At 41.6% G+C, this 288,358-nt stretch overlaps 4 protein-coding genes and 1 long non-coding RNA gene across 7 annotated transcripts; 3 read left to right on the top strand and 2 right to left on the bottom strand.

Annotated features, from left to right (window-relative positions):
* Positions 1-76,400: 76,400 nt before the first annotated feature.
* Positions 76,401-167,027, top strand: ADGRL4 (adhesion G protein-coupled receptor L4). Of its 2 annotated transcripts, none has more exons than XM_081868329.1 (16): positions 76,401-77,107; positions 78,717-78,881; positions 117,647-117,799; positions 123,696-123,851; positions 125,477-125,547; positions 126,362-126,541; positions 126,650-126,833; positions 128,756-128,872; positions 130,307-130,500; positions 134,262-134,438; positions 143,460-143,663; positions 144,371-144,591; positions 146,135-146,201; positions 163,004-163,095; positions 165,540-165,708; positions 166,526-167,027. In XM_081868329.1, the coding sequence occupies exons 1-16, from the start codon at positions 76,981-76,983 to the stop codon at positions 166,586-166,588; spliced, it is 2,340 nt and encodes a 779-aa protein (XP_081724455.1). In that variant the 5' UTR covers positions 76,401-76,980; the 3' UTR covers positions 166,589-167,027. The 2 variants fall into 2 exon arrangements, with proteins under 2 accessions (XP_081724455.1, XP_081724454.1); XM_081868328.1 differs by having other exon boundaries at positions 125,474-125,547.
* Positions 167,028-203,364: 36,337 nt separating this feature from the next.
* On the top strand, positions 203,365-204,656 carry LOC309343608. The gene is made up of 3 exons (XR_014157354.1): positions 203,365-203,514; positions 204,407-204,424; positions 204,543-204,656. It is a non-coding gene; the product is annotated as an uncharacterized lncRNA (long non-coding RNA).
* A 924-nt stretch (positions 204,657-205,580) lies between these two features.
* Positions 205,581-237,891, top strand: LOC309344255 (vitellogenin-1-like; the record flags this gene model as incomplete). Its single annotated transcript, XM_081866505.1, has 33 exons — positions 205,581-205,697; positions 206,172-206,423; positions 208,814-208,975; positions 210,034-210,194; positions 211,232-211,379; positions 211,508-211,668; positions 211,782-211,947; positions 213,385-213,510; positions 214,781-214,990; positions 215,755-215,972; positions 216,077-216,174; positions 218,664-218,788; positions 219,450-219,521; positions 220,286-220,405; positions 220,631-220,817; positions 221,413-221,506; positions 221,653-221,838; positions 225,530-225,665; positions 226,502-226,688; positions 227,349-227,464; positions 228,270-228,644; positions 228,690-228,827; positions 228,956-229,030; positions 229,475-229,615; positions 230,961-231,173; positions 231,898-232,040; positions 232,145-232,283; positions 233,267-233,399; positions 234,509-234,707; positions 235,391-235,494; positions 235,959-236,053; positions 236,171-236,336; positions 237,625-237,891. 33 exons carry the CDS (start codon positions 205,581-205,583, stop codon positions 237,663-237,665), a joined length of 5,004 nt encoding a protein of 1,667 aa, XP_081722631.1. The 3' UTR covers positions 237,666-237,891.
* A 15,070-nt stretch (positions 237,892-252,961) lies between these two features.
* Positions 252,962-258,915, bottom strand: LOC309344525 (interferon-induced protein 44-like). The gene is made up of 7 exons (XM_081866967.1): positions 258,416-258,915; positions 258,273-258,324; positions 256,896-257,091; positions 256,260-256,412; positions 255,347-255,518; positions 254,318-254,418; positions 252,962-253,429 (listed from the first exon to the last, which is right to left on the bottom strand). The coding sequence occupies exons 1-7, from the start codon at positions 258,906-258,908 to the stop codon at positions 253,217-253,219; spliced, it is 1,380 nt and encodes a 459-aa protein (XP_081723093.1). The 5' UTR covers positions 258,909-258,915; the 3' UTR covers positions 252,962-253,216.
* Positions 258,916-264,305: 5,390 nt separating this feature from the next.
* LOC309345341 (interferon-induced protein 44-like) lies at positions 264,306-274,312 on the bottom strand. Of its 2 annotated transcripts, none has more exons than XM_081868352.1 (8): positions 273,990-274,312; positions 272,463-272,962; positions 272,320-272,371; positions 268,424-268,619; positions 267,460-267,612; positions 266,396-266,567; positions 266,085-266,185; positions 264,306-265,187 (listed from the first exon to the last, which is right to left on the bottom strand). In XM_081868352.1, the coding sequence occupies exons 2-8, from the start codon at positions 272,953-272,955 to the stop codon at positions 264,975-264,977; spliced, it is 1,380 nt and encodes a 459-aa protein (XP_081724478.1). In that variant the 5' UTR covers positions 272,956-272,962; positions 273,990-274,312; the 3' UTR covers positions 264,306-264,974. The 2 variants fall into 2 exon arrangements, with proteins under 2 accessions (XP_081724478.1, XP_081724479.1); XM_081868353.1 differs by having other exon boundaries at positions 274,035-274,312.
* Between the last annotated feature and the right edge of the window lie 14,046 nt (positions 274,313-288,358).

Here is a 288,358-nt window from a genome sequence, read left to right as displayed (position 1 = left end):
TGATAATGTTAAGTGTTATGCAAAATTGACATTTCACATTTGCATTTGAAAGTGAGTTTTTGTCTCTTTCTGATTGATATATAAAACATGTTTGCCAATGAAATTAGAAACCTAGTATCTATAAATAAGCTAATGCATCCAATAGATGGCTAGCAAGAGAACGGTCAAAACTGACAATTAGATTTATCCAACTTAAGCTGGCATTGAGCGGAGTTTGGACTGATGCAGCTCTGGCATAGTCCATTCACAGAGCTCCAACTTCATTCCAGGACACGGATCAGATCAATGCACATCAATGACCATTGCAGGTATGCAGAGGCACGGGTGGCATTGATAAACTAGACTACAAAGGTAACATCTATATTTCTTCCTTTGCCCACTAATGCCCCTAGCCCTGCACAATACTAGCAAGTTGCCCTCATATGGTTCACTGTGGATGGAAATATGGATGGTTTCCTCCTCCTCCTCCTCCTCCTCCTCCTCCTCCTTCTTCTTCTTCTTCGAACAGCAAATCCTCTTCCAGCTGAAAAACTGCACCTGCTCATGTATGCATCCTAAGTAGGGCCAGTCCACCCATGAGGCAAAGTGAAGTAACTGTCTCAGGCAGCAGTATCCACAGGGGCAGCAGGTCCCAATGTATTTATTCTCCCTTTGTTCCTGATTGTAGAGCTTCACTCACACTTCTTCCCTGGTGGAGGGGAGGGCACCATTTTGGGTTTGCCTCAGATGCCAAGATGTCTTGGGCTGGCCATTAAAATACAACTTGCCCAACACAATGCAGGCTCCAAGTTTTGGCAGTGATAGGGACTTGGGAAAGGTAGTCCTGGTGGGCCCTTCCCCTCATATGAATACACATCTCCTCCTTGCCACTGTCACCACTGCCCTTTTCCTTCCCCTCTTCCTTGGGACTCGGTCCACCCAACTCCTCCAGAATTAGTGTGCACGACAGGAGGAGGAAGTTGCTCCTTATGCTAGTCATTCTTCACATGTTTGGACAGTGGAGTGCACAGGGGGAGGAACAGAGCCTGGAGACTTCACAATATGAGGAGTCAGCTGTGGGGCCGCTGCATAGATGTGGGCCTCAGCAGGTCCCTAATAATGCTGGTCCTGATGCCAGCCTGGACAGAACTGGCTGCTACAACTCTAAATAGGCATGAGGCCTTGTTTGCAGTTGCAGCTTGTTTTTGTTGTGATCATTCCATGCAGGTATACAAGAGTGAATTAAGTGTTACAGAACAGTTTAAGAAGGGCTTGCATTGCAGAGAGGAAATTGGTTCCAGGAATTGAAAGCACATTTGTGCATTCCTACTGGGAGGGGGTCAGGCTCTGTGCAGAAAGCATTTATGAAAAAAACTTTGGGCCAATTTAGAAGGATGAGCCATCCCTGAAGCTTTCAGGAGCCAAGCAGGTAAATGGAGTCTAGGGTCCAAAATGAAACTTGATAGTCATGCAGCAGACCAGTCCTCCCTACAAGCAAACACAAACAACACAGCAGTGTTTAGGACTAACCTTTTGCTCAAATTAAGGCCTGATTGAGGGAAAATCTTTCCATTCAGGAGGCTTGTTATCAAGACAGCTTTTATAACTGAACCTTCTGTGTTTGAATTTTGGTTCTTTTTTAATCAAGCTGTCTGTCGTCTAGTTGCTTGTGCCTTTTACTAAATATTGTCCATTCATCTCTCTGTCCCTTTGAGCACAACATTTTGCAAGACAAGTACTGTCTTTAAAGTGAAATCAGTGGCTGAAGGCAACATCTGAGCCAAGGTAATTGTCTTGGTTCTTTTTCTACTCCCCCTAATTTCCTGTGCATTAAATTAGCGCAGTGACTAATGCCTGTTTTAAAGTTAAGTAGCTGGGAACACAAGCACTTCAGAAAGAATTGTCACCATGACCTTGATGGGTCAGGGCTGGACTTGAGGGTCACAGCCTTAGCATGTCAGACAGTGATGTTTCTAACAGTCACAGAATTAAAACTTACAGGCTTTGTAACAAATGTCCAGAGCTCCATCTGATTTGTTTGGTGTTGTTGACCTTGGCTTGGTTTAAATTGGCCAGAGGAATCTGTGGGAGAGGTTTAACCTTGCAAATAAACATAGTGCATATTTTTTTTTAAGGTATGTGGTCATACCACTGTGATTTACAGATGAGTTTTGTGAATTCTGGAAGCCTCGGCATTCAATTAAAGCTACATTTGGCCCTGCGCACCTTAGGAATAATATGTTCTCCTAAGCTGGTATAAGGAAATGTTTACATTCCACATACACAAAATTCACTGCATCGTAAATTATCCACAGAAAGGGCTTCATGGGTGGGTCAGACCTATTATACCAGCTTCCTACCAGGGAGCAAATGCGCTGGCAGAGCCAACCCAATGCCCCTGCTGGTGTGTTTCCACCACGCACAGTGATATTTCCACTGGCTTGCCCCTCTTCTTCTCAGTAAGCAACGGCAACCCACCTGCTGAAAAGCTAGTGTAGCAGTTCCAACACACTCAGGAAGCCAATTCTAATCGTCCATATACATCAAGTGTTCTTTCCATCTTTATTTTCCAGATTACCAGAGTGCATTCCACTTGTCACCCAAATAATTCGGCACCTGTAACAAAGAGATTCCACTGCTCAGCAAGGTGACTGCTGCCCATTCATTCCAGTACTTCTGGACTTCCTTTCCTAGCTCACTGTTGCAATTCCCCCTTTGATCCCAGAACCAGGAACCATTCAAACAGAGCAATCATTTCAATAGAGTGGGGAAGAAGAGATTTTGTTGGGGAACAGCAAGAAAGAGGACCAGCTTTGGGATTTGGACAACTCTTGTGCAAGAAGTCATCAAAGGATTCTCTTAATCAGAAATAAGTAGAAAAGGTGGGGCAGTCAAACTGGGGAGGACCCTGCAGTCTCCTATTCAGGTGTTTTTCTTAATACAGTGGTACCTCTGGTTACGAACTTAATTCATTCTGGAGGTCCGTTTTTAACCTGAAACAAGTTCTTAATCTGAGGTACCACTTTAGCTAATCGGGCCTCCTGCTACTGCCACGCCACTGCCGTGCAATTTTCATTCTCATCCTGAGGTAAAATTCTTAACCCAAGGTACTACTTCCGGGTTAGTAGAGTCTGTTACCTGAAGTGTTTGTAACCACTGTCATAAAAAAGCAACTTCAGCTCTCTGTGCTGTAACTAAAGGGTAGCAACCCTATTCTCATTTAGAATCATAGAATCATAGAATCATAGAGTTGGAAGAGACCACAAGGGCCATCGAGTCCAACCCCCTGCCAAGCAGGAAACACCATCAGAGCACTCCTGACATATGGTTGTCAAGCCTCTGCTTAAAGACCTCCAAAGAAGGAGACTCCACCACACTCCTTGGCAGCAAATTCCACTGTCAAACAGCTCTTACTGTCAGGAAGTTCTTCCTAATGTTTAGGTGGAATCTTTTTTCTTGTAGTTTGGAACCGTTGCTCCGTGTCCGCTTCTCTGGAGCAGCAGAAAACAACCTTTCTCCCTCCTCTATGTGACATCCTTTTATATATTTGAACATGGCTATCATATCACCCCTTAACCTCCTCTTCTCCAGGCTAAACATGCCCAGCTCCCTTAGCCGCTCTTCATAAGGCATCGTTTCCAGGCCTTTGACCATTTTGGTTGCCCTCCTCTGGACACGTTCCAGTTTGTCAGTGTCCTTCTTGAACTGTGGTGCCCAGAACTGGACACAGTACTCCAGGTGAGGTCTGACCAGAGCAGAATACAGTGGCACTATTACTTCCCTTGATCTAGATGCAATACTCCTATTGATGCAGCCCAGAATTGCATTGGCTTTTTTAGCTGCCGCGTCACACTGTTGGCTCATGTCAAGTTTGTGGTCAACCAAGACTCCTAGATCCTTTTCACATGTACTGCTCTCAAGCCAGGTGTCACCCATCTTGTATTTGTGCCTCTCATTTTTTTTGCCCAAGTGCAATACTTTACATTTCTCCCTATTAAAATTCATCTTGTTTGTTTTGGCCCAGTTCTCTAATCTGTCAGGGTCGTTTTGAAGTGTGATCCTGTCCTCTGGGGTGTTAGCCGCCCCTCCCAGTTTGGTGTCATCTGCACATTTGATCGGGATGCCCTTGAGTCCATCATCCAAGTCGTTGATAAAGATGTTGAATAAGACCGGGCCCAAGACAGAACCCTGTGGCACCCCACTGGTCACTCTTCTCCAGGATGAAGAGGAACCATTGATGAGCACCCTTTGGGTTCGGTCAGTCAGCCAGTTACAAATCCACTGAGTGGTAGCATAGTCGAGACTGCATTTTACCAGCTTCTTTACAAGAATATCATGGGGCACCTTGTCAAATGCCTTGCTGAAATCAAGGTAGGCTACATCCACTGCGTTCCCTTCATCTACCAGGCTTGTAATTCTGTCAGAAAATGAGATCAGGTTAGTCTGACATGACTTATTTTTCAGAAATCCATGCTGACTATTGGTGATCACAGCATTCCTTTCTAGGTGCTCACAGACTGTTTGCTTAATGATCTGCTCCAGAATCTTCCCTGGTATTGATGTCAGACTGACTGGGCGGTAATTATTTGGGTCCTCTCTTTTCCCCTTTTTGAAAATAGGGGCAACATTTGCCCTCCTCCAGTCTGCTGGGACTTCGCCTGTTCTCCAGGAATTCTCAAAGATGACTGCCAGTGGTTCTGAGATCACATCTGCCAGTTCTTTTAATACTCTTGGATGCAGTTCATCTGGCCCTGGAGACTTGAATACATCTAAACTAGCCAAGTATTCTTGTACTATCTCCTTAGTTATTCTGGGCCGTGTTTCCTCTGCTGAATCATTTGCTCCAAATTCTTCAGGTCGGGCATTGTTTTCTTTATCGGAGAAGACTGAGGCAAAGAAGGCATTGAGGAGTTCAACCCTTTCTGTGTCCCCTGTTTGCATTTCACCATCTTCTCCTCTGAGTGACCCCACTGTTTCTTTGTTCTTCCTTTTGCTACGAACATACCCATAAAAGACTTTTTTGTTGCTTTTAACCTCTCTAGCAAGCCTGAGTTCATTCAGTGCTTTAGCTTTTCTGACTTTGTGTCTACACGTGCTGGCTGTTTGTTTGAATTCCTCTTTGGTGGTTTCCCCCCTTTTCCATTTTTTGTACACATCCTTTTTTAATCTTAACTCAGTTAAAAGTTCTTTAGATAGCCACCCTGGCTTCTTTAGGCACCTTCCATATTTCCATCTCATTGGTATTGCCTGAAGTTGTGCTTTTACTATCTCACTCTTAACAAACTCCCAGCCATCATGAACTCCCTTTCCTTTTAGTATTACTGTCCATGGGATCTCACCCAGCACTTCCCTAAGTTTTATGAAGTCGGCTTTCTTAAAGTCAAGAAATTGAGTCCTAGTATGCTTGGCTGCTCCTTTCCGCTGTATAGTAAACTTCAGAAGATCATGATCACTCGCGCCTAATGGTCCTCCCACTTCTACCCCACTAACCAGGTCATCAACATTGGTTAGGACCAGATCTAAAATGGCTGTTCCTCTTGTTGCTTCTCCCACTTTCTGGACAATGAAGTTGTCTGCAAGGCCAGTGAGGAATCTGTTTGACCTTATGCTCTTGGCTGAGTTTGACTTACATGAGAGTAATTTACATGAGAGTAAAACCTACTGAACTTAGTGAAACTTATTCCTGAAAAGACAGACATGTGTTGGATTTACCGTATTTTTAAGACCACAGATCTAAACACACTGAAGCTTTATTTATTTTTGCACTGGGCTCTAAGTGGGTTGGATTAGGTGGAGATGGTCTTCCACTTAGCCCTTTTAGCCTGGGGGTTGCTGCCAGCAGGGCTTTTTTTTCCAGCCAGAACTCACCGGAACTCAGTTCCAGCACCTCTCAGGTGCTATTGCCCTTCTAAGAGAACAAGAGTTCATGGTGAGCTCCGACACCTCTTTTTCCAGAAAAATAGCACTGGATACCAGTACAGTGGTACCTCGGGCTAAGAACTTAATTCGTTCTGGAGGTCTTTTCTTAACCTGAAACTGTTCTTAACCTGAACCACCACTTCTAATGGGGCCTCCTCCTGCCGCTGCGCCGCTACTGCATGATTTCTGTTCTCATCCTGAAGCAAAGTTCTTAACCTGAGGTACTATTTCTGGGTTAGCGGAGTCTGTAACCTGAAGCATATGTAACCCGAGGTACCACTGTATCACTCTGCTGGTTTGAAACTTCCTGTTCTGGCAGGAGGGGGGAAGCACCAGCAGCCCAGAGAAAGCTTCAAAATAGGTCATTCTGGTGGACTAGCTGAGCTCGTCAGGGAGGTGCAGGATGTCAAGACAGCCTCATTGCAGACCCTCCAAGTGTCCCTATTTTCCAGGGACGCTCCTGATTTAGAGAAGCCATCCCAGTTTCTGATTTGATCCTGGAATGTCCAGCTTTTCCTTAGGACGTCCCTTTTTTCATTAGAGAAATTATTGGTGGATCAGCTCCAGGCTGCCAGAATGATTTGACTTCCCTCTCTTTCTGCCCCAGCTGGTGTGAACAGCAGGGCTTTGGGTGCAGTACTTAGCCCTGCTGCTCCCTGGCTGAGGTTTCGATTACTGTTCGGCTATATAATATTCTGATTAAACATGCATCCAATTGCTCTATACCTGCTTTCACACTGTAGCTTTCTAAGATACTTTTTACTAAATATATCCCAGTAACCACAGAGTGCAAGTCCTCCTGCGAAACAACATGGGGGAGGTGGCGGTCTCCTCGGTTCATCCTAAACCGCATTTCTGTCCTTTGCTCCATATTTTTATTTCATAGAAAACCTTTGCCAAGGGTGGAGTTCCCCAGATTGAGTCGATTAACGCAGGCTGGCTGTAAAGGGTAATGTATTATACAAATAGCCAGCGAGTACAGACCGTACATTCCAGGGAGAGCCATTTAATTGTTTGGTGTCTACCAGGAAGTCAACACTGCCTTAATTTCCTACATGTTTCAATAGGTCATTTTCCAGAGATGCTTGGAGCCAGAATGGAACCATTTTAGCATGATCGTAAAAAATGAAACCTTCCCATGATTATAAAGCAAGGGAGGGGCAATTTGTTTTGGGAAGCACTTTGATGACTAAACTTTGGCTGAAGAGCGCATGTGTTATCAAGCTCTTATTCAGTTATCCAAAAGATTAAAAAAGTGGGGGGAATGATGACTACAGGGCATAGGGGCTATATTTGGCTCTTAGTTACTTTGGAGCTTTGCCCATGATGCAGCTGAGATCAGAGCCTAGCCAATTTTCAGAGCTTACACTTAATATTTGTTTAGTAAATTGTAGTTTCAAGGTTATTCTGTAAGGCACTCATGCGATATTTTAGGCCTCAGTTGCTAGGAGTGTGGCATTCTGGTTTCTTTCTTGAGTAAAGATTATACATATTTTTATATTGCTGTTTCCAGGTGCAAAACTATTTCTACAGAGAGCTGTGGATGTGAAATGAAAATTAACAAAGGGAACTGGAAGTCTCTTAAAATAATTGCTGCAGCAACAAAAGCATGGCTATTAAGTGGGTGGGGACTTTGTCAAATAAGAGAAAGAGAATTTCCAGATAACATTTTTTCAAAGAAAATGGCGTGATCCTACCATGGGATATTCTTACCTATTGCAGGACAAGGAGAAGCCTGCACAGCTTTGTCTGAGGTTCATCCTCTCTTCCCAGGAATATCCTTACCAATTGGTGTAAATTAATTGACACTAAACTTTAGGGGCCAAACACACATATACATGCATCATGGAATGATATACAGTGGAAGGGACTCTTTGTTTTCATGGCACGCTGCACAGGTGTTTTGGAGTAGGGCTCGTCCACATTTCTGATTGCCCTATGATTTTTAGCCACGACTCCAAGAGGTTTTAGTGTTGTCCCACCACTTACCCCAGGAATCCTGCTCTTTACTGCTGAATTGGAACAACATCAATCAGGATTTCTGTGGATTGATGTTTGTTGCATTCAGCAGTAAACAGTGGGTTTGCCCATGGTGGAACAAAATTAAAAACATGACTAGAAATTACAGGACGAAAGGAAGTGTGGATAAGCCCTCAGTGTTGGTTGGGATCAAGTCTAGCACTAGGGGATGATAAATCCCTCTATGTCAGAATAGAAACCTTTTGCCTCAAGGGTCACATTCCTTGTCCTGGGAGGTGGTTTGTCAGAGGCTGCATGGTCTGTAGAGCCAGCAATGGGTGGAGCCAAATCTAAAAGTCTTTCTCTTTCTGCCACATTACCACCCCCTCTCACTCACTTCTTTTTTCTCCCTTGCTCTCTTTCTCTTTCCATCACTCTTTTTGATATTTCTCCTCTCTCTTTTTCCTCCACACCCAGTTGGCCACCAGGAAAGGGAATATCAGGCATGACAGAGGTCTGAGGTGATCACTTGCAGAGGGCTCCTGCCTTCCCACCCTCTTTGCCCATTTTACCAAATGAGCTATCCCACACACACATGAAATTAGGCTGAGGATTGCATATGCTCCTGCTGTAGGTAGGGATTAGACCCATAAACAGGATCCCATTGTTGGGAATCTCAGGTGAGATCCTCACACAAGGGAAGTTGCTCCCAGTACCAGTCATCACATGGATGCAGATTAAAGTTTAGTTTACTGTTGCAAAAGATAAGGCTCAGTAAAACTGTTCTGGACATAGATACATGCAGCTTGAAGTTTTTTTGTGGTTTTTTTTTTTTTTTGCAGATACAGATAGATACAGATACATATAAGTACAAAGTATCTCCATTGCTCTAAATAAGGTCTGCAATTAAAAGGATTACATTGGACAAGTAAAACCAACAGACTGATGACTCGCAAATGAACAGACTAGCGCACGACTTAGCTGACATGCTTTAATCACATATATAGTTGGGGCGATGGATCGTTATCAAAGCAACTGGCTTGCCTTACCTTGTACCTGCATGGTACAGGAAATTAACCCCTTCTCATGTTCAGTTACTCCGTCACCCATAAACAGTTCTCTTGGTGCATCATGAATCGTAGGATAGGTTAATCAGAAAGAAGAGATAGGCCAGTCAGAGAGTACAGCTGTCATTTGCTCATTTGTCCATAATCCAATGAAAAAGAGATGTATGGGGGGGGGGAATCCCCACAGAACATTGTGATAAGGAGTAAAAGGATGTTTTAAAAAAGAGCTTCAGAGTTCAACAGGAAGCAACCCTGTAGTTATAAGGCTGGAATAATTATAAGACAGCCATTTATATTGTCAAGAAGCAATCAAATCCAAATAAAAATCCCTCATTCATGCAATAAGGAGTCAAGCTAGCAAGAACGTATTTACCTAAAGGCACCCTGCTATACTCTCTGAAACTAGTCATGGGCAAATTATGTAAGAACTGAACAGATAGAATATGTCTCAGCAATGGAAAGCACGTATTCATATTTAATAGTACATTGGAACTAAGGTCTACTTCTTCTCTGCATGATCAGTAGACTCATACTCTGATTATTCTGATGAACAATGGGCTTCATGAAAATATTCTATATTCCAGGATCAGCGTTCTAAAGTGAATGTATTTGTAACTGACCTCGTGTTCGGATCCAAATACACCCTATTGACAAGGCCATAGTCAAGGTCTTGGGGTTTTTTTTACATATAAAGCAGCAAGCAACTCAGGACCAGGTTAAACATAAATATCAGCACATGAAGCTTTCCCCAAAGTTATATTTCCATACCAGAAAAGGCTCACCCTGTTTAATTTGTGCCAGATACATATCTGTTAAACAAGGCCTCATGTGATGTGGGATACAGGATCTGCTGCCTTGTAGCAGAGTCTGTCATTTGCGTTCATAGTAAGTCTCTTATACTTTCCTACCATGAATGGTACTGCCCCCTTTCTAGCATCTCATTTAAAGAAGCAAAGAACACATAACATGGGCACAGCAATTTCTCTGCCCACAATTAGCATGGAAAATTTTGATAGGCCAGATGCATATAATGCACGCTTCATAATGGATGTGATATGTGTATGCTTCATAAACTTATGGTGGTTGTTTTTTTACCCTTGTTAAAACAATATTATATGAAGTTGAAGCCTACTTGTAAGTCAGTGGCTTTTATGCTTCTAAGCACAAGAAAAAAAGATGTGATCAGCAAAAAAAACCTCACTCAGAAATGGCTGCAATTTCAGGCAATTCACGGTACATCCACAGAGCTACACAGCTTTCAGGCAAAATCAAAGACCAGTTATTAATCTTGCAATTATCCCAACTTATCACTGTTATCCACACATGCTGACTATGGCTGGAGGTCTCTATGATATTGTTTTCATGAGTTGGGACCAAAGGGAAATTTAATTAGAGATCCCGCTCTCCAATGGGTGCTGGCAAATGCAAGGATTAAGAAATTAATCCTAATGCTTAATTACATTAAGATATTTTTGCAGTTGTCAAAGTATTGACCCTCAAGGTAACCTTATTGAGTTGCCTCTCCTCTTTCTCACTGCATAAAATATCCCCAGAATCAAGAGCAGACTCATTCTGGGAATTTGAAAGCAGGATCTCACAGGTGCACGGGCGTCTGGGAGATGCAATTAATAGACCTCATCCTGGATACTAACCAGAAAGGCAAGCAACTGGAACCAAATCAAATGATCTTCAGGTAAAGCAGACCTTGATAAAGTGATCTGAGAATGGTGACTAAGTGGAACCAGATAAATAAATCGGTGGAGGTTTTATTGGGAGCAAAACCCTTCTATTATCTCACCCCCTCCCTTTCTCAATATGTGAAAATTCTTGTACAATGGTGCTTTATTACCTAATTTATCTGCCAGCGCTGAGGATTCCCTCCACTTCATTTATATCCAAACAAGAACCATCTGTAGAAAAACAAATCCCAACTTGTTTGTGCGATTGCTTCTCTGTTGGTGTTTAGATTTCTCACAAGCAGATGTATGTTTTTCATTTGGGAGGGCATACATCTGTTGTACAGAATTGTCTCCAGAAATCCTAAATTTTCCAGAAGGAGCTTATTAAATTACATGCAGAAGAAAGAAAAGGCTTTGTCCCAGCACTACTTATGTTTGCTAGCAGCACAGACATAGCAAGAAGTGGGGAGGGGGAGGGAAAAGAAGGAGGGGGGAATCAGAGACTGGTTGGAAGAATATGTTTACTCAGCAGATCCACACATTTGTAAAAGACTAGAGAGTGATGGAGCTGGTTGAGTAGGAGGAGGAAGCAGTGAAAATGTTAAATACTTTTGTGCCTTCTGAGGAAAAATGTATATGAAAACTTGTCAAATTTAACAGGGATGAAAGCAATTATGTTGTAAAGAAATGCTTGTCTGGATTTCAATAAAGTATGAATTCCTCCGTACAGATTCCATAACCCATCACAAAGAATTCCACAGAGAGGATTTATGATATTGTATCTTTATTATATCATATTGGGTAGATTAAATATTTTATGGCGAGCTTATTTCCTAGTAAATGTTGTAGTATACCATAGCCCACAATGCAGCATATAGAGTCAGGATACTACTGGAACTTGTAAAATGATATGATCCATTTCTGGCCATTCCTGTCACTAAGTTTAAGAGCTTTAATGGCTGTGGTTATTAGGTGTGAATGGGTCTTTGTGTGTTAAGCACACACTATCTTCAAATTATTGCTGTCACTACTAAAAATCGAATGTATTTTTAATGTTAATAAAGCGTGTTCTCCCTAACAGAGAGCACGTGTTGCGGTTGGGGGATACAAGCCACCCTGCTGTTGCTGGGCAGTTTTGGGATGAACCCAAGCCATAAGTGGTTAAATTGGGTTGCTGGGGAGTTTTGATTGTTGCCAATTCGGAGGAGGGGTCAGAGTCTTTAAATACAGGACGCCCGAGGCTAGGTGTCCTCTTGGCTGTTTTGCACCGGATCACCCGCCCACCCTCCCTTTAATAGGGGGGGTTTCTTGATCGCTTGACCTTGCTATGCCTGTCATGGGGTCGTCTGCCTTGGAGCAGGGGCCTGGTAGGAATTTTGCCATCTGGCTGATTGGCTGCTGCCATTTGGTTTTAGCCTACTGCGTAGCAAATCATCACAACTTGTAAGGTTGGCGGTTAGGCATTGGTTAAAATTGGTTGGTGGAGGGGTAAGTGCCTACCCCTCCAGTGGTGCTGCAGAAAGGGAATTCCGTTAAAGGAATCCAGGGGCTTGCCATTCTTTTCGTCCTTGTCCCTGGCATCAGACTTGGGCCGTGCAAGCCCCACAGGAACATGAGGGTGAGAAGTGAGGGACTGGTGCCCAGCTTCATTTCCTCACCCAATTCCCACGCTGGCTTTCGTTGAAATCCGGAAGGCCAGCTCTGTCCCTGGGGGCAAGGACAGATAGTCATAACCAATGCCTAAGCAACCACTCACATTTTTTGTATTTTGAATAAAGTTGTGGCCAAAATTATGCCAAAAACCTTAAACAAAAATTGATGTGTGATGTCTGAATTTTTGGGGGGTGGCATTGTGGGACTCAACACGCAATATGCCACTGGATAACCATATCATTGGGCTTGAAAGACTGCATATTCAGAGCATACACACTGAGTAGTATACAACTACATTTTACTCAGAGTAGAACTATTGAAATGAATTAACCAAATTTAGTCATGTTCATTAAGTTCCAAGGGTCTACTCTGAGTAAAGTTGAATACCACCCAATGTGAATTTCTTTACCCAATTGCAATGTAGAAAGCCATTAGGAATTCTAAGAATTTAAGAACACATTGACTTACAAAATGTGTTGAGATTGAAAGGAATACCTAAGGAGGTAGGCAGACAAAGGTCAATGGATGGATATTGAAAAACTGAGGGGCAATAGCACATGGTGGGGGCAGGTGAAAATTGGAGATGAGAGGAGATATTAAAATCAGTACCAGGATGAACATTATTATTTTAAGAATGTAAGGGATGTAATCAGAATTGGGACCTGGAACATTCCTTTAAACAAGGATTGCATTTCACACTGGTCTAAATTTTCTCACGAAGAAATTTTACCTGTGCCATCGGCTACAGGAAAATGTTTTATGCCATGTTACCAAACTTTACCAAAGTTTAAAATAAAAGTTGAGAGGTTACTCTTAGGGGGTTCAGCGTGGAATGAGCTCTTAAGATAACTTCTAAAAGGCAATACTGATTTTCAAAAGCCATAAGGACCATTTAGTTTCTGATACGGCAAAAGGGAGGATGAGTCCTGGGCATTTTGGGGAGAAATGCACTGAGAAGTGTGTGGATGTCAACAGACTGTAAAAAAGCAGTGAATAAAATGGACAGGCTCTCCAGTGAAGCCGTGACTTGTCTCAGGTGAAAATATAGCTTCATTTTGCAGGTTGCCATGTTTTTCTTCACAGAATCTCTGTTCAAACCCCTGGTACTTTTCTTCACTCTCCCAGGACAGGTTCCACTGTTAGCTGTCTCCAAATCATCCAGTTGTTTCAGTTATTTCCCAACAGCAATGACAATGTAACCCCAAAGGCACAGGAAGGCAAAAGCAACTGACATTTTTATAACTTCTCTGTCTTTTTCAGTGTAAATAAAACTTGTTAGAACTACCACATTTCATCTGAGGAAAAGAGGGCAGAACCTTTGTGATGGGGTCAGTATGCAGTTCTATCAATTAGAAGCATAGAATCCTTTTTGCTAAGCATTCTTGGAGGGGAAATATTTTGAATTGTTTGGAATATACAGTAAATAATCCATTGGGTGAAATCAAGTGTTGCTGTTCCACTTGTGGAGGAGCTTTTGAACCAACATGGGCTTCTAGTAATGTAAAAGGAGGCAATTTTCTTTCTGATTCCCCCTTTCCCTCACAGTTCCCCATGCCACTTTTCTTGTTGTTCTGGAGAGTAACCCAAACCCTCTGGAATGAATTTCATGGGCTGCAGGGGCTTGCAAAGGGAGCAGGGAAAAGTATTCTCCACAGCTCTTGCACTAGTGGACATCTCTTCTAGATCAAAAGCCGTTTCCCATGTGGAGCAGCACTTTGTAATTACACATATTTGTAATTGTGTCAAGTTATATGGTGCCAGGAGTTTGGTGTTTGCACCTCAGTCTTTGAGGCCTGTGACTAGGGCCTCAGCTTCCATGAGCTGTATGCCGTATGGTCCAAGCCCAAGAAGGGATACATATGTGCAACATCAACCCCAATTGATTCTCTGACGCCTCAGCAAAATGGGAGGCCGGATGGTGTAAAGGATACAGCCATGAGTCTGAAAAGACGGTGTGGTGACTACTGTGTTGGACTTCAACCAGGTTCAAAACTTCTTCAGATACGAAGCAACCTGAGTGGTGCTGAGGTAGCCACCAACTTTCAGCCTAACATACCTCACAGAATAATAAAATGGACTTGTACTAAATCAGGTCATTGATTCATCTGGCTTAGTATTGCCTACAGCCTAGACCAACTGGGAGTGGCTCTCCAGGGTTTCAGACAGGCATCTCCACAGCCATACTTGGAGGTGCTGGGGACTGAGCGTGGGTCCTTCAACCTACAAAGTACACCATCTACCATTTTTCTATGGTCCTCCTTCCATTCTTTTAGTGCTACAGCGTTGTGCAAATAATAATAATAATACAAACTAAAATCTAAGATGCTCTTCCATTTGTGCTAGAGCTTAAAACATCTTGTGCAAGCAAAAGCATGAAGAGGAAAAATTCTTCTCCTTCCTCTAACGGTTCATTGGTGCGAAACAAGTAAAATAATTTAAAGTGGGGTTATTTCAGGCCCAATAACCTAAGACTGAGGGATAATATCTACATCTTCTGTGACAAACCTCTTCTTATTCTCATTTGACAATTGGCAGGTGATTCAAACTAAAAGCTGCGATAGAGCACAAGCCAGATTATTTGTTATTATTATTATTAGCCAAAACAAAATAAATAAATAAATTATGCATTCATCCGGGGTGGGGGTGGGGATCAGCGCAATAAGAAAAAAGGAACCTTGGGTAACACCATGGTATTAAGATTGCTAAACTTTGTGCTAGATTGTTACCATGGATTTGTAGGTGTAAGAACAATGTAGGGCTTTGTCTCAGGATATCCAAATATGATCTGAATAGAACAGGTTGCCGATAAGCAAAGGTGAAAATCAAATTACTTGTAGAAGACTTGTAGAAAAATGGATGAAAACATTTACTTGCTTCAAGTGACGCTTGGCTATTGACTTTATATAATGTGCCAAAGATTCATAAGGAGCGATAAGCATTGCCTACTGTGTCAATAAGTGAAAGAAGCACAAATTGAGTGCCAAACGACATGAAAGTAGAGTCACCAGTCCGGCATCATCAATACAGATCCCCTTTTTCAAGGACATGCTTGAGTCCCTGTTATTAATCAGGCGTCCCGATTTATAGCAGATGATATTGTGCACTTGATGATTGATAATAATTTGCAAGAATCAAGAAATATCTTCCTTGAACCATGAAGACACAATATGTAGCAGTTTGACAGTGAACAGACTGGTGCCCAGACCCAAATACGCCAGCTGCCCAAATAACTTTTCATTAAGAAAATTGCAATTGTTATGGCGGGGGGGAGAGACTAAGGGACAGGCAAAAAATGGCGTAGGATTTCACTCTTCATTTTGGGCGCAGGAAACGAAGGTGAATTTGCAACATGTTGAACATAAACAAAAAGCTATTAGAAGCAATTGTTCTGTAATAAAAATTGAATGCACAAAATGTTGCTGGAGCAAAAACATCTGTCACTCATGCAGACATCATCCTATAAACCCATCTAACTCCATTTTCCTTCCTGATTGTATCAGGCTTGCTTGCGGCATGACAATAATTTGAATGACAGACACCCAACCTGGAAGAGCTCTATGCATACTTATGTTTTGTTTGCAGGCAGCGCCTTCCTTTAAGAGATGTAAATTTTTAAATTTGCTTTTATTGAGAGCAAGAAGTATCGGGCGCAAGGTTGTTACCTTGGAATGCAAAGTCAAAGTTATTGTGGTCTACAGCTTTCATGAAATTTTTACTAAGTTTTTCAATTGACTTTTTGGTTTGCTAATGAAAAAGGGCATGAATAATTTAAAAGCCAAGAGTATAATCGTGTATTAGAACCATGCTGCACCAGTACAGAAGGAGAGGCAACGCTCAAGACACAGCTTAACGTAATCCCTGCAACCTTTGATTCCAATCATCAAAAAATTTCATAAAGTGTCCCATATGAGAGGCCAATATTTTCTTTGTCTTATTGAATTATCATTGGATTTCTGGAAGGTAACTTTAATTTTTTGATTGTTGAATGCAATGTGTATGTGTGTGTGTGTGTGTGTGTGTGTATGAGATGTATTAAACTGTAATGAAAATTAGTTCAGGCTTTTCAGTTGCACTGAAGTCAGAGCTACAGTCTTCAACTTTGAAGTTATTAATAGTCTAATAATAATAATAATAATAATAATAATAATAATAATATGGTCCTCTATAGCAGCTTTCCCCAATCCATAACCCACTGGATGTTTTGGCTGTGCTGGTTGGGGCTGATGGAGGGATATGGTCCAAAATATCTGGAGGACACCATTGGAGGGGAACAGCTGTTTGATAACATCTATGAACTCCACACAAAAAAACCCGTTAACATTGTTTGCAACAGTGTACAACGTATCAATTCTCAATGATAATTCATTTGCCAAGATCTCAAAAAGCATTGCTTTTCTGATTTTTATTATTGTGCTTTTACTATTGCTATTCTGGGTCTGCTTGACCATACTCTAACTTTATTGCTCCGTAGCAATGTGAATGCATTTGTTCTTCCAAAGTCATTCTCATGCCATGTCTCATTACCTTCTGACCAAGTAGCAGTAAATTCCATTGATCCTGAAGCCAAGGGAGCATTTGTGCTAACCATTCATTGGCTGTCCACTATATAGTTGGCTTTTAAAACATAACGCAGTCCAGGATAGCAAAATGGTCATGCAGTGTTCTTGGACTGAATGTAAATGCCAGTGATACAAATGAAGAACTGCATCGTGAAAATAGGTTGGAAATTTCATTCTGTTGAGCTCGCTTCAGTGAGCTAGTGGTGGTAATCAGAAAAAGAACCAAAGCCAGACCAAAAATAAAACAATATAGGAAATATTTATTTAAAGTAAACACAGAAATGAATAAAATGAATGAACTGTCAGGGGCTAGACTGAGGAGAAATGGTGGGAGCCACCCCACCCCTTCTCCTGAACCTTCCCAAGGGCAGGAGGACAGCATTGATTTAGAACAGTGGTTTGTAGAGTGGTACAGTCCAGGGGGGAAAGCTGGTAAACACTGGGTACAAGTCACGTGGAAAGGTGAGAAACTGATCATTGTTGGAATTTATGCACCGAATGGCAGTAAGACTGAATTCTCTAAAGATCTGGAGGAAAAGTTATTTGAATTTGTGGATCAAAAGATTATAATAATGGGGGATATGAATGGAGTGGTCTCACTGGAAATGGATAGATCAAGGAAAGGAGAAAAACTGAAAGAAGGGAAATTACCAAAGACATTTTTTTCTATGATTGAGAATTGCAACTTAGTAGATGTTTGGAGACTGAGACGCCCATTAGAAAAGCAATTTACTTATTTTTTAGAACCAAATCAATCAATGTCAAGAATAGACTATGTATGGGTAACCAGCGAATTAACACCAAGAGTCACAAAAATTGAAATACAACCAAAGACATTTTCGGACCATAGTGCAATTAAATGTGAAATAAAAGAAATAGAGGAAAATACTTTTTGATGGAGATTAAATGAAAATTTATTGGATGACCAAAAAATAAATGAGAAAGCACAAAAGATGTTAACAGAATATTTTGTGAACAACTGTAACAAAGAAACCAAAATGAGTGTAGTGTGGGACGCTAGTAAAGCTGTGATGCAAGGTTTCTTTATACAATAAAATAGCATCAGAAATAAATTCAGAGAAAAAGGAAAAAAGAAAATTCTAAATCAGATAATGGAAAATGAGAAAAAGTTAATTAAAAAACCAAATGATGTGAAAATAAATCAAAACATAAAAATGCTGCAAAGACAGTTTACAATGATAATAAATCAAGAAGTGGACTAGAATATAAAAAGAATGAGACAGAAAAATTTTGAACATGTCAATAAATCAGGAAAATGGCTGGCTTGGCAGATTAAAAAAAGAAAAGCACAAAATACAATAAATAAAATAATAGTGGAAGGAAAGGAGATAGAAAATCCGAAAGAAATTAGAAAAGGATTTGTGAATTTTTATAGACACTTATATAAAAGGATAGAAGAATTATTGAAACAAAAAGGAGTGCAACAAATTCCGACAGAAAAGAAAGAGTGACTGAATGAACTAATTGAGACTGAGGAAATTAAAAGTGCAATAAAAGAATTAAAAAGTGGAAAGCCACCAGGATTGAATGGATTTACAGCAAAATATTATAAAGAAATGAAATACACTCTACTTGTACTGTTGAAAGAAGTGATGAATAATATATTAATAAAAGGAGAATTACCAGAAACATGGAAAGAAGCATATATCACATTAATGCCAAAACAAAATTCTGATTTAACACAAGTAAAGAATTATAGGCTGATTTCATTGTTAAATAATGATTATAAATTGTTTGCCAGTATATTGGCAAACAGACTGAAAAAAGTAATGAATGAAATAATACATAAGGATCAAGCAGGCTTTCTTCCTGGCCGACAGATGAAAGATAATATAAGGAATCTCATGAACATAATTGAATATCTGACGGCTAGAAATGAAAAGCAGGCGGTGTTAATCTTTGTAGATGCAGAAAAAGCCTTTGATAATATTTCTTGGGAATTTATGATAAAGAATTTGGAATTAATGGACATTGGACAATCATTTATAAAAGGAATAAAAGTGATATACTCTGATCAAAAGGGCAGGGGTACCTTTACTCTGATCAAAAAGCAAAACTGATAGTAAATAATATAATAACAGAAAATACAAGACAAGACAAGAGTGTCCATTATCACCATTATTATTCATATCGGTACTGGAAATCTTCCTAAGGACAATAAGGAGAAATGAAAAAATGAAAGGAATTTCAGTCAGTCGGAAGGAACATAAAGGAACATAAAGTGAAAGCCTTCCCATTTGATATCAAGTGACGAAACAGGATGGCACTGTCCTTGCCTGTCCCTCAAAAACGCTGTCTAAGAAGAGGAAAGGAATTCCTGCAGCAGGGCACTTTCCCTCCCCTCCCATTCTTGAATGTTCACTCTGAAAAATGGAAGACCCTGCAGTATGAGGAGACCAGCACACAGTCAACTCAAGTGGAGGTGGTCATCTTCTTGTCATTGCCCCAGTCCCATCTTTGAAACTACAGTTTGTAAAGAGGAAAGAAGGAGACACTCTAAGCAGAACAGGAGAGAACTGCCTTCTACTGAGCTCATTCACAGGGCCGTCTTAAGCATATGTGGCACCAGGGTGCAAAGATCCACCTGGCGCCCCTAGGTTGCCCAGAGTTGTTGACCTTTTTTGGGGGGGGACCCCAAAGTTGTTGGCTTTTTGGAGGAAATAGTTGTTTACCTCTAGAATGGTTGTGGGACACTGGGACTCACAGTGCTACATGTACAACCACTGGCTGTTTGACTGGCTGTGCAAGAAGCAGACAACAATAAGCCTAAGTTCCTATGAAGCAGAACTCAATGCCCTATCATTTTCACTCATAGATCGTGAATGGTTGATGCAACTGTTTCAGGATGTCAGGGTCAAAGTGATATGTCCTATACAGGTGTATCAAGACAACAGGTCCTGTTTGGCTTTGCTGGCCTCAGAGAGTTTCAAGCAAAGAACCAAATAATTGTAGATAAAGTTACATCGTGCAAGGGAGTGTATCCAGAAAGGACTCATTCAGGTGTCCTACATGCTAGGAAACGAAATTCCTGCAGATCTGCTGTCTAAGGTTGTTAACAGAAAACAACTTAAGGTTTATGTACAGTGGTTGCAGTTGGGTTGAAATACTGTTACACAGGTTTCACGGAAAGGGGGAGGATGTTAGAATATTCCGTTCCACCTTAAGGACAGACTTGTGGAATTGTTGTATGTCACATGTCTGTTTATACTCCAGCACAGCTTGCTAGGAACTTCCGTTTTGTATAGCTTTTGCTTTTGCTGTCTTGCTTTGGACACAAAGGAGAGAAGACATGTTTCCTTTTGTCCTGATGTATACTGAATAAACTACTTGTAAATATGCTCACACAGCCTCTCCCTACCACTTCTGTTGTGAAGCGTTTACTCTGCTGAGTTTGTGTGCCCAGCTTCTGAAGCTGGGGTAACAGTTTCATGCTGATCCAAGGACTGGAGTTTGCCCAGCACACCAGTCGGTGGGCTGGAGCCAGCTGGGGGCCTGCCAATTGCCTCCGCTTGGTTGCATGCCAACTATATATATATATATATATGCTTTCGTAGATTTTCACGGGTACAGGAATGCAGGTTTTGGTGTCCTCGGGTGTCTTCCCGTGTAAAAGTTGGGGTGTCTAGGCGACGTTTCGACGAGGTCTCACTCGTCATCTTCAGGCTGGTGCTTTCGGCTTCTTGTTACTGGAACAGAGCAGGATCTCAGTGTTTGAGTTCCTATAAATACTGTAGAGGGGGTGTGGTGTATAGCCTCCAATGTTCTGGGCAGAGAGGAAGTTCCCAGGCTAGTGTGCCTTTTCTTCTTTTGTTCCTTAATTACTTGAGAGATATCTTGAGTGATTTCTTGAGTGATATCCTGAGTACCACTTAGGTGGGTCATTAGGTGTGGATTAGTTGTTAAAGTCTTTGTGTCTTGACCTCTTGAACTTTGTGAAGAGTTTTCCTGAGAAGATCTTCTCAGGAAAACTCTTCACAAAGTTCAAGAGGTCAAGACACAAAGACTTTAACAACTAATCCACACCTAATGACCCACCTAAGTGGTACTCAGGATATCACTCAAGAAATCACTCAAGATATCTCTCAAGTAATTAAGGAACAAAAGAAGAAAAGGCACACTAGCCTGGGAACTTCCTCTCTGCCCAGAACATTGGAGGCTATACACCACACCCCCTCTACAGTATTTATAGGAACTCAAACACTGAGATCCTGCTCTGTTCCAGTAACAAGAAGCCGAAAGCACCAGCCTGAAGATGACGAGTGAGACCTCGTCGAAACGTCGCCTAGACACCCCAACTTTTACACGGGAAGACACCCGAGGACACCAAAACCTGCATATATATATATATATATATATATAGTTACTATATATATATATAGTTACACATAACTATATATATATATACACACACACACACACACACACACATGCCAACTATATATATATATATACACACACACACACATACATATCTACATACACACACACACATACTATATAAACACACAAAAATATATATTTGAATATGTGTATTCAATATGTGTATTCAAAATACTATTTAAATGTGTGTTTTGATATCTTACTGAGGACTGTGTCACAACACACAGAAAAGCGTGGAATCTGGTGGGTTCTACTCCACACATTTGTGTGAAAGGTGCAAATTGGGGCATTTCTTCCAAGAACTTGCACAAAACAAATTCTTCTTTTTTAAAAATAATAATAATATTTATTAACAATTTAAACACTACAAAGAATAAAAACAATACAATACAACACAAAAACACTACACAACACCAACACATTTAAACTAACAAAACAAAACAAACAAAAAAGGGAAAAAAACAATTTAAAACACATTAGTTTCAGTATCATATCTTTCATTCACTTTTTTCCGTGACCTCCTCACACCTCCCTTTTTGTATTCCACTTCTATTAACTGTTTCAGCAATTCCTTTCAATCGTTCTCTGTTTTCTATCCTATAATTATCTTAACACATTCTAACCTTATTTTTTCCTTTAATACTCTATTAATCTATTTATACTCAATTCCTTATATCATTTCTACTAAAGCCATATAACTTCATTCCAACATTTTTCTAACATTCATTAATTTTGCAGTATTTCCGTAAATAATATTTAAACTTTTTTCCAGTCTTCTTCCACCGACTCTTCTCCCTGGTCTTGGATTCTGCCAGTCATTTCCGCCAGTTCCATATAGTCCATCAACTCCATCTGCCATTCTTCCCGGGTGGGTAAATCTTGTGTCTTCCAATACTTCGCGATGAGTATTCTTGCTGCTGTTGTTGCATACATGAAAAATGTTCTATCCTTCTTTGGCACCAATTGGCCGACCATGCCCAGGAGAAAGGCCTCTGGTTTCTTCAGGAAGGTATATTTGAATACCTTTTTCATTTCGTTATAAATCATCTCCCAGAATGTCTTAATCCTTGGGCATGTCCACCAAAGGTGAAAGAATGTACCTTCAATCTCATTACATTTCCAACATTTATTATCGGGCAAATGGTAAATTTTTGCAAGCTTGACTGGTGTCATGTACCACCTATAAATCATTTTCATTAAGTTTTCTCTTAGAGCATTACATGCTGTAAATTTCATACCTGTGGTCCATAACTGTTCCCAGTCAGCAATCATTATGTTATGTCCAACATCTTGTGCCCATTTAATCATAACTGATTTCACCATTTCATCCTGAGTGTTCCATTTCAACAGCAAGTTATACATTCTTGACAAATTCTTGATATTTGAGTCTAGCAATTCCACAAAACAAATTCTTCTAGCATCCCTACCTCAAATGCATACTCCCTTTGCCCAGGATAATACAGTCATACCTCAGGTTGAATGTGCTTCGAGATGAGCACGTTCAAATTGCGCTCCGTGCCAACCCCGAAGTAATGGAGCATGTTACTTCCGGGTTTTGCCATTTGCGCATGCGCAGACGCTCAAAATGACATCACGCGCATGCGCAGAAGCGGCAAAAAGCGACACGCGCATGCGCAGATGTGCCGTTGCTAGTTACGTTTGCTACTAGATGCGAACGAGGCTCCGGAACGGATCCCGTTTGCATCTAGAGGTACCACTGTACTAAGGTAATGAGCATTATCCTATTTGCCCTCTCTCTTTCTATATATCTGTATGCATGTTGATCTAGCCAGTAAAATCCAGAAAAGCAGTGCATGCTTTTCAAACCATGAGGTTTGAATAGTGTTTGTTTTTTGTTCCAGCTCTCAGGAAAAGTGATTCCCTCCACCCCACTGTACACCTTGAACACTTTTTTTTCTTGCTGAACAGCTTCATAAAAGAAAACTAAAAATTGTGAGAAGAAGGCAGCATTAAGCATGCACCACTCAGATTCTAATTTCATTACTGGCTTTGCCAGAAGAATAAGTAAATGTCATCTAATTGTTCTCAGTCTCTCTCTTTGCTCTCTAAAGTGGCTTTTTATCATAATGGGGAGCTTCATTCTGTTAAGCATTTAGCTTACAGAAAAATTCTTTATACAGACTGGTTTTGATTGACTTTCAGTATCTAATCTATGCTAGATCTTCAATACAATAAAATGTACCAAAAAATGTTACTGAATAGCAGGTGAAATGACTAAGTTAAGTACTGAAAAAGGTCAGACCAAATTGAGTTCTTGAGTGGAGTTTACAAATGAATACAGCGTTTTTGTGTTTCAGGTTTCTGAGAGTAATTAAACACACACACACACACACACACACACACACACACACACACAAACCCCATGGTATTTAAAGCCAAGCGTTCAGAGAAGTGGAACAAACCACTGGCTGCACCACCCCCCAGCAATTTATTGGTTCATATTGCACATTGTTACTGAAAAAAACAAGGTTGCAATTGTAAATATTCCCCAAGTTTACACAGCTATGTTTCAGCACCACTACACAACACTGCTCCACTCTGCCTCCAAATCCTGTTAACTCTTCCTTCAGCCTCAAAGTAAGTAAGTGAGTGAAACATGTCAAAACTATTCCAAGCATGGGATGCATACATGGCTAAGTTACTGCATTCCATTCAGGTGTGGAATCAGGGCAGGGCACTGACCTAGTTATTTTACAGGGTGGGCCCAGCCAGTTTAGGGGATCTTGCATGAAGATCCACTGAGCTAAGCACAGTTAAGACCCAGAAGATCTCTGGCAGACCTGGGAGGTTCCCGGCACTCTGCCAGACTATGCCAGCATAACTCCCCGTCCCAGAGAGCAGACCATGCTCCAGATGCTAAGGCATCTTTAGACAAAATCTGTTCCCTGCCTATGGATGTTGGAATTCCACTTCCCACCAGACTCCCTGCTGGGATTTTTCATCTTGTCAAACACTTTTTTCTTTCAGGTAAAATGTTTGGTTGGAGAAGCAAATGGTGGCTTCAGGGTTTGGATACATAAAGACTTTTTGGCTGAGAGAAGTGTACTGCTCTTTTAGAGTGAGTGGTTTAAAAGTGTGGATAGAAAGAAGCTGAAATTTTGATCCTAGTTAGGCAGGAAAGCTTGTCACTCTACTAAACTGACAATTCCAGGATGACATAAGATGTTTCTAAAGCATTATTACCCTACTAAATCATTCTTGCCCTAATGAATCACTTGTTTGCATTTTAAATCACTCCTGGCTGCTTTGGTGTTGTAAGAATATTGCAATGGAGTGCTAGAGTTTCTGTAGGAAGTGTGGCAAGATTAGTAAGTAAAGCCTCCATTAAAACGTTTGGGCAATGGAATTAATATTTTTGGCAGATTAGCTAGGTCCTACCAAGGCTGTGTCTGGAGTTACATTCTTAAATACCTTGACTGAATAAATATGAATGAGGTTCACCTGTAGCTTATGGCTTCTTGATTCATTTCCCCCCTCAGGGACCTTTGGCTCTGTTGTATTTTCCATTCAAAGACCGGGACTTCCGGGTTGGCGCCATCGCCGTATGGCGGACTCCCTCCGAGCTCCGGAGGGAGCCTGCTCGGCAGGGGCTGGGTTCTACCGTGTCGGCGTTGCGGGGACCCTCAAAAACCATGGGCGCTGAAACCCATGGGCATGGTGACTCGGCGGGCACCGTTTGCGCCCCCCGACCCGCGAAGGAGCCTTTTTAAAGGCTACGGAGCGGGTGCCAGGGGGGTGTGGTGCTATGAGTCCTCCGCTTCCCCTACTGAGCGAAGCCGCATGCCATTTGGCGGAGAGCGCTGACTTCTTCCATTGAAAATTTGGATTAAAAAGAACAACCCGTGAGTAATTGGAAACTGGACTTAAAAAGGGGGGAAAAATTAAATTCGGAGCGAGCGGGGGAGGTGCAAAAAGGAAGTCAGTCTCCCCCCTGTCGTAGAGGATTTAAAGCAAAGGATTTAACAACTAAGATCGAGTGCTACCTGATTTTGATAAAGTCACTAATTTCACGATGGAAAATTATAAGACTGGGCTGGAGGAGAAAAGTAGAACGTGAGCTAAAACGCAACCCCACCCCCCACCCCCGGGAACCGGGAGCGATCCACGAGAGCGCCGGGAGAGGAGAAACAGAGGCTTTGACAGCTGTCAAAAGAGCTGTCAAAGCTGAAGAATAAAAAGAGAACTTTGTTATGAGGACTTTGCCGGTTACATTTGTTACAAATTAGATATAAATTGTTTAAAACAAGGAATAACAAGTTACTTTGACTGTTGGGTGCGATCTGGAAGGAAACTGAGTTACTATAATCCCTCTAGAGGGGCTGTGGGACACTACAAGTATTGCTGGTATGGAATTTGAATTGGACTTTTTATCTCCTGGGAAACTGCAGAAATGGAACACTATTTTGTCTACAGAGGTCTCTACACTAAAGGAGACAATAGATTTATCTATTGAAGAATGGAAGGGACTTGACGTAAAGTTTTGTTCCTGAATAACAAAGCCTCTGTAGGGGATTTAGAAGCTTTTGGAATTGGAACATCTTTGCAGGAGAGCAGGAAAAGAAACTAGAGGAAAGTGAGGAGAGAGAATAATAAGAACAACATGAACAACAAGAATTGGACAAAGCTGGAAGTGGGAACATTTGGGACATCCAGATTTGAAAGGTCTAAAGAAACAAAATTGGAGTTTTTACTCTTAAATACAGAGATCTGGATGGAAAAAAATGGACCTTTTTGATATAGAGATTTTCCAAGATTGGACGCTTGAAACTAAAGATGATCAAAAAGACGGCAAAGACTATTAAAAAGACGGCAAAGTGGACTTGTGAAGGATTTCGGCCTAGATGTGGGATCTCCAGGATGACAACAGGCATTGATGGACATTGGGGAACACAACCGGGAAAGGGGGGAGGGAAATTTGGAATCCAAAGGGTGTTAAATTATATTTTATTCTTTGTTCTATTTTCTTTTATTTTAATCTGTTCTGCATATTAAAGAGGGGAACTCGTGGAAGGGAGCGGGGTCGATTTTAGGGGATGGAAAAACATTCTTAACATTGGGTTAACTATAATAAGTTTAAAATTTGGGGTAAGAACTTGCTGAATCTATTTGAAGGAATTGGAATACAAGAGGGGGTGGGGTGGGGAAGTCCTGGCAAGATGCTAATGAAAATAAGGTTATAAAATGGATGTTTTATTTCTTTTTTTTTTCTTCTGTTATATTTGAAAATGTTCAATAAATATTATTTTAAAAAAAAAACGAAGACCGTAGCTCAGTGGTAGAGCATCTGCCTTGAAGACATAAGGCCAAAGGTTCAATCCCAAGCACTTATGCCTGTGTGAAATACAGGTCAGAGTATACAATACTGAGCTAGATGGTCCAATAGTTTCATGCAGTAACAAAGGAGCCAACTCCTAGGGGTATTTCGCTCCCCCCAATAAAGAAGAGAAGAAGAAGAGTTTGGATTTGATATCCTGCTTTATCACTACCCTAGGGAGTCTCAAAGCGGTTAACATTCTCCTTTCCCCCACAACAAACACTCTGTGAGGTGAGTGGGGCTGAGAGACTTCAAAGAAGTGTGACTGGCCCAAGGTCACCCAGCAGCTGCATGTGGAGGAGCGGAAATGCGAACCCGGTTCACCAGATTACAAGTCTACTGCTCTTAACCACTACACCACGCTGGCTCTTAATAAAACGTTTGAGGGTCCCAGAACCCCCCAAAGTTGATGGGCATTGCAGTTCAAATAGTTTGTGTGTGCTGGGTCATGTGACTAATTATGTGGGGCGGGGCTTACCTCCCCTCCACCATATTTTATTCAGGTTGCCATCCCTGCAATGCAAAATGTGTTTACCATCTGTAAATTGGATTCCCCCCCCCCCCCCGCCCACAGCATGTCTTCTAAGACTAGTGGGGGGGGGACCAACGATTTTATGAATGATTTCTTGCCACCATGCTACGTATATGTGTGTTATATGTTTTGTGAGTCGATGTGTAGTCTATGGATGAGACCGTGTTTTTTAGCTATTGTCTCAGCATGTATATAGTTCTTGTTTTCTGCCACTGCATTCAGCAGGAATCACGGTCAATTGATAGTGAAGCCTCATATCATCTGTAGAGGGCTGGGCATCCTTGAGTTAGAATCACTCCCATGGTCCAACAAACATTTGTGATGTCCTTTGAGTATTCTCTGGGTGTCTGTGGGATTTGAGCATTTCACACACTCCTAGATGCTTGCAAGATATTTGCAAAAGAGCGTATGATATGGATATAGAAAATCCCCTGCACTAAACATCTGTCAGAGGAATATTAATTAGTTCATAATTTAAACATTAAAAATATTTGAGGGTTGCTTCATCTGACATTTTATACAGACAGGGGCACAACACCATCCAGAAGGCTAATGCACACAACTCTTATAATAATACTATCAAAAATATTCATTTTTTCCTGTCCTTTAGTGCAGAATGTTCCATGGCAACTTTGTTATCAGCTATGTCATTAGTTATTTTAATTATTTCCATTATCATGTGCTTGGTCTTAAGAGGTTGGTTTCAGTAGATTAAACCGAATCCAGTTTCCTATTGTTGTTGTTGTTGTTATTTGCTCCACTTGTTGCAAATTGTTCTTGTGGCTTATAATTATTTTCTATTAAACCCTTTGAATTTCATGCACCCATTCTCAAAATACCCTACACGGTGCACATTTAAAATAAATCAATTATTCTCAGACTCCAGGTCTCATTTCTTTATTACCAGATATGTGGTCTAAAACACTACCTATTTCTACATCCACAGATATCAAAGTAAGCGGTGGCTTTGATTTTTATTCTTAAAAAAGCAATTTTCTCCTTGTTGAAATGTGGGGAACAGATGGCTAAGGGGATTTTGTCATTAGACCTATGATTGTTTATCTGTAAGCCGATAATTCAATCCTAACCTTTATTAGTATAAATGAACAAACAATTGAGACTCCATTAATGGCTTTACAATGCTTGAATATCTTCTTTTGAAAAACTACTCTGGCTCTAACCTTGCCCTTCTGTTCATGGAAAAGTTCCTTCTGCTCACAGAAGTGACTAAAATCCTGTAGAGACTTTGGGTAGAGGAACTGGGAGGGGATTTTCACTGCTTTCCCTTTCCTCCTGCCTCTCCCAGTATCACCTCCCATACTGTTCCTGCAAGTTCTCCAACCCCCAACAGCAGCTTTCAGGGTAAAGAGAAAGCCCGCAGGAGAATTGGGGGATCAGTGAAAATTGCATTCCCCTCTGCCTCAAATGGATGGAGTTTTGCATGTCCAGGGCCGGCCCAAACATGAGGTAAAGTGAGGCAACTGTCTCAGGTAGCAGGATCTATGGGAACATCAAATCCTGATGCAGATCTTTCTTTCCCTTTCCCTCCATTCCTGATGTTGTTCTTCCATCACCTCTTCATCCCTGGCAGGGAGGGAGTTCTTGTTGTCCACCTCAGGTGCCAAAATGTATTGGGTTGGCCCTGCCATTCACTGTTATTTGGATCATATTTTGATCATATAGCACAACTTTTACTTCAAAACAAATTATTTACTATTCAAATAAAAGTTGGATCTGGCAGTCCTGAGAAAGTTTGGGGTGCAGTCTAAGGCATACTAAAAAAAAAAAAATCGCTAGTCTTAGCAAAGCTATCCAGCTTTCCTTGAAATTCCTCAGATGTTTTGCCCAAGCAGCTTTGTGGAATTGAAGAATGTGCTAGGAATAGATAAACCTCTCCCAGGTAATTTTGCAAGCACACTAGGGCATTGTTAATAATTTAAAATATTAATAATTAAAACAAAACAAAGATCCTTCATATCCAATAGGGTTACAGAATGAACTGATGTCACAAACTCTTTATATGGGCATTTATTAAATTTATATACTGTATCGTTTTTCTGTCAAGATTTTTTATTTTTTATTTTTAAAAAATCAACCGAAAGATGCATTATATTAGGAATACATGAGTGTGAAAGTGTTGGCAGTCTCTTCCTGTCTTTGGCAGCTGAAGACATAGCCCAAGTTGTATTCTGTTCCCCAGAGGAAAACAATAGAAAGGTCTGCAAGTGAATCCGGGGCAGGGCTGGGGCACTTTAATGTCAAAGTGCCACCCTACAGAAGCAGCCTTTCCAGTGATTGGCTGGCTCTCATAGCCCCTAGCACTTCCAGCTACCTAATGAAAGAACCATCCTTTGCTCCATCATCCATCACAATAGAGGTGCATACAATGTGCCCTTGGCTGAAGAAGTAGTCTTTGGGCATATACACCTGTTAAACCTCAGATGGGGCAAAAAAAATGCCCATCATTAGCCCTTATCCCTATCTTTTAAGTGACAACAATATTTTAGCTGCAGCTTGGATATCTAGCTTCCTCTGTTATAGTCCATCAGATGTAGGGGGGAAAGAGTACACATTTTGCTATACATCCAAACCAAGATATAATGAACAGTAGCAGTATTACACTATGAGCTGGACCATAAAGAAGGCTGATCACCGAAGAAGTGATGCTTTTGAATTATGGTGCTGGAGGAGACTCTTGAGAGTCCCTTGGACTGCAAGAAGATCAAACCTATTCATTCTGAAGTAAATCAGCCCTGAGTGCTCACTGGAAGAACAGAACCTGAAGCTGAGGCTCCAATACTTTGGCCACCTCATGAGAAGAGAAGACTCCCTGGAAAAGACCCTGAGGGCACAAGGAGAAGGGGACGACAGAGGACGAGATGGTTGGACAGTATTCTCGAAGCTACCAGCATGAATTTGACCAAACTGCGGGAGGCAGTGGAAGACAGAAGTGCCTGGCGTGCTCTGGTCCATGGGGTCACGAAGAGTCGGACATGACTAAATGACTAAACAACAACACGGTATAGTAGGCACTCGTGGAACATCCCAGCAGGATACAGGGGGTGATGGCAAGCCTGGGAGTCATTTTAAACTTGAAGGATTTGGGCTTTGGGATGCTTTATGTTTGTTTGTTTGTTTGTTTGTTTGTTTGTTTGTTTGTTTGTTTTGCTTTTTGTAAGTGGGATGCTTTATGTTTCTTGTCACCTGGTGGCAAAATAAGTTGCTTGTTAGAAATATTACAGTATAAAGATGACATACACACACACAAAAAAAATAAAATTATGAGGAACTTTTGAAAAGGGGGAACAAACACGAAAGTCAAGCACCCTCTCTATCTTGAAAGGATGTTCCTAGGCACAAATAGCTTTTCTCCAAGGTTTCACCTTTAATAGTGCAGCACCACACACGAGAGACACTTATATAAGAAACTTATACTCCACCTTTTAGTATAAATTATCAAGATGGCTGTATAGAAAAGGCATAGAATTAGGGAAGTGAAATAAAATCCTACAGCACTTACAGACACTCATATAGACACAATTCCAGAAAAGAAAAGAAAAGAAAATTTATTGAAAGAAGACACTTTTCTAAGAACTACCTACATCGGAAAACTCTTGACTCAGCCAACCATTTTAAAAAGTGATAAGTTAATTTCTCAAAAGAGATGCATCAGTAGTCGGGAAATAACAATGCACTGTTGAGGTCAAAGTAATGGCTAAAGAAAATCGTTAGTTGGTGTGAAAAGGGAATTAATAATGTGATCTTTATTTAGAAGAAAGCCCCTATGAATTCAAGGGGACTTACTCCTAGATAGGCATGTATGGGACTGTACTTTAGATATACCAACATGTCAGAATAATTCAAGCATCCAGTATTGCATTTGAGAGCCTAATTTACTGAAGTGAATTCATGAGGGGTGTCCAACATCAGTCCCAAGAGAGAAAACAACCCACCTGACAATGACCGAAATAGCATAGTGAGGATGTTGAAAGTGGGCCAAATGGGACTGCTTAAGTTTCTATGTATCTTTTAAAGAGAAGGCTGTGGTAATTTTACTTTGAGATTGGACTAAGAGTGTTAATTCAGGAGAAACTCTGCAATTTATTCTTGCTCTCCATAATGTTGGACCTTAGGGCTTGATGTAATGGAATGTGATTTAGAGTTCTGAATGTGCTAATTTTGTAATTCAGGTGTCCTGTGGAGAGACTGTGTTCAAGCCAGCTGTCTGGGGAATTAAATGGTGCTGATTTGTGTTGGGGGAAATGCTTAGATTGCTTCAGGCCAAAATTGTTACAGAATTTAAACTGATGTGATTTCCCCCCCCCCCCCATTTAATTCAAAGCAGGGTGTACAAGCAGTCCCATAGGGGACTGCTAAGGATTTGCTTCTCGCTGTCTCTCTCTCTCTCACACACACACACACACATTGTTCTCACATGTCACTATTTCACACAGTATGTCTGAAGCTGTGCTTTTCTTAAGATGTAATCAGATCCTGAATTAAATTGCTCTTGGTTTACTAATTCAGTTACTGCTGTTAGTTTTAGAATCTGATTCCCCCCCCCCCCTGTGTAAAGTATTAATTTGTGTCCTCCACCCTCGTACAAGCATACATGCACAATATTTCCAACTGGAAATGTTACATTTTAACCCTGGGCATATGGGGCGTGGGAAGAATTGCCAGACATACTAATAACCTCATTTATTGAAAATAATTTAAGGAACAATCCTACTGAGTTGGGGGTGGAAGAATAAAAACCAGACAAGCTGACAAATCCAAAGTCCTGTTACGCTCACGCCAGCAGCGTAGAAAAAGCTGTGTGCTACATTTTCCGACTTACTTCCCTTGTTTTTCCCCCATTTCAGTCAGCACAAGCTGACATGCTAGGTTTTGATAACACAGCACTTAAATGGGAAGATTGCTAATCAGTAGGCAATGCAACACTTACTCATTCCCTATAGACCCTCTTAGGTGCAAAGATCCATGGAGAGGACCCTCTTGATTATGCCAAACACACACTGGAAGCTCGGAGGGTGACAGCCCTGAATCTCTTGCAGCCCTAAATTGTGTATTTCCTTCCCATCATGATGCAGCATTCGATGAATGTTGAAGACATTCTCTTTACCTTGGCTTTTGCCATGTGAGGTGTATATTTTCAGGACCCAACTTATTTCAGTAATTTAAAGTTGTTTTTAATATGGTGTTCTAATTGTAACCCACCCTGGAACCTTAGGGTGAAGGGTGGGTAATAAATTGTAAGCATCAGCATCTCTGTTGTATTGTTGACGGCAAGAGTGCAGAGGTAAATAGGCCTTTTATTTGATTCTGCAAGGCAGTTCTCATCACCTTGTTCCAAACTACTCAATGGACAAAGATCGCAAAGGAGATTAGGGTATAAAGGGTAGGAAAAGACATTGAAATGGCCAAAGAGTAGGGGAGAAACCCCAACACTGAGTACCGTTATATAGGAAGGCTGATAGGTGGAATTCCTGCAAATTATTAAATTGTGGGCTATTAGTGGTCTCTTTTAAATGTGCACTTCCATAGCCTGGAATCTAGGATCATTGTGTATTGTGTCATTAGCAAGAAAGTTGCACAACACATTCTATCATATACATTTCCCATCTATATAAGTTGACTCCCAACGGCTATCACATGTGCAAGATGTTATTTCAGAATTACTCCCGCTTGGTTTGAGGGTTTGAGGTTACATTCCAAAAGTCAGTGCAGTTCAACAGCATTCCTGCACAATAACACCAGCACAGATTTGGGAATTCTGTAACTGTTGTTTAAGTACAGCAATCAAAAGTCCCCTCAATAACTTTTGGGGTGCTAGAAAATGGAGTTATTTTACATTCACAGTGGGGACAGGAGAAGTAACCCAACATACTTTTGAGCTCCCAGCATTTTAAAATACCATGAAAGCCTTGTAGGGTATAAAACGAGAGGATAAAATGAGGAGCCTTCTGCTTTTCTTCTTGAATGTGTATCTGCATTAGAACTATTTTAAACCACATGTGTTATATTCATTGATATATAAAGTGTAGGAGATATATTATTTTTATGTGGCCAGAATATAAGAGATCATCATTTCAGATACCTCACAAAGTTTAATGATGCTGTCCAAACGTGTCATTACATGCATCAGTAAAACAGGGTCTCCTGGCAATGGAACTGTAGTTTCATTTATTCAAGACAGCACACACTGTGCACGGATCCTCAGCATTCATGACTACGTACAGGCATTCTGCATGGCGGAGGCTTGTTACAGTTGTCTTTGCAACATAAAGGCATCTTACCATTTGGCAGGGCTTTCTAATTGGTGATGGGGTGGATATATTATCAAAGAGAAAGGTGCAATGTTTAATTCAGCGCATGCAATTCCCTGAAGTTGTAATGAAACGGGAACATCATCAGGCAGATGGTTTTACATAATAAAATAAAACATACGATGCTAGCATTCTTCTTTGGCAGTGGTTAACCCAAAGAAGCAACACAATAGTTCCTAATAGTCTTATAAACTTCCATGACCAAAGGCTTAAACCCATTTTTTTCTTGAATCAAATCCTGGTTCTAAATAAATCCATATACTTTCTCCCTTCACTTCCCAGAATACTGGGTGTAGAATCATCAGTGGGAATATTAGAAATACCACCACAAGAAAAAAATAAGGGAATATTCCAAAGTATACATTCCCTTATACAGAAGGAATAATTCATATACATACCAATGTCTGACTTGAGGCAGTTCCATGGTTTTGATTGGTCTTCTTTCTTCTCCTCTTCTTTTTCCAGTGGATAAAGATGAGAAGAGGAAGCAGAGGTGGGAGGAGGCAAGAAGGTCATGATGAAGAAGAGGGAAGGAGAAATAGAAGTGAGAGTCACAAGTTGGTGGTAGCTCTCCCCCCCTTCTAAGCCCTTGGCAGCTGTTCAAATATAGTTGAATAGTTGTTGAACAGTTTGATGGCTATCTCGAATTCTTCAGTCATTGTTTGGTTTCTTGCTGGCCAGTATAACCCAAGGCATTTTAAGAAATAAACATTTTGTTATTTGATTCCTATAACAAATAATTGAAGTTTGTTTATTTTTTAGTAATTCTCTTACTGGGTGTTTGCTTTGGTTTTTCAAACGAACAGGTCAATCACGAGTGCAATCAACAGGGAAAACACCATGGATTCTCAGCTAAACAGAAGCTTGAACCCAGGGCTCTGAACTACCTGCCGCCTATGATCTAGTGGTATTCAGAGGTCAGAAAAACGAGTCCAGTGGGCTTTGAGTCAGACTTTTAATGCATATAGCATTTAAAATGCCTTTGCAACCTTTGACTAAGCCATCTTGAGGTGTTGTTTTTCCCCCATTTCAGTCATCACAAGCTGACATGCTAGGTTTTGATAACAGAGCACTTAAATGGGAAGAAAGATTGCTAATCAGTCGGCAATGCAACACTTACTCATCCATCAATTTGTGCCGCTGGAACTATTTGAGAAAATTGTTCTGCTGAAGATAACATCTTCTAAGTAGCACCTAAAATTGAGGTCATGACAACTGCCTGTAACTTTAGCTCCATTAGCTCATTATGTAAGAGCAGATGTGTTAATTCCACTATTTTGGCCAGTGCTACAATCCTTTTCTTTAAGACATAGCTTCTGCAGTCAGGCAGAATCAAAAGAATAATGTCAAAATTCTCTCTCTTCTTCTTCTTCTTCTTCTTAAAAAAAAAAAAAAAAACCTCTTTAGACCAAGCTGACTTGAATAACTACGAGTTCGTGTCAGATTTGCTTCCTACATGATTTGCCTTTTGGGGGCTAGGTAATTGGCTGGGCAGCAATGAAGCAGCTCAGGAATTTTTATATGGGGTAGATTTTCTCAACCCATCCCAGGCAGTGTTTGGGGTCAAAATTGTCCTAGTCAAGAGTCTTCATCTAGAATTCCACAGAGGGAGTGCTCATCTTTTTTGCCTTAACAACCCTTGATGCCAGTGTCTTCTCCTGCCTAATGATTGATATAAGATAGAAGTGCTTAATGTTAGTGTATACATCCATCCTGGTGCTTTAATGGCTAACCCCACATTGTGGGAATAAGAAGGAGGCAAGGAATTGTGCAATAGAGGGTCTCCTTTGTTTTGCTTTTTAAATAAAAAGACAAGGGAACACAATATTGTAAACAAGTAGAACACATTAAGGATAAGATAAAGTAAAAGGAAAGACAGCATGCTTCAGTTTCTTCACTGAAGCAGCAACTTATCATTACCTAGCCTAAAGCATTGTTAAACCTCCATTCCTGACTCTGCTGGAAGAACGGGAGAAGCATTTGGTGTCATTGTGCTACTTCTGAATGTGGGGATAAACTCATGGGGGATAAAGGCACCAGGAGAGCTTTGGCTGCCCCCAAACTCTCTCACACTCTTGTCTCAAGATCACCCTGCGACCCACTGCTCTCTCACACACAAAATATACAAATACCCAACTATCCACACACATACAAGAACGCTCCCAGGCATGCAAGTATCACTTGCAGCTTATAGAACTTAGCAGGACTTACTTCCAAGGAGACATGAGTAGCAAAAGTAGTTCACCATGTGGGCCAGAGTCAGCATGGTAGCTTATCGGTAGATTGGTTGCTGTTGCTTACCAGAAAGAAGAGGGGGTGGGAGGGCAGCACGGTGCACACTCATACTGGCAAACAGGGCCAGATTGGCTCCTCTGGTGCATTTATACTACACTGACCTCCCCACTGTTTCCTCCCTCCCACAACAAACCCCTGCTGGGAAGCTAGCATAGCAACACCATTCCATTTGATGAACTGCTTCTAAAAGGGTGGTTCATTAAAAACTTTTTTTAAAAAAAAATGCCTGCTCCAAAGGTCTTATCTTACTACACTACACTACACTGACCCTCCTCCATGAAAATAGCTGTTTACTTGGCCATTTTCCTATGTCGTGAAGGCTGAAATTTCAGTGAAGCAAGGTCAAGATATTAACTGATATGCATGAAATTCCATATATAGCTATATAATCCCTAGTGTCGTAAGATAAGACCTTTGGAGCAGGCATTTTTTAAAAAAAGTTTTTTATGAACCACCCTAGCTTCTAATGTATAGGATTGGCCCGCACCTATCAGAGCATGGGTGGAACAATCAGGTGAGAAAGACCAGTGCAACTTCAGAAAGATCAGTCTTAAAGGATCAATTAAAGCAGTCAGGAAGAAAGACATAGATTGGGAGAATAACTAGGAAGTATTATTGATGACATCAACAGTGTCAGAGAGAGCTTCAGATACAGTGCAAAGAGAAAAATAAGCAGAACTGTTTAAGACTTTTGAGTCACTCTTAATTGTTACCAGGATCTATTGAAACAGAGTTCACTAAATAACATTATATTTGGCATCTCCCTTCAGTGTGGCTTACTTTCTCACACATGCTGTCATCTCAGCGACCACCATATTCCATCTCACCCTGACTTTATACAATTTATGGTGTCAATATGAAATAATTATTTCAGTGGCAGGTTGTTGCTATTGATTTGAATATTTTCTATCTTATGCCACATTCTAATTTATAGTACTGCCTTGGGGAGAAATATTATATTGTTTACATTAATATTTCTGCCTGCTTGTACAATATTCATGCACAAAACATCCAGGGATGCTTGATGTCTGCCCTCTAATTTCTTTTTTGTCCATGGAAATGGGCTGATCAGAATCACAACATATGAAAAGTCTATAAAAGATCAACAAGGAACATTAAATGGGTGTGTTTACAATTTATCATTTATTGCTGGAAGATGTCAATGGGGTCCATGACTAAAGCTGTTACATAAGTTTGCAGCAAATGTTAGTTGAGGGTGATTTAGGACAATGACTAAAGTACGGGAAACAGATTACTGAAATTATACTTCACAGCAATGTTAATCCAGCTAGATTATTGCTCAAGTAATCTTTCTTGAAGAAACAGGAATTTATTTTGCTGGAACGTGGAAATCTGTTTTTGATGGAGTCATAACAATTTATATATTGCTCGAACTGTATACTGGCTGTTTATTTATTTATTTGCTGACTATAGGATTGCTGTTGGGTAGAGTAAGGAAATATGTGCCCAAGGAACTGGAGTGTTGTCATTGGCAGGACTATTGGTTGTGGAAGGCATAGCATGGAGAGCTGTCAATGCCAGCTAGCTGAAAGGGCAGCAAACATTATTCCCTTCCTTGGTCCATCCCCCAGTCAGGAAATCATGGATTATCATGAGCTGATGAGCTGATGCTTCTGTTGATGTAAGAATAAAACAACTCTCTTCCGCAATTGGGAATGAGATGGCTCACTTGGTGGGCATTACCAAGACCCAATGAGTGAGCTGGGTGGACCAGAATTGACACAGAGGGTTGTAGAAAATTATACTCCTACTCAGAGTACACCCATTGAGAGTAATGGACATGGCTAACTTAGGTGATGAAGTCACTAAGGGTAAAACCAATTAAGAGTGAGGACAATACTTTTCTATCAGGGTTATCTCACATCACCAGGAATCATAAAGTTAAACGGATGGCATACCATTGTGATGTAGCCTATCAGATTTGATTATATTTTGCTATTAATGAAGCAAAATAAAATCAAATCAGAGGAAGGGTGAGTTTTCGTCCCTGAAAAGTTTTGGTTGCTTTTGAAGTAATCATGTAAATGGGATATTTTTGGATACTTTTGGGAATGTTGTGGTTCGAGGACCCAACCCCCGCAATGTGAAATGAATACACAAGGACACGTGATATAAGGTTAATGGGCAAGGAAAGGCCACAGCTTTATTGATTACAGCAGTGAAAAGGTATTGGCTTAGGCATTGGATCTCTAAAACAAGTGGGTTTATTCACCAGTAGGTGGACCCTGTTGATGCTAATCCAACTATAGGCTCTCCCCTGATGTCACCGAGGGTCGTGCCATGGCCTCCCGCCAAGCAGGCATCGGACAGAATACACGACCGCCAGATTCCTTTAACGGAATACCCAAAAATTGAAGGCATAGGCGATGGCCACACCTAGCACTTCGACACACCACAACACATTATTCCAATGCCTAACCTACCCACCAATACCACAAAAGTTGTGACGATTGCTACGAGGTAGGCGAAAAAACCAAAAAGCCTAATGCCAAATGGAAAAACTCCTACCAGGCCCCCTGGGCAACCAGGGCGACCAACCTAAGGTCCATAGCAAGGCCAATGACCTAAGCCCTATCTCAAAGGGAGTGGAGGGTGGGTGACTCACGACGAGACGACAGCGAAGAATGAGGCCGGGGAGAGGCTGGCGCTGCAGCAAAAGGCTGCTGAACATGCCCCCTCTGTGGCACCTGGTTGGATGCCCACCAAGGGGCGTGGGCACCAGCCAGGTGAGGTGGAGGCAGGGGGCTAATGCCCCCTGCTAGGGGCGGTGCTCGGGCTCCTGCCCACAACCACTCCCCTCTCTTCCAGGGAGGAGAGTCTTTATCAGAAAGCAGTGACTGTTTTTAGCTTCACTCTAACACACATGTTGTGTGATACCAGTACGTTCTAAAAGTCTCTCATTACATTAATAGGAAAAGTGATAGAGGGTACAAAAATGCCTTTTCCAAGCTCCTCAGCATTGCGAATGCTATACCCACAGCAGAAGCAAATGTATCTTCCCTTTGGGAATGTATGGCGTGGCTATTGCTCAATATACACTAAATGTTAATTTCCCCAAATGCATTTTTGGAATATATATATATATATATATCCCAGTCCATTAGCACTTGAAGCTGCTGTACTAGATTTGATCTGAAGGAACCCATATTCACATTTGTTCCTTTTGGCTAAATATTCTGTTTGCAATGAGTCTCCACATCCTGTGACCAAAATCCAACATTAATATTTTCTGAATGTCTGCACATCTGAAGAGCCAGACAAGAGAATAAAAATCCGTAGGCTGGGTGCAATGATCTGCTGAAGATACTCTCTAACAGTCAGGACTGAGGAGCAGTGAACGAGATGATCATCATCATGTGGAAGCTGTTCATAAAAGCAAAAGTGCAGTGGCATTTCAAGCCTTATTTGGCAATAACTGCTTCTATTCATGAATGCTCAGCTCTAATGAGACAACCCAAGATATCCATGAAATAAGAAAGGATGGCATATCAGATGGGGGGAAAGGATGGGAATTCTAGGGAAATTGACACCAAGGCTATTTATATATTCATTTATTGATATTCATTTACTTCAAAAGGAGAGGTAAGCACGTGCTTCTGGAAACCAATGGGTTAGAAAAGGACTTAACTTTGGGAGGGTTGTGTCCATAACTCATACATTCTTCTATTCCGTCTTCAAAGAAAAGTGCAAGGACAACTCACCATAGGTTTATAGAAATCAAGGAAATGCAAATAATCAAGGAAATATATTCACTGCACACTACAAAAATGAAGTTCCCCAACATTAACGTGCTCATAAAAAAGAATTAATTTTGTATAGTGATGTGTCGAAACTTGTCTTCTGATTTTCTCCACTGCAAACGTGGTTACCATCTGTCTGTGTCATTCCAGGGCACAGATTTTCAAGGGTTTTCGATTACCTTACCCTAACGACATGCTCAGTTTTGTGGGGTGCATGTGCCTTTCTGTCCAATAAAAATTTCTGAAGCCTCCCCAGCTGCCTGTACTTCCTGATGTTGAAATAGATTCATGAGAGGAACTCCTGCATTATGTCTATCGGAGAATAATAGAATTTCAGAGTTGGAAAGCACCCAAAGGGTCAACTAGTCCAACCCCCTGCAATATCCCTGTGACGCACCTGGAACCACTGTCAGAGAAGAAGGTGCAGTCATGCCTATTAAAGTAGTGCCAGCATCAATGCCTCACAAACATCAGGACACCACCATACCCCCTCCACTTGTGATCTCCATTCTGGAATCGCAGGACGGCAAATCTGTTCCATACTGAATGTAGCTGAGTCCCAGTCACAGACTACCAAGATAGAGTTTGTATTGATGCCAGAGGGATATTTCTATAGTATCATTTGAACTGTATTATATCATTTCCATTATTACACACACACAAAAGATAAGTAAGGGCATCATGTAACCCATGATAAGTGATGTTAAGTCGTATTGATTTCAACAGCACCTGCGCAGAGAGGGGATGTCTTGGGACTCACTGGAGATGAGAAGAAAGTTTGTCAGCTTCACTCTGCTTTTTCCAATTAGTGCTGAGCTTTCTATAGCCAGCAGCTGGAGATGCAAACTGTTGCACAAGCAAATAAGGAAGAGAAAATACAGCTTTTCTGGCAGACACACAGACACATCAAGTTGTTTGAGAATTTTACAGGTGTCTGAGGTGCCCCTCAGGGTATCTGTCAATATCTGATAACATGGAATGGAATAGCACAAAACTGCACAGAATAAAGGGACAGATTTGACTCTTCAATAAACTTATGAGAATGGAAATAGCTTCTATATATTTCTTATCTCGGTCAAGCTACACCTTCTGTTGTCACTGAAGATGGTTAATATATTATAGAAAGAGTGAAGAGGTTCGGGGGGGGGGGGAATCACACAGATAATGCAACTACTGAGCATGAATCACCTCATCCCAGCTGAAGAATCTCCTCTATAGCTACACATACACACCCTTAATAACATAGCTTCTGGAATCCCAATACTACCAAGATTAGGTTTTTTAAAAAACAAAAACACCAGTATGTCTTATAAGTTTAACATTCCAGTTAGAAGTTATCCAAAAGCAAGCATGTAGATAAGATATAAACTAGCTCCCTTGGATTGTAATTTTGACCCAGCTTCACATGAGATTTGTCATGAGGGTGCTGCAGAATGACATCTTCATGGCAAGTTGTCCCCATCTCTCTGTAACATTTAGGAACAATAACTCCATGATTTATATTGTTTCCTTCCTTGCACTCCATATCAGATAGAGTAAATGTTACTAGGGGAAAGGAGAGAGCTCACAATGGGAATGCTATTTTTGACAACATTTGGTCATCCAGAGAGGAGAAGGGAGTGAACAGTTCACCACTGCTCTTTGAAACTTTTGTGTGTAGACTAGATAATCCACTATTAGTGATGGAGACATCAGAAGAGAGAGAGGAAGAGAGTGAGGCAGATGGGTGAAATCAGGAATGGGTCTTGGTACACCTCTCCACTGATCTGCTGTCAAGAGAGAGATGGATGTGTGCAGTCTTCCCCACCAAAGGCTCATGGTCACAAGAACACCTTCCAAGTGCAATATACACCAGATATATGAAATCAGTGTTGTTATTATTTAAAATTCTATCTCATCCTTCTTTCCAGAGGAGCTTCATGAATCTATTTCAAGCAGTGTAACTTAGTGATCAATAATAATTCCTTATCTGCTTGATTGAGACATTTCAGGGAAAGTTCTGATTTTAAAAACCAACCAACCAACAAACCAACAAACCAACCAACCACATATATCTAGATATATGTGCACGAGAGTGGGTGGGGGTCCTGTTTAGGTTAAAACGCTTAACATACTTAATATATAGGATGAAAATATTTATCATTGGCTTAGAGATCATTTTCTCCACGACATGAAAACAAACTGAGAAGCAGGATTAAATCAAAACCATCAGTGCAGTTTTGTTTTGTTTTAGGCCCTGCTTCTTCTGTTATTTGAATGACATTTATTTGTTAGGTTGAAGGGCAAGGAAGAAAGTTGAGCACTGACCTGAAGAAATGGAGGATGTCATCAGAAGCACAAGAAACATAAAAGAACCCTTCTGACTTGGGAGGAATCAGAATAGATAATGGAAGTTTGAAGGAGAATGTGTCATAGAATCCAGTGACATGTTGAACAAAGGGAGGAAAAGAAATGAAAGACAAGAGACTCGATTTATTGTTGCTGGGTGTTCACATTTTTAGTTTCTAACAAAGAAAAGGTCATTGTTCAGGGTTCCCAACTACCTAACCAGATATTTTATCTTCTCTATGCTTTCCTATAACTAGGGGGGGAGTAGCCTTCTTCAACTGAGAGAGGTTGCAAATGACCAGAAAGTGGATGGGAAACACACAGGGACATCCCTCTGCATTATTCACTGAATGGAGTTGGTTTGCTGCTAGTGCTCAGTCTCAAATGTCTCTGTCCTGCCGAGAATTCTATGATTTATTGTGGAAAACAAAGTCATGATGGAGAACAAAAGTAGGTAATAATTTTAGGTCACTAAACATGGAAAGGAATGGTATTTAACTGAGATACTTAGAGACTGGATATTGTGAATCCTTCCTTTTTTAAAAAAATGCTAAATAGCACTGAGATCCATTTTGCGTGTTCAGACCCAGAGACCTCCCCCTAAATAAAGACACATTTAACTCAAATTTTAGTTTTGGGTTTTTGGCAGAATTTAGGCCACAACTTTATTGATTACAGAAAGTGAGTGGTTGCATAGGCTCTGGTTTGACTAGCTCCCTGCACCCTTGCAGGTAGCACTGACCCAGAGCTCTATCAAAGGTCAGACAAGGGTGAACACCTGAGGTAGGCGGAAGGCCCGGGAATGGACTATGTCCACTCCCCAGATGCTCGCCTGGACTCAGGCACAGGCACAACCCCTCTTGGGGGTTGACCAAACCAAGTTGAGTCCCTGGATTCCTTTAATAGACTACCCTTCACATAGGGATGGTGAGACCGTTCCCCCATCCCTATCACCTGAACCAGTGCCTATCCGCAACCTTACATGTTGTGACGATTTGCTATGCGGCAGGCAAAACCCAAATGGCAACAGCCAATCAGCCAAGTGGGGGAAATTCCTGCCATGCCCCTGTCCCAATGACAGACAGCACACAACGGCATAGCAAGGTCAATCACAAAATGCCCTAAATATAGGGAGAGGTGGGCGGGTGTTCCGATGCACAAGCTGAAAGATGAAGCTCTGGGTCATGTGCATAGATATTTATAGGTGCCTCGATCCATTTAGACAGCATCCCATTGGCCAGATTAAACCCAGCAATGAAGGACCTACCAATCGGGTGTTGTGGTTTGTCCAGTATTCCCACCCACAACACAGGAGGTCAGTCTCTAGGTCTCACTGCAACACGTGCCCTCTTTTAGGGAGGACACACTTTATGTTATGACATTAATGTAACAGGTAAATGGCCACCTTGCAGCATGTGTACTATATTTCTGGCGAGTTTAAATATAACAGCTCCATTTTTTTCACCATCATGGACGCGCTGACCATTGGATTACGAATTATCCAGAATAAAACCCTCTTCCTCCCATGTTTACATTCGCATTGAAGTTAGCTGCAGTAAAGGCTAGCCAGTTTTCCTGCTTAAGGGCTCGTCCACACTTGCCTAGAAAGCATAGGCCTGAGAGGCTTTCCGCTTGTCCCATGCTATGGTTTTGCCTTTGCCACACTGCTTTCCTCCAGAAAAAAACATTTTAGCATTAAATCAGAGTAAACATTAATCCAGAGAAACCCAATTGATTTTTGCCTCGAATCAGCAGTAAACAGTGGGTTTTCTTGGGGGAAAGCGGCAGGGCAAGGGGATTTCCATATTGTTGTCGAAAGTGGTAAGTAAGTATGTTCACCTATAAAAGAACCAATTCAATTTCCCTCCCCCAACCAAGTAAGTCCCAGTGAGTTCAGTGAGATTTACTACAGACTACAGCCTTATAGTAAAGGTATACTATACTGACCATTAGGTCCAGTCGTGACCGACTCTGGGATTGTGGCGCTCATCTCGCTTTGTTGGCCGAGGGAGCCGGCGTACAGATTCCGGGTCATGTGGCCAGCATGACTAAGCCACTTCTGGCGAACCAGAGAAGCGCACGGAAATGCCGTTTACCTTCCTGCCGGAGCGGTACCTACTTATCTACTTGCACTTTGACGTGCTTTCGAACTGCTAGGTTGGCAGGAGCAGGGACCAAGCAACGGGAGCTCACCCCATCGCGGGGATTCGAACCGCCGACCTTCTGATCGGCAAGTCCTAGGCTCTGTGGTTTAACCCACAGCGCCTACACAAATTGGAACAAACCTGTTTTTGCTGCAGTAAGTAGTAGTCTTCAGTAAGTCTCAGCCTTTCCTGACTTCCACACCAGCACTGCTCCTTGGAAACAGAAGGAACTGGAAATTTGGACATAATGCCTTTCCTCTTCTTTCATTAAAGGCTATTTCTGGGAGATTTATATTAGGTTGGGAGACCTGCATTAGCTAGCCTGGAAAATTGGGCTCCCAGTTCTTACAGTCATGCATGAGAACAGAAAGCTACTATTTACATATCTAATTTGAATTATATTGGAGGATCAATACTCCTACCGAAGCCCCTAGATTTAAATAAATCATATCACCACTATAAAATTTCCTCAGCTTGTGAGGTGAAATACACTAAGAAGTAGGAATATTTAAGGACGGCAGGTTCAAAGAGTCACAGTAACATGCAATATTGCTTTTAATAAAATGAAATGTAAGCCTGGAAAATCTAACATGGCATAATACCAATAATATTTTTGATTAAATTTGACTTCTAATTGAAGATGAGACTAAGAGAGAGCTGGAAATACCAACTGAGCAAGATTCTCAATGTGGTTTTGATCATCTCTTCACTTTATAGACAAGCGGACGACTCCTGTTTTACTGCCATTTCTTCCTTTAAAAAATAATAAATAAAAAGATAAAGGAGTTTTGTTTTGTCTCTGTTAACCAAACTGTAATTCCATACTTGTGTCATGTGGGGAAAGGCTTGTATATAATTCCACTTCAGAAGGAAATATTATCAAGCTATCTGTACATTTCAACCATGGCACAGCAAAGACAAGAGTATTAGTGACTTGGCCAGAAAACTTTAAGAAACCTTTATTAGCCCATTTCTTAGTTTGTACATGGAAGCAGTTCAACCTGGCACCATTTTATCTTAAATGCTTTTGCCTGCTGCCAGATTTTTCTAAGACCGATGGAATTCCACAAAACCATTATGTCATATGAAGTGAGTGAAGTTTTACTATGCTGTGTTGCTTGTTTCAGTATATGCATTAATCCCTATTTTACACTACATGATCCCGTTGAAAGATGCCAAAAGCAGTAGCTGCCAGGAATGTGCTTCACTGGTAGGAAGACTTCCTGTGTAATTGGGGTGTCCATATGGAGAGCCATTTCCAAGTTTTACAGCCCCACAAGGAGTATCACAGAAGCATTTTTCTGCAGTCACGATGTGCAGGCAACCATATTTGACATAGCCTTGGGGCAAATGATTCTTCAGTCCAATTAACACATTGCAAAGAACACAACTTGGCACCCGAAAGGGCACCCAATGAATATCTTAGTGGATAGGTAACAAATAAGGAACATCTATCCCTTTCCTTTCTGTTCACATTTTACTGGATTTGGAAATCTCCCCAAGCTCTGACATTTTGAAGGCAGACATTACATAATCATCTAGTCCAGAAAACTCCTGAACGTGGCAGGTGTATGCCATTAATTTGGCATTTGCTTTTAATATCTTATTCAGAACGAGTTGGGGGGGATTGGTTTCTCTAACCGACATTGTTCTTCTTGTTAAAGTGCTGAGGTGAAACTATTATAGGGTAAGTGCTTATGTTATCCAACCCAATATGTTTCAGTTCTTAGGGCAATTGGCATAGGACACTCAGACTGTTATTTGTGATTCACAGCTGGAAAAGCAATAGATTTATTTGTAATACAGCCATGAACCTCACCACAGGCCTTTCGAGTAAAGCTGAAGCATCTGTGAATCAAACTGTTCCCCAGCTGTTCATTCACTACCTGCAGATTCTTCTAGAATAAAGTTCCTATTAATACTGATGGCTACACTGCACCCCTGTTGAGCTCATACCACATTCTTCCTCTCCCACTACAGTTAAATGCATTAATTCAAAACTAGAACAACAGTGTTGATTCTTCCATATAAATGTTCTTGCCAGCTTTTGATGGTGTTCCTGTGGCAGCTCTCCATATTTCAGACGAAGCCTTTTTCTCTTGCATATGTATTTTCCCCTGAACACACATAGCACACAGAGAGCACAATCATCCTTCCAGACAGAAACACCCATGGTGCTTTTCTACACAAAGCATAGGAGGGGGAATTTCCATTGTAAAGGGGAAGAAAAGATTCCAGAGCTATAAAGAATTAATATAAGTGCCAGACTAATGTTGTTTTAGTGCTTATCTTCAAAAGCACCATTGCTTCAGGAGCCCTTAACAAACAGCCTTATTAATAAAACCGTAAAAATGTTAATTTTTTTTTTTTACAGTGGCATACATATTTTAGGTTTTAATTAAAAGCTCTTAGTGATACTAATTTGAATCATTGTGGCAATTTTTTCCCCTCCAAGAAACAAATTGCATTTACAAATCATTTGATATTATATATATATGAGAGAATGAGCTGGGAGTGATGAAAGAAATGTATAGGCATATTTAAAAGCAAACAATACTTCAATACAGTGTTCACACATACAGTGATAACCTTTTTAAAATTACGTGTTAATTTTCATTTGGAGGGATCAGAAAACAATTTTGCTTTAATGGCTGGCTGCAGATATTATTTTGACTCTTCACGAACCACTATCAAAACATTTGGGAGCTTGTGAGTCAAGGCCCTGCTCCCCGCTTGGTGATCAAATAGGATACATGGACAAAAGTATTTAGGTTAATGGGCTAAAAAAAGGCCACAACTCTCTTGGTTACAGAATGTGAGCGGTATTGGCTTAGGCAGTGCCAATCTGCCAAGTGGAAAAAATTCCTACCAGGCCCCTTGGACAACCGAGGTCCATAGCAAGGTCAGGAGCTGAAGCAAAACCTAGAGGGAGGGAGGGCAGGTAATCCATGGAAGCTGGAAAAGCAATCACTTCCATTGCTTTCCTGGTTCAGGGTGCTGCAAGCAGATTTTTTTTCTTGCATCAAATAACATGGAAATGAGTGATAAACATGTGCTATATTCTATTAGTTTTCTGGAAGTTGCTTTTACGTCATGGGAAAGCTCAGATATAATGAGGACATTAACTGTCATGAATACACCAGCTCCAAGCAAAAGTTTTCTCCAAGCAGCTTTTATTCCGGCAGAGGAGAGCCCTCAGCTGCATATATCTGACTTTGGGTGGGTGGCTGATAAGGGAGGAAAGGAGAGCATGCTGGAACACAGCCCAAACAGCCCACACAGGCATGAAAAACCACAGAGATAGTTTTTCGGAACAGGAAGGGGCTGTAGCTGACCAAATAAGCCTGAGGCATAGGCAAATAGGACAGCTGCTAGACAGGAAGCAAAATAAGAGATGTAAGGGTCAAAGGTTCAATATCTTCTGTCATCACAGGAAGGACTCCTCAGAAGGATCAACTGAGTGATGATGCTGGAGGCTTGGATAGAGCTGTCCGGAGTTAATTGCTTGTTTTTGCAAAGTGTGTTCTCCCTCATGGAGAGCACAGGTTGCGGGCGGGGCTGACGAGACACCTCACTATTGCTAGGCAAATGGTTTGGCCATCCTTTAAGCAGGGGCGGGCTGTTACTGGGGAAATCTAGATGTTGCCATTTGTTGATTGACAGTCCTATTTGTTAAATACAATGCTCGCAGCGACGAACTTCCTCTTTTCGCTGCTTACTTCGGATCACCCGCCCTCCCTTCCCTAATTTTAGGCTGTTTGCTTGACCTTACTATGCCTGTCATGGGGTCGTCTGCTTTGGGGCAGGGGCCCGGTAGGAATTTTGTCCATTTGGCTGATTAGTGTGTGCCACTTGGTTTTTTGCCTACTGCGTAGCAAATCGTCACAACTTGTAAGGTTTGCCGTTAGGCATTGGTCTTGGAATTGGTTGGTGGAGGGGTATGGATTTGGCTGTGCCTGTTCCTCCAAAATGCTGCTGCTGCAAGGGTTTTCCATTAAAGGAACCCAGGGGCTCCCCATGCTTTTGTCCGAAACCCCCTGGCAAGGGGCTAGGGCCACGCAAGCCCCTGGGAGCATTCTGGGGAGAGGCGAGGCATGATTCCCAGTCCCGTCTCTCTCCCCAGGTGACTTACCCTTGCTGACTTCGCGGGGGGTGCGAATGTCAGAGCTGTCCTCGTGCGGGGTCAGTTAGTGCTACCAATGCCTAAGCAACCACTCACATTGCTGTAATTTGAATAAAGTTGTGGCCAAAATTATGCCAAAAACCTTAAACAAAAATTAAGTGTCAATTGTGTTTTTCTTTGGGGGGGGAGTCTTGGGGACCTCGACATGCAATAAATCCTCCTTTTAAATTACGTATGTTTACTGTGTTTTCAAGCCAGGAAACTGGACTCCTAACATTAACAGTTAGGGAAACGTCAGGAAAATGGAATAAGCTGGAATAATAGCTGTTTCTACCATTCCTGGTTATAAATTAATACCAGGCATCTTTTGGTTGAAAATATACCTTTTAATTTTTTTTACTAACATCACTTTATGTCTATGAAACATTTGTCCATTAGATGATTTTGATACATATACTTCTTATTCATAACATACATTATATTTGCATAAGTAATCTCTGTTAGATTGTTTTTCTTTTCCCTATTCCCCTGCCCTCGTCTGTCTTCCTGCTGGTAACTTCAAACTATTTCTAACTTCAAAGAACCCCTTTTAAACAGTAGTGATTACGTACACGTGAGGCAGTAATTCACATGTAATCATTTTCTTCTTTCCAGTAATGATATTTTGCATGTTACTATTCATTTCTTCTATCACTTATGCTACTCTTTGAAGTATTTTTTTAAGGTATGCTGATTGAAACTGAACATTTGGCATTTTTTTGTGCTTACTGCTAAGCATCTTGTTTCATTTCTCTCCTCGATCTCCCAACTTTCTATCTTGTCATGATTTAGCATTGGTCAAGGGGCATTTGGGGCATGGAACATGGAAGTCTCCAGCCACTAAGGATACTTCTGCAGCTGCCACTAGTAACTAAAATAAAACAAACAAAATTTGCTTCTACCAAAGATAAGCTACTGTTTGCTTTGCTTTCTTGAGACATGCAACTCTATGCTGCTTTTACATGCTCTTGGAATAAAGCACAATAGACTGCTGTTATATACTGTTAGAGGACAGGCTGCTTTGGTCCTGTAGAGTCAGCCCAGGATGATACATTTACAAAATACACCAAAGCATAGTATGCATAACATCAGAAAATTTAGTTTAGGGCCATATTCACACCATCCATTGAAAGCCCTGTGATTCCGCTTCAAGGAATCATGGTTTCCCAGAGTGGTTTAACAATCATTAAAAATTAAAAATTGTGAGATTTTGACCAGCTTCAGCCCATCTGAAGCCGAAGCTGATACAGGCTCGTCCTATCTTGAGCCCAAGCAGAGTGTCGTCACACAGCAGAAGGATAAGCAGTATGTGCTACATTCTTAATTTTATTTACACTTCTATGCTGAGAGAATACAAACATGCATCTTGCCTCTGTGAGAGCAGAGAAGAAACCTCCTCTCGGAAACAAAGAACACCGAGAGAACAGTGAAAAACAAGAAACCAGTGAACGTCACATCCAGTCTCCCATTCCCGTGGGAACCCAACAGTAACTCTGACTGTGGAATGCAAAACAATGTCCCGTGACTGCAGTTGCTGCTCAGTGAGGGAAATAGAAACCAACATGAATTGGGGGGTAAAAATTACTTGGTGCAAAAGTGATTTCAAAGCAATCCATTACCATGGCACATGGGGGCTACAGTGGTTTATTCACCGGGTCTCTACCAGGGCTGTGCAACCCCCCTCTCTCGCTCTCCGAGTGTGAGCCACTCCTGCTCCCTCTGCTCAAGCTAAAACTCTCTCCTTCACTTGACCAGGCCCCTGCAACCCCCCTCTCTCACGCTTTGACCCATCTACTGCACGCTCTGCCCATGCAAAACCTGAGACTCCACTGTAGCAGCCCTCCTCTCTCAATCTCCATGGCCCACCCTCTGCCCGCACACAAAAAAAATTCAAACTCCTCCTCCTGGTCCCACCTAACCATCTGCCCACATCCCCAGATAACTCTCACTGTCATTATCAGCTCTCTTCCTCATGGACCCACCCTCTCCCCACACAAGCTCCCGCTCAGGCTCTTGTTCTCCTCCTCCCACTGGACCCACCCTCTGGACACACAGTTTTGAGGAGGAGGAGGAGGAGGAGCTTGAATATGTGAAAAAAAGGTGTCCTGTTTGAAGTCCAAACAGAACAGGGAACCCTTTTCTCCAAGGGGAAAAAAAAGGATTGTCATGTTTTTCTAGGGATGGGTGACAACCCTATTTCCCAGGGAACTCTGGGAATTGTAGTTTTGTGAGGAGACTAACAACTCTCAGCACCTTTAACAAATTTCAGCTAACATAATTCTTTGGAGGAAGCCGTGTATCTTTAAAGTTGTACCAAAGTGTTTTAAATGGATGGTGTGAATGTAGCCAAGTCACATAAGGGCAACCCATGACCACATATGCCCCTCAGAGGCTTTCACATAAATGTCACACATACATACACACAAGTCACCCAACCATTGTATATCATGCCCCCAAAGCCCACTAATTAAACTACTCTGGGAATGTTAGAATATGCGTAAGGGCCATTGGCATGATCTGGCAGACTCTTCTTATCTTCTTAAAATATGTCTCCGTATACAAAGCATTAAACAAAATGTAATGTGTAGTTTGGCCTTGAGTGGAAAGCAAGCAAAGTGGAGCAGTCCATTTGTACCGCCAGGCATGTTTTTAGCCTTAAACTACCATTACCCATCATCTAAATTCAACAATTGCCGAGTGATTCGTCCCCTCCCTGGGCTCAGCCATTTTTAATGTGTGGCTTTTCTGGCTCACCCTCTATGGTTTTTCTGTGTACCTTCTGAGTATCTCTTCCATAAAAAGGACCAACTCCTTTTATCTCCCTAAGCATATTTGCATGGGAGACAACCACTGTATTAACAGGAGATGTGTATGTTCCTCAAGTGGGCATTATAATTTCAGAACATTATGTCTGGTATGTTACTGTCTGTCCCTCCCTCCATCCCTAATCACCTTTATAATTATGAAAACTCCAAGAATAACATCTCTTAAACAACATAACAGTTTGAAATATTCATAACTAAGAGTGCAATTGCTAATGCTCATAAACAAAGTTGTTTGGAGACCCCTTTATTAATTTTTAATTTATTTTTTCCGTCAATTTCTTATTGCTTCCAAATTCCTGGAGGGGATTGTGTTAATTAGTCATGTGTAAAATATTCATTAAAATAGCTTCTTAATTTTTTTCCTTTTATTGAAATTTTACATTTCTAATCTCCTAACTGAAATAAATGCCACTGGGTAGAGGGACTATATTAATTTTGATCAACTCCTCATAAAAAAAGGAAGCTGGCACAATAAAGGATCAGGTAATGAAATGTTTGGGTGCTGCGTAGAGAGTGATGGGAACACAAGTAGCACACTGTTTCATTGTCAAGGAAATGAAAAGGAATAAAGATCAATTTGCATTATGGAAAACACATTAGGAAGGCCTGATCTGTGTGCCTTTTTTCTATTGTGTTGAATACAGCGGTTAAAGAGGAACGCATGGATAGTTTATGAATTAGACATGATCTAAGCTGCTGGCTGAATTGCAGTACTACAAACAGTTTTTCATCAAATCTGTGGATAAAGTAGACCTTTTTCTCATATGCTCAAGATCTGGATCACCTGTCACTGTTGACCAACACCTAAATGCCACTTTCCATCTTTCTGATGGGGGCAGCTGTCAGAATGGGGCTGGCGCTGGTCTATAGACCTACCCCAAGGAATTTCCTTTTTCTTCTCTTCAGCATCCCACCAGCCCACCCTGGGGCATGAAGTATAAACAGCCACCATCAACACAATGTTGGAGGAGCAGCATTGTTTTCCCAGCTTCAGAATACCACATATTGCTGTCAGTTACCAGGGAGGGGAGAGGAAAGTCAGCAGGGAGCATGGCAAGTTCAGGCAGGGTGGTGAAGCTAATCCCATGCTCCTACTGCCATGCCCACACCACGCCAAGCTTTCCACTTCCCATCCTCCCCAAGGGGGAGGCGCCCGCCCATGCAAGTGTCGTGCCAATGTGGCGGTGCCCGCCCAATTGAGCCTCCCAAGGGGAAGGCACCTGCCCATGCCAGAGTCGAGCATCCCAAGGGAGAGATGCCCGCCTGTGCGAGCCATCATCCCAATTGGGTAGGCGCCCGCCCGTCCAAGCGCCATCCAAATGAGGTGGCACCCGCCAGCCCAAGCGTTCCAAGGGGGAGGCACCCGCCCATGGCAATGTCACCCCCAGGCTAGCACCCAGGGCAGACCGCCCCTGCCCCCTTCCTCCGCCACTGCCTCCTGGAGAGAGGATTAGCACACATCCTTTTTCTTTGGTGCTTCCAAACAAAGAGCTCACTCGTACAAAATGGGTGCCTACAGATTAACATATGCCTAGAGCTGTAATACAACCCTTTTCACATGATGTAAGTTAAACATGTGACAGAGCTAACATAGACACCTTCCCACTAATCATTGTTAGACTCTCTGCAGCTCTGCCTTAGCACAATGGAGGTTTCCATGCTATGCTTTTAGCAGTGCACATACATGTACAGACAGAGTTACTGTATTTCCCATTTCAACGTACAACTAAACGATAATACTTAACAGGGTATTTTTCTGTTTCTATCCCATGCTGGTTTGTATGTGCACAAAAACACTGCTCCTGTGCATCCTGTTTGTGGGCGGATATTTTCGGGAAAATCCTAAAGATTCACCCTTTTTAAAAAGTTCTTATCATATGATCTGAGGGCTGCCTTTAACATTTTACAGCTGTTGAGCAAGCCTCCATGACCATTCAATAAAGTACTTTTTTTAATGTCCCCAGAAGGTGACCGTACATCACAAGGTGCAAACCCTTCCTGAGGAATTGTACTTATGGGGGCAGCCCTCTTTTCTTTTTACCATACTTATAAGGCTAACCAGGGCAGGGTAAAAACAACAACAACAACAACAACAACAACAACAACAACAACAACAACAACAGTAATAATTTATTATTTATACCCCGCCCATCTGACTGGGTTTCCACAGACACTCTGGGCGGCTCCCAACTGAATATTAAAAACATGAGAAAACACCAAACTTCCCAAAACAGGGCTGCCTTCAGATGTCTTCCAAAAATCATATAGTTTATTTCCTTGAAATCTGGTGGGAGGGTGTTCCACAGGATGGGCACCACTACCGAAAAGGCCTCTGCCTGGTTCCCTGTAACCTCACATCTTGCAGTGAGAGAACCGCCAGAAGGCCCTTGGAGTTGGACCTCAGTGTCCGGGCCTGAACGATGGGGGTGGAGATGCTCCTTCAGGTATACTGGTCCGAGGCTGTTTAGTGTATGGTAAAGTACTATACATATCTACTTTCTAATGCACACTTTGGGACCATAGGTGGCATGGGGGGGTAGATCCATTCCACTCTGGAGTTCTCCCCATTGCTACTGTACTTGCAGAAAACAATAACAAATTTACTGATCTTCACTCTGTGCATGAAAAACTCATACAAAGTACCAAAGGAATTTCATGGATATTGGCAGAGCACATGCAGGAGGCAGGTACAAGGGAAAGGTTAGTGCTATAGTAGTCATCCTGTGTTGTCTGTATTTCAGTGCGGAAATGACTCCATTAAAACAACTAAATTCAAAGATGAATGCATATCCACATCAAAGTACATCATGCAGTGCCAACACCTTGGGGATACCTCTGAATCAACTCCAAAATCTTTTACAGAGCGTTTTACAAATGTAATGTAGGTTTGAATGATGTTGTGTGTTAAACAAGGATAGGGTACTGAGTGTTCTAAAATGCATAATCTGGAGGGCAGGTGTCCTCCAAAAGCCCTTAGCAGTTTGGAAACTGGCCAGATTATCCGTCACAGTCACATTCTCCTAGTTTGCTCCTTAAGACAATTGAACCCAGACTGCATTTTTTCCTCTTTCACAGCAGCCTAGCTTTCAAAATGTGTCAAATATTACTGCTAATGGTTCTGCTAGTTCGTCAAGCAATTCTTTCAACTCCCTAGGTAGGAGACATGCTGAACCTAGAGTCTTCTTTTGTTGACTTCTTTGAAGAATTTACTGACACTTCCCTTACTATAAATTAGTTCTATTCTGCCCTGCTTTGGTTTCCTGAGTTTTCCTCCCAATGCATGTCTGCTTCCATTTTTTTTTTCAATTAAACATATACCAGAAGTATTTATCTGAGCTTTCTGTGTCAGAATTCTTGCTATTTGTTCCACCTTTTATTATGTGGAGATTGTATTTTATCCTTTGGGTTTTCTTTTTTCCTCTGTCCTTTGATATAGTTGAAAACTTTCCTTTCTTTACAACAGTTAACATGAATTGATTTCATTTTAAAGTTTTTCTTTTCTTTTTTTTCTTACAGTGCTTGACCGCTATCATATAATTTATTTTTTTCTTTGTTTCCCTTGAACAATATTTTATGTAAATCTTCCTAGAATTCCTTAAACTGCTTATTTCCCCCTCAGTAGGGGACATTTCATGTTTGGATTGAAATTATTCTGATGCAAAAACTAGAGAAAGTAACATGGTGTATAATGAAAGTACCAGCTTCGCTATTAATCAGAACTGGGGTTTCAAGAGAAGAGGAAGGGATGAATGTCAAGTTTAGTTTAGTTTACTACTACTATTATTATTATTATTATTATTATTATTATTATTATTATTTGTATACCACCATATACCCACAGGTCTCAGGGTGCTTCACAGTTATCGCAGTTGTCCAATCTTCAGTTCGGTTCCTCGCGCTTGCAAATCAGTTTGTGATTTTTTAATTTGTCATGATAATTTGCCAGCATTTTAGTGTTTGTTTCTTCTAACATACATTTCTGTGCAAAATCCCATAATATACACATTTTGCAAGCAATTACCCCAATAAACAATAACCCAAACTACTCTAGAGGTCTATTTGAAATTTATAACGGTATGATACACTGTTGTAGGGACGTGGGTGCCTCTGTGGTCTAAACCACTGAGCCTAGGGCTTGCCAATCGGAAAGTCGGCAGTTCGAATCCCCGCGACGGGGTGAGCACCCGTTGCTCAGTCCCTGCTCCTGCCAACCTACCAACTCGAAAGCATGTCAAAGTGCAAGTAGATAAATAGGTACCACTCCAGCAGGAAGGTAAACGGCGTTTCCATGTGCTTCTCTGGTTCGCCAGAAGTGGCTTAGTCATGCTGGCCACATGACCCAGAAAAACTGTCTGCAGACAAACGTCGGCTTCTTCGGTCAGTAAAGCGAGATGAGTGCCACAACCCCAGAGTCGTCTGTGACTGGACTTAACTGTCAGGGGTCCTTTACCTTTACCTTTTACACTGTTATGAGACACACAGAGAGACTGACTCCATAGCTCTGTCACCACAAACAGGTTTCACTGCTTCTGGCCTATGTAATGACTGCTTGCAATGCAAAACAAGCCAAGCCTCAGAGACAGCTTAGTAATACATTGCAGAAAGTGTGATTCACTGCTAACTATAAGCAGTGCCACCCCATCCAATATGTTGTGATCCCCGTCTCTATCTCTCTCCATATGTGTGCATAGTAGCACACTTCCTTTTTCTCTACCCCCGTTGTTCAGCTCGGACACTAAGGTCCAGCGCCAAGGGCCTTCTGGCAGTTCCCTCATTGCGAGAAGTGAATTTACAAGGAATCAGGCAGAGGGCCTTCTCAGTAGTGTCACCCGCCCTGTGGAATGCCCTCCCACCAGATGTCAAAGAAATACAGTAAACAACTATCTGACTTTTAGAAGACATCTGAAGGCAGCCTTGTTTACGGAAGCAGGTTTCCTGACTCCTTTCCCATGGCTTTGCACACTACCACCAATCACCCTGGCAAGCTAATCTTATGAATTTAAGGATACAGGCCCATTGATAGGAACTAGCTGTTAGATAGCTAAAAGCAGCAAAGAAATGCAGTTTGATGGGAGAGTACTAGACAACCCTTTGCAAGCAGACGTCATACCTAAAATAAATGAACACAACAGCTATTCAAGAGCTGAGGGAGAGGAAATGTGAATTAACTATAAAATCCATGGATTTAAATGAGATAAAACATCCGTAAAATTGACAAAGGACACGGGATGCTTGATCATCTGTATCATCCAGCCAGGGTTTACAAAGGGTATTGGCCCACATGAGGTATGTAAGATATATGACAGTTTTTAAGCACAATTATGTGTGAAATTAAGGAAAGTGGTTTGGTAAACCCACCCTTAATCTCATGCATAATTGTGCTCAAAAGCTGTGTCATATATCTAGCTCACTGTCATTCTCAAAACAGACCTCTGACAATCATGAAGGTGGTGTTTGTTCTCTAAATGGGGAAGCAAGAAAATAAGTCTGGTCTCTGTGCCCTTCCCTTAAGTAGCCCAACAGCCTTAGGATTCCCAGAAAAGATCACTGAGGCACAAACAAACAAACAAACAAACAAACAAGCCACCCTGAAGCTATACAGACTGCATGCCATATAATAATCAACAACAGAGACTCAATCCCAAGACTTCCAATTAGATTAAATAACAAAGAAAGAGTGTCATAACCTTTGTTCTGCCTGATGCAATTTCAGTTGCGGTCCCCAGGATTAGGCATGGTTTGTACGGCATGGTGTTTAATGTCTCACGCATTAGCTCTTTAAACACTACCTTTCATCCTGAGCCTATCGATTTCAGCAAGTAAAAACACACAGTTTCTGAGTTGTCTGCCTACTAGTTCCTGATGAAAAGAGGATGCTGGAATACTCAACAAGAGTGGAGCCGACACAGTATGAAAATAATGCCTCCAGCTTACTGGGTCTCATGTTTTCTCCTACTGCCTTTCAGACCTGCCCCTTTCCTTTTCTTTGAGTATGCAAGTGAGGCTTTGACTGCCAAAGGGAATTCTTATTACAGAAGCCTGTATTTCAGAACTGATTAAAAATAAATTCTCCATGCCCTTCTAAAACTTATTCCACAGAGGGCCTTGTTTTGTGTCCATGCAAGTAAGAGGATCTGGTACCCGGTAGTTAATTTGATTCACCTAAGTCTTACCTCAGCAGAGTTAAAACAAATCATAGTAAGGTTTTCATTATATTGCATGCTTTAGCCATTTTTGTAAGTTTCATCGGGAACAAACTACAAGCAGCACAGCTTTGAAGACTTCCAACATCCCAACCCCTTCCCTCCTTCTTAAGTAAATCAGAAAGATCTTGGAACAGTTATGGGGAAGCTTATCTTTTTAACTGCTTTGTAACATTCAGTGTTTTGTCTCATTCTCCAATGGAAAAATGCTGAGGAGTGCTACAGAGTTTTCAAATTCTAGCTGTCCATGTGGGAATAGATCCTAGGAACCTGGGGGGGGGGGGAATGAAAGTTGGCAGAATTTCCATGTGGAAATTCATTTCATCTGTTCTCGTTTTAAGACATCTGTCATGTTGTCTTATCAGTAAATGAAAAAGAAAAGTGAAATTCTGCCATATGCATTCTATAAATTTCAATTTTGCTCTCAGGTGTCACACTTGCCATAACTACGCTATTTGCTGCATTTCAGACAACAGGCATAATCATTCGCTTGTGGTTCTGCATTGTTGCCTAGTGGGACATCATTTATGGAAGCATTTGCGATTAAGCTCACTAGCTTCTATATACATAATACGCCTTGCGCTTGAAATATAGACAGTGGCATCAACCTCTCTATGGGAAACATATTGTATCAAGTTAATTAATTGGCAAAATTTATACCCTCTGCGCTTCAGCTGACATGTTTTGTGCCTTTAAAATTGACTGCTAAGACGTTTCATAAGAACCCCCACAATACAGTTTATTGTCATTTTACTTTACATTCCATTGTGCACATGAATGCTAGACTCTATACTTCATGGTCTTATGAGGACCTCTCTTGATAGTTAAGCACATTGTTTTATTCAAGGGCATTGTAAATGAGTGGCTTGCAGAGGGGAAGGCAATGCCAAAGCGTTTTGCTGTGAGACCCAAATCACTTCTACCTCCCCCCGCCTTTTAGACTTAAAAAAGGAAAAGGAAAACACTTTGCTTGTGGCAGTGGTAGGGAACCTGAGGGCACATTTCCTTCTGAGCACCTTCACCTGGGCCACATACATAGTGGTGGATGTGGCCAGAGGCAAAGGTAGGTGGAGCAAAAGGTACAATAAGCTATAATCCAGCCATGCAATAGTCAGTGGTTTCTAGAATCCTGTTCTCATCTCCATCCATGCAAGCCAGAAACACTGTAACTGTTCAAAGCTATTTTCCACATATATATATATATATATATATATATATATATATATATATATATTCTGTTTTACAATTTAAAATACTCATTTAAACATCCTTAAAATGTCAATGACTTCCCTTCTTCTCTTTCCATGGTTCATTTTGCATATCATAAATCCCTGCATATTTTACAAAAACTAAACCATTCAGTATTCCATTATTACATCCATCAAAACTTATTTATTTATTTACTTACACTGTTGAATTTATCTTAGTGCTGCCAACATTTTCAAGTGTACATAATTTCCCCCCATATATTCAATAAACGTTTTCCAATCTTCTCTAAACATATGTTCTTCTTGTTCTCTTATTCTATATGTTAAGTCTGCAAGCTGCACATATTCTGTCAGCCTAAGTTGCCATTTTTCTTTAGTTGGGACCTCACTTGTTTTCCATTTGGGGCTAATGAAACACGGGCTGCAGTAGTAGCTTAAATAAATAACCTTTTATTTCTTTTCCAGCCAGGCAAAGTGTGTTCTCCCTAACAGAGAGCACGTGTTGCGGTTGGGGGATACAAGCCACCCTGTTGTTGCTGGGCAGATTTGGATAACCCAAGCCATAAGTGGTTAAATTGGGTTGCTGGGGAGTTTTGATTGTTGCCAATTCGGAGGAGGGGTCAGAGTCTTTAAATTGGGCGTCCTCTTGGCTGTTTTGCACCGGATCACCCGCCCACCCTCCCTTTAATAGGGGGGGGGGTTTCTTGATCGCTTGACCTTGCTATGCCTGTCATGGGGTCGTCTGCCTTGGAGCAGGGGCCTGGTAGGAATTTTGCCATCTGGCTGATTGGCTGGTGCCATTTGGTTTTTGCCTACTGCGTAGCAAATCGTCACAACTTGTAAGGTTGGCGGTTAGGCATTGGTTAAAATTGGTTGGTGGAGGGGTAAGTGCCTACCGCTCCAATGGTGATGCGGAAAGGGAATTCCGTTAAAGGAATCCAGGGGCTTGCCATTCTTTTCGTCCTTGTCCCTGGCATCGGACTTGGGCCGTGCAAGCCCCACAGGAACATGAGAGTGAGAAGTGAGGGACTGATGCCCAGCTTCATTTTCTCACCCAATACTTGTTTCCCACACTGGCTTCCGTTGGAATCCGGAAGTCAGTTCTGTCCCTGGGGCAAGGACAGATAGTCATAACCAATGCCTAAGCAACCACTCAAATTTTTTGTATTTTGAATAAAGTTGTGGCCAAAATTATGCCAAAAACCTTAAACAAAAATTGATGTGTGATGTGTGAATTTTTTGGGGGGTGGCATTGTGGGACTCAACACGCAAAAGGCCTCAAGGTGGGTGTGGAACAAAACCTCTCATGGGGTAGGGCCTGAGGCCCTCCAGGGAGGATTGCTACAGCTGGGCCACCTATACAGCCTCCCCACACAGCCACTGCGGAACAAATAGTTGTGTGTTCAGACTCAGAGACCTCCCCCTAAATAAAGACACATTTGACTCAAATTTTAGTTTTGGTTTTTGGCAGAATTTAGGCCACAACTTTATTGATTACAGAAAAGTGAGTGGTTACATGGGCTCTGGTTCAACTAGGTCCCTACACCCTTGCAGGTAGCGCTGAACCAGAGCTCTGTCATAGGTCAGCCAAGGGTGAACACCTGAGGCAGGTGAAAAGCCTGGGAACAGACTCTGTTCACCCCCCCCCCGATGCCTTCCTGAACTCAGGCACAGGCACAACCCCCTTTCGGGGGTTGACCAAACCAAGTTGAGTCCCTGGATTCATTTAATGGAATACCCTTCACATAGGGATGGTGAGACCGTTTTCCCATCGTGGCAGGCAAAACCCAAATGGCAACAGCCAATCAGCCAAGTGGGGAAAATTCCTGCCGTGCCCCTGTCCCAACGACAAACGACACACGACGGCATAGCAAGGTCAAGCACACAGCCCTAAATATAGGGAGAGGTGGGCGGGTGGTCTGATGCACGAGCAGAAGGAAGAAGCTCTGGGACACATGCATGGGTTTATATAGATCCCTTGATCCTTTTAGACTGCAATCCATTGGCCAGATTAAACCCGGCAATGAGGGTGTTATGGCTATCCAATACACCCAACCACAACCAGGAGGTCAGTCTCCAGGTCTCATCTCACCGCAACACGTGCCCTCTTTTAGGGAGGACAAGATTTATACAATTTGGAATTAATGTGGTAAAAATCTACTGGAGACTAAAGATGAACGTCCAGTTTACCCAACAGGAACCAGAAGTCCATGTGACCACTTTGTAAAAATGATTAGATGCTGTTTGGAAAGATCCTTTGCCCAGGATCTCTAAAACTGTTTTCGATACTAAATATTAACAATTTTCTGCTCTTCCCTCTGTTGGGAAAAAAATCTGCTTGTTCAAAGCATAAGAGCAATATGATTAATGGAGCTATTTATGAAAACTTCCTGTGATCTGTAAGCAAAAGAAGAATTGAAGATCAATGAGGACTTTTGACCATTAGCTTTCTGTATGTATTAAGCTTGATGTGGATTTAATTGAGTGTCATTGTTTTTATATTTGGATAATGGTTTTATATATATAATAACAAATAATCTGTTTTCTGTTTTATTGTTCTATAAGAGCTACTTTGAGTGGCTCTGCCTTCAAAGATGGCATACAAATGTCAGAATGAATGAAGAAGAAAACAAAGAAATACCACACAGATAAATATGTGGTAGAATTCTTCTCAAGCCTTGGCAATATTGACCAGACTTCCAAGTGGCTATGTGCACTTTCACTTACAGTGAATAGTTTTTGCCTATTTTGTATATACAGGGAAATGTTCAGAAAGATCCATAAGAGTTTTTTTGCATGATGATTACAAAATATAAGCACCGGGTCTCCATCCCTCTGTGAAATCTAGCCATTTCCAATAGAAACCGCAAGAAGCACACAAATGAACATCTGTAGGCTTTTCTGTCAAAGTCATATTTTGTATAGCATGGAAAGAATACATAAAGTGAGTGTTGAGAAAAGGCTGAAGACCTTAGCCACTTTTTATATATTTTTACTTCATATCACTTCATTTCGTTTCTCACCATTTCAAATCCCATGCACTTGGTTACCTCATGTCTGACAAAGATAACAACTTTTAAAGGAAGCGTTTGTTTGCTGTAATTCTTGCCAAGATAGGACATACTAGCACTTGTGTGAGAGAGAGTGTGTGCCTGTGTGTGCAATATAAATGTTAAATGGTAGAAGAAGCATAAGCCTTAAGAAATGAATAAATATAAGGACAATGTTAAGTGCCAGCAACCTCTGTTTTTAGTAGATAAAGGGCTCAATCTGGAAATACCTCTGCATGAAAGGGCATGCCAGATGTCTATGGCCATGTGTGGTATTTTGATATGGACACACATTTGCATCTGCATTAAGATGCACGTAGTTATACAGATCCACCTGTGCAATAAGATATACACATATAACAGTGATATCCATACAATACAACGGTGTCCATTTTATTTCTCAGTGTGGAAAAGAACTGCAAATTCACCCTGCCTGTTTCCATGAAATGCATCTAAGACATTCAAGCAGTGGCATTCTGTGTGGGCAGCCCTTTTTTTCCTCATGTGATGGGATCCAGTAAAAAATCTTAGTTCACAAAAGAGATTGCCTCCCCCAAACAACAACAACAACAACAGAGAGTTAGTTTGGGATTTGTGAATATATTATTCCTGGTGTGTGGAGGAACAAATCTACATCAAAGGATTCCATCTCCACAGGTGAGTTTGCAAGGGAAGTACTTTTATTGAAAGGTAAGAGGTTCTGAGGGACGCAGGTGGCGCTGTGGTCTAAACCACAGAGCCTAGGGCTTGCCGATCGGAAGGTCAGCAGTTCGAATCCCTGCAACGGGGTGATCGCCTGTTGTTCGGTCCCAGCTCCTGCCCACCTAGCAGTTCAAAAGCACTTCAAGTGCAAGTAGATAAATAGGTACTGCTCCGGAGTTAAGGTAAGACCCCGTTTCTCTATTACATCTCCAAACTCCAGAAAAACTTGCTAAAATGTATAAAAATAGATCATCTATATGCCAGGGTAACATTTTTGATACCTACCCTGCACTGATCAGCCATGTAGCATAGTGACAAGGGCCCTTAAATAGGTTTCCTTACTGGTAATGACCACACAATTTATGTATTTATTTAAGCTGTAGAGTCCTTGCTACTATGGAAGCCCATTTTACAGCCCTTGTCCCTGTGTTATGTGGGTGATCTGTGAAGGTAGGTATCAAAAATGTTACCCTGGAATTCAACCCAATTCTACTGTGCTATGCTACGAGGCTTTGTTTCTCCTTGTCTGCTCACAGGCACACTGAGGAGCTCTAATTCTTGCCATTTTAGACTTATGAGCTTTATGTACCACCCTTCCTTTGTTTACAAAAATGTCTGCTTCACGGAGCTATTCCATACATACAGTATAATGTGTGGGATTCCCAGAATAGTCACTGCATAGCTCTTAAAATCTTTTTTGTTCTACTGATGGCAAGCTTAAAAAGAAAAAGAAAAAAAGCACCATATGGCCTATCATTTGCGTATAAAATTAAATACTGCCTATTTGTGCTATGTCTCCAGCAAAGCCTAAGTGCCATGTGTCTATTAATAAAGTTGTCATACCAGTCAAGTATTTCTTAAGAGTATATCAGTTACACTCTTAAAAACCAATAAATGTTGTCTGTTAAACCTCAAAGCACCATTCAGTGGGCAGTGCTTGTGCTCAACATCCATTATAGAAAGCACTTCCTGTCACACTCTTAGAGAAGCCTGATTGGTAGTGTATTCTTCTGACTATCCTTAGGCTGCTTAGGCGTAAGTTTCATTACTTTATGGAGTACAGCAGGCATCTTGCAAGCTTCTTTGGTAATCTTAAGGACTTTTTATGTTTGTGTCATTCTTCTTAAATGTGTGTAGACTTCAGTGGCCTAAAAGTAAATTAAAAAATTATTAGTATATTTTCAGGTCTCTGGAAACAAAGCAGACTCTTTCTTCAATGCAATTATTCCATCTGATTTCATATTCTACAAAAGCAAGGAACGAACAATGGTTATGAGCCAGTTGTCATAGGTGTTATAGGGACGCGGGTAGTGCTGTGGTCCAAACCACTGAGCCACTTGGGATTGCTGATCGGAAGTTTGGCGGTTCGAATCCCCACGATGGAGTGAGCTCCTGTTGCTCTGTCCCTGCTCCTGCCAACTTAGCAGTTCAAAAACATACCAGTGCAAGTAAATAGATTAGGTACTACATTGGTGGGAAGATAAACAGTGCTTCTGTGCACTCTGGCTTCCGTCACAGTGTTCCGTTGCGCCAGAAGTGGTTTAGTCATGCTAGCCACATGACCCAGAAAGCTGTCTGTGGACAAACGCTGGTTCCATTGGCCTGAAAGTAAGATGAGCGCCACACCCCATATTCGCCTTTGACTGGACTTCACCATCCAGGGGTCATTTACCTTTCCCTTACTATAGGTGTGCACAGTGCATCTCATTAGGGTGTGTACCTTGCTTTAAAAAAATTGTTATTATTTAAATGAAGGAAGAAGGAAGAGGGGGGTGACAAGACAAACAAGGAAGGCAGGAAGGAATATGTAAAAGAGACAAAATAACTCACAAAACAACCACAACAGAGGTGATTAAGAAGCCAAAATGGGAGAGATTTTCTGCAGAGAAAAAGCTTCATGCCAAGCTGACTGCTGGGCTGAAAGCAGGATGTCTCATCCACTTCCTTCCTTGCCACAAAAGAAGCCCCCTCCTCTATCACCACAATTCTTTGTCCACAGAATCATATGATTCTATGATTAAAGGCCAGTTTAGCTGTGTGGACTATATTGGCTCCACAGAGGGGCATCAGCCTCACAACCGTGCTGCCCTGAGTCATCATGTAACAATGCTGGTGTTGGGAGGGCAACTCTGTGTCCCTGCCCCACTGCAGGCTGCTACTGGGGGCAAGACTGCTGCCAGCATCCACACTGGCAAAATGTGGGGGGAATGTAATGGCTTGGCAAAACTCTTTGGGACAGCTGTTTTAAACCATTTCATTTAGAATTTTGAAGAGATGTTGTTTTGTCTGGCAAGAGATACCCATAGCATAATAATTTATTTCAAATCTATATTTGGAGCTTGTTTTCCTCAAAGGTTTGCAGCAGCATGTCCAAACACTTAAAACAATTTAAATTATGATGACACAGAACCTCTCATTTCCAAGCCATTTTATAACTTTGCACAAAGATCCATGTCAAGGGGATAAAAAAACCTCCAGTAACCTTCATTTCTTCTTCTTTGGGGTTTAAGTCAAATAATTCCCATTATTTTAACATTATTTATATGCATGTGGTAAAGAATAATAGCCTTTCTAGATGGCAATTTTTACACAACGAATTGCTTGGGCAGCACTTGTGGAAAATTAAGCAATATTCCCCATTTCAGCTATGCTGACAAAACTTGCATTTTGCAAACAATTTTCTCCCAGTTTCAATGCGTAGGGTCTCAGAACCCATTGATAGGCTCATGTTTAAACTGTTAATCACATGCCACGATTTGTCATTATCTTGTGTCAAAGGTCAAATCGCAGCTTGTGTTCATGGGGTATGATCCAGCCAACCCACTCTTCTACATGATCCAACCTAGCAATTCAAAAGCACGCCAGTGCAAGTAGATAAATAGGTACCACTGCAGTAGGAAGGTGAACAGTGTTTCCATATGCTCTGGTTTCCTCTGTGCCAGAAGCGGTTTAAGTCATGCTGGCCACATGACCCGGAAAGCTTTCTGTGGACAAACACTGACTCCCTTGGCCTGAAAAGAGAGATGAGCGCCACACTCCATAGTCATTTTGACTGGACCTAACTGTCCGGGGGTCCTTTACCTTTACCCCATGTAATAAAGGAGTGGAAAGGTGTCCAGCCATATGCAGAGTGTTTACCTGAACTGATTTCACCAGATAAAAACTTTATCACTCCACCTTCCATTGGAGCTAATAAGGAAATTTCCACTGTTAGTAATGGAGCTTGATAAATTGTGCCCATTGACAATATCAATCCACCAGGTGTGTGAATAGTCCCCTTAGAATGACATTTGAAGCTGAAGTTTCTAATACATTATTTTTCTCCCTATTCTTCCTTGATTATATGAGGCATTGAGGGAAGACCATGAAATTATAATTTAAATATCCTGATAAGAATGGATTAGTTGTGTGCCATTTTTAGCTCTTATTACATTTTTGTCACTAGCCTAAGGCTGCAGATTGCGTATAAAGTATATTGGGCTTTAAATTCAATGATAAGTCATTCTTAGGAGAAAGAATTTTGTGATAACACAGGCACAAGATTAATCCACTCTGATGACAGCCTTACAAGTCTATCAGAAACAGAATAAGGTGTGAGATTTATCCATCCTATTGACAAGGACAGTGAAGGGAAGGGGAAATGGAACAAAATTAGTCTATTTGCATGACAACCTAAGACTATAATCATATGGTTCCACTCAAATCCTACAGTAATGGCCCACAAGGAAGCAGCATAAACAAGGCACATCACTTAAATCTGCAACGTACCCATCAACCTTTCCAGTCTTTCTACAGAAAGTTATCACCAGTGAATAAAAATTAATTGCAACTTTCCCAAATACATGATAAACACAGATGAATGTGTCCTACAACAACATTCTGTCTAGACTTCTTTTTACAAGTTTCAGAAAGGGAAGATCCTTGCAATGTCAGGAGGGGAAAGATGGCACCCTCTTTTCAATGGGCACAAATCAGCTCAACTTAGGAGAGCTTTATCACTCTAATCAGCTTTTGGGCATAGCCCTAAATCTCCAGTAAGAGAAGCTTGAGCTACATGGAACTTAGTTTATGAGGAGTATGAGAGAAAGAGAATCTTTCATATATGAACTAAACAGGTCACAGAAATGCAAACAATTTGAGAAAGTGAGTTTGACAATATGCTCTCCAAATCCCACCAAGCTATCAAGAAGGCTCTTAAATAAGGATAGAAGGGAAATTTGATTTGGTTCACGTTTAAAGACAAACATATCCAACTCACACTTTCTGAAACAGATGAACCGAGGAACAGTGGTACCTTGGGTTAAGAACCTAATTCGTTCTGGAGGTCCGTTCTTAACCTGAAGCACCACTTTAGCTAATGGGGCCTCCCGCTGCCGCTGTGCCGCCACGCGATTTCTGTTATCATCTTGAAGCAAAGTTCTTAGCCCGAGGTACTATTTCTGGGTTAGCGGAGTCTGTAAGCTGAAGCGTCTGTAACCTGAAGGGTCTGTAACCCGAGGTACCACTGTACAGCAGGCCTTAGTAATCTGCACTTCTCTGAATTTTGCAATGTGGTTCTCCAGCAAGGTAATGTTTACAGAAATGCATAGACAAGGGTAAAGTAGCAAATGTTCATGAAAATAACATGGGAAAATGCATTGCATTAGGGAGAAATTGCTTTACAAAAATGTTTATATTAGGAAAAATTGCATAAAGTTGCTGTTGAATTTTCATTAAGCTTTTTGCTTTTTGTAAAATAAATAAGTAAAATAAGTCACAAACTGACATGGAAGTGTGGAGATCTGAATTTAAGATTGGAAAAATGAGAAGCTGAGGGAAATGAAAACTGACAGATTGCTCATCCCTAATCTTAAACACTTGGATAGTCCAGCTAATAATAATATCATTACGACTAAAAATATGATATAATTGCATTTATAATGCTTTCCTTGCAAGTTAACATTTGTGATACTTTAAAGAATATGGGAACTTGACACTCCAGTGGTCCTCACTGGAGTTACTTGATATCACAAAGAGGCCTCTTAAATGGCTGAAACAGGAAGAGGCAGGAATAAATTAAAGCAGCATGAACAGTGCTCAGTACTAAATTCAAAAACGGAAAACTCAACTCTTATCAGCCAGGACAAATCTAGATGAACATAATTTTGGAGGCAGTGGTGCAGTTAGGTAATAACAGTCTCTGGACTTAATGGTCTCATGGGGGTGGAGATGTTCTCAGATAATTACTTGCATTACTTCACGTACTTCAAAATGTGGAAATCCAGCCCAGCTGCATTTGACAGCCCTCCTGCTAATTCTCGTGTGCGGTGCTCCATACCTCTGCCCTGAAAGTCCTGCCACAATGCACACCTGCATGTTTGGGCAGCAGTTTTCCATCCTTGGCTATGGTTGGACTGGGACCATCTTGTTTTCCCTTAAAGCAAAGGGAAGGAAATTGGAGTATCTGGAGAAAGCGCATTCCACATAAAATTGTTTGCCACACCATTTTAAAGTGTGATGGCTGATGAAGAATTTTGTATGCTATACAAATAAGAGTCGTTGTCACTGTTAATAAATACCAGTGGCAACAACATATTCAAATGTAATATCACAGTGCAAATAGCTATCAGGGCAAGACTTCAGGAACTATAAAATCAAAATATGCATTTATCAGGATCTTTATAAACAGCAGAGCAAGATTGAATCCAGTCAATAACAGACTATCCCTTGAGTGACTATAGGCTTTAAACTACAATCCTATGCAGTGCTACTTGGGAGTAAGCTTTTGCTGCATATTCTTCAGGTCTGTCTCTCGAGAGGATACATTATTTAATAAGTAAAATTTAATAGCACCTAACACTATTTCTACATGGTTCTGTACGTCTGTTTGACATTTCCTGTGTTCTTTTGTTGGGAGCTATAGCAACAGGCATGAAAAAGAAATTATTAAAATCACAACTTTTTTTCATAAATAGATGCTTATTTAATTTAAAACAGATCTTCTAGCTGAATGTCTATAAGATTTTACAACTTGAATTATAACTTTCTGAAACCTGGAGTTTCTTCTGGAAATAATGGCAGGCACAACAATGCCAAAATTGTGGGTAATTGTTGTGCGGTTTGAGAGGTCAGAATGGCACAGTTAATAGGGGTAAAGGTAAATATTCCTGACACCTATTCACCTAATCAGTGAGGGGGAAATGGTGAGGTAAATGATGCTTTAAATAGAAAAGTAGTATGTTTGTTGAGAGGCTCTTTATGTGGGCAAGGAGCAATAAAACACAAAAGGGACTTTTAAAAAGCACAAAAAAATACTGAGGCCTTTTGGATAGTTCACAGAAAACATCAGCTCAATAAGCTGTAGAAGTCGGTATGGCAAATGGAATATGACAAACTATTAGAAAAGAAATTCAGAATATATAGCATCACTGTACAAATTTGCAGCTGTGCAAACTGCAAATCCAGTACCAAGTTAGATTGTGGTTGTCTAAATTTAAAGGTATGTGACCCAAGCAAGCTGATTTGCATGTGTATAGTCTCAACACCACTGCATGTACTGGGGGAGGGGGCTCTTGTAAAAAATCAGTCCCATGCCAACATCTTGTACACAAAAAAGCTAATACATCAAAGAGTAAAAGCTTATTTTAAACAACTAAGTACCACCACTTTTATGCTACATCCTTATGTACACTTGCTTCAAGACTAAGCTCATCAAAACAACTTATATTTACTTCTGAGCAAACATATGTAGGATTATGCTACTAAAGTACTATGAAAGGTACAAGAGTCATGTTTCTCTGGTAAAAATGCCACATAGGATATGTTTGTAGATGTAAACGAGTTATAATTATGGATCACAGAAATCCATTATGAGTGGTGTCCAATTGGCTTCCCCCTGTCAATAGAAGGCAACAGTCAATGGGAAAGTATGGCAGGCAATTTTCAGCAATTCCCCTTCACCCCTGCAACCCTCTGTTTAAAAATGATTTCATCAAAGGTTCTTCTCAGAGGCAAGTGACATTAAATCCAGTACAGTCTTTAAACTAAGATCTCTTATACTGCTTTGTCCAAAGTAAACACAGACACTGCACATATAATTTCCTGCTTGTTCTTCTATAGATGGATGTCCATGAAAAATGTTATCTAGCCTACAGTTTCAATTTCTATAATTCAGCAGTACTAACTGTGCCTTATCCAATAAATACTTATTTCTCTTATTTTTGGTATGAGTCCCTTTGCTCAGTAATGTGTTGTTGAAATCTGGTTCATTTAATATGCAGTTTCCTACATTGCAAAGCTAACGACAACAGCTACCAATGTTCATTCCTGTGTGAACAAAATTAGGGATGTACAAATGTCATTGCAAACTCATGTTTAATTGGTATTTAACAGTACCTGCTGTAAAAGTGATGTGTAATTCCTTCTTGAATAAAATCAATCAGTAGGGACTAACTTTATTCAAATGTCCAGGCACTCATTAAAAATTTGCTGTATAGTTTTCAGTAGTAAGCCTCTTTCTGATTAATAGGGCTTGCTCCCAGCTAAGTAGATACAGGATAGAAGCTTATTCTTCTTTGTAGAATTGGTATTGGGGAAAACAAGGCTTTTGTTCCTTTAAAAGCTCTATTTCCAAAATCAGGGCCACCAGGACATAGCTAACCTACCATGGTAAATATAAAGTTGTTTGGGGGCAGCGGGTGAAAAATTGGCAATAACTATATCTGAGGAGACTCTTGAGAGTCCCATGGACTGCAAGAAGATCAAACCTATCCATTCTGAAGGAAGTCAGCCCTGAGTGCTCACTGGAAGGACAGATCGTGAAGCTGAGGCTCCAATACTTTGGCCACCTCATGAGAAGAGAAGACTCCCTGGAAAAGACCCTGATGTTGGGAAAGATGGAGGGCACAAGGAGAAGGGGACAACAGAGGACGAGATGGTAGGATAGTGTTCTTGAAGCTACCAGCATGAGTTTGACCAAACTGCAGGAGGCAGTGGAAGACAGAAGTGCCTGGCGTACTCTGGTCCATGGGGTCACGAAGAGACGGACACGACTAAACGACTAAACAACAACAAAATATCTGAAACTTTAAGTTATGTCATTATCCCTGGCAGCCATTTTCTTATGCCATGCTGGGGTTGCCACATGTCAAGGAAATCCTAGACATGGCCTCTTTTGGGAGGGCAACCTGACTACTCAAGGGAATTTTTTTCATTTTTAACGAAAAGGGGTTTGTTTGTTTGTTTGTTTGTTTTTAAAAATGTGTGCAGGCAGCTCAGGCTTGAGAGCAGTGGCTGGGCTCTGACTCTGTATCGGCTCTGTTTTTTTGGTTTTTTACTTTTTTGGGCACCGGCGTCTTGGGTTTAGGCTTGGGCTTGGGCTCTGTATTGGGCTCTGCTGGCTCCAGTTGTGGGTCGGTTGTGGGAGGGCAACTTGGGTTCAGGTTCCGGCTTGGGAGCGGGTGGTCAGGCTCTGGCTCCATATCATGGTCTGGCATGGGCAGGCAATCACGCAAAAAAAAAATAAAAATAAAAATAAAAATCAACATGTTAGGGGCTTGATAACTTTCTGGATTTTTACGTGTTCAGACCCAGAGACCTCCCCCCTAAATAAATTCACACTTGACTCACATTCTAGTTTGATTTTTGGCAGACTTTTGGCCACAACTTTATTGATTATAGAAAGTGAGTGGTTGCATAGGCGCTGGTTCGACTAGCTCCCTGCACCTTTGCAGGTAGTGCTGACCCAGGGCACCAGCCATAGGTCAGCCAAGGGTGAACACCTGGATAGGCAGAAAGCCGGGAACAGACTATGTCCACCACCCAGATGTCCCCCTGGACTTAGGCATGGGCACAACCCCCTCTCAGGGGTTGACCAAACCATTTGAGTCCCTGGATTCCTTTAACGGAATACCCTTCACATAGAGATGGCAAGACCATTCTCCCATCCCTGTCACCTGAAGCAGAGCCTATCCACAACCTTACAAGTTGTGACGATTTGCTACGCAGCAGGCAAAACCCAAATGGCAACAGCCAATTAGCCAAGTGGGGGAAATTCCTGCTGTGCCCCTGTCCAAATGACAGACGACACACAACGGCATAGCAAGGTCAAGCGCCAAAGCCCTAAAAGTAGGGAGAGGTGGGCAGGTGTTCTGAATGCACGCGCCGAAAGAGGAAGCTCTGGGTCACGTGCATGGGTTTATATAGGTCCCTCGATCCGTTTGGACTGCGCCCCAATTGGACAGATTGAACCCAACATCGAGGGACCAACCAATCAGGTGTTGTGGCTGACCAATCTTACCCATCCACAACACAGGAGGTCAGTCTCCAGGTCTCACCGCAACACGTGCCCTTTTTGAGGGAGGACACAATTTACTTCTTGAAATATGGCAACCCTATCATGCCTCCATGACGGCCTTTTTGTGACTGATTCCCTTTCTCACAATGTACCCCCAGGTCCAAAAAGGTTGGCAACCCCTGCAATAAACATATAAATCAATAGAAAGCATAATGGAATGCACTACAAGCAATAACATTAATAACAACAATAATTGATGACAACCCAAAACAGATTGCTATGCTACATAGAGGGATGGACAGCTCTTTTTCTGGTCTATATTTTTACACATGATTCCATTATTTGCTACTTCCAGCTTAATCTGCATTAAAAACAACAACAGCCCTCAAACTACTTTGAAACCCAAATTAAAATGAATTGTGAAGTGTGCATTCTTTCCAAATATATATTCAAATGTGTGTTTTCTCTCAAAATAAAGTTTTAAATTCATCTTTTGATACATTTAGACTGCTGACAACTGTTTTTCAACATTAGCTCAATTAGCTAAGTGCCAATTGACACATTATTCTGAGATGTGTAAATCAGGTAATTTCATATGGGAATTTGCAAAGGCCAGATTCTGCACGTGTTGTAGCTAAGTGAGTATCTCTCGTTTGATAAATGGGATAGAAACTCTCCCTTGAGATTGTGAAATTTAGTTTATTGAAGCCTGGGCTTATTGGACAATCACCATCAAACATTTTCTCTGAGCTGGCCTTACTTTCTGAAGAATCTATACAGAGTCTCAACTTAAAGGTAGCAATGAAGTGGGCAAGAGACTAATGTGAACAGATGTTACTTTTGTTTTTCACAGAATTTCTACTGTCTCTGGCAATACAGTTGTCCCTTGCATTTCCTAATATATAATTAACCTTGAGACCATTTTTGCAAAAAAATAACAACTCTTGGAAATAACTCTCTTTCTTTCTCTCTATACCCAAGTCTAAAGTTTTGCAGATTCTGACTGCATCAGGGACTCCTCCCCCCCCCCCCATCAGCGGCTACTGAGATTTCACAGCAATAAGAAAGTCTTGGCAACATTGCAGATTTCGAAGGCATTTTCTCACATGGTCTACTGTTCCTTCTCATGTGTCACTCCACTCTTTATCCCTATATACTGGTAGATATTATCACTAAATCCAGGTGGTTTTATCTCCCAAATGTCTCTAAAATCTTCCATTTCCTCTTCATTCTCACCACAAAAAATATAAAACTTGTCAAGTCCATCATCCTCTTCATCCTTGATTACTGCGACCTCATTTTCTTCAGGCTCCAGCTGATACCCTCAACATTCAGTTTTACCACTAATCTGTTGTGAAAATAATCCTCCATTAAGATAGTGCTCTGACATTCCCCAAATTGTCATCTCTGCTGGCTCCCCGTTGCCTGCTAACATCTGATGTAAGCTTCTCATATTATCCTTAATGGTTTTATGAGCTGACCCCTTTCCTGCTCCTCTCCGCTTTTCACCTTTCATTCCTACCTTCTCAGCTCATCTAAGCTCCTCATCAAGATCTTCTCTCTTTTTTTTCTCCTTTTCACCTATGAGCTTCTTATGTGCTTTCCTCCTCTTTGTCGGTCCTCAAAAAATACTGTTGAAATACTACTGAAAATACACAGGGAACAGTTCCTGTGCATGTGTATATCTAACCAATATGGTAAGTTTCCCATTGCAAAAGAGATTAGAAATATGTCTGTCATGGAGCACAAGAATACAACGTGATTCCTTGGGGAAATCTTTTTTGTGGAGAGACACAAGCCAATTCTTAAACCTAATTCTTAGAAGGCTCGGAACAAGTAGCGTCAAAATTGATGCAGTCTATTGAAATGGCACATCAGGCTAGCGATAGTAGAGCTGTATGTAGATTGGATATTAGTGCAACACCCACCCAGACAGGAAGCACCTATCAGAAAGTGCTTTTGTCATGGGCCAGCAGTCAGCTTCACCTGCTGAGCAGCAGCCTGAAGGAGCAGAAAGTGAAGTGCCTCCACCAGCTGCTAATCAGTCTTCTTGCTCTTGATGAGAACCAGCTGGCTCCAGCTTTCTTAAGCAGGGTTTCCTACCTCAGTCAGTTGCTGGAAACAGCATTTGTCATTCCAGGCCAGACCTTGCTGCTTCTTGCTTCTCGTGATCTTGGCTCCTCAGCTTTTTTTGACCCCTGGATGATCTGGCTACGTAAACCAAGATATTCCTGACCTTAGGACTGAACTGAACCTTGTATCCCAGGCGTAGGCAAACTCGGCCCTCCAAATGTTTTGAGACTACAATTCCCATCTTCCCTGACCACTGGTTCTGTTAGCTAGGGATGATGAGAGTTGTAGTCCCAAAACATCTGGAGGACTGAATTTGCCTATGCCTGTTGTGTACAGACTCTGCCTCCAGGTGAATACCCCCTGAGACTCGGCTGGTTGGCTGGCTTCTCCCTCCATTGAGCTCTGCTGTGGCTGTTCTGCACAGGACTACAACAGCTTTCATCCCAGAAGTAGAGCTTATTACAAAGAACAACTTCATGTCCTCTAAACTTTCTGGTAAAGTTGAGTCATTTCACTTCACATTTATTTGCTTCTGCAAGTTCCAGACAATCAAGCAAAGCAGGGACGGGAAACTTGGTGCAGAATGATGTCGTGTCACATGAGTCACTATAGTCCCATCCTGGATCCCTCACTTGATGAGGATGAGTTGGGATGAGCACGCTAACTTCATCCTCCCAGGCTGTCTTCATCACCCATCCTGAGGTGTGTTGGGGAGGCAGGTTATGTTCTGTAGATTGGAGGCTGCTTACCTGTGTAGGTTCCCTTTTCAATTTAGGACCATGGAAGAACTAACTTAGTTGGTCTTTAAGGTGCTACTGGAAGGAATTTTTTTATTTTGTTTTGACTATGGCAGACCAACATGGCTACCTATCTGTAACTAAAATGTGGAAGAAGCTTACACAAGCAGAAAGGCTCCCAACTTTAGAGGTCCCCACCATGGTGAGAAATTTATAATGTCTCAAGGTTTATGTTATGAGAGGGGAAAGGGAAGATGAGATGTGAAGTTGCTGTTTTCAGCATCCTTCATAACCACACCCATGTACAGTTGGGATATTATGGTTGGGAAGATATTTCACACAATACTTTACACTATTGCCATAATAACTCCCAACAACAACCTTTCTGGTTCTTGGGGAAATAAGAACAGTTCCCAGCTGCATGATGTGAGGACACATTAGTGCCTTGAGGGGGGTAGTGGAAGAGAATTAAGTGCATGACAGCATGCCCAGCACCTGCTCAGTTGTGTGCTGTGGTGCAGAGGGACAACAGTGTGCCACCAGCAGAAGCCGTCCCATCTTCTGGCTAAATAATTCAACCCTGGGTAATATGGCAGGAGTTGCAACCTCAGCAAATGGAAATAGAAATGGCTTCTCTCCACTCTATGCCTGCAGACTACACTGTAGTCTGATGCAGGCAATGAGAGTTTCGCCTTCATAGAAAGAAAGCTAAATTTAAAAACGGAGGGAAATGTGCTTGCGGCCTCCAGCCTACCAAGTAGGTGTGGAAACACTGTTTTCATATTACTTTCTAATTTTCTCTTGCAAAGAGAGATTTCCTGTCACTGTGGCTCTTGCCTGCTGTTACAGAGTTGGCAAACTTCCACATGTAGTGACAGAATGGCTGCAGTTGTGAGATGTGTTTTGTCTTGTGTAGCCTTTCAGAACATCTTTTTTTCAGAAAAACAGTAGTGCCCACCCAAATGGGCTCCTGTCTTCCATAAACGTAGGAGAGAAGGTCATGTAGATGGATCTGAGAGGCCTGAATTCTGTGGTGACCAGTTGGATATGGCTCTCAGATATCCAGAAGGAATAACTCTTTCACCTCAGCAGGGAAAACTAACTAGGGATAAGTCAGGTTTAGGGGCATAAACTATGGATGTTCCAGGAGAAAGTGACCCAGCAGATGAAGCCAAGCTTACCAAGCTGTTAGGTAAAGAGAGCACAGGTGTGGTATTTCAGGGTCTGCCTACCACACCTCACATTCTGCTGCCTGAGGCACAGATAGCACTGGCAAGCTGTTAGATGACAGAGCTGTATGTACCATGTAACCCATAGATGCCCCATGAGCTAGCCTCCTGCCTTCAGGTGCAATGGAAGATGAGGTCCGGTAAACAGTGCTGAAGGCCTCCAGAGTCTAGAGCCTGACCTGCCATAAGGACGGGAGCTTCCAGCAGTTCTTTTGGAGTTATAACTAGTGTGGTTTTCACAATGCAAAGTCACCCATGACTGTGAAGCTGGTCCACACCTAGCACCACACTCAGTTGCTGCCTATCCTCAAAAGAAAAAGTTGTGTGGTTCTATTCTTGGGAACTGTGCACTCCCTGATAATATCATTTATTGACTTCATACACTATTTTCACTTTGGTGTTTTTTTTAAATCCAACACAGTACAGAAAAATTCTGCATGTAGGAAAAAATAGTGTGTGTGTGTGTGTGTGTGTGTGTGTGTGTGTGTGTGTAGACACTCAAGTAATCCTAAAAGTTCTAAGCATTTCTTTTCCACACATCATCTTACCTTGAGCACTGCATGTTTTTGCAGCTGAGTTCCAGTGAAATCAAGGGTACTATAAGATAGCAGCAGCAGCAAGGTCCTTTTCCCGCCAGAAACAAGTGGGATAGAAATATATTTTCAATGATAGTAATAATAGAATACAAAATTTGAAAAAGGTGTATAGCAGGAAGCAAAATATATCCAAGTGAAAGAGAATGGACGTGTTCTTGCCTGCATTATGTTGCCATATTTCCCCCCTCCCATTCTCTGTTAGGTGTAGCAAAATTCATCTTCTCCCCACCCCCAATATTCTTTGCCACTTATCCTCTAATTATGATTACATCACCCCTTTAGGGCCTTAACATGTACCTCCCTGCTTTGAGCCTCCCTGCTGGTCCTGAAATTCCTTGCTGCACATTTGGCTTCCTGCCTCCTTCCTCCTATGGCTTTATATCTTTGTTTTCCACACAAAAGAAATCTCAGTGGATTTCCTGTGCCTCCTTCTCATGCTGCTGCTCTTAAAGTGACCGAATTTCTGACTGCGATTGGGACATCTCTGGATAGCCAAGGAAAGCAGTCGACACGGAAGCAAACTACAGATTTCACCAACTCTTTTGGGGTGCTAGAATTCTGATTTTCTCAACCCACGTCAGGCAAGGCTGGGGGGATCCCAGTAACTGCTTCACCATTTCTTAATGCTCATTTTTCATTCCTGCCTATCCAGCTTTCCAAGTCCATTGTGATCTCCATCCACTGTGCTATCCTCAGTCTTTGGTTCTATTCCTGTATCTTTCTTAAATCTTCTTGCTAGTCCCTAACGCTCCATCTCCTTAAACTCTGTACTCATGCCTGTCTCCTGCGCCTATCCTCACTCATATTCATTCATCTGTTTGATCAAACTTTCCATACAGTTCCTTTACTTTGCTCTCTAGCTGATTTGCTGTTCAGCATTTTAGCTTACTTCATCCTTCCCTCAAAATATTTGAAGAAGCATACGGACAGGCAAATGGCAGAATAAAGAGCTTTGGCATTTCGCCGTGATCCCCTCTTCTAATGGGCATGTGCAACACTTTAGCCCACGATCATACATTTTCCAGCAGGACCAGATATTTTGTTGCAAAGGGATTCAAGACTGAGCACTTCTTAGAAGCACCACCCATGAAACTTCTACTGGTCCTAGGTAGGTAATTTTATTTCATGAATGGTTAAGTTGGATGTAAGAGACAAAACTGGTGGGCAGGGTGTGGAAATAGGGAAGAGAAAGTTTGGGAGATCCATGTGGGACAACCAAAGCACAGTAATAGAGTGTCCCTGGCATCTTCAAGTAGGACTGGGATGGACCAATGGTCTGAATCTCATGTAGTTTCTCAGGTCCAGCTTTGGAAGTTGCTAGATTTGTCAAAACCACCTTGGCAAAGAAACTCTAATGTCTGCAGAAGACTGGCATGCATAGAAGTTGACGACAATAATCCCATGAGCTCAAATGAATTCTGACCTTGAGAAGACAGAAATGCTATTGCATTGGCGGCGGCAGTGGTGAATGTGAATATTATCCAGTTTGTTAAACCAAGGCCACATCTCACAGATGGCCAGATTCAAAAATAATAATAAGAGGTTTTCTGTAGGGAAGAAGCACATAAATAATGCATAATGTAATAGAGGAAGGGAACAGAATTATATATTTACAAAGTTGTATAATCATGACCTTTAAAATGTTTTTGGACATTATTATTCATAGAAAGCTACTTCTTGTTTTTCCTGCAGTAATTAATCTTGGACATAAAGCACTAAAATGGCGATTCAAATATTAGAAAGTAGTATTAGGGTTAGGAGGGTATTGTCCAACAACTGCTTACTTTATGAAGTTTAGGCTGCAATCTTAAACACCCTTAAAAGATAGTAAGCTCCCCTGAAGTTACAGGGATTTCGTCTGAGTAAATGGCTTGGTCTGTGTTGTTTGCATTCTGTTTCCTTTTCCTTTGTGTTAATGCATTTATTTATTTATTCAGAAAATAGATTTGCCACTCTTCAGGGGGAGAAAGGGAAGCTCAGAGTGGCTTATGTGAAATAGTAATAAAGGTTGCCATTATGGGGAAATGAATTTATACTTAATGTTTTCAAAAGCAAACTTTCATAATGCTGAAACTCGTTGCAATCACCAGACGTAAGGAGAATTTGAAAATCGGCCTGGGCTCCATTATCACACTCAAGATGAAGCAAATAGCTCAGACAGTCATACTGTAGCCTTGAAAAATGGGGAAAGTGTTCCGAAATGATACTGCTATTGTGTGTAAATGTAATCTTCCATGAAGTTACATTGTTGGACTAGTGCTATTAAAAAGTAATGTTAAAATGCTTGTTGGGAGGGGGGAGGTGTCCTCCAGTTACACAATGTTTTTTGTCTCCTCTGTTGTGTTCTTTGGACTAAGAACTATTTGCCACTTTTGCCCTGTGCAGGGAAACATGGTAGAATTAAACACTTACAGTTTATTCAAAAATACTGTGGAGCTTTGTTTGATGTGCAGTATTTTTGTGTTTACTGAACACACTTGAAGGCTGATGCTTTTCAAGACAAATCCACATACTTGAAAGCCTAGATATTTGAGCTTAAATCATTCATTCAGCAGTTATAATTTTGTTTTCAAGCCTTGTTCAACAGGACTCTTTAGCAATAAGATTTTTCAACTTAATGCCAATTTTATTTTATCCCAAATGTGTTTGCCTAAAACTGATTTCAGAACTCAACAACTACAAAGACAAAACTCACATTTTTTTTAAATTCCATTTAGTGTTCATGTCCACACTGCTGGACAGTAGCTACTCTTCCCAGAACTGTACCATCCCATGTGATGAGCGTGCAAAATGTGAAGTTCGTAATGGACGCCAAGGCTGTTTTTGTAGCCCAGGATTCAGTGGGCCCGGCATAGAGAAACCAGACAGAAATGGATGTTATGGTAAGCAAGCTAATATTCATGGAGTTTCTTACAAATCATTATTTATTTCATTTTATTGGGTTATCTTTAACAATCTCTTCTTCTGACAACCTTGTCATTCCAGCATGATTTGTAGATGTAGACACTGGAAGGTTGCATGATTATTTTAGACTTTGTTCCTGGAATTCCTGCATTTTTGAATGACTTGTGGAAAACTAAATTTGTCACCAAAGTATCTCCCTTTGCTAGTGAGCTCAGGTAGTGAGTGCTGACAAGATTGGGACCCAGGTGGGGTCCGTGAAAGAAAAAAACCAGGGTGGAATGAGCATGCTCTGGGAAACCCTAGGGTTTGCAGAGTATGAGAAATATTTTAAAATATAATTAAGAGATTAATGTTCACACACATATACACCCAAACAAATCAATGAGGAATTAGCATGTTCAGTGGCCGGGGGGGGGGGTAGAATCACTTGGAAATGAAAAGCAGAAAAGATGGGTTGGGAATGGAATAGAGTATTCTGGTGTGGGCTCTGGCTAGCTGGCTGGATCCCTGAGGCTAAATGGGGAGGTAGCACCAAAAGTCATGAGAAAAAGAAAGTGTGCGGGGAGAGGGGAGGGTTGCACAGCCTCAAAACTGTTCTTTAAAAAACTTTAACAAATGAAGCCTGGGATAGCTCACTTGGTAGAGACTTTTCACCTCAGAGTCATGGGTTCAAACCCCAAACTGGGTAAAAGATTTCTGCATTGCAGCGGGTGGCCCTTGTGGTCTCTTCCAACTCTTATTCTATATACAGTCATACCTTGGAAGTCGAACAGAATCCGTTCCGGAAGTCCAAAACATTCAGAAACCAATGCGCAGCTTCTGATTGGCTGCAGGAAGTTCCTGCAGCCAATCGGAAGCCATGGAAGCCCCGTTGGACGTTTGGGTTCCCAAAAAGTTCAGAAAACAGAACACTCATTTCTGGGTTTGCGGCATTTGGGAGCCAAAACGTCTGAGTACCAAGGTGTTCGGGATCCAAGGTATGACTGTATTTTGTACAAAATACTGAAAGGCTTGATTTATTTCAGTTGAAGATTGCTTCGGATATCCTACCGAGCCAACATCTCTCAAAAGAAATGCAGGGCTTTTTCGGTCTTCTATAATGACTCTCTTATTTGATGAAGTTCGATTGTTGGCATCATTTTGATGCATCTCCTCTTTCTTTGCTTCTTTCGAATAGAGCCCTGGATAGGAGGATTCAGGTTAGGAAGTCAGGATGGTCTCCAACTGTTGGTGTTGATCCCTCTCTCTTTCCCCTCACTTAAAGCATTAATTTTTGAGAGTTTGCCTTCATGTAGAATACCTGAGGGGATTTCACAGGAAGATCAAATGCAATGGATGAAAGTAGCTCACTTTCTTAGAGGGGTCCCACCAGGTTCTCACTGGATTTCACCTAAATAAAAATGGAAAGTGAAAAATGATGAGAGAAAGTCCTCAGTGGGGGGTTCCATTCATACTTGCTCCACTTGTTTCCCTGCCAGAGCAAACCTATTCTTTCTTACTCAGACAAAAGTCACACCTTATTCAATAAGGCCTGCTCCCAGAAAAGTGCCCAGCTTTTCTGTCCATGACTCCCGAAACCATATTGACCCATTTGTTTTTAAATGTCAGATGTTTTAGTTCTTCAGTATCTGTGAATAATAAACGTATGGGGAGCTACAGGGATCCATTAGACATTCAAATTAATGTGCATTGGTTGGTATAGAGCATGTTGACCCTACACCCATTCCTTATCCATAAATACTGAAATAATTTCTATTTTCCATGAATTCTAATACTCAACTATGCATTCCTAAACAGACTTTTGCATGGACAAAAGAAAAGAGCCCCAAGGTGGACGAAATGGCCCTCCCAAAACACATTGAATCATAGAATTGTAGAGTTGGAAGGGACCCTGAGGATCATCTATTCCAACCCCTTGCAATGCGGGAATATGCAGCTGTCCTGTACGGGGATCAAACCTGCAGTCAGGACCATATTCTAACCAACTGAGCTATCCAGACATGACAGGATCAAGGACAGAACAGTAAATCATCTAACTGTATTAATCCATCCCCTTGGGCCAAGTTTAGTCAACAGGCATACACACAAAAACATGAAATAAAAATTATGGAAAGATAAATGAGTTTTAGGTTGCCTGTGTATTCATAGCTTCTAGAAATCTGATAGTGACAAAGGCATGTGGGGGGAGATATTACACAAAATGACACTGTTTCTAGAAGGTGAAATACTGTCATAGTCAGTCTAATCTCTGTTTATAACGGAAAAGGAGAGGACAATGACTATATTGGTGTGATAGCCTACATGGCTGACTGGAATGGATTTTACTGGAATGGGGTTACCCTGAAAGCAATTTTTCCCGTCATATTCCTGTCATTGAGAAACGTGTTTATCAAGTGATGAGTCTTTAATTTTCATGTGATCACATGAATTTGTCACTACTCCAAATTTCTTATATTCACCACTGTGTGAAAGGAAAAGGGGTGGGGGTCTTCTGTCACACAGCAAAAGAACTAATGCGAGCCAAATACATGCTTAATTAATCCATGAAACCAGGAATGACTGAGCTGTGCCCCTCCCATCAGCATGGCCAATGGTCAGAGATTATGGGAGTTGTAGAGCATTGAAATCTGAAGCTCCTGGATTGTGGGAAGTTTTAAACTAACATTAACAAATGTGATACATTACACACACACACACACACACAAGTGTGTGTTTTTCTTTAAAAATGTTTAGGTGTACTGTCATTTTGATTCAAGAAAATCAACATTTTATAGTTCAAATCAGGGAAAATAAATACAGTAAATGCACAAAAGTACAAAGATTCACAAAATGCGTCTCCCCAGAAAAAAGCACTGCACACACACACACACACACACTGCTAGTGTAAAATTTAAGCATACAAAATCTGGCCTTTGAAATTTGCTGCCTCTGGGCAAATGGACAGCTCTGGTCATTTCAAACCCTCTGCCCTGCCCAAGCCTGGCATGATGGAGGTTGGGATTGCTCTGATAGTAGATAGTGACTGGAGACAAAGCCCTTTCAGTGGCAGCTGTGGGTACTTTCCCAAGGTTACTTGCTTTTAGGTGCTAGCTAGAGATTATTTCATTCTTCTCACACTACTTTAAAGTATGAATTATGTGCACTTACCTGGGAGTAAATCCCATTGAACTGTTTCTGTTTGCCTAGCCTTTGTCTCTTTTATTTTGGATATACTGTGTTTTTTGTTGTTTGGTCACTACTTTATTGTGGTTTATGGTCAAGGACATCTTTACTGGCTTTGGCAAGATGAATCGTCTCCTGTATTAGAGAACTCCAGGACACCATTTTTAATTTCCCCACAGTACCCCATAGTGAGTTATATAGGTTGGTGGCTCCCAGGGCCCGGGTGGTCCCTGGCAGAGTTAATGAACCCCAGCCGCTACCCAAGCTTTCTGGGTGAAGGTGGGTAAGATAGTAGGAAATTTCTTTAAATTATTTTTACTGAAAATTTTTCAGGAATAACAAAGCTACATATAGCGTATCTGTTTTCAATTCATAGTCTTTTCTACAGGTTGGTTACATTTGGTGTGAGACATTGTTATCGTAGGCATTGTGAGTTTGTGGAGGTAGAGGTGGAGGAGAGAAGGGGGTAATGTTATTTCCTCTTTTTGCATAGTGTATGTGTGAAGTTTTGTGTCAGCATCACATGGATGGGTTCTTTATCTATTCATTCATTGGTTTTCATTGGTGGTGCAGGACATATTCTTGGGAAGCAAAAAAAAGGCATTTTTTTAAGGCAGTGGATCGCGTAACTCAGCTAATCTTCTTTGTAGTCTTCTAAGAACATATTTACCATCTGCTTTTAATTGGATAAGATCTTAAAAGGATTAAAAGATAGTCAGGTTAGTTATTAGCTTGAAGCTAAAATAAGTGGAGCGATGCTGTGATTTAATGATATGTTAGATCTTGGAGTGTGAGTGTTTCTCCTCTACTTTTTTCCTAGGAAGGGCTTCTGGAGATAAATGCCTGTTACTCTTCAATTTATAATGTTTGCTTGCTAGTACAACAGTCCTTCTGTTATCATCAATGCAGATTCTCTTTCATGTATGCATATAAGCCGCAGCTCGCCAAATGACACACACAGTGCAAGGATGTTAGTTAGATAGGTGGCAACGCTCACTGTTGCTGTCATTAGCAGCAATTTAAAATTTTTGCACCTGTTCAGTAATAGCTGGCTTTTAATGATATCCTTAATGATGTTATTTAAATACCTCCCTTCTCCACTCTTAACTCTGGAGCTTTGTGTTGATATAATCAAGGAAGCTGTTGCAACTATTGGTTTCAGAAGTAACATTCAACCTTTTTTAAACAAAGGATCTGTATGATTTTTTTGAAAGCAAAAAGAGGTTGAACTGACAGTTATCAGTTTAATTCATTTAATGTGTATACTGCTATGAAACTGTTTTTTACTCTTTAAAGAGACAGTGATTCAATAACGCAATCTGTCTTCTCCAGATTGTCCATGAAAGGAACTTTGTCGAGTAGGATAATTCAAGTAGGGAATGGGATCTAAAGATCAATGTGTTGTGTTCCATGTTAATATCATTCAGAGCAGACTCAGTGAAATGAAAGGGCATGACTAACATAGGCCCATTCATTGCAATGAGTCTCCTCTGAGTAGAGATGGAAGGATCTGTCTTTTTTGTTTCTCAGAGATTCTCATTTTTTCAATCTTAAGAACAGATCTCAACATTTTTGCAGCTAATAGCAAATTTTATTTTAAAAATTCTTGTGCAAGTTCTGCAGCATCATGCTGCAAATTTTTAAAAAGCATTTTTAAAAAGGCAGTTATCAAAAATATAAAAAGAGCAGATGAAGCCAAAGACACCAGCAAAGGTCACATTTAAACAAATGTTGTGAGATGAGCCATGAATAAATATATCCTAATCTTATCGTTATTCTTTTCATGTGGTGATTGCTAAAGTTGCCAAATGTACCAGGGAGCTATGGTTCAGTTTTCAGGATGGAAAGACGCCTGTTCAATGCTCTAGAAAGCCAACACTGCTCACAATATTGGGATAAATCAGGGGTGGAAAACCTTTGTCCTTCCAGACGTTGTTGGACTACAACTCTCATCATCCCTTGCCACTGGCTGTGCTGACTGGGGTTTATGGGATTCAGAGTCCAACATAATCTGGAGGGCCACAGGTTCCCCATCCCTGTCATACATAGTGGGGAAAACAAGGCCACCCAAATCTCATAGGTGCACATTTTTAGGAGGATTGCTGTGGATAATGTGTGTGTTCGTGCATGTGCTAAAATCATGAAGAAAGCTGATGGTGATGTTGGATGTGAAAGAGGATGGTAAGGAGTCAGATGACGAATTCGGATTAGAGGACTGAGTTGCTTCTTTAAATTGCAATTACAGCTTTAGGTATGAATATAAACCACATCTAAATTACAAAGAAATGGAACTTCCGCACAGCAGATAACCCAGGTCTAGAAAAATAATTCAGACTCGACTGAATAACAGTAGGTGACAAAGAAGCCAATTGAAATGCAATGTTTGGGAATTTCCCCTCCAATATTAGGAATAAAACGGGCTGACATACTTGCAGCTTTCCGGTACTGTTGTATAGTTTTACTGCTGGCTGCCTGATGACTGCTGACTGCCAATTTGCTGTTTCGCTGGCACAATATTGAAGTAAACAGCGTGATCACAGTGTTTACTTTAACTTTCTAAAATATGGCAGGACAATGAAGCTGAGCTGTTTGTTCTGCACAGGCCGGCAGGCAGGAAGGGGAAGAGACAATAGCCACAAGAATCCCTTGTAAACGTCAGTCGCAATTTACACTCTGAGAGATGAATCAATCTCCACACTAGCAGCTCATCCAGCTATCATGAGGCTGCATAGTTCCATATGAAGTTGTGGCTCTGAAAAGCCATTGTGTGTCTCCTTTCCAACTGCACAGCAATTATATTTGCCAGAGTTTTTGAAGGAATTGTACAGCCCGTGTATATGTAACCACAGCTGTCCTGTTGCAATGATTTCCCAGACACAGCAAAGATATTTTGAAAAGTACAGGCTGCACATAATACATGAAAACTCAGAACTCCCCCTCTTCCAAATACCAATCAAGTCAGTTTATCTAACTTTAAGATCTCTCAAAACTCAGTGTTGGGTTTAGGGCAGTGTAGGCAGGTCCCACGTACAGGGTGCCTAGCCATGGAAGCACAAAAGTATCAGGAATAATAATAATAATATTTATACAGGTACCTACTGAAAAGATCCATTAAAAAGCGACTGGACCCAAAGGAATTATTGTCAAAATAAGAAATATTTCGGAGGGGAGCCACAAAATTTTGTCCTCACTCACGTGCCATATTACCAAAGTCCGCCCCTGCAAAACTTAAAGTGTTAACTGATTCCAGTCTGGAAGACAATGTGTTTTCAGCAGGTATTAAAATAGTGCTCTTCAAATTCCTGAAGGACTGCTGCCTTGTAAAAAGGCAAGGACTTGTTCTCTCCTACTTCAGAAGGTAGGGCTATATATAATGGGCCCTAAGTTACAGGAAGGTCGATTTCAATTGAGCATTAGGATAAATTTATTGACAATTTACACTACAGTGTAACCAATTAGTTGTAGGGGTGATGGCTTTGCCGTAGCTGAAACTTCAAAAAACTGGATCTCTTTGCCCTAGCTTAGATCTTCAAACAGAGATGGATAGCCAACTGTTGGGGGTGCTCTGCATTGAGGAGGATGGCCTACAAGACCCCACCCAACACTATGATCACATATACACCATATATTTTAAGCACCCGGCTTCCCCCAAATAATCCTGGGAACTGTAGTCTGTTAAGTGTGCTGAGAGTTGTGGGGCAAACTATAGTTTACAGAATTCTTTGGGGGCATGCCATGTATTGCATGGATGTGATCTATGTCAAAGTTATACATTTAATGTACATAAAATGTATGTTTGAATTCATTGTGTTTGGAATGCTCTAAAGAGGTTACCTTTGAAAAGTTTCACTCTGGCAGAAGCTGATCTGAATTAAGCTAGCTGATGACTCATCACTGAAAACAGGAGCAGCAGAGCTCTCACAGAAGGAAGCTGAAACTTGAGAAGTCAGTGTGTGCTTATTGGTGATGGCTAGTGTAGCTTTGCAGACAAGCTCTGCAATGTTGAACAAGCTTAGACTGCAACAAAATGGAGAATGGAAGAAGCTGAGAGCGAACAACAACAACACATACACAGGAAAGAGACCCAATAAATTCAAGCAGATATTTTGCTGTTGTCACTGGCATAACTATTTTGAGTATTAGGACCCAACTGAATCAATAAAAAAATAAGTATTTCAATAAGCTGACTAGTTATGATAGGAAATAGTAGGATTCAAATATCTTTGTTCTTTAATTTGTATGTGTAACCAGAACTCAGTGATATACATACGAAGTATATTTTCTTAGAGCACATAAAGAATATGTTCTAAGATCTTGAAGGATCTAAAGATTGTAAGGTGAAAAAGCATTCTCTCTCTGCATGACTTCCCTGGGATAGCCTCTACCACTCAGTGTAGATGATGCTAAGGTAGAAGGACCACACTGGTGTGACTCAATATCAAGTAGCTCTTAATATCTTCTTTCTATGATATGTCTGGTCTTTCTCTTATGAGAAACATGTGGGCTGAATGTCTAACCTAGCTCACATCACCTTAGCCTGAGGTTACAAGCTGGTTCCTGCAAAGTCTGGCCCGAGGCATAGCTCCACAGCATGGAACTGTAAAAGCATTCCGAAAGCTAGTGATTATGGAGGCTCTTCACACTAATTCTCTTCTCAACCTGAGTTCAGACAGACTCTTGTAAGGGTTCCTTGCATGCTTGGAATTTTATCAGCATCTACAAAAAGAGTTGCAGATGAGAAGGCGTCCCTCAATAGGTCAATTAGAACATTCCCTTCTTGGAACACAGTCTTCTGATTTTAACTCAATAACTGCTTACCAGTTAAGCAACACACAGCAAAGTGGTTTATTAAATATGAGGCAATACGTCCTGCAAAATAACCAAGAGATATGAAGACTGACTCTCCCTTTCCTTCTTTCTTTCTCTCTCTCTCTCTCTCTCTGTGTGTGTGTGTGTTTATTTTACTTTTTAAAAACCACATATTCAGGAAGTTTAGTAGCAATGGTTCTTTTAGATAACATTGAAATAAAAACAGAGTCCTGAACTACGTAAAGGCCTTTTATGATTTTTATCATAATAAAACGCAGGACTTCCAAATTGCCAAAGTGCAGTTGTGGTTTGGAGGACCCGATCCCCGCTTAGTGGAATGAAAACACACGGACACGTAATATAAGGTTAATGGGCAAGAAGAGGCCACAACTTTATTGATTACAGCAAGTGAAAAGGTATTGGCTTAGGCATTGGATCACGTCAGTTGACTCCACCCAATCGGAGAGGGGTGAGTCTAAAAGGGGGGTTTATTCACCAGTAGGTGGAGCCTGTTGATGCTAATCCAACTATAAGCTCTCCCCTGATGTCACCAAGGGTCGTGCCATGGCCCCCCACCACACAGGCATCAGACAGAATACACGACTGCCAGATTCCTTTAACGGAATACCCAAAAACTGAAGGCGTAGGCGATCGCCACACCTAGCCCTTCCACACACCACAAACACATTATTCCAATGCCTAACCTACCCACCAATACCACGAAAGTTGTGACGATCACTACAAGGTAGGCAACAAAACCACAAAGCCTAATGCCAAGTGGAAAAATTCCTACCAGGCCCCCTGGAAAACCTGGATGACCAACCTAAGGTACATAGCAAGGCCAAGAGAAAAACTGAAACCCTGAGCTCTAAGGGAGTGGAGGGTGGGTGACTTGCGACAGGACAGCGAAAAGTGAGACCACGTGGCTGGCGCAGCAGCAAGTTAAGCTGCCGTCCACGCCCCTTCCAAGGCACCTGGTTGGGCGCTTGCCCATGGGCGTGGTGCGCCAGCCAGGTGAGTGGGTGGCAGGGGGCTAACGCCCCCTGCTTGAGGCGGAGATCGGCTCCCGCCCACAACCCCTCCCCTCTTTGGAGGAGGAGAGTCTTAGTCGTTCCCATTCTCTTTCGTTTAATTAAACAGCCTGGGTAAGTCACAGTTCTGAGTTTCAGAAAAGCAAATTCTTAAGTTATGGAGCGAGTTACTTTGTCCCAAGTTCTTCTAGTTCTCATAGTTCTTGACCCAGAAAATGTTTTCAAGACGAGGCCTAGAGATAGATAGATAGATATAGATATAGATATAGATATAGATATAGATATAGATATAGATATAGATATAGATATAGATATAGATATGGTAAGAACATACAATGCATTTTTGTATCAGGGAAAAACAGCTTAATGAAAATATACGTTAAGCAAAATTGCATACAAAATTTTGTATATTTGGAGAGATTTGCACTAAAATGCTGGTTGATTTTTATGACAACTTTTTAAAACAAACGGCACAAACTGATGTGGAAATGTAGTGAACAGAGGGGAATCATAATTGACAGGGCCACTTATCCCTAAGAAGAGCACAGGAGTACTCCTTCAGGTTTAAGAATTTGGGTGATATTTACTTTGGCAGAATAGCTGGACCAAACCAGTTTCCCTCATAGGAAACTAGATAGGCTGAAAAAGTCAAGTTTATTGTTTGCACTCACATTATTTATGAAGGGAAGCTTGCAGGAAATTAGAAGCAAATGATAACTACACAGTGAAAGTTGGTTCATTAGCCTTGCAGCACAAAGGAAAAACAAGGTATGTGAGTAGGGAATCTCAGGCCTGGGACCTGAATGTAGCCCCCCAAGCCTCTCCATCTGACCTGGGGTATTTGCCTCAGACCACACTCCCTTCCCAATCACTTCTTCTACTGGCCTGGCTTCACACCCTCTTTGAATGTTTCTGCTTGGCTGGAATGTGTCCTTGAAATCGGCTCCACTTTTTTGTGGGGACGGGTTGCAGTCAGGCCTCCTGGCCACCCCACTCAGCAGGCGGGTGGGACAGCATCCCACGTCATGCTGGGGGAGACCCCAGCCACACCATGTAGCCAGGCGGCCAATCAGGTCGCTTTGGGGGCGTGGCCGGGGCCGATTTAAGCTGTGGCGCGGCTCCGAGGCTTCCCTTTCGGCCTCACGCATTAACAATAACTTAAAATTCTGTGTCCTTGTGTCTTTATTCTCCTGGGGGTGGCTTGGGGGAGAAACTAGTCTACTGAATAAAAGGTATCATGTGGATTTATGATTCTGCCCACTTTTGTCTCTGTCCCACCCATTCTGGCATGTGGCTCGTGAAAGGTTTTCCATATAAGAATGCAGCCATATTCCAATACTGCAGCTTTTTCTTGAAGATATGTTCCTTCAATTGAACTAAGAAGGAACAATGCTAAAAATGGTTGGATCTGCCTGTTTTTGGCTATGGCTCCACTACTGTTAGCCTTCCTGCCTCCTACCCTACCAGTCCCAATGGACACTAACTACCACTGCCTAAATGATAAGCAATGTCTGAGTACAGGTTGCAATTGAGACTCAGTAGCCACCATTAAATAAAATAGTTTTAGATTTGACTTTTAAAAAATGAATGACTTGCAATTTAGGGAATCCAGGGATGGGGAAGTAGATACTTTTCACTACATCCTCACTTTAGAAATTAAATCTTGTTTTTGAATGTTAATTTTCAGATGTCATCTTTCTTCACACCTAGCCCTTGCCAATTACTGTACTACAAACATTTCTGCTTTCTTCAATGTAACTTAATGTAGTTACATTGCCACAACATGAGGGATTGCACATTTGCAATGCCATATGAAGTCTGTTAGGGACACGGGTGGTGCTGTGGGTTAAACCACAAAGCCTAGGACTTGCCGATCAGAAGGTGGGCGGTTCGAATCCCCACGACGGGGTGAGCTCCCGTTGCTCGGTTCCTGCTCCTGCCAACCTAGCAGTTTGAAAGCACATCAAGGTGCAAGTAGATAAATAGGTACCGCTCTGGTGGGAAGGTAAACAGTGTTTCCGTGTGTTGCTCTGGTTCGCCAGAAGCGGCTTAGTCATGCTGGCCACATGACCTGGAAGATGTACGCCGGCTCCCTCGGCCAATAAAGCGAGATGAGCACTGCAACCCCAGAGTCGTCCGCAACTGGACCTAATGGTCAGGGGTCCCTTTACCTTTACCTATGAATCCTGTTAGTCTTGTAGGATTGGCACAGTTCATCCACATACAGGAGAAGCTAGTGTTGGTAAAGCATTCTTCAGCTACAACTGCTTTTTCAGTTTGAGTATAGAGTGAAGTTGAAAAAGAGGCTTCCCTAAATTTGCCCTTTTAAGCTGTGGTCCTAAATACATTAACTAGGACAGGGGTAGCTACTATGCTGCCCCCTTCAGATGTTTTTGGACTCCATTTACCATCAACACCAGTCAACATGTTCAATGACCAGGATTGCTGAGAGCCATAGAACAACAACAACTGGATTCTGAAAGGCATCAGTGCTGACTTCCCCTGAACTAAGAAGTGAGTCATATCAAACACGGTAGGACTTCAAAACACAGGGATGCTCTGCTCATTATTCTGCTGCCATAGGAGCATTCTAAATTGTATAACAAGACATGATACAGAAAAGCCAGTTCCTGTTTCTTTGAAAAGAACCCACAATTTTCTATAATCGTTCTGCTATTCGTATAGATTCAGGCACATCTCTGTAATTCAGCATCTTTAACCTTTTGCCAATTGTTGTTCCATTTCCAAAGGGAAGTGTCTGTTTTCTACTTCTTGAGTCAATCAGATTAAGTTTAAAGAGGATGTTCTAGGATTTGCTTAAGAAATCATAAATGTATTAACCGAACATCCGGTTTATCTTGTACCTACCTGAGAAACATATTGTTCCATTGACAAATAGCAGTGTAACGAAGAGCCATTTCAATACACAGCAAGTAGTACTATTTCCCTAGTTTCCAGATGTGAAATGAAGTCAATGGGTGTGTAAGCAGAAGGTGTTGTTCATGCTCATTTGATTGTATGTGCAAGAATACAGTTTACAAAATATCTACGAGCAATGAAATCATTCCCAAATGCCTGTCCTGCAGCCCAAATGGCAAAATTCACCCAGATGCCATTTTTACACCTGAAAATCAGGGCATGTTAGAAATTTTCCTGACATATGGCAAGCCTAACCATCCACATACAGAGAAATGCAAAATAAAATAAAATAAAAATTGAGGAGGGGAAAAAATATGGGGGAGTTAAAAAATCCCCAAATCCTAATGATGACTAAGAATGCTGAATGGCTACAGATTGCTAACTGTTTGTCAGGGAGAGAAAGGGGGAAATTGAGGGGCAAAAGGAATGGAATTGCGTATTCTCAGAAAAGTGTGTGCTTGTCTGGAACCCTGAACAGGAGTACTGTTCCACTCTGAAACATATTCTTGAAGGTGCCACTTTTTTTTCATAAAGCAACTTTTGATCTTGAAATATGACTGCTAGTTTCAAAAGGAGAATATAAATTTCTTAGCTAGCTGTACTCCACACTATACCACCTGAAGGCATTTTTCAAACCTGGATGCACTAGGTTCTTATGCTTTAAACAATGATCTAACACAGTGTTATTGGGCTACTATACAGAGTACCACCACCTCTTTCTTTGATGCTCATGGTAGTCATTTTGTGCTGGCTCCCACATCACATTTATCAAGGTATGTGTACCAGCACACCATTCCCCCCCCCCCCCCGCCCCGCCGCAAAAAAGCACAGCCTATGCATGAGAGGTAATTGGAGTTTGCCCAAATCTTTTCCTAACTTAATGGCACTCCTTTTTCTTGTTTTGAGATGGTGCTTGGTTTGGGGTTATGCATAGACTCTTCTTCTAAAAGCTCATTTCCAAGCCCCTTTCTCTTTGCCACGTCCTCTAGTCATCTCCCACTACAACTTGAACATGCCACCTATCAGAACTTTGGAGAATTATAGCCTACGGTTTGAAAAGACAGTACACAACTTGTGGAGTAGGCAGTGTCTAATACAACCTGATTCTGTGGCAATGGTAGCTGCAATAATGGGTTCTATGTATATTGGAAGGTCAAAGGAAACAATAGATGTTTGGAACAAATTTGTTCTTTCTCCTTGAACTCTTCCCATAGTGTGGGAAGGAAACTGCTGGTTTTGTTTTGCTTGGAGCATGAGGAAACTTAATAATCTGCCTTCGTTGTTGAAAAGTGGGATCTTATGGGAATTACTTCAGTTGCATGATAGCCTATGTAAGAGTTTGGAGTATTTATGCCATCACTGACTATAAACATAGAAGAACAGAAACTCAGGGCTGTACTTATTTTCAGTAGATTCAGTACAGATTTCCTTATATTGATATTAACGAAAATACACAACCCTCTACTGCATCCAGAATGCTTTATATTTCTTAATGATTGAGTTATGCAACCATTGAGTTAAAAGGATCTAAAAACTACCTCATCTTTTCATTGTGAAAGGGCAGCAGGTCTGTCACGTGTCCTCCATATCATCTGTCCTCATCCATCCTGGCTTAGCTCCCTTCTTAACTTGGGTTTATCCTGGCTATAGTTTCCTCCTCGGGAAGACTAACTGTCATGAATAAGGTTTATTGTAGCCATGATGCTTTCAATTTTGTCACATTTACCCCACCCCCTGCTGTATGGCAATAGCAGGAGAATAATTAGCTATAACTTGTTTGATCCTCTCATTTTTTGGAGTACTTTAGTGACTCTTTTTGATAGCCACTGTAGATCCCTGCAGACTTCTGGAAAGAGATGCAAACAGTGGCTTGTTTGATTTACGCAAGATTTTAATTAATTATATGGTTTTAAAAACACCTTTGCCTCCTCCATATGAGTCGTTTCACCACTGCGGAGATGATTAATGGGTTCTTTTCCCTTTATGCTTGGAGTGGGTGTAATGTTGTCTGCATTTGGTGTAGGGCATAGATCACATGAAGACAGCATACACACAGCTTGCACACACACAAAAATTTGTACACAGATAGTTCATGGAGGTCAAGGATGGAGCACACTATCCCAAGCCCCATCCACTCAGTGATTGCATCAGGATTTTAGCCCTCTCTACAGGACTACAGTAGTACCTCGGGTTACATACACTTCAGGTTAAATATGCTTCAGGTTACACACTCCACTAAGCCAGAAATAGTGCTTCAGGTTAAGAACTTTGCTTCAGGATAAGAACAGAAATCGGGCTCTGGCGGCACGGCAGCAGCAGGAGGCCCCATTAGCTAAAGTGGTGCTTCAGGTTAAGAACAGTTTCAGGTTAAGAACAGACCTCCAGAACGAATTAAGTACTTAACCCAAGGTTAAGTATGGTCAGTATGGTCAGTCTTTGAACAGCCTGTTAAAAACAATGAAACTCAAGCTTACATGTACAGAACAGTTTTGTACAAGCCAAAGTGAGAACTCAATTCTTTTTGTTATGATTTAATGTTGCACATTTGTTACCTAGACACAAAGATCTTGTTTTTGCAAGAAGGAAAATGAAACTTGCCCCCAAAACACACACCACAATAAATGGCTATTTTCTCCCAAACAGTTGAATCCAATCTTTGCTTATTTTAAAGGCAGCCATGTAATGGGTGCTGCAATTTGAAAGAATAGCTCGAGTGGCTATGCAGCGGTTTTGATGCTTTATTCATAATGAAGGCTGTTCACATGGCCAGCCATCTAAACAAGTTATTTTGAGAGTGGACATAAGCTTCAGCAGTGACTAGCACATATATTTTTATTTAATATATGTTTCTTGCAAAGAGCCTAGATTTCTTTGGAAAGAAAATGTGTCTCATACCAGCTTTGCTCAGAGAAGGGAAGAGAAATGACTCAGACAGCAAGGTCACATTGTTGCTCGCTCAAAAAAGTAGCAAGGGGAAGATTATTTCTGAAATCGCATCCTGGACACTTAAGTGGAAGAACAGATGCTTTGCTATTCCACTGGCCCTGGCACATAACACTCATACAAAAAGGACAATTGTGCTGACATTGATCTATTCAAAAAGGAGTTCACCAAAACAGAATAATATAGCCTAGGTAATGTAACCTCTGATTACCTATAGCTCCTTCAATTCACTTATATTACTAATGATATTCATAGTACTTTTTAATGTGCAGTGTTTTGCAGCTTTGGAGAGAGAGCTGCGTCTCAGTGGTAGAACATCTGCTATGAAGACAGGTTCCAGTATCAACCCCCCAAAATATCCAGATAGAGCTGAGAGAAAGCCCTGTCTGAAATGTGGAGTGATACTACAAGTCAGTATAGACAATACTGAGATAGATGGACGAATGGCCTGACTCAGCATTCGACAGCTTCCTATGTTATGTCAAAGGTCCCAGTTTCTTTACTGCTAAGCACTGGACACTTTGGCTATGGCAACATCTGGACCATGACTAGAGATTCAGTGCACATTTATAGCTGAACCTATCCAATTCAGACTTTCTGGAACAATATGTGAACCAAAACACAGCCATCCTTCAAAACGCTCTTCTGTTTTGACTGGCTTGGCTTGCCAGTTTTGTGTTCTTCTGCTTATAGATTTGTCTGCATTTTTAGTGCTGTTTATTTGTTTGGTGAGTGATATTGCTGGTGTATCTTTTTTTAAAAAAATTGATTATTGTGTTTTGTTTTTTTAATTTTGTCATACTGATGATTTTTCTTTTTATGGCCAGCAGCCTTGAGCAATATTCCACTGGAAAGATAGGATACAAATATTCTTAACAAATAAAACTTAATAGTGATGTTATTTTCTTTGCTCTCAAGGTGCATTCAGATGCAGTCTTTGGTGTTCGTAGGATGACATACTGAAGTGATCCTTTAGGTATCTATATGAAGAAAATCTAGAGGGGCAATGCATATAATGTCACCATAGACAACTAAGGATCTCATTATTCTAGCAGGACAATCCTCACACATCTCATGCAAGAGGTCATCAATTGAAATTGGTATCCATCTCTCCATTATTCTGATGGGAATAAATGAGTGATCAACACTGGCTATGCATATTTAGCTTTATATTTAACATACCAAATGTACTTTCCAGGGAGATTTTTATTTAGTACTGAACTTGGGATACAGAAAGCTACAGTCTAGGTATGAGCAGATATACCCTTCAATTCCATTATTTTTCCATAGATTCATTCTAGATTGATTTCATTTATTATTATTTACGACATTTGTATCCTGCCCTTCATCTGAAGTTCACAACATGAAAATACAATGACTGCTCCCCGCTTAAAACGGGGGGCACCCTTTGCGTGGACACGTGCAGCCCCTAGATCTGGAGTGGCTCCAACAGCATAGGCTTGGCTTTGCCTTCCCTCAGGTGGGATACCTGGAGGTCTCCGCCTACCTCATGAAAATACATAATGTACAAAACAAAATACATACCAGTAATAAAACAAAACCAAAAACACCTTATAATCCACTTTCCGCAAATATTAGATGCCCTGCATTCAGCTTTTCCTCTTTCTGGTATATCTTGGACAATTTCTTAAAATAAATTTCAGTGCTTGCACATGAACAGCCCCTCATAGTTTTCAGTTCCCATCCTTTTCCTGTTACTTATTATACCAATGTGCACAACTACCAATGCACCCTGATTGCAAACCAGTGCACAAAAGAAATCTTCAATGTGATGGAATGATTACATCAGTATTCCTCTTTCTGCAGTGTGTTAACTGAGGCCCAGATGTGCTTCTGCACATCAACCACAAGCAAGGGAGAAAAAGACATAACCAAAAACTGCCACAAAGCTTGCATGCGCAAAAGACCTGAACAAAACCTGCTAATGCATGGGAAACAACTTCAAAAAATAATTTCAAATCATTCAGAAATCTAACAACTGGGGAGACATTCAGTTGAGGAGAATTTCAGTGTGATCCATCTTACAGTACAGATGTTCATTACATGTTTGCTAGAGTCATGCTCAGTATAAAATCAAGGGGGTTTTTTTGTTCCTAGTGCATCACGAACATAATATTTTAATGATTGAAATTTAGATATTTATCCTTATTGCAGAGACAAGAGCAATGTGGTATAAATGTATAAAGTTTAGTCAAATACGTGATATCGGTTCTGCAGTCTTATTGCGTAAGCAGTTCATAGTGCATGCAGAAAGAATCTTATTTCCATAACAACCACAGTGAAAATAGGAAAACAAATAGCTTCAAATGTGTATTGACTTGAAAGTCTATTCACAGGAACACTTTTCAAAGTTAATATGACTTTCCATCTAGAGTAGTCGGAGGCAGGAACGCAAGCAGTAGCTGTTAAGTGAAAAGGAAGCTCAGATCTATTTCTTTCTAAAGTGGACATCAAGTCGAGCTTGGAGAGATTTTGGGCAGTAATTGTGAAATAGTTTTAATTGACCTGATTTCTTATTATGATAGGTTTGCCGGTAGTAAGAACTGGCCTCCCACAGTGAACTCCACCCCAGCTTTTTCAAAGCAGAGCCAAACAATTGTGCAACATTTTTACCAAGAGTTCAGTCTTCATAGCATGATAGAAGTTTAGCATAGGACTACAAAAGGGTTACAAAAGCCATATCCTGACTGGGGGGGTCTCTGTGTGCCCAGTCTAGGAAATAGATATGAAGGGGGTGGAACATGTAAACTGACACTATTTATACAGCTGCGTAGCGTAAAGGAAAGTCTCATTAGCTGAACATCGAGTACATCCTATTGTATAAACAGGTAGTTGGCTCATGCAAGCATGCCTTGTGCTTACATTGCCCTGGCAGATTCATAATGTCATTCCAAGTGTGCGTGCAGAAGAGATTATGTCCTCTTTTGGCATGTATTCTGACCTGCCTTTGGGAATAAAGTGGCAGAAATGTAAATAAATCTATAAATCAGACCAAGGCAAACAAAGCTTGACAGTCATGTAGATTGGTCCATGAAGTGCATGACAGGTCCCCTACCCCACAGGTTTAGCATCCCTGCCCTCCACAAACCAGAGATTCTACTGAGATATTTTACATGCCTGGAGAACTATCTTGGGCTTGGTGTATCTGCCAAAGCTCACATTCCATAAATGGACTACTAAAGACCTTCCCCAAGAGCCTTCCGGGTCTGCTTCTGCACTGTTTCTTTCTCTACATCTCCCTACCTTTAGGTGAGCCAAACTAGAAGCAGCTGATCTGGTGGAGTGGAACCAAAACCATAGCTTCCTGGCAGTGGTTTTCCATGAGGGGTGGAGCAGCATGGAGGGAGGTGTGCTGCTGGTGGATTGGCTCCACCAGTGCACCCACATATAACCTTCCCCGGTATTTTGCTGTCCCCAAATATGGGCCTCAGCGCTGCCAGACAAAGGTGCCCCATGTTTTTTGGCATGGTGTGAGGCGTATACTGCTTGATTGTAGGGGAAAACCTCAAATGAGAAGCAGCAGGTAGCAGGCAGGAGCCACCCACTTGCCTTACCTTCTACTTCTTGGCAATGGTGTGGACTTGACTCAGAGGGAGACCACATGAAAGTGCAGTGTCCAGTAGAAAGGAGAGGGGGCTCTACTCAGGGGAGGGGTCCAGTAAGGGTGACTTGTGATCCAAGGATTGCACAAAATCTGGAACTAATACTAGACCACAAATTGTGTAGTTCTGGTGCTAAATAAATACCACATAACACCTGCCCCTTATCAATCCCAACTTCCTGCCAGTATTTGCCATTGCTTTTCTATTGCCAAGTGGGTCTTACAGCTATTATTAAGCAAAAGCACTTTAATGAGAAAGGGAAAATAATTCAGTAGACTTAGATCTGCTACTAGTAAAGCTTCCTCTGTCACAGGAGATTCAATAATTAAATAAGTAGGCAATATCCTCCTTATTGAGGAGATTTAGGAAATCGTAAGGACATTATCTTATTGCAGTGTTTAACATCAGTGAAGGGAGAAGAAAAGCATTATGGCTGGTTTTATTGGTTGCAATACCCATGGAGCTTTGTCTTATTTTGAGCAGCACAGTGCTTAAACAGTTTCTATGTCTGCCTTTGTTGCGGAGGTTCATTTCTTTGGTGGTTAAAATATACATGAAACTTGCTATTAAAATGGAAGCAGTAAAGAGAATCCAAAACATTGTTCTAAATATCATCATTCCAGTATTATTCATCTATGCTGTTTTGATTGTGTTACTTTTTTTTTTTTTTAGTACGTATTTTAAAATAGTCTCCCTGTTGTTCAGTTACATTCCATATCTGGTAAATAGCCTCTACCTTAATGCAATTTGATTATTAAGAGAAAAGGATATATATTATCCATAGTAGCTAAAGAATAAACTTTATTCATTGTTCCATTCAGCTAAATTGCAAAAATACGATAAACTGTGCACTTTGAGGGGAATTTATTGCTTCATACCCAAGACCACTTGCTTTTATTCTAGCCTTAAGAAACTATCCTCTGATTCCTACTCCAATCATAGGCACACATCTGAAAAACTTGGACATATCCCTCTCTTTAGAATGATACTGTTATCTTAAATTTAAAAGGAGTGATCAATGTGCGTTAAGGAAAGTACTCCTTTATATGTGTGTGCCATTATGGGCCTTTTCAGCATCCTCGAGTCAATCATTCATTGCACAACTGCTGTGTAAATTAGGTGTATAGGGCCATGTGTGCCAACTCTAGGGAGTCAAGGTATCTTTGGCCCATCTATAATTGTTGGAAAGGGGCCAGTCCCCTCAAGGTTGAGGGGGTGAAGGAAGCCAAGAGCTGAGTTGTGGCACAGCTTTGGTGGCCAGCTCCTCCAGAGTACTTGACCTCCTCCAGACAATGTGACACACACGCACAACATGTGCCGGGCCCCCTCAATCATGGGGACAACTTGTCTGGGGCTGGCATATAGTGGCTGTGATAGTCGTCCTGAATTTCTTGTGTATACTCATCTTCAGAATAGGGCTGTATTCACAGCAACTCCCTTTGGGGCCTTTGGCTCCTCAGAGATATTTCAGCAGCCTTTCTGAATTTTTATCTGTCTTTCTTAAGAAGTAAATTTCCACCCCCACAGAGCTGCAATTCCCAGAGTGGTTTAACAACCAATTCCTCTTCCTAGGGAGCTCTGGGAATTGTAGCTCTCTGAGGGCAATAAGGATCTTAGAACAACTCCCAGCATACCCAACAAACTACAGTTCCCCTATTCTTTTTTTTGGCGGGGGGGAGCCATGACTGTTTACAGTGGCATGATATGGCTTTAAATGTCTAGTGCAGATGGGGCCTTAGATTACTTGCAGTCATTTTGAGAAGACAACAGGATTTTATTTGATTTTACTAAGCATGCTTCTAGACATTCATTTTGATTTGTTTGCAAATATTTTGCTGACATTGCATCAAAGCAAGCATTATTCCACACCTTCTGGTGCATTTTATCAACACTTTCCTTATATAGTCCAATCTTTGGGGGAAGTGAGTTTGTTGCCAGATATCTCCCAATCAGCTATAATTGTGTAGCCTGGATTTGCTGGTATGTGATTCAGTCCCACCAGAAAATCATGACAGTCTGGAAGGGCCCCAAATGACAACACAGGGGAGATTTGGGTCTCTGCCACAGATGACTGCTATTTGCATTTCCTTCAGATTCAACAGCATTGCCGTGTGTTCTAAAAATCTGAAAGTCAGGGCAGTGGGCAAAGGGCAATCTATTCACTGGAAGTGGATGCACTGAAAGAGCTTTATGAAGCAAAACGTATTTTCCTTGCAAACTCATCCTTCTGCATATTAGGCATGAAAGGCCTTGTGCAACCTGTTTCTCTGACAAAGAAATAGAAGAAAATAGAGTCAAGAGCTCAAAAGCCAACTTTTTCTGAAAATGCTGCAGTGCACACAACAAGCATTGAAAATGGTCTCACATGCTGATCACCATGTATAGAACTACTTAGCATTTGGATTCCTGCAGTCGTGTTTTGAGCCTCTAGTGGCTGCTGTTATCAGGGGCCTTGAAACAGCTGAGATCCCACATGGGATGCAGTTCTATAAGTTTAGACTGAGGCAGAAGTCATTTATCAGAGGGGAGCCATTTTTCAGCAGCACTCCAGGCTAACTATAATGTGTGTTACGTGAGAATAAAGAAATTACTGCTTAGCATGAGAAAATGTTGCAGGAAACAGGGAGCTGAGAGAGGCAGGAAATATTTTAAGTGTTTGCACTTCTGTACATTTAGTTCCGAATGGACAAATTAGTCTGTTTCAGACTTCTCCAACCTGACGCCATCCAGATTTTTTTGACTACAAATTCCATCAGCTGGCTGGGGCTAATAGGAATTGAAGTCCAAAACACCTGGAGGGCACCTGAGACCTGAAGAAAGCTGGTCTCTTTCCAGGTCATCAATGCACGTATTCATTCCTGACCCTGTCTTTCATTGTGGAGGGATCCTGAAATTTATCAGTTGGCTTCTTCTCTGTTATGGAACTGTCTTGATTGAAGATTGACCTGAATAAAAGTAAAATCAACTTTAGGAAGTGTTGTGAGATCTATCATTGGAGGGGACTTTTCAGATCCGGGCTGTCAGTGATGGTGGAATCTCTGGCATGATGTAGTTTGCTTGGTGCCATTTTTCTGGAGTTCTTTTGTTGCTCTAAGCCTTTGCGGGGGAAAGCTTCAAGAAGAGAGATTGAGAGAGATGAAGAGCAATCTCAAGTTTACTTAATACAATGGTATGATCAACTTTGTTTTGAATTGAGAACTAAAAACTGGGTGACACATTCAATGACCCACTTCAGCATATTCTGAATCCACATTATGTGAATTAGGGAGTGGTTTACAGATACAATATTTGGAGGACTTGAAGCAGAAAATTGCAGTTGTGTAAAAAAGGTCAATCTTTGTAGATTGGTCATAAAACCCCATGAGAATGGGAAGCAATGGCAAGCTTAGCAAGTAATCATACTTTATTTGTGTCCACTTCTGACAACCGTTCATACCACTACATTTGTCATTGTCTAATACTCCTTCCCCTTCTCCTGAATCAGGTCTACATTTTGTGAAGTTGCGCCCCCCCCGCCCCCCCTCCTTTGAATGCAGCACAGATATCCAGAGATGGCCAAGTTGAACTTGTCACATTTCATGCAACTATGTAACTTTTAGGTACACAGGAACCTTTTCTGATAAACAATGGTAGCAACTCTTGCAATGTCCCAGGGGCTTACGAACATGTTTCTAGCAGGCCTCAAACTTTCTTGCGGGGCGGGGTGCGGTAAATGTGTGTGTTTGGAGTGGGTCAACTACAGGAAATAACATGCAGCATTGGAATCCAAACATTGGCTTGCTCAGTACCAACTTTGGCATGTCAACCAATTTTTTCTCCCCTCTTTTTTTTTAAGGAAACATGTTGAAAATACACTATCTTAACTTTCCTCCCCCTTCGTCATCCTGAATGCTCTCTTTTCTTTAGTATCTAGCTTTAGTTTCTGGATTACATGCATCATAAGAAAGGTAGCAGCAATAGGTCTTACTTTGCATAGAAGTGCCTGTGGAAACAGTGATGTTGAAAAATATGGTTGACGTGAAAGGGCAATTTGATCATGTTACATAAATCCTGTTCTAGGTCCTGGAACAAAACATGAGCTCACACAGGAGGACCCTGTTTCTTCTAGCAATAGATGCCTTACATTTTTAAAAAGAAAAAGAAGACAATGTTTCCTATGGGAAGCAGATAATCAAAAGTGTTGATGTTGTCACTTCCACCCACTGGAATTAAGCTGTTCAATTAATTAAGATCATCTGTTTATATTATCAGCAAGAGATTTCACAGTAATTGTACAATTAGTAACTGTAAACATCTCCTACATAGACTTTTGTGTTCACTATGTTTGTGTTGTTCAGATGTATCTTTTCTTAGTGACAGACTCCTGATTTTCCCATTGTTTGAGGCCATATTCCTTGAGGAAATATGACTTAACATGTCAAGATCCTCTGCATTGTTTTAGTAAGTTATACTATGTCCCAAAGTACCACATAGAGGAACGTCATGTTCTTTTCTCAACCTAGCCCTCAAACTTTAAAATGGGAGCATGGAAAACTAATGCAAATGTGCTCTTGGGAATGCAATCATGCAGTCAGTTCAGTTCGTCTGGATTTCAGAATGCAGATAAAAATACTGTGTTGCTCACTTCCTGCACCTGACAAGCTAGTATGTCAGGGTAAAAAACTATGTGAAAACAGTTCTTCCTGATATGCTAGCTTTCCACAGGCAGGAATGGATTGAGTTGCTTTTTTCCCATCCGGTAGCTTTCAAACATTTTATTCCTCATCCACACCGCAGGTGATAGTGGTACAGGAGGGTTTAACCATATATGCTTCAATGTCTTGTCATCTTGACTTTAACCAGAATTACCTGAGAGAAAACAAAAGCTTTTCACTTCATGAATCATTCCAATATATTAGTCTCTTCCTGCCAGAAGCATGTATCTACGGTATTCCTAATAACCAATAGCAGTAGTGTGGAGAAAAGATCACACACATTTGGGCCCATGATGAGTGTCATCCACACCACAGTGAGCTCCACTTGTGATCTTACTGTGGTATCGATAACATTTAAATTGGTCTTTAGCACTGCTTGTGGACAGATCCATATTCTTTCCTATGAGTAAGAAGAATACTATGTACACAAAGAGAGATCAGCCCATTGGAAAATGGTGTAGCTTGGCAGTAGAGCACATTGCTGGAGCCTTGGTTAGTTCCCTTGGAATCTCATGTACCAGATGGAGGAAAGGCCTTTGACTAATACCTTACAAAGTCACTGTAATCTGGACTAGATAATTTAGGGGGGAAATGACATGGTAAACCAGCATCTGCACAACGGATGCCTTCTTCTGCCCCAGCTGCAACAAAATACGCCTCTCCCATATTGGTGTCTACAGCCACAGCAGGCACTATAACTCTCCTACAGTTTGACTTAACCCCTGATGGCGCACTCTTCCATCGTCTCCTGAGACAGACAAATACCAACCAATTTAGTATAAGGCGGCTGCTCCTAATCATTGCACGTGTAGAAAATTAGCCTATTTGTGCAAAAGAGGAAGAAATTCTCTGCTATGGATCTTTAGAACTTATTGTGACCTCTGCATAGGTGCTGTTGGCCTGGCTTTCAGAGATTCCTTATCCGTTGCAAAAAGCAAACAAATCACTATTAATATTAGTTCAGGGTGAGTGACATGGATGCTTTGACATCACCTGAGTTCTTGTCAGTCCATTCCACACTCCACCGAAAGAGTCGTAACCCATTTCTAAAGTGTGATTCCTCCATGACACTGACATGGAAGCTTGTATGACAGTTCATCCCCAGCCAGTGTTTGCAAGCATGAGATTAAACAAAAAAAGTGCTGAGCTTATCAATTTATTTCCAAGGTGATATTGTAGTAAGATACAGATAGAACAGTAATAAATTGACTGTTTTGGAATTCAGGAGGTATCCACCATATCAGAACAGAATTTCAATGGAAAATTAAATGGGCTTTCATACTATTATTATTACACTAGTTGTTTCATACCGCAGAAATGGTTTTCTTTATTAGCTTTCAGTTTTTATACGATCTAGCCAGGCATGTGGAAATGAGATACATACTTGTGAAAGGTGAATAATTCATTGTGAAGAACAATGAATGTAGAAGGTAGTTGTTGCCTATCTCTGCAACTGCATTTTATATATATATATAAAAACTGGATTGGTTTTTAGAATTGGGATTTTAAAAAGTGGCTTGCATTTCTCAATTAAATGTTTTCTCTGAAGGAGCTCCTCTCTCCCTCCTTCTCTCTCCCTTTCTTTATCTACTTCCTCCACCCCACCCCACCCTTGGGAAAGGAACACAGACAAACAAAATGACTCTACAATTATGTCTTGACAGGAAGAAACTGCAACATAAACCATGTGCCATTTTTCTCAAATAAAAGTATGATTATTACACTGGTTGTCATTGCCTGCAAACCACATAAACTGTTCCTGCATCCATTCCCAATTACGTTGTTGATAGTTCTGGTCCAGTAACGGAAAAGCCCAGAGCTGTAAAAGCAAAGTGGGGGGGGGACACAATATAATTTTATCTGATGAGGACAACAACACATCCGCTAATAAAATGCTTGTCATGGCCAGCCACTGTCTAAGCAAAGAAGCTGGGAACTTGAGGATGCCCTTGGTGGGTCTGGCAACTTGCAATTATCTTGCAACTAGCACTTCTTTGTTGTGATTGATGGACAAAGGAATTTGAAAGAATCTTTCTGGCTGGAAAATATACTGTAACACTCTGATTAGGAACCGAGAACAGTACTTTTCAGGGAACAAGGAAGGAAAAGGTATTCGATTTGTTTATGCTGCCTTGGGTGTCCTTGCTCTGTAGCTTGTGTGTGTTGCATGTGGGAGCGTAAACAACTTAATTCTAAGGTTCATGCGTTGACCTTTTCCTTGCTTTGATCTAAGTAGTGTCTGAAATACAGATGAGAAACCTGGAATACTGTCAGTACCCTTTCACAGAGGAAGAGATTTAAATGTGAAAGTGCACAGTGACGAAGGCTCCAGTCACAGTAGGCTTTGAACGGCGTGTAGGAGAAATGTACAGAAGAAGAATGATTATCTTGTGGGTTATGAATAAGGCCTACAATTAAGTATAGTTTTGGCCTTTGGATTGTCCTGCTTTCCTGAAGGTAGAAAGTAAGTTTTACCATATCACAGCAGAGCATGGAGCTTTTTGATCTGCTCTTCTGGGTCAAGAGATTAATTCATGAGAACCAACTCTACATTTCACATAATAACTAGAAATTTTTTGCTGCTGCTATATATCAAATAATCAGGTGATAAAGGGAAAGGAAATGTAGGTGACACTGTATTTAAAAATATGTATCAAATAACTTCTTTAAAATGTGTTAATCTAAAATATATGTCGCCTGTTTAAATCTAACCAATAGATACTAGTCAAAACATTTGTTTAGTGATGACATTCTGAGATTTTAAGTCCAAAGACAAATTGATCCATCTACAAGAATTTACATTGCTGTGTCTAGGAAATGATTTGTTCTGAATGAGTCTTAGCAAGCAAGCCAATAGCCAACCCAAGACCAGCTGAAGGGTTGTTAGAAGCAGCGCAAGAATTGCTTCACAGATGCAGAAGGAATCCATGCATCCATGGTTGGCCTATATCAAGAGGATTGTTATTCTGTTTCTGATATTTTGCATAACTGCACAAAAAATGGAGGGCTTGTAAGCAAAGTGCAACAAATACATTTTCCTATATTTACTGACAGAATTTCAGTTCCTATTAAATCTGGAAAAATATGTCCTAGGAAAGAATTAAATTGTGCTTTCTTTGTAGCCTTTCATGTGCCTTTCTTTGCTGCGTGCTCTGGGGCTCTCCGAGTCCTTTTTATTGGTAACTGCAGAGCAGGAACAGCTGTGTGCAATATGTAGCAGTGTAAATGAGATTTCTATCAGGATCATATAGAAAAGTCTCCCTGAAACAGTTTTCTAGAGAATTAACCAAGTAACATAACCATGCCTCTTATGCACAGGCAGGCAAATGATTAAGAGAATTTACTGTATCTCTAGATGTGTGAGAATTTCACATGGTGTTATTGTGACAGTACCAGGTTCTAATATCACGTTGGGAGCCTGCATGAGTAGAGGGGGCTTCTCACTTCAGACCTTTACCCTTAGACTTGTGGAGGCCTCTAAAATGTGTATGGTTTACGTGCTGCAGGGGGGCAGGGATTGGCAATGTGCCCATGATTCTCATACAGTTAGAGGGTTCAGTGTGGAGGGGATGCAAGCCCTTTCCTGCTGGTCCCACCTCCAATTTCACATACGGTGTCACATGTGATATGCACATGTTAAGGAAAGACCTCTATCTGCAGAGAGAGAGGCTTCCTTACTTATAATAAGCTGAATGCACATAAGCCCTCCATATAAGGCTCCCCAATAATGGAAGGGTCTCAGCTGGATGTCTAAACCCATTTTGCTAAACACAAGCCCCCTTAAGTTCTCCCCCAACCCTCAAAAAATTATTACTTAAGAAAAATGAATGAAAGATAAAGAGTATAAAGAAATGCCCCCCTTAAGTTATTATATTTTCTAATTATATATTCATTGTATTAAATACCACTGGATAAGCTTATCAGCTATTTTAAATGTCAGCTGCATTAACGTTTGTATTCGTCCAATGATTTGTTTCTTTTTTTCTGTGACTGGTTAGGGCTGAGAACAATGTTGATTTCATGATTATTGTGGCTTCCTGAGTTGGGAACATTTGGTAGGGGAACATCTCAAATGTGACATCCCATTGTGAGGTCTTGCTCAACATGTGTGTTTTTTTTCTGGGGGAGAGCAGTCACTTCTTGTAGCGTACAGAAAATGCTTCTGCTTTATACTGAATCCATGAAATGGATTCTGTAATCGAAACATACTTCAAATTACTCTTAGACGTATGACTGAAATGAATGAGGAGTTGTTAGCAAAGGCACACTACACTCTGTGAGACTTAGACAAACTTTGGAGCTTGATCCTTGATTTGTCAACAATTGGTCACAGGAAGATGAACTTGTGAACTGACTCCACAAGAAAAGAATTGGGCTTGCTATGTGAAACTGTTATCGAGATCTTGACTAGCTCATTCACACTTGCAAGTTATTACCTGTGCATATCACTCCCCCCCCCCCCCGGCCACTGCAGAGGCTCAAGGGTTCCCGCCAAACTCGCCGATTCAAATGCGCTAATTCGCCTCAGGGGGTGTGGCTTGGTGAGTGGACTTGAGGGAGGCAGGCTTCATTCAGGTCCACTTGCCAACAATAAAGCCTACCCTGCCCTCCTCATCCAGTCGGCCGGGAGCATCACCCACCCTTTCCCCAACCTTCATTTAAGTTGTTTGCTGCTTTAACCATGCCCAATTCCTATGCCAAGGCTTCCTACATCTGAAATCAATAAAGTTTTGGGCGTTTTAAACCCCAGTCAGTTGTCTTGTCCAGTTATTTCACCCCCTTTAGCAGTTGGGCATGCTGGATGGGGGACTCTGTGGCTGGGCACACAATTTCAGTTTTCAGACCCCAACCAGTAACCCATTCCCCAAAACCCCATTTCTAAATTGTAACATCGGGCTTCACAAAAGAAATAGCATGATTGGGATGAGTATTTCTCAAGAGGGAAACAATTTGGTTAGCCACAAAGAACAATTCAGCCTTGCTTAGGAAGTATCATCAGAAGAAAATCTTTCATTTGTAATCTTTCATTTGTACAACATAAAAAGAGGAAAACACATTAAAGCTCAACTCAGCTGCGAGTAAAGTATTCAGTCGGCCAGATATCAAGGAGAACTCAAAAATAAAGAAGATGAGGAGCTAGATTAATCAAGTTAGATAATGAGAAATTATGGGCATGAATCCCTGAGACAGGAGGGAACTGGGCAAATTATGTAACAGCATGTATCTTCTTTCCAATCAAAATTGGAAATGTCTTTATAGGAGCAGCTGGCAGAGAGCATAGGTGCTGCTTCCTTGGACAGTGTGGGGAGAGGCAGTGGCAAGGTCAGTGCTGTGCAAACGCATGGGCTGACGCAATATAATTGTGTGTCCACCAGTGCACCTATGCAGCCTCCACCTTATAGCCTCCATGCCCAGTTCCCACACCAGAAGTAAATCAACAGTAATGTTGCCATCAAAAAGGGAGCTGTGGTTGATTTTAACTTTGGTTTGTTAAAACAAGTTCCTAAACCATGCTTTGAAATTGGATTGCTCGAGTAAAGCATAGTTCAGACTAACCACAGTGATTTTGTGTGTGGTTAAGCTCATAACAGTCTGATTTTTCTCTCTCCAGGTATTTGATGTGTTAAAGGATCCTTTTCAAATATAAAAGGATTCTGTGGGCAATAAGGAATTTATTCCCAAGTGAATTTTCAATACAATGTTCCCATGCTTCATGATTTGAGTAAACATGTCCATGTTCATGTGAATATTCATGTCCTGATACAAATGATTATTCTGGTCTTCTACTTTTTTAAAGAGTTAACCTCACTCTTATCCATATAGATTTAAAACTTTTATCCAAGGCACCATCTGAAAGAAAGGCAAGGTGAGAATTAATCCGGGCATTGCGGCCATGAACTTGTTTTGTCTTCTGTATAACTGGAGACTCAGCAATGCAGCACAAGGGGTAATATATGTCAGACTGCCCACTGTGCTGAGACCTCTACACAAGCTGAGCACAGCAGGGTGAATGTCGCTGGGATTTGTTTTACAGGAAGCCTTCATTTCCTTGCTTTGGAGGGGTTAAGTGAGCCACTTCAACCACTGCTTCCCTTTGGGGGTTACAGTACGTAAAGGCAGCTCCAGTTTTCCCCATAGGCTATGCCAGCAGAGAGCCGCTGTCAGAGGAGAACAGCAGGATGCAATGAATCAATGTATTCCCCAGCTGCCTTGGCTCTGCTTACTTCCGAGGCAGGGCTGTCCAGTTTCATGCTGTGATGGCCCCTCAGTGGCCTCCAGCCTGAAGCTGTCAAATTCGCCCCCGACAGGTTTTGGCCACAGGGGACCTGGTGTCCAGGTTTATTCTGGACGGAATCAAGCTGAATTTCATCCTTTTGCCTGAACCGTCTCTCTTGTGGTAGTGGAGGAAAAGTGACGATAGAAACTTTGGACAGAGTCTATCAAGAACTACTCCAGTAGAAGCTCCATTTAAGTGAATGTGGGCATTCAGTAAAATGAGTGTAATGTTTATTACCTGTTAGCTGATAACTTGGCTGTATGGGGTGACAAATGAAAGATTGGGCCGCCTCAGCAGCAGCCTAACAGAAGATACAGGCTGTGTTGTGGGTGACTAAAATCCAGCAGCCCATCCTCATCCCCATAGCTCCTCAACAGCAGTTATGGACCATGTATCCCTATCCTTCCCAGGATGGCAGTGGCAACAACAATGCCGTGATGGCATGAGAGTAGGAATTGCAATAGAGGTGGGTCTGGAGACTGAGCAAGGAGCATTGGTGAGAAAGAAGACTCAAGTCATCTCTTGTAGAGCTGAGAGTAACCAAGGCTATGTCCTTGATTGTATTGCTGACCACTCAGAATAACAGTCGAGACAGACTGTTTTAATGAAAAATGACTTCCATGAAAATATTTCCTCTTATCTCAGCCGGGTTAGATCATGTTTTACTATACATCTTAAAACTTACTGTGTAAGTAAGTACATACAAAGTACCTGCTCTGTGTAGAATACTGACCATGAGTGCATTCATTTTCAATTATCATTAAGGGTATAAAGCCAACAATTTGTTTTAAACAATTTGGGCTAGAATACAAGAAATAGGTTTACAACACTATGAAATTAATCTATTTTTAGATTCATGTCGCTAGGATTTCTTAGCATATTTGTGTAGCTGCAAGTCCCACTATGTTAACTTGGACTCATTTTTAGTAAGTAGCCACAGAATCACAGTGTGTACTACTAACAACGTAAACAACAACAACGCTGCCTTTATCAGCAGCAAGATTTGTCCCACCCATGTGGGGAGCTCATGGAATGGCACTCATATGTGGGGGAAAGCCAGTAGAGTCTGGCAGGGCAGCATTGCTTACCTGGCTTCCCAACACCAACGAAATCAATGGGACTTACTCATTACTCAATATCCACTCAGAAGTGAGTGTATATTTATAGAATTGCACTGTAAATGTTATTCTCTTTCCAAAATGTTTTTTTTAATAATATTTATTCAAATTTCAAAAGGTTACAAAAAAGAACACAATATATAAAGACAAAACATATCCAAGAGAAAAATAAAAATAGAAAAATAGAAAAACAGCTAAAAAGGAAAAAAAAGATACAATCCAAAAATGAAAAAAAGCAAAAGAACAAATTAAACCTTAATATAACTCCCTTTCTTAACTTATCTCCTTGACCTCCTCACACCTCCCCTCTTTGTATTCTAATTCATATAGATAATTCAGCAAATCCTTCACCTTATTTTTATCCTTATATCTTATCTTATTATACTGTAGTTTTCCATTCTTTCTTTCACCAATTAACCATCCACTTTTACTTTATTTAATCTTATTTCTCATTAAAACTTATATATCTAAACTTATTCTTGAAACGTTTCCCCTAGGGTCAGAAAAAATTCCATTCCACGATTTCCCCATCTCTCATTAAAAGAAAAAGAAAAAAAAAACAAATTATAATATATACATTTTAAATTCCCAATTTTCTTTCACCAACTCCCCTCCCCAGTTTCGGCCCCTAGCAATAGCTCCATCAATCTCAGAAAACCATCAACCCGGAGATCTTAAGTCTAAGGCTCTTAAATCTCTTTCATGTCCCCTCTGCCGGTCTTTTTGGTAGTCTTTGGTGTTAAAGAGCAGATCTCTGGGAAGCTCCACCCATCGGTAGTCATATTCCTTCTTAGCAGGTATGCCAGACTTCCGTAGTTAAAAGTAGGGCCTATAGGATATTCCAAATCTTGTTTCACACTCCTTTCAAATCCAGAGACCCCAAAAGCTCCAGCCTCCACCTGACTCAGATTTGTATCCCAAAAGTCATTTGATCTCCACATAGGGTGATCTCTCCATCTTTCATTTTCCAAACCAAGCCAGGCTTCCATCTCCAAAAACTGGCTCCTCCTAGTTGCCATCATGTAAGGCCTCGAATTATAATCCACCATTTGCCTCTGTAGGGTTACGGCTCCCCCTTGCATCACTTTAATCACAACAAATTTCTCCTTCTCAGATTCTTCAATTTGTTCAGTTGGAAAAGATTCCTGTGCCGGGTTCTTGCCAACTTCTTTACTAATGCCCACTTTTGTTTCCAAGATTACAACATTGGTAGCCATAACATTTATCTGGTCTTGCAGCTTTCCCAACAGATAAAATGTTCTATTCAATTCACACTCGACTTCCTTCCCGACCGCCATCCTTAAAAAGTCCAAGGTCAAAACTAGTTTCTCAGAACTTTTATCTTTAAAAGCAATTTCCCAGCTGCATCCTTACGACAATATCCCAAAGCTCCCTCTAGAGGGACACAAGTTCCTTTTATCACTCCTTCCAGCACAGTCCCAAAGGTCCCAAACGTGAGATTGTAACAATACCTTCCTTCTTTTTAAATACAGGGACGGACAGTAGAAACAAAGTCCTTCTTTTGTATCTTGATAGCTAGCTTGTATCTTGACAGCTAGCTTGACAGCTGTCAGGTTTATCCGTCAACGGGCTCTCACAGACCGCTCCCGGGTTTAGGGAAGTGGCGCTTCAGTTCCCAAATTTGAACCCTCACCTGCAGGCTTCCCTGCTTCTAAAAAAAAAATTAATAGTAGTTTCAATCAGTGGAATTTAAATCCTTTACGTAAGACTCTCCACGACCTTAGTTAACAAATTCTTTGCTTCAGTTTATTTACAGAAAGGGGAGGTGGACTTCCTGTTTAGACCTTCCCTGATCGGTGCCAATTTAAAAATACTTTAAAAGCCCAATTTCTGTTCTACTCAAAATATAAAAGTCAGCGCTCTCCAGCAACGGCTATGTGGCTTCGCTCCGCGAAAAAAGCAGTTGACTCACAGCACCGCACCGCTCACCCCACTCCGCTCCGAAGCCCATAAACGGGTTTCCTTGCGAGTTGGGGGGGCGCAAAGGGTGCCCACCGAGTCCCACGTTCACAGGCTTCACCCACCTATGATTTCTGTAGGGTCCCCGCTTCGCCTTAGCGGTATAGACCCAATTTCCGCGGAGCTAGTCCCTCCAGATCGGAGGGAATCCGCCATTAGCTGATGACACTAACCCGGAAGTCCTCTCTTTCCAAAATGTTGGAGGCGGGGTTTGAGTTGAGGATTGCTCTGCAACATTTGGAACTGCAAAACCTAATGCTTAACTATGGTTTGTAGCCAATGCTACACGAGTAGAGTTCTGCTTGCATAACATGACTTCCCCTTATCCTCTTTATGCATGCCCCCAAACTCTGCTCTGGAAGATTTCCCAAATCTATGAAACAGCTGTTGAATATACCTATGTAAGGAGCTGCAGGAGAGAGGAGAGGAATGCAGAGTTCCACTGAGCAATGCTATATAGTTGCAATCACCACGTTAGTCCAGAGTGCACAGATAACTTTGAGCCATATTGGAATTCACAAATATTGAATTTTTCAAACATCTCTAGGGTATGCATAACTCATCTTATGATCATTTAACCCTTTGGATCAAACCATCAGATTATTGCACCGTTTAAACACTTGCCCTTGACATTTTGGCTTTTGTTTAACCACTCATGGCCACTCAATCAATTTTATTGGCTTCCACACACATTTAGAAGAATAATTCTTATAAATCTATACATATGTTGCCCTTAAGGGCAACCTGTGCACTGTCAACCCTCAGTCATATTCTCTGAAGAGCATCTAACCATGATGAAACCAATGGACTTGACTGCCTTGGCACAGATTTAGGCTTTTAGTCTACTTAATATACAGGTTCAGTGAATGAAAAATAGATATTCAGCGGTATACCATATGATGGCAAACACATTATTTAATAGGGAGTTCTTCAAATGATGAAAAAGCTCTATCCATGATAGGTAGCAAGTGCCCAAACCATTCCTTGATAACTTCTGACATCATGTAGAAAACTGTATTTGTATTAATCCATATGGATGATTCATGATTTCCTGGCATTGAGACATTTAATGGGAACAAGGAGGATGCAAACAATACACCATTGCCATCAAATAAAAATATGATGTTAATAATTTGCTGTACACTGTTAAAATTGTATCTGAATTCCATTAGTCCCACTGACGCATTAAGCCCAATGGCATTTGACTGTAATGACTTTACCATCCCTTTGAATGGAGGGAGCCAATCAATGTGTTCATGCCTTTTCATGTGTCTCAGGCAGAGCATCTGAGCAGCACAGAACTCCTGAAAGAACAAAAATGTAGAACTGATTTGAACATAGCTTTTTTCACTAACAAGTCAATATTTACCGATCATTGCTTGTCCAGTAAAGTTTTCTTTTTCCCCCATTTAAAATAATAGTAATAACAACAGCATTTCAGTTATATCTGGACCTTTCACAAATTTCCAGTGCATTCCCCAAACATTGTTTTGCAATGCTTGAGAGGTATCTTTGCCGGTGGTTATTTGGTTGTGCATAATTAACCCAGGTAGCAATGCAACCACAGAATGAATGCCTGATTGCTTTCAAGAATATCTGCTCTGGCCAAGATGAGAAAAACAAACTTGTTTACAAAGGTTCCAAAATTCCCGATCTATAAACCCAGCAGTTTGCTGCTTCCCTCAAACCATGCAGCACTGAATAGCATTGTAAATTATGATAAAAAAATTGAAGAATAAATTTAAGCCCTTGGGTCCCAGAATTGATTTGTGTTATGCGTTTCAAGACTTTGATTTATTAAGAAGCATGTTGTTGATTAATATGTTTTGAATATATTGTAAGAAGTGAAGAGGACTATTTTAGGATAGATATTCACTGTCCTTATATAATTTTTTCATCCTTTAAAAAAAATTTAATTTGGCTTAGAAAGGTCAGATTTGCTTATGCCAATAACAACAATGGTTATAAGGGTAATGTTAAAAAAATATATTCTCGTGCATCCCATTCACGGAATGACTTCTGCTTGCACAATGGAACATTTCCTCTCTGTCCTCTCATGCACTGCAAATTTTCTCTAGTTTGGAGGAAAAGCCAGAGTATATTTAGAGGGAAAAGTAGAGGAAGAGGCAGTTCCATTGCACAAGCAGAAGTCCTTGTTCAAATGGGATTACAACAGTGGCTACAACCCACTCCTCCTGACTTTAGTACAAGCATTCACACATGACTGGTGGATGCTAAACCTAGGGACGGTGCCTAGGAAGTCACATGAGTGGTACCCAGGAGGTCACATGGGCAGTGCATGAGAACTTCCCATTCTTCTCCTTTGAAAAAGAAACAATGCACACTTGAACAGTATAGTTGTATAAATACTTAGTACCTAAAGTGTTTTGCCTTACTCAAGAAGGCGTCCCTGCTGTCACAGCTATTTCTAGGCCAGGGAAACTTGCTTGTGGCCTCTACATCTTCTGTTTCTCACCCTATCCTCCTTCTTCTTGTTTGTAAACAAGAGACACTTAAGAAGCACAAGAGTACAATTGTTTGCCATCTAACTAACTGAAAAGTGTCATACCTTGATTCCATAGAGGTTTAATCCTATGTACACATACCATATGTGACAATAAGTTTTTCTTTTGCATAGTGTACATCTGGCAGAAAAATAAATGATTTCATTAAAGAATAATTTTTAGGGTTAGGATTAGCATTTTGTCCCAGTCTTCAGCCTTAAATAATTCCCAGAGTTGCTTACAATAACCAGTAATATCCAAATAAGAGTAGGCAAAGCCTAGTCTATTCTCCTACCTGTGGGATGGCCCTCCAGATGAGAGGTGAAAGGTCTACCAGCTCCTTCTGAACATCACTAGCTACTAGTTGTTGCTATGTCAATTCAATCAATGCTTTAGACATGCAAATGTGACGGTCATTATTTGGCAAGCAATTTCTCCTAATGTAATGCAACTGTGTATGATAATTTCACTAATTTATGCCCTTATTATTATTATTAATGCACACTTTTACCAATTTACTCATTTTTGTACACATTATTGGTTAGACAGCTGTCTCACAAAATTTGGATAAGTGTGGATTTCAAGGATACCTACATTTAGGGTTATATATTATTTCAGGAAGTGCAAATAGCAAAGGTATATATCAAAATGTAAACCAAACTAAAAATTTCCACGCACACCATTTTTATAGACCTACTTATTTCCTGTGAAAATAAATGGGTATTTGGAGACTGGGGGGAAGGTGGGTGAATTCTAATATTTTGAGGAGGGGGCAGATAGCTTACTATGATGGACAAAGCAGCAGCAGAGGACTACATTTTGCTCAACCTAAAATTGCTGCCATTTCAAGGGGTGGTAGAGTTGAAATAAATGGCAGCTTGACAATATTTGTTATTAACACCAGAATAGTTTAGTAGAAATGATACTGCATTATAGTATATAGAAAACGGGCATAATAATACTAATCCACCTTACAGGTTCAATATATATGAAGCACTTTGAGCACTATACAAATGCGAAGTATTATTGCTGCCTACATCCTTTGGTTTAGAATGTGAGTGTAAATTAAACTAAAAGGAAGAGATCATGATAAAGCATAGTTTTAAGGGGGGAACTGCTTTAACTTTTTCCAGGCACTTGATTACAGAAATCCTCTTCTACCCTATTTATACAGGGCCTGAGGCTGACACTGAAATAAATCAAGAGTAATATTGCTGGCGCAACTTCATTGGCTTCCTAGTATTAAATAAGAAGGCGCCTCTTAGAGCATGTCCATTTAAGTCCGTCATTTCTTCAGATGGTCATTGAGTGCAACTTAATTCCACAGGAATTTAGTCAGTCAGGCCCAGTGACTAAACACAAGCCAGCCTTGTAAGGAAACAATAAAAGGAGCTTATTTCCTTTTAGAAAATGGAGGGAAATAGCAGCACTGGTCTAAAATGAATTTGTGAACAGGAGTGTGACCACTGTATATGAGTCTCCAGTAAAATCTTTACAAGCATCTAGTTGAGGGAGTAATGCCAACACCATGATAAAGTTAATTAGCCAAAACTGTAAAAGTTTTTAATAGTGAACACCATACGAGACAATTTATACCACTTGGGAGTTTTCCTTGCACCCCTTGAGGGTTGTAATAAAAGCATGTTTTCTACACTGTGCCACTTATATCTGAAGTTGAAGGTGGGGGGAAAGCATGTTGCAACCTTTATTCTTGAATCTTAGCAGAGGAGAGGGTTTGGAGGAGGTGGATACAATAATAAGCAGAGGGTTGAAAGAAGCCATGTATTCTTGAAATGAAATAAAGGCTCACATTTGCAGTGTTCTTGCTCATTCACTTAAGAATTGAAGCCCATCGTTTTCTTAAACAAAATGTCAATTGTCCTTCACATAAAGAACGATTAAGATTCTATCTTCTACTGTTTGATAAACCTCTCACATTCAGTGAGTGACTGAATGCTTCTCCCTTCAGTCAGCACAGTGCCAGGAATGGTTCCTTGCTTGAATAGGCTGACAGAAACTGTCTGTTACATGACAGTAAATGGGGAAAACCTGGCATGCATGTTCTGTAGGCACTTCAATGCTTCTGTATATGCAAGCAGCCTTGAATAAGCAAGCTGCTATGAATGTTGTTGATTAATTGTCCCTTGGTCAACACTTTAAGTTTATGGACTAATATTCAAAGGTGTGCTTCCCCCCTGCCAAAAAAAAAACCTTATGGTACTCCAAAACTCCTACCATGTCCTTTGATTGCAATCTGAGGTACACAAAGGAAGGCAAGCAAGGTCAATGAGCTTATCAGCATATTGCTGAAATATACAAACTATTTAGTGAGGGGACTAAGGGGGTGTAACTCATCTGGAGCAGCCCGTTGGGAAATGCGTACACTAAATAGCTAAACATGCACCAATAAGGTCCAGCCACCAATTGCTAGAAACTTATGTATGTTCCTACCAGAAACTATATACTTTCATTCATTGTCCTCTTGCTATCTCACCATGTTGTTGTTTAGTCATCTTAGTCGACTCTCTGTGACCCCATGAACCAGAACATACCTTGGAAATTCTCACTTTCTTCTCAAAGCTTCTCCTTTTATATGTCCATGGAGTTTTCTCGGCAAAATACTGGAGTGGTTTGCCAGCTCCTTCTCCAGGTGGATCACATTTAGTCTAAACCCTCAGCTATGACCTGTCCATCTTGGGTGGCCCTGCACACCATAGCTCATAGCTTCTTGGAGTTATTTAAGCCCCTTCGCCACAACAAGGCAGTGATCCATGAAGGGGTATCTCACCATACTCAACTAGAAAATACCTCCTTTCTGTACCTTACATACCCCTGCTCTCTGCACACGTTCATCATCTCTATTTGTTTCCAGATTTTGAATTTATAAATTTCCTGATAATTCAATTATTCTGAGTCTTCCATCAAAAGAAATGTGAACTACATTATTTTCATAAAACCTGTTATAAAAACCAATGAATCATTTACAAAAAAAAACCACACACAAAAACCCAATGAGTAATGGCAAGCAAATGAAGGTTGCAGTCCCATATGCGTGTCAGTGAGACTAAGTTCCACTAAACACAACAGGGCTTACTTCTTTGGAGACGTGTAGGACTGTGATGCAAAGATCTGAATATGGAAAAGGGGGGTGATATATATCAACATAATGTGGGTTCAGCTTATCTAGCTTAGTATTTAGAGACCTCTGCAAATGTGAAAGTCTCAATTCTATTTTATTTTTAAAAGAAGGTGGTGGACTCCTGTTCCTTGGAGGTTTTTAAGCAGAGGTTGGATGGCCATGTATGAGCTAGTTGTGATTCCTGCATTGCATTGGGTTGCAGGAAGTTGGACTAGATGACCCTCAGGATCCCTTCCAACCATACAATTCTATGAAAGCTGGACACTGTGTGGGTTCTCCATTCTCACTGATGGCTATAGGGCATTTACAATTTACAAGTAATGAGTATTTGCCATAAACCCACAAACAAATCAATGTTTATTGAAGGATTCTAGTCTGGATAAATATTGAATCTGTTGTTTGGAAATGGATTCATCCTTTCTTCAAGCATTTCCATCAGTAGAAGACAGAGTCCTTTCCACGATATAATTTCCTGGAATTCTGCAGAAGAGGAGAGAGATTTGAATAGAGAGCTTGGGGATGATTTGCTTTTGTTTCTTTGCAGATGACAATGAATGTACAAATGTCACACAACTTTGTGGAGAAAATGCCAACTGCACAAATACAGTAGGAAGTTACTACTGCATGTGCGTACCTGGATTCCGGTCGAGTAATCGTAATACCACCTTTGTGACCAATGATGGGACTTCTTGTGTAGGTAAGATACCAGGAGATATGCTTCTCTTGCTGCGTGTTTTCTCTGGTTTGATATACACCACCAAAAATTGTATGGAACTGTAGAGCTTGAGTCTCTTGTTGCCAGTCATGAAACTTCTACTTAAATATTCCACTCTATTTTCATTCAGCTTCTGAATCATAAACTTGTAAATCCTGATATCCTCCCATAAACATGATTCAGTTAGCCTCAGCAAAACCTTTCTCAGTCATCCCACAAAGAACAGAGGACATTTCAAGCATAATAGTTCCACAAATAGTTTTTTTTCTGCCTTATCCTTTTTTGTCTACCATCCACTTGACTGGATAAGTAATAAGAAGGATTTCAACCTCACATTTCCTACCATGAATTGGGGAAAGGGGAGGCTCACCCCATGTTCTGAGGAAGTTAAATGGAGGTTTCATAGTCACCCATCATTGACATATCCTGTCCTGCTAGAATTGGAGCTCTAGAAAAGAGAAGGAAAAAGTGGGGTTTGGGTATCTGATAAGGTTGCAGGGTAATATCGCTTACATTGCCCCATACCCAGGATTCACACGTAGCAGCGGGTGTAGCAGCAGGGCCCATTCCTGAGAGATAAGCCTTTGGGAATGGTCCTCCCAGTCCAAGCTTCTCAGAAGAACTGTGCTCACCAAGTTACCTTCATACGTCTTCATATTCACCTACTGTGTCTTCTCACTAGCTGAAGGATCCAGGAGCCCAGGAGAAGTGCATTGAAACGGGAATATGGGGAGCTACCTTATATCAAGTCAAACAATTGGTCCATGCATATCAGGATTGTCTACACTGACTGGGTGTGGCTCTCCAGGGTTTGGGGTGAGGTTCTCTCCCAGCCTTACCTTTGGAGGCTGAGGACTGAACCTGGAACCTACAGTAGTGCATGCAAGGCAGGTGCTTAACACTGAGCTATGGCTCTGGTGTTTCAAAGGACTCCCCGCTCACTGCTATATCAGGAACAGCTCTGTGCTCTTATTCATTACAGACATGGATATCTGCTACCTTAAATTATAGTAAATGGAAAAGCTTGACATGAACCCCATTTGTCTATTCAATATCCTATCAAGCTCCAACCACAGTTAACAAGTAAAATAAACATAATATACTGTAGTCTATCCCTCTACCATATGTTACGTACTCTTTGGAATTTACATATCTGAAACAGAATATATTTAGGATATATATTGAATAAAAATCTACTAGAAAAATGTATTCTTTAACCTTTTTATAGACCCAATGGATTCCTCTTTTCTGGAAGAACTATATATATTGTGTTGTTTTTTTCTTCTTCTGGCATTTTTTCTCATGATGTTGGGCTGCCCCCTCTGGGACTAGGGAAAACATCAATAAATCCACATTCTCTTGGCAAGTATATTATGCCTGTGTTGATTGCAGCTTGTTTGAGATACATCTCTCACACTTCCTTGTACTGGTTAATTAATTCTTCTCATTGTACACCCAATATAAGATAAATGCCTATGGAGGTGACGGTTTAACTTTTTTTTTTTTAAGATTGCTTCATACTTCTATGAAACTCTTTTTTATTAACACTGTTGACCCCAATGCCATAAGTATTTTGTTCTTGATTTTGAGAATGTGAGACCCTGTTGTCCATAAATGGGATTCATGGCTTCATAGGAGATCACACAGAGAAAGTGGTCATTATTATTATTATTATTATTATTATTATTATTATTATTATTATTATTATTTGTTGTTGTTGTTGTTGTTGTTGTTGTTGTTGTTGTTGTTGTTGTTATTGCATGGACAGGTGGAGACCCCCCAACCCCAGGTGACACCCGGGTGAAATAATGACTCATGTGCTATGGGATTGAAATTGGCCACAACTTTATTAAAAGATTCAGATGTAGGGAGACCTTGGATTAGGCATTGGGCGTTTATCCCTCCCAGTCCCCAGCCGGGGATCTGGGGAACATCAGCATTATCCTAGTGTGGGGATTGGGCTGGCTCTGGAAAACGTATGTTTAAGCAGAGAGTCCGCCCCCAATTTCACTGCAACACAGGGGAGAGCACTGACAACCTATGGGTGTATGGCCAATGACTCCCCTCAAAACAACCCCTTTAACAGGGAACCCTGGGATCACCCCCGTAGAGGGGGCATGGGTCACCGCTTCACACCCCCCCCTTTAGGGAAGATAGACTAAAGGATTCTGCCCAAGGCCTGAAACCATCAAAGTTGTGAAGTTTTGCTACAGGGAAGGCTACAGGGAAATTCCTTCCCGGTCCTTTAACAGCAACCAATGATGTAGCAGTGCTCGCACACCTGTGAAGAAGAGGTTAACCTGCAAAAGAAGGCATAACTGAGGGAGGGCAGGGTGGGAGAAGCTCTGAAGTCAATTGAGGACTCCCAGGTAAGTTCCACCCTCTATTGTGTGGGTAGGGCAGACCAGTTCCCCTGGCAACGCCTCCCCAGCTGGGATTGGTTAACTGTCTGAGGTTAGGTGGGAACCTCCAGGTATCCAGCTTGGGGGGGGGGGCGGGCGAAGCCAGGCAGTATTTCTGGCCGTCACATAGGATCAGGAGGGGCTGTGTGCGACCACACAAAAAGCGCCCCCCATTTGACGTGAGGAGCGGTTGTTGCTGTTGTTGTCGGCCAAAATTCCCAGGGCAGTTCAAAACATGAAATACAAAATGAGAATACAAAATAAATAATAAAACAAACAAAAACAACCCAATAATTCCCCTTCCCACAAACACATTTAACAAAAATATATCTCTGGACTCAACAACAAAAATAGCAGTTTTGAGAAGTAAAGGTAAAAGGTAAAGGACCCCTGGATGGTCAAGTCCAGTCAAAGGCGACTATGGGGTTGTGGAGCCCATCTCGCTTTTGAGAAGTAGCAGAATACCAGTGGCAGACAAAATGGACACTGGCAGCACAGTCCTATGTAGCGTTAATTCCATTGTGTTCAATGGGGATTACTCTGTTTAAGGTTGCCGTTTCAGATCCTACATTGATCTTGTAATCTTTGACCGTCAGCCATGGCATTGGCATTAATTGGTTAAGGGTGTGGAAATGTGAGCATGCTTGCTTGAAACCCATCTTCTCCACTTCCACCCTGCAAAAGATGATCAGAGCTGTCAGTGGTAGCCACTGGGTTGAGAGAGAAGAGATTATTGTGCAACCTGGCAACTTTCTATTTCACCTTAAACAGTCCTGGGCTAACTGCAATATTCCTGGACTGCCACAGTAGGTTTATCTCATCACCACCCAAATTATCAGCTGCTGCTGCTGCTGCTGCTCCTCCTCATCCTCTTCTTGGCTATCACTTTCTGGTTGCTTGTCAGACAGGGCAAGCAAGGCATGGGATCTACTACCCTTCCTTTTCTCCCCTATATAGTATAGGCTAGAGTGAGGAGCAGATAAACAAACAGGATCCAATGGTGAAGACAAAGAGTAGATCCAGAAGGTTCATGATGACAGTGGTCCCCCTGCTGGATGATGGGCATTTTGGCAGATGGCCAGCATGCTTGGGCATCCTTGAAGCTCACCTTAGATTTCCAAAGACAATCCGATGTATTTTCTCATTAGCCTCAACTGGCCAGTCCTTGTGTAAGCAGTTCTTGAACTACACCTTGAGTTTATTAAAATTACGAATTATATGTTGGGGTGGGGAAGGAATTTATAATAAATGATTTATAGTGGTGATTAACTTCTTCCTTTTGTGCTTATAATTTTGAACTACGCTGAATTATGTATAACTATCTTTGCACAGTGTTTATCGCATTTGGGGAGAAAGTGCTGTTAGTATTAATTTATGCATTAATTTTTAATACTCTATTTATAAGTGCACTTCTAAACCTGATCGATATGCAGTATATTATTTTGTCACTCAGCTTAAAAGGCATTGCGGGCTGTTCCAAGTTTGTCTGTCCCTTGGTAGAAAGCCATTTATTTGTATTTAGGAATCCAGCTCCTTTTTTTTTTTTTTGCAGCTGACATGAAGAGAAAAACCCTTGTAATAATAAACTGATCTCCGACTGATCTATTCAACCATTATGAAAAGGGATGTTCTGCCACGGTTTCCTTGTACTTGACACTTGCATTTTTTGACAAGTGAATCTATGTTGCAGCAGTGTGTTCTGCATTATCCTGCATATCAAACTAGTCTTGTTTACAGTTTCCTACTATGCAGAGGTTACTTGGAGCCTATTCTTTTATCATGTCAAGAGAGGAAAAGGTGATGCTGCCTGTGGGAAATTTTAACAATGGTATTCCATGCAGCATGATAAATGGAATGACATTGAGCTTTATATTGTGCCCCCTATCCCGGGATAGGTAAAGAGTGCTGGCTGGAGATCAGGATTTCAAGTGAGGGCAAGGCTGGGATTGAAGGACTTTGAATCCTTCTCATGCCGCCCTGCCAGCCCTGAGCCACTTTGCAAGGCTGGGATCATTCAGTGCTCCCTGTGCACCAGCATACCACGCTACACCACTGCAATAAATAAAACATACAAAAGTACCCCCCAAACATCAGCATAGTGCATTTCTGTCACACAGGGAAACCACAGCTAGTTCTCGCACAATCGAGATTAGGGGCCAAGATTTCCTGTCAGGTCCAGGTAGGTCCAGGGCCGGATTTAGGTTTGATGAGGCCCTAAGCTCCTGAAGGTAATGGGGCCCTTTATATGTCCAGCTGTCCTTTGTCAACAACAAATTGTTGCTGTTTTTTGTGTTGAATATATGCTATATGGTCATTTATGGACCTAATAGGTATCTAAAGCCATTTGCACATAACAAATATGTATTGTATCAAAGTAATTGTTTGATTGAAATACAATTAAGAAGTATATTAATAGTGAAATAATGATTAAGCTCTAACTTAAAATGATTTTTTATTCATAACAAAGTTAATACAGTCATACCTCATGTTACTTTTGCTTCAGGTTGAGCATTTTCAGGTTGTGTCCTGCGGTGACCCAGAAGTACCAGAAAGGAATACTTCCGGGTTTCACCGCTCGTGCATGCGCACAAAATGACGTCACTCGCATGTGCAGAAGCGGCGAATCACAACCCGAGTGTGCGCAGACGCGGGTTGTGTTCTTTTCAGGTTGCGAACGGGCCTCCGGAACAGATCTCGTTCGCAACCAGAGGCACCACTGTAATGCAAACACATTGGCATTTGGCAATAACAAAAGTTCCTTTAGAAACACAGTTTACAAAGACTCATAATCTAGTCTCTAGAAACTTGCTATAACATGAAATAATAATAGGTGTAAATATATGATCAAACTACTAATAATTATAAATAGCAGAATGTAGGCATGAGCAAACTAGTGATATTTTAGGGAGCAGGCTAGCAGGCGGGGCCCATTTCTTACATCATAGGGGCCTACACAACACAAAACACTGTTGCTGTATATAGGTTTTATTTTGTTTTATCTTATATTTTGGAATTGTACATCCAGGTTTTTTCCCCTTTAATTTTTTGGGGGGACCCCAAGAGAGTGGGGCCCTAAGCTATAGCTTGTTTAGCTTATATGTACTGTATACAATATATATGTATATGTATAGCTTATATGTATACATTATATATGTAGGTCTACTTTTCAGTTTCACTTGAGCTACACTGCTATTTCCATTTTTTGAGATTTAGCCCTGCTCTCATTCCCTTGACTTTTATCCTACAAGGCACTATAATTGCCTAATTGCCACACGTGTTTCTGTTCCATTTGATCAATAGCTTAGCTTTCTGCTGCTGCTGCTGCTGCTGCTGCTTTTTTTATAAAAAAAAAAAAGATGTAAATGTGAAATTTCAATATGTGATTGCTTGCAGCACATCAGGCTACTACCAACAAAGCGGCAAGGTGTTAGTATGTAAAACCTTTTTTAAAATTCAATTTCTCACAATATTTGCAGATATAGATGAGTGTGCTGAACCAGTAACTGCTGCCTGTGGAGATCATGCGAAATGTGAAAATGTGTATGGAGGATATAACTGCTCCTGTAAGGAAGGTTATCAACCATCCACAGGAAAATTACAGTTTAAGCCAAATGATGGCACTTCCTGCCAAGGTAAATGATATTATAGAGCTTTATGTGTTATTATAAAACTATATCTTCTGAGAGGCCCACCGGTAACTCTTTATCTTCAGTTAGATTAATCAGCTGGATATAAAAAAGTGGCAAGATGTGAATACCTGCATTATTATTATGCTTTTTAAAAGAGGAAGAAAAGACTGATAGGTGTGTTTGCTGAAAAATAGAAGTAGCCTGTTGTATATTATAAAATACAGAACTGATTTTCTTCTATTACTTACCAACCAAAGTCCATTAACCGTTAAGGGGTCAAATACACTATATGACTGTAGCTTTGCTTTTATCAATAGAGCCTTAGAGATATTCCAAAGTTGTGTTACACTTGAGTAAAGATTGGGCAAAACATGTAAACAGAAATGCTAACTTGGTACGATGAAATCACCTTTGCTTAATCTAGATTCATGCAGGTGTCTTTTTGGTTCAGATTGAATTTTTCGTCCAAGTCGGTTTAAATACAAGTGGCTTTTAAAATAAAAAAATTAAAATGCATTGATAAGTATCAGTGAGTATGTGGCTGTCACACATTTAACTGCACCTGCCATAACATGCAGTATTGCTTACCTCATGCTGTGGCATCACCATGATATACCATGTTTTCCTCACCCTCACTCCACAAAATTGGCTGCCACTGATTGGGGCAGAGAAATGCAGAATGTTGTGATGTCACAGCATGGATAGCATGGAGCTGCAGTGCTGTTACCTCATAGGGTAGCCACACTTGTCGGTTTTGACCATTCAACATCTATCCCTAAAAGGTTCAAGACACCATACAATCAAATTTACAAAACCATAAAAGAAAAAGAACAAAGCCAGGCATGTCACTGATTTTTTAAAGAAGCTTCATAATTAATCAGATGAGTTCCCATCAAAGGTAAAGGGACCCCTGACCATTAGATCCCGTCGTGGCTGACTCTGGGGTTGCGGTGCTCATCTCGCTTTATTGGCCAAGGGAGCTGGTGTACAGCTTCTGCGTCATGTGGCCAGAACAGTGCACAGAAACACCGTTAACCTTCCCGCCGGAGCAGTACCTATTTATCTACTTGCACTTTTGACGTGCTTTCGAACTGCTAGGTTGGCAGGAGCCCATCTATTATTATAGCTACATAAATCTTAACTTTCATAAAACATTCCTGAATATATAAGAGCATTCTTAAAAATAAAAACAAAAAGTTTGTAAAAGTCACAGCAGTAGCAGCAGCTTAGAAAGGGCATTCTGCCCTGTGTGTGAGAGGAGGAGAAATGCATCTTCTGAGAAGGTAGCTGCTATCCATGGCTTTGTAAATGCTTTTAAAATAGGAATGGGTGATATTCGTCTATTTTGAGTCCAACTCAATTTTGGATACATGCTGAGCGTATGTGGTTTGGTACATATCTCTCCCCAAAGAGATTACCCTGTGTTCAATCCTGCATCTCACAGTTAGCTATGAATGAATATATGTCGAGCCATTCACAATGCTGCATGCAAATCCAACCCAATTTAACAAAAAAAAGTATCTCTGGCTTTTAAAACATACCGAATGGGGAAGTCTGGAGCTTTAGTTATCAGCCAGACTGAAGTGACTGTATGCCAATACCTTAATATCCCCTTTTAATATCAGCAGCAATCCCAGCGCCAAAGTGTGAACTGAACTATGACTGCATAGCTGAAAATATTAACAGAACCTTAGCCAAAGTAAGTAAGACTCACATATTTATCTATTGTCATGTCTTATTTTTACTTTCCCTCTGTCCTGAAATGATACTGATAATATTTCTGGTACTATAATCTTAAGAAGATGGCAGCTGCAATGGCATATGTTACTTGGGCTGCGGGGCTGCCTGACAGTTGCAGTGCCATTATGGCTGCTTATTGCAGCATATCAGACTAGCACCAGTCCACCTATGGTGCCACAACTGCCTCGGGCGGCAGGATCCACGGGGCAGTTGCCACCATTGTTCCTGATGTAGATCTTCACTTACCCCTTCTTTTCTGGTGGAGAGAGGCACCATTTTGTCATTTGTCTCAGGTGCCAAAATGTCTTGGACCAGCCCTGCATCTGGCACAGCCTGTGTTAGACACAGCTGCTTGTACACTGGGTTTTCCAGATTTATTTTTACAGCTACCCTATATGGTACAGTCTATATGGAAAGATGGGTACCTACCCAAGGCTACCCAGTGAGCCAGGTCTGGGGAACCTGTGTGCTTCCAGATATTATTCAACTACAGCTCTCATCATTCCTTGGCCATGCTGGCTGGGTCTAGAAGCTAGAATCTGGGTCTCAGGAGCTAGAATCCAGTGACAACGGGAGGATCACAGATTTAATACCCCTGCAGTAAGCCATGAATAGACTGAGCCTTGAGCCTTCCAAGTCGACATCCAATATTTTATTCACTCTCTCATGTCGGTTCATCTTGTTAACTAATGTTGATAAATGAATATGAATGTATATGAATTTGACTGTAAATGTTAGGAATGTCATGCCTAATGATTTCAACTTTCTTTCAGATTAGAAAAATAAAAGAACCCCTGGCTGTATTACAAGAAATCAATCAAAACACTGTAGGGCAAATTTCACCTGTGGATGTGATTTCCTACATAGAAGCATTATCTGTATCTTCTCCCTTGCTAGCCATCGTGAATAACACGATTTCTGACAATGAAATGCTCTATAATCTAACTCTTAATGTAAGTGAATCGAGCCGTGCAGCAGATTTGATCTATTTTTGCAGGGTGGGGAGCATTTATAAGATATAGTACATAACCTAAAGTACTTTTTTATTATTAATCTAACAGGAATTCATTAATACTGTGAACAATTTCGTTCAGAAGGATAAAACTGCAGCGTGGGAAGCTATCCCGGAAGTTAACAGAAGAAGAAGCCTCACTAAACTGATGCATGCTGCAGAAGAAACCACGGGACTCATGTCACAGAGCTTTCAAAAGACAACAGAAGTGGAGGTTAATGCCAGTGATTTAGGTATGCAAAAGGGAGCAAATGATTTGAAAACTGTTCCCATTTTCCTTCCAGGACAGACTGTTGATATTGAAAGCAATGTTGTGTGAATGCCTTGCAGAGGCTGTTGTTGTAGAGACTCAATTAAGACATCTGTCTTCACACTACCCTTCTGCCCAGCTCTCTCTGTGTTTGGAAATCTAAAGGGTCTCTTCACTGTGCCTTCTGCATGTGTCTTCCAGGAGCTGCATCATGGCATCACAGGAACTCATATGAGATAGGTCAGCATCAGACACAAAACTGAGACAGAGAGTTTGCAGTTGCCCATGGCTAGTTAGTGAGTAGTAACCACAGCTGTGCCATGCCATTGCAGAACTCAGTCTATTAGCATACAGATAAAGGTTAAGGACCCCTGGACGGTTAAGCCCAGTTGAATTTGACTATGAGGTATGGTGCTCATCTCCGCTTTCAGGCTGAGGGTGCCACTGTTTGTCCAGCTTCTCCAGGTCATGTGGCCAGCATGACTAAACCGCTTCTGGTGCAATGGGACACCGTGAAGCCTATTTATCTCCCCTCGCTGGTATGCTTTCGAACTGTTAGGTTGATGGGAGCTGGAATAGAGCAACGGGAGCTCACCCCGTTGTGTGGATTCAAACTGCTGATCATGCAATCAGCAAGCCCAAGACGTTCAGTGGTTTAGACTACAGTGCCACCTGCATCCCATTAGCATACATCACCCAGATTTTCACCTCAAAACTTCATCATAAAACTGCAACACTTCAACACAGAAGTGCATAAGCTGCAGGCTGCCCCAAGAGGAATTACTTTTAAGGCTCTGAAATGGCTGCACACCTTTTCCCAGGTGGGTGAGGGTTTCAAAACCTCCCCCCCCCCCCCGTCCTAGCCGCCATCCCTGGACGGTCAGAGTTCATGTTGCCAGCTGGCTACTTGGGAATTTCTCTGGTTGGCCAGTCTGCTGGGCGTGATTGCCCACCCAAACCTGAAGTTTAAATGGGCCAGTCCAATCAGAGACTCTTAAGGTTGGCCAGGCATTGTCTGCTTTCATGCCTGGCCAGCCAGTGATGCATATAAGTCAGCTGTGCGGGACAACCTTGGTAAGAGGACCTTTTTTTAATGCACTCCAAAAACATTTGCTGATATTTGGTTTGCTGGAAACTTCAGATCACAAATGTGTGTGCTTTCTGTGCTATAAGTAACAGGCAGTCCAGTTAAGTAATTCCACCCCATTAGTCAAATGCTTGTTTTGCTTTGCTTTTAACTGTCTGATTAACCTTTCTGCTACCTTATGGGTGACTGAAGCACTACATTGATCAGAGCAAAGCAACAAAAAGGACTCTATGCCCTCTAATGTCATTTTCTTTGTCCAGGGTGGTTCATATTAGGTTGCTTTCTTTGGTTTCAGCAACAGACATCATTAAAGCGCAGTGCAGCTGTACCCTGTGTAGCTGTATCTTTGTGTAGTAATAATAAAATATTCATTTCTACCTCCAAATATTATAAAATAAAAACTGTTCAATGGTGCTGTGCTTTTAAAGATGGCAATTGATATTCCATTTCAGAAATGCATTCTTAATAAAAAGGTTGTTCCTTTGAAAGTAGTTTCCATTATTCTTTAGGAAATGCATTGAACGCAAAGCAAATTAGGGGCTGCATTTTTCCAAGGAAAGGTACAAAAATGGAAATAAAAGATTTATGCCTACTAGAACTAACGAACCCCTGAACAAATATGAACCACACAATGGTGCGTGTGTGCGTGTGTGTGCATGCGTCTTCGCTCTTAAATTACCTGGCTGGACTTTGTGCTGACATCTGTAATAAATGTTCAGCTGAGTGTAAACCTAATTGCAGAAGTGTGAGGTTTAGTAGGCTGGGATGTAATTGTGATTTCCAAAGGAGTTTTCCCCCTTTCTTCTTTTCTTTTGCAGCTTTCAAAGTTCTTGCCTTTGATATACAGCGCATGGAGCACATTCACCAGCATGTGCAGTTGGGAGGAGAGATTATAAAGGTCTCTGCAAAGAAAAAGGAAGCAACTACTTCTAAAGGTTAGGGAGAGAAATGTGACTCGAGGAATTAGGCTATAGAAGTGAAGTTCAATGGGGTTTTCCAGAAGCCTCCTCCTTTGCAAAATTCAGGAAAGTAAATCCTTCAGGAGTGTTTGGGATAGCCAATCCCAATGATTCAATTTCAATGATTTCTCAAAGGTATTTCACTAGAAATGCACCCTTGGCAAGGATCAAATGCCTGCTCTTGGAAATATTCAAAACATAATTGCAAAGCAACAACAAAACAAACCTCTGGAATAGATCCAGTTAACTCCCATGAATGGACCTGTACACAGAAGGAGCCAAGGTCCAGCAGGTGTTCCCTGCTGGGAAAAGTAGGGACGTGATTTTCACTCATTTCCTCCTTCTCCCACCATCCCCCGAGCCACTTTTTTCCCCTAGACTGCAAACTTCTCCCAAACTCTTCAGAACAGATTTTCACTAGCACAGGGTTGGATCCAGAGTTCACATGAGCAGATTTCTTCTCAAAGGCAGAAACATGGTAGCTCAGTCAGTAGAGCATGAGACTCTCAGTCTCTTTTTTTTTTAAGATAATATTTATTAAGGTTTTGAAGGTTACAAATAAAACAGAAAAACACCATATTAAACAAAAAAACAAAACAATGTATCACATTAAACTCTTAAAACATTTCCACTAGGGTCATAAGAATTTCAATCCATGATTTTTCTCTCCCTCATTAAATTTTACAAAGTTTCCAAATATAAACTTAAAATTCCCAATCTTCTTCCACCGTCTCCTCTCCCTGGTCTCGGCCTCTGCCGTCCCTTCTGTCAACTCCAAAAAGTCCATCAACCTGGAGATCTCAGCCTCATGGTTGTGGGTTCAAGCCTAACATTGGACAAAAGGATTCCTGCATTGAAGAAGGTTGGAATAGATGTTCCTCATGGTCACTTCCAACTCAACGATTCTATGACATCAGAGGAAAGGAGGGGCAGGTTTTGCTAGTTTCCTCCTCCCTGCAGCTTCCTGTTCCTCCTGAATATTTGCTCTGGAAGTTTGGGGGAGAGAACAGTGTGGGAGGTGGCACTGGGAGCTGCAGGAGCAATGGAGGAAATTGCCAACAGCAACAACAAAATATTCCTCCTCTTTTCAGCAGGAGCCTCTGCTGGACTTCAATGCCTTCTCTGAACCAAAGGAGCCCTTCCAGTCACAATAGGGAAAGTTTGGACCCATCTGCTTAATTTTGCATCACAAACACTCATTTTTAATAGTGGTGGGTTATATTGTCTTGAGAGGCAGACGTTCTTCACTGTCTCTTAACCTTTTCAATAACTGTGTTGCAAAAAAAATCCTGTTATGTATATTTCATGCAAAATAATTACAGATATCTATTATTTGTCATTTCCTTATTATCTTCAGGGTTGTTAGGAAACAAGCTACAACCCACTAAGCACAGTTTGTTTGATTGATAGGCACCGTTGCAGTTGTGTTTCTGCGGTACAGCAATATTGGCTCTCTCTTCTCATCATCGCAGAACTTCTCACTGGAGGAAAATTCAGAGCATGGAGAGACAGTAGGGTCATCAGTTATAGCTGTCGCAATTCACTCCACGCCACCTATGCTGTACCCAGTAGAGAAAATAACATTGACTTTAAAACATGCACAGGTAGGTTTTCTTTCTAATGAACACCTGATTAAAAGTAAGCCTACAATTATGTTGTAACAAGGAGCTACTCTGTTTTCATTTGGTTGTTCACTCACACCTATGTCATTTGCTGATATGTGTATATAATATGATTAGAGGGGAAATTACAATTCTGATTTCCGCTCAGCAAGTGCCAGGGAGGGAGTGTGTTAGCGCTGCAAAGTGTTGATAGGAATTGACAAGACTAATAACTGCATGTTGGTTCTACTACACAATTGTCAATAATTGGTTAGCGTAATCCGAATCTCCTCCTCACTTCTCAACATCCTCCATTTACAAGCTGTGCATCTGTTGCATTTGCCACGTTTGCCTAGAGAGGCAAAAGCAGATGAGCAAAATTTAGCAGGGCACTGAAGTTAATGGTCCTGGTGCTGCATCGCACAAACAGGTGACGTGGTGGGCAATCAGCAGTAGATTGCTGTAATCTGCTGTACGTGGGCTGCCATTAAAGGCTATTTGGAAACTTCAGCTGGTACAGCATGTGGCAGTATGAATGCCTGAGGGGGACAAAGAATCAGATCACATCCCACCTACTGTATTGTGTACCAGTCACACTGGCTGCCTATTGTTTGCGGGTCCTAGTTAAAGTGTTATTTATGACCCTAGATGGTTTGTAATCAGGTTTTTCAAAGGGCTACCTACATCAATATGAGAATGGGATATTGGGATAGCTTGGATGGTAGAGCATGAGACTCTTAATCTTAGGGTTGTGGGTTTGAGCCCCAAGTTGGGCAAGAGATTCTTTCACTGCAGGGGTGAACCAAATGGCCCTCACGATCCCTTCCAACTCTACAATTCTATGCTTGAGCTTGAAGATCAGCTTCTGGGGCTCTGCTCTCTAGCCTGATGATCAGAAGTTGCTAGATTCAAAAGATGTGGCCTTTCAGAAGCAGCCTCACATCTGTGGAATATCCTCCCCCAGGAGGTATTTATAGTCCCACCACCGGAAATTTCTTTAAAAAAAACAATCTTAAAATCTTTTATTTCAGTCTGCTTTTCATTAGCTGCTGTGCTAATAGAGCTGGATAGAGCCTGGTACTGATAATGCCAAGGGTGCAACTTCAATACCTGTATGCCAGATTGTCCTTCCAAATCTGCAATTCAATTATTATTATTATTATTATTATTATTATTATTATTATTAACTAATTTTATTATTTATACCCCGCCCATCCAGCTGGGTTTCCCTAGCCACTCTATGATGAAGTTACTTATCATTTTCAGGAGCATAATTTGCTGTTTTTTTTGTACTATATTGCTATTTTTATTGTGCTTGTAATTCATTAACTATCTTGTATCTCTTCTTGGGAGGGCAATGGACCTGAAAGGTGACTCAAAAGCCTTTTAATCGGGGGGTGGGGCAGAAAAAGAACAGTTTCACTGAAAATTTAGATAAATTCATATAGTTACTTTCTTTCCTCCTGTGCTAAAAGACATGATATTACATAGTGTATGATAGACAGAAGTTGATAGGAAGTAGAATGGCATTAAATCCTGTTATTAAATCCTGACTCAGCCATAAATCCCACTCAGTAATCTTGGTGAAGTAACGATGTATTGACCTTGTCTACCTCTCAGGGCTTTTGTGAAGAAGTCATCATGATTTTTGGGGGGAAGGCAGTCAAGATCCAAATATAATAAATAAAAAAGTAGAATATTAAATGGGTATGATTCAGTATGCACCTTTAGCAGGTAAGCCAAGGAAAGGTTTTTGGTTTTGATGTTGTTTTGCAGGAGGATAAGGGCAATAATATGGACGATGAAAGTCCAGACTAGGCAAGCAGTATCATAGCACTTTAAGCAGTCATGACTTACCCTGAAGAATCCTAGAATAATAGAACGGTAGAATAGGAAAAGGGACTCTGAGAATCACTTAGTCCAACTCCCTGGAATGCAGGAATATGCAGCTGTCGCATACAGGAATCAAACCTGCAACCTTGCCGCTTTCAGCACCATGCTCTAACCAACTGAGCTATCCAGGCTGACCTTAGTATAGTTGGTTAAAGTTGCTGAGAGTTCTAAGGCCCCTCAAAGAGCTACAATTCCCAAAGTGGTTTAACAATCAATCCCTCTTCACAGCAGCTCTGGGAATTGTTGTTCTGCGAGGTAATTAACAGCCTTCTGCCAACTCTCTACTCCCTTAATGAACTACAGCCATGATTGTTAAAGTGGCATGATGCTGATTTGACTGTATGGTGCAGATGGGGCCTAAAACAAGAAAGATGGGACATTATTATTATTATTAAGAGTTATAGACTGCCCTTCATCACAAGATCTCAGGGCAGTTCACAGGATAAAAATATTAGGTAAAAGCACAAGTAAACCGCTTCTACTTCTGAGTGGGGGCGGGTTGCGGTCTCGCCGTCAGGCCCACCCCCACCTCAGCATTGGGGCGGAACTGTGTCCCATGTTAAGCTGAGGGGGCCCGGCTATGCCAGGCAGTGAGTGGCCAATCGGGCAACTTGAGACTAAGCATTAAAAAGGACTTTGAGGACTTGTCAATAACCTTCGACAAAATGGCTATTTTATGGTCACAACTCATGGAGAGACACATTTGGCGTGACAGTCGCTGCCCAGCTGCCACTAACAAGGCCAGGAAACTCTTGGATCGTGCTGTAACATGGAAGGTGTTGGCACTGGGTGGCCATGTGATTTGCCACCCAGGAATTGCCTACAGCAATGAGGCCCTCTATTGGGCAGATGGTGTTCATCTTTCCAATGGCGGAAATGACGTCTGGTTGGCTGATATTATCAAAGGAATAGGAGTTTGGCTGCAGGTGTGAGGGTATTGGCAACAAGCTTTGGGCTCATGTGGCGGTTAGGCATTGGAATAGCGATGTGTGGGGGAGGAGAGGTGCGGCCATCACCTGCCCCTCCATGCTCAAGGGTATTCCGTTAAAGGAATCCAGGGGCATGGATCTCATCCGAAGGGGCTATAGCCACGCCATGACCCCATTGGGAACCCAGGGGATGCTCGAGTCGATCCACATTGGTGGGCTCCCCCCACTGGTGGTTTACCCTTACAGACTTCCTGCAAGGCAGGCAGGAAGTCAGATATAGTCTGTTGGTGCCAATGCCTAAGCCAATATGGCTCACATTCTGTAACCAATAAAGTTGTGGCCTAAATTTTGCCCATTAACATTAACCTAAAATTCTGTGTCCTAGTGTCTTTATTCTCCTGGGAGTGGGTTGGGGGCTTTGACACACAAGTAGTTAAAACAAAAACAACAAAACAATGACCTCTCCTCCCACAAACCCATTTCAAAGACTAGAAGGTTAGGTGGTGCAAAAAGTCCAAGGCCTGTAGTACAGTCAAATACACTCTCTGTAAAGAGAAGAATTAGCAAGTCCTGGTCAAAATAAGGCCACTAGAAATGGACAGGAGCAAACATATTAATTGTACAGACATTTTCAAATCCATTATTTGGACTGTTGATTTCTAAAACTCAGGAACAATGTTTGAAAAGAAGGAGAAAGCAGGTGTAGTTTTCCTTCCTCTCTTTAGTCTACCTTCTTTTACCTATCTTGTTTCATCTTTCTGGTTTTATTTTCTTTGTTTTTATTCCTGTGTTTCTCCTGAACCTGAATTATGAACAGTTCAGATTCTGGGTTTTGTGGAATAAAGGCATTGTGATGAATTGCCTCTGCTAATGTAGCAGATACTTCTTATTGAGTGGCTTTGTGCCTCTTGCCATCCATTAAACATTTTCCTTCTGTTCCAGACTGTAGACAAAAAAGATGTTAAGTGTGCATTTTGGAATTATTCAGAAGACACAATGGAAGGAAACTGGTCTACAGAAGGATGTGAACGAGCACATTTCAATAGCACCCATACCACATGCAGATGCAATCATCTTACCCCTTTTGCTGTTTTGATGTCCTCAAACAACTCTGAAGTTGTAAGTGCTCTTTTTAAATATAGTGTTTATTAATTTCTTTAGATAGTTTGTGTGTAGAACCAATTAGTCTCTGCAGTTAAATTGTTACTTCCTTCCTCGCTTGGTCTATCGCTTTATTCTCACCGAGCAAATACACAATGGGATAATTCTTTAGCAGCAGTAGATATTTTCATGGTTAGGATGTCCCTGAACTTCACACTGTGAATATTCCATTATAACAATGTAAAGGTAAAGGTAAAGGGACCCTTGACCATTAGCAGTCGTGGATGACTCTGGGGTTGCGGCACTCGTCTTGCTTTATTGGCTGAGGGAGTCAGCATACAGCTTCCAGGTCATGTGGCCAGCATGACTAAGCTGCTTCTGGTGAACCAGAGCAGCGCACGGAAACGCCGTTTACCTTCCTGCCGGAGCGGTACCTCTTTATCTACTTGCACTTCGTGCTTTCGAACTGCTAGGTTGGCAGGAGCAGGGACCAAGCAACAGGAGCTCACCCCGTTGTGGGGATTCAAACTACCGACCTTCTGATTAGCAAGCCCTAGGCTCTGTGGTTCAACCCACAGTGCCACCCACATCCCTATAACAATGTAATGCACATGCTATCTCTTAAATGGGTGCTAACTACTCTACTCTCCCCCTGTTTATTATTTGTTTTTAACTGCCATTGAGCATTTTTCAACGCCCATAATATTTATTATCTGTCAGAGCCACCCGAGGTCCCAGCTCACAAGAGACCAAAGTCCAGTCCAAGTTATGTACAAAAGGATTTATTGAAGATCATTGTAGCCATTACATCCCAACTCCGTGGCTCCGCATCTGTTATCCTTAGATGTTAGAAGTCCCCTCTGAGTCCGTCCCTCCCCTGCACCAATTTAAGAGGCTTGTACTGCTCCACCTTTTCCTCTCTTTCCTTTTCCGCAGGGTCTTCCTGCCCCCCTGTCTTCCCTCTTTCCGGGACTCCCCAGAGGCTGAGTCTTCTCCCGCCTGCTCCCCCCTCCTTCGTGCTTTGGCACCAGGCTCCTCCTCAGAGCTCTCCTCATTTCCGCGCGCCTCTATATTTGAACTTGGCGCGCGTACGTTGCCTCTGACCTTCCTTTCTACAGTTACGCTACTCTCGGTACTACACTTCTCCCTTTCAGGCAGGACGTCTTGCTCCGAACTCCTCCCCCTTCCTCCTTCCTGTTCTGCTCTTTCTGACACACTGGTAACTCCCCCCCTCCACTCCGTTCCGACGGGGGAGCTGGTCCCGCTTTGCCACTCCCACTGGGGATTCCCTCTTCGTTCCCCTCTTTCTGACTGCTTCCCTCTCTATTGCCCCTTGGCCTGACCAGGGGGGCTCCCTTCTGGGAATCCTCTGATTCGCTAGACGGACTTTGGGACAACCTCGGGTCGTTGTCGTCCTCTTCCTCGTCGCCCTCGCTCTCTGTCTCCTCTCTCCCTAAAACCCTGACATCCATCCCCCCCTCGAAGCCCCCCCTTCCCCCCTCCCGCTCATCGGGTGCAGGTTGTGGAAGCTGCAGCTCTTCGGAGGCGGACGCAGGATACAGATTCTGCACCTCCATCTCCTCTGTTTGCAGTTCGTTGTACGAGTGTTCGAATTCGGGTTCTTGACCCAAGGTGTTCTCTTCTCCCTCCTCCATTGGTACCTGGTCCGGTGCTGCCTGCCAAGGTCCCGTCAGCCATTTCCTGCGCCAGTCCTCCTCTGGTTGCTCGTCCCACCAATAAGAGGGTTCTGTGTCCACCCCCGAACACGATCCCCTGGGCGAGTTGGAGTCCGGCGCCCTTTCTTCGGCTGAAGAAAAGCCGTGGAAAGTGCTGCCTGAACATGTGGGCGTAAAGAGCCAGTCATCAAAGTACTCGGCTGGCATGGGTCTATGAGGGAAAAGGGCATGGAACTCGTCTTTTAAAAGAGGTTCGTCTAAGGCGTAGCCCGGCACCCAACCATTGGCACTGACTGGGGCACCCTCTCTGACTAGAAAATATTCTACTCCCTCTTGCCCCCATCTCGAGTCCAGGATCTCTGTGACCTCGTTGAGTGGTTCGGCCCTAGGCGCCCTCTCCCTCTCCTGTGACTTAGTGTGTTGTTGCGGGACTGTGTCAGACTCCTGAAACCTGTGCGGTGCCTTGTAGGGAGTGAGCACCGATCTATGAAAGACCGGGTGCACTCTGGAACCTTCGGGGAGGGCTAGTCGAAAGGCTACAGGGTTGATTTTAGCCTCCACCTGGTACGGCCCTAACTGCCTGTGCCCTAGCTTCTTCTTGGCCAACGACTTGGCTGGCATCGCTTGGGCCGCTAACCACACCCAGTCCCCCACCTGGATCTCCTCTCCCTCTCTCCTGTTTTTGTCAGCCTGCACCTTATATGCTTGCTTGGCCAGCTCCAAATGTCTCCGCAACTCTTCGTGCACCTCCTGCAGCTCCGCTGCAAACTGGTCGGCTCCTTGCGGCACCCCCTCTTCCGGTGCCACGAACCCCGGGAAGGTTCTGGGATGACGACCGTTGTTCGCGAAGAAAGGCGTCACCCCCGTGGACGCGTGCTTCGTGTTGTTATAGGCAAACTCTGCCATCGGCAGGTAGTCCACCCAAGCTGCTGGTCGCTGGTTGGCGTAACATCTCAGGTACTGCTGCATGATCGCGTTGACCCTCTCAGCTTGGCCGTTGGTTTGTGGGTGTCTCGCCGACGTAAGGTTGATCTTGACGTTCAGGATACCTAAAAGCTTCTGCCAAAAATTGGAAACAAACTGGCGCCCCCTGTCGGACAGGATGGACTGCGGCAGCCCATGCACCTTGAACACGTGATCGATGAAGAGTTTGGCAGTCTGTTCCGCCGTCGCCACCTTTGCGCATGGAATGAAGTGCGCCATCTTGGTGAACAGGTCCACAACCACCAGTACCGCCGTCTTCCCCCTGGAGCTGGGCAGGTCAGTAACGAAGTCCAGAGCTACCCTCTCCCACGGTTGCTGTGGCGTTTCCAGCGGTTCCAACAGCCCCGCTGGCTTCTGGTGTACTGGCTTGAACCTCTGACAAGTGTCACACCTGGCGACGTAATCCGCTACCTCTCCACGCATCCGGGGCCACCAAAAGTCTCTTGCCACCAGTTCTATTGTCTTCTCCTTACCGAAGTGGCCCGCACTGGGGGCGTCGTGCAACTGCTGCAGAACCTTTGCGCGAAGCTCGTCGCTTGGCACGTAGAGGGCACCTTTGCGAGTTAGCAGCCCGTCGCGTAGTTGGAACTCTTCGCCACTCTGCACACCTCTGCGCAATTCCTCCATCTTGGACTGTGCGAACTGATTCACTTGCAACTCGCGTCGCACCGCGTCCAGATCTACTGTGGCGGCAGCGCACGACCACGCCTGCGGTGTGAAAATGTGTTTGGCTGCTACAGGCGCCGCTTCATCGAGATATTGCGGTTTCCTGGATAGCGCATCGGCTATAACGTTGGAATCTCCTGGGATGTACTCTATCCGAAAGTCGAAATCCGCGAAGAATTCCGCCCAGCGCATGTGCCTCTGGCTTTGGAGCTTCGCCGTGCGCCAATACTCTAGGTTCTTGTGATCCGTGCGGACCTGTACTGTGTGCTTGGCTCCTATGAGGAAGTGTCGCCACGCTTTGAAAGCTGCGTGAATGGCTAACAGCTCCCTGTCCCATATGGTGTAGTTTTGCTCCGCTTTGCTGAGCTTTCTGGAGTAAAAGGCACCAGGTCTCCAGTTGCCATGTGGATCTTCTTGCAGGAGTACGGCTCCAACCGCTCTGTCTGACGCGTCGGTCTCTACTCGCATGGGCTTGCCTGGAATCACGTGCAGCAGCTGCTCCTCGGAGGCGAAAAGGCTTTTAAGCTTCCGAAAAGAGCGCTCTGCCTGTTCCGTCCACACGAACCTCTTCTTCTTGGAACTCAGAGTGTCCGTGATCGCTGCCGTCTCCTTTGCAAAACCTCTGATGAATTTGCGGTAGAAGTTGGCGAAGCCGATGAATCTCTGGACTTCCTTCCGATTGCGGGGGCTCTTCCAGTCCAACACCGCGCGGACCTTGGCGCTGTCCATGGCCAGCCCCTTGTCAGACAGCTTGTAGCCTAGGAAATCCACCTCCGTCACATCAAACTGGCACTTCTCTAACTTGGCGTAGAGCCTGTTCTCCCGTAGTCTTTGCAGGACTTCCTTTACGTCCTTCTCATGGGCCTCCTCCGTTTCCGAAAAGATCAGGATGTCGTCGAGGAAACACACGCATTTCTTGTAGAGAAGTCCCGCTAGCACGTGATGCATAAAGGCTTGGAAGACGTGGGATCCATTCTGGAGACCAAATGGCATAACTCTGTATTCATACGTGCCCAGAGGCGTGAACATGGCCGTCTTCCACTCATCGCCCTCCCGGATGCGTATGAGGTTATACGCTCCACGCAGATCCAATTTGGTGAAGATCTTCCCCTTCCTTACGGTTGCCAGGAGATCATCTATCTTGGGCATAGGGAAGGCCTTGGGCTTGGTCATACTGTTTATGAATCTATAGTCCACAATAAGTCTTTTTTGGGGCGTGTCCTTCTTCTTTACAAAGAAAACAGGACTGCCCCCCACTGCTTTCGATTCCCGGATGAATCCGCGCTGCAAATTGTGCTCTATGAACTCCCTGAGCTCTTGCATCTCGTCCTCAGACATGGAATACAGCTTTGCAGTCGGCAACTGCGCCCCTGGCACCAGGTCGATGGCACAATCATAGGGTCTGTGGGGCGGCAACTGGTCAGCTTCCTTCTCGCAGAAAACCTCCAGGAACCCTTCGTACTTGCTAGGTACTGCCTGCACCATGCCCAGTCGCAGCTGCTGCTCAGCCCCCTCCTCCTGGCACGACTGGATGCAGTTTTGAGCACAGTACGATGAGCAAAAGGTGATCTGGCGTTGGTACCACGCTACAGCAGGACTGTGTCTCTCCAGCCAACTCATGCCCAATACTATAGGCGTGTCAGACAGGTGGGTGACATTGAAGCTAATGACTTCCCGGTGATCTCCAATCCGCATCACCATGGGAGGCGTCTGTTGCACCACTTGCCCTCCAAGCAATTTCCTGCCATCCACCGTGACTACGTTCAGAGGAGTTGTGGCTGGCAGAAGCGCTATGCGATGCTGCTTGACAAATTGCATCCCCACGAAATCGGCGTTGCTCCCGGAATCGATCGTGAGGGGCACTTCTATGGTGGTCCCATTTGGCAACTGCAGTGTTGCGGTGAGCTGCACTGCTGGCTTGGGTGGTAAAGGGTCTGTAGGTTGCAAAAATGCTGAGGACTGTTCTACAGATCTGCCTGGCTGAGCCCCAGCATTTGTGCTTCCAGCCAGGCATTGCCGTTTCCCTGAGGCTCCTCTTCTTGGGTCACTTCTGCTGCTACCGTTGCTAAAGCTGCAGTGTGCTTCTGGAGCCTCTGGGGACACTCTTTCGCCATGTGCAGTGCACTGTCGCAGATGTAACACTTCCTGGTCCCTCTAGGAGGCTTCGCCTTTACTGCACCGGAAGCCGGGGCTCTGGCTGTCGCTTGAGCCTTAGCACCACCAAGTTCCATCGGCTCCTCCCCCTGCTTGCCCAGCGGCACGGGATGTGACTGACTGAACTCCCTGGGGATGAAAGAAGGCGTCCTCGCTGGTGGACGTACCTGCCGTTCTTCCTCATTGTGCCAAAGACGTCCCTCGTGCCTTATCCCAATCGATAAAGCCCTCTGCACAAGTTCCTCCAGGGTCTGAGGTCTGTCTCCCCTGGCAAGTTCATCCTTAATGGGACCGCTGAGACCCTCCCAGAACAAATCCCTCACAGGTGTGCAGCCTTTCTCCCAGCGTAGCGCAGTCAGTAAAGCAAAAAATCTGGAATGGTACTGACGCACAGTGGCTTTGCCTTGCCGCAATCCAAAAATCTCCCTGCGTGCAAGATCCAAATCTACAGTTGACTGGAAGCAGGCATCCATCGCCTTAATGAATTCATCCGCATCGCGGCGGGCAGGGCCATCTTCACGCCACAAATTGCGCAACCAGTCTCTGGCCGGCCCATGCAAGTGAGAAACAATAAACCCCACTTTCTCCTCCTCATCTTTAAAGTCATGACGAAGCAAGTGCAATGCATACAAAACGTCTGCTCTGAAACTGGGATAATGCTTCAGGTTCCCATCGAAGTGGGTGACTAGGCTGCCCCCCCTCCTTCCAAGTCCAATTCCCTCTGATCTGGACCCTGGGAGCCCTTCCCTGCTTGCACGCTCCCACCTTGTTTGCAGGTCTTGGCAGCGCTTCTCCATTTCGTCATGCTTCTTCTGAGACGCAAGGACTGCAGCTGTGAGTTCGGACACTGTATTCCGCAGCGCTGTCAGCTGATCCTCCGCACTCATGGCCGTTACCGTTTGTGAGCTTTGCAAAAAAAAAAATTTGCGTTCTGTGGAGGGGACTTACTGTCAGAGCCACCCGAGGTCCCAGCTCACAAGAGACCAAAGTCCAGTCCAAGTTATGTACAAAAGGATTTATTGAAGATCATTGTAGCCATTACATCCCAACTCCGTGGCTCCGCATCTGTTATCCTTAGATGTTAGAAGTCCCCTCTGAGTCCGTCCCTCCCCTGCACCAATTTAAGAGGCTTGTACTGCTCCACCTTTTCCTCTCTTTCCTTTTCCGCAGGGTCTTCCTGCCCCCCTGTCTTCCCTCTTTCCGGGACTCCCCAGAGGCTGAGTCTTCTCCCGCCTGCTCCCCCCTCCTTCGTGCTTTGGCACCAGGCTCCTCCTCAGAGCTCTCCTCATTTCCGCGCGCCTCTATATTTGAACTTGGCGCGCGTACGTTGCCTCTGACCTTCCTTTCTACAGTTACGCTACTCTCGGTACTACACTCCTCCCTTTCAGGCAGGACGTCTTGCTCCGAACTCCTCCCCCTTCCTCCTTCCTGTTCTGCTCTTTCTGACACACTGGTAACTCCCCCCCCTCCACTCCGTTCCGACGGGGGAGCTGGTCCCGCTTTGCCACTCCCACTGGGGATTCCCTCTTCGTTCCCCTCTTTCTGACTGCTTCCCTCTCTATTGCCCCTTGGCCTGACCAGGGGGGCTCCCTTCTGGGAATCCTCTGATTCGCTAGACGGACTTTGGGACAACCTCGGGTCGTTGTCGTCCTCTTCCTCGTCGCCCTCGCTCTCTGTCTCCTCTCTCCCTAAAACCCTGACATTATCTGTATATTATTCATGCTTATCAATAACCCTGAGACTTAAGTCACTACTATCTTCATTTTACAAACAGAAAATGGGGCAGAGAGACCATTCATGGTCACTGAGCAGCTGTAAAAGTACTATTTATGCCACTAACAGTCACGGTTTCCCCCACGATTCCCAGGCACTGTCGCTTGTTAAAGGTGCTGAGAGTTTTTAGGCGACCCCTATTCCCCTCATAGAGGTACCATTCCCATAATGCTTTAACAATCAATCTTCCCAGGAAACCCTGGGAATTGTGAGGGGAATACGGGCCTCCTAATAATTCTCAGCACCTTTAACAATCTACAGTTTCAAGGGTTGTTTCGGGGAAGCTAGGTTGGTTAAAGTGGCATAAACTATGTAAGATGTGGATATGACCACAGAATATGCAATAGGCCAATTTTTCCCAGAAGTAAACCTGACTAAAAAGAAATGTATGAACAGACAGAACTTCAGACTTTTGAAAACCATAGTGCATTTTATTTAAAGAAAAAGCAAATGTAGAATGATACAAAAAAGTGGAAATATTTTATTGTGGTGGTTGTGTACCCATTTCCAATATGCAGCACTTAGCATTCAACAAAAACAACTGCTGTGTATAATAACATTAATATTAGACAAGCATATATGGAATTCTAGTTATTTGCATATATAGTGATATAACATACCTTCTCCCCTCCTTTTAGATTTTTTATTCAATTTTTTTTCTATTTTATTTTGTTCAGTTGAAATATTCTCAGTAAGAAATTAAAAAAGAAGTACATAGCTGAGTATCAGATTAAAGGAAAATCCCCATAAAATGGACATGGATTCTAAATACAGGCCAAGTGATGAGAGAGAGAGAGAGAGAGAGAGAGAGAGAGAGAGAGAGAGAGAGAGTGTCAAAACGCTTCCTTAAAAAACCCCTCACATTTGAACTGAAATTGTAAGTTGCTTTTAGCAACTAAGAAGCAGAATCTGTCAGCATGAAGAGCCCAGCATGTGTCAATGCAATGTGTTTGTGCTAATACTCTCAAGTCGGCTAAATCCTCTGTCCAAAAATAAAAAGCTCCCTCCCTTGAGTTATACTTAGACTCCTTTGCAGCTCATGAGGAGTCCTCAAATACAAGAGTGTGTTTTGCATCTGCGGGGTGTTTACTTAATTTGAGTTTAAAATATTAATCTGAAAGCAAGTGAGGCGCAAGTTACAAGACAAGTCAAGAGTGAATTGTTTTCGTTTTCTAAAAATAAAATTTAAAAAAACCTCCAGGTTTATGCTCCATCTCTTTGAGTGGGATAATTTTCAAAGCACTTCAAATGAAATCCATTACATTATTCTGTCATAAGGTATTAATGGGCAGTTAAATTAATGACAGCTACTTGGAAAAGAAATATGCTGGGCTCTATGGCTATTGGTGACAGATAATTGCCAGTTCAATCTGACGATCTCTACAGTCCCTGAAGAAATCAGTATCTATATTTATCCAGGCATACCAATGCAAAACCAGATAACAGATAGCCTGCACCTCCACTGCACTCCCCAAAACCTGTTCTGGGGTTTCCCCCAATCCTCCAGAGCAAATTTAGAAGGCACAGGCAGAGGGGGAGATAAGTCCTATCGTCCAAGTTCTATGATTTTTCCCTGCACACTTCCTTGTGCCAACTAGTACCTTAATAAAATCAATTAAAAAATGTGTAAAGCATTTCAACCAATAACTTGGCTGGGTATTTTAACAAGGAGTATGGAGGGGGGAAATGAAATAGAATCAGAACTCCATTATCAAATGAGGTTTTAAAGAAGCTATTCTTTAGCCATTCTCTCCAATATGTTATATTATTATTTTCCCCCTCCCAGGATGACAAAAATTATTATATTCTCACAAGAATTACTCAGCTTGGAATAATTATCTCCTTGATCTGCCTCTCCATGTGCATTTTCACTTTCTGGTTCTTCAGCGAAATTCAAAGTACAAGGACAACAATTCACAAAAATCTCTGTTGCAGCCTTTTTCTGGCTGAGCTAATTTTTCTTGTTGGAATTAACATGAACAATAATAAGGTACGTGGCCTTTCCTTATGCCATTTCATGTTGGGTAGGAAAGCAAATGTTTGCTCTAAAGTGCCTTTTTCAGAGGTGCAAGTAGCATTTCCCAGTTTCCCCGTGAATGTTTTACCCACAAGTAGCTGTGGATAAAACACTCATTTAAGGATTCCAGGAAATCCCATTCAGAAAGTGTAAGCCTCATTGAAGAGAAGGAAGGGTCTTCTGCCAGAGGTCCACTCTGAGAATGGGAGCCTTAACTAAGACAAAATGGAAGCAGATTTTTAACCGAGTTTAAATTGACCATGTTCCGATAATATCAGAAGGTGTTACTTCGGCAGGGGTTCTCTTGGTCTTGTTTCAGTGTAAAAAGGGACTGCTTGTATACACACCCATGTGGAGCAGGGGGTATATATAAGGTTGAACACATTCTGTGGAAAATATATATCATCTGCTTCATCAGTTTGTGTATTTCATGTGATTGTAGGCACACAGGCAAAAAGAAATGAGCATGAGGTCTGAGTTTTAAAATGAAATGGGTTTGGTGGTTTCCTGTGTACTTACAGAAAAGTAATGACAGGGCCTGGGCCATTTTCCTATCAAGAAAAATTTCCAGTGGAAGAGGTTTTGCTGGTACTGTAATATGACAACATTTTTAACCTGCATTGCAAGATATGGAGTCTTTTATGTTATTCACTTACGCTTTTTTCTGTTTTCCCTTCTAGCTATTCTGTTCAATCACTGCTGGATTACTCCATTACTTCCTCTTAGCTGCGTTCGCGTGGATGTGTATCGAAGGCATTCACCTGTACCTTATAGTTGTTGGAGTAATCTACAATAAAGGATTCTTACACAAGAATTTCTATATCTTTGGCTACGTGAGCCCAGCAGTGGTGGTTGGCATTTCTGCTGCACTGGGATCCAAATACTACGAAAGAACTGATGTGTAATTCATTGTTTACATATTGACTTTAGTTATAGATAGTTCTGACATGACTTCTTCCTGCATCAGCCCACTGAGATGTGATCACCTAAGCATGTTTCTGATAGGAAACTATGTTCACATAACAGTGAGTTGCCTGCACACTCCTGTGTACATTATATTGCACTGCGACTACCCATCGAAGAAATGGTTGGCCCAGCCAGCTTTGACGACTACGGTGGTTATTTTTCAGAAAGAGATGTGTGGCCTCTCTGCAACTATGAAAGGTGTATGCAATCTCCTCTTCCCTCAAACAGATTATTGAAGCTAATGCTCACCACCCCTACCATTTTGTCAGTGCTGTGCACACTGCTATCAATCCAGTCTCTGGATATTCTGAGGCAGTTCTGAGTACTAGATGAAGGAATCTAGCCCCAGACAGATGCATGTTTGTGCATGAAAGCCACACCCACCAGGGTATGAATGCATAGACACTTGATTGCATGCATCTGCTTCTTGGGTTGCAGGGAATACATACTGTGATACTTATGGAAATTTTCACTGTTAAGTTCTAGACGCAAAGGCATATGCCCTGATCCAGATGGGTTTTTATGCTTGTGGTAGCTCAGATGTGCAACCCAAGCTGCCATATCTATAAGGAGGTGGGCACATCATGTCTGTACAGAACTGCCCCCTTCCGTGAAATGAATGGTCCTCTTTTCCTTCTGTTGAAACCACAACAAAATGGTTTCCCAGCATTGATAAAAGAATCTCGCAACACTCAGAGGTTGGGGTGGTGTACAACATTATTTTATGATGATTGCTATTTGGGGTTTAACATGATATGTTGGGTGAAAAAAAATATCATGCAGGGTCACTAGTCTGGTAATACAGACAATCAGGCTTGTGGCTTCCCTCGGCAATAGGCTTCCCACAATGAGGAATACCACATATCTAGTGGCCATAATGTAAGAACACAAAATGAGCCTGGTAGACTCAAAGCCTATCTAAGCCAGCATTTAGTTCCCGCAGAGGGCAACCCGATACTTATGGGAGGCCCACAAGCAGTGCCAGATTTACATATAAGCTAAACAAGCTATAGCTTAGGGCCCCACTCTCTTGGGGGGCCCTAAAAAACTTAAAGGGGAAAAAATGCATATGCATTTCCAAAATATAAGATAAAAAAACAAATAAAATAAAACCTACATACCTATTAGGTCCATAAATTACCTTATAGCATATATTCAACACACACAAAAACAGCGACAATTTGTTGTTGACAAAGGACAGCTGGACATATAAAGGGCCCCATTACCTTCAGTAGCTGAGGGCCTCATCAAACCTAAATCCAGCCCTGCCCACAAGCAGGCCATGAACTCAATGACACTCTTCCATTCATGTTCTCCAGCAACTGGTACCCAGAAGCATACTGATTCTGGTACTGGAGGTAATATATAGTCATCACAACTAGCAGTCATTTCCAGTCTTCAGAAACACCTGATTCCAAAGATAGGAGTGATTCATCTGTAAACAAATTTGCAAACATTATGCACTGTTTACTTTTCAGATGTTGGCTCAGCACAAAGAACAACTTTATATGGAGTTTTATAGGACCAGCATGTCTAATCATTCTTGTAAGTATGGCTTTTTATTATTGGGGTACATAAAATTGATAATAAAAGGTGTATAATAATCACTAACCGATCGCTGTCCCACCTGTGAGTGCTAATTATATGGTAAAATGAACTATTTTAGCTGTTTTTAAATAGCCACGCTAAAATATGCTTATCTATTACGCGCCCAAGTACTTTGCCTGTCTCACAGACATATGTTTGATTAACTAATATTTCATTTGAGGGCCTGTTTCTTTCAACCTGACGGCCTGAGGGAACGGCATTCTCTGTAGCAGTTCTGGTATGTAAGATGTAGCATCTTTACATGTCAGTGATATCTCTGCAGAACTCAGCAGGAGGGATACACAGACACGATGCCAGGAGACAGATAATCTGGTATTTCAAATGCTGAGTTACTTAATCTTTTATCTGTGATCGGTCATCTTTGAAGATTAGGCTGTCATCTTTATGATTTTATCATTCGCGTGTACCCTGCCATCATCAAGGCTATTTTAAACAAAATTGCAACATCAGAGACAAAAACCCACTATTTCACATGGGCAGGCAAGTCAAGAATTGATAGCCTCTATTTCTTCTGGGAAAAAGGAGCCTTTTTAATTCCTACTGGAAATGTTTTCAGGTTTGATCTTTCTGAAACTTTTGGTGTCCCATTATAAACAACAGCAGCAAAAATATGGTGTGTTTTTCTAAAACAACCACAACAACACGCTTGAGTGCATGAAGATATTTTCAAAGTGCCGCTAAGTTACATATGTAAAAATGGATTGAGATCAAGTAAGAAATGTTAGAAGGCAAAGCGATAGAGCAGATGCTGTGAGTAGGCAATTAAGCTGTAGCTTCTGGTCCTTATTTATTTGTTAATAAAATGTGATTACAGTAGCACACAATACTGCAACTATCAATCTATAAAGCAGTTTGATAGATTAGATAGATGATAGATAGATAGAGGGCTGTTTCTAATAGGGATCTGCCAGTTTCAGTTTCTCTCACTTTCTCATTTTTCCAATTTTAAAAACTTCTCCTTTTAACCTTGGTTTTTGGGCCTTAATTTGAAGAATTTCAGGTATTTGTAGCCAGCTTTAGTGGGGTGGGGTCTGTAAGACCTGTCTTTTATTGGTATAGTTGGAGTGTGAGGTTTTAATGGTTGGTTACTTGCTTTTTACTGTAATATTGTTTTTGTAAGATGCTTTGAGCCACTTTTGTGAGGAAAGCAACTAATAAATAATCATAATGATTGCATTTACCCACAATTTTCACTTTTAAAATAAAAAAGCCCATTAAAAATCCATCAACAATTCAGTGTGAATTTCTCCTAATAAACACAATGTTGTGTAGTTTTTGACTATCACTGACATTTCCCCAAGCAATTCCCCCTAATATAATGCATATAATATAATCTGTCATTTTCACAAAGATATGCATGTTGAAGCACATATTTTTCCCAGTAAATGCATTTTTGTACATATGGTTGGATAACTGCACTGCAAAGTTTAGAAAAGTGTGAATTTTGAAAGATATATGTGTTTCAGTTTGTGTATTGGTTCAAGAAGTGTGAATTAAGTAGTTTCTCATGAAAAGGCAAGCAAAATAACACACACACCCATCCCTTGTATCCAATGGCATCCCTTACACAGACAGAAGGCTGTCTTTGATCCGACAAAGGCTTCCATTAGTGGAAAGGGAAGGGTTTTTATTACTGATTTCCTCTCCATACTTCAGCTACTCTGTGTTACTTCAACCTTTCAGAGTGGATTGTGGTGGTGTCTTCATTAGGAAAGAAGAATCAAATCCTTATTCCACTAAGAGAAGGTTTGGTGAACCAATGTGCTGAACACCATTAGGACCAACCTACATACAAGCTCTTTCAGATTATAGCCAAAGGATAATTTGGTTTTTCCTGATCCAGGGACCCATAAGTACTGCCCCACACATGCCCAGATGCCTGGAGTTCATGCACACATTCCTGAACTCATCAGCAATGATGTTAACCTGACAATCAAAACATCCTGAAATATTCACAAGTAAATATAGCTTGGTACCCAATTGCAAACAAGAATTTCAGGTTGAGGAAGTGAAATGCAATCCAAAATATAATGGCAGCTGTCGTTCATTGAGAGGCATTGAGTTATGGGTAACCCCTGCTTATAGATTCCGTATGGCAACATTACAAATTTTGTAAATGTAAATATTTGCAGTGTTCTGTTTCAGTAAGTTGCATTCCATTTTTATTTTTGGCCTGGATGGAGTGAAGAAGCTATTTTGAACAAGATGGCAGAGGTTTTCAGAAATAGGGCACTGTGTTGTTTTATGGAGCAGGAATTAGAAGAATAACTGAAACCGCCAGAATGAAGCTGTACATGATTGTGGCTTTCAAGCACTAATGGGTAGATAGACTGGAAAGAGAAGTTGCTGAATTGCAACTTATTACCAAACTTAAAACCATGGAGAGACCTGGTCTGAATAGAGACATTGGATTCTTAGCTCATTGTACATGATAAAGCTATTTTAGCCATCTCATCCCTTGCTTTTTCCTGTAAGACCAATTGCAGTCATTAAACAGTCGTCAACAGCTTTACCACACCTATCAGCCAATCACCTGTTCCCACCTCCCTTCTGAGTAATACCCCCCCACCCAGTGTTGTGTAGTGGTTAAGAGCGGTAGACTCGTAATCTGGTGAACCGGGTTTGCGTCGCCGCTCCTCCACATGCAGCTGCTGGGTGACCTTGGGCTAGTCACACTTCTTTGGAGTCTCTCAGCTCCACTCACGTCACAGAGTGTTTGTTGTGGGGGGGGGAGGGAAAGGTGGATGTTAGCTGCTTTGAGACTCCTTAAAAGGGAGTAAAAGGCAGGATATCAAATCCAAACTCTCTCTCACTATATATTCTTCTCTCACTATATATAAGGGTCTGGTGACTTCTGTTTCAGTGTATCTGAAGAAGTGTGCATGCTCACGAAAGCTTATGCCCAGAACAAACTAAGGTGCTACTGGAAGGAATTTTTTTGTTTTGTTTTGTTTCGGGTAGATGGCAACAATTTCATAGCCTTTTCAAAGCAATCTTTTCTGGACTTCAGCTCTCAAGTAAAGCATACACAAATATGTCGCAGTTTTACTGCTTTCTTAGAAACATTATACCTTTAGTGAGCAGGAAAACATCTCAGCCAAGATCCAAAGAACTCCTTGGGGTGCACCAAAGGGCTTGGACAATAGACATGGGCCTAGTGGGACTTTTTGTCTTACTCCATTTAGAGGCTGAGCCACAGAGCCTAGAGCTTGCTGATCAGAAGGTCAGCAGTTCGAATCCCCATGACGGGGTGAGCTCCCGTTGCTCAGTCCCTGCTCCTGCCAACCTAGCAGTTCGAAAGCACATCAAAGTGCAAGTAGATAAATAGGTACCACTCTGGCGGGAAGGTAAACGGTGTTACCGTGCACTGCTCTGGTTCACCAGAAGCGACTTAGTCATGCTGGCCACATGACCCGGAAGCTGTACACTGGCTCCCTCGGCCAGTAAAGCGAGATGAGCGCCGCAACCCCAGAGTCGTCTGGGACTGGACCTAATGGTCCCTTTACCTTTTTACCATGCCAAAACCCAACTGTTTTTGAACGATCTTTCATTGCAAAAGAGAAGTGTCGAAGAAACACAAGTCCAAAGTTCTCTTAGGCAGACAGAACTATTCACACAGTCCTGTGGATACAAGGCGTATATTTTAAACAGATCTTTTTGCTATTGCAAAGGCCTGTGTTGGGGGAGTTTAGTGAGTTAGACTATGCTGCGATATTATTTGAAGGCTGCATATAACTTAATGAGTGCATGACTGTAGATTGCATTGGGTACTTCAGATACTTGTTTTGAGGCAAATCTGACATGTCTTCATAGAAAAGCCTAGTTCACTTAGGCATTTTTCTAAAAGCACTTGTTCTTCTCTGAGCATATCAACAACACCTTTTCCCCTCTAACATACGTACTCATTAATACCAATCTGCCATTAGAATTCTGAAGTGCATGCCATTAGCCTCATTGATCATATCAAGCATTTTTTTTTTTTTTTGTTATTCTCTGGGTAAGTATACATGAAAAGGACTGGGTCAGACATTTGATAGACTGAACTACAGGGGGAAAGGAGTATTTTAAACCTGCATAAAACAAGCTGCAAGCTAAAGATAATTTCCCCAACTTGTTTCTCTTAACAGCCCTTCCAGCACTGCAACCAATATATCTAAGGCTGTGTTTCAGATTAGATCAATGCACACAAGTCATGTAGGATGGGGGGGGGGGGTTGCAATTATCTAATTTTAAAACAGAGTAACGAAGGTAGTGCAGGAGTTTGGGAAATAAAGAAAAGCTGCCAGCATAAGTAGGCAAGAATAATTATGATCCATGGACAAGAAGTGCTATAAAATGATAGGGTGAAATAATTATTATATTTATTTAGGGGTTAACCCAAACCTTTTCCAGCAACAACAGGGCTTGAGAGACATCACCATTTTCGCAGCCAGTGCAGAAAGTGGGGGCAGGGACAAATACACTTGAAGTTGAACAGACTTCAAGGCTGGTATGGTGAAGAGGCCTGGATCAGGCCCATAGACATCATGCAACAGCAGCAAAGAGTGCTGATCCAGTTCTGCTCCCCAAAATGCCCCATTTGTGGGTTTCTTAAATAACTTCCACTGTGGGAGGACTGGATTTCATCAGGACCATACATAGGGGAAAGGGTTAAACATAAAACTTTCCCTTGCACACAGTGCTGATGCTGAGTGCCAACTATTTAAACTTTTAAAACTAGACACGTTACTTGCAATCATGCAATTAATGTCATGTCTGTTTTGACCCCCGAAGGGCATGCATGTCTTACCCAAAAGCAAGTCCCATTGAGTTCAGTGGGATTTATTACTGGTATCTGTGTCCAGTTTTTCAACAATATTTTTTTTTTAAAAAATAGGCATACGCTTCACAGAAACTTTAATCTCTTCTCCCCTCTTTTCTTCCCCACTCCCAGGATTTCTTCTTGTTGTTGTTCTTAAATATTTTCCAGTGCTGTGTCAAACTAGAGGAAATAACTAAAGCATTTGGGCAGGTGTATTCATCAGGGAGATGATAATGAGAGAAATCAGACAGCAAGACATACCTTTCATTGTTTGACTGCCAGCTTGTGTGCAATTTCAGGCAATTAATATGGCATACATTTTCGTTTTCCAGCTTAAGCTGTTGCATTGTTATCAGCTTAACTCCCTTCCATCCTGACTGAACAGCACCGAAGCAGCATTTTCACCCATCCGTTAGCCAGAAGACAGAAATCTGTCCTCATTCATGCCAGATTGCACATCAGAATTCAAGCTTGTTAATTCTATCATTGATAATAAGGGTCATTGGGGAGAATGATGCCTATGCAGCTGCTCCTGAACATAAGACGTTTTTGAAGGAGCCATATCTAATATGATTTTTTTTAAAGCAAGTATATAACTAAAAGAGCAGCAGGAGACATCTCTCTCCCCACCACCACCATCCCCGTTTTTCTAAGATTTGACATCAGCATATAGATGGTTTCATCAATTATTGAGCGAGAGCCTGAGAAAGTAGAAAAGATATGATTTGGGAGCTTCATTTTTGAAGTTTTGAATGTGAAGCACTCAACAGACTCAGAAGTAGTGTGTCAAAATCTTTAGAATTAGCTTTCCCTTTCCTAGGTTGTCTCTTTTTTTGTAGAAACAGAGAGCCGCAGAAGGTCTAATCCATGAGAAGCTTTGATACCAGACAGTTTTCAGTAGTCTTCTATCAGAAGGCGGGGGGGGGGTACAAAAGGGGATTGTCTCCCTTTGAATTTGCTTATATTCAGAATAGTTGCTTTTTGAATTGTTCAGCTACAGTACAGTTTGTAAAGGATTGTTTTGATTACACTTGCCCCCAAGCAGTTTAACCTTAATTATTTTTATAATGCTCTCCCCCCCCCCCTTTTCTGCTCTTTTCTTTGTGCCAGCTTCATATTTTTTCATGCAGGTACAAAAGTGTGTTGTTGCACATTACGGAAAAGTAAGAATGGAGCCGAGTAAAATTGGAATGCTTTTGCCAATTAAGATCTGTATAAATTGTAATAATAATAACAGTCGCAAAATGTATATGGCATAAAGATGCAAAAAAATATATAGCTTGCCTCAGTGACAGGAGCAATTAAGACTTGGCCTAACAATGGATGTCTAAGTAATTCCTTCGGTCTCAATGGGATATTTACATTCATACATAATCCACTAACATCCTATGCCTATCAGAAGTCCTACTGAGTTCAATGGGGCTTACTTCCAGGTAAATGAATATAAAATCACAGGCTAATTCAAGCAAATGTTGGGCAACATCTAATTGCATACTGGGGCAGGGGTGGCTTCACCAGCTTCTGCAGGCCCCCAAACCAGTCATTTGAGATTGCTACCTACATCTCCAGTTGCAAACATGCCACCCACAGTAGCCTTTCTGAAATCGTTGGGACTGCACAAGGAAAAACAGCAGGAACAATAGTACCTTGTAAGAGCAAGCACTCTTCTTACCGTGTGAAGAAGAAGAATGGGGGGGGGACACCCCAATCTATGATTAATTGATTGGATGGGTTCCACTGTGACTATGACTCAAAGTCAACACAGATCTGTTGCATATGCATTAACAGATTTTTGTGTATTTTAAAACCCTTAGCACTCAATTAAAAATTATGGTTGTTTATGCTAACTCTAGAATTATTTTACATAATATCAAGCACTAATATATGTACTCATAAGACAACATCAGGGCATTCTCTTGCTCTGTGAAAAACATTGTGAAGACCTATCATCCCAATGACTAGCATTTTAACAAGTGAAGGCTTTCTTCTGGGTTAACGGTGCATTATGTGCAAATGCACATATTAGAACCATGATATAATTTCCCCCCTTTCTTTTTCTTTCTTTTTAAAAAGCAGTTTCAGAGCAGGCAATTAAAAATGGAGAAGTTGTGCATTGTGTGAAGATAATTTCTTTTCCCACAAACTACCCTTCTGCTCCAAGTCCTGCCTTGCATCCTCCAAGCTATCTTTTCCCCTTGCGAGATTTGTATTGTAAAGATGCATTTGAAAGTGTGCAGAGAGAAAAGCCATTTTGTGAGGCAATTTAGGAGGAGGCAAATGAGACTTACCCATTTTGAGAAGAGGCAGCAGGAGATTCTCCAGTTTCTTTCCCATGACCAAACAAAGTGTTTCCCACCAGTTGAAGTACTGTCAGAGTTTCAGCCAGCAGCTTCACGGCACTGAAATGACCCACAGAATGGACCAATGCAATTTACACACATTGTTCCAAGTGACTTTGCCGGTGGACTTCTGGTATGGATAGGATGGTGTTCTTGGTGAGTCATGTCTGAATTTAAATATCTCATTGTTCTTCCCAACAATGGCCAAGGGAACAATGTTACATCATGACATAGCAACATTCCCATTGGGTCTTTTTAGGACACTACAGCACTACTGATTGCAGTTTCACTGCTGCTCAAAGTGATGGTTAATGGAGAGAAACTGGAAGCCTTTTGTCATTGCTAAAGGAAATAAACTATAAAGCAATGTCATGCACCTGCCTTTCATTGAATGAGCTTCTGTTGGGTTGTTAGTAACTTAAAGCAGAACATGTCATGTTTCCCATCCTGTTTCCAGTCATATCTTTAGAAAGCTGCCATTCATTTGTTTCAGTATAATTATATCCCATCTTAAAGACTATGGGCAGGTAAAAATAACAACTATTTTCTATCACAAACATTCACAATTATTACGCAGGCTGAATGAGAAAACAAAGGAAGGGGATCAAAAACATTAGTAAGTATACGCTTCCAATATCCCTGCCTAATTTAATGAATGCCAGAGACTGCAGAATATTAACAGTAACTCTTTTATTATTTAAAAGTTACTGCACAAGAACCGTAACAAACCCACTAAGGCAGAACATTGTAGTGCTTCCATCTTAGTTCATTTGTAATTTTCCATGTCATACTATATAGGGCATTGCCTATCTGCTAAAAACCACATTTCACCTAGTGCAATGCCCACCAGATTGGGACAGGGGAGAAATCTGATCTACATTTATAGATGAAGCTATTTTTGAAACAATGTGTAAACCAAAACCCAGTCATCATTTCAAATTCACACTTCTCTGAATTTTTCAATACAGTTGTCCGGCAAAATAATTTGTACAAAAAATGCATATGTAAGGATAAAATCTGCATGGAAAGGCATATGTGAAAATAGCATTATATTGAGCAATATTGGTTTGCAAAGGTGTGTGTATTAAAAGATGTCTATCAGGAGAAATTCACAGTAAAAATGCTGCCGAATTTTCATGAGAACTTGTTCAAAATATTTGAAACTGATGTGGAAATGTGGAATGTTCAACTTAAGAGTGGAAAATGAGAATATGAGAGAAAGCAGAATTGACTGATTCAGCCATCCTTAACTACCAGTCAGCCAAGACAGTGTATTATGCCTATTCTAACACTATCCTTTCTTCTCCCTCATTCTTCAAACTGAGGTTTCCATCATCAAAATTTGTCTTCCTCTGCTAAATGCCACCCATTACCACAAAATTACAGCTGGTGGATTTAATTACTCTCCTCACAGCAATTTAACATGCTTCACCCTCCTCCTGCCAACACCATCAGATTTCCCATAACTTACTATGAATAGGCAGGAGAAATTATTCTCCTTTGAAGCTGAGGTGACAAAATCTAAGTGAAGCATTCATATATATGTACACCAAAAATTGCTCTAAAAAACTATTAGATGCTCGTGGCCTTTCTTTGGATAATTCTGCAACAAAGTCTATGGCTAGGCAAATCAAAATTCAGCTCTTCTTCCTGTATGCCAGCATAAGGCAAGAAACACATTCAAAGCCAGCTGTTTAAGCAAACTGCCAACAGAAGATGAAATAACTTGTATTCCTCAGATGTGTGCTCAATATGGAGCTGTCTGGATGTCTTACAACTCAGTCATGGATCCTAATGCAAAATCTAACACACTAGGATATCATATGGTCTTGTAATTCTCTCTGAAGGAACTTAGAATTACAATGATTCATACTTGCTGTTTTTTTCCATCTGTAAACAGGCACAATAGTGTTAGTACATTGGCGGGTTTCTTTGTATACTGTAGTGTTCAATAGCTTTTCATTTAAAAGATGTTTTACTTTTTTGTTGTTTACACAGAAAGCTGTGGAATCAGATATTGCTAAGAATATAAATAAGCTACAGTATGGGCAGCTATGCCTGTCAAATACCTTTGGGATCAAGCAGTTTGAAATGGTTTCAGGGACAAATACAAATCGCTACCCCACAACAGGCTTGGCTGTAGCTGGGGACCACAAGAATGATCCAATATCCTTTGTGCCTGGAAATAATCCAGATTCATGTTCTCATAACTTGAGAATCTCCATTCAGTCCATTCACTGTTCCTGTAATGCTACGAGTACATCTCTCTCTACGACAGCTAGTAGAAAGAAAAAATGTTGCGTGCTGAGACCCCGAGACCACCCCCTTGTTGATGAATAAGACACAAGGACATAGATATTAGGTTAATGTTATTGGGCAAATTTAGGCCACAACTTTATTGGTTACAGAATGTCAGCGGGATTGGCTTAGACATTGGAATTGACCGGACTATATCTGACTCCTGCCCATCACGTAGGGAGTCCAGTAAGGTTCAACCACCAGTAGGGGGAGCCCTGTTGATGCAAACCAACTCGAGCTCCTCCTGGTTTCCCGACAGGGTTGTGGCATGGCCCTAGCCCTACCCCAGGCTTCGGACAAGATCCACACACCCAGATTCCTTTAATGGAATACCCTTAAGCTTGGAAGGGCAGGTGATGGCCACACTTCCCCTCCCCCATCATATGATCAACCAGTGCCTAACGATCGAGGAAGCGAGCCAAGAGGAAGCTCTCTGGTTTGCGCCTCAGTTTAAATGGGGCCCATCCACGCCCGCACGCATGCCCCCCCTCCAGCAGATTGGCTGCCTGGTGAATGATGTGGCCGGGAACCTCTGGATGATGTGGGTCTTCGTCCCCCGCTCCTGGAGGGAAGTGGGTGGCCACGTGGTCCAGCGCAACTACTCCCCACTGGGATGTGGAGCGGATTTGTAGGCTACCGTATTATGTCTGCATTCCCTCAAAAGCCCAGAAGCCTTTTCTTTCTGAATCTCCTTCCAGGAAGCATTCTCACAGTTGGACACTAAAAATGGGTTTCCCTGCTGTTTGAGAGTAGCCCTACTTTAATAAGTGTCCTTGGCTTTCATGGATATCTGTGCAAGACAAGCTTCTCAGCTTGTTAACCCAAAAGGATCATTCCACCACAGCATTGCCCGTTGAGCTACTAAACAATACTCAGCCATACCCCCTCCCCTTAATTCTTTGGCTATGCACACACTCCCATTTAATCTGCATCCAATGTGCTCCCACCAGTGGTTTGGGAAGCAGTGTACACGTGACATTAGCCACAGTCCACATCTATTTTGTCATTTCCTATGAAGCACTGCATTTTGATGTGTTTGCCCCCAAACCAACTTCAATGGGAACAGAGAAAAAGAACAAACTTGCTGCACTTTAAGCTGGTCATGTGTTCACAGCCTTTATCATGACATAACCCTTCTCTCTTCTTACCTCTCTCCTTGCTGTTTGTTTTTTAAAAAAATCATATGATGGATTCATATGACCTCAGTTGGTAGAGCATGAGACTCTACTAATCTCAGGGTCATGGGTTTGATCCCTATGTTGTGCAAAAAGATTCCTGCACTGCGGGCAGTTAGACTAGATGACTCTTCTGGTCCCTTCCAGCTCTCTGATTCTCCGATTCTGTGACCTTTTTTCCAATATAGTTTTGTTTTGAGTTTTTCCCATTTTAGAAAATGCAGTGGAGAGTTTTGCACTTGATTTTGAGACCCACACATATCTGACTCGTCCAACCATTTTTATGTGATAGATTCATTGAATCCTTTCTCCCAACTCAAAGGGGGGTGGCTTTGGAGGGGAAGTGCATTTGGGGGGATGTAGTGGAGAGTTGTGCTACCTAAACATAAAAAAAAATAGGCTAATTTCATTGCTGCCCATTTAGATTTTGCATTCACATTACTGTTGAGGAAAAAGCATAAGCCTTTTCGTGTTGATGTAAGAATGCAAAAATTGCAGATTTCAGTCTCCTGCATAGCCTATCTTTTTACAGCAGCTCATTTTAGACATTTGTTACCACAGATACTGATGTAAAGAGGTAATGAGAGCTATTATACAGGATATTGAAATGACAGCAGGGCACATTTGACCATACTCTTGCACATCTTCCACCTGTCATTTAATGTGTTCTTGAGGAATATGCATTGGTTTCAATGGGACTTGTGCAGGAGATCTTTCCAGTGGATTGTGCCTCATGGGTCGCATCTCTGAACCTCCCGCTATTAACATCATCCCATTATTAACAGCATTATTTGGACCCGACATGTCATTTCACCCAATGAAAAAGAAAACAATAAATACTAGTAGCCATTAATGTTAAACAGTACTAATCATGGACAGCACATAATGAAAGTGAATGATTATGCTAGTAGATCTCTTACAAGCAGAAAATTACACCATTAGGGCCAGAGTCATGTGGGTGGTTCTGGGTTGAAAGCTACATTCTTTTGTATATGAGAAGCCATGTATTTGTTTATTTAATTGTACAGGGAGTCCAAGGCTTTTCCTTTGTCAAGCAATAGGAATTATAGTTGGCTTTTGTCCAGAATCTTCTTGCTTTTATGAGTGTTCTTGGTGTATTTAAAACTCAGACGATAGTTTCCAACTTTAATTCTCCCTCTAGTACACTTCAACTACTCACCCACTTACAGCAGATGGTGTAAGACCACAAAATAAAAACAGGTGGGAAGGGGACCCACCTTTCTAAGAATATATTCAAAACTGTTACTTAAACACTTAAGAACTTTCAAAGGACATCTGTAAATTCCATACAAGCTTAGAAACTTTGATAAATAGTGTATCTCAAGCACCAGCAATTTTCTGGATTCCCATTTCCTCTGGTAACCTCTCACACTACTTTTCACATTATGCTGGAGGAATCCTTACACTAAAAAGTAGATGGGAGGATGCATGGTGATGGGTAAATAGGGAATCAGTGAAATTCACCTCTTCTCTTCCATGAGTGGGAACCTGGAATGACCATTCCATGAGCAGAACTACACTCCAAAACCAACCCATAATTAGGACAGAGATGCATGCAGAGATGCATGAAGTTGATGCCACCTAGATGTCAAAGAGTATGAGAGCATTGTCTAGACTAGATGATTAGGCTGATGCCATTTACATTAGCTATCTAGTTTTCTAAAACTTCATGCATCCTCCAAGTATCACCCTTTTGTGTTCCGACTACATTTTGCCCCACTTATAATAAGAGCAATCCAAACTCACATTATGCCAGCTAGAGATAAAGTGAATTATTTCCTCTGTTATTCACCAGAATATGTATATTATATAAAAGCCTGCATATAATTATTATAAAGGTCAAATTAATTGTATAATTAACTTCAAGAACTGCTGGTTTCAGAAGTATTATGTATATCAGAATTTTAAATATTGGTGCTAATAGCAGATTCCCTCCAAACAGCATCTTCGGGGTTTGGTGTTAGGAACGCAGTATGCATGGGAAAGGCCCTAGCCCCACCTTTCTATCTGTCACATTCATATTGACCTCCACATCTATTGTACATTAGCAAACATGTATTTAACAAAGTTAATATGTTAAATGTATTAAATGCATGACATAAACTTCCTGGCCTGGACCTCTCTTCTTCCATCTCCCTGCCCCCCACCCCCACCCCAAGACTTTCTTCAGGTCTTTTAAGTAGCCACTGAAAAGATGGACTATCTCAGGTAGTTAATTGTTTCTTCACTAACTACCTAGCAGTTATTACTAAGAACAAGGGGTTGTGAACTGTTAAATGTGATAATGCATCATAGAGCTGTTTTGCCCCCTCTTTGGGCATTAAGCCTGAATTGGAAACATCAGTCCATGTTGGGGGTCACTGTTCCAAACATCCTTATGCCTGCCCACTTAGTCCCAGACCTTTTGATGTTGAACATAGAAGGTCTGAAGGGGACTCTATCCACATCCATTTGAAGGGGAGTAGAAATCACCATACAACCACGAGCTCTGCAAAACTAGCCTCCCTACTCTGTGGATACAACCCAAAAATGCAGGTAGATGCTCCCATCAGATCATCCTTGCTCAACACAGGAAGGTATGGAATAGAGAGATTGTACAGTCTGCACACAGAGAGATGTTGGAGGCAGGGCTGGCACACATAGCCCTGGGTCACCTACATGCAGGATTTTCTGTTAAGAAATAAAGCACATGTGTTTCTAAAATAATGCCTTTGCAGGGGTGCATGTGATCAAACCCAGACTGTGATTAAGACAAATTCTTAATTGTCCACCCCACCAAAATCTCCCATCTAGGCTTCCCATCATGGATCCTACACTGGGCTTCCAATTGCTGTTTTAAATATGAGTGGGTTTTTCCCCCTCCTCTTGAAGCATATAGATGAGGAAACAAGTGGATGTTTCATTAATATTACTCAGTCAGCAGATGCAAATCCATAGGAACCAACTGGCACAATTGCAATCAAGAATTCACAGAGAGAATGCAAAAAGCTAGCCAGCTGAAATGTGGCTCATTCAGTATATTTTTAGAATTTCACAAATCCAAGGGGAAAGATGAGGGGAAGGGGTAGAACACCAGCAACGGCCCACAACAGCAGGAGCCCTCAGGCATTGCTGCACAGCAGGCTCTCTCTGTGTGTCCACCTACCTGCACTTTTGGTCTGGTACAAACCCACTTAGGGTCACTGTGTAAACTGAGGTTTGTAGTGTTGGGTAAATGAAAAAGCAAGTAGGACTAAACTCAAAGGATGTTTTTCTTCGGAAAGGAGAATCAGGGTGTCAAAGGATGTTTTTCTTCGGAAAGTAGGAAGTCAGGAAACAGCTAGGTAAGGCCTGCAACAGTCCCTGTTTATTATTGTGGTTCAAACACAATTTTCTCTCTGGGTTACTTACTTAATGGAAAGATATTTATTCCACTTTCCCACTATAAAAGCATTCAATGTAGTGTACAACACCAACAAATGAAAACAACACATTTAAAACTAATTGAATAGTTTTATCGATAAAAAGGTATCCCAACTGGTTAATATCAATAGATATTATTCACCACCATTTTCACCAGCAGCACCTCCAATTAAAGCTGACAGTTCTCAAGTGAAAGCTTTTGGCTTGCCCTTCAGTTATGCCAGATGGATTTCTTTATCTGAGGAACCAATTCCATGTATGCTGGGGAAATAAGGTGTGAACAAGTTTGTGGGCACGTACAAACTCTACTTGTGTGGGCTTTGCCTGTACAGTTGTGGGCCCCTGAATAAGTAAACAAATCAAGCAAACAAAGTCTATTTGCATACCATTTAGATTGTGCAGGCTATAGTTTCCCCAACTTCCCCTCCCCCGACCATTTGCTTAGGGTCTTGGTGGACCACTTACCTCTTTCTGCACACAGTAGCACGTTTAGTTTAGGACATGTTTAGTCGTGTCCGACTCTTCATGACCCCATGGGCCAGAGCACGCCAGGCACTCCTGTCTTCCACTGCCTCCCGCAGTTTGGTCAAACTGATGCTGGTAGCTTCGAGAACACTGTCCAACCATCTCATCCTCTGTCGTCCCCTTCTCCTTGTGCCCTCCATTTTTCCCAACATCAGGGTCTTTTCCAGGGAGTCTTCTCTTCTCATGAGGTGGCCAAAGTATTGGAGCCTCAGCTTCACGATAGTGAGCACTCAGGGCTGATTTCCTTAAGAATGGATAGGTTTGATCTTCTTGCAGTCCATGGGACTCTCAAGAGTCTCCTCCAGCACCATAATTCAAAAGCATCCATTCTTCGGTGATCAGCCTTCTTTATGGTCCAGCTCTCACTTCCATACATCACTACTGGGAAAACCATAGCTTTAACTATACGGACCTTTGTTGGCAAGGTGATGTCTCTGCTTTTTAAGCATACAAAGGACCATAGCATACAAAGGACCATAGAAATACTGGATGGGGGATACTCAGGTATTGATTCTTCAACTAGAGAGAATTATACATATCCAAGTGTCCCTATTTTACTTTGTGAAGTATTGTACAGCTTTTATAAAGCACCAAAGACTACTTCAGAAGCTTTCTTCAGGCAAACTTTGTCCAAGGAATGTGCTGTTGTTATTGATAAAGGTGCAGGTGGACTCAGCAATATAATTCTTTTAATACTGATCTGCTGTTACTCATGGATATTTTTGGTGAATAACTGCTGCTTGTGAATAGCTGATCAGACGCTTCCACTTACTTCAAACACTAGCATAACTTTATTGAACAAACCTCACAGGTACCTAACCTAGCGCTTCCCTGCTACTTTCTAAGGAGCACTTCCTATGTGGGAGAGCTGCTTTCTTTCAAAGTGAAAAGCACCTGATCTCTAAGATATATTGGTATAAGATATTATATCGGATACTATATTACATTATGCTGGGTATTGCATACATTTGGACATTTTCTTTGCTTATTCCATGTGATATATGCACTCAACAAACATCAGTGAGGTTCACAGGTACATTTTTTGTGGCTCACAGCATTCACGTCAAAGAAGAAGTGAGCATCGCAGGCCCTGAATTCTTCTGGCTTAATTAAAAATCCAAGCCATGGAGGAATTCCTGGTTTACCCCCCTTCCCACCTGTTCCACCACACCCTTTGTCTCCCTTTGGTTTAGACTCTACCTACAAGTCTGAGTTGCCAGCAATGGTATCAGCAGCAATAATGACATTCCAGCCACAGGGAGAGAGAAGAAGGTATGGTCTCTCCCTACCTTCTCCAGAGCCTGGAGAAGGAGAAAAGGTCCTGGAGGCTTTGGGGAAATGTACTGCACCTGAGGGCCATCAGACCATTTTTCCTGGTGTGCCCTCTATATACTGCACCGGACAAGGGAAGGTGTAAGTTGTGGGCTTACTATATGCTGCTACTGTTGCCAACAGCAGAAAATGGGACAGGAGGATTGGGGGATCGAAGGGCTGGGTGGCTAGGAGAAAGAGGGCTTTGACCCAGAGATAAAGCAGGCTATTGCTCATTTTTGTGGTGGTAGCTCAGACAAAGCCATCGCTGCTCAGTAGTATCATTTGTGGTTGGCTCATATGTGGTTGGCTCTCTGATTTATGGTATACTGTTATTTGTTCCATGCCTCATTTCCATATTTTTCTGGCTTTTTCTTAGTCAAACAAATGCAAAGCTTAATACCAAGTCCATACTTTTTGCCAAAAGTACCTTTGAAATTCAAAACTTTTCACTTGTATCTTTTACACCCAAAGATTTTAACGCACCCTTGATGTTGCTAATGTTACTTAGTAGGAAACAGTGGGTTTGTATTTTCAAATTAAATATCTGTATAATGCCTAACCGAGAATACATATTCCATACATCTACTTTGGGGGAGAATTCTGATCCAGAACCTAAAGAGATTTGCCAATAAATTCAATAAACATTTGCAGACTGCTGTTAATTATACACTTGAAAGGATATAGAGTTACATTCGTCTTTGACCTAGGTTACTGTAGTACTCTTTGTTCTATTAAAAGGATCAGAATAGCCCTTTCCTTTCAACAGAAAGAAGGGGTTTGATTTGTTTGCTTTAAATATGAAATACAGATATAATTCCAATGTTCATCTTGTTAAACTGAATACATATATGTATATATTTCCAGGTTAATTTGATTGCTTTTGGTGTCATTATCTATAAAGTATTTCAACAAACAGCCATGCTAAAGCCAGAAGTTAGCTGCTATGAAAATATAAGGTAAATTTCAACTTTTACTCTCTTTAAAAAAACTAAAACCAGTTGATTTGAAAACAGCTACCCACTGATGTAATTCTATATTAACATCACTCCTGAAGGAAAGTCTACTTTACACTGCATCAAGGCTTTTTTCTTGCTGACAAAAGCCTATGACTGTACTTGTGCGTCCATTTACCTGTGAGTAAGCCCCACAGAACTCAACAAGATATGTAGCGGAACTTCCCCACCTTCTCCTCTCCCCCCACAACACCTAAATCTGTTCTGGGAATTCACAGGGCATGCAGAGTGTGTACAGGGAAAGGAGAGGGTGGGGAATATCTGCTGCTTAAAGTCCTTGCACCAGCTAAACTGTTTAGTTGGATGGCACCCTATTAAAATAGTTGGCCGTAAGGATGGATTGGTAAGGTTCCGGGGACTCTAAATTCTGCAGTTTTAAGAATCTGGGTCTTAAAACTGTGCTTCAAATAGAAATAGAAATCTCGTTAATGAATTAGGATTGCCATATGGTGGGGTGAGCGGCAGTTGTGGCAGGGCATGGCCGTCGCTGCCTCCGCAGGGTGGTTTGGCAGGGGTGATCGATGTCTCCCGGGCACAGGATGATGGGCCCAAGAGGGCGCAGCTACTCAGCCACCCTGCACCACAACTCACCTTTCCATACGATGTGATCCATTGCCCCACCACCACTGCTCTCGGCACTTCTTTGGTGCCTGGAGAAGACACCTCCTCACATATGCATGGCAGGGAAGCAGGCAGAACTTCCCCTGCAGGGCTGCCAGCAACCGCCCACCGCAGCCGCGGCGGATTCCCACACACAACCTGTCACCCCAAAGCGGCCAAAACCCTGACCATCACTGCCACAACCCTGCTAACGAATGCCTTTGTGGGGGGGGGGGGGCAAAGTTGTTGAGTTTTTAGGCTTGGGGGGGGATTTTAAAGAAAATCATCATACTTGTTGCCATATGTCCTTTACCCCCGATACATTTTGCTGGGGGAAAACTCCTAAGCCAAACTGGAGGCATAGTCCCAATTTACAGTGAAATCCTATGCATGCCAACACAGAAATAAGTTCTACTGAGTTCACAGAGACTTACTCCCCAGTAAGTGAGTATAGGATTGCAGTCAGGATGCCCATTTTTTCCACTAAGGGAGAGCTCAGAATTTGTTTCACTCTCCTATTCAAATCAATGGGGTTGAAAAAACACTTCTCTTCTGTCTGCTTGCTTTCTGGGTGATGCACTCTGTTGGTGGAGGAGAGGGAAATAGGGGGAGGGTTCAACAAACCTGCCTTTTCATTTGTTTGTCTCTCGGGGTTGTTTAATTATTATTTTGTGTGCTGCTATGATTTCCCGATCAACTCATTTTCTTTAAAACTGATTTATAGAGACCTTGAAAACCGTTTGTGCTGGCAAGGCTGGAGTGTGTGTGTGTGTGCTACAGGGACCACTGAAAACAACTTACTGTTTTTGTTGCTTAGAAACACTCCTGCAGTTTCAACTTGCTGCGTTAGATTTATAGTTAGGATTTAGCAATTGTTTGATTGATCACTTTTCTCCTGTTCCTCGCCCTATCAGCTTCACACAGTGCACTGCTTCTAATGAAGTCAAAAAATTATTCATTTTTCTGGAAGCAGCACCAAAAAAGAAAAAGAAAAAAAGGAGGGGGGAGAGAAAAGGCTTTCTTGTGGAAAGGAAGTCCAGCAACTGCTGGACTGAAAATGAAAAAGAAAAACTAATCAAGGAGCTCATTTGTGAGACAACATGGTGTAATTTGTCAGAGTCTATGAGCAGGGCTGGGTGTACTTAGACTACAGTGTGTTAACAAAAAAAGAGGGTGGGGGAATCAGAGGCAATTGATTTGTATGCTATTAGGACATCAGTATTCTGACCCTGCCACAATTTAAAGTTCCCTTGCATTGTAAAAGCGAAATCCTTTTAATATAAAGAGAAAGTCTGGTTTTACAGCCAGCACTATCTCCGAGGCTGAAACTGAGAAACAGCCAAAAGATCCCTTTGATGTCATGCACATGTGCTGACCTAAGAGCATACTATACATTTTTTCCAAGGTTTCTTAGGGGGTATACTTCATAACAGACATATGTTTTACCTTGGGGAATTACACTAACAGTAGATTTAAAATCAAATCATATGGCTCTGCAATACACCAGAGAAAACAGATTTGAAGATTAAGACAGGCAGTGTTTTTTAAAAACCGTCCACTTTTTACTCTTTCTTCTGCATTTTTTGTTGCTGTTGTTTTTTCCCCGTTTCGTTATGAGAGCAAGAGAATATCATTTCGGCAACAGCACCACAGCACACCCTAAAGGAGGAACCATGTAACTGCCATGCAGCGTTCAGGGATTTTTCAACTGCAAAAATCATTTCTTGCATATGGTGGGAAAGGGAAGGAGGGAGGGAGAGAATTCTAACTCTCTTGCTTCTACCTAGATCTTGTGCACGGGGGGCTCTTTCCCTCCTCTTCCTCCTTGGAGCGACGTGGATCTTTGGTGTGCTTCATGTCATCCAGGGATCAGTGGTCACTGCATACCTTTTTACAATCTTCAATGCATTTCAAGGACTGTTCATCTTCATATTTCTTTGTGTTTTGTCACGAAAAGTGAGTACTTCTTCTACCTAGAAATGCTTCATGTGGCACACCTGTGCCAAAGCCTCCCTTGAAATTTGTAAACTGAAAAGACCCCTCCTTTTTAAACACCCTTCTCATAAGTTTTCTGCCCCCCACCGTTTAACCTCAGAGATTGCTCTCGCACAGGAGTCATCCCAAAAGGTACAGGCATGGGAAAGCTCACCAGGTAGGGTATTTAAAGGGAAGTTAATTCAGCTGACCCCTTTTTTTACCCCAGCTCGGGGATTGTGCTGCCCCTTAGCAGAAGGCAGCATGGTGTGCTCTGTGTCTGAGAAGCATCAACAGAGAGAAAAGGGTAAAAGATTGTCAGAGGCAGAGAAGCTAGAAGATTTACATTACTGTCCTATCCATATTAGCTGGGCAGTCCCATTTATTTAAATGGGCTGCACTTAACAAGTAAGTGTATTAAGGATTGCAGCCGTAGATGAATAAAATAATTCGTGCACATACATAATTCACAATCATGTCCTAAGACTCTGAAATCTGATTTATGTCTCACAGATCTACAATTTAAGAAGCAATGCATTTCATATTGTACAGCAATAATCCTATGAAATAATTAAAGAGGTTTACTAACTATAGTCATCTGATTCTGGACTGAAGCCTTTATGTAAGATCCTGCAGTCTGCATTCTGAAAACCCCTTCAGCACCATCCCTAATCCTCTCTGAGGCCAAATTATGTAAAAACCTTTATAACAGAATAAGCCACACTCTCTGGAAGATGCTTAAAATACATATATTTACCTGTTAATAAGCCACTGTGTTCATTCCATCTTTTCATTTCAGATCCAGGATGAATACTCTAGGTTGTTCAGAAACGTCCCTTGCTGTTTTGGATGCTTAAGGTAAATTGATGGAAAGCTAAGATGAGCAGCACCGTGGAAGAAAGGAGAAAACGAGAGGCTTTAGAAAAATTGCTATATTGTGAAAGTATGAAATGAGCTACTGAGCTGTCATCTCTCTTAAATCAATTACTTTCTCTCCAGTATAGATATTGTACTTAAATGTGCATTCAGGCACACTATATTGTGTACAAACAGCATATCTATACAAGACAGACTGGTTTATTGTGTAACAAATAAGGCTTCTAAAGGAGCTCAGGACTCTTCAGGGCTAATGGTTGTAACTCAGAAGGGAGCAAGCCCAGTGTGCAAAGCTGTTTCTGAGAGTGGCTTTGCTATTAATGTCATACCTGCTGACTTGGAAATGAAAATAATTTAGCTTATTGCTGTTTAAAGAGAGTAAATTCCATTAGAGTGTTAATAAAAAGATTTTACTTTTATCAAAACTCAGTGTCCACTGTTGAAAACAGCTAGATTAAAAATAAGGTTTCTCTCTCTTTCTGTAGATATAATTGTGTGGTTCTGTGTGTGCATCAATGCCTCATTTACATGGAAACAATTAAGGGGCTTGCATCATGAAGGCGGTGCACACATTCCCATTTATTCCAGTTCCAGTGCACTCCCACCACTGCAGTTTGAAGCCGAGTACACAAGATGTTAGCCACAATCCCTACGTACCCCGTAGTATGCCACATTAACATTGTACTTAAGCTGAGGTGTGGGGCAGATGGTTTCATCAACCTGTGAACATAGCCCATCTAAGATAATGAAAACTCTTATCCTCAACCTCCTCTTAAGTAGAAGAAGAGGCCAAGGAGTCCCTAAGATGGTTGGATGGAATCTTGTAACCTCCTTCTGACAACTCCTGCAGCCAAGCTGGTGCCAAATGTATTGCTCTGCTTTCCTTTGGACTACATCAGCGAGGCTGAGAAGGGGTCTTGATGTCTGGGAACCCCTGCCTGCCAGGTTTACGTCCTGCTAACACAGCTGCTTGCCTTCAGTCCCGGAATCACATTCCATCAACTCTCGAGACAGATGGGCTTCTTCTCTGAAACGCTGGAGCATAACTGCTAGTTTGTGTAGACAATACTGAAGTTGATGGACCAATGGTCTGACTCAGTGTAACACAACTTCCTGTGTCTGAGCAAAGTATCTTGCATGAAACAATCAAATTTGATTCCAATAAGAGCTCTCCATGTCCAATTTAATCACTGACAGACTGATTTCAAGGAGTCAAAACTTATTTGAGATCTACAGATAGAGAGTCCTTCAGAAGCGCATAGTTCCTCCAGGAGGGTTTGGTAAAAAAAAACTAAATTTACAGGACCATTCAAATGGCAGGTGAACATAAATGCTTAGATTTAAGTATTAAACTCTCCGCCTATTCAGTGAAATGAATCCCTTCTATTAAATCTGTCAATAAGAGTGCTGCGATACCAGAGTGGCTGCTAATAATGTTGATGATGATAATGATAACAGATCAGTGTTCAGAAAAGAAAACTTAGCTCTACTAAAAGTAATTTGTCCCCTCCCCGTCCACCATTCCATTCTGTATTTGGAACTGACTTTCAAAGACTCTGCAGTTATGTAGGGGGCTAGCATTTAATTATGTTTACCATAAACAAAACACTGGAAATTTCAAGCAGCAAGTGTAGTGTTGCAGAACAGATGCCCTGTTACCACTGTCTGATATGAAGAACATACCCCCAACATTTCTCTGATGAAAATAGGGACATCCTGTTCCATATTAATAATAATTTTACTATTTATACCACACCCATTTGACTGGGTGGTCCCAGCCACTCTGGGCGGCTTCCAACATGTATAAAACATTTTTAAAAAAAACCTTCCCTATACAGGGCTGCTTTCAGATGACTCGGTGTCCCATCCAACATTTCTTTGATGAAAATAAGGACATCCTAAGGAAAAGCAGGACATTCCGGGATCAAATCAGAAACAGGGACAGCTTCTGAAAATTGCATGATTGAATGCTCCTCAATATAAAAACAAACAAACAAAACCACACATAGAAAAGGAGCATGTGGTGAGGAAATTAGGCTGGAACTCTTTTCTCCAAAAGAGTATTTTTATGATTATTATTAATGAGCAACATACAGTCCCCCCCCTACAGTGTGAAGTTGTGCAGTCTAATCACAGGTTTTCTATCTCAATGAGAACCACACCTTAAACACTGAATGCTGTTTTTTCTTGACTCTTCCATTTTCTGCTGAACAACCGCTTCCCATTGTGGCCATTCTAGCATTCAAACCACTTGGCAACAAGAGGATTATATTTATATTGTAATACTAATGTCAAATGTCAATTTTTGTTTTGTTTTTTGGGGGGTTGGGGGGTTGTTTTTTGCTTTAAAAACACCTCTGGACACACTAATTATTTACTCACCTTGTAGTAATTACTCCTACTTTCCAATTCCAAGAACCATATCTTCTATTAAACACATGTATTGTTTTTTCTTCACTGCACCTCACACATGGTCCTTCCCACACCCCCAAACTACACCACCATCCCTGGCAAAGCATGGGGAGCTCTTCAGGTGTCCCGAGGCCTTCCTTGACAGAGCCCTCCTTCTATGTAAGGGCATGTTATTTTTATGTAACATGCTAATTTGCTAACTTGATGAAGGGTTGAAATCCCTTCTAGATTTCATGGTTTCAAAGCCGCATAAAGAAATAATCAAGGGCCTAGGATTCTGTTACACAGTTCAGCAGGAAACCAAAACAATCCAGAAGGGAGTCAACCACTGTACAGTGGTACCTCGGGTTAAAAACTTAATTTGTTCTGGAGGTCTGTTCTTAACCTGAAACTGTTCTTAACCTGAAGCACCACTTTAGCTAATGGGGCCTCCCACTGCTGCTGCACCACTGGAGCACAATTTCTGTTCTCATCCTGAAGCAAAGTTTTTAACCAGAGGTAATATTTCTGGAGTCTGTAACCTGAAGCGTATGTAACCCAAGGTACCACTGTACCTCTGCTCAACCTGCTACACAAAGTCTGCAGTACTGTATATGCTTTCAGCTTGTATGCATGTAGGCTCTTTGTAAAGACTTGGATCAACATACTGAGGACAATGGAGGGTCTAGCGGGTAGGATAACAACCACTTCTCACATGTTCATTTTCCAAAGATTAGAGTTTCAGTTCTGAGCCAATAACACCAGCTGAGTTGGGGTTATTTAACCATTTTGGGGACAAAGGGAAATCCCTTGTGAAAATTGGGGAGAGATGGGATATTTGGCTAGTCTTTTGTTGTTGCTGTTGGTTTGAGCACCTAGCTTAGTCATCAATGGGTTGTATCCAATGCTAGTGCTATCCTCTTTGCTGTCATTCCCTGACAGCATTGACAGTAATGAGAAGGAGGAACTGCTTCCACTTGCCTCATCTACTGTTTGGACTTGCCTGAGCAAGCAGGATGAAAGAAAGCAAATGCACAGGATTCACAAGGTGTTGGCACGCTTCAGGAAGGCTCACCACTGTAGACATCTTGCCCCAAATCCCTACAGAACTTTGAGATGGCACGGCCTGTTCTGTACAGAAAGTTCCTGTGTGGTTAATTAATTATCAGCTATCCTAATTAATATATATATATGGCCTATGCGAACTTGTCCCACCTAATGTAAGCATTGCACAAGGTCCCGAATATACCGTATAAGAAATACGGAGAGCTGCAAATGCACACATCTGGGGGAGATAAAATGTTAACCAACCTGTCAACTGCTAGACTTTTAGATTAGATCTACGTTAAGTCAAGACATAGCCACAGCCTGGGCCTGTCTGGAAAAGCTATTTATAAACAAAATGAATAGAAGGGGAAGCATAACATGTTCAGTACATTGACACTCTATTTTGCCTTGGCTAAAGTGTCAGATGCCAGCATAATAAAGTTGTTCGCAACATTCGGCTTTCTTCATGTTTCTCTGCCAAAAGGATATAAGCCACGCTGGTCTTATTTAGTCACTTACTGTAGCAGACTTCACCTAATCCACCTTGTACAAAACAATTTAGCCGTGGTAAAGTTACACACTCAATTTTCTAGTGAAATACAATGCTATCTCTTTCGAGAAGAGTATGCTCTATTCTGCTTCTAATCCAGTGATAATTCTTAGGAGCAGGAAATGTTTCGCGTAGCTTTCGAGTAATAAGAAATATGCACTATGGGGAATCAGGTGCACCTCCAAGCCGGCAAGAGCTGTTGAAATCAATTAGGGATGTCGCCAACACTGATTATTCCCGGCTTGAAAATATGGACCATGTCACTTTCAATGCATGCCTAAAGTGCAAGCCGGGCCCAATGGCCACAAAATTCTTTTTCATCTTTGCTTTAATTTGGAGAAGAATGCAACTCCTTTGGTCTTCCCTTCCTTCCATCCACACATGATCCTTCCAGATCCTCCCCTTCCAGAAGGGAGGTCTTTTCACTTTTCTTATGCACTGGGCCTAAGGTAAGGTTACTAGATTTTTTTCAATAAATCCAGGGACACTTTTCAACTTCAATGGATTTTGCATGGGGACTGATCTGTAAATCCCAGGACTATCCCCGGGAAACTGGGACGTCTGGTAACCTTAGCCTAAGGTAGACCTGTAAAATGAAATTTTCTGCAAGGGTTCCTGATATTAGCCAAATCAGGTTTTGCCTTGCATGCTTTTGGGCACAGTACAATATCCAAAGCTTTTTTTTCCAGGCAGAATTCACCAGAACTCAGTTCCAGCACCTCTCAGGCAGGTGCCATTGCCGTTATAAGAGAACAAGGGAGGTGTTCGTGGTGGGTTCCGGCACCTCTTTTTCTAGAAAAATAGTACTGTGGTGGTATTCAACTAAGCTTTACTCAGAAATGACCTGTTGAAATTAATGGCCCTATTGAGGTCATATGCATTAATTTGAATGGGTCTAATGTGAATGAGTAAAGCTTAATACCATCCTTGGGCACTAAAATTGGGGGAGAGATTGAAAATTTAAATTATTAGTAATGATTTAATAGCCAGTGTTTTTTAAAAAAATGAAAATGCATGAAACACACCTAATAGTAAAAACCCTAAATATCTACTCTTCATGAGACAAATATACTTTATTCATTCATTTATATCCTACCTTTCATAATACAGTGGTACCTCTGGATGCGAACGGGATCCATTCTGGAGCCCCGTTCGCATCCTGAAGTGAACACAACCCATGTCTGAGTGTGCGCAGGTTACGATTTGCCGCTTCCATGCATGCATGTGACTTCATTTTGAGCGTCTACGCATGTGTGAGCGGCGTTCCGTTACTTCCGGGTTGCCATGGAGCGTAACCTGAAAACGCTCAACCCAAAGCTACTTCAACCCAAGGTATGACTGTACAGTGGTACCTTGGGTTACAAACACTTCAGGTTACAGAATCCGCTAACCCAGAAATAGTACCTCAGGTTAAGAACTTTGCTTGAGGATGAGAACAGAAATCGTGTGGCAGCAGCGGGAGGCCCCATTAGCTAAAGTGGTGCTTCAGGTTAAGAACAGTTTCAGGTTAAGAACAGACCTCCGGAAAGAATTAAGTACTTAACCCAAAGTAGCACTGCATTCCTATGATGTTTTGTGAAGCCTATTTACTTTCAAAGAAGTGAGTGCAGAAATATTTTTTATGGTAAAAGGAAGAGCTACCCTTAAAAACAAAATCAATGGGAGCTCTGGTCTCAGGTGCTCAATAGTCCCCAACCCCCTTTCTTCCAACACTTCAATTAAATACCAGGGTAAGATGTGTGATGAGGCAATAAATGAGGCATTTTTGAAATCAAGAGGTCCAAGCAGCTGGTGAGGCTGCAAAGTTTTGAATCAATGTAAGAAAAGCACTCATCCAATCCACAACCACTTGGTAATAATACCTTAAATTCAGTCTAAAGAAATTCTAAAGCATCATTCAAAAGAGGTTGAAAATAGAAGCCTCTTTCATGGGTGAATATAACTTTTTAGGAAATTGGATGAAAGGTTTTGGCTAAGCACAAGTTTATTTGCAATCACATCACAAAATTTAAAGTGAGGGTGCCAACACAGATTCTGGTAGCTATCCCTCACGGAATTCTGATAATCTGAATTAAATTTTTTTTTTAAAGACCAGCTTCTAGCTTCCACATGGGCAGGCTGTGCAAAATGCTTTTAAACTAGAAAATATCCCTTAGCCAGAGTGTAGGACCTTTGCTCTGCATGGATCCTCGTTCCTTCCCCTGCCTTCTGTTCTCTATTCCCGCTGTCCCTAAACACTGTTGTTAACATTCACAGAGATTTAAATGCATGCTAATTCCATGATGCAAAGTTTAATAGCGCAATGTAACTTGAATTTTCCAAGTCACAAAATGAAGTTAACCTAACAGGAATTGCTGGGTCGTATCGTGCTTTGAAAAAGTAATGTTGACCTTTCCCTCCACAGATGCTGTGCGATGCACCCTTTGTCCCACTTCCCAAGAAAAAAGGCATGACACATTGTTGGCCACAGGAAAAGTCATGGTTAGACTCTAAGTCAGGGGTAGTCAACCTGTTTATGCCTACCGTTCACTAATGCATCTTTCTTGATGGTAAAATTTCCTTACTGCCCACCAGTGCTCGATGGAAGGAGAATTCAGTTTGTGCCCTAGAACCCCCTACGGCCCACCTAGAATCCTGAAATGCCCACTAGTGGGCAGTAGGGACCAGGTTGACAACCCCTCCTCTAGGTGCTTCTTCATGGGGATAGCTCCTTTCCTGATCATTACAGTGCAGGTAGGGGACCGAAGTAGGCTAGGGATACTGGTGAGTCCCAAATTCTGCTATCCTAACCCTGCTTGGGAGGTGGGTGGTGCTGTGGTCTAAACCACCGAACCTAGGGCTTGCCGATCAGAAAGTCGGCGGTTCGAATCCCCATGACGGGGTGAACTCCCATTGCTCAGTCCCTGCTCCTGCGAACCTAGCAGTTCAAAAGCACGAAGAGCAAGTAGATAAATAGGTACCACTCCAGCGGGAAGGTAAACGGCGTTTCCGTGCACTGCTCTGGTTTGCCAGAAGCGGCTTACTCATGCTGGCCACATACTACGCCAGTTCCCTCAACCAATAAAGCGAGATGAGCGCCACAACCCCAGAGTTGTCCGCAACTGGACCTAACGGTCAGGGGTCCCTTTACCTAACCCTGCTTACCTTTCAGTCTCACTGAATTCAATAGGAATTACTTGTGAGTAGATATGCTTAAGACTGTGCTGTAAAGTATTGTGGAAAAGAGAGCATTACCCAAATCGGTGCAAGGAAAAGAGGGATGGCTACTTCACTTAGGCAATGGCTGCCTTGCTGATCTCAAAGACTGCATAAGCATAGGCTCTCTCTGTGCAATCAAAGTCCAGGCATTGCAGATGGGCTTTGTTCCAGCCATGGGAACAAGGTCAGGAGCAAAGCCTGAGGATAGGGTCCCACTTCTCCACACAACATATTAACACTATGTCTCCCTCAATCAAGGGCTCATTAAGTCACATTCTAACTAGCTTTAATTCCTACACACACACACACACACACACACACACCCCTAGTGTCTTGGTGAGGGGGCTGGGATCTGGAATTATATCCAAAATCAAAGACTGCAGCATTATCTCATTTAGAAACACATGGTCTTTATTTGCACATGACAACACAAAAAGAAAAGCACTGGTGGTAGTGGAGGAAAGCAGATTTATGAATTATTGGGGAAATGAGAGATGCATTACATGATTGCAGTTTGAAGGGATATCTCCCCTGAAGCTAAGCAAAATTGAAAAGGCATAGGACTGGAGCTTAAAAGAAACTCCAGTGATATCACATATTCTACCTTTTTAATAGATGATTTGTATGCAACACTTCCAAGAGAGATGAGGGTATTAGAAGCTACTGAATCGGACACAATTGCCTTGTAGACACAGCATGAAAATATTTTGCAATAATGGTGAAAGTCTATGAGCCTAGATTCCAGCAAGCTGTCTTCAAAGCCACCATCTTTGCAAAGCTTTGGACTAACTAGATCTTCAACACATCTTCTAGTTGAGACCTTTGACCCCATTCCCTTTGCCACTGATTTATGAATATCATCAACAAAATGTTGGTTTGAGTTGCCATCCTTTGAGACATAAATAGCACATGGATTCACTACTGTATGGCTAGTGACTTTGTGGTGGAGAAACTAGCATGATTTTTAAGACTTGATCCTATTATCTGCTATGCCAGTTGTTAAGGTACTGGAGTTGGCATAACAAAAATGATCTGTGGTTTTCGAATGTTATTGCTGCAAGCCAACACAAGACACCACCACCAAGGGATTCGGGTGGATAAGGACAGTTCCAGATTTACATATGGTCTTAGCAAACTGCAGTCCATGGTCTCATAATCTTGGGGGAGGGGTTTTTTGGCCTCTTGCAATTTGTTTTTTTTAACAGGCAGGTTATACTATCTAGGCCCAGTTGGTTAGTAACAGTAAAAAAGAGAACAAGGTTTTGTTTCTCATTATCAGATGCTATTAAGTTTGGGCCTCCCAAATTCTCCTAGCTCAGGCCCTCCTAGCTTTAATCTGGGCCTGGGTTGGGCCATAGAGCTAAGGGAAAGCTGTAGCGGTGCAGCTCCTGATAACCACCCACTCATATAATGTACTTAGTGCTATTTCAATCTGCACCAGTTCAAATCTAAATGCAAAACACAGAGCGACAAACTTCATGTTGTCATTTTTTCGAGGGGAAATAGTGACGAAACTGATAACCACCTTGCTACTTCTTCACAATTCTATATGCAAAATGAAACTCCATAAAGAACAATATAGTCATGGTGTTTTTGCTTTCCAGTTTTTAAAACTCATAACATAATAATATTTTTCCCTCATTTGCCAAATCTGTTTTGTGGCATTGCCTCGATCGTCAATTCTGTTGCAAAATTCTTATAAACAGTTTGAAGTAGGTTTAAAAGCAGAGGAAGTTATAGGAAAGGGTAATTTGGTTTCCTTCATTCTGTTGAAGTTCCTTGTTTCAGTATTAAAAGAAAGACTTTGTAATTCTTTACCGCTGTCTCATGATAACTAGCAATTTAGTTTACTGGGATTTCACCATGACTAACGTTATTGGACCTAAAAGCCAAATTACAGCTCCCACATCTGTCATTTATCACGGCAGCAAATCTTCAGAGAATTCTGAAGGCCATCTGGAACCACGGTAACCATAGTCTCTGGAGACAAGTGTCCTATTAGAGCTGATGATAAAGCTAACTAGAAGGGAGCCTCTGCATCAGAACCTCTGTAAATGAAGGATTTTATTTCAAGTAACGTATCTTTTCCTTCACTGAGTTTCTGCTTTTAAAATCATGACTTACTAAAATATTATAAGCATAATGATTGAATCATAGAATCATTGGGTGGGATAGGATCTTTCATATACCTTCTGGCTTCAGTGGACCACGACACTAAGCCAGCAAAAAGGAAATATTGATGTAGCAATACCTTTGTACTGACAGGAGACTACCACTGGCATGGCTGAGGAAAAGTAGATGTTCTACAGAAAGTTTACTCAGAAGTCAGCCCCACCCCTAACAGCAACATAATGGTAAACAGGTGGGTGTATGCAGTGGCATACTGTGGGTTGCCAGCATCCGGGGCAGCTCTGAGGGAGGGAAACAGATGGAATACGCATGTACATTCAACTGCCTTAGGTGTCTGCATCAGCCAGGGCATTACAGCTGCAGAGATAAGAAAGGAAAATTCATTCCATTGTCTGGCGCACTCACTTCCTAATTCGTGTGGAGAAGCTGTTTTCAACGGACCCTGGTGACTGAAGTGTGCAGCTGTACTGAGGCAACACCAGGTGTTGAAATTTTGTGCCCCTAACAAATTTTGCACCTGGGGCAACTGCCCCGTTGCCACACCACGCCATGCCACGCCATGCCACTGGGTGTATGTTAATATATTTCCAAATAAATCAGTGGAGACCCCCCTGGTTGAACCTCTCCCAAATCTTCCCTTTCTGCCACACAGGCACAACAGAGGATATGATTGTGATTTACTGTGCACTCGATTGTGGCACTCCAGTAAGGGTATACATAAGAACCATCCAACAGAAACAGTCACACAGTTGTAGCTGTGTGATAGCAGTCACACTGATCACTACTGCAGTCACTCCAACCTGCATATGGATGACGCAATCCTACACTGCGCAGGGTCCAAGTCTAGACTAGGAGTGCTTAAGTGAGCACAAGGATGATAGGTGCCTGAGTACTCTGCTAGAAGGGAATGCTTTCCACAAGTGTCAAAACACCAAAAAGTGACAAAGACAAAAGAAAACGAAAGGTAGATGAATAATGATTGAGTTTTCAGAACCCGATTATGAAATCAAGTGAATTCTGATTAATTTTGACAAGGGTAGCCTGCATCAGCTGAATGAGGCAGCTCTGCCATTACCTCAAGGCAGATCTCGTCTCAAGCAATAACCCCTGGCAGGTCTATTGTTCTCCACAACTTGCTCCCTAATGTCCTGTGCTCCTCTGGAAAAATCACCTTCTAAATTGAGAAATCATGCCTTAAGGCTCCTTCCTGCCTAGAAATTCCCCAGGAGTGTTGCTTCAGCTGAATGTTGATTTTTACCCTCCGTTGCTATCTCAGGAAGAGATTACTGGACATTTCAGGTAACTTACTCTCATTTATCAGGATCCCGATGGCTAGGAAGATAAGGTTTTTACTTTGTCTTTAAATTTTAAACCCAATTTGAGCGTAAAAGAGGTGATTGTCACATTACCAACTAGGGTCCCAAAGAGACATCATTTCACTCCAGAGGAACTCTCTGGTGGTCTTCCTCCTCCTTCATCACTTTCTGTTGGCTAAAGAGGTGCCACACCAAACCCCAGCCTCATAGAAATGGCAAGTACAAAACAGGTTTAAAGACTCTCACAAGGCAAATCTTTTAAAATGTAGTATAAACACCGACAACAGGGAAACACTGGCCTGCGAGCGTTCCAATTGGAGAACAGCCTTTGCCAAAGGTGTCATGGACTTTGCAGACACTCAAACTCAGGATGAAAGGGAGAAACGTGCTAAGAGGAAGGCACACTGGGCAAACTCTCATTGTGATCAACTCCCGTCGGGAGTCCCCACTGTGGAAGGACATGTGGATCCAGAATTGGCCTCCACAGTCACTTACGGACTCACTGTTAAAACCACATTTATGGAAGACAATCTTACTCAGCTGCAAGTGATTGCCAAAGAAGAAGAACGAAGAAGAGTATAGGAACATGACTGTTATGTTGAATTAGCCTGGTGTAGCAATAACCCAGCATACAGACACAATGGGATCCTCCTCTCTGAGTGCACCACTGGAGCAATAAAAGAAAACTGAATGTAGGTCTTTATCCACAGTAGTTGAAAGGACACTGCCTGTCTATTGTTTTGGGAAAGGCAGGGGCGTTGTGCTTCAAAGATCAATTCTCACAGCAGACGAGTGCTGGATGCCTCTGTTTAGTTATTAGCTTTTAGATGTTTTGGCTTGGCACTAGCAAAATCTATTCTTGTAAGAAAGATATGTCTCTATTACATATTTGTTTAAATGAGTTCAAAAGTTCTTTGCTTCCTGATGTCCCCCCCCCTTTTGTCTTATGTCAATCGGTGGCAATTTTCTAGCATCAGCCTCACTATCTTATCGTCAGATTTACACTGTCTGGTTCCCCAGTGCCTTTATCATCAGATCACAGTCAACTGAAACATGAAATGGAAGTGGTGGATGTTGGGTCATATAAGATACAATGGAGGGTTAGACAGGAACAATTTGAGAGCAGGCAGGCAGTCCAGAGCTCTATCAGGTAGTTACATAATAAAACAAAGAGAAGCAAACCTATTATCTAGGCTACCTAACTATTCTTCTTTGACACTAGTTCAACATGCTTGCCATATATACTTGGATTAAGGGCTTTGTTTCAGCCAGAACTCATCAGAACACAGTTCTGGCACCTCTCAGGTGGGCGCCATTGCCATTCTAAAAGAACGGGGGAGGGGTTCATGGGGAGTTCCAGCCCCTCTTTTTTTCTAGAAAAAGAGCACTGCTTGGATCCATCCCAGATGGGTGGAGGTACCACTCCTGAACCTGGTTTATGTTCAAATGCACCCCACTATTCTAACATTATCTCTGGTTTTGTAAGCACCCTGGTTAAATAAATTTGGGGGCTCCTGTTGTAGCTTGTGCAAGACGTATGGATGAACAGATCACTTCTGGTCCATGCCACCTTCACGTGTGTCCATTCATTAGCCTGTTTCACCCTTCTCAGGTTTTTGAAAAACCAGCCTTAAAAAAATACATTTTTATATGCATAGTAACCTGCATCTCTTGGTAGTTGCATACCAACAGCTGCAACCATTTGATCACTACTCAAAGTGATATGCAACTGGCAGCGCAGTGAGCAGACTGCTGCACTAGAGGAAGATAGCCTAGTCAAAGGTTTGAATCTAGGTAACTGGCTTATTTTTTGAGTAAGCATGAATAGAATAGGAAATGGGATGGTTTGCCCCCCCCCCTTTGCAGATACATTGGTTTTGTTTTGTTTATTGCTTTAGGATTTTCTTCCAATCTGTGCCAGGACTTACTTTAAATGAAAAGCAGAATACACATTTTAAAATAAATAAATTGCAATGCAATTAACTATCAAGGCAAATCTGCAAGTCAAATTAACAAGGTATTCTTGTTGTTGCCAACAAGAATGTAATAGAATGGCCTTCCAATCTGAAGACGATTTTCTAATAATAAAATTGCTGCATTTGTGTTGTTGAATCCAGTTTTCAGCTTCTGCCAACCGCTGTCAACAAACTCCTTGTTCCCCTTGGCAAAACAAATTATTGCAGCAATGCTGCAACAGCTTTTCACTGTGTTTTAAAGAAGAAGAAAAATGTATTCTGTTTCACAGTTTCATCTGGACTTCAGTAAAGGGGGAAAATATCCTATTGCATGTATAGTCAATCGTAGATCCCATTGAATTCAAAGGCACTTACTTCCAGGTAAGTGTGTTTAGGATTCAGGACTCAGTTCCTGCTTCAAGAAGAATAGTGGGGGGGTAGTTGTTTGGTGGGAACAGCCAAAGCAATGCAGTACTTGAGGAATTGCTTATGATGTGAAGCCACAAGATGCAGATCAGTAACAAAGAGGCATAAAGAAGTCTAATAAGAACAACAAAACTAACTTGGTTACTACTTCATTTCCATCTGTTAGCAACCAATGGGTACCTGCAACTGTCTGGGCTGGCCCCTTCATGAGTTGGAATGAGTCAATCAGCTCAACCATCTCTCACTGCAATGAAAAAGCTAGCCACCCACTTACCAGAATGCCCCTTTGCACCATGCCACGTGCAGCTGTTGTGGCTCTGACATGGCCCTGGTGGGAGCTGGACTTTGGCATGGTGGGAAAAGGCACTTCCACCTCCTCTTGCTGTGCCAATTGCAGAAGTCACACCCACATGGCCCTTTGGCCAATCGTGGCCATGTGATGTGGCAGGGCTTGGGAGCAGACCTCAGAGGGAACCTTTTCTCTCTGCCCCGCTTCCTGGCCATATAAAGACGGCCATGCCAGGGCCCAGTCATCAGTCTACACTGGATGCTCCACCCTCAATTTCAGGATTATGGGCCACCTGATACTTAGGAGGAATGGCCCTGTGGGACTTTGCTATGGATTACATTCTGGGCCAAGGAGGAATTTTCCTATCTGAGAGTTTTGCTTGCCTCTTAGCAATCATCACATCTTTTTGGTGGAAAAGGCATTGAGGTGGGCCAGTGTGGTGTAGTGGTTAAGAGTGGTAGACTCGTAATCTGGTGAATTGGGTTCACATCTCCGCTCCTCCACATGCAGCTGCTGGCTGACCTTGGGCTAGTCACACTTCTTTGGAGTCTCTCAGCCCCACTCACTCACTTCACAGAGTGTTTGTTGTGGGGGAGGAAGGGAAAGGAGAATGTTAGCCACTTTGAGACTCCTTCGGGTACTGATAAAGTGGGATATGAAATCCAAATTCTTCTCTTCTTCTTCTTCTTCTTCTTCTTCTTGGGCCACACAGGCAGGGTGTGTGGCCACCCTGCTCTGCTGTCATGGAATATCCCAATACGGAAGCCTGGATGGATGCTTCATGTCCACATATCCAGCTGAGGGGTGCATGGGCCTTAGGAAATACCCCCTCAGTGATCTTGGTGAGTCAGCCAGATGTGACACATAGGCTGACTCTTAACCTTGGTCAAGCCTGTTTAACGCTCAACCAGGGTGGCTGATATTGTGATACACACCCAATGCCTGTGTCAAACCACCTGACATCTGTAATCAACAAAGTTGTGGCCATATAGCCAGCCAACTGACCCGCCTGCCTGCTACTTATCTGCTGCTTGTCTGCAACTCACCTGTTCCCTCCCTCCTACCCACCCACTGCTGCTACTCTTCCCTTCTTGCCTGCCCACCCATGCACCCTCAGTGCTGTGATGCGGGCATTCCTAGCATTGCCGAGAAAGGCATTGTGAGGTTGCCCAGACAGTATCTGCCGCACTGCATCTGTAAACCACAACTTTATAGCACAATCTCCTTAAAACTTTGAAATTGCTTGGAATGTTCAAAGTGTTTTTTAAGCTGTAGTTTGAGGTGGAGCAAAGTGCTGGATGGGGGTGACCTCACCCATAGTGCCTTGCTCTGAGCAAAGACCCTTTTTCCGAGCAAAGCTAGCAATGTGCAAAGTGCATAGATGGCAGTAGCGGGGGGGGGGAGAGATTGAGTAAATGGGGGGGGTTAAGGAGGAAGGAGACAGTGGATGAGGTGGTAGTGGTAGGAAGAGGGTTGGAAGGAGAAATGGTAGCAGTTTGGCCTGCCTAAGTAACCTAATGTCTTGCACTGACTCTGACTTAAGCAATTAACAATCACAGGCCTGCAAATAAGGGTTGTCCAGGGATTAAATCTACAACATCTGACCAAGAATCAACCAGAATATTTAAGAAGAGGAAGGATATCACTTTTCATGGAAGAACTCCCTCTGGTTTCTCATCAGAGAAGTGAATTCATGGAGCGGGGGAGACCAGAGGGAGATTTTGGGTCACATGACTGGTATTTTTATTTCCCTTCAAAAGAGGCTTGTCAGCTACGCAGATGTTTGTATAGCTCAGTCTATTTTCATCTTTCTACTTTTCTGTAAAACTTTCCTGCCTCAGGCAGTTAGCAAAGCAGATTCTCCTCTCCCCTTCATAAAGTATCAAGAAAATCAGCTACAGATGTAATCCTTAGAAGGCCTGCCTCACTCACATAGCCCTTCATGTGGCAATCTTTTCATGAAAAGAATGGATCTCTTCGTCTGATTAGTTTAAGTGAGTTTGCACTGGGAAGAATTTGTTGTCTTGCCTCTGTGGCAGGAGTTATCTCATGAGATTCAGAGATTTGCACATATAATTTGCATTAACACTAATAGGCCATGGAGTATGTGTATAATTCCTTCCTCCCCTTGTTTCAGGAAGAGAGATTCTCTTGCCCTGAGGATATTAATAAATATACTATTTTATCTCTGGTTGCATGCAGATTTTCTTTTATATCACATTCACCCAGACATAACAAAGGACTCTTTTCAGAAAGCATACATTTACTCTCACCTCAACACATCCCTATGACACACCTTCTCTCTCCTCTCCCCATCTCTGTTGCATTTCTTTTCTTTCAAATAGGAAGGCCAGCTCAAGATAGTTACTGAAAGATCTTTAAAATACATATAGTGAAGGAGCCTTTGTTTGCAAGTACACCTTTCCCCCATCTTTACAGCCTTCTGACATTTGAGATGTCATGCCGTATCATTTTACTGCCATCTGCTGGATAATCCTTGTGAAACAACCTAAACAGCAGAAACGGCTGTAAGTGGAGAGTTCTAAACCAAACATGGACCAAATATTGTCCCCCAGTTTTCAGGGAGGTGGTCTTGCCTTTAAATACGAGAAGACCAATGGTCTTTTTTAGTTGCTTTCATAACACAATAACAAAAATTTGAAATGACCCCGAGAAGACGAATTGTTGTTTTTCCTAAATCTACAGAATGGGATTTTGTCTAATATATACTGTATGCTTTTGTAAGCAATTTCCCCCTAGCAGAAAGCTTATACATACATATATATATACACACACACACACACACACACACACACACATTCTTTTCATTAATATATGTGCCTTTATCTTAGTATATGCATTTTTGTATTGCACTGCAAAAATTTTGCATTGCAAAATTCAGAAAAGTGTAAGTTTTGAACGGTGGCTGTATTTCAGTTCCTGTACTTACTATTTTAGGAAGCATGAATTCTGTATGTTTGTCTTTAAACGCAAATTGATATAAATTTCTCCCTCATTTCTATTCTTATCCCATCCAGCACCCAACAATTCTGCTCTGTAAATGCTTCCTCAATGCCATTTTTCCTCACTGCTTCATTTCTTGCAGTCTCAGACCCAGCTGGAGAGAGGGCAGTGAAAAATATTGGAAAAGAATCTGTGAATATAAGAGGGGCAAGTGCCCCTTGCTAACTTTCCCCATAAAAGGTAATCCAATTGTCGCAATGTTCTACAAGGTGCATTTGGGGAGCCTGCATGTTGGAAGAAGAAGAAGAAGAGGAGGAGGAGGAGGAGGAGGAGGAGGAGGAGGAGGAGGAGGAGGAGGAAGAAGAGTTTGGATTTGATATCCTGCTTTATCACTACCCTGAGGAGTTTCAAAGCGGCTAACATTCTCCTTTCCCTTCCTCCCCCACAACAAACACTCTGTGAGGTGAGTGGGGCTGAGAGACTTCAGAGAAGTGTGACTGGTCCAAGGTCACCCAGCAGCTGCATGTGGAGGAACGGAGACGCGAACCCGGTTCACCAGATTACGAATCTACCACTCTTAACCACTATACTTTTGGTTTGCAAGCCCCCTCCATAGAGGCTGGCCCCTCTCACTGTCCTCGGAGCTTGCTTACCGGTAACCTCCTCTGGCTGATATCTCAGACAGACCAGGGAGATTTTGATAGGCGACATTTTCCCAAGCGTGAGTAAAATGCACAACCCCTCCCTCCTGCTTCCGCAGGGGAAAGAAAATAAGTCAGAAATCTATTTACATGATGTTTATTTCTGACATTACAGCACTAGAGAAAAACACGTTCTTTCAGTTCAGTTCTTCTAGCAAGTCTGACAAACTTCCTGAACATGCGCAGTCGGAAGGTTTCAAGTTACACTCTTCACAGAGACTTATCCAGCCTGTGAACGTCCTGGGAAACTCTTCTTTCCCACAGATAGGCGCATCATGTGATGTCAACAATCTGTCTGTCTGCAGCGGTGATGTTTCCATATACTGACATACACCATACTGGGTTGGACATGGGTTCAAAAGCACTCTGCCCACCTGTGATTCCCAGCAACTGGTATTCAGAGGCATAATGCATCTGACAGTGGAGGCAGAACACAGCCATCATGACTAGTAGCCATTGATAGCCTTGTCCCCCATGAATGTGTCAAATAAATAAATAAATAAATAAATAAATAAATAAATGTCTGTTAGAGCTATCCAAACTAATGGCCTTTATTGCAGGAGCAAGCTCCACAATTTAACTATGTACTGAGTCAAGAAGTATACAGCCAAATTAGAATTATGAGACAAACATGAGACATAGAATCCAGTATATGCTTCAGAGTGTCTTAGGAACTACCCTATACCTATGTACTTGGAAGTAAGCCCCGTTGAACTCAATGGGGCCTACTTCTGAGCAGTCGTGTATAAGACGATACTGTTAATGTGTTTGGGGACTGCAGTGTTTCGATAAAGGTGCTTTGTCATAAACACTTACATACCAGCCTTAGGAGCCATTGAGCTGACATAGCTTTAAAGGACAAGATGGCCCAGAAAGGGAATGCAGCTGTTTCAGTAGAAAATAAACACTCTTGAGTTCTAGAAAAGACTCTCATATAAAGCGTCCCCTGAGGTCAATAAAAGAAGAAGCTTAGAATCTGAGCTAAGCACCTTCCATCAAATAATATTTCAACAAAAGCATTATTTTAAGTGGTGCCTCTTGGGGAAAAGAAGGCCCGGAATCCATCAGTGTGGAGAAATAAAAAGCCAGCTTTCAGTAAATTCAGACACAATATTTCTGATCTTTGAAACCACAGCATGGAGGATCAGAAATGGACTTGTAGTTTGCCAGCTTCCAACCATGGTTTTCCACCCTGTGTGGAGTGCATGTTCAGACTACAATTTGCTGGTTCAGTTGTAATATAAAGATATATCCCTATACAGGCATTGGTTAATTATATCTATGGAGGGGCTGCCTCTCCACCTTTGACCTTTTTGTATTGCTTGAGAAGATCTGAAGGGCAACTGTACATTCAGTTGAACATTTCTGCAGTCTCTCCATGATGGAGAACCCCACACAATTGTAGGAATGTCCAAGGTGGAGGGTCCTGTGCCATAGTCCCTTTGTGGATACAGTTAACAATGGCTGATTTGGATTTGCCTGAATTAGGAGAATACAAGCGTAGGAAGGGGAGGACACATGAGCACAAATCTTCTTCTTGATATTCGTTTAGAATACTGGTAACATAATGTGTGAGAGAATGACAAAGAATTCAGTGTTTATTATGGTAACATGCATACACACAAAGAGCTTTGTCATGGAAAAAGGAAATACTAAATTCAGACCTTAGGGAAGAATAGTTCACCGTTTTCTGTTTAGCTATACACATGCACGCACAGAGGTGTTCCTCCACCTCTCCCCCTTCTGATATCAGGCATGAAAGAAACAACAGAATAACAAAAGAATTGGTTGGGGAAAACAGTTGGGCTTTTTTGGATTCCCAAAAAATCCCCTGTAATCCCTTTCTGGGGCACAGAGGCAGATTCTGGGAGTGGGGGAGATTCTGAGCCTTAGGCTGTGGAATGCTCTCTCCAAAGAATTTGGTGTGACTAATTTTTGGTGTGTTAATATTTTTGGTGTGTTAATATTTGGCTGCTCTTGACTGCTCTTTAGTCCTTTTCTTTGAAAATTGTGTTTTTTTAATGGCTATATAGTTTCATGTTATATGGTTGTTGCGAATTGTTCTGAGCACTTTATGGAAAGGCGGGATATAAATATTGCCATAACAAAAGGAATAAAGGGGAGTTCCAGGGAATTACAATGACACGTCAAGGGAATTTAGATGACATTTTAAGGCACAGCCATAAATGCCATGCACTGCAGAAGTAAACAGAATTCTGTCTACCTGCTCTAAAATGCAAGGAAAGTACTTCTTTCAGCAAAGTGACACCTGTACTGGAGAAACCAGGAATTATGTCTGCGAATGAAGTCAGTGATTGCTTTAGCTTTGTACCTGTAAATGCTGTTGGGTCACCCTGAATTTCTTTAAAATAAAATAAAATGGTATGTTGGCAAACTCTGCTTTTAAGCAAACTTTCATCAGACCACTTTGACCTGTTCCCTGTCTCCCTGTCAGAATTATTTGTTCTTTCATGGTGCCCAGAACAATTGCAGGGTAAAGGTTTGTTTACTCTTTTGCATCCTATTCAAATCATTTACTTTTATCGCCATGCAAAGCTGTTCAAGGGGAATATGAGGTGAAGATATAACTACAGACCAGGAATAACAGCTGCACATTTAAAATAACCAGAAACAGAATTTTAACCATTTTGGTTGCACTGAAATCGAAAAATATGTCATCATATCTACTATACTTGCATTTTGGTCATGAAATTACTTCAATTTAGCAATAGAATGGTTGCCGACAGGGATAGGATATTGCATTGTCCACTTAATTTTGCATTATTATGCATTATTATAACAACAGAAGGGTTCTTATTCAGCTTATGTTTTGGATCTCTTGTACTGTATACAACTGCCCAGCTATTAAGAACCTGTTAAATTGTATTTTCTATTTATTGCTCCCCAAAATACAAAGTTGTTGTTGTTTAGTCGTCTTAGTCGTGTTCGACTCTCCGTGACCCCATGAACCAGATCATGCCTTGGAAACTGTCAATTTCTTCTCCTTTTATATGTCCATAGAGTTTTCTTGGCAAAATACTTGGAGTGGTTTGCCAGTTCCTTCTCCAGGTGGATCACATTTAGTCTAAACTCTCGGCTATGACCTGTTGGTTTTGGGTGGTCCTGCATGGCATAGCTCGTAGCTTCTTGGAGATATTCAAGCCCATTCGCCATGACAAGGCAGTGATCCATGAAGGGGGAAATACAAGGTATGTGGTGTCAAATTTTCATCCCAAATAGCACATAGCCTGAGGAATGGCTGATGTTGGTGTTCCAGCACTAAATCCACTTGAAGTAGGAACAGAGAAGGAGGAGGGTTTTGCCACGTGGTCTAAACAGTTTGCTCTAAGATCAGCCCAAAGTGCTTATACAGGAGACCTGACGAAGCACCATGGCCTGTTGCTGCAGTTCATCCATCTCCCTTTCAAGACTCTTGCACTGTGTCTTTTGGGAAGCTGCAGGCAAAAAAGGCCATCTCTTTTGCTGAGGTGCAGTCATACTTCATGTTTGTTTGTTTTTTTAAATAATTTTTATTAATTTTCACAAACAAAAACACACACAAAAAAAAACATACACAAACAACACATGACTTCCCCATACCTCCCCTTCACTGCACCCTTGTTTCCAATTTTTTAGCAATCCTTCATTCCATTTCTATATTTAACTTCCCTCAGGTTTTCTTAACTTAAACATTTACAGCTGTAATTCTCTGTTTCTTATCCCTTGACATTTTATCAGTCTAAAATTTTACAACAGTTCTTAAGATATATTTTGAATTTTTCCCAGTCCTCTTCCACTGTCTCTCTCCTCTGATCACGGATTCTGCCGGTCATCTCTGCCAGTCCCATAAATTCAGTCACCTTCGTCTGCCATTCTTCCAGAGTAGGTACTTCTTGCATCTTCCAATACTTTGCCAAAAGGATTCTTGCTGCTGTAGTTGCATACATAAAAAATGTCCTATCTTTCTTTGGTACCAATTGCCCGACCATGCCCAAGAGAAAAGCCTCCGGTTTCTTTGCAAATGTCCACTTAAGGATTTTCTTAATTTCATTATAGATCATTTCCCAGTAGGCCTTAATCTTTGGGCAGGTCCACCAAAGGTGGTAGAAGGTTCCTTCACATTCGTTACATTTCCAGCATTTATTATTGGGCAAATGGTATATCTTTGCAAGCTTGACTGGGGTCATGTACCACCTATAGATCATTTTCATTATGTTTTCTTTCAAGGCACTACATGCCGTAAATTTAAGGCCTGTGGTCCATAACTGTTCCCAGTCAGCGAACATAATATCATGACCTAAGTCTTGTGCCCATTTGATCATAGCTGATTTAACCGTTTCATCCTGTGTATTCCATTTCAGCAACAAGTTATACATTTCAGCAACAAGTTACATTTGCTTCATGAAACTTTTTTTCAGGTTGTGTCCTGCAGTGACCCGGAAGTACCAGAAAGGGTTACTTCCGGGTTTCGCCGCTCATGCATGCGCAGATTTGCAAAATGACGTCATGCACATGCGCAGAAGCGGCAAAACATGACCTGCGCATGCGCAGACGCGCTGCTGTGGGTTGCGTTCTATTCATGTTGTGAACGGGCTTCCGGAATGGATCCTGTTCACAACCAGAGGTACCACTGTACTGTATATATCAGCTCTGACAGGCTACTTAGATGATCCAGTGGAAGCTTTCCCAAATAGGAGAAAGGAAGGCAGTTCCCCTTATTTCCCCCCTTTTCTATGTAGCCCCTTGCACTCCCCCCCCCCGCAAAAAAAAAAAAACCATTGCTCCAGAGGGATAGAGGATCCCTTGGAACTGTTTGGGAGGTGAAGAGAGGGAGGGAAATTTGCACAAACCTCTCTTTCCTCCCCCTGATTACAGAAGCCTCCTCTAGACCAAAGAGCCTTCCATGAATGAAGAAAACAACAACTGGGTGGAAGCCAAAGTATATAGCTTCTTCACCTCTTTTTATTATCTGTCAATCTATCCAGTAACCAGTCTCCTGGCCGGTCTTCAGTATGACAAGCATGACACATACACATTGTTCTCTCAATTTGGGACAGCTCATGGGACAAAGATCTTCTTAAAGAAGTGATGGCATCTCACTGTGTGTACCGCTCTCTGTCAGGCTGGTTTCTTTTTATAGCAAAATTGTAGTTTGAAGATTTCATACAGTACAGCGCAATGGGAAATGTTATGAGGTTTGTAATTTCCATAGGCTCTCCTGCCTGAAGTCAAAAGAGCAGCAGAGAGCATAAGACAAAATTGTATGTGCACTTGTTCCAGTCCAGGAAAATAATTGACGGATGGAGTATGAGCAGCCCTCCAGGAGGCAAATGGAGTTATTGGTGATCATGTCAGTGATCATGTTGATGCTAAGGATTCACCATTCATGCATTATTTAAAATGATGTTAATTCTCCATCAAGCAATCACCTGCTTAAAAATTGCTCTGACTGTGAGTAATAACAGCAAGAGCAGTTTCGGTCTCAGACATGTGTGCTTGGGACACACTTTACATTGGGAAAATGATCAAGTGTATTGCTCATAACTACTGCATAAAGCACTGGATTGTATCCTATGCTGAAGTCATTTAATGGTACACTTGTTCCACTGGTGAACTGTTTTGAGCCAGTGTGACATTGTTGTGCAAGAGAATGCATAAGCAGGTTTCTGATAATTTTACTGCAATGAGTTTCCACCAGGGCAACTGCTGCATTGGATTCTTCTGTTGTACAACATTAAAATTCACCTTTCTGCTAATGCAAAAGACCTTGCAAAACAACTTCAAAACTACAGTGTAATAGGAACTGTTTGCTTCCTTTGGCAGAATATTTTCAACAGAAATGGGAGGGAGACAGCAGCAGAGAACTACAGTCCATCATCCTAGAACATCTATGGGAGTGAATGCCAGGATGCTTCGTGATCCACCGGAATTACAACCTTCCCTACATCACATCAAGCTCTCAACTGGTCAGATTTCATTCAGTAACAGGGCACAGCCCAGAGAGTCTGTAAAAGCTCTCCATTTGAATGCAATCTATATAGGAAAAATGCTTCGCCTAGGTTGTTTTATCCTCTTTCCAACCACCTTCTGCCATCCCATTGCTCTGCTGTCTCTCATCGAATCACAGCCTTTTCAATGCAACTTCATTCAACTCATTTTTACCATACATCCAGAGTCCTTCTTGTATCCTGTCTGGAGTTGTTTTTCACTTTAACAATCAGCATGGGGTTCCTCCTAAACTGGTTTTTACCAGCTTTGTGGTCAGGTTGTTTTCTTGCATACGTGGTACTAGCCTCGCTGATAATGGGTTTTACAGAATTCCTACATCATCAGCCCATCCCTCTGTTTCTTTCCATGTGCTCACTGGTGAGGCTGACCTCCATACACAAAGATGAGCAGGGAAAAGTGGTACATTTAAGAAAAGGTAGCACGGTCAATTTAACTATAGCATTTTTTAATCAACTGGCAGCCTTAACTGTTTTTACGATTATTGGCAAGCAGATGTTTTGGAACATTTGGTTTTGTATTTAGTGCACTTAAACAGATGCAGAAAGGTGTTAACTAGGTATAGGAAAAGCTTGCAATGTGAATGCTAAAATGAAATCAGGATGCATCCCTGACTATCAGATGTATTCTCAATGATACCATTCTTTCCAAACCATATCATTCCAGCAGTTACAACAGAAACAAGCACTACTTTCCCTCAGCAGTGCACTTTGCCCAGTGCTATGTGAAATTTAGCACTTAACACATCTCACTTTCTCCTCCACCTTTCCCTCTTGCCTTATTTCTTGTCATTTTTCAACAGTTTTACTTGCCTTAGATCAAGGGTTCATGCAGAACATTGGAGACTGTCATGTGGACTGGCAAAAGGGACATTGCTGTGTATTAAGCAGGGCAGCATAAACCAGGTCAGCAAAAATGTACAGAATTTAGTTCACCTGAATTACCTACAGAAATTGACACAGTGCAGGTTTTGAATGTTATGGCAAGAACCTGTAACCACAGGACACTTTGTGGGAAATAGAAATACATTTTCTCAGTTTCTCAATAACATGCCAGCCTTTCTAGGTTTCAGCATGAATACCATGCTTTTCTAGCATAGAGTTTCTGTGTTACTTTATAAAGGAAACTGCCAAGCCATTGGTTCTCTCCCAGCCAGAGCCAGAGCAGAACCGACCAGATTGCGCCCCCTACCCACGGACAAATTAGTTCTTCTTTCCGCCTCTCCTCCAACCCATGCCCTCCACCCATTCAATTCGCCCTCTATTTAAAACACTTTCTTATGAGGCAATAATCGATATTTTTATTTATAGAGATATTTGTGTACATATTTTAAAGCTGATTTTGCAACCCCCTCTCATCTGCGCCCCTGGCAGGGGCTCACCTCACCACCTGCTAGCTAGGGCCCTGCTCCCAGCCCTACCCAGAGATTGCTGGAGATTGAATCTGGAACCTTTTGCGTGCAAGGAAAATGATCTCCCAATATGCCATGGACTTTCCCCATGGGCTCCAGAAATAGCTAGAAAGATGTTTGTTTGTTTGTTTGTTTGTTTGTTTGTTTGTTTGTTTGTTTGATTGATTGATTGATTGATAGACTGATTTCTAGACAGCCCTTCAACCAAGGATAACAGGGCAGTTTACATTATTACAAATGTGAACACTTTTATACTGAGCTTCTTCAACAAGCAAGATCAGGGTTGTTTTTTGTTGTTTAGTCGTTTAGTCGTGTCCGACTCTTTGTGACCCCATGGACCAGAGCACGCCAGGCACTCCTATCTTCCTCTGCCTTCCGCAGTTTGGTCAACTCATGTTGGTAGCTTCGAGAACACTGTCCAACCATCTCATCCTCTGTTGTCCCCTTCTCCTTGTGCCCTCCATCTTTCCCAACATCAGGGTCTTTTCCAGGGAGTCTTCTCTTCTCATGAGGTGGCCAAAGTATTGGAGCCTCAGCTTCAGGATCTGTCCTTCCAGTGAGCGCTCAGGGCTGATCAGGGTAGGGTGCAATAAAAACACAATAAAACCCAACAATATGCAAGGCTGTATAAAAAACAGCAAAACCAAAGCAGCAATTGTTCAACAACAAAGCAACAAGAGACTCTGACCAAATGTCAAGCAAATTTCTCACTGAAAGCCCACATGCCTTCCACTGCAACTCTGCATTAAACTAAATGCTTAGCAGGGCACATTCCCATTTTGCTTCAAGCTACAAAACGATATGTGCTGCAGAAGGGTGAAGTTAAGTTTCAGATTTGTCTCTTCCCTGGAATAGACATGTGGCATCTGTACAACCGAAACAAGTCTCTGTGCTGTATTCTCAGGCCAGACCTGCCTCTGACGTCTCATGCATAAGGCCTTCTCTACAGTCATACATATGCAGTGCAAAGATGTCATTGGCTGTGGAAGCCCAAGCATGCAATATCAGTAAGAGAGCCAGCAGGATGACTCTAATTTTACTTCAATTTGTCAGTGCCTTACACTGTGACATTCTTCTCTATCCACAGGCCTCATATGTGCTACCCACCCTTTCACAGACTATTTCTATGCCCCATTACAAAGGCCATAACACACAAATATCCTACATGCATCTAACAGACTGGAGGTGATATCTAACCAAGCTAAGACTTCCTAGTTTAGGTGTGGAAAACTTTTTCATCCCAAGGGCCACATTCTCTTCTGGGAAACTTTCTGAGGGCCACATTCTAGTGAAATACCCTCCAACATTCTTCAGATGAAAATAGGGACATTCTATTCTACATCAGTACCCACTTGCACCCCCTATATACATGCACTTCCGATTGAATATGGGGAAAGGGTGGGGCTGGCTGAACTGCCCCAATGGCTGTTACCAAGAGGAGCATGTAACAATACTCTGCCAGCAAATGTCTTGGTTATATGCGGGAACCTTGGATGATAAATGGTAAAATCATGAAGCTTCCATCAGCCAGCCTTCGGCAGCAGAGGAAGCACCCACACCAGATGTTTACAGGGCTGCAATTCCACATCAGCAATGTAGTCTCTATGGTCAGTGAAGGGCCTTTGTGTGCCTGCGTGAGTGAGGAACTGGTGCCCTAACCTCTTCTCCGCCTTACAGGTCCTGTTGCACCACTGTGAGCGGCCAGGCCACCACCATCTCCGCCTTCCCCTGCACTTCTGTGTTCCCTTTCTGCATGACATAAGTGGCATAAGTGTTTTTGCGATGGGCCCACCATTTGGGGACAGTTGGAGACTCTGCAATGGTGAGGCAGAGGTGGCAAAACTGGCAAAAGTGGGCAAAGCAGTGAGTGCAAATGTTACCCTTGCACAGGTTCCTCGCAAGCTCACACACTTTTCTCTGCATCCAGACAGGCAAGTAGCATGATCAGAATTCCAGAGCACATTCCAGGCAGACCAAAGCGCTTGGGTGCAAATCAGGGCTTGCAAGGCCTGTGGCCTGGGGAGAGAGCCATGCAGCAGATAGAGAATCCTGCACGGGCAACTTTGGTCCCTGTGTCGTTCTAATTCAAGGAAGAGGCATTTGATATATGGTACATTAACCCTCTGTTAACTTGCTGCTTTGCTACAAGACTCCAAAATATTGCTATGATTTATTTTAGCATTATTGCGTTTGTGATTTTAGTGTGTTTGGTTATCAAAGTTAAGGCTATTTTGCCTTTAGTTTGTAGTGAAGCTGTGTTAAGTGTCTACTCACTAGCAGCTCCAGGTGTCACTTATTTTAAAGCACACTTCTTATTTTACCGACACCTTCGCTTTCACTCCTTGCATTAAGTACCCCCGTTTCCTAGCATTGTACTAACTCAGCCTGCTCTATTGAATTGCAATCACACACCCTTGTCCATTGTGTTAGGTTAGCACCTCCTTGGCTATAATAAGTCTGAAAGAGGGAAAAATCCTAGGCTCACCTCATCAAATGGAACTTTTCGGCAACTTATTAAAAGAACCCCTGTGGTATTACAAAATGCAGGTTTGCTGTCATCTAGCTAAAAGATCCTTTTAAAAACCCTTCATTTTTGTGTGTAAAGGCAATTTCTCTGCTTAAACTCTTTGAATTCAGACTAAATGAAATCAAGTGTTTCGAAACTTTTTTTTTTAAGGTGCCCCAAAGGCTCACTCGTGTACTGTTGAATGTAAAGAACTATGAAGCTCTCACATAGCTCCCCTTCAATGAGCTCATAGAAAATGATTCCTTCATTACTCACCGCCAGATTTTTGTGAAATTGAATAAAATCAGGTTTAGATGGAAAGTAAGAGCTCCATCCTTCTTGATCATGAACACAGCCCACTAGAGAAACCTCTCTTCATGATTACCTGTTCCGTAATGAGGTTAATACCTACTGTAGCGGGAGAGTTCCCAATTAATGTGGAAAGGACAGGGGAGGGAGCAGAGCTATAAAATTATTCCCGGTGTTAATCGGTTTCCTAACATGGGCCTGCTGTTGTTGTTTGTTGCTGTTGCCAAGCAAAATGTTAGAAAGATGCACATCTTTCCTGGCATTAAATCCTGAAACCTAGTAGCTCCTGCTTGCCGATTCTGGGACTTGCCACACTCCTTTAATGCTTCATTCACCTTCTCTGATTCCTGCAACTGTTGACATCCAATGAGCACTGTGTAGCATGATAGACAACATCTTTTTCTCTGCTCTCATTACTGAACCCTGTGCCAAATTCTCCTATCTTAATCACACGAGGAAAAATATAACATGCCTTGCTACCACTGAATTACAGACCCATCTAACCTGACTTTGACTGTCTCCTGACCTCTCATTGCATGCTGGAATCACAATCTTGGGAAGCCCAGTTTACTTCAAAAGTGCCCTACATGTGATTAAGATGTGAATGGGGCTATTGTTTTGCATACTTCACCCAATAATGATTCCAGTGTATGTGATAGTTCCTGTGTGCCTGTTGAAATAATATCAAAACAGGAATATTTACATGGCCTGCATTAGTCCACCAGTGCAACTACAATAATCAGCTCCTTGTGCAGATCTACTGTGTGCACAGAGCTCCTGCAAATACACTTCCATGGAAAGGTCATCTCTATTCGCAAATGCATGGTGGAATATCTTGACTGAAAACTCTCACAGTGCAGCCGGTAGCTCCATTGCAAATCTGTATGTAAAAATATCAGCATACTCTAAACACATGGATTTGTGCCTTCTTAGCTAATATGAATATTAAGGTTGCCATATCTTGAAGAGCAAAAAAGAGAACAGCCAAGCCGCTACCAGCCTGAGCCAGGGAAAGAGGTGCATGGGTGCCGGTGCATGGGGCCACCATTCCCATGCCCCTCTTTCCCTGGCACAGGCTGGCAGCAGCCACAGCATGCAGAGTAGCTCAAGCTGCCCAAGCCCTTTAAAATGTAAATATCCACCCAGATGGGCATGTTGGCCCCTCAAAAGTGAACATATCCAGGTTTTCCCAGACTTATGGCAACCCTAGTGGATATAACCTTAGCTCCTCTGTGTAATTTTGTCACATTGGGACAATTTTTAAAAATAAAAAAATTAATTACTCTTCAAAATAATGTGCAACTTGAAATTGGCAAATATTCTTTGCTTCTCTTGAACTGGCCCAAAAGTGAATTGCTTTGTGTCTTTAAAAAATCAGAAACAAATCAGTTTAATTTCCATGTTCCAGCCACCTAGGAAGACTTACTACAAAGAAATGTGCATAGGATTACACTGAGCGTCTATAACCATCTGCATGCTTATTTCTGAGTCAGTCTGGTTGAACACAGCTGGGCTTACTTCCATGTAAAAGTGCACAGCATGCTGTTTCTTGATACTCTGCAATAATTCTGTCCTATTGCTTGTGACCTGCAGTCACTGTGTCCATGACCATTATTTGTACTGGCAAATCCATGTGTGCTGCTGTCTTAATATTTTATGGTGATTCTCTTATCAGTTGAGTCACTGTGACCTGGTACCGTAAAATCCAAAGTATCATATTTACCATTTTACCCATCCATAAGCAAATCAAAATTGAACACATAACCAGCTATTACATAATTACTTTTGCTTTCCGAAAGAGGGGAGCTGCTAAGTGCACAGGGCTAAACTGGTTCTATATCCAAACACTGACTTATTGTATCCGTCACCAATAAGTGTTTCATCTGTGTTCAGAGAGCAAAACCTATTGAGCCACAATCTGCACCCTACCTAGGTTTTTAATAAAGGCTGGTGTGGATTATGTTGCTTGTGCATTAAGAACAACACCCTGTATAACACACTGTGCATTTAAAAAACTGAACTCTATCTACACTGCTTTCTAGTTCTTCCAAGGTTAGATTACAAAGGCTCCAGTCTTAACCTGGGAATAAACTTCAAACACAATGGTACATACTTCTAACAAGGCATAACATTGTGATGAACATAGCATGGTTGGAGATAGTAAGACTTACTACAAAGCAAGTGTGCATAGGATTACACTGGGAGTCTATAATCATCTGCATGCTTATTTTTGAGTGTGACTGGTGGAACACAGCAGGACTTACTTCCATGTAAAGGTCACAGTGTGCTGTTTTTGATACCCTACAATGATTCTGCTGTCTTACTTGCAATCACTGGGTCCATGCCAATTATTTGTACTGGTAAATAAGCATGTGCAGCTATCTTAATATTTTACACTGATTCTCTTATCAGTTGAGTCACTCTGACCTGGAACAGTACTGAAAAATCCAAAGTCTCACATTTACCATCTTGCCCATCCACAAGCAAATTAAATTTGAGCACGCAACCTGCTATTACAAAATTATTTTGGCTTTCAAAGAGAAAGAGCGGTGCTAAGTACACAAGTACACCTGCTGAGGATACACTGGGTCTGTGTGATCCACAACATTAAAGCCCGTGCAGAGCTTGTCTGAGGCCTGGGGCAAGAACCTTGATGAAATAAAGTTATAAACTCAAACAAAAAAGCAGCCAGTCCCTGGTGGGGCCCGCTGGTCAGCTTAGTTCTTTGAGGCCCAGGGCAATTGCACCTGGCTGTCCCCCTTCTGCATGGGCCTGACAACATCACACATGCTGCCATATTGGCCCAGTCAGAGAAACAGTTAGGCAGTGGGTTGTGTAAGTGCACTAACACAATATAGAATCCCTATCCTGTTCTAAGTCACCAACACCAGGTCCATTTGCCCAAAATGAGTAGACTGCAGGGAAGGGAGAGAAATGGGATCAAGAATGACGACAGCAAAAACTTCTCCTCAATACCCACTGTGACTCTGTCTGCTGGACTTCCTCCCTATTTTGGATTTTACCTAATATGGGGGGGGGCATTTCAGATGAACCTCCAACTGAGGAAAGGGTTTGCAGAAAAGGTGATCTGTACCACATTGAGAGAGGGGTTACCATGGTAGTGGGGTGACTTCTTACTTTTCCACTGCCTTTATTTTAAGATTTAGAATCTACCAGTTATGTTGATAGACCTGGCATTGTGAGTAATAGGGCAGAGCTATGGTCACTGCTAGGGTCCATCCTTCCTACAATGCCTCTGTAAAGGGCACTAGTGTGTCCATTCAATTCCATTTCTTTGTCCATTATACCATTTTATATCCTACCCTTTCAGTCAGGTTCCTAGGGTAAGTTACTACAAGATTTGAAATTAGGAGACAGTTTTTAATACTAAAAAAGAACATCTGCCAAAATTCCTCTATAGCAAATGGTTCCACTTCCAGGCACCTGGGGATGGAAAGATCTGTCTGTTCTTTCAATTTATCTTATTTCTTCTTTTTCTTTTTTCAGCATTAATATTTTTATTAAAAGTTTTTCATGATTCAATAAGATATAGAAAACTAATGTAAATTAAAAAAAACACAGAAAAAACAACAAGAAAAAAAATAGAATGCAGAGTCCTCTCTTAAATGTACCGTATTTTTCGTTCTATAGGGTGCACTGGCCCATAGGACGCACCTCATTTGGGGGGGGGGGAATGAATAAAAAAAATTTTTCCCCAGCCGCGGCTGCAGCCCCAAGCCTTGCGCACACCTGCCCGGAGGGTGCCCCGTGCTTCGGGCTGCAGGCTGCCGCCCCAAGCCTTGCGCGCCCGGCGGGACCTCCCGCCAGGCGCGCGAGGCTTGCGGACACCTGCCCGAAGTAGGGGGCGCCCTACGGAGTGCGCCCCGTGCTTCGGGCTGCAGGCTGCTGCCCGCAAGCCTTGTGAGCCCGCAGGAACTCCCACCGGACTTGTAAGGCTTGGGGATAGCTTCCTGAAGCCTGGAGAGCTAGAGGCATCGGTGCGCACCAAGCCCTCTCACTCTCCAGGCTTCAGCGAAAGCCTGCATTCGCCCCACAGGACGCACACACATTTCCCCTTCATTTTTGGAGAGGGAAAAGTGTCCTATGGGGCGAAAAATACAATAGTTCTTAATCCTTACCACCCACAGAAAGTAGTAAGGCCTTTCCTGCTCTTGGCTGGTATCTTTCCTTTCTCCTCCCACTCTCTCTCTAGGAGACCAATATTTCCCTGCCTTCTACCCAGGGCCCCTCCTTCAACAATCTACCACCCCCACACAATTTCCAATCTTAAATTCAGTTCCCCGCATTCCTGCAGCAATTTATGAATTTTTTTAATGCTCTAGAAAATTCATCAACTTTTTTTTGTGGATTTCTCCAAATAAACACATTTGTGTATGCAATTTTGATTAAGGTACACATTTCTGCAAACAATGTTTCCTGATATAATGTATTTTGTATGTTATTTTCTTGGATATATTCAGTGTCATGCACATTTTATCCCAAAACATGATTTTTTGTAAACATTGGTTTTGTTGGAGAATTGAATCACAAAATTCATATAAGCGCAAATTTTAAGATGTCTGTGTTTTTGTTCTCACATTGTTTTGGAAAGTGCAAATTTGATAAATTTGGCTTTGATTGCAAACATAATCTAATTCCTCCCCCATTCATACTCTGCACTTTCTTTTCTAGTATGCTTTGTGTACTGTTTAATCCAACCTGAATGATGGCTGCCTTTTAGGATAATGTCAAATCAGAGATGTTTGTTGAACTCTTGTCCTAACTTGTCCACTCCCTTTCTTTAGCACAGGTCTGTGCCGTCTTGGCAGTTTATATGTTGAGACACAATGTATTTTAATTTATTTATTGAAGGCTTTTTTAAAAAAGAGAGAAACAAACATGAGTAAACATATCATAAAACTATTGCATAAATGTAACGTATTCTTTCCTTATCTGTTAAAATATAGCATTGTAGCATATTCATGCTATCCTTATTTTACAATATATATTTAAAACTAAACTCTGCCTTCAGTTCCTTTTGATTTTCATATGTTTAGATTACTGAGCCTGCAGTCCTAAGTGCACTTACTTGTAGTATGTCTGATTGGACCCAGAAAAGACCTTCACCCTCCAGGTAAATATGCACAGAATCACACTCTGGGTCACTGGATGCCCCTGTTGTTGCTGAAATCCTGGGAGATGGGTTTTCATTGCCTTTAGATTAATGTTAATACCTATTATTTGTACTGGCACAAAAATGAGTGTCGCTGTGCACATTTTATCAGTGGAGTCTCAGTGACCTGGTACTTTGTGATACAAAGTGACATATTTCTTTTTATTTAAAACATGGTTATACTGCCTGATAATATTTTTAAATATTAAGCTTAATTCTCTTGGCCCTCACTCATGCCTTACTGCATTTAGGCACTGGTTGAGCATGTCTGCAGTGTCAACCAAGGACAACGTGACGCACATCTGGGTGTCATCAACACACTGGTGACACTTCACCTGAATCCTTAGATACCCTTTCTCAGAATCTTTATATATGAATGAGCATGTGGAATAAGCTGCATCCTTGTGAGACCCCCTGCAAAGGCAGAAGTCCCCCAGTGCAACTCTTTAAAGTGACCCTGTCAGTAGGAGCAGAACCAGTCTAGCATCATGCTATGAACTCCTAACTCACAGAGCCAATCCCGAAGGATACAGTGGTCCCTGGTATCAAAAGCTGCTAAGAGGTCAAGGAGAATCAGAAGTGTCACACTTCCCCTGTCTCTCTCCTAGTCGAGACCATCTATCAGGATGGTCGAAGTTGCTTTGGTACCAAAACCAGGTACCTACAATAAGATTAAAATTGGTCTCAATAATCCATCTCATCCCACAGAGTCTGGAGGAAGATGGCCAGCATCCACCTGAGCACCTTAATAAAAAAGGGGATATTTGTGATTGGCAACGCTTGTTGCAATCACCTGGTTCAAAGGAGGCCTTTTTTCATGAGCAAGAATGATGGGTGAGAATTTAATTGATACACTATCCTTTCCAGAAAGATTTAGATCCATCTAAATTTCACCAGAAAATGATCTAGGAATGGGGACATTCCTACCTCCACAACTACTAACAACTCCTTGTTCAGCACCAGGGCTACCATATGGCCTGCTTTGTGTGTCAGAATGATATGCTGGCATAGCCCCATGGCTATCATGATGATTCCTCTTCAGTTTATTGGCCCCCATACAGTCCATTGCTGACTCCAGACCTTGCTGACTGTCCAACACCTTCACAGCATCTCCTGATTCAGATGGAATGGAGAGATGGGAGTGCATGCTCTCAACATACTGATGACACTGTACTCCAAACCTCTGAATGAGAGCTCCCAGTGGTTTCATATAGATGTTAAACTGCATAGGAGACAGCCCAAAAGCCATGTAGCTGAGCAACAATCTCCTAATACTATTTTCTGGTAGCAATCCTGCAGGTAGGAGCAGAACCACTGGAATACAGTAGCTCCAACTCCACCTGCTTCAGAAGAACCCCATGGTCAAAACCACTGGAAGGTCGAGGAGAACCAACAGGGTAGGATTCCCCATCTGTCTCCTAATAAAGGGAGAAAGAATCTTAGAGGCTTCAGGGAAGGCTACGTAGCACACAATGGTCTGCCCACTCCTCATCTCTCAGTACCTGCTGCCTGAGGTGCTGCTTCACATTGCCTCATGATAGAGCCTATCCTACTCCACAAAAGCAGTGAGATTAGAATTTTCTAAACCCTGGGAACAGTGAATGAAAAACAGACAATATTTTAACCCTTCTTTAGAAACAGGATAAATAAACTCTCAGTGCTTAACTATCTGCATCCATGCAAGCATTTTGGCTTTTTTGTTTGGGAGTTATTTTCCTAATCCCTGCTTTGTTGTTTGGCATTATATGAACACTATGAAAATGGTCTCACTGCACCATAATTTAACAATGTGAATATAAAACATGGAGACTTCAGGGCTCTTGGTGGCAATCCAGCAACAGATAATAAGACTCCTGTTACGAGAGAAGAATATGCTATGGAAGGACAACAATAGTAGAAGGGATCATTCTCATCAGGTTTATTCATGTTTCATTTATGGAGAAAGCACTTTGTAAATCCAAATCATCCACCTCTATTGCACCACAACCCTCATAAGCATACACAGGCATCATGTATTATTTTACTCTCACCTTCATGTATTGAAATTATGGGCAATTATGTTCACATATTGGGTGCATTGCAGGTGAGCTGTTTTTTAAACAGTAGCACCGTGAAGTTCTTCATTCTTTCTTTGATAAATTCACGAGCAACCATGCTTCACTTTTGTCCTCCAAGCGTTTTTTAAAAAAATAAATTGTGAATTACTTATGCATTATCATTATAATAGTTCCTTGACTGAGCAGTTCTATACTTATTATTACATGATGGGATATATAGCCCTGCTGCAGGGTTGGAGAAGCCGCCATATCCAGTGGAGAAGCCACCATATCTGAGAACATTCCAAAATGGTGGGTAAATGACAAGATGCACAGTCCCTGAAAACTCTGCCAGTGCCCACCAATCAGGGACTGTGCTGACAGTGAAACCTCAGACAGAAGCAGCCAATGGGCTCATTACAGTAAGGACATCTTCCCTTACACATAACATGCAAGACAATGCTAAACCTCCATCAGTCCCAGTGGTACATCCAGGAACAACTTCTCAACTGCAAGTCCCCAGGCATACTGATAGACATGGGTTCAAATCCCCTCGTGCTACTCACAAGGATGGTTTTCAAGGCACTTAACAGAGCCCCCAACTCCATGTGCAAGGCACACACAGCCCTCCAAGGACAAGGGTTCAAGTCCTACCCAGGGAGGAACTCTCCTCTGACAAGCAGCCAAAGGGTGCGGCAAGAACATGGGAAGAGAAGCATTGCATTAACAATGCCATAGGACATGGAGTTGGTAGGCGCTCACATTTTGCATATCTTGGTGTGGGGAGAATCATGTCGGGAGCAAAATAGAGGGAGTGCCTGGAGCTCCAAGCCACACTGTGAACACCACACAGAGCAGTACTCAATCGCAGTAGCAGAGAGGAATGAGACACATCATCGGACATTTGTCTATCCCTATCCCCATCCCCAATTGAAGGGATGCTTGTCACCATAAATCTAAGAGGGATATCACAGTCAGCTACTTTTAGATCAGCAAACTTTTTCAGCAGGGGGCCGGTCCACTATCCCTCAGACCTTGTGGGGGGCCGGACTATATTTTTTGGGGGGGAGAGGATGAACGAATTCCTATGCCCCACAAATAACCCAGAAATGCGTTTTAAATAAAAGCACACATTCTACTCATGTAAAAACACACTGATTCCCAGACCATCCGCGGGCTGGATTTGGAAGGTGATTGGGCTGGATCCGGCCCCGGGGCCTTAGTTTGCCTACACATGTTTTATTTTATTTTTTTTAAATCATTTTTATTAATTTTCCAATAAAAAACAGCCAATTAATATATCCAATCATAATCCAATTAAAATAAAAAAACTAAAATAAAAAAGACCAAATTATAATCCAAATTATAATTATTGATTTTTAGATGCTTCCCAAAGTTTTACTCCATGTTTTCGCATCTTCCCCTCGTGTTCTTTATACTACCTTCCTTCACTGTCCACTCATTCACCTCCAGCAACGAGGCACTCTAGTAGCTCCATCTTTGAACAATCCGTGCAATTTTCATGCTTTCAGAGCATAGCTGTTGCGAAGCAGAATGGCACTCTTGATAATACACTGCAAATGTGCTTCCTTTTTATTTTGCATAGCTGACTGGTTCACACGCTCAGCAGAATTCAGGTGAACTTGCACGGCAATAACCGCCTTCATTATTCCTGTAGATAGGTGACACAACTCTGAGTAAATGTAATAATATCATTATAGAGGAGAAGCTCAAGTTCAGACTCAAGGGCTTCAGAAACCTAGTGGGCTTCCATTCATATTCTAAATCAATCAGCAGCTGGAGAAACTTTCTTCTTTCTCTGCTTCTCAGCTCAATAAGCAGCTGTTAGGTATAAGGCATCTTCCTATGTAATGAATAATAACTCTCTGAATTATTTGAAGTTCTTAACTTCTGACATATACATAAAGCATCCACACACACACACACACACACCAGTATTACACTTTATTTAAGTTACTGAACTTTAAACCTGGCGTGTGTAGGTACAGGAATAATATTTTTAATCATAATCATAATCATAAATTTCTTATGCCCTGGCTATCTTACTAGGCTGCCTAAGCTTCTCTGGGCATCTTCCAAGGAACATATTTGATGATATGCACTAACATCAGTCTAGCAAAACAGATAGCTTTGAACTCACCCCTCTCCTTTTTTAAGTTTAGATGTGACTGTTTTTATTAAATCTGTACCATTTTATTTCCCATAACTATAATTTATTAGAATTTTGCTTTCTTCGTTTACATCAAACATATATTTGAGCAAAGTCCTGCCATGGTTTTGTAATATTTGTTTCTGACCCAAGCAGTGTTTGTTTGCTTGGTCAATCAATAATGTACCCAAAATGCTGGTTCATCAAAAAAGATGTCCAAGATAATCATGTGACCGAATATCCCTCACTATAAAAGTGGCAGCAACCCATTCAGCTGTACCTTCCTCATCCATGATGAAGGCCTTAATTCTAGCACTGGCATTGACCCTTGTGGGTAAGTATATATAGGTACTATCTATCAGAAATGCTGGGGGAAAGTGTTATAGAAATTTCAAATGTAAAACAGTACAGTGGTACGTGGGTTTACAGACACTTCAGGTTACAGATTCCGCTAACCCATAAATAGTACCTCAAGTTAAGTACTTTGCTTCTGGATAAGAACAGAAATCACACGATGATGGCGCAGTGGCAGCAGGAGGCCCCATTAGCTAAAGTAGTTTCAGGTTAAGAACGGACCTCCAGAACGAATTAAGTTCTTAACCTGAGGTACCACTGTACCGTGCTTGTTTCATAGCTTTCTATTATAGCAAATAATGGGATGTGGTTCATTTTGGCTCATTCCAACTCAGACCCATTGAAATCAGTGGGTGGTATTCAGTTAAGTCTGTCTCAGAGCAGACCTATTAAAATCAATGGATAAAATGTATTTTTCCGAGTATAAGACACCCCTGTGTATAAGACGCCCCCTATTTTGGGGGTCTCCAAATTAAGAAAATGGGAGGAAATTGCCCCATGTATAAGGTGCCCCCCCTTTTGTTAACATAATTTTTAAAGAAAAAAAACCTAGTCTTATACACGGAAAAGTACAGTACCTTAGTCACATCCACTAATTTCAATGTGTCTGCTCTTCTCTGAGTATGACTGAGTGTGAACTTAAAATTCTTATCAGTAAATGGAAAATACCTAAAAGGTTTGCATGAATAAAACAACATTTAAAAAAAACAAACCTATTTTTGGGCACAATTTGTAAGATGCTCAACTGTAAATAAAACCTCTAAGCAGTTTACAAAGATTTCATGCCTATGTATTCCCCAAAAAACATGAAGTACAAATATTCATGGAACAAATGCATTTTCTCTGTTTTAACTTTATTTTTTATCTTTCAGGTTGTCAGCAACAAAAACGTAAGTATCTAAAAAAGAAGTACGCAATTTTGAAAACTGTTTGGCAGTTTTAGAAATATTTGACGTGATATTTTTCACATGTTGCCTATAATATTTCTTTGGATTTCCCTCCCTCCAGAAACTGAAGGTGATGTTGCCACATATGCAGTCGAATTTCAAAATACAATCAGACTCCCAGGAAAAGGTGCAGGAAGCTCTGGACTGAAATTAAAATGTAAAATTGCCATCGGCCAAATTGCACCAGACCGTAAAGTCCTACAGGTAAGGGAACTTTTTCAGTCTTGAAAGTTAACTTTCTCTGTGAGTTTTTAAAGTTGAGGGGGAAATAATTCAATTTTGTCATGCAACTTGCATAGACTTTACCTAACAGTATTATTATTTATGCGATGAGCGAAATTCCTTTTCGCACATTACCAGGCAATTCTCAGTCAGCTCAAGCCAAACTCAGGCTTGAAGGATTTATTCTGCTTAGTAGTCAAAAAGACAATAGGATGTAATTTCAGATGCACAATAATTTTATTGTGGCATCAATTCAATTGTTCTCAAACTGTGATGCCTTGAAAATTATTTAATCAAATGGTAGTTGTAACTAATAAAGACTAATGCATTTTCTAACAAAGTGGGATGTCATTGAATATTGACAATTCTTAATTTCATGTGGCTACTTCAGTACCTGCAGAGCGCAAATGATATTCTATGCACCACTCTGCATATTTTGAGCAATCTGGTGACATTTAAATATCTTTTAAAAATAACAAATGCAGCATGAAAACCTTTGCTGCCTTTTCCTACTGAAATTGGGGGGGGGGAGTGAGAAAGGGTTTCCCCATAGGTTTGCAGCAGAACCTGTTGTTCCCTGTCATCCTGTCCTGGTGCCAGACATAACCCTGTTATCCTACCCTAGATTCACTTCAGATCATAGCCTGGCTATACATAGAGAAAGCTTTGTAAACCCTTCTGGGTCAGAAATTATGTGGACTTGCTCTAGGCTGAAGACAAGACATAATACAAGAGTAGGGTTCAAAGTCGTTTCACATATGCAAAGCCCTCCTTCTCAGTAATAATAACAACACACCAGACTTGACCCACTCTGCTAGCTCACTCACTTGCACTGCATCCACTTTCTCCTTCGTTTCTGATGGTGGAAGTTAACATAATGTCTGTAGCAAAGGGTCTAAGACAACGCCATTTCCATTCCAGAGACCTGAATGTCTGTACCATTGCTAACTTTCCCCAGATGGTAGAGATGCAAGAAGCTGCAATAGGAGTGGTGGCAAGTGAGAGAACTAAGGAACAGGAGGAAGCAGCAAGACTGCTTTGGTTAGCTGATCAGCCTGTCAGCCCAGGACAAAACTGGCCTCTTGGCAAAGGGGAAGGATCCTATTATCATACTACATTTGTCTTCACTTGTAGTGTTCTTGAAAACTCTTAAAGGTCAAGTCAGTGAAACTAAAATGGCTTCATTAGCGTCACTTCAGCATTCTTTTAGGCTTCCGACTTCAAATGGCTAGTCTTAGATACAGTAAAAAGATTCTTACACATGTAATAAAGAAGTCCTGTCATTAACATGAATGTGTAGTTTACATGTGGTGAAATAGATGCTAGGCTGAAAACATTTAAGCTCTAATTTGTGTGGTTTTGAGAAGGTGTGGTTTTGAAGACTGCCGTTTAAATAACCTACATGGATTCTAAAGGGAGGTGGAAAATAACACGAAATTTACTCTTTGTGTGTGTTTGTGTGTGACAGCTTCATAGCGTTGAAGTGCTTGAGCTCAATGGCATCCAGCCACAGCAGGACTTCAAGCAGTCATCCAAGCTGACCAAGATGTTTGAGGAAGACTTACCTGGCATAGTTACATTTCGCCACAGGAAAGGCTTTGTTGATGACATCATGGCTTCAGGACACTTCTCAGAATATAAACTTGGAGTCTACAAAGGACTTCTGAACAACCTGCAATATTCCATGAAGCTAGACCAGAAAAGCTACAACTTAAGAGAGGTGAACTTTTAATTTCCGTTGCATTTATAGTACTGTGGCTTTTATTTTCACACTAGGCACTTACAATTATATGCTATTTTTATTCGTATTCTCTCTATTCCTGAGAATTTAAAAGAACTTCACGTACATTTATCAGCAGTCCTTTCAATAGCTGCAAGACTGGCCAGTTTATTTCAATATAATAGTTTACGGGTGGGTGGGGAGCAGCTGTAAATTGAAAGAATGTGTCTTACTTAAGGCTACTTGCTGATTTTGTAGCTCATAGTTGAACCAGCACATCACTGTTGACGTTAACTACATCATATTCCTCCAATACCACAACAAAGTTAATAGACCAATATGGATTATAAATATATAGAAATAAGCAAGAATCAAACTTCTATCTCTAAAATGAGACTCATGCACTTGAATTCAAAGAATGAATTGAGTCAACAGATAAACTTATTAGCTCTGGTTTAGATCATAATGATCAAATGATGTGGTCACTACACACACACACACACACACACACACACCATAATTTCTATTTGCAGTTGCAGATGATCAAATTACCTTTAGAATACCAAATCTCCTACTAAATAAATCTGGCCAAGTTAAAACTGCCTTGGGGATAAGCTTGCGATAGGGTGATGTCAGAACTACACTGTGTTAAATTGTAATTTGGCTCATATTGAAATCCTGACTACAGACTACAGTTAATTTCACTTCCACAGTCCCATATTTACATTAATCAAGCCAATTTTGATTCTGATGTTGATATTTGAAAATGTTTGAAATTATTTTTTGGTATGAAATTTAGAATAGGGTTGCTTTAATTTAGAAAACAAATACTTTAATACAGTAATATTTAATTTAGGAAATTGGTTTGGAAACTGCGACCAATATTCTGTCCCTGTATCACATTGTGCCTAGTTTTATAGCCATCCTATTTTTTCTCCACACTTCTCATTGCCCTAAGTAGGCATCAGACAATGGCATGTGACATCTGTTACCTGACCCTATGTACTGTGGGGAAAAAGTTATTCCTTTTGTCTCTCCTGAATCTCCCATCATTCAGCTTTGCCTCAGATTCTCATATTATAAAAGTGGGAGAACAAATTCTCTCTTTCCATGTCAATGCATAATGGTATACACCTCTTTCATTGCTGCTGTGCCCCCGCCCCCCCAATTGCCTTTTTCTTAACTAAAAAACCCCGAATGTTGTAGCCTTTTTCTCAGAGTAGTTTGATCCAGGTCCTTTGTTATTTTGGTTGCCAGTTTTGAATCCCTTCCATTTAAATCCTTTTGACTTAATGCAGGCAAACCAGGTGATACCAGGGTTAGCTGTACAGTTTTAGAGTTTATTTTTTATTTTGTTGCATGATATCAGCATTAAGTAGCTTAGTATCATTTATATCACCTGATAAACAGTTCGAGGAGGAGTAGGCAATGAGATTTTAATCAAGCCTAATGACTTAAATGACTGTGATCACAGCTTGCCAAGGTGTTCTGTGTGGCCAATGTGATGTCCCTACTTATGGTTATTCACCCACAAGAAGCTTGTTTTGGGAAGGGGCAAGCGTGGGAAATATTTCAAGGGCCAAATGTCACACATTTTGAACTGCATGAAGTGCCGGCATGTTCTTCCAGTGCAAGCTCTTCCCCCATCCTTTCATTTAATGTTGAGTTCCTAGTTTGTGAGACTGATCTGATTTGCAGGGTGCAAATTTGCTCATTAGCTAAAGGCCGAGCATAAGACATATGGAAGGCACTCCAGACTTGAAACGCTTTGAAAAACAGTATTCAAACTTGGTAAAAACTCCGCGCATATACTGATATTGCACTTCTGATGAATACAAAATCATGTCGTGATGTTATAGATCTGAGTGAAACCTGCTAATGTAAGAAAAGAGAGTTAAGGTTCCTCAGTTCTTCAGTGGTGCTTAATTATTGCTGCTTTCATGGCACATATGCTTCTAAGGATTCTAACAGAAGATTGTGTGAGTTGTAGATTAGGTGTAATGGGATTTTTAGGGGCAAAGAGCCAGCCCCGGCTCTGAAATCTCTTGCTTTTGAGGTTTCATTCTGACTGATCAAATTATTTCACCACATTTTTTATTAAAATTTTCAAATTATCCTTCATATACAATAAGCCCTAATTGGAACTGAATAAAGAACTTCCCAGTGGGACACACCATGGCTTCACTGAAGTCCGTCGGGGTTTGCCAGTGATCTTTCAGTAGAAACCTGTGTTGGAATTTTTGACGAGAAATGTGTGTAAGGGGAAGGGGGGAAAGGATATAAGAAAAACTGAGAGGTTCATTAAAGGAGTTAGAGCTAGAGCAATTTCACAAGAAGACCAATATTCTCTCAATGAACCTGCCAATCTGATTTATTTATTCATTTTACAGAATAGTATTTGGGGAAGGTGCAACACAACATACCTTGTTCAAAATGCTGTAAAAGCCGATGAGATCTTCATGACCAAGTCCATGGACTTAAACGACTGTGACAACGCTGCTTTCAAGATCTTTGGTGCGTCGCATGTTACTCCATGTGAAGCCTGTCAACAGGTTAGTATGGGGGTTGTGTGTATATAACTATATCATCTGTGGTCCTCTTCACATCTGCAAGAAGATCCACGATTGGTTGTTCATTTGCAGACAGTTGCATAGATGTTGACCTGTTATGTCATTCATTTGCGAGATTTGCCATTCTGTTCAAGCAGTTTTAACTTGTGCTCACAAGCTTCTAGGTGGATGGGGGTGGGGGCAATGATGTGGTAAAATTGCTGGTACCATATAGTTAGACACACATGGGTTTCCATGTAGAGCAGTCACAATGTTGCATTGCACTGCAACCAAACTATGCAGCTGCTTGCATGTGCCATTTATGCCTGAGTTGGAAAGCATAAACCACAGAGGGAGGCAGTCAAGTTGGCTGCAAAGGTGAAGAGGAGAAAGAGGTCTAGAGGACCCTTGTCAGTGACCCCCCCCCCTTGTTGGGTTCTAGACTCAGATGGCCATGTTACATATATTTTACACCATTTTTTCCTCTCCACCTTTTTTCTTCAAAATGGCTGGTGGGGTGGAGAGCAGAGGGAGAAGGGGTGGGGGGGAGCTCAGAAACAATATTATTTTCTGATAGGACAATCCATTTGTTCTTTTCTTTCTCCTTCTCTCTCTCTCTCCTCCCCAAGCAATCCAATAGAGATCTTTTGGGCATCACGTGCCTGGATAGATTCTGTGGTCTGCTAGCTGCCAAACACAGCTGTAGAGATTGCTAATGTAAAATAATATTGATTGGGTTGTATCCGGTGCTTTTTTCTAGAAAACACATGCCGGTACTCACCATGAAGTTGTTACTATAAGTGTCACACTTATTAACCAAAAAGAGAGAGGTGCCGGCAATACACATCCTTGAACGCACTGGTTGTATCCAAACAAGTTCTCCTCAGATTGGACCAATTGAAATGAATGGGCATAAATTAGCTGTGTGCCCATTATGTTCCATGTGTCTGCTCTGCATGGACCCAGCATTGGGTGCAATCCTACATGTGATGATTTCTGAACTTGCTATGATTATGTTAAAAATTCTAATATATGACTTGCCGCTGCCTGTTTTCATACAGAAAGTCAAACCTTTCCAAGGCTCAGCTACATTCAAGTACAGATTTAGGGATGCACAAAAGGGAGACAATGAGAGAACGATTATGCAGGTCGAAGGTGTGGAAATCCGTGAGTTCGCACCATTCAATGAGCTTAGTGGAGCATCAGGCATCATGGAGGCCAGGTACCGTACCTTTGTATAACTGCTCCCTTTTTACAAATGCTTTTCAATTTATCAATTCGTTAGGCTTGCCATACGTCAGGAAAATTCCTGACATGTACTGGTTTTCGGGTTTTCGCTATTTTTGAGTTAGGTTCCTAAACAAAAAGGTCGACCATTTTGTTGGTTTCCTAATGAAAAATGAAAAAATGGCAACCCTAAATTCATCATGCCAAATTACCTAGTCAAACTCCTTAAGGGTAGTCTCAATATCTACCAGCATTTCATTTCACAAACCTATGGATTTCCCTGGAGTGTCATGGTTAGCTATAAATCTGAAACATATGCACACATATAAAAACCATAACAAAAATAATTTGATTTTAAAAAAGGTATACAGTAATTTAAAGCGTGGAAGCCCAGTGAATAGGAGAATCCTGGAAAATCACAGTGCAGTAGTGAAAAAATCTCTTCAGGCCAAAGTACATGTGATAGCAGTTCATGTTTAAACATGTGCTTAGCTTGCCTGGTTTTATTTTGGAGAAAAAGGAGCCCTGATGCCCCAATCTGGAACAAGCTCCTAATCTGGACTGGGGACGCTGCACTGATTTTCTCCTGAATGTCTTCTTCTTGAGGGGTAGGGGTAGTTCTCTTGTACTTGATATGGCTGCTTCCCTTTTTTAGGACTGTGTTTCATATTAATAAATAAACAAGGGTTTATTTAAAAGAACAGTACACCCATTGAAATGAATATGCAAAAGTTTGTAGAAGTCAGCAGATATGGCTAAGATTGAGTATTACCCATTATGTGTTTAGATTCAGCAAATCTTCATAATCCGAAGGTCAGATCCACCTTCAAGTAAAGAAGCGTTTTAAATTTACATACTATATTTGCTAGTTTAGTCCTGTTCTTTCTGCTGCAAAAGGAAAATTATTATTATTATTATTATTATTATTATTATTATTATTATTATTATTATTATTGCAAAGCCAAGAGACAAAAAACAGCTTTCTGTATTTACTATTTGCTCACTAAATGTCATTGGATCTTTCCACACTAGGCTTAAAATGGTATTCATCGATATGCATGGCCACTTGCCACATGTCCCTTCTGACTTGAAGAGATGGGGCTCACTTACCTACAGGTTTAATTATGAACTTCCTCCTCTTCCTATCCCATTGATAAAGAGCAACAACGTAGAGAGAGAAGTAAGTTTTACAAATGGTAATGCAAATGGAACTTTGCAACATACCAGTGTTGTTTGCCTGAGGCATTAAACAATACCTGACAATGCTCTCTTTTTTATTTTATTTTTTTTTTTAAATCTATCCAACAGATTGAGGAAAGATTGCAGTATTTGGCAGGACACCCAAATGCAAAGTTTCCAAGAGATGGTGCAATTAAATACCTGCAGGCTATCGAACTTGTGCGTGAGATGAACGATACAAAATATTTAGATTCGCTCTTTAGAAAACACGCCAATGAGCCAACACTCAGGTAAGATAACAGAGGAAGTGTGTTATGCTTTTCATGCTTGAAAAGCATAATTGAATAAGATCTAAATTAAAGTGATCAGAGCTCAGACTTGATTGCTGCTTCTTTTCTTGTAGACACCTCATCGTACAACTAGCTGCTGCTGCTGGTACTCCAGATGCACTTAGATTCTTGAAACATAGGTTTGATCAGAGAGAAATCAGCAGGATTGAAGCGACAATGGCATTTGTTACCTTCTTTCATACCTGCACTCCATCTCCAGAAATCCTAGAAACAGCTATGGTAAAATACATCTTGCATTACGGGGTTTTTTGTTTGCTGATGTTGGCTTTCCCTGAATTGATCTTTTTGCGGGGCGGGGGATTTGCAAGAATAAGTGCATGCGACTTTAAGATTTGACAGTTCCTACAACCTAGGCATCTTGAAGACTTCAGACTAGAATTGTTCCATCATTGTATCCTCCAGATGTTGCTGGGCTGTAACTCCCACCAGCCATGCTGGCTAGGACTAATAGGAGCTGGAGTCCATCAACATGGAGGGCACCATGTTGGCTCTTCTTGATCTAAGTTCTTGTTTTCCATGCCTTTGAGCAGCTTTGGCCATGTCCCAAGAGGAGAGAATTCCCATGGGGGCAACAGTTTTTTGAAACACACCAGTTTGGTAATCACCTCAGATATCCATCCTCTCCCCAAGTGCCACAAGCCACTTAAACCCGAACAAATCCTGAATAATAAGTGATATCCAAAGCTACTGATACACAAAGCAGACCCACTGTAGTCAGACAGAAGTAATTTTGGTCCACACGGAGTGGGTCTATTCTAAGTATGATTTCATTGGCTATCCCTCAATATCAAGTAACAGAGCTGTGTAACCACACACATCTGCCAGACAAAAAAACCTATTAATATTTAACTTTAAATTCATAGCGGAGGAAATACAGGCTAGGTCAATATACAAAGGTGTGTGTCAGAGAGTATGAGGCAAATAAAATGTAACCTATATGCATACCGGTTATGTATGGTCCTTTTAAAATGGCAGTTCCTTTGGCAAGCAGGCCAAGATCCTATGGCTATGGCTATTATTGTTGCAGTGCAGATGATTGATAGCTCTGAAGGCCCATCTTATGGGTTCCTCTTAACTCAGGTCTCTGAAATGCTGTGGGCATCAAGGATGCTATTTGTACTTAAGTTAATTTTATTGGGTGTTATCGTCATACCCAGATAGAGCCACTGAAATCACTGGGCAAGTTCATCATGATGAAATGAAGTGCATTTAATGGTTCTACTCTGAGTTTGACTTAGTTGGAGACAACCCATTTAGTCAAGTCTCTGAGAAATTGTTGGCCTCCTGAAGGCTAGTGTTCTTATGGGCTATGAAACTGAGCTGGAGTTCCCCAGTTCAATTTTTACCTCTGCTGTGATGAGCCATTACTTCTCCCTTGGCAAGCCCATTATGTATCAGCCACACATTTATAATATAGGAGGAATAATGCTGTCTTACTTGGATAAACAGTTGTAAAAATTACTGAGATGATATATATTTGAAACTCTTGGAACACTATCAATCACTTTATACACTCCCAGCAATTGTTATGCTTTGGGCTATTTTCTCTCGTTTAGTCTGAAATGCATTCAGACCTGATTTAATTGATGCATATGTTAAAATGAGATGAATAATTTGTTTTCTGTATGTTTCAATGACCAACTTTTCTCTCAATAGGCAATTGTGACAGATGCCCTCAAAGGCCCCAGAAGTTTCTACCGCAGCTTTACCTGCCTTGCCTACGGAACTGTTGTTAAAAAATACTGTTCTTCCTCAGAAACTTGCCCTGACAAATACATCAAGGTATTGTGCCATGTTTCAATGACATTTCATCATTTAAAGAGTAACAATATAAGGTGCTTAAGTTGGCCTATTATTATCAGCCTACAAGTTAAGATGCATGTGTTGAGCACAGTCTTTAGAGGAAATTGCAACACATTGAAAACAATGAGATTTTTTGCTGCTGGTTTCAGTGAGTTCAGGATTACTGCCTTCAATTTGAAATAAAAATAAGGTGGGGGGGAATTATTCTTAGCACTACACTACCATGGTATACTTGTCTCAGTAGTTCTCAGAATCTTTACATGTTATTTGTTTCAAATAATCATATAATACTGTTATTTGTTTCAAATAATCATATAATACTGCTATAAAGTACCTGTAATTATTACTGTAAATTCTTTGAAAATGTTTAAACTGGGTATCATTCACTCCTCACTGAAAGCAATAGCAACACATATCTAGTCATTTGTTCCAGGTTATCTTAACATTAAGCATGGGCAGGTCAGTCTATTTCTGGTCCATGGCAATTCTGCGTGCGTTACTTTCTATGTCCTTTCCATCCTGCTTCCACATTATTATTTGATTAAAAAATAGCCACATAAATAATATTTAAATATTTAATGCATTTTTAAATATGCATTTCATTTTAATGTACGTATTCCAACCTAAAATCGGCATTTTCTAAGTTTTTTCAGCCAAAATTTGTAAAGAAATATTTTGAGAAATGTGATCTCCAAAGGATAATTATGTCCTGATCTTTGTATTAGTCAAGGAGGTGCAGCTTGTTCTGAATGGGCTTGTACTTCCTCTGAAAGTGCTTTTCTTTGGGGGGGGGTTGCTCCTGTATCCATCTTTCTCATTGGTGCAATATTTCTGGCTGTTCCTGCTTTGGGATGGCTTTAATATGGTAGTCCAGGCATTCATAACATCCATATTGAATTACTGCAATGCACTCTGTGAGGTGCTTTATTTAGGTTGGTCCAGAACCTACAGCTAATGCTGAATGCCTCAGAAAGACTATTGAAGGGGATGCCCTATTGAAAGTGCATAAGACCTCCTATTCTGAAAGACCTGCACTGGCTATGCGTATGGTACTTGGCCAAGTTTATTGAGACCTGCAACATAGGAGATGCTGATGGGCAAACCCTGTCAAACCTACTCATGTCTAACTTGAGATCACAGGCTGTTCATAAAGCTGTCCCCAGTATCAATTCAAGATTCAAATCATATCTTTTTTAAGCAACTATTTTGCAACTAATTTTGAAACCACTTCCCCCCCCCAAAAAAACAGCCTTTGAATGATTTTGCAATTAAAGCAAAACGTACATCCGACGTAGATGGACAAATGCTGGTACTGAAGGCCTTAGCAAATGTGGGACATGTCATCATTGAGAAGCCCATCATGAAGACCTTTGCAGCTCTCATTTCTTCTCCTGACTCCCTGCATCCTTGCGCTGCCATCTTATCTCTAAGAGGCCTTGTCGAGAAGTATCCTGCACGGGTAAGAAGGCATGGCATTTTTGTGGGGATCTTGTGGGGTTTTGTCAACAACATTATAGAGCTGTTAGGAATATTTTTTTTTTCCTAATGCTAATTGATCATGGTGATACATTATTTCTCAAAGACCAGTTGCATTAGGTATAGGTAGGGAATAAATGTCCAAGTGAGGGAGGACTCAGCCCCTGTCTGTGTAGATATATATACCATTATGTACAGAATTGAAACTCATGGGGGGGTTTTACAGTGAGAGAGCGGTGTGTGATATATTGCTTTAAACAGCTGAAGCGGCAGATGATGTGCAAGTCACTCACGTTGCCAATGGGTGCTTTATCCAATCCAAATGTGTCTTTCTTCTGTACAAGCAAAAACACACCAACAGAAAATATGGCTTTGCATTTTCTCAAGTGGTAGATTTTTCTAGGAGCAGGCCTTTAGAGGCTCTGTTCTCAAAACACAGAGAAGGAGAAGGGCCTAAATCTTGCCTAGGCATGTTATTCTGAAAAGCAGGAATCAGGAAAGTTACATTGCAGATAATTGCTTGAAAAGCTCCATCTTGTTTTAACAGAAGTCCCTTACATAATATTGCAAGCCACTGAATTTGATTACTGTATGCTGTGGAAGTTGGGGCTGGCTGCCGTGGTTCAAAGAAGAAGAGCCAAAATGCCTGCTTAGCATGTACAAGCTTTTTGAGCTATGAGCCAAAGTCATGGTGGGAAGGAGAAAAACAAGAGTGCAAAATTTATATTTTCAATCTATGTTGCACAGGTGGAAGCACTTACTGTTCCAATCGTCATGGACAACAAGATAGATCCCGTAACTCGTAAATGTGCTGCCATGGTTTATATGGAATCCCTACCAGCTCTCCCTTCATTGATGGCAATGACTAATTATGCATCAGAGACACCCATGTCAGAAGTGAAATATTTCCTGTTGACTCTTATACGTGAAGCGGCCACTTGCAGAACTCCTGACTGCCAAGAGATGTAAGCATAATTTTTTAAAAAAAATGATTTCTGTATGAAAGGAGCAGTGCACAGCAAACAGCAGTAGTAAATGTGAACATTGTTGGTTAATTTGCTTTATTCAGGGCTTCTGCCTGCAGAGTGGCACTTAAAGTACTGAGCATCAAGATTCAACGGCCTAGCTATCGCCACAGCATGGTTTACTTCTTTGGTCTTCACAGTGGTAAGAGACATGTGTTTTTCCCCAGATACTATTTATTCCTCCCAGAATAATAGTGATTGCTTAAAATATTAAAACCTGTTGTTTCAACAGTAAAAGCTGTTTGTTTCAAGAACCAGAAAGAAATCAGCCATGTCTTGTCATGTGACTAGCTCAAAAAGCACAGGGAAAGACCTGGAGAGGAAAGTATGCATTGGGCAGGGCGGTGCGCAGTCTGCAAAACCAAAATGTTCTCTCATCCCTAAACTAGAACCTATAAGCATTTTGATTCATATTTTAAGGAAGGGGAGGAATGGTACATTGGCTTTTTATGCCACAAACCTATGTTATACAGTGGTACCTCGGTTTTCGAACTCCTCCATTGACGAACATTTCAGTTTTCGAACACCGTAAACCCGGAAGTAAATGCTTAGGTTTTTGAACACACCTCGGAAGTCGAACATGAAACGCGACTTCTGTATTGATTTTTCTGTATTGAGTTTTCGGTTTTGAGTTTTTGGTTTTCGAACGTTTCGGAACTCGGACAGTCTTCCGGAATGGATTACATTTGAAAACCAAGGTACCACTGTATTTTTTTTACTTCATCCTCCTATTAATAATGTAATACCAATGATACATTTACTGGTTGTTTGGAGTGGGAACAAGAAAACACACCTTGTGTATTCTAGGCCAAATGTCATGTTATTTTCAGGCAAGTCAAAGTTTTACATTATATGATTTAAGTGGCTCCATTCTTAAAGAACCATGAAAATCCTAGAGATTTTCTGCATATCCCTTGGGAAATATTTTTACAACAACCAGCCTACAAACAAACTCAATACCGTACATAACTTAATAAAAATAATATAGGCTCATTTAATAGTTGTGTAACTTATTAGTACACTTGAAAAGCTGATGACAAATATTTCATGAAAATTTCAGAAAATGCGAAGTTAGATTTTTGCACAGTGCCTTAGGTTACTGCTGTGCCTCGTGACTTTTACATGACCATGAAATCAGTTTCATAATAAAAATAAGTACCATGAACATGACTAGGATATACAGACCTACTACTTCACAGAGGTATGTAGGGAGCTCTTAAAGAGATAAAATAATTTCATGGTATATGAAATTTTCTTCCCTCCAAAGCATCTTTATTGTCATATACTATTTTAAAAGTTAAAGGAATGAGATTTATCTCTAGTCCTTGCTCAGTTTTTTTTATGCACTATAAATTTAAGTAGAGCGCTTAAAGTGGCATAAACTGCTGGTAACTGTTGATGACCATATTTGGATATTAGCTAAATTGATATCACAGCACGAAAAATCTATTAGAAATTACTAATATTCTATTATTAGTATCTCCAGAGCAGGAGTAGCCAATGTTGCATCCTCCAGATGCCACTGGACCACAACTCCCATCAGTCACATATAACATACTGAAAATGATAAGAAACCAAAAGACATTTGCCACCTTTGCTAACAGTTTCATAGAGGTGGCATGGTGTCCTGTTAAAGACAGATGTTAAGATACAGATTGCTGCGACAAATTACTTTTAGGAAGCTTAACATGTCTAGCAATACATGTTGAAACGCCAAATCAAATGGCACTCCTTTTTCAGTAACAGTTAATTATCAAGTAAGCTCCAGCGAGGGTGAAATGCTATATAAAATATATTCTTTCCCTTTCATCGCATCCCAGCACTCTTTTGTGACAGCCTACCTAGAGAACAAGTAGTTCAGCAACAGAATGGCTTGCATTTCACTTTTGCATTCAAGCTAGCATAGCTGAGGGGGATATATTGAAACTCCCTGCTTGATGTCATGCAGTCATATAGAGGAGGGAAATAAATCACATAAAAAGTCACATTGGGAATTATAGGAGAAGGGTGGAGAGCATGGGTCTACCATTTTGACAGCCCTATGTATGTCATAACATCTTTCTTGTGTGTCTATTCACACTACAAAAAGAGTCACTTTTCTGTGTTTCTTTAGGCAAGGCATAGGCAACATAGCTTCCTCCAGATATTGCTGGCCAATGAGGTGTGGACATTGCAGGGGGTGGGACTAGATGACCCTTGGGGTCTCTTCCAACTCGATCTACAATTCCATGAAACATCTAGAATCTGCCCATTGATTTAAACCAGGGATGGGGATATTTCCCAGTCATGATAACAACATTTAAAAAAAAAAACAACAACTGGAAATAACAGAGAATCGGTGACCTTCCATATGCATAGGAAGTGCTCTCCTCCAACATGTTCTATAAAGTCTTGCTCCCTCTCCCCCTTCCAGAAGAACTGGTCAAATGTAGAGAGAGTGCCAAGCCCAAATCACAGTACACAGACACAGTAGCCTATTTTTGTTATGCAGCTGGTCTTGTACATGGAGTTTCTTCACTTTTTCATAAGATGCTGTTTTCACATTAAACAATTAGGAAATTAAATTTGTATTGTTATGCAGTTTGAAGAACCGACCAGCCTTATTGCTTGTTGTTTTATCTCCCTTTTCAGAACGACTTATGGCTGGTTTGAGAGCTGAGGTTGTCAGCATAGGCAAAGAAGGAAATATCCTCCCATTGTTTACCATGTTCAAAACCAGGGCGAACATCCTTGGCGTCTCCTCTGATCTTGTAGAGGTAACAGATGCTGTCCATTACAAATTCCATTAGGCCTGTACTGTTAGACCTTGAATTTATTTTCTTACAAAATTCATTTGAGTGTGGCTTGTTTCTATAGCATGAGCATTCCATACACTAAGCTTTGATAAGAAGGGGGCAGATCATCCTTACATGATGTCTCCACCCCCATCATTCAGCCCGGATGCTGAGGTCCAGCTCCAAGGGCCTTCTGGCGGTTCCCTCACTGCGAGAAGTGAGGTTACAGGAAACCAGGCAGAGGGTCTTCTTGGTAGTGGCACCTGCCCTGTGGAATGCGCTCCCATCAGATGTCAAGGCAATAAGCAACTATCTTACTTTTAAAAGACATCTAAGGGCAGCCCTGTTTAGGGAAGTTTTTAATGTTTAATGCTGCATTGTGTTTTTAATATTCAGTTGGGAGCCGCCCAGAGTGGCTGCGATATAAATAATAAATTGTTGTTGTTGTTGTTGATGTTAACAAATTACAACATTTGCCTATAATGGTTTAAGTTAACTCATGCTCAACCAGCCTTCATAAATGTATTAAATGCAAGTGACTGAAACATAGTTCTTAATTGTTTAAAATATTCTGAAACTGCTCTGATTTATGTAAAGCATAGAAAGCCCTTTTAACTGTTTCATACACTCCCTTTCAACACAGGTCGGCTTTAAGAGTATAGGACTATCTCGCCTTTTTGAAAGGGTATATGCAGAAGGAAGGCTCCATGACTTGGTAAGTGGGCGGCATAATAAACCTCATAATGTGTTATTCCTACAAAAGCTATGTCTGTTTAAGGCCCAAAATCATTTAGGCACATGATACCTGCCATACCAGCATGCCCAGTCCATAAAATTTGATAGAGATGCTCTTCTCTGTGTCCCATTGGTACCCATATCCAAGCAAGGCATGGCTGGTTGGGATGTGCTAGATGCTTGGGATGTGCTTACCTTTTCTGAATCTATTTATTGATTCATTTATTGGATTTATACACCGCCCTTCGGAAAAGAGCTCAGGGCAGTTCACAATACAAAAATAGAAGAGAAAAGCACAAATAAAGAGTTAAAACAGAAACAACAAAGCAATAATTCACCCCCAAACACATTTTAAAGGCTGCAGAATGTTAATTTGCCAAAGGGCCTGGTTGAATTTTCCCCAAATCGTGAGATTCCCTAACTCAGGGTGTGCCTCTCGTTCCATTTCACAGCCTAGCTTATTTATTTGTTTCATTCAAGAAGACATTTGACCTGCCAGAATGAGGATTCTTTTGTAGCTGATTCCCCCTCCCCAATCATTTTGGTTTCACCTTCAATTTAATTCTGTTGTTGTTGGTTGTTTAATCGCCATTAGATTTCCCTGTTGTTTTGTTTGAGTGTTTTAGGCCACCCTGAACATTACAAATGCATGTGTTGCAAAAAAAGGGTACACCATCATTTCTTAAAATAATAAACAAACAAAACAATAAAAATTTCAGTACGTTTCTATTTCTTATCACACAGCCCTTCGATCAGAAAAAAGGAGGACACGACCCAACTTTTGGAGGACTATATCTCAAATTAGCACGCCAAGAAATCGCGTATTTGGAGCTCACTCCTGATGTGATCCAGGATGCATTGCAGGTGCCTCTTTTGACATGCATGTTGTTTAGATATAAATTATATTTTCTTCTTCTTCTTTAGGCTCTTGAACGTGATTGCTTTCAGGATTCGATTGGGTGCAATTATAACTTTTCAGCATTAGTTACTATTGCACTGGCAACCTCATTTTCCTATGAAAGGAACAGTGACATGAAGCAAGTGATATTCTCGTTCTCTTTGTTTAATCAGCGCAAACTTTCTTTGCAGATATTCCATGGCAAAATGCCTCTCCCCTGGATAAAAGATTCTGCAGATGGCCTTAAAAATCATCCAAACATGCAGTGGGAGAACAATTTCGTATCTGCAGAAATCTACGGTGTTGTGCCTACATGCACTGGACTTCCACTTCAAATAAACTTGGTTCATTTTACTCACACATCAGTCAATGGAAACGGTAAAGCAATAGAAATTTATCAACTACCAAGCACAGTGACGAACTAGGGTGGTATCTACACACGTATAAAAAATGCTGTGAAAATGCTTTTTTAAAAAAAAAGTTTTGAAAAATACATTAAATTTGCCATAGCTCACTGTCGCCATCTAAAGTCACATTTGTATATTACTCTTTACAACACACTTAAAACGTTTCATTTGCAGCTGTATAGCTGACTCCCTAGGACTCCCGGTCTTGGGTTTTACCATGAGAATGCTAGCACCTCATTAAAGTGGTACAGGAAAAATATATAAGGACAAAAAACGTAATGTGAGGTATCCCTAAGACTGTGTTCCTGAGCACATTGAGTTGGAAATGACTGAGTTTCAAATATATTTAGGATAAAAGATGCTGGGATGGGATTAAATAAGCATTCCAGGGTTTCAGTTTTTCCCCATTATTAACTGTGAGACAAATAGCAGTGCTCAGATCGAATTTATCCCTTTATCAAAATAATATCAAAATAGAAACAAAATAATTGCATTTTTATATATCACATTTTGCATAATAATTATTTTATAGCATGCATTTGTTTTATTTGCTTGCTTTTAAACAGTTCAGTTATCCATGAGTCCCGAGCCGACATCACATTTGAGTTTGCCTGACTTGCTTAACATCGATATGAAACTGAAAACCAGATTGTCTGTCAGGTAAATAGAATCACTGGTACATAAAATGACGAGGTGCAATTCAAGTGGTGCAAATGTGCCCTCAGTATTCGTAAACTCTTTAATGTATAGTTGCCATAACATCACTATAATGGGTTTGTTTGTTTTGTTTTGCTTTTCATTTTTAGCATGAACAAAGATATGCTTGTGACGATGGGAATCGTTGTCCCTGAATTCCAGGCTATAATACAAGAGAATGTCAAAATGGTCACCAATATCCCTGTGAACGTTGATGTCTCTATGAACATTAAGGAAAAGACCTTCAAACTTGAACTTCCACCATGCAGAGAGGAAACTGAACTCATGTCTTTCAGGTAGGGCTAGCGAAAATTGGTAGAACACCCCTCCCCCCCCTTCTCCTGCAATACATTTTATAATTAGTACTTGATCTCTGGAGTTAATTATTTTATATTATCTAGTGCAATGGACTCATTTTAAAGTTAAACACTCTAATCAAATTTATGGAGGTGTCAAGTTGAGATTGACAGAGTTGAAAGAGAGTGCTTTAAATTAAAAATCAGCTTTAAATGCTTGAAGATCACGAAATATGTTTAAAATGTTTGACATAAGCTTTTTCATAGATAATTAGATTGCACAGAATAATCCTATAATTGGATTTTTGAAACCGTACTGTAAGGTTTATATACTATACAATTTTCCCCTCATCTCTAACGACATTATTAATTGTTACTTTAACATGTAAATATACTGGGGCTTTCTTTTACAGTCAATACAACAGTGTTGCAAGGTAGATCAATATTGGTATCTGTTGTCTGTTTATCTGGGTGACAAACTTCCCATTAGAATTCATAATGGCCTTTGGCATTAAAAAAAAACCCCACCAAAAACACAAAAATCTGAGTACTAGTAACGTTAAAGCGAATGGCATAAACTGTGTAAACAGAAAGTATTTCAAAACCTTACCAAGCAACGTATTTTTGCAGTATTTGGTGAGCCAACAAATGAATAAACTTAAAATTACAGTTTTCTACATAACATCAAGAGGAAGAATGAGCATATAAAACTTGTGGAAAACCTAAATCTGAAGATTAAAGCAGAAATATTGGAAAGCTAACAGAGAATGAATTGTCCAAAATATAGCCTACTTTTCAGTGACAAGTTGTTGAAAAATATACATAGTACTACCTGCATTCCAGTTTTTAAAATACTTATGAGCAAGGCCAATAAAAATAGCGTCACTTCACATATATAAATTATTTGCATGGCTGATCACAAATGTGATTGATTATGCATCCTTAGAGGATTAATTGTTTTTCTTTTTGGTGAAAGCTGGGAGAAGATTTAATTTTTCTTTTCTTTTTCTTTTTTGGTGCTACATTGTATAGAATGGCACAAATAAAAATCGTTAGGAAGGACACTTCCGTTTTGAAGGGCATTATTCTTTTTTCTTGTCCTCACAGTCCTTGTATCCTCACATGCTGGTACATGTACCTTCTACCTAATTTTTTTTTCCTGTCAAACCTTCCTACTTGCTCCAGTATTATCCAACATTCCCCAATCCCTCCTAACAATTTTGCATGTTGGCCTATGGAATTTGTATGGATGCATAGGTCTGGCAGAATCGGTTAGAAGACTGGCCCCTTTACCCTTGATTACTCAGTAGTTAATTAAGAAGCGGTGCAAGTATCCTAACACAAGGAATGAGTAGAAGATGTTTAGTATCACATCATTTGATTACTCTGATCTGATGGTGGGAGTGGCCATTGCTTGAAAAAAGTGGGCTTTAAGATGTTCTCATGGCATTTGATCTCTGACTGCTCTTCTCAGTCAAGAACCTCATATGCTGATGTTGCAGTCTTTGAACAGTGACCAGATACTTATGAGTAAGGAGCCTTCTGCCCAGTCACATGATTTGTTGTGGCTCCCTGTACTCACCAGGGACCTGTTTGGAACCTTTAGGAAGTTCCTTGTAACTTTCCTCCACCCATTCTTATTAAAGTGCTAGAGCTGGATCAGGCAGCTGATTTCTGCAGAAAACAATATGTGACACCTGTGTTGCCACTCAATTTATTGGCTCTCTCTTATTATTCAGTGGGGAAGAACTGATCATTCAGTTCAGTGGCAAATGTAGACTATTGGGTTAAAAAAAACAACAGTACTGAGAGAAAGATTAGGGTGGGGGAGTGATGCCAACTATTTCTGCCTGGAGATACAAACTGTAGTTTGGTGACGGTTTAAATTATTAAATGTGAATCGAGTGAAAGCCACTTCCTTTTAATCTATTCTGCCCAGATGAGCCATCTTAAAATGCAAGTTGATTTGTAATTTCTTTCATCCCCTCAGCTTGTCTGTGAGAATATTTTTTGTCCCTTTTCTTAATAAAAGAAATAAAAAATTCCTGAAGGTTCTAGCTAAGCTTGGTGTGGGGTGCAGCTGTCATGCCCTTTATCTGAAACAGAGAACTTGAACAGAAAACAAAGCCTGTGGGTGATAAGGTGTCATTTATTTATTTTGACTTGACTGAAGTGCTCCATGTGAAGCACAACTTGCATGTTCTCTACAGTACCCTCAGCACTGCAGGCACCGACAAGAGGAAGAGAGAGAAAGATAAAAGGAATGCAAATCCGCCTTTCAAATAAAGTAGATTAGGTGTTCTTAGGCTTCCCTCACAGAGTGTGAAGCCCATTATTCTCAACATGGGAACACCGACCACCTCTCAGTTCACAGCCAGGCAGGTCACTTCCACCCATCTGTGTTCGCAAAACAACCCCCAGGCGACAATATCTGTTGCTTCCGTGAAATACTAACGATGGAACGTGTTTTAATGTGTGTGTTTTAATGCATTTTTAAGCCATGTAGTTAGAAATGTAATGCCTGCATCATAAATATGATTGGACTACCAGCAGCTTAGAGATAAGTTTGTTAAAATGCTGTTGAGTAGATATACTGCTAGTGTTTTACAGCACAGGATGCAATCTTCATGCCCACCTCCCTTGGAATCAAACTCACTGGATTTAGTAAGACTTGCTTCTGAGTTAATATGCATACAATCTGTGAGATGTGGAAAAGCAGTAGTTTGCTTGGAAGCAAATTGCTCATGTCAGCTGACTGACTCAAAGGAATGATATTGTAATAGCACCTGATCACATTCATAGCAATAGTTTTACTTATTTTATGTGACTAATAAGCCAGTGAGTTAGGCTAAGCTAATCCAGTGAACATCACAGCTGCAGACTGAAGGCTCAGCCTATCCACCATGGTAAAATATCCTAGCTATTGCACCAGAAAAAACAACGTGATGTTTTTGCTATTGAAATTTGTGCCTTTAACTGATTGATAGATTGATCAATTAAGATTTTCTCCCCTGAATGGTTTCTTTTGTTCTTTTTTTTTTGTCCACTCTTCTTTTTTTTTGTCCACTGGGAGCAGGACGGAACATGCCCCACAACCCCTTTCACCGTGCTTGCTCATTGCACACAAGTAACCCATGACAAGGGCTACGTTTTTAACAGAGATCCTATGACACAGGAAATACCTTTGTATCTAACTGCCCCATGGAAAACATATCATTGTACCAGAGCTTTTGACTTCCTTATATTTTGAAGTGTGTCCTTTCTGCAGCAGTGTCCCAGACAGAACAGAAACCCATCACTTTAGCAGCTAGGATATTGATTAAATCCCAGTCCTGGGAATGAAACTATGTCAGTGGCTTGTGCATTGTTTGTTTGTTATGTTTTTAACTTTAGTAGAAAATTAGGAGCAGTGAGCATGAAATACTGCCTTTAAGTTGAAGTCTGAAAATGGCCACCCAAAATAGATGACACTAACTTGATTTTGTTTTAAAATATGACTAGTCATGGCTCCCTCGTCATTTTTGCCTAGTCAAAATTGTATCTAGGCATTTGGGTTGCCTAGGTACAATTTATAGAGCAATTTGCAAGGAACTCTATGTGTGATCAAGTCCATACTACAAGGCACAACGCAGATCTTTTTTAACATATTTGTGCTTCTAACACAGCATTTCTCCCTCTGTTTATCCAACAGTGCTATGACATCTGTTATCACTCGCAACCTTGAAGAGGCACCTGCAACCAAGTCTACTCCACTTTTCGTCCCTCAAACTGTGTCTAAAATAATAAGAGGCTCCTTTGAGTCAGCAGAACAACGGAATGAAAGAAGGGTAACCCATATTAGATTTTTGTGTGCGCTTTTTTTGCTTGAGAAATGTTTCTTATACATAGAAAAGAAGTTGTGTGAGCTATTTTTAATCTGCCCCCCCATAAAACATTTACAGTTCAGTCCTATACACATATACTGAGAAGTAAGTCACATTGCAGTCAATGAGACCTACTCCCAGGGAAGTGTAAAAACTGACCTACTGGTACAAATATAAATTTAGCAGTCATAAAAGCATTATAGCTACCATAAAGCATTTATTTGTTATTCATGAAAGACAAATTTTCATTACAATCAGAACTTTAATCATGTATTTTATTTCAGGATTCTGGGGGGATTTAAAGCTGGGGTGTAATAGGTAGAGAATAGGTATCTTATTGTGTCAATGAAGAACATAATTGCAGTTCTCAATGTCAAGTAAATAAGTAGTGGCCTTGATTTAAATAAACTTAGCTATGAATAAATCCTACTATGCATGACAGCTCTGGGATGTAGTTTTAATGGTGTAGTGGATGTAACTTACACTCTTGAAGCAGGATGTAAATTGATGCAACTAAAGATGTTAAGTCCTGAAAGGCTGAGAACAAAACCCTAACGTAAATTAGAGCAGACGTATTGAAATCAGTGGACTTACATTACTTCGCACTGGAAATCATCCTGTATCCCCCCCACCCCAATTAAATATTAGGGCTTCCCTTAACCATTGGTCGAGATGTCGCGTTTTATATATGCAGTGTTCCAACTGAATTACTGATCTTTACCAAAATAATAATGATGATGATGAGGCAGAAGTCTGAGATTGCAATCTCTCATGCTGGACTATGTTCATCATCCATCCAGGACCAAATTTCTACAGAACAGTCAGAACATTACAGGCCTGCCCCTCGTCACACTGAGTGTGTTGAAGCATGCACATTTGGATGCAGGGCTTGCGTTGAATGGTCAAACATTTATGCTGGGTGCTCCATAGATGACTCTCTGTACAACTTGGCTGGCGAACATACTTTTAGAGTAACACTCAAGCAAGGTAACTCTTCTTTATTTTATGATGTTTGTTGGGGTGTGTTTGTTTGTTTTTTACAAAATGCAGAGGGGTTCAGGGGAAAGAACAGGAGCAATATTTCCCTGGACAATTGGCAGTCCTTCTGGATAGTGTGGGTTGTGTCATATGGGACTGGCGGTGGAGGAGAGCAGCTCACAAACGGCTGTGGTCATGCTGTAGTACAGTGTCATCTGTCGGCAAATGGCACTGTGAACCACAGTGGATGAAAGCCTAGGAAAATATACAGAAGGAGATGTGCACACAGAGACATACCATAAAGACTTGTGCTTGGTTAGAACAGACTCATTGAAATCATCTTAATGACAAAGATATTATTATTACTATTATTATTATTATTATTATTATTATTATTATTAATACCCCGCCCATCTTGAACAGGTGACAAAACAATCTGAGGTTTAAAGTTTTACTACCATAGTTCTCAAGCTGGTCTTTCACTAAGCCTACCAGTGAAGCCACAGATTATGCATGGTGGTCACATAACACATTCATATGCCATACAAATCAATGGACCCAACTGGTGGCTGCATGTATCAAAAGCGCCCATTGACTATGTTTTAGAAACCATGATTTATTGCATAGATAAACCATGCAGTAACACTAATACTAACTCTATAATTTCAGCTGAGAGAAGAGCACCCATTGAGAAGTTACGATTGACTGTTCAAGGAGGCGCTCATTCTAGTTTACCAATGGTGCGTTTGACGAGAGATGAAGAAAGACATTTAAGAAGAATTCAGGTATTTCTGATAGCAATACGTATCACCATGTGGGAGGGGCTACTATCCATATGTTTTATATTCTACAACTTGTTCTAGCTTTCAGACAGCGTGTACAGTATTACATTTAAGGCGTTAAACTCAAGGGTGGGGAACCTTTGACCTTCCAAATGTTGCCGGAGTCCCATCAATCTCAGCTAGCATGGCCAGTCGCCAAGGGTGTTAGGATTTTGAGTCCAACATAGGGCTGCCATACATCTGGAATTTCCTGGACATACCCAGGATTTGTTTGCCAAAAATAGCGTCCACGCAGAATTTCCATAAATCAGTTAAAATAAAAATTGCTCAAAAATAGCTCAATTTTTTAAAATTTCAGTTTTATTATGCAAAAGCAAAGCTCAACAACTTTTGTGTCTGGATTTTCTCTTGTTGAAGTATGGCAATCCTAGTCCAACAGCATCCAATATCGTGAACTAAGGATGCAATTAGTTGAAGACTGATCTTGATTGTATATGTGACCTATGCATTTGTGTAAAATGTTTTCTTGTGCCCCACGGAGGTCCCTTTGGTGCTGCAACAATGTAGGAGGCAGCAGTTACAAGCTGTCTTTGCATCCACAGCAGGCGCAGTGATTTTTGCCCCCGGAACCACACTCCATTGTCCCTTGAGACAGATGGGTGCCAACAATTCTGTGCAAATGAGAATCTGCAAATTAGCTTTCCCCCTCTGGCCAGACAAGAAGTACCATGTCTGCAAAATGTTCTTTTCAAGCTTAGAAAACTTAATATGACTGTGTTTGTTTTTCTCTGGGTACTTCCCCCATTAGCCCATCAGCAGCTCCAGCGAAAGCGATAGCTCTAGTGATAGCTCTGACAGCTCAAGCAATGATTGGGATGACCGTGATGACGATGAAATGATAGAAATGAAGCAGCAAGAACGTTATCAGAAGCACCCCAGGAAGACTTCTTTGAAGAGCAGCAGCAGCAGCAGCAGTGACGACAGCAGCAGCAGCGACAGCAGCAGCAGAAGCAGCGACAGCAGTAGCAGAAGCAGTGATAGCAGCAGCAGTAGCAGCGATAGCAGCAGCAGTAGCAGTGATAGCAGCAGCAGCAGCGACAGCAGCAGTAGTAGTAGCAGCAGTGACAGCAGTGACAGCAGCAGCAGCAGCAGTGACAGCAGCAGTAGTAGCAGCGACAGCAGCAGCAGCAGTGACAGCAGCAGCGACAGCAGCGACAGCAGCAGTAGTAGTAGCAGCAGCGACAGCAGTGACAGCAGCAGCAGCAGCAGCAGTGACAGCAGGAGCAACAAGAAACAATCCAAGGGACGCCCAAGCAAACAGAAGCATGTTAAGGACAGCCACATTGGCAGCGGCAAGAGACCTTCAGTAAGTGCTTTCTATGAAACAACTGCCAAATTGTTCCTTCATTTACCAGAGTGCATTTGATTTACCTTTCCCCCCTTCTTCTTCTTCTTTGTCTTTGTCTTCTTCTTCGTCTTCTTCTTGGAATTTAGAAGGACTTGCGAGGTCTGGAATTGGCTAACGCAAAATACATGGCACACAAGGCAAAGCAGCAGGTGAAGCACCAGGTAGTTTTGATATTCTTGATTTTTTAAAATGGACTTCCTCTCCGAGAAAGACGGCAGAAATCCATGTCACGCGGGTCAACCTTCTTTGGGGCAAACTCACCCAAATAAAAGGCAGTCCACCAGTGAGACTTTTTCTGCACCATTTAAAATGGTGCCTAGGAATATAGCCCGTGTGACTTTGCAACATCTGATGCTGCAAATAGAGTTGGCTTCGTAACGCTTTAGGGTGGGCGTTCCAGAAGAAGCATCTGTGGCTACTGTCTGTAAAGAGGTTGTGAGCCATCCATGTGTCTGAAAAGCACTTGGGACTTTGGAGAAAGGGGAAAAAAAATCCACCTTATAGTGTGAGTGACAGGTCCTATATATCACAGTGTCATCTCCTTCTCATGCTCTCTGTTTATTTCTCTTTACATTTTATTATTATTATTATGGGGTGAAAATCAGCAAGCATCAAGCAGTTCATCATCAAGCAGTTCATCATCATCCTCTGAATCCAGTAGCAGCTCTAGCAGCGACTCCAGAAACACCAGAAGCAGCAGCAGAGACAGAAAGCAGAAAGGTGGAAGGAGCAGCTTCTTGCGGGAGGTAAGTTAATAAAAGTGAAAAAGAAGTCATTGCTTCATTCCTTAGCTTAGGTCCAGGTTTCAGTCGGGTAATTAATTTACAGGAAGTGGCTAGCAGAGTTGTCAGTTTTTCTCCCTACCTTTATTTATTCCCTGTTTCTTTAAACTGCAATCTGAAGGCAGCCCTGTAACGGGAAGTTTTAAATGTTTGATATTTTAGTTTTCTTTATATACAGTCGTACCTTGGTTTTCGAACAGCCTAGTTCTCAAACATTTTGGCTCCCGAACGATCGAAACACGGAAGTGACTGTTCCAGTTTTCGGACGTTCCTATGGAAGCCAAACGTCCAACATGGCTTCCGCAGCTTCTGATTGGCTGCAGGAGTTTCCTGCAGCCAATCAGAAGCCGCTCTTTGGTTTTTGAACATTTTGGAAGTCAAACAGACTTCCAGAACGGATTACGTTCAACTTCCAATGACTGTATGCCGTAAGCCGCCCATAGTGGCTGAGGAAACCCAGCCAGATATAGTGGGATATAAATAATTAAAGTTGTTGTTGTTGTTGTTGTTGTTGTTGTTGTTGTTGTTGTTAAATACAAGAGGAAAGCATTTTCAAAACAGCTACAATTCTTGTTCATGTGTCTGTCCTAGTCACAGTGGAGGCTAGAATCTAATTGCGATTAAACAAATGAATGTGGTTTCACTTGCCTTATGCTTTGGGTGGCATCTGTAATGTTGTTGCTGTTTTTAATGTGGTGTGTGTGTAATCTTTATAAAATGTTTCAAGATTTCTCTTCTAAAAGTAAGTGGTATAAAAATATTACTGAATAATTAAGAAAATGTTACTCTTCCTATCTCTGGTTCACCCTTTCAATAGCACTTTCAGAAGTACAAATCAAATCAACCGGGAGAAAGCTGAGTGGCAGAGCATAAGGAAATGGAAGCAGAGTTCAGCTCCCCCTCCCCACACACCCTTTTTAGTGTTAAAAGTGGACCCTCCCATTTTATAGATGAATGGGGCAGGCAAATAATTACACCTCTAGATAGACATCTGATTTTGCTCTTAGACAGCATGAAGTACATAAGGTGTCAACCACAGACTTTCTGCTACAGTTCCCAAAGTTTCCTGTAAAGAGATTTGATTGTTAAACCATGCTGGAAATTGTAGCTCAGTCAAGGGATTAGGGGCCTCCCAACATCTCTTAGTACCCTTAACAAAGTACAGTTCCCAATAGTCTTTGGGGAAAGCCAGGACTGTTCAAAGTGGTATCACAGAGCTTGAAATTTATGGTGTGAATGTGACTCTAGCTGAAGGCAACTGATCACCATAGGCATTAAAATGGTGCCCTTTCGTTTTTCTGTCTTTCAGGACCAGGACCAGGACCATGGAGATTCACTACGACCTTACGTTACCATTGTGGCTGAGGCAGTTAGGAGTGATAAGAAAGAACAGGGCTACAAATTTTCAATGTACATGAAGCATGACCGCTACAAAGCCCAGATGAAAATAGTTGGAAGTGAGCTTGCCAGAACCAAGTGGAGAGCATGTCTTGATAGTGTTGTGCAACCTTACACACTCCAGGTAAAAAACAAAACATTTTTTTAAAATGTGCTTTCATTTATTTTTGTGGTTTGTAAGACAATTTTCAGCAATGCTTCTCTGAAGCTACACGTGATAAACTATTGAAATCCAATAAAACAAATTTTCACTAATAATAAACATTGAATAGATTAAGAACCGAGGCAGAGCAATTCTTATTTTTAAAGATAATAGAAACAATTATCCCACACTAGCTAGGGGGCATAGATTATTACAGGCAGAAGAACTGCTTAAAGTTGAAAGTTCACTAAACTTCAGAAATCAAAAAGCATCTCCTAGAATGTAGAGGGAGAAGTTGCTGTATCCTGGTGCAATAACTTGAAAAAAGAAGTGTTCCACCATACCTATGCCAATCTCAACATGCAAGTTTGTGAGGGGTGAGATAGTTCTTTAAATATCCCTTACCCAAGATCATTTAGGTTGGCCAATTGCTTGTTTATGAACTGTCAACTCATAGGAAAAAATTAACGGTGGTCTACAATACAGTTACTAAAGCACTCATTGGATTCTGTGATAATAAAACACAGAGCAAATGGTCAGTCCCAAATACTCTCATTGATAGAACAAAAATATTTTCAGCATATAAAACAGGGGCATTCCCGCCCCCCATGCAATGAGGATGCCATTGTGATAGGATCCAAATGGGTCGTTGGCTTTTCATTCCCATGGTATTAAATAACTTTTTTTTTATTATTTCCTACCTAAGAATGAACTGAGCTGGGGAGACAACTGCAAAGATTACAACATTCGAGTAAAGGCTTCCAGTGGGCTGGTTGCAGGACGGGACGCATTCGAAATTGAGATGAAATGGACAAAGGTTCCACGCTATCTAGAGAAATGTGCTGCTTGGTATAGCATCCACCTCATTTCTTATTAAACCTAATTGTCGCACATATTGGGGGGGTTTTTTAATTTTAAAAAATCTGACTGAATCCTATTTTGATTTCATCAAGGGTTATGGATCTCATTCCTGGTATTGCATACATGAAATACTTCACAGCGGTTTATCAGAAGAATCCTTCACGTCAGGTTCTGTTCAGAATAGTCCAGTCCTCTCCATGGACAACGGCTACAATCTTGAGAGTTCCTGGGGCATGTATTTGTTATCTCTTTTATTAAATATGGGTTATTAAATAAGTGTAGTTTGTCTTCAGGGAAGCAACTGGGTAGTCAGCAAATATAGAGAATATATATTTTCAGGTTTAATTCAACCACATACCATCAAATTTGGGTGGTACACACACAGCAGGCCCCCTACTCCCTAAAAGCAGACTTTTTTCCAAAAAAAGAAAGTGATGTGAAAGTGCATTGGAAAGTGTGGAATAACAATTGCTTGATTCAATGTCTTATACTGTATTGGCCTGAGTATAAGCCACACCTTTAAAATTCAAGGGTGGGGAGAGAAAAAAAGACAATACTCGAATATAAGCCGCTCCCTTAAAATTCCACAGGCACTCACATCTGTTCCATTTTACCGTATGTCTGTTTCAGCAGCGATGTCACTAAAAGCCCTTTTTTGTAATGTCGCAAATTTAAGCCACACTTTAACATTTCACAGTCGGAATTTGGAAAAAGAAGAAGTGAGGCTTATATTCAGGCCAATACGGTAACTTGCCCCAAACAAATCAAAATGGTTGCTCAATCAACAGACCCCTGGAAGCAACCTGTAGGTTGGATCCATATTCTGTTTGTGTCCTTTCCACAAACAGAAGGGATTCTTCTGTTTGAAGATTCAGTCAAGATCCAGGGAGAAAGGAGGGAGATATTTTCTCGGTGCAGCTGCCTATATTACTTTTCATGCTCCTCCCAATAGTCCCCAACATGTGGAGAAGATTTTGATTGGACACACAGAGCTTTAAGGGGAAGAAAGAATCGACAAAGATACCACCATCTCCACTTCCTCTAGTGAGAGTGGAACTGCTGAGTTTAAATTGGGATGTATCCCTATGGGTTTAGAATTTTTTTTAAAAAAGAAAGAAAGATATGTTTTAGTTTATGTAGTTAAATGATAAATCAAAACACAAGCTTTGTCTACAGCCACATTGGTCCTTATACATTCATTCTTTGTTTTCTAGGAAACCTTTTACAGAGATGGCCTCTGTTTTCCATTTTCTTTACCTGCTTTCGAAACTCCATATTATCAATCTTCAGCAAAAAGGGCATATGATTTATTTGAATTAATGTCATGGGCACCCAAAGGAGGTGAAGGTAAATTAATACTTTACTTACATCAGGCAAGTCTTTAAATTTAAAGCATTGCCTGTTCTTAGCTTCTAACAGGACCATTTTGCAAGCATATTGTTTCTAATTTTAAGCCTTCTGTTTAGCAATTATATATTGCAAATGGATTTAGTGATTTTACATGGCTCATTTGATATATTTTTTAAATAATTATTATAAATTATGATGTTCTTCTGTTTTGTAATCCACCTTGCAACCTTAAATACATTGAAATTAATAAATAGATAAATAATTGACAGCACAGTCCTATGAACGTAAACTCAGACATAAGTCCCAATAAGTGCAAGAAGACACACGTATGCCCAGAAAGTGTATATAAATTACAACCACATTATCATCTATCAAACTGCCAGAAGGAGTTTTCTTGCTTGCTTATAGCCACAAAAAGGTCATTTATCCATGATCAGGGTGGGCAGCAGTTATGGCCTGGCGCAGTGCCCCAGGACCAGGGGGGGGGAGGACCAGCCCTCTTCTCAAGTCTGGCTGCTTGTTTTGGCCTTGGGCAGCTGCAAGGAGTAATGGGACTGGTCCACCGCTGGTCCACCGCTGCCATCTTGGACTTGGCAGCGCAGTCAGCAGAAGATCAATCCTTAGTGTAGCTTCTGAAGAGTAGGTTGAGTCCGAGAATCACTCCACCCTCAGGCAGATGCCAGGGTATCCCAGTAAAGATGGCTGAATGGAAGCTTCTGTCCTAATGGCAGCCTGGCGGGGGACAGCTTAGTTGACCTGCATCTTTTGTAAAAGTGGCAAAAGTCTCACAAAAACTGAGATCTAGTCAAGCTGAGAGGCTTTTTTGATCAAACAGGCTTCCAGTTGGTTAGACCATGGTGCTGATAACACCAAGGTTGCAGGTTCGATCCCTGTATGGACCAGCTGCATATTCCTGCATTGCAGGGGGTTGGACTAGATGATCCTCAGGGTCCCTTCCAACTCTACAGTTCTATAATTCTATGATTCTATGAATCTAACAATAAAAAGTACTTCCAACCATCTGCCTAAACATTGCATATTTCTGGCTATCTTATGTTCACTGCTGCATCTGACTTCTTTTTTGGGGGGGGGTGTCATCTTGCCAGCTGTATGTGAGGTGGACAATGAACGGATCATGACCTTCGATAACAAGGTATTCAACGTAACTACAACCAAACATGCCTGTGACCTTCTGGTAGTCCAAGACTGCAACAGAAATGAAAATTATGAACCACGGTTCCGTGTTTGGATATCAAAGTCCAGACCTGATAGTCCAGGAGAGGTTCACGTCAATATCTCTTCAGAGTAAGTTTTAACAAATACACAGCTTTTTCAGATAATATAATCGCAAGGAAAAAATAAAGGATTAACCTTTACAGTGGTACCTCGGGTTAAGAACTTAATTCGTTCTGGAGTTCCGTTCTTAACCTGAAACTGTTCATAACTGAGGTACAACTTTAGCTAATGGGGCCTCACGCTGCTGCTGCACTGCTGCCATGCGATTTCTGTTCTCATCCTGAAGCAAAGTTCTTAACCCGAGCTACTATTTCTGGGTCAGCAGAGTCTGTAACCTGAAGCATCTGTAACCCGAGGCACCACTGTATTTCCGTTTCCCCCCTGTAATGGGAACTGCATTAGAAATAATTGCAAACTGGGCCACAGGACCCAGACTGCAGAAATGTGCAGTTAGTTTTCTCAGATCTAAATGGAATCAGATCACAGTTATCCCATGTCATGCTGCTGGTGCCATGAGGGGTCTATAGCAACCAATATTGGGGGAAGAAATGCATTTGGTTTCAAATTTAATGTGAACCTACTTCCTTTCAAACCACAGCAAAGGCAGCATGAGGAGCCTCAGGGGGGAATTGGTGCAGTTTTGCAGTGCACTCGTAAATGACAACTATGGGAGAAAGATGGGCTGCTTCACACTGACTGTTAATATCAATTTTTTCACCTTCTAACAAAAAGCATTTCCCCCCCCCCCCCAGGATCAGAAGTTATATCAGAATCTTACCTACCATGAATAAACTTTCTTTGTTATACAATGAGAATCGAGTCCTGCTTGACAAAAAGGAGTTTGAGGATGAGAAAGGTACTGCATCTGATATTACGCTTTTTCTTAAATCACAACACAGTTCCATTCACCTGAGTCAGCTTAAATCCAAGTACTCTGACTATTGATTACATATGGTCATCAATTTTATATATAAAAAAACCTTGAATAACTTGGGGCACACCCACCCCACATAGTAATGAAAGAAAGTAAACATTGAAAATAAGTTAGTAAGCCTTGATCAGTAAAGGTGTGATGGGTTAGCTGAGTATCCTACCCATAAATTTGATTAAAATTTCTGTACACGGTAATCAATACAAGCTGATGTCACAGAATCTCGTAGCAAAAATTGCGGTGTCTCTGGTCCCATTCTGTAGGCAAGACTCAAAAAGTAATGTAAAACGAATGAACGAAATCTGCACATTTCTATGTACACTGCTGAAACATGCTCTTGCTCTTGAAATAATTGGTAAGCCATTTTAAACTATCCCATTTCTCCACAGCGCACGTTAAAATGTGTAAAAATGAGACCACTATTGCTATTGAGGCACCACTGATAGGCCTAGTGAATGTGACATACGATGGCGAAACTCTGATGGTAAGTCTGACAGCCTGATGCTTTTTGTGCTAGGATTTCTTGCTCCATTCCTTTAATGCACTGCGTTGTAAGGATACAAACATAAGCTTCTACAGTAAATATCCATTATCCATGCAGATTACAGTCGCTTCCAACATGAGAGGTAAAACCTGCGGACTCTGCGGAAACAACGACGGTGAAATGAGTAATGAAGCCCAGATGCCCAATCAAGAACAGGCATCAACCACTACAGAGCTTTTGCGTTCCTGGTCTTTGACGGATAGGTGTGATAGAGGTGATAGAGGTCAGTTAAATTTGGAAACTACATTCTCCATACAACTTCCCTAGGAAAAAAATGGCACAGCACCACATCACATCCCTCCCAGAGGCACTTGTAGCCGTGGATGGAATTGCCAGGCACTAGTCATGGTGGCAGCAACACCTTCTAGCCACTTAAACTGGTTTTTATCTGGAATTGGGGCAGTCTTTTAAGCTTTAAAGGCAGCCTTCAGAGCAGCCTGTAAAGTTGTAAGTAGCCTTCAACAAATATTAGGGGATGAAATTTTTGGTGAGAATGGAACAGAATAGACCTTGGTTTGTCCACATGCAGAAGTGCCAAGGCTACCTGTCCATGCCTAATTCCCGACTACACAAAGTTGGGAGGGGACACTGACAATTGTGTTGTCATTGATCTGCTATGCATCTCTCAGCTTGAAAGTTCAAGTCTCTCTACTTTCTACCATTACTAAGGCTGCAAGTGTGTCTCTGTGAGCAGAATGAATGTCTGAAGCAGAGAGTCTTTTAAGACAGAGGTGGATTGCCATATACCCCCTTCAACGGGGATCACAGCTGTGCCTTTCATAAGGCAAAGCTGACTGCCACTGCAATGGAAGGAGGAAGGGAGAAGTGAGGCTTGGTACCATTCATGCAGACAGCTGGTGCAATGTCACTCTCCTTACTGAGTGGCCCTGTCCAGGGTTTGCCTCCCTTCTCGTTCTTGAAGAGGCTGGTTAGTTCAAACATATATGTGCCTGTAGAAAATGTAACTTGAGAAAAGAGACATTGCACATACTTTTGTCAACCAAGAAATCATCAATAAAAAATATGTAAAAACAAAAAACAAAAAATGTATGGGTGACATTCAAATCTGCCACGCCATTGGGTTATCTGCCCATTAGAATTTCACAGTTAAGAGCTGGATGTAGTTGCTTGGTTGACTGAACCGATCTTTAGCATGTTGCCTTAAAAGGATAACCCACATATCCCTGCAGAAGTTTTCTTCACCAAAAATAGCATTATTATTTGATTTTAAAAAATTCTTTTTAGCACTTGCCTCTTTCTTTGCTTCTTTCAGTATGGAATTGCAACTGTGTGTAAAAAACTGAAAGAATGACCAATTTTATGCTGTTTGTAGATGTAGAGACAAAAATTAGAATTGTATACAGCATTGTAAATATTCCATACCCATTCCAACAAATTATTTGACTGGGGGGTTTTGTTGTTGTTGTTAATTCAAGGTGGGAATGTCCACACTGCTAAAAAATATATCGCTTGGACTCTGTTGATTGATGGTGATTTTCCTTTTTTGACAGAAATGGAAGCAACGTCTGACTCAGAGGCTTGGGCAGCTTAGCTCTGAGAAGACTCCAGACTGGGTGAACATTACCCTGACAATGTACTTCAGATCAACCTTTCGATATCTCAAATTAACTGAGTTATCTCGAGAACCACCTTGGGGATGCCAGTGCTACATCAAATGATAAATATATTAATTAATGTTAATTGGAACTAAACTAAAATCAAATGCATTCTGCATTGTATGAAGTTCTAAATAAAAAATACATTGTGCATTAAATAAATATGTGTGATCATTTTGTTCCTTTTCCACAAAGCAGTTGGGCTGAAAATATTTTAGAGAGAGAAAGAATCATTTATTGTTGGTTACTGTTCAGCTGTCACTAAAATAACCTCAACATCTTTCATGATAAAAACATGCTAACATAGTCTACTAGTTAACAGCTGACAAATTAACATGCCATACAAGCACAACACAGAATTTGGATTTCAGAAGGTTTATTTCTTTATCATTAATGACATTTATATACCACTTAATTATTCACATTGCTAGGTGGTGTACAGAAAAACAATCCACACAAAAATGGGACAACAAAGCCTTCAAAATTTATCCTAAAACCAAATATTACCTTCAAATGCCTGCTGGAACAAGGAAGTCCTAGCCATGCGCCCAAAGTTCAGCAAGTGGGAGGGAGTTTCACCAGCTTGGATCCAATACTCTGACTCCATGCCTTCTAGTACTTATGAGTTGTATGTCTGAGCCATGGGGGAACACCAATAGACTCCTCAGAGATTGCAGTAATCAGACAGGTCCTTAAGATATTCTAGGCCCAAGTTGTTAAGGGCCTTGTAAATTAGCAGAAGAACCTTGAACATAGCTTGGTAACATATGGGCAGCCAGTGAAAGCTTCTAAGGACTGGAGTTGTGTGCTGGTAGTAGTCTCTTCCACTCAACAGCCTAGCAACAGCATATTGCACCAGCTGGAGCTTCCAGACCAGACACAAGAGTAGCCCCACACATTGCAGTCATCAAGCGTCAAGGTTACCAATACCGGAATCACCACAGCTAGCCTATTCCTTTCAGAGTTGGCCAGAGTTGGATGTGTTGTGGGAGAGAGGGCCAAGATGGCGACGAAGTAAGACACACTTGCCGGAGCTCCCCCTACCCAGTTCATGCTGTAAGTTACTCCGCTCCTATTTTTCCCTGGAAGTTGGCTCGATAATGTTTTGATGATAACGCCAGGAACTCACCCTGTGGAAGCTTGCAAAGTCAGCGCCATAAATCGCCTTAATGAGCTTCTTTAACAACCTGATTAGCTGTAACTTGGGCAGCCCCGGCCGCGCTTCCCTGGCCTCCCACCAGCTCTTGCTTGGCCTTTGAAGGACGCTTAGATAACCGAGCCGCTCAAGGGGTTTAGCATGACGAACCTAAAACGTGGTCGTACTTCTTCTGTGGAAGACCTTTCTTTTAATGCCTCAGAACCTATGTCTAAGGTTTCGAAGCCTACTGGGCTGGATTCACCACCTAAGACCTTAGAGCCTTCTATCTCATCAATGGAGGAGTTTTTCTGCAATCTTGTGCCTCCTTCACCTGTTGCCTCTAAGCAGTTTGATTGCCTACATGATCCTGCAGTGACTCCAAACAACCTTTTAAACACCTCCAAGCAGGTAGACTGTCTATATGAACCCGTAACGACTACAGATACCACCTTGCCAGGAGACAAATCGCTGTTGGATATAACCGCCAGCCCAGACGACCTCTCTTCCCGCCCCGACCCTCATTGTAAATCTTTATGTGATATAGTACAATCAGTGGAGCTGAGGACTTTGCAGAAATATTGCCTGCACTTGGCTGACGAAATAAAGGTGCTTTCAGCTTCCATCAATATGTTAGAGGGAAAACTAAATGCCTTCACCAAAACCCCTACCTCGATTTTGAATCCATTAAATCATCAGGGACCTGATAATCATGAGGCACAGAGCCTAAGTAGGGGGCAGCAGCCAGTAAACCTCCAACTCACCCCTAACAATATATGCTTGAATATCGCTCACTCTTGCTTCCCCTACTATGCTTGGAGAAATTGTAAAGCTGCTGTGATCTCATTGCGAAAGTTGACCAGGTCCTACTTGGCCCAGGGTGATCTCCTATCATTAGAATGGCTGCCAGAGACTCCAAAATTTAAGCGTTTGTTGCTCAAGTTCGACTCTTCCAGGCTCCCTGCACTCTTGAGCAAACTTCAAAATCACCTCAACTGGTATGGAATCTTCCCACAAAGATGCTTCTTTAACAACTGTAGGGGCATTATTGGGAAAATCCCAAACTCAACAAATTTGGTTAGCCAGCCTATAAGGAGGATTGAGGACTATGACCGGAATTCGCAGCAATGGACCCTCCCTATGAACCCCTACCTACGATTTACTAGCCGACCATCCCACCGGCAAGAAGAGACTGCCTTAAGGGTTAGAGCTTTGACAGGCCCAGCCTTGGCCATTATAGATGCTCCTAAAGACTGGCAGACACAAGCTCATGTGGACCCCCCCTGCAGCAATAACGATCTCCAACCCTCAAAATGGCTGCATTCCTTGTGCTGATACCATGACGATGCAAGAGACACTGGGAGATCCAGTAGCCCTTTGGACAAACACTGAGGCAGTGGCAAGGCTAAACAAGCTACTGGAAGCTAACCGAAAAGGATGTCTTTCTTCAGTCTTACATAGTGCTTTTCCATCAACAAGCCTTGAGCCTCAAGGCACGACTCCTGCAACTACAGAGCATACGGCAAACGACGAGTCTATGGACTTGTCGGCTAGTAACATCCCCTCGTATCAAGATTCTCTCTCACAACGACCTATAAATTTGCCCCAGCCACTGGCTGCTCCTGTGACATGTGACAACTCGAACCTGAAAGGCAAACAATCAAAAATTACTGCCTTTTTTACTCTACTGCCCCTTCACGCAGCGTCCACCTCCATTTGGATTCTCCAGGATTAACCATGCAAGAGAAATCATGACTTGAGGGAAATACGAAGCGGCCTCTTACACTACTATCATGGAATGTGGCTGGTATTAAATCCAAACTGATAGATCCATCATTTGTTACCTATATAAACGGCAGCCACATCCTTCTATTCCAAGAGTCATGGGCCTGTGAGGACTTCTATCTAACAGGATACAAGGGCTTCTATCTGAATGCCACGCAGAATTCGTTATCACATGGTAGACCGCAAGGAGGTTTGGCCACTTTTGTTTCCTTAGCCATAAATCTTCAGGCCAAAAAAATTGACATCCAGTTGTCACTTATGCTGATTATAAAGTTACAAACGGCAGAGGAAACGATAGTAGTGATCAATATCTACTTATGCCCAATTTATAAGAGAAATCTGGTTGATCTGAGATGGCAGGAAATCCAAATGACATTGGAAATGCTTTCTGATAAATACCCAGAAGCCACTTTTCTGTTGGCGGGAGACTTTAATGGACGCCTGTCACATACTGACCAAATCTTATTCTCTAAATTTAACAAGTACCCTTCTTCACCTCTTATGACCACAGATCTTTTACCAAGGAAATTCAAAGATAACATAGCCACTTATGCAGGTTTCAAATGCAGGCAAACCTTGCTGGCCCTCAATTTCCTTTTACTAAATGGGGCAGTCAGCTCGGACTACCCTGCCGAATTCACCTATTGGTCAGGTTCGCGTGCCTCCACTATTGATTTTGTATGGATATCTCCCGACCTTACCCCCAAAATATCCAGCTTTAAGGTGGCTACAAGATTGGAGAGTGATCACTTCCCTCTAGAAATTTCCTTGACTCTGGCTGACGAACTTGATAGACACTCCTTTGTGCACCTATCAAATGATCATCTGGAGATAAGACCTACAGCCCTTAAATGGACCTCCAACTCGGCCCAGCAGTTGAACGAACTTCTCTGGTCTGATCAGCTCCAAATAAAAAGGGCTTCCCTTATGCAGGCGGATGAGCCTCTACCAATATATGACGATTTAGTAGAACTTTTAAAACCAACACTAGCTCGGTTCCCCACAAAGTATGGTAAACAGTTTCTTCACAAAAAATGGTTCGATGAGGAGTGTAAAAACTTCAAGAATCATCTGTATAATGAATGATTGGCATACAGAGCATCAAATGACCCATGCCAAATAACCGTCTTATCACCCTCAAGAGAAGTTACAAAGCCCTATTAAGGAAAAGAAGCTCGAGGCAGAAAGAAATAATTGGAACAACCTTCTGATAGCTGCAGAGAATAGAAACCCAGCCTCTTTTTGGCAGTTAATTTCCAGATACCTGGGTAGGCCGCTTGCAAGAATAGAACCCCACATCTCAGCGGACATTTGGGAAAGATACTTCGCCGATCTGTATGCAGCCCACGATGCCTGCGGAGATATGGTGGAGCCGGAAGCACTGCCCGATTGGGACCCAGTTACATGCCCTGAAGTTGAAACTCTCATAGACCGATTCAAAGTAGGCAGGGCCCCCGGTGATGACCTTATATCCATTGACGCCATCAAAGCAAATAAAGATTGGTGGATCCCACTTCTAGCAGCACTTTACACGTATATAAACAAAACAGCAAAATTTCCTTCAAGCTGGAGCTCTGCGTTGATTGTATTAATACATAAGAAAGGCCCACGTACAGAGCCGAGCAACTTTAGGCCAATCAGCTTGCTAAATGTCATTGGGAAAATTTACTCGAGGTACCTGTTAAACAAAATATCGAAATGGATGGAGGACAACAATATCATTGCCGATGAACAGGCAGGCTTTCGCCCTGGAAGATCTTCTACAGACCAAATATTAACCTTGAACCACCTGGCGGAAAAGTATGCCGGCAAAGCCCCAAAGGTCCTTCACGTGGCTTTTATTGACCTTAAGCAGGCATTTGATCGAATCTCTAGAAAGCAGCTATGGACAAAATTGGCTGCTACAAAGATCGATCGTCGTCTCCTTCATCTGATTATCAGCCTCCATACAAACACCTTTTTGAGAATCAGGCTAGACAATAAAGGCCTAGTCTCCAACCCTGTTACCACCACTAGAGGGGTAAGACAGGGTTGTCTACTGGCCCCAGCATTGTTTAGTTTTTACATTAACTCACTGGTGTCTCACATGGCCAACGATGCATTCCACCCCCCCAAATTAGCAGGCCGATCTCTGAATGTTCTTCTGTATGCGGATGACGCCGCACTTCTTGCCAGATACCCTATTGGACTGAGGAGAATGTTGCAAGCTCTACAGGAATATTGTGTTCAGCATGAGCTCCAACCCAACTACGCTAAGACCAAGATCATGGTCTTCTCTGCCCGACCTAGACTCCATCGATGGTCGATGAACGGGATTCCCCTAGAGCAGGTTAACTGCTTTAAATATATGGGACAAGTAATACGGTCAAATAGGTCTTTTCTGGCCCATAGAGACTATATAACAACTAATGCATCTAAAGCAGCCATCCAGATCAGATCTCTATATGCTAAGGATCAGGCCCAATCAGTGAAGCTAGCTTTGAGACTCTTCCAAATGAAAATCTTCCCCCTTCTTTTGGTGGGTATCTCTTTAGGCTCCCGTAGAGATTTTCTGAAAATGGATTCTATTCAAACGCGATTCCTTAGAGCCATCCTTAGGATTCCCCCCTCGGTAGCGGGTGCGGTCATGAGATTAGAGGTCGGCTGGCAAGCTCTACGGTACGTGGCCTTGAAGATGAAGCTCTGGCTCTGGCTCAAGCTCTGTTTTAAACCAGTGGGTATTGCCCCCTTGATATTGAGGGATGATTTCCAATCATCGTGGGAAAGGGAGGTCATTAACGAGGTTCAATCCTGTGGATTGTCTCACCTTTACTTTGAGTCTATGACGTACAAGCAAGCTAGAGATGTGATCTCCCAGAGACTGAGTGATATTGCCAGATAAGAGGACATAGCCCAGGTAAAACCAGGGATGTTCCTAGGGGACCAGATTTATCAGACCATACCAGCCCCCTACCTTGAAGACGACCATGTGGAATACCTTCTTACAGCGGCTAGATTAAATGTCCTTGACTCTGCGATATTGTGGGGAAGGTACAGGGGAGTACCATACGCCCAGAGAACCTGTCATTGTGCTATTGGTGTGGTTGAGTCCACCGAACACATTCTCTTGACTTGCCCTTCTTATGCAGAGCTTAGACAAAATTTTATAGACCCACTCCTATGTCAACTTAGCTTCCTACCCAGAGAAAACCAGGTTTTACACTTGCTGAATAATGTCACTAGAGCTATACCTTTTTTGGTGGCCAAATTTCTTTTTTTAGCCTTTAAGCGTCGCAAGACCATAATTGACTGTATTGATATTGGGCTATCTGTTTAGCCCTTTTTAGTGTTGGCTAAGCTCTAAAATCTTTCTGGATGTTTTAATTGTGTATTGATAAACGTATTTGTATTTTTTTCTGACTGACGGTCGAATAAAAGGTTGATGATGATGTTGGCCAGAGTTGGTAAAATGCACTCCTAGCTGTTGAGGCTACCTGAACGTCAACTGATAAAGATGGATCCAGGAGCAACCCCACCTGTTATTTCAGTGGTTTAATATATTTGGCCAGGGCAGGGAGATGGCCAGCTTCCCAGACACTGGAACTACACCCCCATGGTGCCTCTGTCTTCTTGGGATTCAAGCTCAGTTTATCAGCCCTCATCCATTCCACAACTGCATCCAGACAAGGTTTCAGACTATGCTTAGCCTCACCTGACTCAGAGGTTATGGAGAAATGGAGCTGGTTATCATCAGCATACTGAACACCATTCGCCCTCCAACTCCTCTACATGACTCCCAATTGCTTCATGTAGACATCAAAGAACATTCACAATGGGATTGTTCCCTGAGGCACACCATAGCACAAGGAACAGGGAGCCAAGAGACAATCCCCTAATGTTATTCTCTAGACACGGCCCTGCATGTAGGAATGGCAGGACTGTAAAACTGTATCCCCAGTACCCAGCCTACAGGGTCAGTCCAGGAGGATACCATGGTCATTGCCACCAACAGACTGAGAAGGTGGTACCCTGTCCCACTCTTGTTACAGGTTATCCAGCTTGGTGTCCAAGGCTGATGCAGTCCCAAAACTGCCTGAACCAAGAGTGAAACAAATCCAGATAGTCCATGTCCTCCAAGGACTCCTGTGTCTATTCTGTCAGGGTTCAGCTCTGCTTAGTCTTAGAACCTGAGGTCTCCTTGGATAAGGAAATATCCACCCAAGATGTTTCAGTGATGCTTTCAAAGTGTCCAGCTAGTGGCACATGAGAGTACTTGGGAGGAGGGTGAAGTGCATGGAAGCACCCATGAAGATCAGGATCTGACTGAGAATCAGAAAGAGGTGGAACCTCAAGTTCCCAAGCTCCAGTCTTCCTGAACTGGGCAAATGGACTGTCTGGACTGAGACAGCTCCAAGTGAAAGGTTGCAGCCTGCTGAAGAACAGAGAGAGGCAGATCACACGCAGGCTGAGCAGGGTTCACATCAGACAGGGGTAACTTCACCGCCCCGTGGAATGCAGGTTGCCAAGGGAACAATCTTGAATGAGCAGGATCTCAGACAGGACTCACATGGGGAGGAAAAAGACACGGGAGAGAAGATTGACAGTCTGTCTTCTCAGGAAGAAGTTGGAGGGCATCCAATGAGCCCACGCAGTCATCGCTGGGGGAGGATGTATGACAGGAAAAAGAATCAGAAACGTAAGGGTCATAGGTTCCATTTATATTGGCGGAAGAGGAAGGACTCTTTAGAAGGGTCATCATGATGGATGAGACTGGTGGCATGTTAGAGCCATCCAGAGAACTCTGTTTTTTGCAATAAATCTTCCTTTTTAGTTAACCATGCTTGCTGTGTTATCAAGTCAGAAACTGGGACTCCTGATATGGACATAGCGTGCTCTTTTCCACATGAACAAACACAGCTCCATTACTGGGTAGTTCATAGTTTAGCATTATATGTACAAGCCTTTGGCAAATATGTTTCCCTCACCAGCACCAGCAGGAAATAAATAAATAAATAAATAAATAAATCCCCACCCATCTGGCTGGGTTTCCCCAGCCACTCTGGGCGGCTCCCAACTTTTAAAAGACAACTGAAGGCGGCCCTGTTTAGGGAAGTTTTTAATGTCTGACGCTGTATTGTTTTTAATATTCGGTTGGAAGCCACCCAGAGTAGCTGGGGAAACCCAGCCAGATGGGCGGGGTATAAATAATAAATTATTATTATTATTATTATTATTATTATTATTATTATTATTATTATCACATCAGACATTAAAAACTTCCCTAAACAGGGCTGCCTTCAGATGTCTTCTAAAAGTCAGATAGTTGTTTATTTCCTTGGCATTTGATGGAAGGGCATCCCACAGGGTGGGCGCCACTACTGATCAAAAGCAGTCCCTTATGTTCTTAGCTAACCACAGCTTGTTGTGTCCAAACCTGGATAAACTGTAGTTAGTTTTAGCTTTTACAAATAGACTGACCTCAAAATGCAATGTAGGACTCTGTTTTGCTCATTCCTGCATTGCAGGGATTTTGGCCAGATGACCTTTGGAGTCCCTTTCAATTCTACAGTTCTGTGATTCATATAAACCATAACCAAAACTAACCACAGTTCCGAGTTCAGATGACATGTCAAACTTTGGTTACCTGGATCTCCTAATGGCCATAATGGAGGAAGAGAGAGGGTAAGCTAGCCTGCACACATAACATTAAATAATGGTTCAGCATTATGCCTGAACCAGACACTGTGTCACTAACTGGTCTTTTTCATTTATAAGACATTCATTCTTATTTATTACCTGCCAATAGCACATTTTATCAATTCCAGCCAGAACATTTTGCCTTGTTTGCTTCTGTTGAGAGCATTAAACTTAGAAATGTGCCGTGGGCACTTTACAGAAATCTCTGCTATATATAATTTAAAATATTTGTATGTTATATTTCTATGCCAGCCCAACATTACATTAAGTGGGTGATGAAAGCTTAACGCCATTAGATTTCCTTTTAACTCCCACTTGCATTTACAAAAATCGTATTTTCCATACCATAAAGTCACAGTAAGCAGTTCTTTCCTTTTTTTCATAATTTCGGTAAACAAGGAAAATCTGTGCTTGCAGCTTTTAGAGGAACTCTGCTCTAATGTATTCATTAAAGGAAAGCTTTTGTCTACCTACAGTACTAATTTAAATTACCATTTCCATGAAAAGTTAGCCCAGCAGGCAGAGGAATCGTAAAGATGGACAAAGGTGGGCTGGAAACCCCAGGGAAGGTCTTTGTGGATGGGGACAAATAATTGCAAGGAAATAGATGCATCCTGAACAAAGAGTGTAAATTTGGGGGCAAGGATTGGGGACTGGGTTTTTTTATCCTAAAATGCAAAAACATAAAACAAACATTAATCTGAGGGGAAAATGTGAGGCTAATTTCTCCAGCTTAAAAAAGACTGAAGAACTGCTCTGCTGCCCTGTTTTGTGAGATGCACTTGTAGAACTGATATATTCAAACTTTTTCTTTCTTTCTTTCTTTTAAAAAAAACTTCTATCAAATAGTGGATAATAAATACACAGCAGGGCAAACAGGACAATCCTTTCTATTTAGGGGACCAAGTTGTTTATGTATTTGCAAGATGCCATACCAAAAAATCAGTCTTTCTCCCAGGTTTACAACAATGCCTTGACCATTATCTCACTCTTCTTCTTCTTCTTCTTCTTCTTCTTCTTCATTCTACATGTAAACTTTTGTGCATTTAAAATTGACTCCAGAATTTATTTTCTTTAAATCAGATGTTCAAATAATGTTGTGTGTGCGTGCATAAGCATGAGCATTGGTGTATGTTAAGCGTGATCATACACTCGTACATATATGACCCATATATGGGTCAGGTGTTGCGATGGAAAATTACAAATATTTATGGCCCTATCAGACATCATAGATATTTACCTTCCATCTCCTTGCTTTTCCCATTAATTCTCATTGCACATTTTCTATCCCTCAAACTGTGGGGGGATACAGTCTTAGAATGGATTACAATGTGGTGAGAATATAGAGCGAGCAGGAATGATATTGAGCTTCTTGTTCCTTCTCTCTCATTTGACATATATGATGAGAAGTCTGAAGTAAAATACCATTTTAATCACTGTAGCTTCCCCTGATCATTTCCATTCTTCTCAGAACACCCAAGTCACACCAGGACATGTTGAACTTATAGTATACAATTGTCCTTCAGGCATGCTCTGTATGTAGTTCTCAGGCCATATGCGGTTACTGTAATGTGCAAACAAAAAACATCTAACTATAGCAAATGCTTTAAAAATAAATTGCTTTTTTCCAACTTAATAGGGAACTGTTAACTATAATGTTCAACTAGCCTACTGGAGTATATTCAGAGCAAGCCTTTGAAAGTGGCTTTGAATCTTCTCGTCTCCCCAAAATCTCTCCCACCACCCTCCTGAAGTGGAATTTTCGTTCTGTTTTACATGTGCTCTAAAATTGCCTCGAGCAGAATCCTACCAGATTGGAAGGAAGACAAGACTCAATTTATATGTCCTGCAGTCATTTAAATAGGAAGTGTGACATGCACCCCACCCTTGACATCACAATACAAATGCCGCTGAAATGCAGCAGTGAAAACAGCATCCTTGTCTCGCCTCCTTCTTGTGGCTTTGACTGCCATGAGTTTGACTCTTTGCTTCCCCTCCTGCCACCTCGAATGGGAAACGCTATCCAGTGAGATGGTTCATTCAAAGGCCAAGCTGGTACGCTAGGAATGAATGCAACCTGGAGATCTCAGCAGCCGCCAACCGGCGCCGAAAGAGAGGTGAAGCGAGCATGCTGGGAAGAAAGGGAAGTGATGCAGCAGCTGTTTGGTTTTACCTTTGGTAGCACAGAGAGTGGCAGCCATTCATTCATAGTCAAGCAAGTTCTGTTCCAAAAGCAGCTTCAAAAACTCTGGGAGTGAAGGATGGGGTGGGTGCTTTTGTGAAAGGTGGAGGGACCGGCTTTTATTTCTTCTATTCCATTCAGGACAGAGGTTAGGCAAGTTTCATATTATTTCCATTTTTAAAGAGCCTCTTTCATTTTTGTGTGTGCTCGCATTGGCTATTCTGCGGACGACAATTCGCGTTCATTAGTGCCCCCATACTGAGATGGCTGAGCATCTATCAAAAGACAGAAGAGAGACCCACCGATGCTCCTGGCTGTGAAATCCAAACATAATGAAATCTAGTAATGTGCCTTGAACTGGGTGAAGAAAAGAATAAACTCAGATGAAAATCCATCTTCCCCAAAAACTTAAAAACCATATTAATGTTAGAAGTGTCAATACACAGGTGCTCCTTTCCCCAAATATACCACACACAGGCATCGGTTCCATTGACGCACATAGCAGGTGTTCAGACTAAAAAGTCACTGTAAATTATTCTTGATCTGTTTGAAAAAGTTATGCCTAAACTGGGTGTGGGGGGACTTCAAATGTATATTCCACAGTCTTCAGTACATACAGTACGTACATATAAAATGCTGATTTTGTAGTGTTACTGTGAGGTACATATTGTGCATATTGTATTGTTGGTTTTATTTTGATTTCATAGCAAGGGGAAGCTGAATAACAAATGTAGGCCCCACCATACAATCTTTCCCTTTCACAAGCTATTTTGGATGTGATGGTTAGCAGGATCAGTACTGCAGCACTCCAGCTGGGCCATATTGATAATAGTTGTTTCTGTGAAAATACATCAATGGGACCCTTGCCCTAGGCTGGAAAGTCTACTCACATTAGTCTTAGGAGCAGGCGTAGACTGGATGAAGGATGATCTTGTATAGAAATGCTTTGCGGGGGACCCCACAAACCACTTCGCCACTGCCCCAAGCTCCCATGGTTGCTTCTTCCCTTCCCACTTTCCAGAAGACAATATAGGAGAGATATAAGCACAGGAGAAGAAAATGCCCCCTTTCCCTTTCTGATATATGAAAGAAAAGGGGGGGGATATTCTTTCCCCCTTCACCTTGATCACCACCTTAGCAAGATAGCAAGAAAGGGAAGATTCTTTCTTTCCCATAGCAGAAAGGGAAAGGGAACTATTCCTTCCTCTTCACTCTCCATCACCACAAAATATTCTAGGAAGAAGCTGGAGAAAGAACAAAAAACTTTTTCCCCCGATGCCTGAAACAAAAAAGGACACCTGTTCTCTTTTCTTCTGCCCCACAACTGCCTGACACGAAAGTAACGGGTGGCGGGGGGAAAGTCTATTTTTCTTCCATGTATCAAAGAAAGGGGGGACTTGTACTTACCCCTCCCCACGGTTAATAATTGGGAGTGTGGAGGAAAGGCATGGGAATGTTTGCTACCACAGAAAGTGGCAAAGAAATCAGGATTATAGCAGTGCCACCAAACAAAAAAAGTAGCAAAGGAAAGGTAGCATCAATGGCTGGAATTGCCATCTTTGCTATTCAGTTGGTTCGTTCGTACAATGCAGTGAGCTAAACCATGGCTAAGCAAGACTGCATGAATATGCAGCCTCCTAGAACGGAGATCACAGCCAAACCATTTCTCCCTGGTACAATTTACTGCCATGTTATGCTGAGCGGAGCCAAAACTCTGAACTGGGACTCTCTCGAGTTTGCTGTACTTTGTTTTGCTAACCAGGCCAATGTTTACCCAGACAAAGAAGTTATTTACTCAGGTATTTTCTTCTCTCTCTTTACCTTCAGTATTCTGTGGCTCCTGCAAGTTCACTGTGTGGTTTGGATTTTTTTTTTTAACTGCTTTTACTTTTAATTTACAAACTTACATACACCTGCAAATCTAGGAACTCACCTGAGCATGTAGAACTTTAGTGTTGGATCGCCCTGTTGTGCTTCCAAATTTGCCATAAGAGGGAAAGAAGGAATAATGGATGAAACACAGCACTTTCCTTCACGAGTACAAAAATAAACACATTTGTAGGCATACCTGTAGATTCTTTATATAACCCCCCTTGTGAGTTTTTATTATTAAATCCTGAACTAGAATTTCAGCCTAATAAAATAGTGTATGGGTATATGCACAGCTCATCCATAGTTCTGTTGGAGAGTTTGCATCCCATTTCTAAAAGAGGTAAGAAAAAAGATAATTTAAAACCAAGGATGTGCCTGTTAACTCCTGTTAAGCTGCTGTATAAAGCAGAAGAGCTGCTTTACCCCAGAGGGCGTTTGGTACCATACTGGCCTAAATATAAGCCTCACCTTTTTTCCAAATTCCGACCATGAAAAGTTAAAGTGCGGCTTAAATTCATGACCTTACAAAACTTAGCATTTACAATATTGCTGCTGAAACAGACATACGGTAAAATGGAACGGGTGTGAGTGCCTGTGGAATTTTAAGGAAGCGGCTTATATTTGGGTATTGTCTTTTTTTCTTATTTCCCCTTGAATTTTAAAGGTGTGGCTTATATTCAGGTGCAGTTTATATTTGGACTAATATGGTAGATCTAGAATGCAAATGTGAAAACAAAGAAATTGACTAGGATGTCTCAGAATCTCTGAATTATGGAGCAAGCAAGCTTCTTTCCATTATTTTCCCAAACACCCTTACATAAAATAGAAGACTGGGGCTACAGCAGAAGTTAGGCACTACAACTCAAAAGTATTTCTCTGCAGTTTTAAAAAATGCTAAATTATGACCCCTTTCTGCCATCTAGTGGTTCTGTTAGGTTATTATAGAGTGGCTCAGTGTTCTGTTTTGCTGGTTGATTTCCAGGTTTGAAAGTATTTGAGGGGATGTAACACATATTCCAACCCATCTCTTTTCAATTCAGAAGCATGGCATTATAAATGCTGAAGATTTGCAAGCACCAATATCCCATTATGTCTGTAAGTAAGCAGGCACTCTCTAGGCCCATCTTGTTTTGGTTATAGGATAACTAGAAATATATATCACTACCATTCCTAGCAGGGTTAAGGGCACAATTTTCTTGAAACCTATCCGAAGCGTTTGTGATTCCCACATTAAAAGCAAGCAGGTTTAGAATTTTCTATACATTTCAAAAAGCGTTTTTTGTTCAAGGATCTCATTTCCCAAAGAGGTAAGAAGTTCCAGGCAGGATTTCTGGCAAACTCCCTTGTGAAGAAATAGTACTAGAGGCTATTATGACTATCTCTTTCAAGGACAAATCAGAACCTGAGGAGCTGTTGGTGGGGGGTAGCATTTGTTGTTCAGAATCATGTTTCTATCCATTACTGCAATCATTACTCATTTTATCCACAGCAAATGTAGGGTTTATGGAGCAGAACCTGTAACAAAACTTACATTGTCTGAACCCCTCTTTTTACTGTGCACAAGTCTATCTATAGCTGTTAGACTTGTGGCTATATAAAGCATCCACGTTTAGAGACAGTGTAATTGCTCCTGAACAACAATTCCTGGGGAGTAGCAGTGGGGAGAAGCTTTTGCTTTCATGTCCTGTTTGTACATTTAAAACAGGACTAAAGCCCTAACAAGTGGACACTCATGGTAGAGAGACATTTGTGGACAAAGAAGATCCCTGGATGGTTACGTCTATGGGGTTGTGACACTCATCTTGTTTTCAGGCCAAGGGAGCCGGCGTTTGTCCAGAGACAGCTTTCTGGGTCATGTGGCCAGCATGACTAAACCACTTCTAATGGAATGGGAGCACTATGACAGAAACCAGAGTGCACAGAAACCCCATTTACCTTTCTTTCACAGCGGTACCTATTTATCTACTTGCACTGGTGTGCTTTCGCAATGCTAGGTTGGCAGGAGCTGGGGCAGAGCAATGGGAGCTTGTTGCGCAGATTCGAACCGCCGATCTTCCTATCAGCAAGCCCAAGAGGTTCAGTGGTTTAGACCACAGCACCACCCACATACTAAGTCACAAAGTCACAGCTGGAATGGTGTTCTCACTGGGAATAAAGAATAAAAACACTTCCTGCAGTATGGTACAGGGCACAGGCTAAACTCTCAGGAGTTTAGCACATAGCAAAGGGCTGTAGGAAATCCCCGCTTTTCCACAAGGCCGTCTCATTATTTCAGCATCAAGCCACTAAATTCAATATGATTCAGAAGAACACCTTATCTTTCTTAAATTGTCTGTATTGTTCTCCACTAGAGGGCAAACTTGATCAGCATTTAAAAACAAGACCCTGAAGCAAGACAAATACTAACAACAGACTTCACCTCTAATTGTAATGAACATTTTATAACAGAAAAAAAATCACACAAAAAAAAATAACGTTTGCAGAAATATTTTTTTTTCAGATTTCAAGTATACGTTTTCCTCCTAAGTAAGTTAGGATCAAATTATCTTACATTTGACTAACACCAGGTATTTCGGCAGGGTAAATACCGCCTCACCCCAGTTATAGAGGAAATGCATGCCTTCTGATGCATTGGCAAAATTCTTACTGTGGCACCCTCGGCCAGTCTGAGAACTTGAGCTGGCTGATATGGGGAAAGATATCTAAGTCCCAAGTTGCGCAGGTCTTTATAACTTTACATGTTTACTATGGTGGATTCCCTGGAACATGTACCCTAAACAAGTTTCTTTAAGTAGCAGATGTAAAAGCACATGAAGGCAGCAATTCAGTCCTTTATATTAAGGCTCAGCATAACAATCCTTTGTGGAACGATTGACCGAAGGTTCGTCATCAAAGTCGTCAAAGTAGTCTTCAGCTAAACGTAGCATCTGCCTCACTGCCATGAGTATCAGGATATCAACATCATTCCTCAGTTCCAGCTCTGAGGAATAATTTTTAACAGGAACTATATGAGACAGAGGGATGCCAAGTTTTGCTTCCATTAGCCGCATCTGTAAAGGAAATAAAATGTGATTTGTTACCAAGGGAACACTATTTTTATGCCCCTTTGGTCCCACCAGCTGACACAAGGCCACTGCTGGCTGTATTAATTATATTTTTATGCCCCATATCCGTACACTGAACCCAAACCCAAAAGTTTCAGGGCCACTTACAAGAAACAAGGTCCAGTCCATTTCCAGGTCCAACTGAAAATTGTTGGTTCAATGCCCTATGACCTTTAATGCCCTAGACCAGGGTGAGCCTCTTTTTGACCCTCAGGATTTTACTCAGGCCACACACTCTCCAAATTACAAACACTCTAAATTACAAACACACTCTAAATTACAAACATATAGAGCGCAAAGATGTTATGACAGTTTTTCATAATACAATGCTATAAAAAACAAACTAATCTAAACAGAAACAGAAAGTGAAAGTGAAAGAAAAATTCAAAGTCGTCCCTCAAAGGTATCTCTTAAACCTTGTCTCACACAGAAAGGGGTGGACCTTCCCAGCCTCTCAGCCTGGGACCCCTTCCCTTTCCTGCCTCTCACACAGGGAAGGAATCTACACACATATTTAAAAACGCTGTGAAAATGCTTTTTTAAAAAAATGTTTTGAAAAATACACCGCACTGTCGCCAGCTAGTGTCACTTTGGTATATTGCATTTCGCAAACCTTTTAAAATGTTTTATTTGCATCTCTGTAGCTGAGTGCAGGGACATGTATCAGCCAGCCATTACCTTCAAGTGTATATTCTCATTAGCCCAGAGTAGATAACATAAAAAACTGGAGACGCAAGAGCAAAACAAAATAAGGAAAGAAAAAGTAACAAAAGATTAAAATATTAAAGAAAAGCCTGACTAGCTTTAAAGTTAGCTTTTAATTTAGCAGTTTACCTGCTTCTGAACAGCCATGCTTTTGTATACATATGATATATCTTCTTCAACAATAGGACAAATCTGATCCACTTTAGTTAGAATAACAAGCTGTGGGACACCTGTAAGAAGATTAGCTTATAAAAAAGGAGTACAATATATGTTTGCTTTTTTCATTTTGAATTGGGAATAGCCACCACAATTATTATTGTTTTTTTAGCAATGAGCGAAGTACTATTTGAAGCCATTTTTTATAATATGAAATAAGGTAGCAACTGCATTGTTCTTTTAGGGAAGACATTTACAGATAGGGTGTCTCATGCTTTAAGAGAAAATCGGTGAAGCTGATCTATCGCGTGAATAATTCCTCTACATATTTGAAAGCTAATAGTTAAAACTCTAGGAATCAGTTCTTGTCTGCTAAAGCAAGTACAGTCGCTTCAGGTTGCATTTTTTCGGGTTACAGATGCGCCGAAACCTGGAAGTACCGGAACTGGTTACTTCTGGGTTTCGGCGGTCGCACATGGACAGAAACGCTAAATCGTGCTTTGTGCATGTGCAGAAGTGCCAAATCACAACCCGTGCATGCACAAACACAGCGCTGCAGGTTGCAAACATGCCTCCCGCACAGATCACGTTCGCAACCAGAGCGTCCACTGTACAATGACCTAAGCCCTGGCTTATGAAGTCTCCTTCCAAGGGCCAATGGGTCACTGACAGACATCAAATAGGGAGAAAAGACAATCTGAAAAGTCATGCGGTCAGGTATGCACAACTGCTCCCAACATATTCAAGTAGTGGAACAATATGGTCTACTTCTCATTGCTCCATAAAAAAGCTATAATCATTTACTTTTGAGGTGTGAGCTTAGAACAGAAGTGTTAAATCCTTCTCAGGAAACCAAGATAAGAAGTTCATCAACTCACAATCAATGGTCAGTGTTTCCTACATAGCTGTGGGACCATTTCAGCAATCATCCTGCACGGGCAATGAAACATTGGTATTGAGGTGGATCAAAACATAAATGTAAAATAAATTTAAAAGACTGACCAAAACTGTTCGCTTTTCGACGGATGTCTTTCAGTTTTTCTTCCAGCTTCTCAGGGAGGATCTCAACCTTGGACCCATCGATAATGAATGCAACACAATGAATCCGGTCTTTTGGAGAGGGGCACTTGATATAGTTTGGCATATTGGGGCTCATAACACAGGAGGGATTAAACTGAAAAGGAAAAGGGTAATAGAAGAAAAAATATAGGATAGCTGCAACGGAATCAGATTCTTATAGGGTTGTGTGAGAGACATAGCAGTGGATGAACCTACATACAAAAAGATGACAGCCCATGGAGCAGCCATCTTTGATATGTAAAGTGACCATTTGTACATACAAGTACACCGGAAATTACATGTAGTCAGTTGCCGCCTCATTTTGAAAAGCATTTTTACCCAGTGTGGTGAGGGTGTAGTACCTGAATTAGTACTCTGGTGTTCTCAATCTAGTACTGAGGATACCATTACAATTTCCCAAATTCTCCTCCAAGGGCTTTTCCACATTTCCTCTTCTTCCACTACTTCCCCGTACCGCCTTCCCCCCTCGGGGAGGGAGACTGCTCTTTGGTGGTCAAAGAGAGCAAATGGCTATTTGGGTTTTCCCAAAGAGAGAGGTCTAACTTGCACAACCAATCAATTGCAGATGGAAACTAAAAACCCAACCATGTTCAGGCTGCTCAGCATGATAAGCTGATCTGTGAGATATTTCCCAAATGGTTTCAATATTTTTTTTTACTCTGAAGAAGATGAGTTTTGATGGCATGGGCTGAAACTACCATGTGCTTGCTGGGGTGATAATGGTGGACCACAGGAACTTTAATGCTTGCATTATATAAGTAAATTAGAAATGAAAAGCAGAGGTTCCTAAATGATAATCTCTCCATCTAAATGAACAATAGAGGATGCATCTCACCGAGTACCGATCAGGAATATGGCCCTCCAATATGCTGCGCACGTCCTCAATGTCCAAACCAGCACTGTGTTGAGCTTCAAGTCCCATGGTATCACAGAAGATGACTGGGAGTGGGGTTCTATCGCTTCCGCTTTTAAGATGGTAAGTCCTGTACTATTTTTTAAAAAATGCAAATAACACCATATTGAAATCTATTCCGATTTGCTTTCCTTTCTCTTTTACATATGTAAATGACAAAGTTCACCTACTAGTATAATATCTACTGTAATTTTTGTGGCTCTGTATAAAACCACAGAAGTTCTGTTACACAATAAACAGGTTAGAAAGGCGAGTTACGGTAAGTATGGGTTTCTAGTCACATCACAAGTCAATGGTGGTCTCAGCAGTTACCTCTAATGACAAATGGTTTGTTTCAAAATGCAGCCACAATTGCAAAAATGCAGTTATTTCCACTCAATAAGCCTTATCTACAAGTCTGCAGATTTAAAAGGCTTGTGAGGCATGAACTCTCTTTTCAAAATGTACATTCATTATAGCTAGGATAAACAATATATTTTGAAACAATACATGCATTTGAAATATTGATTGAAAAATACTGAATGCATTTTAACTTTTGCTTTAGCAGTGCAGAGCTACCTGCTTCGTCAGACTTGTGGAATCTGATCCTGCAGCAGCTTGACTTGACACGTAGCCTCGGAAAGTTGAATTCACAGAGTTGAAGAAACTGGACTTCCCTGCTCCAACTGGCCCAACGAGCAGAACCCGACACTGGGGCACAGCACCCAAGCAAGGTTTGTAAGTTCTTATTTCTTTCATCAGCGCTTCCCTTTTCCTGCCAAGGTAGCAAAATACATCTGTCTATTAACCATATTAGCTTAATCATAAATACATATATCCTGGTTATACAGTATTGAAGTTGATAAGCAAAGCAACACTCTATTATGTTGAAGCCTGAGGGTTTTAATTGTGAATCAAATGAAGATAATGAAATTTTTGAAATTTAGCATAGAGTACCTACATGTTTAGTGACCTAAACTGGCCACATTTCAGACACAGTTGTTGAGAAATTGCTTAAATACCACCTCCAAAAGAATTTCTCTTTGGAGACTTATTTCTGCTGTTTACTACCATTTTAAGCCTAATGCCCCATACAATATCCTTCTTCCTTCCCTGCCTGATTCTCCTAAAATAAGAAAATGCAGACATCTTTCTAGATCTTTCTCACCTTTCCCGCCCCGACCTGGCCACAGTGATCCATGCGACGGTCATCTCCAGGCTTGACTACTATAATTCGCTCTACGCGGGGCTGCCCTTGAAGCTGTCCCAGAAACTCCAGCGGGTGCAGAATGCTGCAGTGAGGCTCCTCACGGGGTCTCTGCCATGGAAGCATATTCACCCAGTGCTTTTCAAGCTGCACTGGCTCCCGGTAGCGTACAGGGTCAGATTTAAGGTGCTGGTTTTGACCTTTATTTTTTTATTTATTTTTTAAAGGTTTTGACCTTTAAAACCCTTCATGGCCTAGAACCCTCGTACCTACAGGACCACCTCTCCCGGTATGCCCCACAGAGAGCCTCACAGTCCATAAATAGCAACACCCTAGAGGTCCTGAGCCCTAAGGAAGTTAGATTGGCTTCAATCAGAGCCAGGGCCTTTTCAACTCTGGCTCCAGCCTGGTGGAACGCTCTTCCTCATGAGACCAGGGCCCTGCAGGATCTGATTTCTTTCCGCAGGGCCTGTAAGACAGGCTGGCCTTTGGTTTGGAGCCAATTTAATTCCCTCCATCTCTTTCTTTTTTCTTTTCCTTCTCTTCCTGCGATGAGGCTACATAGTGCTTTAGCCCAGCTGTAATGTGCTCTTGAAGTGGGGTAACTTTGAAACCACTTGAAAATTATATGGGTTAAGTTGTAAATAAATGCCTTAAATAAACAAATGAAACAATGCCACTGGCTTGCCTAAATGTTGTGTGGGGTGGGGGGAAATGGAGTGGGAGTGTTTCTCAAGTCAGTAACTTACTTAGGTGTCCATGTCATCTCCCGCCATGGTTTTTCCAAAATGCTACCCAGCCCTAAGGAGAAAATAAAATTTGATATCAGCAAGAGGGCAAATCAACGGGTTTCAAAAAATGAAATAACTTTTAAATGATTGTTTCAGTTCACCTTCAACTCGATATACTTCACATTCCAAAAGGACTTGGTCATTTCCATGTAGGTCTTCTGCACTGAGTGTGTAACTGTTAGTGTTAGCATTTGTGGTAACACTATTCTTGCTTTCAGACAGGAATACAAGTGTGTTAGCTCCAAAAGTAGGACCATATGCACTATTGTCAAGGACAGCCTCAACAGCATTCTTGACTGGGAATTTTAGTACGCTGGGCTCCTGCCCTTTCCCTTTCAATCTAAACAGGAAAGCATTGTTATCAAATAGGTATTTCCCAGCTGAAGCATAACTCTGTTCAGTAAAGCCTCCAAAGATATAGCCACTTGCATTGTATCCCACAACTACAGTTGGGCCCTGATTGTTGCATTTGTAATGAAATGCATTGACATTGTAGGTATGCAAACTTCCTTTATAGAGAAGGCTTAGATATTGGCATCCCAAAATATCCAGCAGCGCCTTTCTCTCAGTTTTGGTCAATCGAGATTGGGCCATCTTTAATCTGAAAGAAATGAGATATAGTAGGAATATAAATATTTCTGGAATTAGGAACAGCCAAACCTAGGTAGCAGAAGGTCCCAAGTTCAATTTATAGCATCTCAAGACAGGTTTAGGCGATATCACTGTCTGAAATTCAGAAACCCACTTCCAGCCAATGTAGGCCAGGACTAGGGAACCTCTTGTCCAGACATGTTCCTCTAAGCCTCCCATGTTGTACATGAGACCATTTTCATAAAGCAATCCCTACCTGCCCCATATGACATCAGATGTGGAACAAAAAAGGCAGCACTTCAGAGGAACAATTGGGAGCATAAAGTTTTGATGGAGCAAGTCATGCTTCCACATATATGAATGGGCAGCAGCAGCATGCTGGAATCAAGGCTTTCAAACACATATGCCACATTTCTCTTTCAAACCTCCACAGGGTAAATGTTAAGAAGACTATAGTCCTACAGCCCCACCCAAGACATGCTAGAAGCTGGAGAACAAGCTTTGACAATAAAAGCCTCATTTGATTCAACCTGCACAGATTTGTGCTGCTGGTCTGTGAACTGCAGCTGCCATACTTACTTAGGGGGCTAGGCCCCATTGAACATGCCTGAGTAAGCATGGGGAGAAGGCTTGTTCTGTGTGTGCCTTCAGCTTGCTGTATTAAATAGGCATCATGTTTTGTGGTGATCTGCAAATATAAAACAGCTTTCCCCCATCTAACGGTTGAAAAACAAAAAGAACCACTAGATGGCGAAGAATAATATTTTTCTTTTCACATGGACAATACCAGCTGAGGCTTTCTGACTCCACCCAAGAGATTAACACGGCGCTTGTAGATAAAGTTAGCAAATTTCGGTGCCTTCCCAAAAGCTTCCCTTTCACTGAAGGATCAGATTCAGAAAATCTCTCACAAACATATATGCAAAGCAATTGTTAAGCTGAGCTGCTGAATCACCAAAAACAGTATGGAGCAGCCAAGCAACTGTTTAAAAGTCCCCATTGTATTTTAATAGCTGCATGTGGCAGGAAAATATCATCATGACATGATCTTACCAGCTTTGGTGTGTTTTTTTCCTGTGTCCAGAGCTCTGTTTTACCTCAGATTGGAAGCCCAGGAGCATCTGCAAACAAGCCTCCTCACTTTGAGAAGCAGCTCCTGTCTGCAAGGGAGAAACGAAAGTGAAAGTGCAGAGGTGCTCAGGAAGTGGAAACACGTGTTCTCAGGTTTCCTGGCGTCCGTGACTATGTAGGGGGAAATGCTTCCTCCTCTTAGGGAGGAAGGTAGAACTAGAATAGAAATTTCTTGCAAGATACCTGACAGTAAGACAGAATCCTACATAAAGCTGAAATCACTGTGAGCATATGGGGAGGAGTGCAGTGGGTCTCAGCTTGTGTAAGAGCAAATGGCTCACATCCCTGAATCCAGGCTGCAGCGATCCCGCAGATGGGTGGGGACGAACGGCTGCTCTTGGCTGATAGAGGGCCTGGCTAATCCAGGGAAGAGTCTGCTTTCCCTTAGCTTGTGCAAGGGAGCATGTCCTCCCTCAAAGAGGGCACGTGTTGCGGTGAGACCTGAGGACTGGTCCTCTTGTTGTGGGTGGGTATATTGGTCAGCCATAACACCCAACTGGTAGGTCCCTCGTTGATGGGTTTAATCTGGCTAATGGGGTGCTGTCTAAATGGATCAAGGAACCTATAAATACCTATACACGTGACCCAGAACTTCCTCTTTTGGCTCGTGCATCGGAACACCCGCCCACCTCTCCCTATATTTAGGGCATTTTGCGATTGACCTTGCTATGCCATCATGTGTTGTCTGTCGTTGGGACAGAGGTATGGCAGGAATTTTCCCCACTTGACTGATTGGCTGTTGCCACTTGGGTTTCGCCTTCCACGTAGCAAATCATCACAACTTGTAAGGTTGCAGATAGGCACTGGTTCAGGTGATAGGGATGGGGGAACAGTCTTGCCATCCCTATGTGAAGGGTATTCTGTTAAAGTAATCCAGGGACTCAACTTGGTTTGGTCAACCCCTGAGAGGGAGTTGTGCCCGTGCCTGAGTCCAGGGGGGCATCTGGGGAGTGGACATAGTCCGTTCCCGGGCTTTCCACCTACCTCAGGTGTTCACCCTTGATAGAGCTCTGGCTCAGTACTACCTGCAAGGGTGCAGGGAGTTATTCGAACCAGAGCCTATGCAACCACTCACTTTCTGTAATCAATAATGTTGTGGCCTTAATTCTGGCAAAACCCAAACTAAAATTTGGTCAAATATGTTTTTATTTAGGGGGGGAAGTCTATGGGTCTGAACACGCAACAAATGGATGTATACCATATATCCTCAAACCTTACTTACTGCTGAACATGGCCTAGAGGTTGCAATGCTTGTAGTACCAGTACCAGAATTGAGGCTGGTGTGTGTGAATGCGAGTGGGAAGAGTGACATTTGTCTCTGAACCCTAATAATGTCTCTTGCTTGCCTGGATTTAGGATGGGGGTGGAACGTAGAAACTAGTCATCTGTGCAATAGTAACAAGCTCCCTGCAGGTGTTTGATTGTCTGCAACCAGGCCAGTCTTGCATTAGTGTTCCTTTTGGGAATGAAGGAGTCATTCATCCCAATGAGCAAATAGATGTGTACCATACATACTCAAATTTACTTACAACAGGCCAGAGTGACTTACTTCTCTTCATTACCAGGGCTTTTTTTTTTTTAACCAGAACTCAGTTCTGACACCTCTCAGGTGAGCGCCATTGCCATTGCCATTTTAAGAGTTGTTCATGGTGAGTTCCAGCACCTCTTTTTCTAAAAAAATAGCACTGCTCATTAATGTAGTCAAAAAATAAAAAAGTAAAAGGTAAAGGACCCCTGGATCGTTAAGTCTGTGGGGGTACAACTATGGGGGTGTGGCGCTCATGTTGCTTTCAGAGACAGAGCTCACAGAAACTTTGTTTACCTTTCTTTTGCAGCAGTACCTATTTATCTACTTGCACTGGTGTGCTTTCGCAATGCTAGGTTGGCTGGACCTGGGGCAGAGCAATGGGAGCTCACTTCCTTGCTTCCGATCGGCAAGCCCAAGAGGTTCAGTGGATTAGACCACAGCGCCACCCACATCCCCAGTCACAGAGTCACAGCTGGAATCGTGTTCTCACTAGGATTAAAGAATAAAAACACTTCCTGCAGTAAGGCACAGGGCACAGGCTAAACTCTCAGGAGCTGAAGACTACACATAGCAAAGGAATGTAGGAAATCCCCTCTTTTCCACAAGGCCTATCTCATTATTTCAGCATCAAGCCACTAAATTCAATATGATTCAGAAGAGTGTCTTATCTTTCTTAAATAGTCTGTATTGTTCTCCACTAGAGGGCAAACCTGGTCAACATTTAAAACAAAACCCTGAAGCCAGACAAATACTAATAACAGACTTCACGTCTAATTGAAATGAACATTTTATAACAGAAGAAATCACACATAGAAAAATGTTTTCAGAAATATTTTTGATCAGATTTCAGGTCCGTTTTCCTCCTAAGGTATGATCAACTTACAGTGGTGCCTTGGTTCTCAAACCACTTGGCTCCCAAACAAATTGGATCCCGGAAGCCGCAGACCTGGAAGTGTTCTGGTTTGCAAATGTTTTTCAGAAGCTGAACGTCTGACAGTTTCTGCTTGAGTGCAGGAAGCTCCTCCAGCCAATCCGAAGCCATGCCTTGGTTTTTGTGCAGTTTTGGGAGTCGAACAAACTCCCAGAATGCATCAAGCTTGAGAACCAAGTTATCACTGTATGTTACATTTGACTAACACCAGGTATTTTAGCAGGGTAAATTATTGTTCAGGAAATACCGCCTCACCCATTATAGAGGAAATGCATTCCTTCTGATGCATTGGCAACAATTCCTACTGTGCCCCCTTCGGGCAATCTGAGAAGTTGAGCTGGCTGATATGGGGAAATATATCAAGGTCACAAGTTGCGCAGGTCTTTATAACTTCACAAGTTTGCGCTCAGTGTGACTTGGTTTTGCTACTGTGAACATGCCAACAGATGCTAATGGTAAACATCCAAAAAGATTAAATACCATTTCCTCATTGAACAGCTTAAAAAGATAGAGGAGCTCCCAACAGGCAACCATGATAGAAAACATTACTAGATGCTATTAGGGAAAAAAGCATTAAATAATTGCTTTGACCATGGGTTATGCCAGCCACATATTCCTGTGCCCAGCCAAGACTACGGTGGCATCTCTAGAACATGTACCCCAAACGAGTTCCTTTAAGTAGCAGATGTGAATGCAGTGTTGATCTTTTCACCCCCTCCCATTGCAAGAATCTCCTGATGTTTTGAGAAAGGAGTGGGAGGAAACTGCTCTTCTACTCTTCCGCTCCTGACTGACTGCCTGACTCAGTGTGTGGAGAGTGTCATATCTATGTAGTGACTAGATGGCTGAGTGGGAGATGTAACACTCACACAAGCCAGTTTGTTAGTTTGTAGTAGCTATTAGAAATAAAAGAAGTTATGCTTCACAGCGAGCTTCCACGTTATTTATACTTTGCTGAGTCGGGGGCTCACAATGCACAGTTGAGAGTCCAGTGCACTGAGACCTGCTTTCCAGGATTGGAAGGTCTCTGAAAGTGCTCCAGTCGCCTAGCCCAGTCGGAGCAGAACCAGTTCTTGAGCCCAGTCGCTGACATGGGTTGAAAGGCGTACTGACATGCACATGAAGGCAGCAATTCAGTCCTAAACATCCCTACAGTTCTGAGACACAAAGCTTATTAAACTTGAACTGCTGCATTGCTGAGATTATTAAAGGTAAAGGGACCCCTGACCATTAGGTCCAGTTGTGGCCGACTGGGGTTGCATCACTCATCTTGCTTTATTGGCCAAGGGAGCCAGCATACAGCTTCTGGGTCAATGTGGCCAGCATGACTAAGCTGCTTCTGGCGAACCAGAGCAGCACACGGAAATGCCGTTTACCTTCCCACCGGAGCTGTACCTATTGATCTACTTGCACTTTGAGGTGCTTTCGAACTGCTAGGTTGGCAGGAGCAGGGACCGAACAACGGGAGCTCACCCCGTTGCGGGGATTCAAACGGCCAACCTTCAGATCAGCAAGTCCTAGGCTCTGTGGTTTAACCCACAGCGCCACCCACGTCCTGCTGAGATTATTAGCCAAGCAATTATTAGCATGCCCCCAATGTAAGCAACAGTTTCAGAAAAAATTATCCACAGCAGCACTATGTGCTCTTACGGGGATAGTTCTTTTTCTGTGATTTACAGCAACAGGCTGTCTACCCTTCCTTTTCCTTCTTCCTTTCCCCCTTTTTCAAGATCCTCCAAGTTGAGTAAGGACTTCAGGGACCAGGGGTGGCATATTTTGCAGGTGATAACTTCAGGAGTCATTCATACACTGAGTTTCACATGCATTTATTTATTTTTTTAAGAAAGCAGTAACATTAAAAAGATACAAAACACCTAAACTATTTCTCATCAACATGGAAGTCCATTTTATACCTAGTTATTTATTGATCTGGCATATCACGTGAGAATCATCAAGCCCTGTATATAAGCCCCTCCCTAATATCACGTCTGTAACTTGAGGTTGCACCACTTTCTCAACTTTTCCAAGGCCTCTGGTTAATGGCTTAGTTACCCTCTTGCAATAGCTCATAGCATAACTGGTTTTCCTGGCAGCTGGTATTTTTTATTTCTCTTTCCCTTCAGATCACATCTCTAGTGCACACACCAATCTGGTTTCTAGCCTGGAGTCGCAGTGTAATGGACTTCGTGCAAGCTACCTATATAGTATTATTGTCTTAATGATTGTCTTATAATAGAAACAGAATTTTAGGTATGGAAAGGATGTTGGAGGCCAAAAGTACATAAAAGCCTTGCAGCTCTACAGTTAACCTGTCCATTAGCCACAAACATACAGCAGGAGCAGCAGAAAGATACTGAGATTAGTATGTAATAATGTTTCAAATCTGGAATGGCATCTCCCTAAATGGAGAATAAACTTGGTCACTTTTATTAAAAATCTAAAGCATAAACAAGAATTCTAATGGGCTTCAGTAAATATATCAAGGCTCAGCGTAACAATCCTTTGTGGAACGATTGACCGGAGGTTCGTCATCACAGTCGTCAAGGTAGTCTTCAGCTAAACGTAGCATCTGCCTCACTGCCATAAGTATCAGGATATCAACATCATTCCTCAGTTCCAGCTCTGAGGAATAATTTTTAACAGGAACTATATGAGACAGAGGGATGCCAAGTTTTGCTTCCATTAGCCGCATCTGTAAAGGAAATAAAATGTGATTTGTTACCAAGGGAACACTATTTTTATGCCCCTTTGGTCCCACCAGCTGACACAAGGCCACTGCTGGCTGTATTAATTATATTTTTATGCCCCATATCCGTACACTGAACCCAAACCCAAAAGTTTCAGGGCCACTTACAAGAAACAAGGTCCAGTCCATTTCCAGGTCCAACTGAAAATTGTTGGTTCAATGCCCTATGACCTTTAATGCCCTAGACCAGGGTGAGCCTCTTTTTGACCCTCAGGATTTTCCTCAGGCCACACACTCTCCAAATTACAAACACACTCTAAATTACAAACACACTCTAAATTACAAACATATAGAGCGCAAAGATGTTATGACAGTTTTTCATAATACAATGCTATAAAAAACAAACTAATCTAAACATAAACAGAAAGTGAAAGTGAAAGAAAAATTCAAAGTCGTCCCTCAAAGGTATCTCTTAAACCTTGTCTCACACAGAAAGGGATGGACCTTCCCAGCCTCTCAACCTGGGACCCCTTCCCTTTCCTGCCTCTCACACAGGGAAGGAATCTACACACATATTTAAAAACGCTGTGAAAATGCTTTTTTAAAAAAATGTTTTGAAAAATACACCGCACTGTCGCCAGCTAGTGTCACTTTGGTATATTGCATTTCGCAAACCTTTTAAAATGTTTTATTTGCATCTCTGTAGCTGAGTGCAGGGACATTTATCAGCCAGCCATTACCTTCAAGTGTATATTCTCATTAGCCCAGAGTAGAGGATATAAAAAAACCCAAGAAGTAAGAGCAGAAGCAAAACAAAACAAGGAAAGAAAAGTAACAGAAAGATTAAAATATTAAAGAAAAGCCTGACTAGCTTTAAAGATAGCTTTTAATTTAACAGTTTACCTGCTTCTGAACAGCCATGCTTTTGTATACGTATGATATATCTTCTTCAACAATAGGACAAATCTGATCCACTTTAGTTAGAATAACAAGCTGTGGGACACCTGTAAGAAGATTAGCTTATAAAAAAGGAGTACAATAAATATTTGTTTTTTCCTTTTGAATTGGGAATAGCCACCACAATTATTATTGTGATTTTTTTTTTAGCAATGAGCAAAGAACTATTTGAAGCCATTTTTAAAAATCTGAAATTACATAGCAACTACATTGAGGTTGATCAAAACATAAATGTAAAATAAATTTAAAAGACTGACCAAAGCTGTTCGCTTTTCGACGAATGTCTTTCAGTTTTTCTTCCAGCTTCTCAGGGAGGATCTCAACCTTGGACCCATCAATAATGAATGCAACACAATGAATCCGGTCTTTTGGAGAGGGGCACTTGATATAGTTTGGCATATTGGGGCTCATAACACAGGAGGGATTAAACTGAAAAGGAAAAGGGTAATAGAAGAAAAAATATAGGATAGCTGCAACGGAATCAGATTCTTATAGGGTTGTGTGAGAGACATAGCAGTGGATGAACCTACATACAAAAAGATGACAGCCCCCATGTAGTGCTCATGAAGGAGCCATCTTTGATATGTAAAGTGACCATTTGTACATACAAGTACAACAAAAATGACATGTAGTCAGTTCCCGCCCCATTTTGAAAAGCATTTTTACCCAGTGTGGTGAGGGTGTAGTACCAGAATTAGTACTCTGGTATTCTCAATCCAGTACTGAGGATACCATTACAATTTCCCAAATTCTCCTCCAAGGGCTTTTCCACATTTCCTCTTCTTCCACTACTTCCCCGTACCGCCTTCCCCCCTCGGGGAGGGAGACTGCTCTTTGGTTGTCAAAGAGAGTAAATGGCTATTTGGGTTTTCCCAAAGAGAGAGGTCTAACTTGCACATCCAATCAATTGCAGATGGAAACTAAAAACCCAACCATGTTCAGGCTGCTCAGCATGATAAGCTGATCTGTGAGATATTTCCCAAATGGTTTCAATATTTTTTTTACTCTGAAGAAGATGAGTTTTGATGGCATGGGCTGAAACTACCACGGCTCCATGATGAGCCAAATCACATGATCAGCTTTCCCCAAGGAGCAGTCTTCTAGCAACTGTGTTTCCAAGCGATGTCATGGATTCATGGATGCAGATCAATCCTTAGCCTGGCAAACCACTTGGGAAAATAAATCTGCGCTTGCTGGGGTTATAATGGTGGCCCACAGGAAGTGTGATGTTTGCATTATATAAGTAAATTAGAAATGAAAAGCAGAGGTTCCTAAATGATAATCTCTCCATCTAAAATGAACAATAGAGGATGCATCTTACCGAGTACCGATCAGGAATATGGCCCTCCAATATGTTGCGCACATCCTCAATGTCCAGACCAGCATTGGGTTGAGCTTCAAGTCCCATGGTATCACAGAAGATGACTGGGAGTGGGGTTCTACCGCTTCCGCTTTTAAGATGGTAAGTCCTATACTATTTTTTAAAAAATGCAAATAACACCATATTGAAATCTATTCCTATCTGCTTTCCTTTCTCTTTTACATATGTAAATGACAAAGTTCACCTACTAGTATAATATCTACTGTAATTTTTGTGGCTCTGTATAAAACCACAGAAGCTCCATTACACAAGAAACAGGTTAGAAAGGCAAGTTAAGTATGGGTTTCTGGCCACGTCACAAGTCAATGGCGGTAGCTCCTTGCTGCCCTCCGTGGGCAGCAAGGAGGTTCAGGCAGAGGAAAGCCAGGATTTATGTGGCAAAAATCCTGGCAATGTTCCCCAGTGGAATCTGGGGAGCTCACTGCATCCTGCTGTGCCAAGCAAGCCCGTATCTGCATGTGTGTCCCTGCCATGGATGAGCCTCCATCTCCGGCTTTATTTAGTTGTTCTGGAATTTGGACAATTGGCATTAATCAAGAGGCAGTTCTGTGCCGATATATGCTTATGGGCTACAATCAGTCAGCTGCCAAAAGGACTGGGCTTGGCTCTTTGAAGGTATCTGAATGTTTTCTTTGCAGCTTGAAAACCCTTACAACAGCCGGGAAAGGAAGGGGGAGGACAAGGTGTTTTGTGCTTTGTATGGTTTTCAAATGGTCTCCTGGCAAGGGCTAATGGGAGTTGTAGTCTAGGAACTCTAGTTGAAGTATATATTGAATCTCATGTATCATTTTGTTGCCATTAGTTATTGGCCAACATGTTTGGAAATACAGTGGTACCTCGGGTTACGAACTTAATACGTTCTGGAGGCCCGTCCTTAACCTTTGCTTTAGCAGTGCAGAGCTACCTGCTTCGTCAGACTTGTGGAATCTGATCCTGCTGCAGCTTGACTTGACACGTAGCCTCGGAAAGTTGAATTCACAGAGTTGAAGAAACTGGACTTCCCTGCTCCAACTGGCCCAACGAGCAGAACACGACACTGGGGCACAGCACCCAAGCAAGGTTTGTAAGTTCTTATTTCTTTCATCAGTGCTTCCCTTTTCCTGCCAAGGTAGCAAAATAAATCTGTCTATTAACCATATTAGCTTAATCATATATACATATATCCTGGTTATACAGTGTTAAAGTTGATAAGCAAAGCAACACTCTATTATGTTGAAGCCTGAGGGTTTTGATTGTGAATCAAATGAAGATAATGTGTACAAACCTTCTGAAATTTAGCACAGAGTACCTACATTTTTAGTGACCTAAACTGGCCACATTTCAGACACAGCTGCTGAGAAATTGCTTAAATACCACCTCCAAAAGAGTTCCAGTTACAGATAGGTAGCCGTGTTGGTCTGCCATGGTCAAAACAAAATAAAAAAATTCCTTCCAGTAGCACCTTAAAGACCAACTGAGTTAGTTCTAGGTATGAGCTTTCGTGTGCATGAAGTGTGCATGCACACGAAAGCTCATACCTAGAACTAACTCAGTTGGTCTTTAAGGTGCTACTGGAAGGAATTTTTTTATTTTGTTTTTACCTCCAAAAGAATTTTCCTTTGGAGACTAATTTCTGCTGTTTACCACCATTTTTAGCCTACTGCCCCATACAGTATCTTCCTTCCCTGCCTGATTCTCCTAAAATAAGAAAATGCAGAGATCTTTCTACATCCCTTCATGAAGTGATCAGATTTGAAACTAATCTCCACTGGTGGGGAGCTGCAGCTTGTGGGCCTCACTGGGCCTGGCAGCCTTCTCCATTTCACCTGCCAGGCCGTTAGGTCCAAGTTGCACCCACCTTCCCATCATCTGACATTATCTGAGGCCAAGGTCACAACAGGTAAAGCTGTAGCCTCAAATAGCATGGTGCATGCTTCTGTTTATTCCCCAGTGCTCCCTGATAGCCCACAGATGAATTTAGGTTCGCACGGTAGACTCCAATGCACCACCAATGCATTTTATACTGGGTGTGGTTTTGCAATATCAATAAATTCTATTTTGATGTTAAAATGGAGTCAATTTGAAATCAATCATTAATTTTATTTCTAGCACAGACTTTTGAAAGGGGCTTGTCAGACCCCAGCAGCATAGTGATACTGTTAAAATAAAGGATGTTCAAGGGTTAAGGATGCTGTTCTATATCCGCAATGAATGGACCAGGATTTCCTTCTACACTGACTATAAGGCTGCCCTATAACTCTTCTTTTAGACTGAAGGGGGGGGTGTTCCAAAACCACAACTGGAGGTCATCCTGAAATGGTAAGGTAAAGGTAAAGGACCCCTGGATGGTTAAGTCCAGCTGAATTTGACTATGGGAGCAGCTTTAAGGCCAAGAGAGCCAGCATCTGTCCACAGACAGTTTTTTCCCAGGTCACGTGGCCAGTTTCTGGTGCACAGGACACCATGACGAGTGCCAGAGTGCACAGAAATGCCATTTACCTTCCCACTACAACGGTATCTATTTATCTGCTCGCACTGTTATGCTTTCAAACTGCTAAGTTGGCAGGAGCTGGGACAAAGCAACAGGAGATCACCCCATCACACAGATTCCAACTGGTGACCTTATGATCAGCAAGCCCAAGAGGCTCAGTGGTTTAGACCGTGTACCTGAGAGGATGACTAGACAAGGGAAGAAAAGATAAGAAAGTGACACCTGTTAGAAGCAGGGGTTGGGAAACACAGGCGCAGAGGCCAAATGTGGTCCTCCAGGCCTCCATCTTACCTCTCAGAACTCTCCACAAGCCTTGGACTGGATAACAAAGGACCCGTGAGTAGTGGAATTTGGACTTTAAAAAATTCTTATCCTTTGAATTCGGCACGACCGGGGGATGTGTTAAAGGGAAGTCCGCACCCCCTCTACTTATAGACGATTTAAAGCAAGGAACGGAGAATTAAGGCGGAATGAATACTGTTTTGATGATTTAAAAGTTTTTCACAAATTTGATAGAAGAAGATTTTGTGTTGGAGAGAAAGGGAGGAACTTTGGAACTTTGTGTGTAATCCCCCCAAAACCCGGGAGTGTCCTGTTTGGGTGCCGGAGGAAGAAGTGAAAGGAGTTTGACAGCTGTCAAAGAAGCTGTCAAACGGACGGACAAAGTAAAGAATTTTGTTATTTAACAACTCTCTGAATTAAAGGTGATACATTTGAACTGAGGCGATTGGAAACAAAGTACTGATAATAACAAAGTAACAGATTATTGGAAAAGGACTACTAAATAACCGAAAGCCCCCTAGGGGGAATTAGTGACATTACAATGGCTGCAGAGGGAAAATTACTGGCGGAGATAGAAAAAATGTTCTTTCTCGTGGGAATCCTGCAAGAGCAGAGTATGGCTCTGAGTAAAGTATTTATGACCTTGAATTCTGAAACAAACAACTCTGCTGAATGCACAAAGGAGACGTATGACAAAAACTCTGCAGCTGAGCAGGAAGAGATGCCTTTGGAATTGACAGAGAAGAAAGAAGGAGTGCAGACACTACAAGTGGAAAATATCAACCAGGAATCTACATTGTTAGAGTATGAGCAAGAAGACCTTTGGATTACAAACCTGCGAAAGATGAGAAAGAAGAAGAGGGAAGTCCCTGGAGTACTTGGAATATTAAAACTAAAAAGAATAAAGCAACATGATTGGGACTTTCCTCTTGAGTATGGAAAAGTAGATGATCCTTCGCAGCAAACACTTTTTAACATTCTGGATGAAAGAAAATATGATGTGACTCTGACTGAACTCCTTCGGGGTCTTAGGACCAACAAAGAGGACTACCAATATAGTTGGCAGAGAGGGACTGACAGAGAATCAGACGCCTCGGACGTGAGGAATCCGGGCTAAGAACTATTTTTTGTTTGTTTTTTGGACATTTGTTTGGGAAGGGACAGAAACCGGGGCAGGGGGGGGAGAGAGAATAGAACTATAAAATGTTATGATTTGTTTTATTTGGTCAATGTGACCTATAATTAATATAATAAAGGGAAAATTTGTGGAAGGGAAGTTAGATCGACCTTAAAAAAAAAAAGAAATTAATGATTATAAGAGAATTGGATAAGTTGAATATAGATAAACAAAAAGAATTAAATTTTTAAAAGCAATATGAATATGTTTAAGAGGTTAGGTAAGAACTTGCTGAATTAAATTATTGGAACTGGGATGTAAGAGGAGGGGGTGGGGGGAAGTCAATGAAAGTGGGTAAAGAAAATTAGGGTATGTAATTGTATTTGTGTGTTTTTGTCTTTGTGTGTGTGTTTGTTGTTATAAAATGTAAAAACCCAATAAAAATTATTAAAAAAAAAAAAAAAAAAGAACTCTCCACAAGCCACACCCCTCACTTGGCCCTCACTGGTCAAGTGCTTTAGCCCAGCTATAATGTGCCCTTGAACTGGGGTAACTGAAACCACTTGGAAATTATATGGATTCAATTGTATATAAATGCCTTAAATAAATACACTGGTACCTCGGGTTACAGACACTTCAGGTTACAGACGCTTCAGGTTACAGACTCTGATAACCCAGAAATAGTATCTTGGGTTAAGAACTTTACCTCAGGATGAAAACAGAAATTACGTGGTGGCGGCAGCAGGAGGCCCCATTAACTAAAGTGGTACCTCAGGTTAAGAACAGTTTCAGGTTAAGAACGGACCTCGAGAACGAATTAAGTTCTTAACCCGAGGTACCACTGTAAATGAAACAATGCCACTGGCTTGCCTATATGGTGTGTGGGGTGGGGGGGAATGGGGTGGGAGTGTTTCTCGAGTCAGTAACCTACTCTGCTGTCCATGTCATTTCCCGCCATGGTTTTTCCAAAATGGTACTCAGCCCTAAGGAGAAAATAAAATTTGATATTAGCAAGAGGGCAAATCAACGGGTTTCAAAAAATGAAATAACTTTTAAATGATTGTTTCAGCTCACCTTCAACTCGATATACTTCACATTCCAAAAGGACTTGGTCATTTCCATGTAGATCTTCTGCACTGAGTGTGTAACTGTTAGTGTTAGCATTTGTGGTAACACTATTCTTGCTTTCAGACAGGAATACAAGTGTGTTAGCTCCAAAAGTAGGACCATATGCACTATTGTCAAGGACAGCCTCAACAGCATTCTTGACTGGGAATTTTAGTACGCTGGGCTCCTGCCCTTTCCCTTTCAATCTAAACAGGAAAGCATTGTTATCAAATAGGTATTTCCCAGCTGAAGCATAACTCTGTTCAGTAAAGCCTCCAAAGATATAGCCACTTGCATTGTATCCCACAACTACAGTTGGGCCCTGATTGTTGCATTTGTAATGAAATGCATTGACATTGTAGGTATGCAAACTTGCTTTATAGAGAAGGCTTAGATGTTGGCATCCCAAAATATCCAGCAGCGCCTTTCTCTCAGTTTTGGTCAATCGAGATTGGGCCATCTTTAATCTGAAAGAAATGAGATATAGTAGGAATATAAATATTTCTGGAATTAGGAACAGCCAAACCTAGGTAGCAGAAGGTCCCAAGTTCAATTTATAGCATCTCAAGACAGGTTTAGGCGATATCACTGTCTGAAATTCAGAAACCCACTTCCAGCCAATGTAGGCCAGGACTAGGGAACCTCTTGTCCAGACATGTTCCTCTAAGCCTCCCATGTTGTACATGAGACCATTTTCATAAAGCAATCCCTACCTGCCCCATATGACATCAGAGGTGGAACAGAAAAGGCAGCACTTCAGAGGAACAATTGGGAGCATAAAGTTTTGATGGAGCAAGTCATGCTTCCACATATATGAATGGGCAGCAGCAGCATGCTGGAATCAAGGCTTTCAAACACATATGCCACATTTCTCTTTCAAACCTCCACAGGGTAAATGTTAAGAAGACTTTAGTCCTACAGCCCCACCCAAGACATGCTAGGAGCTGGAGAACAAGCTTTGACAATAAAAGCCTCATTTGATTCAACCTGCACAGATTTGTGCTGCTGGTCTGTGAACTGCAGCTGCGATACTTACTTAGGGGGCTAGGCCCCATTGAACATGCCTGAGTAAGCATGGGGAGAAGGCTTGTTTTGTGCATGCCTTCAGCTTGCTGTATTAAATAGGCATCATGTTTCGTGGTGATCTGCAAATATAAAGCAGCTTTCCCCCATCTAACGGTTGAAAAAACAGGAAGCACCACTAGATGGCGAAGAATAATATTTTTCTTCAGCCGAGGCTTTCTGACTCCACCCAAGAGATTAACAGGCGCTTGTAGATAAAGTTAGCAAATTTCGGTGCCCTCCCGAAAGCTTCCCTTTCACTGAAGGATCAGATTCAGAAAATCTCTCACAAACATACATGCAAAGCAATTGTTAAGCTGAGCTGCTGAATCACCAAAAACAGTATGGAGCAGCCAAGCAACTGTTTAAAAGTCCCCATTGTATTTTAATAGCTGCATGTGGCAGGAAAATATCATCATGACATGATCTTACCAGCTTTGGGGGGAAAAAATTCCTGTGTCCAGAGCTTTGTTTTACCTCAGATTAGAAGCCCGGGAGCGTCTGCAAACAAGCCTCCTCCCTCCGAGAAGCAGCTCGCGTCGGCAATTGGGAAACGAAAGTGGAAGTTCAGAGGTGCTCAGAATCAGTAACACGTGTTCTCGGGTTTCCTGGAGTCCGTGACTAGGGGGAAATCCTCTTGGGGAGGAAGATAGAACTAGAATAGAAGTTTCTTGCAAGATACCTGACAGTAAGACAGAATCCTACACAAAGCTGAAATGACTGTGAGCATATAGGGAGGGGTGCAGTGGGTCTCCGCTTGACCCTGAATAGCTCGTGTCCCTGAATCCAGACTGCGGAGATCCTGCAAGGAGAAAGAGCAACTGGATGGGTGGGGATGAATGGCTGCTCTTGACTGATAGAGGCTCTGGCTAATGCAGGGAAGAGTCTGCTTTCCCTTAGTCTGGGGGGAAGAAGAGTGTTGGAGCAAAGCAGTCCTACAGTTACCACATTCACATGAGAGGCAGAGAGAGGGAAAGGGTCGCATCAGTTGTGTTGTAGCCAAAACTCCCCCTTTCTTACATGTGTGGGGCACTCCACCCTGGCAGCCCAGTCAGCGGTGGGCCTGTGTGTAGGGACAGGCAAATCTGTCAATTTCAGTTCCATGCAAATTCAGGTTAGAGTTGTTTTTAAATAAATAAATAAATGGAATTTGTCTGCATTTTTGAAGCTGAAAAAACTATCGATAAAATTAGAGTATGGTCTCTTATGCTTCCTTCTCCACCCTGGAACAGTCAGAACTAAATCCAGTTTAAATTCACCAATTTGTAACTATGAATTAGAGCACTTCTTTTACAGCAGAAGTGGGGGGGGGGGGGTTTCATCTTATTAGAACGTCCCCATGTTAATCTGTAAAACGTTGGGTGGTCTGATCCTTATGATTTAGGCCCTGCCGTCGCTCTTTCCCGCTGCTGATGTCAGCCCCTGAGATAATGCAGCCTTTAACAGAAAAAAGGTTGCCCACACCAGCTTCCACAGCTGCATGACAGACAGAAAACCAACAGGTGGAGCCCTCCACATTTCTGCAGCTTTACAGTTGGTGGTGACAGTCCAACCATACCAGGGTTAATGTTTTCCATTGGTCATTATTGGGATTCATGCATTTGAAATCAGCACAAGAATAATATAGCCTAATTCTCTTTTCCTATAGCACTTGGGGAATAAGCATAGTCAAATATTAGAACCAGACATCAGGTATGATGTGCAACCCTGTTAAAATGAACCACCACCTGATAAATAGCTGATACATAGATAAAACAGGAAGTCCAAGTACAAAGCAACGATTGTGTGAAATTCAACAGTATGTGTGTATTTTAGCTATAGTTCTGTATATATAGTTAAGTTTACAATAAAAGTTTAGAATATTTGAAGGCCAATGTATGCTACACCAATTTTGATGTTTTCTTGCTCTCTAACATTTTTTCTTGGGTACAGAACATCATGCATTTCTCAAATCTTCAGCTTTCATTTACTTGTTCAGATGTCTTTGTTTGGAGCTAAGCACTGAGCCATCTCTGCTTCCTCTCCTTATGAAGTTCTCAAGCTTATTCATTATTTTTGAGATTATATATATATATATATATATATATACTATAGGTGAGTCAAGGTAAAAGTCATACAAAGCTTCTCCCCACAAAATATAATAAGCAGAAACAGCATGTTCTTGTTCCGTGAACATATATCATCAGAACATTCAGGAATCATAGTCTCTAGTCCATGGATCAGTTAATCATACATCTTTTTCTGGGAGTTATTACTCCTATTACAAAGGAGGCATGCCGAAAGAACAAAAGAGCTATTCTTTGCAGGCTTGTGCAAAACAGTTGCACCATTGTTCAGGTGTACTTCAAGCATTGCGAGTTTGCTAGTTATTTTCTCAGCTCTGTGGCAGTAATCAAAACTGAACTTGTATTACCCATTGGAAAGAAATGGTAGGTGCACCAATTTATTCCTCTGTACCTTTTCTCCCTCCTCACATAATCTCTGCTCGATAAATAGTTGTTCTTATGGCAACTGAGTGTGCTCCAGATCACGTATTTCATCATGCATATAACGGGGTATCTATGCCACTCGGAAGTAACTAGGAAGAGATTTCTTTCAACTTATCAAGAGGCTTTACAACAAAGGGTTTCCTGAATTGTGGTGCCACCGCTAGGAAAGAGAATGAGAGGACACAGCTCCTCCCTCCACAGCTGATCCGAGTTCTGGTGTTGTTGGCCAATGCCCACCAGGGTTGCTGGTGGTGGAGGCGGGGAGAGAAGGTGGGGGTCAAGAGCAAAAACCAACATGAGATCACACTGCACAATCTCACGAGACCCACCTTTTCAAGTCCACTTTGGCACAGACACAGTATTGTTGCAACAGCCCTTGCCTGCAATCATTCAAAGCCATAATAACAGATTCAGTTGTGCTTTGCCCTCTGCAATGCAAGAGGAAGATACCTGGAATGAGTTTCCCGCATCTTCTGAACAGGTTCCTGGTTATCTGCTTGCTGGGCTGCTGGTGCTTTTGAGGTCCTGAGCAAGTGTCCAATTTCATTTTTTCATTTTGCTATCTCTAAAACGGGAATAAGCTGTGGCTCTTCCTTAAGAGAAAATTTGCTTCAAAATCTGTTCTGTTCTTTGGATAACAGGTTGCTTCAGTGCTGGCACCTCACTTTGGTTTATTTTCCAAAATTATGGAGGTCTCCACATTGGCTATAACTGGGAAATCAACAAATGACTATGATTTTTAAAAATGATGATGATGGCAAACTCAGATGAAATCTGCAGGCAGCCCCTCCTGAGGCGGGTGAGCTACTTTCAAGTCCTGAATTCAGCTGCCAAGTAACAGCTACAACATGCAGAAGTTGTGCCTTAGAACACAGACCAGCACAAGCTCACTCCAGGTGTGACGACAGAGCTCATGGAGTTGGGGTTGGCAGCAAAAAGAAGTCTGCAGTGATTTCGGAGATGGAATGGAGGAACTATGCAGTCGAACCTACAAACAAAGGGACTAAGCTTGTGAACCTACCCATTTTCAATGGCATCCTTAACTCTGATATTGGACCTTGCTTCTCCAGTCACTATACACAATATTTTTATTTGACTGTATGCAACCTTTAATAACATTTTTTTTAAAAAAAGTATTGCATTCATTAGGTATGTGTGGGTGAAAATCCCAACACACACACACACCACCACAACCCCCAAAATGAGTTTTAACCAGGTCTTCTGCAGTGAAATTGGTAATGTTTTCCAGCATGAGTTGTAAAAGCGGCAATTAAAAAATGTATTCCATTATACATGGATTTGCAGTGCCTTAATCTATTGATCTAAATCTCCTGATCATGGCATAGGTGTCGAAGTGGACATACTGTGAATGAAAAACTAGAATAAAAAACAGTCACACTGTTCAAGTCTATGGGTGTTTAAAAGGTAAAGGTAAAGGGACTCCTGACCATTAGGTCCAGTCGTGGCCGACTCTGGGGTTGCGGTGCTCATTTTGCTTTATTGGCCAAGAGAGCCGGCGCACAGCTTCCGGGTCATGTGGCCAGCATGACTAAGCTGCTTCTGGTGAACCAAAGGAGCACACGGAAACGCCGTTTACCTTCCCGCCAGAGCGGTACCTATTTACCTACTTGCACTTTGACGTGCTTTCGAACTGCTAGGTGGGCAGGAGCAGGGACCGAGCAACTGGAGCTCACCCCGTCACGAGGATTCAAACTGCCGACCTTCTGATTGGCAAGTCCTAGGCTCTGTGGTTTAACACACAGCACCACCCACGTCCCACCTATGGGTGTTTACTTAGAAGTAAATGCACTAGCTTACTCCCTAGGAAAAATGCATAGCATTGCAACCTGCTCAGGTTGATAAAATATAAGCTACTCAACACCTCTCACTGAACTCATGGATCCATACAGAAATACCCAATCCTTAATCTGTAAATCAGCTGTGTCTGGCTTTTGGTAATACTTCCATTTGCCACGAGGTGGCCCTCTTAGTATAGTTTTGTACTTCAACACATACTTCCAACATGAATTCCAAGGTAGATTGTATCCTACGGTATACAGTGAAATCGATCTGCATTTCTATCCCCAACACATTTCATCTCCCATCTTCTTGTCACCCTTCCCTCTGTATTTTCTTCTTCACCAGGTTCTGGAACATACTCATGTCAGATGCCTTGTGTAGACAATACCAATTATATAACTAAGCAAAATTTCATTTCACAGGTGTATAAACGACATCTGTGCTCGTGTTTTCTAGAGATGTCATTATTCACCTGGATTTATTTTTATTTATTTATTTTAAGCATTGGACTCTAGCTTGTTGAAATGCCAAAAGATGTTGAATTACTTTCAGAAATGCTGAAATATTCCAAAAAAATCAAATGCTGAGAAAAACATAATTGATACATTTATGGTTGCCTTAAGATATAATTCACGTTATAAGAGGATACGACAACAACCAAGTTTGACTTTGCTTAATTGGACAGCTTAAACCAGTCCACCTGAACCTCAAACAAGTTTATTAGATTTTCAGCTAATAAATGAAATGTTTCTTCATACAGTTGACCTGCTTGCAATCTGTCATCAGAATAGGAATGCTGAGTTCAGAAAGCATGCTTTCCTTTGAGATTTGAGCAATACAGGGGTACCTCGGGTTAAGTACTTAATTCATTCCGGAGGTCCGTTCTTAACCTGGAACTGTTCTCAACCTGAGGTACCACTTTAGCTAATGGGGCCTCCTGCTGCTGCCGTGCTGCCGGAGCACGATTTCTGTTCTCATCCTGAAGCAAAGTTCTTAACCAGAGGTACTATTTCTGGGTTAGCGGAGTCTGTAACCTGAAGCATATGTAACCGAGGTACCACTGTATTCGGAATATCATTGTATAAAGTGAAACCATCAGGTTGCAGGCAAGTATGCCATTTTATCTCATAATATTCAGATGATCAAATATTGCAATAAAGAAGAATAAAGCTGGACTGCTGGGAAAACAAAAAGCAATAACATTTGGGATTACAGGCCTTTGAGCTGCAGAAAACTGTTCATCTGATGGTGATGCTCTTAAGCAAGGATTTTAGTTCTGTATTCTAATAAAAGGTAAAAGGTGACCAGGTTGGCAAAATTCCCAAATCCGTACCTAGGGCAATAAATTTTTTTGAACCATCCGAAATGTCACAGAATACAAAAGCTTTCAAGTTCTCAAGCACTGACAGATCATTTTGCAATATTTTGCTAGGCTACTAAAGGTATTGTCCTAAAATGGATTTTGGATTATTTTCCCTTTCTAATATTTTGGTTGTGATATAGAGAGGGAAGGAGCACATAGGTCTGTTGGCTGCAATACTGTGCCGAGAAATGTACTTCTGTTTAAATGGCAATAATCAGTTCTAAATGTGTGCCTATGCGAATATGTTAGCATATGCAAAATTTATGCAAATTGCTATCCTCTTTTGCCCTTTTTTTGATGATGCATTTCATCATTGTTGACTTTGCTTAATTGGACAGCTTAAACCAGTCCACCTGAACCTCAAACAAGCTTTGGAGGCAGAAAGTGTGAGATGATGAAGAAGGGAAAAGGGGACACACACCAACTTGCAGCTTCTCACTGCTTTCCCTTCTCAGTAGTGGCGCCTGCCCTGTGGCACGCCCTCCCATCAGATGTCAAAGAGATAAACAACTACCTGACATTCAGAAGACATATTAAGGCAGCCCTGTTCAGGTAGGTTTTTAATATGTAACGCTGTACTGTTTTTAACACTTGATTGGGAGCCGCCCAGAGTGGCTCGGGAAACTCAGCCAGATGGGCGGGGTATAAATAATAAATTATTATTATTTTTATTACAGTGGTGCCATGCAAGACGAACGCCTCGCAAGATGGAAAACCCGCTAGACGAAAGGTTTTTCCGTTTTGGAGGCGCTTTGCAAAACGAATTTCCCTATGGGCTTGCTTCGCAAGACGAAAATGTATTGCGAGTTCCTGCGGGGTTTTTCCCCTTTTTTCCCCCTTTTCCTAAGCCGCTAAGCCGCTTATCAGCTGATCCGCTGATAAGCCGCTTAACAGCTGATCGCCACTAAACCGCTAATAGCGCTAATCCGCTAAGCTGTCAATGGGCTTGCTTCGCAAGACGAAAAAACCGCTATACGAAGAGCCTCACGGAACGGATTAATTTCGTCTTGCGAGGCACCACTGTATTATTATATAGACTTCCAAAACCACTAGATGAAAATCTCTAATAAGTCATCATGTCCAGTACATTTCTTCTTTTGCTCCTTCTTTGACATTTATTTTATTGTTAATATGATGGGATGTGTACATTGCGTAGCATAACTGGCTTCTTACTTGCACTCTTTCTTTCTTTGTCTTATTTGCACTGCTGTGGGAAGATGTCCAAAATGGCAGCTGCACATTTCCTTGTGAGCATTATTTTTATCCTGTTGAGCCTTTATTGCTGGTTATTTAGTGCAAAAGGCTCACCTGGCCTCTAAGAGAGCAAAATATGTTTGCTGAGTTCGCCAACATATGTCCTTTTCTAAATGGAACACTTCTGATGAGCAGCCATTAGGGGCACAATTAAAATGGCTCCCACTTCTGTACTTCTGTATCCTATCGCTTTCAAGTGTGGAATTGCGTCCTCACAGGGATCGATGAGAGCAAGCACTGGAAAACACTACAGATTATGTCCTGTGAATCATGATTCTCCCTCTCATATTCTCCCTCTCAGGCCCCCACCAAACCTGTTTAGCTCATTTCATCAAGCAGACACTGATTAGACAGAAAATAGTCATTTCTAATCACACAGCCTGATTGTTTTCGTGAAGTTCATTGTCAGCTGTTTATACCAGCTTTCAGTTCAGTTTTAAAGAGTGGATGATGGATGAAATTATTTCCCTTCATCCTTTAGCCTTTTTCTTGCGGGGTGAAAAATAAAATTACCATTTGTAATTGTGAAATATGGAAGATGTCCACCCATTTCAGGTGAACAAAAGACTCATGAGACATTTTAGCTAAATATGGATGGGGGCATCACTTTTCTTTCTCTCTGTGTATGTCCTCTCTCTCTTTCTTGGTGCCACACTTTTTCTCACTCTAGCTATCCCCCTTCTCTCATTTTGCAACATCGTTTGAATGAAGCAGGAAAGATGACGGTTGAGGCCAGAATACAGACAGGATCAGAGGTTTTCCATCCCTGATATACAGCAGTGGTATAAGACTAACAATCAATGCTGCTCTACTCACCTGCTAAGTGCTTTTTTATTCAGTAAAGGTAAAGGTAAAGGTACCCCTGCCCGTATGGGCCAGTCTTGACAGACTCTGGGGTTGTGCGCCCATCTCACTTAAGAGGCCAGGGGCCAGCGCTCTCCGGAGACACTTCCGGGTCACGTGGCCAGCGTGACATCGCTGCTCTGGCAAGCCAGAGCCGCACACGGAAACGCCGTTTACCTTCCCGCTGGTAAGCGGTCCCTATTTATCTACTTGCACCCGGAGGTGCTTTCGAACTGCTAGGTTGGCAGGCGCTGGGACCGAGCAGCGGGAGCGCACCCCGCCGCAGGGATTCGAACCGCCGACCTTTCGGCAAAGTCCTAGGCGCTGAGGCTTTAACCCACAGCGCCACCTGCGTCCCTTTTTATTCAGTAGTTGATCGTTAAGAAACAAAGCTGCAATGTGTTTAGAATAATAGGAACATTTTAAAAACAACAACATGTAAATTGATTCTATTGTGCATAGACATATGGCAATGACTTGGGGAATATTTGCCAATATTTGAGTAGCTTAGACGAAAAGCAACTTCCATCACTTCTATCTCCCTGCCAAAATATATATTTCCAATCCAAGCCTTTGGGCATTGGGTTATTTCAAAGCAGTTTCCCCATATGATTTTGATCTTTCTTTAAAATGGAAACAAAAGGTGACTTTACTGTAACATGCATGGTCAAATCACAAGAAATTAGAACAAGTTCTAATACTTAGAATGAACGCACAAGGCTCCTATCTACTTCGCTCCTCCCTGTTCATTTCATGGCTGCATTGAGTAAAGCCATCCTTTGGCACAGCATGTTATCTGAACACAGGTTCATGGTTTAGCTCTCCTGAGAAACGTTGAACCATAAACCATAGGACAAGCTATGGTTACAACTCAGAGAGAGAGAGAAAAAACCTGGGTTCAGAAGACATACTAAACCAAACTATGGTGCAGCTACAAAGCAACCAGGGATAAGCAAAGCAACTGAGATTTTCTCCCATATGCTTGTTTAAACTATGGTTTGGCTTAGTGTGACATCAACAGTGCCGGATTTACGTATAGCTATAGCTTAGGGCCACACTCTCTTGGGGGCCCCCCCAAAAAAATGAAGGGGGAAAACTGGATGTACATTTCCAAAATATAAGATAAAAAACAAATAAAATAAAACCTACATACAGCAACAGTGTTTTGTGTTGTGTAGGCTGCTACGATGTAAGTAATGGGCCCTGCCTGCTCCCGAAAATATCACTGGTTTCCTCATTTCTATATATAGGGTGCCTATATTCTGCATGTGAAATGACTTTAGATACCTATTAGGTCCATAAATTACCATATAGCATATATTCAACACAAAAAACAGCGTCAATTTGTTGTTGACAAAGGACAGCTGGACATATAAAGGACCCCATTACCTTCAGGAACTTAGGGCCTCATCAAACCTAAATCCGGCCCTGGACATCAAACACGCATGGAAATAAAACAAACCATGCACCATATTTTCATATTGCCCCATGTCAACATAAGTTCAATGCTTATAAATTGCACTAGTTCACAAGTTGATAATGATGATGATGATGATGATGATGATGATGATGATGAAAGTACCCGACTATATTTCATGAGCTGCTGATCAAATGAGGCACATCAAGCCCATCCTCTGAAGGACCACCCAAATGATGTTTCATGTAGCATGGCTTCTGACATCTCTTCAGCAGCCCAGGATGGAATCACACTATAAACTGCCCTCAAAAGTCATGTGAAAAGGATCCCAGTGTTCTTGTAAACACCTTTGAGAAAAGAATACATTACCACCTACTTCTTGTACTTATACATTGTTGAAATATGGACCGGTTAATCCGTCAGTAATCTCTGCTTGGCTCAGTGACACCAGAAGTAAACAGAATTGGCTTTGTGCATGTAGGTCTCCCTGTGGTTTCTTCATTTTTACGTGTCATGTTGTTCCTGTCATTTCACAGCAGACTGCCTATGTTGATTGAAATCATCCCTACCAAGGAATTGGAGCAGATGTCCCTTATTTCTGTTTTGTCCTTAAAATATAATCAGCAATGGATTACACTGGGCCTCAGAAACTTTAGCAGAGCAATATTGTTCATCCTGAAGCTAGCATCAACTTGGCAATATTTTAAGCCTTTCTAACGGCTCAGATCCAAATATGTGTCTCACTCCCTTTCACGTTGCTACATGACAGGAGGCCCTACCTTGTTTTATTTAAGCATGATCCTGTTGACAGAAAATTAAAGGATAGATAGATGAAACCACTCAACAATTGGAACATTTCACCATGTTGAGACATTATCAGGAAATCTTTGTCACAATTGGAATACATTCATTCAAAGCTCAGGAAACATGCATGCTTGAGGAGAAAACATTTAAACAATTGAAGTTTTCAACAACAACAAAACTGTCTTTCTGTAGCATTCATATCTGCTATGCTGGCATGTTAGCAATTACTGTATTTCTTGTGTCCAGAGAAACATATCATCTTAAAGGCACTATATCCCATTTTGGGGGCTTGTTTAATGTCACTGCACACGGGTGGTGTAGTGACAATAAAGGGTTATTTTTTTTATTATTATTATTATTATTATTATTATTATTATTATTATTATGACTTCTGGTGACCCCCTACTCTCCTTCTTATGATTCTTCACCTTGAAACTAGGGTATAGGATCAACTACTCATCATCTGATAGGGGGGAGGGGGTTCAGTCCTGCCCAGTTCGGCTGTATGCTCCAGTTCACCACAGAGAATTGGTGCATGGAACTGACCCATGCAGAAAGCAGGATTGACCTCCATACAACCCTTGGATGTCAATCTTTCCTTGTTTGGGTACTTGTGCACTTCTGTGCAAGGGATTTTAACAGGTGAACAGGATATCATATAAAACATCATCTGATGTTTTAATGACATCATGTGATTGACGGGTGGCTTGCCCCACTGACCTGTCAAATTTGGCTTGTGGATCTGGCCCACTGAGTTGAAAATCTTCCCCACCCCTAAAATAGATGGCTTCAAATAGCAGACTCTCATTTGTCAGTCTTCAACTAGAGGACTATCCTCTGTAAAGTAGACCACATGGCCACCCAAACTGAGAACCAGAGAAAAGGACCCAGAGCCAGGCATCAGCGATGTTTCCTGACAATATGCTGAGACCCTGCCACTTACTGAAGATGTCAGTGACTGGTACTTGCCATGCTGTAACTTCTCTGATGAAGGGAGAAGTGAGGACTTTCCCAAATGCTTGAACAAGACAGATCAAAATGGGTTATTAGTTTTGGCTGAGATTTGCAGGCAGCTCCTGAAACTCCTTGCAACCAAACATCTCCTTTGTGATTTTATCCAAATTTCCTGGAACTCAAAGGAAGTCTGTCCCTGAAAACACCCTGTTTAATGAAGCGACTAACCAAGTTCTGAAAGCAACAATCTTTTAAAGCAAACGCTCAGAAAAACTGGCTGACAATTCTTTGACAACTTTCATTTATGTTTTGGGTGAGAGGTTCTGTACAGAAGTGGCTGTCATAAATATAAATGAGACATTCTGTTTGAATTAAAATTGCAGTTCTGTGGTGTTATTTTTTATGAAAGCAATTAAATTCTGTTTTAATGAGCAAAACTTAATGAGGGGAATTTTGAGGTTTGATTTTGTTTTTACTTTGTTACTTGCAGACAAACAGTTCCAGAATGTATAAGTGTGTGGCATTCCAGTTGCTTAATTGATTTATAGATGCTTCTTATCTGAAGGCTCCAGATGACTCGCTATATTTCCTAATGAGGAACTGACGTGGAAAGAGACGGACTTATTCAGAGACATAAATAAAGCCGTGGGCAAGACAGGATTTGAATTCCACCTATCCACATCCAAGTCAAATGTTCCACATGCTGAATTATGGCAATGCTACTGAAACATAAATGATCTGTATATCGTGTGTGAGAGACTGTGCCCACCAGAACAGAGTACCATCACCTCTTCTTTTTCTTCTTTTTCCTGTTCATGGCAGCCATTTTGTGCTGGCGCTCACAGCACTCTGCTTTCCTTTGGACCACATCAGCGAAGCCAGGGAGGAGGTTTGTCTAAGAAGCCCAGGACCTCCATACACACTGCTCAGGCTTGTGCCCCAGGGTGATCACTTCGGTTCTGCTAACTGCACCCCCAGAGGTACACTCCATTGTCTCTTGAGACAGGCAGATGCCAACAACAACAGTACCATTACCTCATTTCTTACCAAAAAAGAGTTTTGGTAAGAAATTACATCCCACAAACAGGGAGCCACTGCAGAAAAGGTCCATTCTCATGTTGCCACACTCTGGACCTCACATGGAGGAAGCACACGAAGAAGGGCCTCAGGTGATGAACACAGAGTCCAGATTGGTTTATATGGGAGAGGTGATCCTTGAAGTATTGTGGTCCAAGATCCATCCCACAGGGCAGCTGGTGGCTTATCTGTGTTCAGGTAAGCACAGGCTCTGGCTTTCTTGGGTTGAGAAAAGCTTGGGGTGTGCAACATTGGCCCTTGTGAATGACAAGACATATATTGAAGCCTCTATAGTGGCTGGCCCTGGGATGACTGCTATCTTCTGCTCTGCCTTTGTCTGATCAATAGAATTTGGCCCAAGTCCTGCCTGCTATATTTCAGGCCTTAGTTCCCTCCTTGAGCTGATTATCTCTGGTGCTATTCTTCAAATACCACCCTTTTAAACAGACTGTTAATTTTCCTTTTCCCTCAATTATCCAGAGTAATGGAAATTATTTTGTTAAAACTGTGATGAAGAAATTGAGACTGACTGAAGGAAAACAACTGGCAGTAAATAAAAAAAAAAAACTGTTTTATGGAAAGTTTGATTGCACACAATCTTGGGCCAAATATTTGATTTTTGTGAAGAAATCCTTTTCTTCTTTTTTTCTGCAACAAGTCAAAGAGAAAGGACAGTGTTCCAACAATAGATTACACAAGAGTATCTAATTTGTTCTCCTCCTTTAAACCCCATGTGGTTTACAATCTCTGTCTACCTAAAGGCAGTGCTTTTTTCGGGGGGGATGCAGAGGTACGCATACCCCTAAACATTTCGTGAATCTGAGTTTGGCCTCATTGAGGGGCAGTATTTCAATATGAGTAGGAAAAGGAGAGTACCCCTAAACATTTTTTTACGAAAAAAAACACTGCCTAAAGGGATCTGCACAAGTGCTACTAAATTTTATAGGTTTCTTATTCTTCCCTAAGCTGACACTTTTGTCATTAACTTCAAAGCTACAGTAGTGACAGTTCTGGTAATAAGCCAAGCCGCTAACATCTTATCATTGTCTCCTTTCACTTCCCTGAATGGCTCCCATCTGCGGATATTTTTCCAGGTGTGCTGAAAGGCAATGATCTGTAGTTACTCACCAAATGGAGTGATTTGTGCACCCTCTTCATGCATTCAAGTTATCAAGTACCCCACATTTCATACAAATGTGTGAACTCAACCTCACTGTGATAATTACAACTGGAAAAGAAAACCTGCAGGTGGAACAGCTGGGACAAAAGCCAGATCTGAGTCCAACATAAAAAGCAGCAGAGTCATAAACAACTGAATAGGGGGTTATGTAACAATGCCAAGACTATGGAAAGGTAAGTAGCTCTAATTAAGAAGATGACTATACCAGCGAATCCCTTCTTCCCACCAGGGAGAGGAAGCTGGTCACACATTTGGATGGTGATGTTCCTTTCTGGTTGCCGCTGCAAATTGTCACACAGCTAATCTCAGGTTGATTCTGCTGTGTGAAGGTGGAAATCTGAAGATCTTCAGCAAATGGGTGGGTAACATGATTAAAGCTAAATACTTATAAGAATTAGCCTTCCTGGGGAAGAATCAGCATGGCTTCTGCAAAGGGAAGCTCCATCTTCTCAAACTTTCAGATTTCTTTGAGAGCTTCAGCAAACACACGCCATACGTGCCCACTCGACCGCTTCAATCAGGGACACATTTTCATAATCAATTTAGCAAAGCTCATACAATATTCTAATCAAAGTTCTTGCACTATATTTGGGATTTCCTGCCTTTTACCAAACTATATACAATGTGATGTTTTTAAATGTTGCATAAGCAACCTTTTTGTGCTTTAAATAAACAATAGCTAAGAACTATTGTTTTTTAATGATCCTTTATCAGTTTGCTTAAAGGAAGCAAAAGGAAGAACCGGCAGCCAAAATCTGCTACAACCACCTGTCAGTTCAGGGGGAATGGAAAATGTTCTATCCACCATTAGCCAATTTTTGCCACATGAGTCAATAGGATACATGTGGAGCTAAAATCACAGATTTGTGTCAATTGGGGAAGGCCTTATGTAAGATAGCTCCCAGCTATATAACATGAATACAGGATATAGTAGAAAATACAGAGATTTTATCACCATGGAGATTTCTGCCTGCCTCTTCATGAAATGGCCAGGCTCATCCCACTTTCTGTTATTAAATTGCACTTTCTTTTCTTACAGACTTTGATCTTATTCTCCAGTTTACAACAGAGGGCAGCCCACATGTCCTCAGCCCATGGACACCATTGATGCATCCTCCCCATGCATCTGCCTTTAGTGAGAGCACGGCAAGGGTTCTTGTGATAACATGCCTTGCCCCTCATGTACCATTATATCACTATGTTATCTTGTCATCTAAGGAAACATAAGAGCTCTCCATGCAGGACGTGGTCTGCCATCTTGATTTCTGATTTTCTGTGCTTTTTCCCAGTTCTGCATTAGAACAAGCCAGCCAAAGAAAAGAATATACAATATAGCGGGAGGCTGACAACACCACACTTTCTCCTGTGTGATCTGTGCAAGGGTAGGAATCTCCACATCTACCATGTGAACCAACCAGACAGGCTTTGTGCAGATCCCATTTGAATTATAGATAAGAACAAAAGAAAAACCTTCCAGACCCTCCAAGTGTTCCTATTTTTCAGGGACAGTCCCAGATTTACAGAAGCCATCCCAGTTTGATCCTGGAATGTCCCACTTTTCCCTAGGACATACTTATTTTCATCGGAGAAATTTTGGAGGGTATGGAATAGGATGTTCCT

The sequence above is a fragment of the Podarcis erhardii genome (assembly GCF_964252035.2).
Source record: "Podarcis erhardii genome assembly, chromosome: 6".
Lineage (NCBI taxonomy): Eukaryota > Metazoa > Chordata > Lepidosauria > Squamata > Lacertidae > Podarcis > Podarcis erhardii.
Note: the sequence above shows the minus strand (reverse complement) of the source record. Positions and strands in the feature narration are given on the sequence as shown.

What these genes read in the sequence shown, in the direction of transcription:
- ADGRL4 (XM_081868328.1), top strand. Translation starts at nt 76,981, where the DNA reads ATGGGCATGTGCAACACTTTAGCCCACGATCATACATTTTCCAGCAGG. An exon ending in TGACTTTAAAACATGCACAG is followed by an intron (nt 130,501 to 134,261) that starts GTAGGTTTTCTT and finishes CTTCTGTTCCAG; the next exon opens with ACTGTAGACAAAAAAGATGT. An exon ending in CCTCAAACAACTCTGAAGTT is followed by an intron (nt 134,439 to 143,459) that starts GTAAGTGCTCTT and finishes TCCCCCTCCCAG; the next exon opens with GATGACAAAAATTATTATAT.
- LOC309344525 (XM_081866967.1), bottom strand. Translation starts at nt 258,908, where the DNA reads ATGGCCCAATCTCGATTGACCAAAACTGAGAGAAAGGCGCTGCTGGAT. An exon ending in TGAAGTATATCGAGTTGAAG is followed by an intron (nt 258,325 to 258,415) that starts GTGAACTGAAAC and finishes TTTTCTCCTTAG; the next exon opens with GGCTGGGTAGCATTTTGGAA. An exon ending in GCATGGCTGTTCAGAAGCAG is followed by an intron (nt 253,430 to 254,317) that starts GTAAACTGCTAA and finishes TTTCCTTTACAG; the next exon opens with ATGCGGCTAATGGAAGCAAA.
- LOC309345341 (XM_081868352.1), bottom strand. Translation starts at nt 272,955, where the DNA reads ATGGCCCAATCTCGATTGACCAAAACTGAGAGAAAGGCGCTGCTGGAT. An exon ending in GAAATGACATGGACAGCAGA is followed by an intron (nt 268,620 to 272,319) that starts GTAGGTTACTGA and finishes CTACCTTGGCAG; the next exon opens with GAAAAGGGAAGCACTGATGA. An exon ending in ATATTCCTGATCGGTACTCG is followed by an intron (nt 266,568 to 267,459) that starts GTAAGATGCATC and finishes TTTCCTTTTCAG; the next exon opens with TTTAATCCCTCCTGTGTTAT.